The sequence below is a fragment of the Leucoraja erinacea genome, chromosome 2 (genome assembly GCF_028641065.1).
Source record: "Leucoraja erinacea ecotype New England chromosome 2, Leri_hhj_1, whole genome shotgun sequence".
NCBI classification, from domain to species: domain Eukaryota; kingdom Metazoa; phylum Chordata; class Chondrichthyes; order Rajiformes; family Rajidae; genus Leucoraja; species Leucoraja erinaceus.
Window position 1 is genome coordinate 3088629 of NC_073378.1, and position 269331 is coordinate 3357959.

The 269331-nt window shown below is 43.6% G+C and overlaps 3 protein-coding genes and 1 non-coding gene across 6 annotated transcripts in view; all 4 read right to left on the bottom strand.

Moving 5' to 3' along the window:
* LOC129716261 (ankyrin repeat domain-containing protein 33B-like) overlaps nt 1-64440 on the bottom strand; it is a 77204-nt gene extending 12764 nt beyond the window's left edge. Inside the window, exons 1-4 of the mRNA XM_055666138.1 lie at nt 64351-64440; nt 62735-62901; nt 61784-62108; nt 20415-20544 (exon numbers count right to left, since the gene is read on the bottom strand). Of these exons, the coding sequence (XP_055522113.1) occupies nt 20415-20544; nt 61784-62108; nt 62735-62901; nt 64351-64440 (712 nt within the window). The remainder of the gene's footprint in view (nt 1-20414; nt 20545-61783; nt 62109-62734; nt 62902-64350) is intronic.
* A 17831-nt stretch (nt 64441-82271) lies between these two features.
* ropn1l (rhophilin associated tail protein 1-like) lies at nt 82272-142654 on the bottom strand. 2 transcript variants are annotated; one of them, XM_055650899.1, is made up of 7 exons: nt 142440-142654; nt 137107-137205; nt 133791-133926; nt 132525-132648; nt 131883-132044; nt 121434-121609; nt 82272-82634 (listed from the first exon to the last, which is right to left on the bottom strand). In XM_055650899.1, exons 3-7 carry the CDS (start codon nt 133919-133921, stop codon nt 82550-82552), a joined length of 678 nt encoding a protein of 225 aa, XP_055506874.1. In that variant the 5' UTR covers nt 133922-133926; nt 137107-137205; nt 142440-142654; the 3' UTR covers nt 82272-82549. The 2 variants fall into 2 exon arrangements, with proteins under 2 accessions (XP_055506874.1, XP_055506866.1); XM_055650891.1 differs by lacking the exon at nt 137107-137205 and having other exon boundaries at nt 142440-142653.
* Nucleotides 142655-150612: 7958 nt separating this feature from the next.
* On the bottom strand, nt 150613-230554 carry marchf6 (membrane-associated ring finger (C3HC4) 6). 2 transcript variants are annotated; one of them, XM_055650916.1, is made up of 26 exons: nt 230387-230554; nt 194666-194762; nt 193450-193523; nt 180288-180431; nt 177188-177260; nt 176443-176611; nt 175221-175437; nt 173983-174044; nt 172964-172996; nt 172593-172644; nt 171294-171352; nt 169591-169671; nt 167066-167134; nt 166851-166925; nt 166135-166269; nt 165544-165663; nt 164840-164940; nt 163263-163400; nt 161561-161765; nt 160631-160700; nt 159811-159992; nt 159023-159157; nt 157219-157308; nt 152202-152334; nt 151625-151760; nt 150613-151156 (listed from the first exon to the last, which is right to left on the bottom strand). In XM_055650916.1, exons 1-26 carry the CDS (start codon nt 230403-230405, stop codon nt 151069-151071), a joined length of 2757 nt encoding a protein of 918 aa, XP_055506891.1. In that variant the 5' UTR covers nt 230406-230554; the 3' UTR covers nt 150613-151068. The 2 variants fall into 2 exon arrangements, with proteins under 2 accessions (XP_055506891.1, XP_055506883.1); XM_055650908.1 differs by having other exon boundaries at nt 171276-171352.
* A 33869-nt stretch (nt 230555-264423) lies between these two features.
* Nucleotides 264424-264497, bottom strand: trnat-agu (transfer RNA threonine (anticodon AGU)). Its single transcript has one exon. It is a non-coding gene; the product is annotated as a tRNA-Thr (tRNA).
* Between the last annotated feature and the right edge of the window lie 4834 nt (nt 264498-269331).

Genomic DNA, 269331 nt, shown 5'->3' on the forward strand with positions numbered 1-269331 from the left:
CTTAAATCCATCCAGTGATTTGGCCTCCACTGCCCTCTATGACAGGGAATTCCATAAATTCACAACTCTCTGGGTGAAAAAGTTTTTTCTCACCTCAGTCTTAAATGGCCTCCCCTTTATTCCAAGAAACCCAATGGCTTCATCCATTGAAGCACCGATGTAGCCCATCTGTACATTGCAATAACAATATTGTGTTAATGGTCAGGTCATAAATGTTTGCTGTTTGAGGGATAGGTACAAACCATGAATCCAAGGAAAATACGCCTCTTCAATATTGTGCCACAGGAGCTTTTATATCCACCAAAGATGGATGGTTTAGTTTAGTTTATTATCACATGTACCTTGGTGCAGTGAAAAGCATTTTGTGTGTGCTATCCAGTCAGTGGAAAGACTGATTCAAACCGTCCAGTGTACAGATACAGGATAAAGGGAATAACATTTAGTTCAAGATAAAGTGCAGTGAAGTTTGATTAACGATAGTCCAAGTGTCTCCACTGATGGTAGGTCAGGACCACTCTCTATTTGGTGATGGGATGGTTCAATTATTCGATAGCAGCTGGGGAGAAACTGTCCCTGAACCTGGAGGTGTGCATTTTCACACTTCTATACCTCTTCCCTGATGGGACATCAAAAGAAGGAATGGCCAGGGTGAGACTTGTCATTGACTATGCTGGTGGCCTTAACGAGGCAGCGTGGTGTAGATGGAGTCAGTCGAAGAGAGACTGGTTTGCGTGATGGTCTCGGCTGCGTCCACAACTCTGCAATTTCTTGTGGTCTTGGACTGAACCGTTCCTAAGCCATACTGCGATGCATCAGGTGTAGGAAAGGAACTGCAGATGCTGGTTTGAACTGAAGATAGACACAAAATGCTGGAGTAACTCAGCGGGACAGGCAGCATCTCTGGAGAGAAGGAATGGGTGTAGTTTCGGGCCGAGACCCTTCTTCAGACTGATGTCGGGGAGAGGGAAATACATGGATAGGAAAGTGTAAGGTGTCAAAACAGGACAGAGGGAATGGAGATCAAGGAGAATGTAGACTAGATTGTGATGCATCAGGGATGGATTCAGTTTAAGGATGTTAATTTCTTCCATTTGCAGTCAAAAATAGAGGGGAAAAGTTTCAGCTTTTACAATATTAAAATTTCAACACTATTACCAAATGAGGAAAATTATGATTCCTATTCCCAGCAGGTGTAGGTCAAAGCACATTCACGTTGAAACACTGGTTTCAATTATAGAAGCCATAGCAACATTGGGTGTGGTGAATTAAAGAAATGTGTAGCTGAGGCTTATTGTTGATATTTTTCTTTCATTGCCAAATCTCCACCAAGTATACGACACACACATGTTTTTGCAGTCGTTCCACAAAATTCTCTCAGTGGAATGCTATTAATCCTACACTAGTAGGAGGTAAAACGTACAGAACAACACAAGAAAACAGGAGCAGGTGTAGGCCGCTCTGCCCATCAAGCCTGCCCCGTCGTTCAACATGAGCATAGCTGCTTTTCCCTGCCCTACTTCCTCTCTTCTATCCCAATAGCCCTCAATTCCCTGGCCTGTCATAAAGTTATCTATAAATATTCCCAAAGATCCACTTTCTTGAGATTCTGCAAATTTCTGAGCAGACCTAAGACTTTTGCCTCCATCACAGTGAGGAGATGCTGGGTGGACTCACTGTGGTGGATGTTAATGTGTGTTTATTGTTGTTTTATTGTATTGTATTATATGTATGACTGCTGCAATTTCGTTCAGACTTCGGTCTGAATGACAATAAAAGGCTATCTATATCTATCTATATAGCATGCGTATTCTGTTAGTATTTGATTTGAGAAGTAATTGGTGATGTTTCGGGTCGAGACCTTTCTGTTGGCAGTGGCCCAAGTGAACAAACCACTGTGAACAAACAAAATGCCACAAGAATTTTCTTTTAAGGTGCTTCACATTATACTAATAAAGGCCACGACCTCGCAAAAAACATTCTGTCAGATTTGACTATCAAATTAGTACAGCACAGGAGCAAGACAATTGTCCCATTCTGTTTGTGCTGACCAGCCCACGGAACCTTCCCTTTGTTATTGGATCTGCTTCTAACTGGCTATGCATTCCAGGCACCTACCCCTCTGTATAAAACAAACCTGCCTTGTAAACCTGCTTTAAACATTCCCCTCTCACTGTAAACCAATGCCCTCTAGTATTCTGATCGGACAATCCCCAGAGAAGCAGGATTCAGTAGAAACAGTATGTGGAAAATTGTAGGCTACAAGTACTGATTTTTTTTGTATGTTCAAAGAACTACAGGCCCCGTCCCTTGACAAGAATATCCAACTGAGATACAACTTTTCAGGCTCAGAGCGAAAGAGCTACAACTAATTACAATCATGGCTGCCTGATGTCATTAATAAACTGAGAAGACATCTCAGATGATGAAGGGAATATTGAATAACACACTAACTCTAAGCTGGTCGACTCCAGCTTTCTAAAATAACTGTCATAACACAGCAGCTCATCCCCGATTAGGTGAACATGAGTTCACTTCAGTACAATAATAGAATGAGAGATTACTGGAGGTGGTGAGTTTTAACAGCAGCAGCAAACCTAGAGGATTAAACTGTAGCTAGCTGGGCAGGTTAATGTCCGAGCATTATCCTCATCAATGTCCACCCAATATTTCTTTTTAAGTTACCATTATGAACTGGACTGCAGTTTTCCTCATCATTACTCCTCAATTCCATGCATTTGTAAACATTGATATTTTCCATTTGAATAATTATCATGGGATAGTCCTGGCCCCAAAGATCAGCAGAACTCTAAATGATCATTTACCCCTGTCTCACTGTACGAGTTCATTCAAGAGTTCTCTGAGTTTGCCCTGATCTGAACTCGGAGATTTACGCTAATGGCCGCTCGTAAGTACTCGGGGCTCTCGTGGACATTTTTCAACATGTTGAAAAATCTTCCCGAGTCTTCCCGTGCTTACCGCGTTTCCCGAGTACTTGCCGTTAGAGTTACGAGCCACTAAGAGATGTCCCCGAGCTCTGACATACCCGCTACGTAAATTCTACGTGCTTACCACAAGTTTGATTTTTTTTTAAACTCGGGAGACCTCTTGAATGAACTCGTACAGTGGGACAGGGCTATAAAAACTAAATACTAAAGGCCAGTGGAGGAATGTTGCCCGTTCCACAGGTCTTGGGTGCTTCCTTTGGCCTTCCTGAGACAGAATCCATGGAAAGCAACTGGCCGTATCCTGAGGACCTGCGTGGACCGGCTGCCTGATATATTTACCGGGGCTGTGGGTCCCCATCCTACTCCTTCCAAAGTCCACAATCAGTTCCTTGGTTTTGCTGGTGTTGAGGGCCAGGTTATTGCGCTGGCACCATATGGACAGTTGCTCGATCTCTCTTCTATACTCTGACTCATCCCCATCAGTGATACGTCCCACAACAGTGGTGTCGTCAGCAAACTTGATGATGGAGTTCGCACTGTGACTGGCTACGCAGTCATGAGTATAGAGTGAGTACAGCAGGGGGCTGAGCACGCAGCCTTGAGGTGCTCCCGTGCTGATTGTTATCGAGGCTGACACATTTCCACCAATACGAACAGACTGTGGTCTGTGGATGAGGAAGTCGAGGATCCAGTTGCAGAGGGATGCGCAGAGACCCAGTTCTGCGAGTTTGGTAACCAGTTTGGAGGGGATCATTGTGTTAAATGCCGAGCTGTAATCAATGAATAACAGCCTGACATATGAGTTTTTGTTGTCCAAGTGGTCCAGAGCGGAGTGGAGGGCCAGTGAGATCGCATCCACCGTTGATCTGTTGTGGCGGTATGCGAACTCCAGTGGGTCCAGGTTTTTGTTGAGGTAGGAGTTGATTTGCTCCATGATCAACCTCTCAAAGCACTTCATCACCACCGGCATTAGTGCCACTGGTCGATAGTCATTGAGGCACGTCACCTTACTCTTCTTGGGCACTGGTATAATTGATGCCCTTTTAAAGCAGGTGGGGACCTCAGACCTCAGAATTGGGAGGTTGAAAATGTCCGTAAAAACTCCAGCCAGTTGGTCCGCACAGGTTTTTAGAACACGACCGGGTATACCATCAGGTCCAGGTGCTTTTCGGGGGTTCACCCCTCTGAAGGATTTCCTGACGTCGGCCTCTGTGACTGAGACTGAATTACCATCACAGCGAATGGGGGCTCGGGAAGGCACATCAGTATTCTCCCTATCAAAGCGTGCGTAAAACGCATTGAGCTCATCAGGGAGTGATGTTTCACCGACATTCGAGCTGCCTCCTGGTTTCGCCTTGTAGGAGGTGATTGCATTCAGGCCCCGCCACAGCTGCCGAACATATGTCTCATCCTCCAGTTTGGAGCAGAAGTGCCTTTTGGCCTTTTTGATGGCCTTGCCAAGGTCGTATCTGGTCTTCATGTAGGCCACTGTATCATCGGAAGTGAATGCCCTGTGTCTGGACTTCAGAAGAGTGCGGATCTCAAAGTTCATCCAAGGTTTCTGATTGGGAAACACTCGGAAGGTTTTTGTAGGGATGCAGTCCTCCACACATTTCTTTACAAAGTCTGTAACGACTGTGGCGTATTCGTTCAAGTCTGTTGCCGAGTACTTGTACATTGCCCAGTCTACAGACTCCAAACAGTCCTGGAGTTGTTCCTATGCCCCCCCTCCCCCCGACCAGCTCTGTACTATCCTCACCTCTGGGGGTGCGCTCTTCAATTGCTGCCTGTAGGCAGGAAGAAGCAGCACCACGGTATGGTCGGATTTACCGAAGTGAGGGCGAGGGATAGAACGATAGGCATTCTTGATGGTGGTGTAGCAGTGGTCGAGGGTGTTAGGTCCTCTGGTGCAGCAGGAGACATGTTGGTGGAAGTTGGGGAGTGATTTCTTGAGGTTCGCCTTATTGAAGTCCCCAGCAATGGTGGTAAATGCCTCGGGGTAAGACGTCTGGTGTTTGTTGACCACAGCGTGCAGCTCCTCCAGTGCCAGACGGACGTCTGCCTGGGGTGGGATGTAGACCGCGGTCAGGATAATGGAGGTGAATTCCCTTGGGAGGTAGAAGGGACGGCACTTCACCGCCAGATGTTTGAGGTGTGGAGAGCAGGAGTTGGACAGGACTGCCACGTCTGAGCACCACACAGAGTTGACCATGAGGCAGACGCCCCCTCCTCTCCCTTTCCCAGATGCCAGTGTACGGTCCATACGGTGGATGGAGAACCCTTCAGGCTGGACCGCTGAGTCTGGGGAGCTGGGGGTGAGCCATGTCTCTGTGAAACAGAACACGGAGCATTCCCTCAGCTCCCTTTGGTAAAGAAGCCTTGCCCTTAAGTCCTCCACTTTGTTTTCGAGGGACTGTAACTTTTCCCTTTCCCGTCTAGTCTGAAGAAGGGTGTTGACCCGAAACATCACCCACTCCAGAGATGCTGCCTGTCCTGCTGAGTTACTCCAGCTTTTAGTGTCTATCTTCAGTAATTTGCTGAAACAGGTCTGTTTCTCCAATTACTATAAATTTGTTTCAAATGAGTCAGTTGATTAACCTTTGCGATATCACGACCCGATCTGCCATCAGCTGAGGTGTGGCCTCTACATCCCCAGTAAATGCATTGGCAGTGACCAGCAATCAATCTAAATATAAAGCAAGTAAAGAGGATGCAATCAGAACGGCTAATCACCGAACAATTCCATTTATCGCTGTATTGCCAGGAAATGTTCTCGTCACAAATTGATTATAATCAGTCATTCTCCTTGATTCATACAAAATGTCATAAGGTTCATTTATTGTCACATACACGATCGGTGGAGTGAAATTCACTGGCCAGGTCAGTCATACAATTTAAAAAAAGCAACAGACTCAAAAAACACATTTGAACATAAACATCCACCACAGTGACTCCTACACAATCCTCACTGTGATGGAAGGCGAAAATAAAGTTCAAGTCCTTCCCTTTGTTCTTCCTCGGTTGGGGGCCTCGAGCCCTCCGTTGACGGGATGATCTTGACTCCCGTAGCCAGCGACGTTCTGGTCCTCCGCGTCGAGGCGTTCAGCTCCCGCATCAGGGGGATGTCAGCTCCCCCCGCACCGGGCGATCAAACCTCACGTCGGGGCTGGTCGAACCTTCTGCGGAGTTGCAGCTCCCGACTAGCCTCTCCCGAGACTGAGAGCCCTTGTTGGTAGGTCCACTGTGGCCGCGGTGGGAGTAATCCCAGGCAAGGGATCCGCTCCGATGTTAAGTCCGCGCCCCGCGGTGGGGCTCACGACAGTCCGAGGCGGCTTCCAGCTCCAGCGATGGTAGGCTGCAGAGCCCAGAGAATGTGATCCGAAACTTGATCACCTCTCCGGGAAGGTAGGAACCTGAAAAGAAAAGTTTCCCCCGACCCCCCCCCCCCCCCCCCCCCAACCCAACCAACATAAAAAAAACAGAAGAACATTAAAACAAACTTTAAACAAACGCTAAAAATAACAATAAGGATGAAACAAATGAACAGACTGCCGGCAAGGCTGCCATCTCCCTCCTCCGGCGCCCCCTTTTAGTCATAGTGTGGAAACAGTCCCTTCAGCCCAACTTGCTCACACCAACCAACATGTCCCATCTACATGAGTCCCACTTGCTTGCATTTGATTTGGCCCATATCCCTCCAAACCTGTCCATTCATATTCGAGGTTATGCTGAGGAATTTGTGGGGAAACCCGACCCTAACTTTGTCACAGAGCAACTACGTTTGGCCAATGATGTCCCCAGCAGAAATGCTTTGCAACGAGTTTCTGGATTGAAGAGATTGAAAGAAAATTCTATTTTCACACTGGAATGTGTTGTGGAATGTACTGCGGGTGCCACAGGGCTTAGAACTTTTGGAAACACTGCTGAACAAAAACAAAAATGACCAAAAAGAGGCAGTGTTGGAGTAACTCAGCAGGTCTGGACATCATGGGTAGGTAGGTGGTGTTTCTGATCGGGACCCTTGTTCAGCCTGATGCACAAAACCCTTGTATCCACAACCATTCATTATGAGATGCACTGGCACATGTAGATGGGAAATTGACAATTGTGCCAATGGTATGAGCACAATGAATAATGGACATTGAAACATATAAGATTATTAAGGGCTTGGACACACTAGAGGCAGGAAACATGTTCCCGATGTTGGGGGAGTCCAGAACCAGGGGCCACAGTTTAAGAATAAAGGGTAAGCCATTCAGAACGGAGACGAGGAAACACTTTTTCTCACAGAGTGTGGTGAGTCTGTGGAATTTTCTGCCTCAGAGGGCGGTGGAGGCAGGTTCTCTGGATGCTTTCAAGAGAGAGCTAGACAGGGCTCTTAAAGATAGTGGAGTCAGGGGATATGGGGAGAAGGCAGGAATGGGGTACTGATTGTGGATGATCAGCCATGATCACATTGAATGGCGGTGCTGGCTCGATGGGCCAAATGGCCTACTCCTGACACCTATTGTCTATTGTCTATTGGAGAAAACTGGTGACATTGGATTGAAGGATAAAGTTAATCCTATAATTCAACATTATCATGTTCTAATTTTTATCTTTTGCTAGATTCTCTGAAGAAGGGTTTCGACTAGAAACGCCACCTATCCATGTTCTCCAGAGATGCTGCCTGACCTGCTGAGTTACTCTCGGACGTTTGGTTAATATCTTCCTTGGCTGCATCTTTCTCCTTTCTCTGTGTTTGGAGATTAAAAATACAAGATGTCCCTTTTGGGTGACGTTTTGGGTCGAGACCCGAAACATGACCCATTCCTTCTCCCCGGAATTCCCGCCTGTCCCGCTTGAGTTTTCTCCAGCATTTTGTGTGTGTCTTTGGTTTAAACCAGCATCTGCCGTTCCTTCCTACACATTCCATTTTGTGTTCTGCTTTCATAGAAAAAACACGTGATATCTTGGAAACAGGAAAAGACAATTCCTGTTTACAAAATCTATTCTACTGTTCAATGAGATCATGAGTGAGCTGTAGTCAAGTCAAGTCGATTCAGCACATACACATACGAGAAGAGCAGTGAAATGAAAAATGGCAATGCTCGTGAACTGCGCAAAAAACAAACAAACAAACTACAAAAAGAATGGAACAGAATCACATATTCACATATTGCATATTCGTGGGAGGGGAAGAAAAAGAAAAAAAACAGCTATTATAAAAAGACACCACACAACAGCAAATTGGTACAGTAAAGTTAGTCCCTGGAGAGTTTACAGTCCTTATGGCCTCTGGGAATGTACCATGAGTAACCATGTAACATATAACCATATAACAATTACAGCACGGAAACAGGCCATCTCGGCCCTACAAGTCCATGCCGAACAACTTTTTTTTCCCTTAGTCCCACCTGCCTGCACTCATACCATAACCCTCCATTCCCTTCTCATCCATATGCCTATCCAATTTATTTTTAAATGATACCAACGAACCTGCCGACACCACTTCCACTGGAAGCTCATTCCACACCGCTACCACTCTCTGCGTAAAGAAGTTCCCCCTCATGTTACCCCTAAACTTCTGTCCCTTAATTCTGAAGTCATGTCCTCTTGTTTGAATCTTCCCTATTCTCAAAGGAAAAAGCTTGTCCACATCAACTCTGTCTATCCCTCTCATCATTTTAAAAACCTCTATCAAGTCCCCCCTTAACCTTCTGTGCTCCAGAGAATAAAGACCTAACTTATTCAACCTATCTCTGTAACTTAGTTGTTGAAACCCAGGCAACATTCTAGTAAATCTCCTCTGTACTCTCTCTATTTTGTTGACATCCTTCCTATAATTGGGCGACCAAAATTGTACACCATACTCCAGATTTGGCCTCACCAATGCCTTGTACAATTTTAACATTACATCCCAGCTTCTATACTGAGTAGCTGAGACTCGCACCATGAAACAAGTCTCACCCTGACCATCAATCGCTGAAGATAGACACAAAAAGCTAGAGTAACTCAGCGGTTCAGACAGCATCTCTGGAGAAAACGAATAGGTAACGTTTCAGGTCGAGACCCTTCTTCAACACATCAGCCACGTATTTACACAAATACTTTTCCTTTTTTATTTTCCCCATTTTCTCATACACCATAGAACAGCACAGGAAATGGCCCTTTGATCGAATGTGTATGCTGAATATGAGGCCCAAATAAACTAATCTCATCTGCTTGTACCCGATCTACTGTATATCCTTCCATTTCCTACAATTAGGTCTGTCAAACAGGAGAGGTTACATAGATATGGTGTCCAAAGGGATTCAAACACAATGAAACTGTTGTTATATCAGAGGATTATAGAGGCCATTGATCTACATCATTACTATTTAACAACAATGAAAATTTAAAACAAAGAGTTTTTATTTTTATTTTTTATTTTAAACTTCCATATGTACTGTTTGCGATGCTGCCTAGTTGTAACATCAGCAATCTTAGACATGAGACTCTATCTGTGATAGACGCAAAATGCTGGAGTAAGTCAGCCGGGACAGGCCGCATCTCTGGAAAATAGGAATGAGTGACGTTTTGGGTCGAGACCCTTCTTCAGACCTGAAACGTCACCCATCCCTTCTCCCCAGAGATGCCGCCTGTCCTGCTGAGTTACTCAGCATTTAGTGTCATTTAGTGTCTATCTTCAGTGTAAACCAGCACCTGCAGTTGCTTCCTACACATTTTGTCTTTATCTGTGAAGAGATGAGACTTTGATACACCATCCCGAGTCTCCATGTACTGCTGCTCAGCCGGTTTGACAAAGGGTCATCAACTTGAACCATTAACTGCTCCCCTTCCCATAGATACTGCCTGACCTGATGAAATATTTCAGCATTTTCACGTTCTTTAAGGTCGGGAGTAGATCTCGATTTCCAAACCAAGTCAACAATTTGCCATCAATTTTGAGAGTTTCAACTAACTAAGTTCAAGTTCAAGTGAGTTTATTGTCATGTGTCTCTGATAGGACAATGACATTCTTGCTTTGCTTCAGCACACAGAACATAGTAGGCATTGACTACAAAACAGATCAGTGTGTCCATATACCATTATATAAATATATACACGCATGAATAAATAAACTGATAACGTGCAAATAACAGAAAATGGGTTATTAATAATCAGAGTTTTGTCCGAGCCAGGTTTAATAGCCTGATGGCTGTGGGGAAGTAGCTATTCCTGAACCTGGTTGTTGCAGTCTTCAGGCTCCTGTACCTTCTACCTGAAGGTAGCGGGGAGATGAGTGTGTGGCCAGGATGGTGTGGGTCTTTGATGATACTGCCAGCCTTTTTGAGGCAGCGACTGCGATAAATCCCCTTGATGGAAGGAAGGTCAGAGCTGATGATGGACTGGGCTGTCTAATCGTCTTTGATAAGGAACTTAATAAATGGATTCACAGATATTCCCCAATCCTTTATCCATCGAGTCATCTTTTCAAACAACTATCTGTGAGGCTCATTATTTCTTGGATCTGCTGAAAATGGCCAAGGCGTTCTGTCATTCAGCCCTTAATTACAGGCGCTAATAATTTCCTGCCTACTGATCTAGTCTATAAATACTCATTTCCTACTCACCCTTAAACTGCAAGTTATGCACGCAATTTGCCAACCGAAAAATGAATTTCCTGACTCAAGGCAATTCCTTATTGTCAGAATTACACTGTCTTCACAGTTCTTAAGTGTTGCGAACCTCAGTAGGAAAACATCTACTGCTGAGAATCAGTATTTTCCACATGACTATAAAATTGCTCACAGTCATTGTGGCAATGCTCTCCCTGATATACTATTAATTTCTGGGCCACATCCAGTAAGTTTTCTCCTTTCTTTATGCCGGGGGAATTCAGCAAGTCTCTGGATATGCAGGTAAAGAAATGAAACAAAACAGACCTCAAGTAAAATAAGTTTGAGGATATGGACCAGTGGGACTAGTGTAGCTGGGACATGTTGGCCGGTGTGGGCAAGTTGGGCCGAAAGGCCTGGTTCCATGCTGTATCACTCTATGATAAACTATGAGTCATAGTTTAAGGATAAGGGGGAAATCTTTTAGGACCGAGATGAGGAAAACTTTTTTCACACAGAGAGTCGTGAATCTGTCTTGACTCTTGACTCTTGAGAAGGTAGTTGAGGCCACCGTTCATTGGCTATATTTAAGAGGGAGTTAGATGTGGCCCTTGTGGCTAAAGGGATCAGGGGGTATGGGGAGAAGGCAGGTACAGGATACTGAGTTGGATGATCAGCCATGATCATATTGAATGACGGTGCAGGCTCGAAGGGCCGAATGGCCTACTCCTGCACCTATTTTCTATGTTTCTATGACTGATACTAAGAGTCACAGTAACGATGGTGATAGAACCAAGGTATATTAATACTAATAATCTGGATCAATGTCATCACCACTGCAAAAGGAAAAAAATGATATCAATCAAGCTCATAAAATGTCTTGCCATGACTGAGTGCAGTTAGTTATCAGTAACAGGAATAGCAGGGATGGTTGGGCAAGGTAGTTCAAATATCATTGAATCTTTTCTTATTTTTACATTTCTGAACATAAAATATTTAGGTGGACATTCAGTAAGGTGCCTTACTAAACTTGCAGCACTCTAAGCAATGTCTTCCGCAGTGCTGCCAAACCCAAGTTTTGACATTCAGTTCAGGTTCTCAGTCCCAATATTAATTCTGCAGTTTGTGCAAGCAAAGGCTTTGGAATATTTATGAAGATAATTCCAGTATGATTAAAGTTAATCATTTAAAATGCCATTTCGACTGCAACCCGAACCTTATTTTTTGGTACATTTAAATCAACCGATGATAAAAATTGGCAAGGCATCATATACCTTATGCACTGGAATCTCACTTTGGCAACTATACAAGGCAGTTTCTCATGTGACAAAAACTACTCCGACCTGTGAATATCTATCGTTCATTTACTTCACGGGGGAACATGCAACATCATGAAGTTGGTGTAAGTTCTCGTGAGCTGTCAGTCCTTCAAATATCAAGGCAGGTCCCCCAACTGGTTCATTGACCTTCCAGCATCAGAGTTACTGGCAAAAGGGACAGGTCCAGCAGAGACATCTAATCCCAATGATTCTGCCAAGATTCACTCAACCGTAAGAACCAGGTTTCCACCGGACCTGACTGATGATCTAACTCATTGGTTGAGTTTTCTAGTCTCACCACACATTCTGAATTGAGACTCCAGTCAGTTTGGAGGGAATATCAAACTATTCAGGAAGATGTGAAATTTAAATCTTGCAGTCACAGAGTCATACAGGGAGGAAATACGCCCTTCGGCCCAACTTGTCCACACCGACTAACATGACCCATCTACACTAGTTCCATCTGCCTGTGTTTGACCTATATCCCTCTAAACCTGCCCTATCCATGTACGCATCTAACTGTTTCTTGAATGTTGCAATAGTCCCTGCCTCAACTACTACGTTTTAAATTGTAACAGCATATACACAAAACTACAGGGTTATTCCTTGGAAGCAAACTCATTGCAAATGCTAATTGAAATCTGTAACACCCTCCCTTGCAATTGTCCCTGGGTTTCAACGGAAAATTGAAAACTGGTCTTCACAGAGTCTGATTAAGGGTCTCGACCCGAAATGTCACCCGTTCCTTCTCTCCAGTGATGCTGCCTGTCCCGCTGAGTTACTCCAGCATTTTGTGTCTATCTTGACAGATCTTTGCAAGGCACAAGTGGCAAGGGATAGAAACATAGAAAATAGGTGCAGGAGTAGGCCTTTCGGCCCTTCGAGCCTGCACTGCCATTCAATATGATCATGGCTGATCATCCAACTCAGTATCCTGTACCTGCCTTCTCTCCATACCCCCTGATCCCTTTAGCCACAAGGGCCACATCTAACTCCCTCTTAAATATAGCCAATGAACTGGCCTCAAATACCTTCTGTGGCAGAGAGTTCCAGAGATGTTTTTCTCATCTCGGTCCTAAAAGATTTCCCCCTTATCCCTAAACTGTGACCCCTCGTCCTGGACTTCCCCAACATCAGGAACAATCTTCCTGCATCTATCCTGTCCAACCCCTTAAGAATTTTGTAAGTGTCTATAAGATCCCCCCTCAATCTTCTAAATTCTAGCGAGTACAAGCCGAGTCTAACCAGTCTTTCTTCATATGGAAGTCCTGACATCTCAGGAATCAGTCTGGTGAACCTTCTCTGTTCTCCCTCTACGGCAAGAAAGTCTTTCCTCAGATTAGGAGTCCAAAACTGTACGCAATACTCCAGGTGTGGTCTAATCAAGACCCTGTACAACTGCAGTAGAACCTCCCTGCTCCTATACTCAAATCCTTTTGCTATGAATGCTAACATACCATTTGCTTTCTTCACTGCCTAATGGCTAATCATCCAAAATCAGTACCTAAATCTAACTCCCTCTTGAAAACATCCAGTGAACTGGCCTCCACTGCCTTCTGTGGCAGAGAATACCAGTCTCACAACTTTCTGGGTGAAAAAGGTTTCCCTCATCTCATTCCTAAATGGCCTACCCCTTATTCTTAAACTGTGACCCCTGGTTCTGGACTCCCCCAACATTGGGAACATTCTTCCTGCATCTAGCCTGTCCAATCCTTTAAGAATTGTATAAGTGTTTAAGAAGGAACTGCAGATGCTGGAAAATCGAAGGCAGACAAAAATGCTGGAGAAAGTCAGCGGGTGCAGCAGCATCTATGGAGCGAAGGAAATAGGCAACGTTTCATCCCGAAACCCTGCCTATTTCCCTCGCTCCATAGCTGCTGCTGCACCCGCTGAGTTTCTCCAGCATTTTTGTCTACCTTTAAGAATTTGTATATGTTTCGACCCTCTCATCCTTCTAAATTCCAGTGAATATAAGCCCAGTCGACCCATTCTTTCATATGGAACGAAGGTGGATAAATGTGGATATGGATTAGCCACAAATGAATTGGATGGCATGCTGGTTGAACACTCTAATCCTGTTCCAACATTTCATTCTCAGGGAAAAGCCAGAACGCACCAGCCTGACAATTTTCAGGCAGTGGTAGTGTGCATTTGTGAAACACTATCAGACACCCAGCACTGAGGCTGAGCGGATAAATCAATCTTTAGGTTTTGCTGATGAACACAAACCTCCCGAGTTTTGCTTCTGCAGTTTCTACTCTCAGCACAACTGCCAGATTGAATTACTGCTGTGAATCTCGTTGCCAGACTGCCAAGACATTCAAGATTCAAGATTCAATTTATTTGTCATTTGGACCCCTTGAGGTCCAAACGAAATGACGTTTCTGCAGCCATACATTACAAACAAATAGACCCAAGACACAACATAATTTACATAAACATCCATCACATTGCTGTGATGGAAGGCCAAAAAAACTTATCTCCCCACTGCACTCTCCCCCCCCCCCCCGATGTCAGAGTCAAAGTCAAAGCCCCCGGCTGGCGATGCCGCCGGGTGATGCAAGGTCGCACACCGGGTTCTTGATGTTGGAGCCCCCGGCGGGCGCTCGCAGAGTCCCGCAGCCATTCCGAGCCGCGCAGGGCGGTGCTGTGAGGCCTCGCTCCAGGAGCTCTTTGACCCCGAAACTCGGGGGGGAGAAGTCGCCGTTGCGGGAGCCCTGAAAAGCGGTCTCCCTCCAGGGACCCGTGGGCTCCCGGTGCCGCCGTCCGCCAGACCCGCAGTTGCAGCCTCCGAATCTCCGGAGGTCGGGCCGCAGCAGCAGCAGCGCTCCACCACCGCTCCACCCGCTCCGGACTCGGCCAGCTCCACGACGGTGAGGTGAGTCGTCGGCACCAGAGCCCCCGGTCTTCCTGTTGGAGGCCGCTCCTCGTTGCAGCCCCAACGACAATGGAGACCCGACAAAGAAAAGGTCGGGTCTCCCGTGCAGGGAGAGATTAAAAGTTACCCCTCCCTCCCCCCCCCCCCCAACCCCCCCCCACACACACCCCAACAAAAAATAACAAAAACTACATAAAAACATAGACAAAAAATAATAAAAATGCAGACGGGCTGCAGAGGCCGCTGCTGATGAGAGTCGCGCCGCCTACCGGCCATTAACTGATATTTGTGGTTCACAATGTCACAGCCATGTTCCGTCAGTGTAACTGTTTCATATATAACACAAAACAGAGATTTGCAGATTTACAAGGATGCTTGCCTATCCAGGTATTAGAAATCCCAATGGTAGTCGGAATGGCCAGGTGATTATTAATCTGTAGGGGCACCTGATTATTAAGCAGCGAGGGTACCCGATTAGGGATGGGCACCTGGAATTGGGAAGAAAGGGTGGACCGCATAGAAAGAGCATCTAGGTAGAAAGAGAAGGCTAGTTTAAGGGACGATGTCGGGCAAAAGGTGCAGAAGTGCAAAAACGCACACCTCCAGATTCAGGGACAGTTTCTTCCCACCTGTTAACAGGCAACTCAGAGGATTTCAGTATAGGAGTAAAGAGGCTCTTCTGCAGTTGTATAGGGCTCTGGTGAGACCACATCTGGAGTATTGTGTACAGTTTTGGTCTCCTAATTTGAGGAAGGACATCCTTGTGATTGAGGCAGTGCAGCGTAGGTTCACCAGATTGATCCCTGGGATGGCGGGACTGTCATATGAGGAAAGATTGAAAAGACTAGGCTTGTATTCACTGGAGTTTAGAAGGATGAGGGGTATATCTTACAGAAACATATAAAATTATAAAAGGACTGGACAAGCTAGATGCAGGAAAAATGTTCCCAATGTTGGGTGAGTCCAGAACCAGGGGCCACAGTCTTAGAATAAAGGGGAGGTCATTTAAGACTGAGGTCAGAAAAAACTTTTTCACCCAGAGTTGTGAATTTGTGGAATTCCCTGCCACAGAGGGCAGTGGAGGCCAAGTCACTGGATGGATTTAAGAGAGAGTTAGATAGAGCTCCAGGGGCTAGTGGAGTCAAGGGATATGGGGAGAAGACAGGCACGGGTTATTGATAGGGGATGATCAGCCATGATCACAATGAATGGCGGTGCTGGCTCGAAGGGCCGAATGGCCTCCTCCTGCACCTATTTTCTATGTTACTATGTAACTGAACCATCCTACCACAACACGAGAGCAGTCTTGTGCTACTATTTGTCTTATTGGAGACCCTCGGACTCTCATTGATTGAATTTACTGGCTCTATCTTGCACTAAACGTTATTCACTTATCCTGTATCTGTACATTGTGAATGGCTCGATTGTAATCATGTATTGTCTTTCCACCGGCTGGATAGCACGCAACAAAGGCTTTTCACTGTACCTCAGTACATGTGACAATAAACTCAACTGAACTGAATTGCACTAAAAGAGCAAATTGTATCAAGGTAAAGTACTCGGCATTTAAGATATGTGATCTTGAACAACAAGGGGCACTCGGCATGGGACGGCTACCCCACATTGGTGCATTGGTGAACTATGCTCTAAGGAAGGACAACCTGCTCAGAGGAAGGACATTCTGCATTTATACCCTCCACTGATGGCCTTCATCAGACGAGGCTGTCAAATATTCACAGGGGGCCTTCTCTTCCGTAGGTTCATAAGAGATAGGAGCAGAATTAGGCCATTCAGCCCGTCAAGTCTACTCCGCCATTCAATCATGACTGATCTATCTCTCCCTCCTAACCCCATTCTCTTGCTTTCTCCCTATAATCCCTGCACCTATCCCATTTGGGATCCCATCCCGTTAGTCATAAAAGTGAGTCTGGTATCTTCTCAAAGAAAAAAAAAACAAGAATGAGAAATTTAAACTGTGCACGAACTGGAGTTAATTACAATTTACATGAACGGCAGTTAATTAAAATGAATCCTCTGGAGCATCGGAGGTTGAGAGGAGGGCTGATAGAAGTGTATAGAATCATGAGGGGCATCTACAGGGTAGTCAGAGTCTTTTTCCCAGGGTGTCAACTATGAGAAGACAGTTTTAAGGTGAGAGGGGAAGAGTTGAAAAAAGATGTACAGAGCAAGATTTTTTTCATGTTAAAAGTAGTAGGTGCCACACTTGGTGTCAGCAAATATGATAGTGATGTTTAACCGACATTTAAACAGGCATATGATCCCGCTGGGGTAGAGGGGATTTGGATCACATGCCAGCAGAAGTTAAACCAAGTTAGTTTAATTTGGCATCATGGCAGGCATAGACTTTGTGGGCCAAATAGCCTGTTCCTGTGTTCTACTATTCTATGTCCTATGGGAGAAATGTAGGACAGCAATTTCAGATTTATCAAGGTAGAGTAAAGACCTTCAGATGACAGAAATTAAATCACAAAATATAGATGATGTATGTTACAATGGGCACAGCCTTGAAGTATGAATTCTACTTTATTCAGCATGATAAACCAGGCACCACTCAACACATCACCGTGTTGCTTCCATCTTCTCTAGCACCGTCTGTAAGGGATTAATTGTTAACAAATACCCTGCTTGAAAGTATCATCTGAATGAAATATCTTTACAAGAATGATCCCAGGAATGAGCAGGTTAGCATATGATGAGCGTTTGTCGGCACTGGGCCTGTACTCACTGCCGTTTACAAGAATGAGGGGGGGACCTCATTGAAACGTACAGAATAGTGGAAGGCTTGTATAGAGTGGATGTGGAGAGGATGTTTCCACTAGTAGGAGAGCCTAGGATTAGAGGTCGTAGCCTCAGAATTAAAGAGAGAGGGTTATTAGATATAGCTCTCAGGGCTAATGGAATCAAGGGATATAGGGTGAAAGCAGGAATGGGATACTGATTTTGGATGATCGGCCATGATATTGATCGGCTCGAAGGGCCGAATGGCCTACTGCACCTATTTTCTATGTTTCTAAAGGACGTTCTTTTAGGAAGGAGATTTAGTGAGTGGGTGGTGAATCTGTGGTTTTCTATGGAGGCCAAGTCAGTGGATATATACAAAGATGAGTTAGATAGATTTGTGATTATTCTGGGTGCCACTCGTTATGGAGAAAGCAGGAGAATGAGGTTAGGGGAGAGATAGTTCAGCCATGATTGAATGGAGTAGACTTGATGGGACGAATGGCCTAATTCTGATTCAGATTCAGATTCAGATTCAATTTTAATTGTCATTGTCAGTGTACAGTACAGAGACAACGAAATGCATTAATGCATTCTGCTCCTATCTCTTATGATCCCTGAAAATGAAATACCTCTACCATCGTAATATCACAAGAACAGAACTCTCCTCAGTTCAATGCTGCTCCAACTAATCGTTCTAACCCAGAGTTCCTAACTAAAGGTTTTGTGATTATGCACCAAGTCTGAAACTCTTCCATAACTGCTAAAGGCATTTCCATGTCCCACACCGGCCATTCCTCCTCCTCTCTGCTCCATTCAGGCAGAAGATACCCAAGCTTGAAAGTGTGCATCACCAGACTCAGGAACAGCTTCCTCCCCCTCTGTCCTTCCATAAGCAGAGGTATTGTCCGATTCACCACTACCCCAATGAGGACATTGGACTTTATCTCTGGAACTGGTGCGTTACAATGCTGAGAACTATATTCTGCACTCTGTGTCTTCCCCTTTACTCTACCTATTGTACTTGAGTTTAATTTGAATGTATTTATGAATAGTGACGTCCAATCTGATTAAGCTGCACAAAAAGTAAAGCTTTTCGTTGTATCTCAGTCCACCCGACAATAATAAGCTTGAACCTAAGCCCGTGCCACAGTGTAGGGCCCACAATCCAGATTCATTACTCCCTTACTTTTCAGCGTACTTCAAGGAATTGTCTTTGTCATTCTCTGGTACAGCCTGAAACTTGAGTATGAAGTACAGGAACAGTCATCTATGTATTTGCTATTGTTTCCAGCATGCTGGTGAACCTGCTTTAATCTCCCACTGCCCCATACCATTGCTGAATGGATGACTTGTTTCTCAAAGTGAAAAGGGTTTCAATGTCCATCTACGCTAGTTGAAAAAAAATCCTATGAAAGGTGCGTTATTTAGCATTTCTTTTGGCCTTCAATTGCAACCGACCAACTGATCATTTAATTGTTCGAGCACGTGGATCATTATGGGGCGAGAGGCTGTGGTGTTGATGATGTACAAGTGGTGCGAGATGAAAAGAATGACTGGTGTGAAAAACCCCGTCTCGCTCCTGAAGCAACCAACAGTACACAGGAAGTGTCGGGCAGGTCTGTTACATCATTTCCTCCCTCCTCAAAAGCACAGCAAGATGGGCTTTACACAACTTAAAATGGTATGGTGGGCATGTGCAATAAAATGACGTTAAGTTGACAAATTTAGTGGACAAAATGCGTTGGAAAGAACTGCAGATGCTGGTTTAAATCGAAGATAGACATAAAATGCTGGAGTAACTCTGCGGGACAGGCAGCATCTCCGGGGAGAAGGAATGGGTGACGTTTGGGGTCGCGACTCTTCTTCAGACTGGTATAGTACATCATTGTTATATGTTGACGGCGTATAGCTTTATTTAGCCTCTGAGACAGTGCAGGGAAATGGAGGCGTTCTGTGATGTGGGGAACTCCCCCAGCACCCTAGCAGGTGGGTCACCTTTATACATACTGCAAGGCTATGGTGACAAATGTTTAATCTCGTGCATCATCTCAATGTGATCATGTGCAATGTTCACGTTGCAGGCACTGGTGAAGCAGCTTAGAGAAGTGACAAGGGGCACAAACTGAAATCTAGTTTATTCTCATTCGTCACATCTATCAAGTCTCCTCTCAACCTCTGGTGATACAGAGAAATCAATCCAAGTTTATTGAACCTCTTCTTATAGCTAATGCCCCCTAATAGAAACATAGAAAATAGGTGCAGGAGTGCAGGAGTAGGCCATTCGGCCCTTCGAGCCTGCACCGCCATTCAATATGATCATGGCTGATCATCCAACTCAGTATCACGTACCTGCCTTCTCTCCATACCCCCTGATCCCTTTAGCCACAAGGGCCACATCTAACTCCCTCTTAAATATAGCCAATGAACTGGCCTCAACTACCTTCTGTGGCAGAGAATTCCAGAGATTCACCACTCTCTGTGTGAAAAATAAAATTCTCATCTCGGTCCTAAAAGATTTCCCCCTTATCCTCAAACTGTGCTCCCTTGTTCTGGACTTCCCCAACATCGGAAACAATCTTCCTGCATCTAGCCTGTCCAACCCCTTAAGAATATTGTAAGTTTCTATAAGATCCCCCCTCAATCTTCTAAATTCTAGCGAGTACAAGCCGAGTCTATCCAGTCTTTCTTCATATGAAAGTCCTGACATCCCAGGAATCAGTCTGGTGAACTTTCTCCATACTCCCTCTACGGCAAGAATGTCTTTCCTCAGATTAGGAGACCAAAACTGTACGCAATCCTCCAGGTGTGGTCTCACCAAGACCCGGTACAACTGCAGTAATCCAGGATAAGGAAAGAGTCTGAAGAAGGGTCTCCAGCGATGCTGCCTGAGCTTAGAGTTACTCCAGCATTTTGTGTCGATCTTAAATTCAGTGGACATTTTGATTCTTACCAGCTTGTGCAGCGATGGTCAGAGCTGTATTTCCTTCCTTGTCTTGCCAGTTGACATCAAGGTGTGGGCACTGGGCCAAGATGAACACAATATCCATGAATCCCTGGTAACAAGCCACGATCAGCCCCGTCTAGAAACACAAAACACCCAGCTGTGTTAGAGTTCATTCTGGCAGAAATCAAAAACTGTCAATAAAGCACCATGCAGAAATCTGGCATCATTAAGCTGGTAAACATAAAAGTTAACAAAGGAAAGCCTAAGCAGAGAGGAAATATGAAATTACAACACTATTTTGGAAATGAGGCAGTAGTCACAAGCCAATATTAAATGGTTATTACTTCACATAAAACACATGTGGACCAGAAAATGGGAAGGGGCCCAACAATATGAATGAGATTGGAAAGGCCATTAATATCCTCAAGCAAGGTCACTTGTCCATTAAATGCACATTTAATAGGAATCTGAGGGGTATCTTTGTCACACAAAGGGTGGTAGGTGTGTGGAACAAGCTGCCAGAGGAGGTAGCTGCCAGGGCTGGGACTACCCCACTGTTTAAGGAGCAGTTAGACAGATACATGGATAGGACAGGTTTGGAGGGATATGGACCAAACGCAGGCAGGTGGGACTAGTATAGCTGGGACATGTTGGCCAGAGTGGGCCGAAGGGCCTATTTCCACACTGTATCACTCTATGACTAAGTGAGTACGAGCAAGGACAAAGAGCAAAGTATAGAATCCAATTAATGATCAAGTTTTCATGGTCATCATTTCCTCGTCTTCATCACATGCACTGTCCACTTGCATCAGTTCTGGCACCATTATATAATGTAGTCACCCATTGCTGCTCAATGGAGCATTTGTATCTACCACACAGGCTCAGACAGCTGAAGAGACAGGAGCCAAAGGAGGAGCCAACTAAATGCTGAAAATGTGAACTAAATGCAAGAACACATCATGCTGGAAGTTCCCAGCAGAACACGTCAGCAGCTACGGGAAGATTGTTCCCGATGTTGGGGAAGTCCAGGACAAAGGGTCACAGTTTTAGAATAAGGTGGAAATCCTTTAGGACCGAGATGAGAAAAACATTTTTCACGCAGAGAGTGGTGAATCTCTGGAACTCTCTGCCGCAGAAGGTAGTTGAGGCCAGTTCATCGGCTATATTTAAGAGGGAGTTAGATGTGGCCCTTGTGGCTAAAGGGATCAGGGGTAATGACTGGTTAGACTCGGCTTGTACTCGCTAGAATTTAGAAGATTGATGGGGGATCTTATAGAAACTTACAAAATTCTTAAGGGGTTGGACAGGCTAGATGCAGGAAGATTGTTCCTGATGTTGGGGAAGTCCAGGACGAGGGGTCACAGTTTAAGGATAAGGGGGAAATCTTTTAGGACCGAGATGAGAAAAACATCTCTGGAACTCTCTGCCACAGAAGGTAGTTGAGGCCAGTTCATTGGCTATATTTAAGAGGGAGTTAGATGTGGCCCTTGTGGCTAAAGGGATCAGAGGGTATGGAGAGAAGGCAGGTACAGGATACTGAGTTGGATGATCAGCCATGATCATATTGAATGGCGGTGCAGGCTGGAAGGGCCGAATAGCCTACTCCTACACCTATTGTCTATGTTTCTATGTTAAGGGAGCTAATAAAGAGAAATGAAGTTGGTTAAAAGAGAGCAACACGATAGTGGCTAATACAATGACAGAAGAAATGAAAGTTGAGAAAAAGTGGGCAAATAATGAGAGAAATTAAACAGACAACCAGCTCTCATCCAGAATTAAAATCTTTGTTTTCTGCGTGATACAATGCAAACAAAATGAGCAAAGTAGCAATGAGTCACTGAAGATGACAAAAATGATTATCTGATCTTTCAGGCCCAAATATGGGTCCTTTCCACTGACCTATAAACGTAAACTTAAGCAGTTTCCTTACTATTTGTTACCACAGTAGTGGCCTTGTAGCTTTTCTATTGCTTGCATGTCATTACCCAAATCAGTTGTCAATCAATAGCTGTCCTTTACAGTACTTTGTACAAATTGAATATATTAAAAAATGCCCCCTATTTGAAATTGAAGATTCCTTGCTCTGGTTCATTGCTCAGGTTTATTGAGCAAATCTCTGTTTTGTACCAGCCATGTTTAGTTTCCATGAATCATACTTGTTGGTAAATTGTGTACTGCTGGAAGTTTCCTGAGAAAAGTTTCAAGTTTCTTTTGCAAACTTTCCCACCACTGCCCAACCATTTATAAACAAACAGATTTTTTCTTTGGTGACATGAGATTATAGAAATAAATCTATATCAGCAAAACCTGAAATGCTTAGTAAGTAAGTAAGTAAGTACGGAGGTTTATTGGCCAAGTATTCACATACAAGGAATTTGCCTTGGTGCTCCGTCCACAAGTAACAACATGACATACAGTAACAGTTACGAATGACTCTGAAAACACTAAACATTAACGCTCGACAACGGCAGCGAGCCGTACGTCACTTCCGGTCACGTGATCGAAATGTATTAAATACGTTTTCGACTTGTGATATTTTCGGTTTACGATGGGTTTATCGGGACGTAGGTTGAGGAGCAGCTGTACATGATTACAATCGAGTCATTTACCGCTGACTTAATCCAGCAAACTTGTAAACTAGCATCTGCAGTTCCTTGTTTTGACATTTCTTGATTTTCAAATTTCCTGAAAGAGTACTCATTCACAGCATCGCTTCAAATTCCCCAAAAACATACTACAGGAAGGACTCAGCGGGCCAGGCAGCATCTGTGGTGGGAACGTAATGGTCTTGTTGTGAGTCAAAACCCTGCATCAGGAGGGAATAATAAGTTGTGCTTTCTGTTTATTGAATGCATCTCTGTACTATTGGCAAAAATATCAATATTGGTTACATCAAGTTTGTAAACTTGTTGTGCAGATAAAGGTGGGTGCATTGCAAGACAAAAGTTCATACTTGGAGAGGAGCAGCACATGTTTGGCATGTTTCACAGACACAATTGCTTAGCTTGGTATTTGTTCAGAAAATGTATTTTACAAGAAATTTAAGTGTGACGACATTCCCAGTCTTGTTTCCATTCCCAGACAAACTTGCCTAATGTGGGATAATATAATCTGCTTGGCTATAATACAGCGGGTATTTACTATGCTAGTGGTCCAAACACTCAGCCTATTCATGTAACAGACTATAGAGATTCTAATACCACACAGCAATTATACAACGACCTAAAGATCTCTTGTCATAACATTTGCTGAAAAAATCTTTAGTAATTGATCATGAAGATTGCATTGCCAGGCATTTTGTAGATGAGCTGTCATGCATCATTCTGCACTGACTAATGTGAGGGCAGACCCTATTAAAGGGGCACCAAGAGCATTATCTAAAATAAAGATTTAAGTAGTGGCTGTAATCCATCAGCTAATTACAATTACAGCTTTAGCAAATGTGGCACGAGGTGTCATTGGCCACTTATTTGCTTTCCACACTTTATAGCCTGTCTATTGTAAAGTGTTCTCATTAGAGAACCCATGATTCATACATACTCATACTTACTTTATTAGCCAAGTATGTTTTGCCACATACGAGAAATTTGATTTGCCATACAGTCACACTGATAAAAAGCATCAGGACACATAAAATACATTTTAACATAAACATCCACCACAGTGACTCCTCCACATTCCTCACTGTGATGGAAGGTGAAAATAGTTCAATCCCTTCCTTTCCTTGTCCTCCAGCCGTCAGGGGCCTCTAACCTTCCGTTGACGGGACGATCTTACTCCCGTAGCCGGCAGCAGGCCTCCTTGTCGGGGGCGATCAAGCTCCTACATCGGGGGGGAATCTCAGCTCCCCCGTGCCGGGCGATCTACCCCGAGTAGAGGCTAGTCGACGTGATGCGGCTTCCGGACCTTCCCGACATTGGTCTCTCCCGAGACTGCGAGCTCCTTGTTGTTAAAGTCCGCAGGCCGCGGTTGGAGCCTCGATCCCAGACAAGGAATCGGCTTCGATGGCGAATGTCCACACCCCACGGTTTAGGCTCAAAGTCAGTCTTGAGCAAGGCCGCCAGCTCCACTCCAGCTCCATGATGTTAGGCCGCAGACCGACCAGAGATACGATCCGGAAAACAATTCCATCTCCGGCAAGGTAAGAGATTGAAAAAAGGTTTCCCCCGACCCTCCCCGCCCACCCCCCACATAAAACAAACCGGAAAACATTAACACAAACTTCTAAAACACACTGAAAATAACAAAAAAGACAAAAAGGACAGACAGACTGTAGGCGAGGCTGCCATCGAAGCGCCACCCGGTGGTCAGATGCTGACACTTGGAGGTAATTTATTATAATTCCATCTTACACTCAACAATGATGTATGCGTGGCATATCTGAAAGTGACGTTTCATTAGAGAATGAGAACAATTCTCCACTGAAAGCATCGCCAGTTTGCTATGTCCACAATAGACAGTTTCCTTCAAAACACCACAATCACAGAATGCCTAGAACAGCTCGCAAAGTAGCAGGGATCAGGGACTGGAGTCATGCCGCAAGAACTGTGGATTGTACTCCTTAGAGGGGATTAAGTGATTTAACAAAGACATTCACAATACAAAGGCTGTAGGATGGAATAAATCAGGAGAAACTGTTTCCACTTCCAACATGGAGTTCATGGTATTATTAAAAGAAACATGAGAGACTTGACAGGAAATGCTTTGAATATTAAGTCACAGTGGGCCTGTCCTGTCCCCTCCACTCTCGATCCTTTAGTTTAGTTTAGAGATACAGCGTCGAAACAAGCCCCTCGGCCCACCAAGTCCGCGCCGACCAGCGATCCCCATATTAGCATTATCCTACACACTAGGGACAACTTACAGTTTTTCCCAAAGCCAATTAACCTACAAACGTGAACGTCTTTGGAGTGTGGGAGGAAACTGAAGCACCCGGGGAAAACCCATGTGAGTCACGGGGAGAATGTACAAACTCCGTACAGACAGCACCCGTGGTTAGGATTAAGGGGGGACTTGATAGAGGTCCTTAAAATGATGAGAGGGATAGACAGAGTTGACATGGATAAGCTTTTTCCATTGAGAGTAGGGAAGATTCAAACAAGAGGACATGAGTTGAGAATTAAGGGACAAAAGTTTAGGGGTAACATGAGGTGGAACTTCTTTACTCAGAGAGTGGTAGCTGTGTGGAATGAGCTTCCAGTGGAAGTGGTGGAGGCAGGTTCGATTTTATCATTTAAAAATAAATTGGATAGGTATATGGACGGGAAAGGAATGGAGGGTTATGGTCTGAGTACAGGTAGATGGGACTAGGTGAGCGCAAGTGTTCGGCACAGACTAGAAGGGCCGAGATGGCCTGTTTCCGTGCTGTAATTGTTATATGGTTATATGATCGAACCTGGGTCTCTGTGGCAAATCTACCCCTGCACCACCATGCCACCCTGGTACGATTAGCAAAGCCAAGTTTGACAATGGCCTTGCTGAGAGCTTGTTGGAAGGAACATTTGGGCAAATGTCATGGTCTCAGAATCTGACACGTGTACTTTTATTAACTAGATAAAGGATTGGCAGCCGTAGGGGACAGATTGAAGCTCAGCGACAAAAGAATGAGGCGTGGAATTTAGATTTTTGTGCAGCGTGTAATTCTGCCTTGGAATACACTGCCCCAAATGTTGACACAAGCAGGATTTGAAAGGACTCTAAAATGGGAATTGCAGAAATAATTCAAGGGGAAAGATTACAAGCCGAGAAGTTAGAAAAGATAAATTAGATTTATTGAGTAGTGAGGTCACACGCAAACTGGAGGAACAACACCTCATATTCTGCTTAGGTAGCTTACAACACACCAATATGAATGCTGAATTCTGCACTTTTAGAACACTATGTAACCCTCCCTCTCTCCCTTCTTCCTTCATACCCCTCCCCTGAGCCCCACCTGCATTTGCATCTATTTCTCTCCCTCCCACCTACATTCCTACATCTAGCTTCACAACTTTCCCATCCTTTAGTCTCACACCTGTCTTCTCATCTCAGGCCTTTTTCCAAATATTTTCCCATCAAAAATCTTCCTCATCTGTGTCGGTCTATTACCTGCCAGGCTTTATCCTGCCAGCTTTCTGCCAGGGAATGCAGGTTCAATCCTGACTACGGGTGCTGTCTGTACAGAGTTTGTATGTTCTCTTCCAGCTTTCTTACCCACCCCCCACCCCCCCTCTCCCCTCCCCACCTCTTACAATCAGTCTGAAGAGGAGTCCCGACCCAAAACATCCCACACATCCATGTTCTCCAGCAATGCTGCCTGACCCAATGAGTTATTCCAGCACTTCCTGTCCTCTTGGGTAGATATTTTATCGTCTTCATTTTCCTTTGTCTCATTTCCTTCTATTTACACCATCTGATGCGACGAATGAAAATAAATTGCATGCAGTATTCTGAATGCAGCACTGGGATGCTTTTCTCACAAGATCACAGATTTGCTGATTATGCCATTACAGGAACCGCCAGAAACACGGAAGGAAATGCTTTAAATAATTGTGTGAAACAGTCACTGTTGTCCCCTCTCCGCAGATCCCATTTCAAGCCTGATCAATGTTAACAATGCAGTGGGACTTTTGCTACAGCATGCAAGCGGGAGTTGACAACCAGACAAACTTTCTGCAGTTTCATTTTTAACGTTTTAATTTTAGAGATACAGCATGGAAATAGTCCCTTTGGCCCACGTAATCCATGCGGACCAGCAATCCCCGCACACAAACACTATTCTACACACACTTAGGGCCAATTTACACTTATACCAAGCCAGTTAACCTCCAAACCTGTACGTCTTTGGATTGTGGGAGCAAACCTGATATCCCGGAGAAAATCCACATGGGTCTCGGGGAGAACATACATAGAAACATAGACATTAGGTGCAGGAGTAGGCCATTCGGCCCTTCGAGCCTGCACCGTCATTCAATATGATCATGGCTGATCATCCAACTCAGTATCCTGTACCTGCCTTCTCCCCATACCCCTTGATCCCTTTAGCCACAAGGGCCACATCTAACTCCCTCTTAAATATAGCCAATGAACTGGCCTCAACTACCCTCTGTGGCAGAGAGTTCCAAAGATTCACCACTCTCTGTGTGAAAAAAGTTTTTCTCATCTCGGTCTTAAAGGATTTCCCCCTTATCCTTAAGCTGTGACCCCTTGTCCTGGACTTCCCCAACATCGGGAACAATCTTCCTGCATCTAGCCCGTACAAACCCTTAAGAATTTTGTAAGTTTCTATAAGATCCGCCCTCAATCTTCTAAATTCTAGTGAGTATACAAACTCTGTACAGACAGCGCCCGTAGTCAGGATTGAACCTGGGTCCCTGGCACTGTAAGGCAGCAGCTCTATCACTGCGCTGCCTACTGTGCCAACAGTTTGTGTTGTCACTTCAGTGTTTGTGATGTTTGCGTTGGGTTTTCGTAATCAAATGCTGATCAAAATCTGCTGGTTACAGTTAAGCCTTACTTACATTAATTCAGAGAAAAAAAATTGTTCTGTTGTTATAGTTCACATAACAAAGCGGCAAACCAGGCGGAGAGGCAAATTCCCGGAAGAGCATCGAGAGGCAAGAATGCAGGCTTTATGTCATCGGAGCAGGAGTAGGCCATTGGGTTCTTGAGGCTAAATAAAACCATGGTCATTCTAAGACACAACTATGTCTATGTCCTATACCTAGAGTATTAATGTGATCAGTTAACAAATCAATATCGAGACACAATAATTGACCTAGCATCGAAAATTGTTTACCCACAAGTAACTTCAAACTTCTTGACATGTAGACGTTTTTCTTCACTGACTTCTTGAAAGACCTAGCTCTAATTTATTTTTGAAAGGTATATGATGTTTGACATATTTGCCTGAATTCTTTGAGGATATAAAAATACTGAATCAACAGAGGGACCTGTATATGTAGTCTATTTGGATTTTCATATATAAAGGTGTTATGTAAAAGGCTGGTGCACAAGGAAGAACTCATGATATTGGGGACTGAAGATTGGTTCCAGCATAGAAGGGAAGGTGCCAGAATAAAGAGATGGTTTCCCAGCTGGGAAGGTGTATTTAGTGGAGTGTCACAATGCCCCATACTTGGCCCTGAATTGTTTACAAATTATATTAATGAGCTGGAGGAGTGGGAGTGCGTAAAGAATCCAGGTTTGTTACAGAGATAGGTTGAATAAGTTAGGTCTTTATTCTCTGGAGTGCAGAAGGTTAAGGGGGGACCTGATAGAGGTCTTTAAAATGAGGAGAGGGATAGACAGAGTTGACGTGGACCACCTTTTCCATTTGAGAATAGGGAAGATTCAAACAAGAGGACATGACTTCAGAATTAAGGGACAGGAGTTTAGGGGTAATATGAGGGGGAACTTCTTTACGCAGAGAGTGGTAGCGGTGTGTAATGAGCTTCCAGTGGAAGTGGTGGAAGCAGGTTCATTGGTATCATTTAAAAATAAATTGGATAGGCATATGGATTGGATGAGAAGGGAATGGAGGGTTATGGTATGAGTGCAGGCAGATGGGACTAAGGGAAAAAAAGTTGTTCGGCACGGACTTGTAGGGCCGAGATGGCCTGTTTCCGTGCTGTAATTGTTATATGGTGGTTATATGGTTATGGTATGGTATGCTGATGACATGTTGGATTGCCTTATCACACTCTGCAACAACAAATTTTGTTTTTTAAACATATTTTTGAAATGTATTCATGTGAGCAGCTGTACCATTTAATCTATTTAAAGGCCCACTATAGACCCCATTCTCCTGCCTATTCCCCATAACCTTTGATGCCCTTAATAATCAATAAACTATCAATCTCTGCTTTAACAGTAATAATGTCTTGGCCTCCACAGCCATCTGTGGCAATGAATTCTACAGATTCACCACCCTCCGGCTAAAGAAATTCCTCTTCATTATACGACACATGAATACAATCGAGCCATACACGTACAACAGGCATGAATTCTACAGATTCACCACCCTCCGGCTAAAGAAATTCCTCTTCATTATACGACACATGAATACAATCGAGCCATACACGTACAACAGGCAGAATGATGAGAAAATCCAGCGTGCAGAATATTGTGTCTCAGTATTGTAGCAGAACTGTTCCAAAGAAAACCTCCAATGCCCACAATATGATAGGTTGGAAAAAGGTAGAAAATGTCCTTGATTATATTGGGTGCTTTCCTGAGGCTGTGTGAAGCATAGATGCAGTCATGAGTCAAGGCGTCTGGTCTGTGTAATGGACTGGTTTACATCCACAACTCTACAAATTCTTGTGGTCTTGGGCTGAATTGTTCCCAAACCAAGCTGTGACGGGAAAAACTTAGAGTCATAGAGTCTTAGATTGATACAGTGTGGAAACAGGGCCTTCGGCAAAACTTGCCCACACCAGCCAACATGTCCCAGCTACACCAGTCCCACCCGCCTGCGCTTGGTCCATATCCCTCCAAACCTGTTGTATCCATGTACCTGTCTAACTGTTTCTTAAACATTGGGGTAGTCCCAGCCTCAACTACCTCCTCTGACAGCTTGTTCCATACACCCACCACCCTTTGTGTGAAAAGGTTACCCCTCAGATTCCTATTCACCTTGAACCTATGTCCTCTGGTCCTCGATTCCCCTACTCTGGGCAAGGGACTCTGTGCATCTACCCGATCTATTCCTCTCATGATTTTATACACCTCTATAAGATCACCCCTCATCCTCCTGCGCTCCAGCCTACTCAACCTCTCCCTATAGCTCCGACCCTCTAGTCCTGGTAACATCCTCGTAAATCTTCTCTGAACTCTTTCAAGCTTGATAATATCTTTCCTATAACATGGTGCCCAGAATTGAACACAATATTCTAAATGCGGTCTCACCAACGTCTTATACAACTGCAACATGACCTCCTAACTTCTATACACAATACTCTGACTGATGAAGGCCAAAGTACCAAAAGCCTTTTTGACCACCTTAGTTACCTGCGACTCAACCTTCAAGGAACCATGCACCTGTACTCCTAGATCCCTCTGCTCTACAACACCCCCCAGAGCCCTACTATTGACTGTGTAGGTCCTGCCCTTGTTAGACGTCTCAAACTGCAACACCTCACACTTCTCTGTTTAAATTCCATCAACCATTCCTCAGCCCACCCGGCCAATCGATCCAGATCCTGCTGCTATCTTTCACAACCATCTTCACTGTCTGCAAAACCACCCACTTTTGGGAATCTTGAACAAGAGGAATTAGTTACAAGATTAGGAAATAGTCATTTGAATTGAAATGCGTAGGAACTTCTTGCAAAGCATACTGAATCTTTGGAATTCTCTATCCCAGACGATCACGGAGCCTAAATCATTGGCATTATTAAAAAATGAGTTAGTGTGTCCTTTTCTGCAGCACAGTATGTTGATTACACTGATATATCAAAACCAAGGCAATTTATGGCATACAAGCTTCTTACAGAAATTATATTACTAAATCGAGTTCATGTCTGGAAGGAAAATGCACTTTTTAAAATTAAAAAAACATTCTCACCCAGAGAATTGTGAATCTGTGGAATTCTCTGCCTCAGAAGGCTGTGGAGGCCAATTCTCTAGATGCCTTCAAGAGAGAGTTAGATAGAGCTCTTAAAGATAGCGGAGTCAGGGGCTATGGGGAGAAGGCAGGAATGGGGTACTGATTGTGGATGATCAGGCATGGTCACATTGAATGGTGGTGCTGGCTCGAAGGGCCGAATGGCCTACTCCTGCACCTATTGTCTATGGATATATTTTTTCTAATTCTACATTTGGATTGGAAAATACATCTATGTTTACAGTGGGAGGAAGGTGATATGTAAGGTATTCCTTTAAAATCCATTATATTTAATCATAGATTAATTTGCTTTTTTTAAGTAAGTACCTATGACTGAGCATAATTAATTCAATATCATGCAAAAATAGGTGTTTCAAAGTGAGACCATTTTGTGAATTATTTTATGTTGATATGAATTTAACCAATTCCACTATAGAAATGTGCAAGCGTAGAAAGACTAAATTGCTGAGGTCTCTAAACTAATCCACACGTGTATGAAAATCCTGAAGCTGCCATCAGCTTTGTCATGTATTGACACTGGGATATCAGAAGGCCAACTGGATTAGTTGCAACCTTCAGCTGTTGGTTTTATTCCTATCAAAAGGAAACACCATGAGGAGATGATCAGTAAATACAGCATCAATAAACGAGTTTCATCACTCGCTTCTGTGCAATCATCAGTCCAAAGGTATGCGGAATATTTGAGAAGAGAAGCACACCCTTTCGTCAGTTCATAAGTTCTAGGGTCGGAATGAAGCCATTCGGCCCATCAAGTCTACTCCACCGTTCAATCATGCCTGATCTATCTCTCCCTCCTAAGTCCATTCTCCTGCCTTCTCCCCATAACCCTCGTACTAATCCAGAAGAATCTCTGCCTCAAAAATATCCATTAATGGCCTCCACAGCCGTCTGTGGCAATGAATTCCACTGATTCACCACCCTCTGACTGAAGAAATTACTCCTCATCTCCTTTCTGAAGGTACGTCCCTTTATTCTGAGAATATAGCCGCTGGTCCTAGACTCTCCCACTTGTGGAAACATCCTCTCCACATCGCCTCTATCCAGGCCTTTCACTATTGTGTAGGTATGTTAAAAAACTTACGTTCAGCGGCGCTGCAGTTCTGCCGCTGCCCATGTGAGCGACTTTGGCGCCTTTGAGAGGGGGGGCGGGTTTAAAATGCGATTTTTCTGCAGCTTATTCAAATCGATCTCTGTTAGGCTGTTTAGTTGCTAAAGAAAAATCGCTTTGACTGCCGTTTTATTAAGTTTATTAAAATTAGCGCTGGATCATTTAATTGTTAGAGTAAATTAAAAAGCATCTTCTAAAGCCGTGAACGCCGACAACGGGACGGATCTCACGTACGGGACAAAGCAAGGTAGGCTGTTTATTTTTACATCAAAAAGTGCTTCTTAAGATGCCTTTAATCAAAATTTTAAGTTGCGAGAAGGTGACTTGGAGCCCATCCAAACCGGCAGTATTTTTCATGCCGGCATGGGGCTCAAATTCATTGCAACCGCAACGTTCCAAACCAGCGCGTTCCACAAAATCCCACTCGCAAGATGATTTAAATGGCCATTTATTTACAGCAATTAAACAGTAAATTCCTTCCATTTGGCCTATAAATTTATGACAATGAGATTTTAAAATCGTGTCATATTGTGAATTCTTGTGTGAATGTTATTTGGACATTTAGACTATTTAAAAAATGTAAATCTTTTCTTAAGAAATGGATAGATGTTTAGATCTAGTAATTGAATTTTGGAATTAGCTACAATTGGGCAACTAACTAATTATATGCTTTAATTTCAGATCATCCAAGTAAGATTGTTTCATATTTGTTTCAGAATGCTTCAATCTATAATAACTGGACAATTCTTTCAGTTCTCTTAAATTTTAATAAAGTTATGGGCTTTTGACTGTCCTTGATCACAGCTTTTGTGTTAAGTCAATGGAAAGCAATTGCTAAAAACAAGATGCTAATTTCCGAGTATTAAAATGGCCATAACTTTGTTAATGTTGAAGATATGAAAGTGAATTCGGTGTAAAATTAAACTTCTTTTTATGCTTTATCTGATGGGATAAATTGCTATATTGTGTAAGTTTCAATGAGGTCCCCCACCCCGCTCATATGTGATGAGCAGTGATCATACACCAACCACATGTGCACTGACCAATCCCTTACCTCATGACATAGACATTTCGATGCCCAGCACTTTTTATTTCAGCGTAAAGATACAAAAACTCCCCACCGCCCCCGCCCACTGGGCTGGTCTGTGACAATAACCATTGCAAGATGAAATCACGCTGTTGCAGCAATTGAAAGTGGCATTTCCAGTCACTGCATGAATGGCAAGTATTCTGTGCCAGATGTGTGCTCAATGATGTCATTTCTGGCGGTTACACAAAAAAGCTGGAGAAACTCAGCGGGTGCAGCAGCATCTATGGAGCGAAGGAAATAGGCAACGTTTCGGGCCGTTTCGGCCCGAAACGTTGCCTATTTCCTTCGCTCCATAGATGCTGCTGCACCCGCTGAGTTTCTCCAGCTTTTTTGTGTAACCTTCGATTCTCCAGCATCTGCAGTTCCCTCTTAAACACGATGTCATTTCTGACGTTGTGTTCTTTTGGATCGTTGCGTGGAGAAACAAGGTCACCTCGTGTCAAGTTGCTATTGTTATGGGGGACTTTCAGAACAAGCTTGTGATGCTAACTATACCAAGGTATCCTCCCATAGACATTTCCATGCTGTCAATGAAAATTTGACTTGCAAAGATTCCCTTTGATTAATCTCTAACCTTTACCTCTTAGGCACTTTCCTTTCCCACTGTACTGATCGCCTTTCCCTACTATCCCACAAACACCTGTGAGCAACCCAGATATGCCCCATTTCTTAGCCTCCCATCTTTGAAAAATGCTCCAATTGTTCTTAGCCTCCAATGTATTGTCCCTCAAGACCATCTTGGTTCCTGGTGAATCTGACAATGATAACCCAAAGATGCCTGACAGCCAATGAGAGGTACTGTAATTGATGTGTGAGCAAGTGTGTAAATAAAGTTTCTCTTCCAGTTTGAACAAGATGGATGACCCACTGTGTTTTTTACTGCTCTGAATCATCTTTGGTCTAGCACTGGGTAGGCTGCAAGAATCGCTGCACAATGCACCTCTGCCAACACCTCCAGTGGAGTCCCTGTACCAGCTTGTTCCTCCGATCTCAGGCCCAGATCCTCCCAATTTGATTCTCACAAGTGCCTGGTACAACAGCAAATATTTCCCAGTCACCAATTCACAGCTGATTATATCCACAATACAACCCCGTCAGATTGTGATAAAGGGTCTTCGCAAGGATAGGACAAGCTGACAACCGAGAGGAATCTGTAGAAATGGTAGACTTGTATTTTCACGAGTTATGGAGAGAAGGCAGGAGAATGGGGTTGGGAAGGAAAGATAGATCAGCCATGATTGAATGGCGGAGTAGACTTGTTGGGCCGAATGGCCTAATTCTGCTCCGAGAACTTATGAACATTTGACATGGTGCCACATAAATGATTTGTGAACAACTCAAGAGCTGTGGTACCAGGGGAAGTGTGTTTGCAATGAAGATTTGTTCTCATAGAAGACAGGCTGTTGAATAACAATACTTTTTCCAGACCGGAAAGATGTAGCAAATGGAGTGTCACAGGTTTCAGTTATTGGTCCTCAATTAGTTATGATTTATACGAATGACCCAGAGGAGGGATCAGAGTGTAAGGTAACTTAAGGGCCTGTCCCACGAGCTTGCGACTGCATGCGGCGAGCACGACCTAACGTGGTTGCTTGAGCTGTACGGCCTCGCGGGGCCGGTCCCACTTCGATCGCCGGAGCCGTATGGAGTTGTGCTGGGCTGGTCCCGACATCTCGCGGGGCTCCGAAAAACTGACACTGTCCAAAAATTCCGCGCGACAACAGCCTGTCGACCCGCAGCCGCATTGAGGCCGTACGCAGCGTCTTGACGGCGTACGACTAACGCGTGGTGTTGCGCGATGACGTCACCGCCCGGCGTGCCGTTGCGTGATGACATAACCGCCCGACGCCGTGCGATGTCCAAATTCAGTCGGCCCGCCTCCTGCCCAGCTGATTGCCCAGTATGATGTCGGGACCAGCCCCGCACAACTCCACACGCCTCCGCGGTTGGAAGTGGGACCGGCCCCGCGAGGCCGTACGCCTCAAGCCACCACGTTTGGTCGCGCTAGACGCATGCAATCGTATGCTGGTGGGACAGGCCCTTAATTCTCCCAATATTGCCCAAGTAAGCGGGAAGTCATCTTCTACAAGGGAATGTAGATGGCTCATGTGAGTGGGTGAAAATTTGACAAATAGAGTTTAATGTGGAAAAGACCGAGGTCATGTACTTTGGTCAGAGGGAAATAAAGGAAGAATATTATCGCCATGGAGGTGGTTTGCAGATGAGCAAAGTACATAGGGATGACGGGATTCATGTACAAATTGCAAAAGGCCAGCATGCAGGTGCAGCAAGTGTTTTGAAGGGCATGTGGCCAATTGGCCATAGATTCAAGATGTATGGAGTTTAGAAATGGGGAAGTATTGTCACAGTTGTACAGGGTGCTGGTGAGATCATGCCTGAAGTGCCTTGCCGTTTAGTTTCCACTTTTCTAAGAGACTATATACTGATATTGGAGACTGTCAAAAAGAGATTCACAAGGATAATTGTCGGAAAGACAGAGTTGCCCGATCACAAGCAGCCAAATAAAGTAATATTTTATGAAGTAATAAAGTATATCTTTATTGCACAGGATTTGCAGATTAAGATTGGGGATATTTTGTTACAGTTGGGCAGGATATTGGTAAAGACACACTTGGAATATTGCATCAGTTTTGGTCTCCTCATCTACATAAATGATACAGTAAATTCACCAAGTTTATTTCCTAGGTTGTCCCATCATGAGAGGCTAAAGAGTTCCAAGCAGTAAACTCCAGTTTTCCATGGAGTTTAAAGTGTGATGAGTGAACATATTGAACCATCATGTGGAAGTGACTGGGTGATTACATCATTAGTTGTTTAAGTTGGTGGTAGACAAATATTTAGACGATGGAGTATTTGAGCGTTATGGGGAACTGGTACAAAAGTGCTGATACCAACAATAGATCAGCCACGATCACATCAATTGCAGGGTAGGCTTGGGGAACCTGCTCCCGCTATTATTTTTGTCTGTTCTCTGTTCACAGTCCCACACCATCCTGGCCACACACCCATCTCCCCGCTACCTTCAGGTAGAAGGTACAGGAGCCTGAAGACTGCAACGTCCAGGTTCAGGAATAGCTACTTCCCCACAGACATCAGGCTATTAAACCCGGCTCGGACAAAACTCTGAACATTATTAGCCCATTATCTGTTATTTGCACTTCATCAGTTTATTTATTCATATGTGTATATATTTATACAATGGTATATGGACACACTGATCTGTTCTGTATTCATGCCTACTATGTTCTGTTGTGCTGAAGCAAAGCAAGAATTTCATTGTCCTATCAGGGACACATGACAATAAACTCTCTTGAATCTTGAATCTCACTGCCTTGAACATGATCCTGAGCTGTATTCCTCTGGTCCTGATCTGACCACTCATCCTCTCTCCAGCTAATGTGTAGTCCTGATCTCATAAGATCATAAGTGATAGAAGTAGAATTAGGCCATTCGGCCCATTAAGTCTACTCTGCCATTCAATCATGGCTGATCTATCCCTCCCATCCCCATTCTCCTGCCTTCTCCCCATTACCTCGGACACCTGTACCATCTGACCACCCAACCTCTCTCCAGCTAATGTGCAGTCCTGATCTGCTGGATCACTCTAGCAGCTTTAGTTTTGCAAGATGTATAAAAGTTACTTGTGTCGTTGAACTGGAGAGACACAGAGTGCTGGAGTAACTCAGCAGGTTAGGCGGCATCTCTGGAGAAAAAGATGGTGACATTTCGGGTCGGGACTCTTCTTCAGAAGTTGAACAGTAGTTGTGTACCTAGCCACAATCTAACTTTAAAATGTCACTAATATTAAGTGACTTAATATGAAGGTTAAGGGGGGACTTGATAGAGGTCTTTAAAATGATGAGAGGGATACACAGAGTTGATGTGGACAAGCTTTTCCCTTTGAGAATAGGGAAGATTCAAACAAGAGGACATGACTTCAGAATTAAGGGACAGAAGTTTAGGGGTAACATGAGGGGGAACTTCTTTACTCAGAGAGGGGTAGCGGTGTGGAATGAGCTTCCAGTGGAAGTGGTGGAGGCAGGTTCGTTGGTATCATTTAAAAATAAATTGGATAGGCATATGGATGAGAAGGGAATGGAGGGTTATGGTATGAGTGCAGGCAGGTGGGACTAAGGGGAAAAAAGTTGTTCGGCACGGACTTGTAGGGCTGAGATGGCCTGTTTCTGTGCTGTAATTGTTATATGGTTATATGGTTAATATAGACAAGTACAGCACCCACCACATTACCACACGCAGGAGTATGTTGATTAATTTGTTTTGGTGGAGTTGATTGAGATGCAAGTGACAGTGAACAGGAGAGGCTCAGAGGTGACAAGAGCAAAAATATGTTCAGAAATGAGCTAGCAGTACATAGTGAGAAGTTAAACCCCAAATAATATTTATCGCTGAAAATCATAAATCAACGTATTATGCAGCTACATGTTGGAAAAAAACAGGTCACACTGTTTAAACATATGTACCGTATGGATGTAAGGGCTCTGCCTGAGATGTAAGAAATTGTGGTTGTAACCACAGTACAATCCAGCAATAGACAATAGATAATAGACAATAGGTGCAGGAGTAGGCCATTCGGCCCTTCGATCCAGCACCGCCATTCAATATGATCATGGCTGATCATCCCCAATCAGTACCCCGTTCCTGCCTTCTCCCCATATCCCCTGACTCAGCTATTTTTGAGAGCCCTATCTAGCTCTCTCTTGAAAGCATCCAGAGAGCCTGCCTCCACCGCCCTCTGAGGCAGATTCACACCCAGGTCATTCTCACTTCTTCTGCCTCCCACCAGGGTAATAATAGCTTGGAAGTATCTACCAACTGCTTCAAGAATAATTGCCTCTTTGTTATCAGTCCCTTGAACAGACTTTTCATATGTTCAGGATAAATTCTAGACCCCCCTCCCCCAATCAACCTCATTGCAGCCCCTGCGTTTTTCATTATCTGCACTTTCTCTGCTACTGTAACACTGTATTCTGCGCTGTTTATGTTTTATTTTGCACACTTGTGGTACGATTTGCCTGGACAAAATGCAAAACATGAATTCTATCTCAGTGTACATGACAATAGTAAACCATTCCAACACACACATTCATGTTATCATTTCCACACCTTCATCAATTTTGTCTGCAACTCATCTTCAATTATACTGTATTGTCACGTGACAAATCTGAGGAAGGACATTATTGCCATAGAGGGAGTGCAGAGACGGTTCACCAGACTGATTCCTGGGATGTCAGGACTGTCTTATGAAGAAAGACTGGGTAGACTTGGTTTATACTCTCTAGAATTTAGGAGATTGAGAGGGGATCTTATAGAAACTTACAAAATTCTTAAGGGGTTGGACAGGCTAGATGCAGGAAGATTGTTCCCGATGTTAGGGAAGTCCAGGACAAGGGGTCACAGCTTAAGGATAAGGGGGAAATCCTTTAAAACCGAGATGAGAAGAACTTTTTTCACACAGAGAGTGATGAATCTCTGGAACTCTCTGCCACAGAGGGTAGTTGAGGCCAGTTCATTGGCTATATTTAAGAGGGAGTTAGATGTGGCCCTTGTGGCTAAGGGGATCAGAGGGTATGGAGAGAAGGCAGGTACAGGATACTGAGTTGGATGATCAGCCATGATCATATTGAATGGTGGTGCAGGCTCGCACCTAATTTCTAATGTGAACCTAGGTACAGTGGTTCTTTGTTGTGCATACAAGTAAAATCAGACCTCACACAATGAGGCCTACTGGCACCAACTTACAAAAGGTTCATAGAAACTATTAGGTTGTCTATGTTTCTATGGCTGATCATCCACCTCAGGTCCCATCCAGCCTTCTCTCCATACCCTCTGATCCCCTTAGCCAAGGGCCACATCTAACTCCCTCTTTGAACTTGCCTCAACTACCTCTGCCAGAGAGTTCCACAAATCACCACTCTCAGTTCTTCACATCTGAGTCACACCCCTTTCTGGACTTCCCCACATCAACAAAGTTACTTAAAAGGTTCTATTGGATCCCCTCTCAGTCTTCTAAATTTAGAGATATAAACCAAGTCTATCCCTTTCTCTAAGACAGTCCTGACATCCCAGGAATCAGTCTGGTGAACCTTCTACTATGCGTCATTTGACAGTCTTATCTTCCTCTCTCATCTTCTCTTTACTTCCTTGGCTTTCTTCTCTCTATCTTTGCAGCAACTAATACCATCTATATGCCTATAGCTACATTTGCTACACTATTCCCACCCGTTTCCCATAAGGATGCTATTTGTTCTCAGCTGTTCTGTCCCAGTGGCATCTGTTTCACATTAATGCTTCAGATTCGTCATTACATTTTTTATCAACCTCTGTCCTCATTGCAGTGCCTATCGTGCAAAACACTTCCTTTCAGTTAGCAACCATGACGCTGAGTTTCCAACCACTCATCTCAAGTTCTCCATTGTACACTCTGAGCTGCATCTTCAATCTTTTACACTAGTTCAATGCAGTCCAGCTGGGCTTGAGGAACTTCCTCTTGATCAGCTTCCTTCACCCAACACTTGTGTTCCACATTCGTGCCTCTCAACTGGTTCTGTAGAAGGGTCTAAGAAGGAACTGCAGATGCTGGAAAATCGAAGGTAGACAAAAGTGCCGTAGAAACTCAGCGGGTGCAGCAGCATCTAAAGAGCGAAGGAAATAGGCAACGTTTTGGACCGATACCCTTCTTCAGACTGATGTAAGGGAGGAGAAGAACTTCGGAGGAGGAGAAGAACTTCTTTAAAGTAGGCATACCTTGAGGAGATTTGGCAGTGGAGTAGGCAAGGTGTTTAAGAAGGAATTGCAGATGCTGGAAAGACAAAGTGTTTACGAAGGAACCCTACATCAGTCTGAAGAAGGGTTTCGGGCCGAAACGTCGCCTATTTCCTTCGCACCTTAGATGCTGCTGCACCCGCTGAGTATCTCCAGCACTTTTGTCTACCTTCTGTAGAAGGGTCACTGTATTTTGTCCATGCGCTACATGTATTGGTGGAGGTTCACCACCATGGGTATTAACTTTACAATGAAAAATGTTAACCTGGGTTGCTCACTGAATTGCCCAGGAAGTTGGTCAGTATATCCTGCAAACCCCAATAAAGGCTGGCAATCTGAGAAGCACATTAAATATTTAGATCGCTATGATAGTTAATGAAGAAGCGTTGCTGTGTTATAACCTTTGTTGGATACTAAAACTAGCTTTGCATGTTATAATTACCTAACTAATTGTATGTGTTCTTACGAGTGTCAGAATCCTCAGGAGACACAAACGACTGCAGACCCTGGAATCTAGAGAATTTACAGGCAAATCATGTTCTTAGGTTATTCTAGAACACTTCATGATCTATTCATTATTAGTATTAACATCCACGCAACAAAGTGAGATACATGTCCAACATGTTAATGCAAAGACTGTGTCTGCTGAGGCCAGCTCTCTCACAGTAAGTAACTCAGTTGTAATTACTTTTGTGTGAAAATGAGCTACATGCATTAGTGGGCTGGGATTTCATTCAACATTTCCCAACTGCATTATAAATCAAACAGCTCTTCAGACCTCAGATGGTCAAATCAATAATAGCCTTTAGCCTGTTCAATGATGTTCTATTTTACTCTCAAATGGCACTGCAGCAGAATTTAGCCTTTTCTGCACCACGGGGATTTCAGGCAGTTGTCCAAATAACAAACCAGTGAAAAAAACGAGACAACACATATGTTTATTTCATGAGAAATGTCTGGAAAATAACATGCACTAATATCAATGGCATCAGTATAAATGACAAAGTAGCATTTGCAGGGATGCCAATGATTTTAAGTGAAGAATTTCAGCTGGAGAGAGGAATAAGGTTCTCCAGATAGACCTGCTGATAGTTGCAGAAGCATACGACTAAAGCAAGCTATCAGAGAGCTAATGTACAGCAGTGCAGAGGTCCGCGGTCGTGCATGGTTTTGTTTGCCAGCTGCTAATGAATGGGAGGCTTGTGTCACTCAGCAGTTAAGATGCTAATCCATCAGCAAATGAGGTCTGTAGTGTAAACCACGCATGTACGTTTCCAGAAGTCACTTGCATACCTCTTTGATAATCGTTGCCTGATCACATTGCTCTGTAGTTCCTGCACAAACATAGTCTTTACCTGGCTGCTCTTTGGGAACGGTAACGATAAAATATTTAGGCTGCCTCTCCAAAAAAAATATTGCACGCAGTTCTGGTCGCCTCTTTACAGGAGGGTGTGGAGGCTTTGGAAAGGGTGCAGAGGTAGTTTACCAGAATGATGTCTGGATTAGGGGTTATTGGCTAGAGGGAGACGTGGATTGTGTTGCACAATCTAGCCAGTGAATGCACAATCCAGCCAGTGCATGCACAATCCAGCCAGTGAATGCCCAATCTAGCCAGTGAATGCACAATCCAGCCAGTGAATGCACAATCTAGCCAGTGAATGCACAAATCCAGTTTATTGTGCCAAGGACAGGCTCTGCAGAGATCCAGCCACGCACTGAATGAACAACTCCCCCCTGCCAACTATGAATGCACAATCCAGAGCTAGTGAGATGCACAATCCAGCCAGTGAACGGCACAATCGTAGCCAGAGAAGAATGAACAATCTAGCCAGTGAATGCACAATCTCACCAGGGTGAATGCACAGAATCCATTTACCATGTGAATGCACAAATCCATTGTTTTGTTGTTTGCTTTTGCACAAAAGTGAGCATGCACTTTCTACTGCACATCCAGTAATGCACAAACTTGACCAGCTAGTGAATCCAGCTAATGAACAAATGCCCAATTAATGACATGACCATTAACATCATTGAGGTATAAAGGGATCTTGGGCTCCAAGCCCATAACACCCTGAAAATGACAACACAGTAGATTGGTCAAGAGGCAGATGGTATGCCTGCTTTCATAGGTTGGGGCTATGAGTATAAAAATCAAGAGGTTATGAAGCAGCATGATAGGACTTTGGTTAGGCTGCATTTGGAGTATTGCATGCAGATTTGGTCGCCCATGACAGGAAGGAAGTGGAGGCTTTGAAACAGTGCAGCGGAGGTTTACTGGCATTAAGTATGAAGGAACTGCAAATGCTGGTTATTAATTCTTACTAGAACAATGTTTGGATTATGGAATATTGGCTCCAGGGAGAAAGAAGTTGAACAGATTCGGACTGTATTCTCTAGAACGCTGGAGGTTGCGGGAGACCTGATAGAAGTGTATGTAAAATGATGGGGCATAAATAGAGTCGACAGTCAGAACCCAGGATGGAATCTATATGTTCGACCATCTGAAGGGGCTGCTCCTCAAGTTTTGGCTACATTTTAGCCCCACGCTCCAGATATCTGGGCACCCGGTACAGAGGGGGTAGGGGGGGGGGGGTGTCTCCCTGTGCATCTGCTCCTGGGCCTGGCCAAGATGGCCATTCGTGGGTCCAGGCAGCAGGTAGACGATGTCCGCACTAGGGTTGACCGCCTGCCCCTTTTCCGGGCCTACGTCCGTGCCCGTGTGTCCCTGGAGAGGGAACACACACGCGGTGTCTACGAGGACTTTGGAGGCCCTCCGTGAACGCTGGTCACCGCTGGATGTTGAGTGTTTTGTTGATAAATTTGGCGTTATATTAATTTGATGATCGTTTGTTTGTAAGATTGTCAACATAGGCAGTCTTTGATTGTGCTAATTTGTATATATATATATTTTTTTTTTTGAATAAAAGTATTTGTATAATAAATAAATTTAAAAAAAAATGTAAATTAAAAAGAAGGATGGAATCTAATGGATGCCACCCATCACCACGTCCCATATTCCATCACCCCCTCATATTGCTACATATCGGCAATCTTTCCTCTTGAGTAGGAAGGAAGATAGACACAAGATGCTGGAGTAACTCAGCGGGACAGGCAGTATCTCTGGAGAGAATGAATGGTGATGTTTCTGGTCGAGTCCCTTCTTCAGACTCTTTCCTCTTCCTGGATTAGGAGGAAATAGCGAGAAGAGGTTCAATAAAGTTGGATTGTTTTCTCTGTAACACCAGAGGTTGAGGAGAGACTCTATAAATTGTAATTGTAATTAATTTATTAGCCAAGTATGTAAAAACATACAAGGAATTTGATTTGCCGTACAGTCATACCAAAAAAAGCTACAAGACACACGACTACATAAAAAGCTTAACATACGAACATAAAAATTAACATGTACTGTGATGGAAGGCAATAACATATTATCTTCTTCCTTCCTTTTTTCCCGCGGTCAGGGCAGTCGAGCCATCCACAGTCGGGGCGATTGAAGCTCCCACAGCTGCCGATCGAAGCTCCCGCGTTGGGCCGGCCGAACCTCCTGTGGATGGAGCTCCCGAAGTCGGTCCCTCACCAAGGGACCTCAAGCTCCACAATGTTAAGTCGACAGGCTCCCACGGTTGGAGCTCCCGAAGTTGACCCCTGGCAAAGGGACCACCAGTTCCACGATGTTAGGCCGTCGTGCGGGGACGAAGATACGATACGGGAAAAAGTCGCATCTCCGTCGAGGAAAGAGTTTGAAAATAGTTTCGCCCACCCCCACATAATACAAAACTAAAGATACACTAAAACATACATTGAACAACAAAAGAAGAAAAGGACGAGGCGAGCCATCGTACGGCGCCACCCAGTGGTATACAAGAGGAATAGAGTGGGTAGACAGTCAGAATCTTTTTCACAGGGTGGAAATGCCAAAAGCTAATAGCTTTGAGGTGAGTGGAGCAAAGTTTAACGAAGTAGTACGAGACAAGTTTTATTTTAACACAAAGGGTGGTGGGTGACTTGAATGCACTGCCAGGGGTGGTGGTGGAGGCAATAGTAGCATTTAAAATGGTTTTAGAAGAGATACATGGATATGCAGGGGATGGAGGGGGATGGATCATGTACAGACAGAAGAGATTTGTTCTTTTTCTAAATATTTAGATTATCGTGGTATGTTGTACAGCTCAGACATTGTGTAGTGCTGATCTCTGTGACCTTTCCTCTCAGTCAGTTGCATAGTCTTGACACAAACAGTCAATTTCTTCAGAGTTAAATTTGATTTTCGAAGGACAATGTTTATTAAAGGCATACATATTAGGATAGGATACATATTAGGATAGGATAGTGTTAATGTGCGGGGATCGCTGGTCCGTGCAGATTCGATGGGCCGAAGGGCCTGTTTACACGCTGTATCTCTAAACTAAACTTTTTTTTTTTAAATTGCATGATACCAAAGTGAAATATTTAAAAGGAAATAAGTAATCTTCATTTGCTTTGGACGGTTATTGCCTTTTGTGCTACACATTGGCAATCTTTCTTCTTGATTAGGAAGGAACTGGGGACTAAACACTATCAGCTACATACAGCTATTTTTCAAAATCCACAAAACAAGGAGATTCAATGTCCACCGTTTAATGAAAAGCGATAGTCTTATCTACAGAAGAGATTGGCGGTAGAAGCTCTTGAGAAGAGTTAGATGAAACACTTGTGGGTAAAACATTTGCAGTTAGAGCAGCCAGAAGCAAAGAGGGAATCAAATTAGCAGTGAGGAAGTCAGGATAATTTTAAGCAGGAAACAATGGGGATTTTGACTGAGAATGGTCTGAGTGTGTATCAGACTATGCACTGACTAAATCTTGTGACATTAGCATGGATGGGTTAAATATTTGCCAGGTGAATGTTACCATGTGAGATCTTGCATACAATTAACTCTGAAAACCAACTCAATGAGCCAAGTTAAATGCAGTCATGTACAAGATGGCTTTGACACCTGGAGTATTGCGTACAGTTTTGGTCTCCTAATCTGAGGAAATACATTCTTGCCATAGAGGGAGTACAGAGAAGGTTCACCAGACTGATTCCTGGGATGGCAGGACTTTCATATGAAGAAAGACTGGATAGACTCGGCTTGTACTCGCTAGAATTTAGAAGATTGAGGGGGGGATCTTATAGAAACTTACAACATTCTTAAGGGGTTGGACAGGCTAGATACAGGAAGATTGTTCCCGATGTTGGGGAAGTCCAGAACAAGGGGTCACAGTTTAAGGATAAGAGGGAAGTCTTTTAGGACCGAGATGAGAAAATCATTTTTTACACAGAGAGTGGTGAATCTGTGGAATTCTCTGCCACAGAAGGTAGTTGAGGCCAGTTCATTGGCTATATTTAAGAGGGAGTTAGATGTGGCCCTTGTGGCTAAAGGGATCAAGGGGTATGGAGAGAAGGCAGGTACGGGATACTGAGTTGGATGATCAGCCATGATCATATTGAATGGCGGTGCAGGCTCGAAGGGCCGAATGGCCTACTCCTGCACCTATTTCTATGTTTCTATGTTTCTATGACAGTGTAGTTGGACAAAATAAGATACACCACAAGGAAATAATGAATGTCAGCAGCCAACAAAGCCCCAAATAAAAGGAGAACTATGTTTTTGTGCGGATTTCGCAACGACCTGACCAACACACAATGACACAAGAAAATAGCACGAGCAAGCCTCAACTATGAGAGTAGCACAGGTAAAACCACTGCCTCATGGTAGTACAGGTGTCAGAGGTTATGGGGAGAAGGCAGGAGAATGTAGTTAGGGGGGAGAGATAGATCAGCCACGATTGAATGGCGGAGTAGACTTGATGGGCCGAATGGCCTAATTCTACTCCTATTCCTTTTGACCTTTTAACAGCGTCAGAGACCCGGGTTCGATCCCGACTATGAGCCCCGTCTGCATTTGTTCGCATGTGCCCTCTGTGGCTGCTTGTGTTGCCTCCAGCTGCTCTGTTTCCCTCCCTCATTCCAAAGATGTGCAGGCTTGGAGGTTAATTGGCTTCTTAAATTGCCCCCTCGTGAGTCGGACTAGACCTAGTGCACGGGTGAACGCTGACTGCCGATCGCTGGGCGATGTGGACTTGGTGGGCCGCAGGGCCTGTTTCCATGCAGTATCTCTAAACTAGGCTGATAATAGTAACACAGAAGATGATGGATAGTGTATCAGAAGGAACTGCAGATGCTGGAAAATCCAAGGTACACAAAAATGCTGAAGAAACTCAGCGGGTTTCGGCGCGAAACGTTACCTATTTCCTTCGCTCCACAGATGCTGCTGCACCCGCTGAGTTTCTCCAGCATTTTTGTGTACCTTCGATAGTGTATGATAGTTGTGTGCATCAGTTGTTGCGTAATAGAGTAATTCTATGGAATTTCTACTGACAAGAACTTCCAGATGCCAGGAGCACAAACTAGAAATAGGGTACTCCAGATCCCATGAGTTTTTATTCCCGGAAATCACCAGCAAAAATCTAATTAGCTGGATGTCCCTTACATTTCTGTTATTTTCCCCCAAAAATAAATATGACACCAGTGAAAAATTGTAAAACTAGTCCTAATGAACCTGCTCTTTCCAATGAAAATCACAACATAGAAACATAGAAATTAGGTGCAGGAGTAGGCCATTCGGCCCTTCGAGCCTGCACCGCCATTCAATATGATCATATAACCATATAACCATATAACAATTACAGCACGGAAAACAGGCCATCTTGGCCCTACAAGTCCATGCCGAACAAATCATGGCTGATCATCCAACAGTATCCTGTACCTGCCTTCTCTCCATACCCCCTGATCCCTTTAGCCACAATGGCCACATCCAACTCCCTCTTAAATATAGCCAATGAACTGGCCTCAACTACCCTCTGTGGCAGAGAATTCCACAGATTCACCACACTCTGTGTGAAAAATGTTTTTCTCATCTCGGTCCTAAAAGATTTCCCCCTTATCCTTAAACTGTGACCCCTTGTTCTGGACTTCCCCAACATCGGGAACAATCTTCCTGCATCTAGCCTGTCCAACCCATTAAGAATTTTGTAAGTTTCTATAAGATCCCCCCTCAATCTTCTGAATTCTAGCAAGTACAAGCCAAGTCTATCCAGTCTTTCTTCATATGAAAGTCCTGACATCCCAGGAATCAGTCTGGTGAATCTTCTCTGCACTCCCTCTATGGCAAGAATAACCCAAGTAACGATTTTGTGTGAAAAGGGGGAAATTGCTTCAGACTGAAATTGAGTCATAAGTAATATCCAGGTGAAATGATAGACATTATCTTAATGCCTCTTGGTTGGAAGGCGAGTTAAAGCCACACTTTAGAAAGTTCAGCAAATAAACCACTCTGGTTAAGCACAAAGCAGTTCTGCAAAGTTGGAGTTGAAATTTACCCGAGGGGAAAGCCAATAGCCAGATGACCGTTAAAATGACCTTCAGTGAAAATTTGTAAGAACATTCAGATACATCTAATCTTTACAATGTTAATGGTGTTAAACGAAGGAACCATTAAAGAAGATGGGAAAGATCGCAACAATCCATGTGAAGAACTAGGGTGATTTCACCACGACCTGGCCAACACGCAATGACACAAGAAAATAGTACGAGCAAGCCATCTGGCCCTTCAAATCTGCCCTCACCATTCAATATGGCTGATTGATGCTGGCCTCTTCTTCCAGAGTGCCTTGACATTTTTGGGTGTTCAATTCCTCAGCCCCCCTCCACTCCAACCTCCCAGATGCTGCTCGACCCATTGTGCTCGTCTAGCAGATAGTTTGCTCCATATTCTGGCATCTGCATCCTCTTGTCTCTCTTGAGATTTCATTCTGCTCCAGATTTCCTGAATAGCCTCACCCTGGTATTAAGGGTATCAGCTTACTTTTAAAGTTACTGCATGGGAACAGGCCCTTTGGCCCAAGGGGTCCATAACTGACCATCATCCAATCACATTAGTTCCATGTTAACCCATTCTCACATTAACTAAGGAAAAGGGGTGAGATTTAATAAGTTATTCTTCTTCTCACTCCATTTCGAGCTTGTACAGACACAGAGTTGGACATTGGAAATTTGCTTTTTGTTCTTTTCATTGCTTGTAAATATTGATTGTAATGTCCAATTGTTTGATAATTGCGATTTTGTTACTATTAATGTCTTTAATGTCTTTACTTGTTCGGAATAAATAAAATAAATAAATAAATAAATAAATAAATAGAAAACTCACTACACACAAGGGGACATTTTACACAGGCCAATTAACCGCTGAAGCTGCGTGGCTTTGGGATGTGGAAGGAAACTAAAGCACCTGGTGGAAACACAAATGGTCACAGGACGAACGTGCAAACTCCACACAGATAGCACCCGAGGTCAGGACCGAATCAGGGTCTTTGGCATTGTGAGGCAGTAGCTCCACCACTGTGCCACTCTGTTTTGGGCATCAATTTTCATTTAAAGGTTTCTTTCCATCTGCCTTATCAGCGAATCCACATTGTCAATGCCGAGTGCCACCCAAGGCTGAATCAACACCTCAATGCTCTCTTTCACTCAGCATTTTAACCAGAACACTGCTCCTCACAACCTTTCTGCTGGACGAGCGAGGAATTAGTCAACCCATGTCACCTTCGCTCCAGAAACAAGGTCACCCCAACTTCAGTCATCGTGCTGTGATAAGCATTTGCACAAACAAATTAAAAAACCAAGTTGCGCTAAATCATACAAGGGAACTGACCTTAAACTTGTCATCCACAATAAAATCCATTTCTACTAACTTGCCTCTAACGTGACAAAACTCTTCCCTCCCCCACCCCATCCCCCCACTGTAAAGATCCACTATGAAACCATAGCTTTCTCCCCCCCCCCACACACACAAAACACCGCAGGCTTCAAGCAAACACTTGCAAGCAACTATACGATATGATACGTTAGAATTTTATTAATCCCAGGAGAGAAATTGATCCGCTAACAGTCATATGAAACATGGAATTAAAGTGAGGAGTGGAAAGGATTGGGGATGTGCGAAGATTGGGGAGGGGAGGGGGAGGGGGGCGGGGGCGGGGGAGGGGGGGGGGAGGGGAGGGGGAGTCAGTGTACCCCACGACAGAATATTGATAATAATGTAATCACATTTTAAAGTTAGATGCAATACCTTTTTAGTCAACTTTAGAATGTTTAATTTAAGTCAGAACAGTAAAAGATAATTCAAATCTTCAAGGACAGTTTCTCTTTGAAAGTGATGTTATCTTGGCACTTGCAGATTCACCAGCACCAACCAGACAATACCAGACCAGCCCAGTTTGTACTAGCCGCTGATCCAGGCATGAATGCCTGCCCCAATATCACTACTGTCGGCTGCAAGCTGCAGCGGGAACACTTGAAGGTCATAAATTACAGGAAGATTATCTTGCAGACACCTTGAAATTATTCAGTTAAACATTCACCAAAATAAACGACAAGTTCTGGTCGTCCCACTACTCTCAGCCAAGAGAGTGGTCGTAGAATGGAATAGTTTATTGTCACATGTGGCAAGGCACAGTGAGATACTTTGCTTGTATACCCGATGTATTCAAATAGTGGCCACCTACAAAGTTACAAAGCACGCCGACTCCTCCTTTTATTCTCCCCTCCCCCCAGCGGTTCCCCCTATGTCGGGTCCCCAATTATTCTCCCCCTACGCCCCCTCACGCGAGGGCAGTGGTTTGCGTTCCACCTGTAATGAACTAGAGGTCACCCTGTAGTCCCCACAGAGCAGATACTATCTCCACTCACCAGAGATTCTAGGGCCAGCACTCACTGTTCCCACATATGACTAATATACAAAAAACAAAATTCTTGCCTAGGTGGATATAATCAGCATCCTGGAGAATCCAAACGGTTCCTCCATCACAATTGTGCTGAATCAAAGCAAGAATTTTATTCTCCTATCAGGGACACATGACAATAAACTCACTGGAACAATTTTAAAAGAAAATTTAAGGAATACAAGTGAGTACAGGGCTGGGACTACAGTGGCGGATAAGGCTCGGACTGAAAAAATACTCAGAAGTAAAAAAGGTGTCTAAACTCAAAATGTTAAAGTAGAATAATCAAGATTCAAAACAAGTATTGGTAAAAACATCAAAGGGCAGGTCAGTCTACATAACAACTGTGTGCTCAAATTTACATACAGTACATGAGAAATAAGACAAGTGGGTCAAAGAATATAATCAACTTAGATGGGTATGGAATGCACCGTTCAAGTTAAAAGCTCGGCACAACTTGGAGACACTTATGAAGCTATTGTACAAGGAACTGCAGATGTCACGTTACAAAAAGTGCAGCATGGTAGCGCAGCGGCAGAGTTGCTGCCTTAATGCGCCAGAGGCCCGGGTTTGATCCTGACTACAGAGTTTGTACGTTTATCCCCATGACCTGCGCGGGTTTTTCCCTGGGATCTCCGGTTTGCTCCCACACTCGCTCCATAGATGCTGCTGTACCCGCTGAGTTTCTCCAGCTTTTTTGTGTAACCTTTGTAGGTTTATTGGTTTGGTAAAATGTAAATTGTCCCTAGAGCGTGTAGGGTAGTGTTAGTGTGCGGGGATCGCTGGTCGGAGCAGGCTCAGTGGGCCGAAGAGCCTGTTTCCGTGCTGGATCTCTAAACTAAAGTAAACAAGGACACCAAGTGCTGGAGTAGGTAGATATTGGCAGGCCTGAAAGAGCTGCTAGAACACAGACGCACTAATATTCACTACTAACCCCCGCAAAAGACGCAGCTGGAAGAGAAACATTCTAGTTTGAAGGACATGGACCCTGGAAACATGTAGCAGCTACATGAACCTGTGGGAGCAAAGGAAAAGCAGATTACCTGTAGCTGTGAGAAGGTTAACAGAAACCCCATGGGTATAACTGCACAGAACAGGGTGCAAGCATTTGGAGAGAACAGTGAATTTTCATAACCAAAGCCGAGATAGATTAGCTGTGTACATAACTACATAGGTCGGCATTTTGTTGTAAAATCTAGAGTAGATACACAGTGGAAACTTCAATTTTCAAATGATCCATGACAGGATAATGCAGGAAGATGTTGGGGAAGTCCAGAACAAGGGGTCACAGTTTAAGGATAAGGGGGAAGTCATTTAGGACCGAGATGAGAAAAACAAATTCTCACAGAGAGTGATGAATCTGTGGAATTCTCTGCCACAGAAAGCAGTTGAGGCCATTTCTTTGGCTATATTTAAGAGGGAGTTAGATGTGGCCCTTGTGGCTAAAGGGATCAGAGGGTATGGATAAAAGGCAGGTACGGGATACTGAGTTGGATGATCAGCCATGATCATATTGAATGACGGTGCAGGCTCGAAGGACCGAATGGCCTACTCCTGCACCTATTTTCTATGTTTCCATGACAGATACATCACAATTATCAAAGCTAGCAACTGTTGGAGTATATTTGGGGCTTTCTAATTATTCCTGATTGTATACCTCGTCTCCTCTTCCCCTCAGCTTACAAAGGGCCATTGTCCCCTTTGATCTGTGTTTCCACATCTTGCCCTTCCATTTCTCTATGTCTCCCTCTCCCCCGACTGAGATCTGTCTGAAGAAGGGTCTCGACCTGAAACATCACCCATTCCTTCTCTCCAGTGATGCTGCCTGTCCCGCTGAGTTACTCCAGCATTTTGTGTCTATCTAAAATAAAATGTTCCTCGACCAACAAAGGCACAGGCTGGCTTGGATTTATTCACGTGCAAAGTGCCTGAATTAGTCAAAAAGCTGCTGCCTTGCCAACAATGATCAAAATACGAGAGAATTTAGCAAAACAGTTTGACAGGAAGAGAAGTGAGTCATGAACCAGATAATGGGTTTTATCATTCACAGCTAACTGGAGCAACGACGATATTAAACCGACAAAAAGCGCAGAAATATTAACGTAAAATGATGGATAAACACGAGAAATGTTCAGGTAATATCTAGTAAGATCCAAATGTTGGAATAACCTGAAAAATTGTTATGGGTTGAAGAAAGGAAGAGGTGGAGACAGTGGGCTGAGGGAGAGCTGAGAAGGGGAGGAGAAAGTAGGGACTATCTGAAATTAGAGGTCAATGTTCATGCCGCTGGGGTGCAGACTGCCCAAGTGTAATATGAGGTGCTGCTCCTCCAATTTACTGTGGGCCTCACTCTGGCCACGGAGGAGGCCCAGGACAGAAAGGTCGCATTCGGAATGGGAGGGGGAGTTGAAGTGCTGAGCCACTGGGAGATCAGGTTGGTTATTGTGAACTGAGCGGAGGTGTTCGGCGAAACGATCGCCAAGCCTACGCTTGGTCTCACCGATGTAGAGCAGCTGACATCTAGAGCAGCGGATGCAATAGATGAAGTTGGAGGAGGTGCAGGTGAACCTCTGCCGCACCTGGAACGACTGCTTGGGTCCTTTAATGGAGTCACGGGGGGGAGGTAAAGCAACAAGTGTAGCATTTCCTGCGGTTGCAACGGAAAGTGCCCGGATAGAGGGGCGTACGGGTGGGAAGGGACAAATTGACCAGGGAGTTACGGAGGGAGCGGTCTCTGTGGAAAGCAGACAGGGGAGGAGATGGGAAGATGTGGCCAGTGGGACCCTGTTGGAGGTGGCGAAAATGTCGGAGGATTACTTGTTGTATGTGACGGCTGGTAGGGTGGAAGGTGAGGACAAGGGGGACTCTGCCCTTGTTGCGAGTGAGGGGATGGGGAGCGAGAGCAGATGTATAGAAGAGACCCTGGTGAGAGCCTCATCTATAGTAGGGGAGGGGTTCCCTGAAGAATGAGGACATCTCCGATGTCCTGGAGTGAAACAACTCATCCTTGGTGCAGATGCGGCATAGACGGAACTAAAGCCTACCCACTTGTAATACTAAATAACCTTGATAAACCAGGCAACTGAGATGTGACAAAAACACACCGGAAAATGGAACCAGAAGAGACCTCCACCCCACAACCCGGCTTGCCTCTGGTCAAGCTGTTCCCAAACAGTAACAGCAGAAGTATCACTTTTACACAAAAGCAGGATAAATCCAAACCAACTAATCACCTCTTAATCTGCCTGCTCTCAATCTGCATAGATAGGGTAGACAGTCAGAACCTATTTCTCTAGATGAAAATATCAAATACTAGAGAATACAGCTTTAAGGTGAGGGGGGCAAAGTTTAAAGGGGGCATGTTTTTTTTTTTTACACACACTGAGTGCCTGGAACCCCCTTCTAGGAATGATGGTTTAGGCACATAAACTGGTGGCATTCAGTACATTGTTGGATGGGGCATAGATATGAAAGGAATGGGGGGGGGGGATACAGATTATGGGGGACTCAGCGTTGGGGGGCTGCCGAGAACAAAGAGGGTCCCAGCAGGGGGGGGGGGGGGGGGGGGGGGGGGGGAGAAGGGATGAGTACATTTTCTGACTTTGTGGGGGCGGCTTTGCGGCAACTCTTTTGTGTACCTTGTATGCAGAAAACAAAGAAATCCACTGTACCTAGGATCAAATGAAAATAAAGTATCATCATCATCATAGTGTGCGGGCAGATAAAGGTCGATCCTGGTATCATGTTCAATGCAGACATTGTAGGCCAAGGAGGCCTGTTCCTATGCTATACTGTTCCTGTTCCTTGTTCTATTGGCACAGTGACAAACGCTACCATCCATTATGTTACCAAGTAAGTATCAAGAACCTACTAACAAACACAACATTGGGATATCCCTAGAACCACTTGGGTCCAGACCTCATTAGATCCTTGATCCAAATATGGACCAGAGAGCTGAAATGTTGAGGTGAGGAAAATGGGACTGCCTATGACCATTAGATAGCATGAAAACAGACCCTTCAGCCCAACTCATCCATGCTGAACAGGATGTCATTCATGTGTTCAAGAAGGAACTGTGCAGATGCTGGAAAATCGAAGGTACACAAAAATGTTGGAGAAACTCAGCGGGTGCAGCAGCATCTATGGAGCGAAGGAAATAGGCAACGTTTCGCTCCATAGATGCTGCTGCACCCGCTGAGTTTCTCCAGCATTTTTGTGTACCTAGGATATCATTCATGTCTGGTTATCAGAGGCCAAACATCCCAGCCTCGGGACATCACTGTAGGGCAGTGCTTCTTAACCATTTTGGCCCCACGACCCCATCAGACATTCTTGGTCAGTACCATGACCCCCAAAACCATAACAAAAACATGTCTGCCAACCCAACCTCACAGCGATAGGTTGAGTTGGTCTGGACCAATAGGGTCAGGGCCCTCTTCGAAAGAACAGGCCAGTCCTTCACTTCCAGTCAAAACGTGGCGAGCAGTCACGTCAGTATCGCTGATGTCACCATCTTAAACGCAACAGTGAAATCGGCGTCAATTTCCTCACATATGGCTTTGAAGATTCTTGAGTTTGTTGTGCTCCCGCGGATGTGGTTCACGATCTTCACCACATCTGAAAGCACTTCTCGAAGACCAGGAGAGAGAGTCTTCATCACTAGAGCCTGGCGATGTATCATGCAGTGGGTGAAGGAGACATGGGGAGCAACATCCCTTGAAGCTGGTTCTGCAACTGACCATGGAAGGTGCCCCAACTGTACACACCCCGACAAGGCGTTCCCAGCCAAGCTCATGTTTGATGAGGAAGGCTTCCAGCATTCTGAACACATCTTCCACCTTCCACTCGGGAGTGAGTGGTCGTAGCCAATGGCTCCGAGAACAGGTACTCCTCCTTCATGGCTTCTCCATCGAGGAACAAACGTAGACTAGCAGTTGGGAACATGGGGCAACCACTGTTGACTCATCCAGTTACAGTGAATACACTGGACTGCTCTTCACAACGCTCACTACATGCAGCAGAATATCATTACTCATATCCGAGATTCCACTTTTGACTGTGTCATTCGAAAGGGAAATATGCCTCAACTTTTACAACATAATTATTAGTAAAAAATAAAAGAAGGTAGGTAGGCTTTTAGTATTTACTTTAAATAAAGAACTTTCCTGGCTTTTTTTTTGTGAAAGATTTTGAATTGCAGCATAAAAATGTATTGTTCTGGCAATGTTTGATTCAATACGTTGATATTGTGGGGCTGTGGTCTGTGGAGCTTCTAGCCACGGGTGTGGTGTGGACTTAACATCCTGAGCCTGGGATCCCTCGCTGGGGATCGCCGGAGAAGACCTCCGACCGCCGGCCCGCAGCCTATAATATCCTGAAGCCGCGGTCTCAGGAAGGAAAGTGCCGAGTCGGGACCTCTAAGCCGCGGAGTGTGTTTGTCCATCCCGACGTCGGAGTTTGGATCATCAGGACGAGAGAGCCTGTACATAGCGGCGACTACAGAGGGTTCATGGCCCCGACCATGGGTGAACAAAGGAGAAGGACTAGCTGAACCTTGTTGTCTTGCACTCACTAGAATTTAGAAGATTGAGAGGGGATCTTATAGAAACTTACAAAATTCTTAAGGGGTTGGACAGGCTAGATGCAGGAAGATTGTTCCCGATGTTGGGGAAGTCCAGAAGAAGTGGTCACAGTTTAAGGATAAGGGGGAAATCCTTCAGGACTAAGATGAGCAGGGAGGTTCTACTGCAGTTGTACAGGGTCTTGGTGAGACCACACCTGGAGTATTGTGTACAGTTTTGGTCTCCAAATCTGAGGAAGGACATTCTTGCCATAGAGGGAGTGCAGAGAACCAGTTTCGTTCAGACCGTAAGGTCTGAATGACAATAAAGGTTCACCAGACTGATTCCTGGGATGTCAGGACTGTCTTATGAAGAAAGACTGGATAGACTTGGTTTATACTCTCTAGAATTTAGGAGACTGAGAGGGGATCTTATAGAAACTTACAAAATTCTTAAGGGGTTGGACAGGCTAGATGCAGGAAGATTGCTCCCGATGTTGGGGAAGTCCAGGACAAGGGGTCACAGCTTAAGGATAAGGGGGAAATCCTTTAAAACTGAGATGAGAAGAACTTTTTTCACACAGAGAGTGGTGAATCTCTGGAACTCTCTGCCACAGAGGGTAGTCGAGGCCAGTTCATTGGCTATATTTAAGAGGGAGTTAGATGTGGCCCTTGTGGCTAAGGGGATCAGAGGGTATGGAGAGAAGGCAGGTATGGGATACTGAGTTGGATGATCAGCCATGATCATATTGAATGGCGGTGCAGGCTCGAAGGGCCGAATGGCCTACTCCTGCACCTAATTTCTATGTTTCTATGTTTGTGTTAAATTCTATTGTGGATTGTGTGTTCTTTTAAGTGTATCGCTGCTGGCAAATTCATTTCACTGCACCTTCGGGTGTATGTGACGAAAAACATTGACTTTGAATACTTAGCCTGGCCAAATCCCCAAGACCTTCCTGAGACATTGTGGACCGTAAATAATTCTTAATCAGCTTGAGTTTGATGAATGACCTCTCTGCAGAAGCTACTGTTGCTGGAATTGTTAATAGTATTCTTAAGCCAACACACCAACATTTGGAAACAGGTCACCAAGTCTGTACGCTGTTAACAAGTTCAACAGATCTAATGGTTTTAGCTGCATTTACAAAATTCACCTTCCCACTCACACCCACCCCCACCCACTCACACCCACGGCCACTGGCACACCCACTGACACACTCACACCCACTGACACACCCACTGACCCACTCACACCCACACCCAAACCCAGACCACTGAAACTGCAGCCCGCAGCTGCCGACTCTCACCACCTCTCCTGTTGCCGACCTTCACTGTCTTCAGAAAGCCACCGATGCTGCTGCCCGTATCTCTACCCCACCCCACCCCCCCCCCCCCCCCCACGGGCCTCCCTCCACCAGCGACCCCGCCCGCCGACCCTCCCTCGCCTCTCTACCAGCCACCAGTGGGCTAGAACCGTCACCTCACCAGAGTTCCCGGCTCAGCACCAGCCCCCCAACAACCTCCACCATGCAGACAGCACATGGTCTGTCTCTGCTGGGTCGTAATGCTCCCCCCCCCCCCCCCCCTCTCCCCCTACACGGAAGATGCATCAGTAGTGGTGTGGGTCTTCCCCTTCCCCCTCTTTTAATCAAGTTACCCCGACCACACACCCGCCAGTTAAAATTCCCCGCTTTATGATGGGATCACAATCTCTACGAATCACGATATATAAAGCTATGTCGGCTCACACAAAATATCTTCACAAAATATATGCAAACATTTTCTGAGATTTCAGGAAATTCCCGGCTCCCAGGCCCCCTTTCGGACTCCGAGCCCGGGTACAATATACCCCCCCCCCCCCCCCCCCCGTGTATAGGTATGCATATACACAAACAAAAATAGTGTGTGGTATGTACCTTTGTTAAGTTCCTAAACATGGGCTCAACAAATTGATGTTATTTAGAACCTCTTCATGACCCCCGGAAAAGCCCCCAAATGACCCCCATGGGGGTGACGACCACCAGGTTAAGAACCACTGCTGTAGGGGGCTCCTCCATGCAGTGGCCCCTAAGGATGTCCCTTTACAGCTACCTCATTAATAACCCCCCCATCCAGGACAAAGTCAAAATGTGGATATTACGGAAATGACTGAGACCTTGCATTTGGAAAAAATAAGACTTGCCTTAATTGACAAACCAGAACTTTTTGTTAGAATATGGTCTCCATTTATTGAATATTTGAAAAGGTAAATTGGTTTAACACAGAATCAGGGTTGAATCCTGAGTTTGGGACTGGGTGAATAGTTACACTCAACTTTTCCCAGATCTATCTCCATAATCTTGTTATTGGTAGTTTCTCTCTGCCTCTCCCTTTTTCTCCCTTCTTCTTCTCTTCCTATTACTTTCTCTCAACTTTTTCTCCCTTTATCTTTATTCTTTAAAAAAAAACTGAAGCTATGTAAGAAATCTGTAATTAAATTGCCGCTTATTATTATTATTTGTACACATGCTTCTAATAAAAATATTTATTTAAAATAAAATGGGGATGTTCGAAGTTGATGGTAACTCTAACAAATGAAATGCCTGGTGAACTCCACGACTGACGCTACAGAGCTGTCCATCTACAAAGCACGTCGGGAAGTCGAGTGGAATTATCTCCACTTGCCTGAGCGATACGGTGACTCAGTGATAGAGTTGCTGCCTTATGGTGCCCGCAGCGCCAGCGAGCCGGTTTCGATCCCGACTTCAGGTGCTGTCTCTACAGAGTTTGCATGTTCTCCCTGTGATCGCCCACACTCTGCACGTCTTTGGTTTCCTCCCACACTACAAAGATCTACATGTTTGTAGGTTAATTGGCTTGGTATAAGTGTAAAACTGTCCCTAATGTGGCTACCATGTGTGGTTACCATGTGTGGCTACCATGTGTGGTTACCATGTGTGGCTACCATGTGTGGTTACCATGTGTGGCTACCATCCGTGGCTACCATGTGTGGCTACCATGTGTGGCTACCATGTGTGGCTACCATGCGTGGCTACCATGTGTGGCTACCATGTGTGGCTACCATGTGTGGCTACCATGTGTGGCTACCATGCTACCGTGGCTACCATGCGTGGCTACCATGCGTGGCTACCATGTGTGGCTACCATGTGTGGCTACCATGTGTGGCTACCATGCGTGGCTACCAGGCGTGGCTACCAGGCGTGGCTACCATGTGTGGCTACCATGTGTGGCTACCATGCGTGGCTACCATCCGTGGCTACCATGTGTGGCTACCATGTGTGGCTACCATGTGTGGCTACCATGCGTGGCTACCATGCGTGGCTACCATGTGTGGCTACCATGTGTGGCTACCATGTGTGGCTACCATGTGTGGCTACCATCCGTGGCTACCATGCGTGGCTACCATCTAAGCTAGTCCCATTTGCAGCCCAACTTTGGCCCAAATCCCACATATCCATGCACCTGTCCAAGTATCTTCTGAATGGAGCGCCAAGCTTCGAGTTGTTCGTGCTGTGCCTGAGTTTTAGTTTGTAGTTTTCGTGATACAGCGCAGAAACAGGCCTTTGGCCCAACGAGTCCACACCCCGCACATTAACACTATCCTACACACACACTAGGGACAACTTTACACTTATACCAAGCTAATTAACCTATACACCTGTATGTCTTTGGAGTGTGGGGGGAATCCGAAGATCCCGGAGAAAACCCACGTGGTCACGGGGAGAACGTACAAACCCCATACAACCAATACCCGTGGTCAGGATCGAACACGGGCCTCCGGTGCTGCAAACACTGTAAGGCAGCAACTCTACCACTGGGGCAGAGTGTGTGGTGAAACATTGTCTGCTGACTTGCCCTCACCTACCCTGCCATTCCTGTCCCTCTCAACACCATTCTCTTGCCTACTCCCCATAACTCTAGACACCCTAACTAATCAACAACCTATCAATCTCCACCTTAAAAATATCCATTGCCTTGGCCTCCACAGCCTTCTGTGGCAATGAATTCCACAGATTCACCACCCTCTGAATAATGACAGATGTCATTAAGCTGGAAAGTGTGCAGAGAAAATTTAGAAGGGTCTTGCCCGGACTTGAGGACCCGACCTGCAGGGAAAGGTTGAGCTGGCTAGGATTTTATTCCTTGGTCATAGGGTCATAGGGAATAGGAGTCGAATTAGACCATTCGGCCCATCAATTCTACTATGCCATTCAATCATGGCTGATCTATCTCTCCCTCCTAACCCCATTCTCCTGCCTTCTCCCCATAACCTATGACACCTGTACCAATCCAGAATCTATTTATCCCTGCCTTTAAAAAAGTGAGCAGGGGAATGAGTGATAGAAACACAGAAAATAGGTGCAGGAGTAGGCCATTCGGCCCTTCGAGCCAGCACCACTATTCAATATGATCATGGCTGATCATCCAACTCAGTATCCTGTACCTGCCTTCTCTCCATACCCCCTGATCCCTTTAGCCACAAGGGCCACATCTAACTCCCTCTTAAATATAGCCAACAAACTGGCCTCAACTACCTTCTGTGGCAGAGAATTCCACAGATTCACCACTCTCTGTGTGAAAAAAAGAAATTCTCATCTCAGTCCAAAAAGACTTCCCCCTTATCCTTAAACTGTGACCCCTTGTTCTGGGCTTCCCCAACATTGGGAACAATCTTCCTGCATCTAGCCTGTCCAACCCCTTAAGAATTTTGTAAGTTTCTATAAGATCTCCCCTCAATCTTCTAAATTCTAGCGAGTACAAGCCGAGTCTATCCAGTCTTTCTTCATATGAAAGTCCTGCCAACCCAGGAATCAGTCTGGTGAACCTTCTCTGTACTCCCTCTATGGCAAGAATGTCTTTCCTCAGACCTTATAGATAAGAGAAATGTAGACTGGGGATGTTTGAAGTTTATTGTAATCCTTTAACCAATGAAATGTCTGTATAACTCAACTCCTGACACTTTTAGAGTTATTTCACCATCTACAAAACATAAGCCAGAGTGGAATCATTCCCACTTGCCAGCACCAGTGTAGCACCAACACCACATGATGTTTGGCACTGTCCATTTAAAAGACACTTGGACACGTATATGGATAGGAAAGGTTTGGAAGGATATGGACCAAACGCGGGCATGTGGGACTAGCGTAGATGGGGCATCTTTGTCGGCTTGGGCAAGTTTGGTCTTGCCTCCGTGCTCTGTGGCTCTATCAGTTAGAAATCAATAGCTATAAACTGAGAGATTTACTGAATGCTAGCAATGCAGACCAATACATAATAGTCAACGGCGTGAATTCACCAGCAAAGGAGGAAACGTCAATGGAAGGAAATGATCAGTGGAGCATTTACAACAAAGTGTGTGGTTAATGAATGTTTCGGCGAGCATGTGAGTAGGAGCTGCGAGTTCAGACCGGCAACTTGTGAGGATGTCAAGTGTACCCACGTCTGGTGCTGCATGTGACTGGTGGAAAACGCATGTGTGTGTGTGTGTGGGACTGGAAGGCGAACATGTGCAAAGCAAAATTAGTGCGTGTATGCCCGGCATAATGTGAGTACTTTGAGGTGTGTGTGTGTGTGTTGTGTGTGTGTGTGTGTGTGTGTGTGTGTGTGTGTGTGTGTGTGTGTGTGTGTGGTGTGTGTGTGTGTGTGTGTGTGGTGTGTGTGTGTGTGTGTGTGTGTGTGTGTGTGTGGGTGTGTGTGTGTGTGTGGGTGTGTGTGGTGGGTGTGTGTGTGTGTGGGGGGGGGGGGGTGTGGGTGTGTGGGGGGTGTGGGTGTGTGTGTTGTGTGTGTGTGTGTGTGTGTGTGTGTGTGTGTGTGTGTGTGTGTGTGTGTGTGGTGTGGGGGTGTGTGTGTGTGTGTGTGTGTGTGTGTGTGTGTGTGTGTGTGTGTGTGTGTGTGTGTGTGTGTGTGTGTGGGTGTGTGTGTGTGTGTGTGTGTGTGTGTGTGTGTGTGTGTGTGTGTGTGTGTGTGTGTGTGGGGGTGTGTGTGTGTGTGTGTGTGTGTGTGTGTGTGTGTGTGTGTGTGTGTGTGTGTGTGTGTGTGTGTGGTGTGTGTGTGTGGTGTGTGTGTGTGTGTGTGTGTGTGTGTGTGTGTGTGGGTGGTGTGTGTGTGTGTGTGTGTGTGTGTGTGTGTGTGTGTGTGGGTGTGTGTGTGTGTGGTGTGGGTGTGTGTGTGTGTGTGTGTGTGTGTGTGTGTGTGTGGGTGTGTGTGTGTGTGTGCGTGTGGGTGTGGGTGTGTGTGTGTGTGTGTGTGTGTGTGTGTGTGTGTGTGCGTGTGGGTGTGTGTGTGTGTGTGTGGGTGGGAGAGTGGAGCAGGGTGTGTATGTGGATGGTGAAACATTCTGGCGCTGAACCCAGTGCCCTGCCCTCGCCCACACTCACTCACTCACTCACTCATTCACTTACCCTGCCATTCCTGTCCCTCTCCATCACCTCCTGCTCGCCCAGGTCCCCGCACAGCAGCTCCTTGAGTCCGATAGCGTTGCTGGTGGAACAAGCCCGGTAGACGGTGAGCGCTTCCTCGCTCTCACCCCTGGTGTCGCCGCTCAGGGGGAGTAGATCCGGAGGGTAGAATGAATCGTCCGACAGGAGGCTGTATGTGTCGTGCTGGTCCTGGCTGTCGGAGCCGGGATCTTCTTCCCACGGCTCCTCGGGCAGCTGGAGATGCCGGGGGTCGGGGTCACAGCTGGGGTGCGGGGCATCGACTCTCCCTCCTCCTGCTCCTCCACCGCTGCTGCTGCTGATGCCGGACACTGCCCCGGCCCCGGCCCCAGTCCCGGACACCCCCCGCATCAGCGGCATGAGAACCGGCACAGACACCGCCGCCCCGGCACAGACACAGACAGAGGCAGAGGCAGCGAGAGACCCGCCCGGGAGCCCAGCCCCAGCTCCAGCCCCAGTCCCAGTCCCAGTCCCGGCTCCAGCCCCGGCTCCAGGGCGCATCGGCGGGGCGGGGACTCGGCTGGGCCCGGGGGGAGAGGGAGGGGTGGTGGCGGTGGGTGGGGGAGAGGGGTCTACAGTCCCGGGGGTGGGGGGGGGGGAGAGAGAGAGAGAGCTAGTCCCGGGGATGGGGGGGGGGAGTGGAGAGATGGTGGGGGAGGTGGTGGGGGAGTGACCTAGTCCGGGGAGTAGAGGAGAGAGCGGCCGGGCTCACAGGGCTACAGACCCCTGGCCTGGGGAGGGAGATGATGAGCCGGGGAGGGAGAGTGTGCAGCGTTGGGGCAAATGTTGACGGGAGGAGCAGGAGGGGTTCAGGGTCCCGGGGCATTGGAGGAGGGGGTGGAGATCTGGGACTGTGGATCGCAGGGACCGGAGGCTCCTTGTGCCGCAACGTGTGTCCCTCCAGCTCCCCCTCACCGCTCATCCTTCATCCCCATCGCCATCGCCTCCCGCTGGATGACAAGTCCGGAGCCGCCGCCTCGTCTCTCACTGTCTCCAGCCGCGGTTTCAACTATTGCCCCGGCCGGCACCACACACACACATGGACGTGGAGCAGAGCCCGCACAGAATAAGCTGAGACTCCGCTTAATCCGATCAGAGAAGATTGCGGCACGGGGTTTAAAAGCCCAGCGGATATTTGTGGCCGGGAGCTCAGAGTTAGCAGCACATGGGAGCAGTGACACACACACACACACACATATACACTGGCAGCCACTCTACTGCCGGGGAAACCCCGGCCTGAAGCTCCCACCCCTCCCTGTCCTGGGCTTCCCCTCCTACAATCCCGCCTCCTCCACCTTCATGTGACTCAAGACAAGATTCATGTTCAAGTGAGTTTATTGTCATGTGTCCCTGATATGACAATGAAATTCTTGCTTTGCTTCGGCACAACACAACATGGTAGGCATTGACTCCCCTCCTCCCTCCTCCCTCGGCGTTGACATCTGCCCCCCGTCCGTGTTACCGTGTGAGTGGTAGTTCTCATCATACAGCGTGTGACCACCCCTCACTCGCTGAGTTCTTCCACAGATACACACAAAATGCTGGAGTAACTCCGCGGGACAGGCAGCATCTCCGGAGAGAGGGAATGGGTCGAGACCCTACTTCCACACTTTGTCCCCCTCCCATATGACAGTCTCTTGTCTCTCAAGACGAGTACATACTCCCTTCAACCATTGCCATCTCTTCCCTCGGAGCTACATTTAATATTGCACCTTTCATCCCATCCTCCACCCCTTCCTTAATACGTGTGCCCCCCGCCCCCGCCCCCGCGTTTCCCCATTAAATCTACTCCACTGTCACCCAATTCTATTATCTCCACACGTTGCCTCTTTTGGTCCCGACAAACCCTCCCATTCTCGCAACCAAAACTTTCTCTGTAACCTATCCACCGAATGCCACCCTTTGCTGCTGTTATCCGCCCCCGCTTCTATCCCCGTTATAGTTTGCCCTTCCACTCTGCTGCTAGCTTCCCTACAATTTGTTAGCCATCTCTGCTGCATTTTCTTATTTATTTCCGACAACCATTGCCTTCGACTCCTTTACCCCGCCGTGTGTCCTTATCCTTTTGTCACCGACCCCCCTCCCCCCTCCTGCCAGCTCGACCCCCTTCACACCGCCTCTTACCCCAAGCTTTTTTTGTCTCTCCCCATCAGCCTCGCCCTCTACTCCGGGCAGAACACCACGTCCACCAGCCGAGATCCCATGGGTATTCACCACAAGCAGACAACCCAGCACTGGGATGTGTGGTGGGCTGTTTTGTTTAATATGTTGAGTGGGGAATTCCGGTGTTATTTCAAACTTGTGTCTAACCCCCACAATACTGTTTACTCGCTTTCCTCGGGGTTTCGGCACATTATGACATTGCTGTTTCCAGTAAAAACAACATCAGCTGATTGTTTTTGTATTTAAACCTAAAGTCTGTCGCTGCTGTTGTGTTAATCGGCGGTGAACTCCTCGCCCTCGACCTCAATCTACATGTGACAGGCTTTCCAGAGGCAGGCGGGTAATAGGATGCCCACAACATGCTTTACATTTCTGTGCACGGCGAATTTTTGCGGGATGGCGAGGATTCTGTTTATCGTTTGTTTGGCGACCTTGAAATAAATTACTTCAACTTTCATGTTTGCAGACGTTTTCACGAGCTCACTCACCCTGTGGTTGCAATGGTTAAAAAATAAAGTTGCAACGTTTAGAAAGCAACGTGAGTTGGATGTTACGCCATCTGATTTTACTGACCTTCTCTTTTCCCGCATGATTTTCTACGGACAAATCCCCAAAACACCCCTGGGTTTGTTGAAATAAATTCGACATTGAACATTTCCTGTAACGCAGGGGGAAAAACTAGCCCCGGTTAAACACACGTGATGTTAAATCCAATCGGGGCCCTTATCTGAGTCGCATCTCAGGCTCTGCATATCACACTGACTGCATGATGTACACTGCACTCAAAACCACATCAGTGCAACAGTGGATTCATATTCAGAATTAAGTGAAAATAGACATCAATTAATTAAGACTTCAGATAAGGTGAACGTGAGTCAGAACCTTCACAATGGACATGAACTCTGATTAGCTCCTCTTTTGGAAACGGTTAACCAAGTCGTAAACGGTTAGTCATAAACACTGCACAAAGATAATCAATTGAGTTTAGTTTATAGTCACGTTCAGTGGGGTACAGTGAAAAGCGTTTGTGGTGTGCTAGCCAGTCAGCTGAAAGACAATACAGGATTGAAATCAAAGTTCAATTAAAGATATGTGTTTAAGAAGGAATAGTAGATGCTGGAAAATCGAAGGTACACAAAATTGCTGGAGAAACTCAGCGGGGGCAGCAGCATCTATGGAGCGAAGGAAATAGGCAACGTTTCGGGCCGAAACCCTTCTTCAATTAAAGGTAGTCTGAGGGTCTCCAATCAGGTAGATAGTAGTTCAGGACTGCTCTCTAATTGTTGTGGGGTGGTTCAGTTGCCTGCTAACAGCTGGGAAGAAACTGTCCCTGAATGTGCGTTTTCACACTTCTATAGCCTTTGCCTAACAGGAGAAGAGGGAGTGGCCAGGACCTTGCTTATGCTGCTGGCCTTGCCGAGGCAGCGTGAGGTGTAAATTCTCGCTATTTTGTGCGGTCATGGATGGAGCTGTTCCCAAACCATGCTGCTTCCCAATTCCAAAATTAGATTAGATTAGATAGATTAGATTAGATTCCTTTATTGTCATTCAGACCTTTCGGTCTGAACGAAATTATGTTGCCTGCAGTCATACACAGAACCAATAAAAACAAAACATACAATAAACACAAATTAAACATCCACCACAGTGAGTTCACCAAGCACATCCTCACTGTGATGGAGGCAAAGTCTTAGTCTCTGTCTCTTCCCTCCTTGTTCTGCTTCTGCGCTGAGGCGATCGATCCAGGCCGGAGATGCCGCCCTCCAGTCCAGTGAACCTCCGTGGCGATGTCGCCGCCGCCGAAAGCCAGAACGCCGTCTCCGCTCCGAGACAGCCCGCTACAGCATCAGCTCCAGGCAGCCGCCCCAGCTCCGGGTCCCGCAGTCTCCGCTCCGGGCCACCGCCCCAGCTCCAGGTCCCACAGTCTCCGCTCCGGGCCACCGCCCCAGCTCCGGGTCCCGCTGCCCCAGCTCCGAGCCCCGCTGCATCAGCTCCAGGCCGCGGCCGAAAGCCGGAATGCCGCACCAGCAAGTCGGGCCACCGCTGCCTCAGACGGAGGCAGAGAAGGGGGATACAACACAAAAAAGTCGCATTCCCCCGAAGGAAGAGACAGAGAACATGTTTCACCCCCTCTAACACAACCCAACAAACTAAAACTAAAACTTAACCAAAACAAGACAAAAAAAACCACAGAAAAAATTAAGACAGACGGACTGCAGGCGAGCCGCAGCTGTTAACAGCGCCGCCACTTCCACAGGAAGTGAATCAGAATGAAAGGATGTACCTTCGGAAAGAGATGGGGAGGAATTTCTTTAATCAAAGGAGGGTGAATCTGTGAAGTTCACTGCCACACACGGCTTTGGAGGCTGTTATTGGGTAATTTTAAAGCGGAAATTGACAGGGTCTTGATTAGTAAGGGTGTCAGGGGTTATGGGGAGAAGGCAGGAGAATGGGATTAGGAGGGAGAGATAGATCAGCCATCATTGAATGGAGGAGTAGACTTGATGGGCCGAATGGTCTAATTCTTCTCCTGCGTCTGTGGAGTTCTCTGCCTCAGAGGGCGGTGGAGGCCGGTTCTCTGAATGCTTTCAAGAGAGAGCTAGATAGGGCTCTTAAAAATAGCGGAGTCAGGGGATATGGGGAGAAGGCAGGAACGGGGTACTGATTGGGGATGATCAGCCATGATCACATTGAATGGCGGTGCTGGATCGAAGGGCCGAATGGCCTACTCCTGCACCTATTGTCTATTATCTATTGCTGGATTGTACTGTGGTTACAACTCAACAATTTCTTACATCTCAGGCAGAGCCCTTACATCCATACGGTACACATGTTTAAACAGTGTGACCTGTTTTTTTCCAACATGTAGCTGCATAATACGTTGATTTATGATTTTCAGTGATAAATATTATTTGGGGTTTAACTTCTCACTATGTACTGCTAGCTCATTTCTGAACATATTTTTGCTCTTGTCACCTCTGAGCCTCTCCTGTTCACTGTCACTTGCATCTCAATCAACTCCACCAAAACAAATTAATCAACATACTCCTGCTTGTGGTAATGTGGTGGGTGCTGTACTTGTCTATATTAACCATATAACCATATAACAATTACAGCACGGAAACAGGCCATCTCGGCCCTACAAGTCCGTGCCGAACAACTTTTTTCCCTTAGTCCCATGTGGAACTAACATGGGGAACATTTTCCTGCATCTAGCCTGTCCAATCCCTTAAGAATTTTACATGTTTCTATAAGATCCCCTCGCATCCTTCTAAATTCCAGTGAATATAAGCCCAGTTGATCTATTCTTTCATCATATATCAGTCCCGCCATCCCGGGAATTAACCTCTCTCAATAGCAAGAATATCCTTCCTCAAATTAGATTATAACTGCCCACCTCCTTCCTCAAATTAGGAGATTAAAACTGCACACAATACTTCAGGTATGGTCTCACCAGGGCCCTGTACAATTGCTCCTATACTCAAATCCTCTAGCTATGAAAGCCAATTGGCTCACTACCTGCTGTATCTGCATGTTTACTTTCCATGACTGATGTACAAGGACACCCAGGTCTCGTTGCACCTTCCTTTTTCTTAATCTGACACCATTCAGATAATATTCTGCCTTCTTGTAATTCCCACCAAAGTGGATAACCTCACATTTATCCACATTATTTTGCATCTGCCATGCCTTTCACTTATAATTCCAATTGGGTTTTTTGAGGAGGTGACAAAGATGTGTATTTAGTTTAGTTTAGAGATATAGTCAGAGAATCTTAAGAAAGAAATTAGAAAAGCTAAAAGAAGATATGAGGTTGCTTTGGCAAGTAAGGTGAAAGTAAATCCAAAGGGTTTCTACAGCTATATTAATAGCAAAAGGATAATGAGGGATAAAATTGGTCCATTAGAGATTCAGAGTGGACAGCTATCTGCAGAGCCAAAAGAGATGGGGGAGATATTGAACAATTTCTTTTCTTCGGTATTACAAGATACAAGATACAAGATACATTTAATTGTCATTTGGACCCCTTGAGGTCCAAACGAAATGCCGTTTCTGCAGCCATACATTACAAACACATAGACCCAAGACACAACATAATTTACATAAACATCCATCACATCGCTGTGATGGAAGGCCAAATAAACTTATCTCTCCACTGCACTCTCCCCCCCCCCCCCATGTCAGAGTCAAAGTCAAAGCCCCCGGCTGGCGATGGCGATTGTCCCGCGGCCATTAAAGCCACGCCGGGTGGTGCGAGGTCGCACACCGGGTCTTGATGTTAGAGCCCCCGGCGTGCGCTCGCAGAGTCCCGCGGCCATTCCAAGCCGCGCGGGGCAGTGATGTTAGGCCCCGCTCCAGGAGCTCTTCGACCCCGCAACTCGGGCGGGGGAAGTCGCCGTTGCGAGAGCCCTGAAAAGCGGTCTCCCTCCAGGGACCCGCGGGCTCCCGGTGCCGCCGTCCACAGACCTGCCGTTGGAGCCTCCGACTCTCCGGTCGGGCCGCAGGCCGCAGCAGCAGCAGCAGCAGCAGCGCTCCTCCACCGCTCCACCCGCTCCGGACTCGGCCAGCCCCGCGACGGTGACGGTGAGTCGTAGCACCAGAGTCCCCGGCTTCTTCCTGTCGGAGGCCGCTCCTCGTTGCGGCCCCAACGATGACGGAAACCCAACGAGAAAAGGTCGAGTCTCCCGTGCAAAGAGAGATTTAAAAAGTTTCCCCCCCCCTCCCCCCCACACACACACACCCCAACAAAAAATAACAAAAACTACATTAAAACACAGACAGAAAATAATAAAACGCGGACAGACTGCAGAGGCCGCTTCTGACCAGAGTCGCGCCGCCCACCGGATGTGGCGATTTTTTTAAAAAGCCAAGGAGAAGTATATTGAATTACGTGAGGTAAGGGAAACAAGTAGAGTAGCTATGGAAACTATGAGATTCAAAGAAGAGGAAGTACTGACACTTTTGAGAAATATAAAAGTGGATAAGTCTCCAGATCCGGTCAGGATATTCCCTAGGACATTGAGGGAAGTTAGTGTAGAAATAGCAGGGGCTATGACAGAAATATTTCAAATGTCATTAGAAACGGGAATAGTACCGGAGGATTGGCGTACTGCGCATGTTGTTCCATTGTTTAAAAAGGGGTCTAAGAGTAAACCTAGCAATTATAGACCTGTTAGTTTGACAACAGTGGTGGGCAAATTAATGGAAAGGATACTTAGAGATAATATATATAAGCATCTGGATAAACAGGGTCTGATTAGGAACCGTCAACATGGATTTGTGCCTGGAATGTCATGTTTGACTAATCTTCTTGAATTTTTTGAAGAGGTTACTCGGGAAATTGATGAGGGTAAAGCAGTGGATGTTGTCTATATGGACTTCAGTAAGGCCTTTGACAAGGTTCCTCATGGAAGGTTGGTTAAGAAGGTTCAATGGTTGGGTATTAATGGTGGCGTAGCAAGATGGATTCAACAGTGGCTGAATGGGAGATGCCAGAGAGTAATGGTGGATGGTTGTTTGTCAGGTTGGAGGCCAGTGACTAGTGGGGTGCCACAGGGATCTGTGTTGGGTCCACTGTTGTTTGCCATGTACATCAATGATCTGGATGATGGTGTGGTAAATTGGATGAGTGAGTATGCAGATGATACTAAGATAGGTGGGGTTGTGGATAATGAAGTAGATTTTCAAAGTCTACACAGAGATTTATGCCAGTTGGAAGAGTGGGCTGAAAGATGGCAGATGGAGTTTAATGCTGATAAGTGTGAGGTGCTACATCTTGGCAGGACAAATCAAAATAGTACGTACATGGTAAATAGGGAATTGAAGAATGCAGTTGAACAGAGGGATCTGGGAATAACTGTGCACAGTTCCCTGAAAGTAGAATCTCATGTAGATAGGGTGGTAAAGAAAGCTTTTGGTGTGCTGGCGTTTATAAATCAGAGCATTGAGTATAGAAGTTGGGATGTAATGTTAAAATTGTACAAGGCATTGGTGAGGCCAATTCTGGAGTATGGTGTACAATTTTGGTCGCCTAATTATAGGAAGGATGTCAACAAAATAGAGAGAGTACGGAGGAGATTTACTAGAATGTTGCCTGGGTTTCAGCAACTAAGTTACAGAGAAAGGTTGAACAAGTTAGGGCTTTATTCTTTGGAGCGCAGAAGGTTAAGGGGGGACTTGGTAGAGGTCTTTAAAATGATGAGAGGGATAGACAGAGTTGATGTGGGCAAGCTTTTCCCACTGAGAATAGGGAAGATTCAAACAAGGGGACATGACATGAGAATTAAGGGACTGAAGTTTAGGGGTAACATGAGGGGGAACTTCTTTACTCAGAGAGTGGTGGCTGTGTGGAATGAGCTTCCAGTGAAGGTGGTGGAGGCAGGTTCGTTTTTATCATTTAAAAATAAATTGGATAGTTATATGGACGGGAAAGGAATGGAGGGTTATGGTCTGAACGCAGGTATATGGGACTAGGGGAGAATGCGTGTTCGGCACGGTCTAGAAGGGCCGAGATGGCCTGTTTCCGTGCTGTAATTGTTATATGGTTATATGGTTATATAGTGTGGAAACAGGCCCTTTGGCCCACCATATCCACACTGACCAGAGATCCCCGCATATTAACACTATCCAACACATATTAGGGATAATTTACCCTTATACCAAGCCAATTAACCTACAAACTTGTATGTATTTGGAGCGCGAGAGGAAACTGAAGCTTTCGGGGAAAACCCACGCATCACGGGGACAACGTACAAACTCTGTACAGACAGCTCCTGTAGCAAGCGCTCGAAGGCAGAAATTCTACTGCTGCACCACCATGCCAGGTAGGACTGTGGATATTGTCCACGTGGACATCGGTAAGGCGCTTGATAAAGTCCCTTATGGTAGACTGGGCCAGGTAACCAAGTCACATGGGATCCATTGTAAAAGTTGGTAAACTGTACACACAATAGGCTTGGTCATAGAAGACAGTGGACAGTGATAGAACAGTGTAATTGTGAAGAGATCTATGACCAGTGATGTACCTCTGATGGTCTCGGCTCACTGGAATGGCTTCACCCAGAACCAACTATATTCACTCTGTAGCTCACAGAATCTACTGGGCATCAACATTTTAAGAAATAAATCTATAGTCAATTAAAAAAAAACCATTTAGACAGATAAATGGATAGGAAAGGATTTGAATGCTATCCGCCAAATGCAAGCAAATGGTACGAGCCTAATATACAAACTTGGTCGGTGTGGACAAGGTGGGCTGAAGGGCCTGGCCCTGTGATGTACAGCTCTAGGACTCTGGTCCCTGAAATAGTTTTGCCTGGAAAGGCTGTACTCTTAGAATTCAGGCAAGGCTGTTAAAGGGTGAAATAATGAATATGTACAAATTCATGGGAGGAATAGAATAGAATAGGAATGAGAGGGATAACTTTTTCACACAAAGGGTGGTGGGTGTATGGAATGAACTCATGAGGAGGTAGATGAGGCAGGTACTATCACAACGTTTAAGAAACATTTAGACAGGTAGGTACATGGATAGGACAGGTTTAGAGGGCAATGGGGCAAATGTACGCAGGTGGGACTAGTGTAGATGGGACATGTTGGACAGTGTGGGCAAGTTGGGTCAAGGGACCTGTTTCCACACTGAATCTATGAGACCCACAAGCCCTACACGAGTAAAATCTGAAATGCTGAACATATATGAACCCAAGATCCTGAAACTGTGTAGTAATCCCCCCCCCCCCCCCCCCCCTATATCTGAAACTTGTCCCTGCGCTGCCCCCCCTGAGTCCTGTGTATTGGAGCTTTCATGTTATTTGTTACCTTCAGAATTGCGGGAAGAACCAGCAGCATCTGTTCTGTTTTGTGCAATTAGAATGCAGCAGATGGCAGAGTTTGATTGATGGCACTGCAGAGAGTTGAAGACAGGTCCCCCTTGACATATACAGGTAGAACCACCACTCACCATGAATATTGCTTTAGGAACCGAAGGAAACAAATATTCCTCAGCTTGTTGCAGCAGAGATTGAATGGAATAGAGTTATTTAACGTTATGGTGGGATGGGATGGTGGGGGGGGGGTGGTGGGTGGGTGGGTGGTGGGGGGATTGTGGGGGGTGGGGGGGGGGGGGTGGTGGGGGGATGGCGGTGGTGGTGGGTGGAGGGTGGTGGGGGGATTGTGGGGAGGGGGGTGGGGATGGGGAGGGATGGGGGTGGTGGGGGATGGTGGAGAGGTGGGGGGGTGGGGGATGTTGTGTGGGGTGGAGGGTGGTGGGGGGATTGTGGGGATGGGGGTGGGGGGGATGGGGGATGGTGTGGGGGTGGAGGGTGGTGGGGGGTGGGGGGGTGGTGGGAGGGATGTCGGGAAGAGGAGTTCTAACCAATAGGAACTAGATATAAAACAACACTTTAATTGTCCGAACACATGAAATGTGGGATAAGGATAGACAAGGCATGAATTGTGAAGCCTGTGGAAGGAATATTGATGAAAACGGGAAAAATGGGTGTGTATCCAGGAATGACACAGAGAACAGAGTGTGGAGGGGGGAGGGGGGAGTGTCTGTAGATTAGTTACTTATCATGTTTCAATGTTCGTACCGTTGAGTTGTAAGCAGCCTGTAAATGCAGCATATCTTGGGGAAACCAAGTGATAGTTTCTCAATCAGCTAAACAGGTGCCTAGTCTAACTTGGTCTCGCCTATGTAAAGGAGGCCACATCATGGGCGAATGTAATACAGTAGATGAGGTTAGAGGAGGTGGATGTGAACCTCTGTCTCATTAAAAACGAGCAAAACATTTTTTACACAGAGAGTGGTGAATCTGAGGAACTCTCTGCCACAGAGGGTAGTTGAGGCCAGTTCATTGGCTATATTTAAGAGGGAGTTAGATGTGGCCCTTGTGGCTAAAGGGCTCAGGGGGTATGGAGAGAAGGCGGGTACAGGATACTGAGTTGGATGATCAGCCATGATCATATTGAATGCGTGAAAAAAGTTCTTCTCATCTCGGTTTTAAAGGATTTCCACCTTATCCTTAAGCTGTGACCTCTTGTCCTGGACTCCCCTAACATCGGGAACAATCTTCCTGCACCTAGCCCGTCCAACACCTTAAGAATTTTGTAAGTTTCTATAAGATCCCCTCTCAATCTCCTAAATTCTAGAGAGTATAACCAAGTCTATCCAGTCTTTCTTCATAAGACAGTCCTGACATCCCAGGAATCAGTCTGGTGAACCGTCTCTGCACTCCCTCTATGGCATTCGTAGTGGATGTTCTGTGGATGAGAAGTTGGAGCCTCTCTTTGCAAAGGAGGGGCTCCAACTTGCCATGCTTCTGACCGTGCATCCAGTGCTGAGGACTCCTCCTTCTAAGGTTGCTGCTCCATGGCTGGCTAAGATGGCAAGATTATGATGGCTGGCTAAGTTCACAAGCCCAAACAATAGGCAACATCCTGAGAGGTTGCACACTGGTTTACCTGAGACCTTCTGTTATTATGGGATATTGCAGGGTTCTGAGTGCATCCTGAATAAGAATGGCAGTATTTTTTTTTAATTGTTTTAAGGGATTAGATAGGCTAAAATGGGGACTTACCCAAGGAAACACATTTAGACTGCTTGTGAGACTCCACCCCAGGCACATGGGCTCTTCAACTATATATATGGTCAATCCCTTGAACTGGGTGTCCTTGACATTCACAATCAATAAAACTTGACACGAGAAGCAATATTGTTTAAAACATTATTTGCATGTCAAAAGCACACCTGCACTCTAAAAATCAATTAAAATGACTGAAACTAAGTTAAATATTCAAAACACAACTACTCACCATACTTCTAGGAGGTGACATCTCCCTTGGACTTGAATTGGACTGCCTTGCATGTGAAATATTTAACCAGCCACAGGCTCTAGAACAGATTGTGCTGCCTTTGGAAACCATGGAGCAGATGGAGTGGAAATGCAATCACCAGTTTAGACCAGCACATGCACTGGTAATTGGGACCGATGAGGGTACATACATTTGCAAGTTCTAGCAGCAGAATTGGGCCATTCAGCCCATCATGGCTGATCTATCTTTTCCTCTCAACCCCATTCTCCTGCCTTCTCCCCATAACCCCTGACATCCGCACTAATCACAAATCTGTCAATCTCTATCTTAAAAATATCCATTGACTTGGCCACAGATTCACCACCCTCTGACGAAATAAATTCCTTATCTCCTTTCTAAAGGTATGAACTTTTATTCTGATGCTTTGGCCTCTGGTCCTAGACTCTCCCACTGGATACATAGGCAAAGGGATCCAGTATTGGCAATAAGGCTGAATTGTTGGGAGAGAGTTAGATATAGCTCTTAGGGCTAACGGAATCAAGGGATAAGGGGAGAAAGCATGAACAGGGTACTGATTTTGGATGATCATATTGAATGACGGTGCTGGCCCGAAGGGCCGAATGGCCTACTCCGGCACCTATTTTCTATGTTTCTATGTTAACTCTGTTCTTCTTTCTACAGATGCTGCCTGACCTATATTTTATGTTAAAAGCACAAAGGGCTGGAGTAACTAATCGGGTCAGGCAGCATCCATGGAGAACATGGATAGATTGTCACAGTCTGCCCTCTCCTCATTCTCATCCACTTCACCTCCTGGTACTTTTCCACCGGTCCCTCCTTCTCCTCACCTGCCACTCCCCTCTCATCAGCCCAACTCTGCTCACCTGTTGCACTCAGTTGCCTCTGATCACCAATTAACCCGGTATATAGACTCTCCTCACCATTCACACAGTGCCAGATTGTTCTCAGCGTTCATGCAAGACTCTCCAGCGAGTTCCCGACTGCCTACACGGATTCGAACCTGCCTGCCCCTGGCCATTCCGTCCTGTCGTCTTCCCGGATATCACCTCGGCCTTCTGTCCCCGACCACGGCCTTCGTCCCGAACCTCCTGGTTTCTGTCTGCCTCTCTCCTGGGCTGTTTGGTGTATCCCTGCAACGGCTCCTCGACTTCCTGCCTGACTTCGACTCTCCTTTCGTCTGTCCCTCGCTGGTTTGTTTGCATCGTGTGTTGGATCTCCTGGTTACTGGACCTTCCGCTACCCCGACTACGTCTCCTGCCTGCCCCTCTTCGGAACCCTCGCTCAATCCTGAGCCTCTGTGTGAGTACGGTGTACCCATTCCTGTGTTACTACTCTGTGCTGCTATTGGGTCCAAGCTATACCCGTTACATAGATGGATCTGAAGGAGGGTCCCAACTCCAAACATCACCTATCCATGTCCTACAGCATCTGCAGTCCCTTGTTTCTGTATTTTATGCTTTAATTTCATATTTCCATCATCTGCAATATTCTGCTCCAGAGTCCCTAGTTGGGAAGAGTTCCCATTTGAATCGTGGCAAGGGCCAGTTATAGCTGACAGACAGCTGAGAAGAAGCTTAAAGCGGATCAAGCGCTTAAGTGACATCACAACAAATGACTGCAGAAAATGCAATGCAAGACAGCATTAACAGTTTGCAGTTCAATAAATTATGTTATTCTAAATTTCTTTGGAAGGCAGCCTGGCAAAATGTAATTCACTTTTCTTTTGAAGTCATTTGTCTGAATTGTTCAACAGTATGTGTGGGCCAAAATATATTACTTTATAGAAATGCCATCGTGTTGTAAAACACACTTGCAGAGTCCAGCACCATCATGGTACATTGTAGAGAGGAAAGAGCATATTTAGATATATTTGTATCACAATTTACTGTACCAAAACAAATCTTTCATTTGAATTGGTCCACAGTGGTGATTATATTCCACCTTATTTCATTCAGTGTTTAGTGAGTCTGCAATAAATGATTTTGACTTTGGGACAGAAAGTCCCAATGCAGAAAAATCAAGATAGGATTTTTTTTTTTTAAAAGGGTATAATAAGAATCAAACAAAAAAGAATCTAGATGGAATCTAACAGCAAAAGTAGGAACAAAATGGGTTGAAACGTGGAATAATAATTGATAAAATCAAAATAACTGCCGGAGTATTGCCAGGGGAGAGGTTCTAGGACACATGGTGAGCGAAAAAAAGAATTATGAATTCTATTAGGTTCAAATTAATTGTGCACATTTAGCAGTAAAATAGAATATGAATAGCAGGCCACTCATTAGGGACTGCACTGCCGGCTTAGCTTCTTTGTCTGGGAACTGAGAATGATGGCATAGTAGTGGAGTGATGCTAATTGCCTATGAATCTTAGCTTGCTCATAGGGATTGGTTCAATTGTACTTAATGGTCATATATACCCAGGTACAATGACATCTTTTTTTGCAGTTTAATACTTAATTTATTATAATTGCATATGGGCAGTACAGTGGTGTAGATTGTCGAGTTGCCTCCTCACAGCGCCAGAGACCTGGGTTTGATCCTCACCTCGGGAGCTTTCTCCACACAGTATCCTCCTGTGACCTTGTGGGTTTCCTCTGGGTGTTCCGGTTTCCTCCCACAGCCCAAAGACATGTGGGCTTGTGTGGCGTCAGTCTAAACACGGGCCACTCGTGCTCGAACCCTCGTCAGGAGATACGAGGGCGGGCACGTGACGTCATGGGCTAGAGGGAGTATCCTGGTAGTAAAGGTCTCTCACCTCGAGACCTGGAGGAGTCGACGGGTAGCTGAGCCCGAGAGAACAACCTCGCTCAGCTACAGCAACATTGTATTACAGATAATAGTTAGCGCACCAACCTAACGTGTCACCACTGAATAGACGACTCTTCGAACCGGCCTCATGTCTCACCTTTATCCACCACCTATGGTGCCGCTACACTTGTTGGTTAGTTGGCCTCTGAAAAAAAAAAAAAGTCTCTGATTTATAGGGTAGATGTGAAAGTAGGACACAGTTTAAGGATAAGGGGGAAGTCTTTTAGGACTGAGATGAGAATTTTTTTTTTCAGTGTTGAATCTGTGGAATTCTCTGCCACAGAAGGTAGTTGAGGCCAGTTTGTTGGCTATATTTAAGAGGGCTAAAGGGATCAGGGGGTATGGAGAGAAGGCAGGTACAGGATACAGAGTTGGATGATCAGCCATGATCATATTGAATGGCGGTGCAGGCTCGAAGGGCCGAATGGCCTACTCCTGCACCTATTTTCTATGTTTCTATAACATAGAATTAGTGTGAATGGGTAATCGATGGCCAGCGTGGACTTGGTTGGCCAAAGGGCCTGTTTTCATGCTTGTCCAAGATATATGGATCTTGGCAACACACCAGGGAGGAAACACACCATCCTGAGGTCTTGATTGCTGCCGCAGAATCTCCTGTCTAACCCCTAACTAATGAGACTCCTAGCACTATGGCTCTGCTTTTAATACAATCATTCCGCAGCAGCTGGTGGAGAAGTTGGAGCTATTGGGGGTTGATGCTGGCACATGCAACTGGGTCCTGAACTTTCTGTCGCAACGGCAGCAGTCAGGGTGGGCAGTAGGACATCAAAAACCATAGCCGTGAGCACTGGCTCACCCCAAGGCTGTGTCCTAAGCCCCCTGCTGTTTAGTCTGCTGACACACGACTGTACTGCTAGACTCAACAACAACTTCATCAACAAGTTCGCTGATGACACAACAGTGGTGGGTCTCATCAGTGACAATGATGAGTCGGTGTACAGGATGGAGGTGGAGCTGCTCACAGGTTGGTGCAAATCCCACAACCTCATTCTCAACGTGGGAAAAACTAAGGAGATGGTGGTTGACTTCAGGAGGGCAGGGAAACAACACCATACACCTCTGCACATCGATGGAGCTGATGTGGAAAGGGTCAGCAGCATGAAGTTCCTAGGACTACATCTGTCTGATGACCTGATGTCTACAACCAACACCACAGCACTGGTCAAGAGAGCCCAGCAGCGACTACACCCTCTCCGAAGACTACGGAAAGCAGGTCTCCCCACTACACATCTACGAACTTTTTATAGGGGGACAATCGAGAGCACATTGACCTACGGCATCACTTCCTGGTTCGGGAGCTGCAAGGCGTACGAACGGCACCAACTAGACAGGATTGTGAAGACCGCTAGCAGGATTATTGGTGCTCCACTCTCTTTCCTGCTGGACATATACAGGAAGAGATGTATCAGCAGAGCCATCTCCATCATCCAAGACCCCTACCACCCATCGCATCACATATTCTCCATCCTGCCATCTGGGAAGAGGTACAGGAGCATTAGCTGCAAAACCAGCAGGATGCTCCTCAGCTTCTTCCCACAGGCTATAAGACTGCTAAATGGACTTTGCCCCCTGCCAAAGTATCGTGCACCAACCATCAACCTGGACACACTGCAGCAGAGCCACTGTCGTGCCGCTGCCGATCGGAACGCCTGTTGAATGTTTAGTAGAGTGTTAAATTTGTTCATGATATATGTATTTTTATTTCTATTTATTTTTAATGCACACTGAATGGACACTGGTTGAGCAACGTTTTTTTATTTCCTCTGGGTATGTGAGTACTCAGGAAATGACAATAAAGATATACAATACAATGTCTGAATTTACTCTTTCCCGCGGTGCATTCTTCAGGCTTGGTACCACAGGCCTGTCTGCTACTCAATAGTATCCACAAGGGTGTACCTTGTTGAAGGGGGATGGCCACATGGGTCACCTACACTCTGCTCACTCCCTTTCCTTGTGCTCACCCATCTACTCTCTTCCTGTAATTTAGGTATTACCACCTCGCTAGACTTACAATCAATGAAGCTCTTATTCTCCCGGATAATCACAAGGTCGGCCAGCTGCAGCTCCAATGGATGATAGACAATAGACAACAGGTGCAGGAGTAGGCCATACGGCCCTTCAAGCCAGCACTGCCATTCAATGTGATCATGGCTCCTCTAGTTCCCTAACTGGGTCTGTAAGGGGCTGCACTTGGGCACAGTTCCCACTGGTGTAGTCGGCAGTGATACCAGCAGTTTCCCAGACTTCCCACATCCTGCAGGAGGAACGTTGCACCATTCTACCTGCCATCGCTACTGCACTAAAACCAAGAGGGAAAAAAAACTATCACAAAGAGCAGATTGTACCTTTACGTCCTTTGCTCAGCTTCCTTGTCAAACCTCACTTTCCCTCCATACAGTCTTGAGCCAAAGCCACAAACCTAACCTCCACACTGCACTTCACCTCAACATAGCCACTTCCCACATTCCACTCTGCTATAAATTGCCTTCTTTCATTGGCTGCTCAACTAGCCAATTTTGAACACTCAATCAATCCAAGAGGTAACTTATGAAATCTGCTGCTCCGACACTGAAATAAGACTGACTCCACCAATCCACCAGCTCGCATTTGAAAGCATGTATATCTTGAATGTATATGCTTTCAGAGTGTACGCCATGTTCACCACAGTGATCGTCTTGTCCTCACCTTGCTCAAGCCAAGTGACTGCATCGATCAACACATTTTGCAGAAAGATTCTCAGCGCTCTGCAGTCTCCTGGTAGATCAGATCACAGAGAAAACAATCAGATTCACCATTTGGACCCCTGTGATGCTGGGTTTGCCAAATGAGGGGAAGGTTGAAAATACCAGATCTGTGTAATCTAACATTTGGAAGAAAAACCTCTCGCCAAAACCTACAAAATACTTCCAGGACTCAAGGGGTTGGAAGCGGGGAGGATGTTTCCCCATGAATCAGAGTCTCAGAATAAAGGGTATGGCATTTAGACTGAGGTATGGAAAGCTTTTTTACTCGGAAGTTGAACGTTTGACAGCACTGGGCCTCTAGTCACTGGAGTTTAGAATGATGAGGGGGACCTCATTGAAACCTACTGAATGGTGAAAGGCCTGGATAGAGTGGATGTAGAGAGGATGTTTCCACTAGTGGGAGAGTCTAGGACCAGAGGTCATAGCCTCAGAATTAAAGGACATTCCTTTAGGAAGGAGATGAAGAGGAATGTCTTTAGTCGGAGGTCCAGACAGATGTATCTTCACATGTCACTGCACACTGTAAAACCAATGTTAAGATGACATTATTATAGTGTGACATATTTTGTTGTACGCCAGAGCGGGTGAACCCAACTGGAACTAAACTTCCTGGCAGTTTATGATTCGGTTTTACACATCAAAAGCAGAAATATTTTAAAAATCTTCTAGGGACATAGCATGCATATTTAGTATGCATTGCACTCATTTTTTGAAAACTTGATTTTTTTTTTTTGTAAAGTGAATCGACCAATAACAATTTGCTGAATAATATTTTATTAACTGCTTAATAGTAGAATGCATTTAGCTGAGATTAAGAAACGATTATTGTAAAGCCAGAGGAAGTAATAACATACCATTACATCATCAAGGCAGCACAATCCAGGATACAATGACTCTGCCCCGTTGATTGAAAACAAATCCTAGACATTCCTGAATTTCCACAAACTTGCTGGATTGTCATGTCCATAGAAGTTATCTGTAAGTCATTAGGCATGGATGGTTGTGTGGTCCCTGCTGCTTGGGAAAAATTACCAAACATCTGTTGGTAGTGGTGAAAATACTGGTTCCCATCAGTGAGAATTGTAGAAGGAACCTTTCAAGTTGGAAGGTGCAAAATATTTGCCATGTTGTCGGACATGCAGGCATAGAACTGGTCATTGCAACTCTTTTTCTTCATTTATTGGTCAAAGAAATGTACATTTTTTTTCAGATTAAATTGCCTCAGTATTTTACAAGGAATGAATGAGGATATAGGTAAAACAATATGTAACCTAACCCATAAAAATGCAAATGTTTTCATATATGTGAGCTGAAGAAAGATTTTTTTAAAACTTCTAATCAAACTCTATAAAAGGTTATAATGTATATGTGGCCAGAAGCAGTGTTCAGGTAGCTGTTCTCATAGAAACATAGAAAATAGGTGCAGGAGTAGGCCATTCAGCCCTTCGAACCAGCATCGCCATTCAATATGATCATGGCTGATCATGCACAATCAGTATCCGTTCTCTCTTTTTCCCTATATCCCTTGATTCCTTTAGTTCCAAGAGCTAAATCTAACTCTCTCTTGAAAACATCCAATGAATTGTCCTCCACTGCCTTCTGTGGCAGAAAATTCCACAGATTCACAACTCTCTGGGTGAAAAAGGTTTTCCTCATCTCAGTCCTAGATGGCCTACCCCTTATATGTAAACTGTGACCCCTGGTTCTGGACAACCCCCAACATCAGGAACATTTTTCCTGCATCCTTAAGAATTTTATGTTTCTATAATATCCCCTCTCATTCTTCTAAATTCCAGTGAATACAAGCCCAGTCGACCCATTCTTTCATCATATGTCAATCCCGCCATCCCGGGAATTAACCTGGTGAACCTACGCTGTACTGCCTCAGTAGCAATAATGCCCTTCCTCAAATTAGGAGACCACAACTGCACATAATACTCCAGATGCAATCTCACAAAGGCCCTGTACAATTGCAGTAGGACCTCTTGCTCCTAAACTCAAATCCTCTCACAATAAAGGCCAACACGCCAATAGCTTTCTTCACTGCCTGCTGTACCTGCATGCTTACTTTCAGTGACTGATGTACAAGGACACCCAGGTCTCGTTGCACCTCCCCTTTTCTTAATCTGACACCATTCAGATCTGAAGGGTCTCGACCTGAAACGTTTCCAGAGATGCTGCCTATCCCACTGAGTTACTCCAGCATTTTGTGTCTACCATTCAGATAATAATCTGCCTTCCTGTTCTTGCCACCAAACCTCACATTTATCCGCATTATACTGCATCTGCTATGCATCTGCCCATTCACCCAACCTATCCAAGTCACCCTGCAGCCTCATAGCATCCTCCTCGCAGCTCACACTGCCACCCAGCTTTGTGTCATCTGCAAACTTGGGAGATGTTGCATTTAATTCCCTCTAAATTGTTAATATATATTGTAAATAGCTGGGGGTCCCACCGCTGAGCCTTGCGGCACCCCACTAGTCACTGCATAAGATCATTTAAAAGTTGTATGACCTAAGGAAACTGGAGTAAATGTTTTATTTAGTGCACTTAATTTTATTACATCTTAAAATCAATTTACACAAAGTTTCAGATTTCAACACAAACCAGCAGTCATATGGTCGAAGAATAGATTAACATGGAATTTACGATGGAAATGTGAGCTATTCATCTTAATTGGACAATGCACACAATGTTTTCCATTCTACTTCAGTTAACCCCATCAGTAGACTTCTATTCCTTTATCTTGTTTGTACATATAGTTCTGTTTACAAGCATCATCTCCTCTCACTTCTACTATTTCATTCTACTAGCATATTTCAAACAATTTTCTGGATAAAGAAGTCTCTTTAAAAATTGTATTCCCTGCATTTACCCGTGGTTATCTTACAGTTATGGTCATTTGTTTTGGAATCCCTCAAATGGAGGCAATATCAAATATTTGCATTGCTATCTTCTTTAAAAAATCCTCAGAATGTCCTGAAATGCTTTCCAACAAATACTTTTAAACCACAATATTAAGCGAGTAGTACAAAAACAAACACCTTTGGAAAACATGTATTTTATTAAGCATTATCAAATTATCGTAAAAGATTGTAAGAAAGATGTTACTTGTTTTCTGTGATACGTTCTACTTTTAGACACCAGGTGTTTTATTGAGGTGTTTCATTTTTCTTTGGATCTTTAACTTGCAAGTGTTTGAAATTTCTGGGTTGTATCAATCCACCTTGTTTTTCTCTGTAAAAAAAGTCACAAAAGGATTGTTATTAATAAATACTCTAAGCTAGTCCATATGATTTAAAACCCCACCTTCAAATGCTCAATCTACATTTTTATTCTCCAGATTTCCTGTACTTACTATATTATTCAGTTTGGATACAAAACTTTTCATTGTACCTCGGGACATGCAACAATAATAAATAAACCTAAACCTAAAATACCAGATTAAAGATATTCTAATTAAGCCTTTTATAATAAACTAGACCAAGTGGGACCCATTGGGCTCTGTCCCCCAATGCGGGGGGGGGGGCGCGGCGTCACACGGGAGGGCCCATCCCCCACTCCGTCAACTCTCATAGCTTGTGTATTGGCAGCAAAGATTACAATGTGATGTCATTTTCAGTTGTCGGAATGTTCACGGCATCTTGTGTAAGTGAGATCCCATTGTGATTGGAGAATTGTGTGAGGTGCCATTGTGACATCATCACTGGAAGCTGCTAGAAAAGTCTCACTCTCATAGTTATTATTCCCAAAGTTTACTTTTTTAAAAACTTTAAATATCAATAACGTGAAATATAACATCAAATGTGAAGAAACTTGATACGAACGACCACAAGAAAAAGCTGAGTAAGATGGCTGCAAAAATTGTCCCGCTATTGTGTGCCGTTTTGGCCTAGCTCCTGAGATCACAGACAAACAAGACAAGACTTTTAGTATTATATAGATAGACAGATAAGCAAATGATAATTTTCTTTAATTTGTTAGAACTAACATGTTCTCACAGATATGTTCCATTCTTTCTAACAGCACAGGATGAAATAGTAGCAAACAAAGATGACAAAAGAGTGGTCCAAAGAGGAAAGACTTTAGAAGGGAATTCCAAAGCTGATGACCTAGGTTGCAAATTACATAATTGACAATGTTAGATTGATGAAAGTGGGAATGGGTCCACAGAGGCATTCAGATTCTGTTGAACTGCCGGGATGGAATAGGTTTAAAGACAATAAGAATGGTGGAATATTTTAAAACACAAATCAGAATTTTAAAATCAGAACAGTGCCTAACCAGGAGCCGGAGTATCACAGCAGCTCAAGGGTTAAAAGGGAATGTGATGTGTGCGAAAGTACTGTTCACTGCAATCTATTGTGTGATAGTTACATGGGCAACAAATTGAGACATGCTGAAAGACGCTATATAAAGGGTGGCACAGTGGCACAGAGGTAGAGCTACTGCCTCACAGCACTAGGTCCCAGGTTTGATCGTGACTATGGTGTTGTCTATGCGGATTTTGCACGTTCTCCCTATGACCGCGTGGGTTTTCTCCAGATGCTCTTTTCCCCCACATTAGTTAATTGGCTTCTTTACATTATCCCTAGTGTGTAGGATATATAATTATTGCATGGGTGATCGATGGTTGTCGTAGACTAGGGGGGCCAAAGGTCCTGTTCTCACACTAGTTTCTCTAAACTAAACTAAAAACATGTGTTGGAAAGAATCGTAGATGCTGGTTTATACCAAAGATAGAATAAAATTGCTGGAGCAATTCAGCGGGCCAGACAGCATCTCCAGAGAAAAGGAATAGATGACATTTCGGGTTGAAGCCCTTCTTCAGATAGTATGAAGAAGGGTTCCGACCCGAAACATCTTCAAAATACATGTCCTTGCTTATTTTCTCATTGCAAGCATGCTCCTCCTGGCTTGATCCCAATGCCAAAATAACATTATTGATATCCCACCAAACTTATCCAGTCCTTCTCTTGGATCTATCCAAGAAATAGACAATAGAAACATAGAAAATAGGTGCAGGAGTAGGCCATTCGGCCCTTCGAGCCTGCACCGCCATTCAATATGATCATGGCTGATCATCCAACTCAGTATCCTGTACCTGCCTTCTCTCCATACCCCCTGATCCCCTTAGCCACAAGGGCCACATCTAACTCCCTCTTAAATATAGCCTATGAACTGGCCTCAACTACCCTCTGTGGCAGAGAGTTCCAGAGATTCACCACTCTCTGTGTGAAAAAATAGGTGCAGGAGTAGGCCATTTGGCCCTTTGAGCCAGCACCGCCATTCAATGTGATCATGGCTGATCATCCACAATCAGTACCCCGTTCCTGCCTTCTCCCCATATCCACTGACTCCGCTATCTTTAAGAGCTCTATCTTGCTCTCTCTTGAAAGTATCCAGAGAACCTGCTTCCACCGCCGTCGGGGGAAGAGAATTCCACAGACTCACAACTCTCTGTGAGAAAAAGTGTTTCCTCGTCTACGTTCTAAATGGCTTACCCCTTATTCGTAACCTGTGGCCTTTGGTTCTGGACTTCCCCAACATCGGGAACATGTTTCCTGCCTCTAGCGTGTCCAAACCCTTAATAATCTTATATGTTTCAATAAGATCTCCTCTCATCCTCCTCAACTCCAGAATATACAAGCCCAGCCACTCCATTCTCTCAGCATATGACATTGATGCCATCTCGGGAATTAACCTTGTAAATCTACGCTGCACTCCCTCAATAGCAAGAATGTCCTTCCTCAAATTATGGGACCAAAACTGCACACAATACTCCAGATGTGGTCTCACTAAGACCCTACACAACTGCAGAAGGACCTCTTTGCTCCTATACTAAACTCCTCTTGTTATTAAAGGGCAACATGCCATTCGCTTTTTTCACTGCCTGCTGTACCTGCATGCTTACTTTCGTTGACTGATGAACAAGGACCCCCCAGATCCCGTTGTACTTTCCCTTTTCCCAACTTGACACCATTTAGATAGTCTTTAAGTAGGAACTGCAGATGGTGGAAAATCGAAGGTAGACTAAAGTGCTGGAGAAACTCAGCGGGTGCGGCAGCATCTATGGAGCGAAGGAAATAGGCAACGTTTCGGGCCGAAACCCTTCTTCAGACTGATGTAGGGGGTGGGGGGGGGGGGGGGGTGGGGAGAAGAAAGGAGTAAGGAAGAGGAGGAACCCGAGGGCTGTGGGAGAGCTGGGAAGGGGAGGAGACAGCAAGGGCTACCGGTAATTGGAGAATTCAATGTTTATGCCGCTAGGGTGCAGACTGTCCAAGCGGAATATGAGGTGCTGCTCCTCCAATTTCCAGTGGTGCTCACTCTGGCCATGGAGGAGGCCCAGGACAGTAAGGTCAGATTCGGAATGGGAGTTGATGTGCTGAGCCACAGGGTATCAGGTTGGTTATTGCGGACAGAGCGGAGGTGTTCGGCGAATCGATCGCCAAGCCTACACTTGGTCTCACCGATGTAGGTCAGCTGACATCTAGAGCAGCGGATGCAATAGATGAGGTTGGAGGAGGTGCAGGTAAACCTCTGTTGCACCTGGAACGATTGCTTGGGTCCTTGAACGGAGTCGAGGGGGGAGATAATCTTGAACGGAGTCGAGGAGGTAGGGCGATCGTTTCGCCGAACACGTCCGCTTGGTCCGCATTAACCAACCTGATCTCCCGGTGGCTCAGCACTTCAACTCCCCCTCCCATTCCGTATCCGACCTCTCTGTCCTGGGCCACCTCCATGGCCAGAGTGAGCACCACCGGAAATTGGAGGAGCAGCTCCTCATATTCCGCTCGGGCAGTTTGCACCCTAGCGGAATCACCACCCCCCCCCCCCCCCCCCCCCCCCCCCCCCCACCCTACACCCTACATCAGTCTGAAGAAGGGTTTCAGCCCAAAACGTTGCCTATTTTCATCGCTCCTGAAATGCTGCTGCACCCGCTGAGTTTCTCCAGCACTTTTGTCTACCATTTAGATAGTAATCTGCCTTCCTGTTTTTGCTACCAAAGTGGATAACGTCACATTCATCCACATCAAACTTCATCTGCCATGCATCTGCGCACTCACCCAACGTGTCCAAGTCACCCTGCATTCTCATAGCATCCTCCTCACAGTTCACACTGCCACCCAGCTGTGTGCCATCTGCAAATTTGCTAATGTTACTTTGAATCCCTTCATCTAAATCATTGTTGTATATTGTAAATAGCTGTGGTCCCAGCACCGGGCCTTGCGGTACCCCACTAGTCACTGCCTGCCATTCTGAAAGGGACCCGTTAATCCCTACTCTTTGTTTCCTGTCTGCCAACCAATTTTCTATCCATGTCAGCACACTACCCCCAATACCACGTGACCTAATTTTGCCCAATAATCTCATATGTGGGACCTTATCAAATGCTTTCTGAAAGTCCAGGTACACTACATCCACTGACTCTCCCTTACCCATTTTCTTAGTTACATCCTCAAAAAATGATTTCCCCTTCGTAAATCCATGCTGACTCGGACCGATCCCGTTACTGCTATCCAAATGTGCCGCTATTTCATCTTTTATGATTGACTCCTGCATCTTCCCCACCACCGATGTCAGGCTAACTGGTCTATAATTCCCTGTTTTCTCTCTCCCACCTTTGTTAATAAGTGGGATAACATTAGCTACCCTCCAATCCACAGGAACTGATCCTGAATCTATAGAACATTGGAAAATTATCACCAATGCGTCCACGATTTCTAGAGCCACTTCCTTAAGTACCCCGGGATGCAGACCATCAGGCCCTGGGGATTTATCAGCCTTCAGTCCCATCAGTCTACCTAGCACCATTTCCTGCCTAATGTGGATTTCCTTCAGTTCCTCCGTCACCCCAGATCCTCTGGCCACTACTATATCAGGAAGATTGTTTGTGTCCTCCTTAGTGAAGACGGATACAAAGTACCTGTTCAACTCATCTGCCATTTCCTTGTTCCCCATAATAAATTCACCTTTTTCGGTCTTCAAGGGTCCAACTTTGGTCTTAACTATTTTTTTCCTCATCACATACCTAAAGAAGCTTTTACTATCCTCCTTTATATTCTTGGCTAGCTTACCTTCGTATCTCATCTTTTCTCCCCGTATTGTCTTTTTATTTATCTTCTGTTGGCCTTTAAACATTTCCCAATTCTCTTGCTTCCCGCTCATCTTTGCTACGTTGTACTTTTATTTTTATACTGTCCCTGATCTCCCTTGTCAGCCACGGTCGTCCCTTCCTCCCCTTGGAATCTTTCTTCCTCTTTGGAATGAACTGATCCTGCACCTTCTGTATTATTCCCAGAAATACCTGCCATTGTTGTTCCACTGTCATCCCTGCTAGGGTATTTGTCCAGTCAACTTTGGCCAGCTCCTCCCTCATGGCTCCATAGTCCCCTTTATTCAATTGTAACACCAACACCTCCGATTTACCCTTCTCCCTCTCCAATTGTAGATTAAACTTGCCCATATTATGGTCACTACCTCCTAATGGCTCCTTAACCTCAAGTTCCTGTATCAAATGTACTTTGAGTGAGTTCACAGGAAACTAGTGGCACTCCTCATTCTCCAACAATAGGTGGTCACCATGGTCCAAAGATAAATGCTTTACATTGGGAGCAATAATATCAATGCTTATTCATTTATTGGTGTATGTTAGTGAATATGTAGTGCTCAGTGAACGACTGCTAATGTTTACAAGCAAACTATAAAAATCGATCCGGACTTTAAACAGGATAGACATGTGTAGGAAGGAACTGCAGATGCTGGTTCACACCAAAGATAGACACAAAATGTTGGCGTTACTCAGTGGGACAGGCATCATCTCTAGAAAAGGGGAATGGATGACATTTTGTGTTGAGACCCTCCTTCGGACTGAGAGTCAGAGAGAGGGAGACAGGGAAGAAGGGTAAACAGGATATTTTCTCAATTTTCTTCATAACAGATTAAAACATCTCTAGTTAAGAATTAAATTCAGGCAGCGATCACTCACAAGATTACTACAAAAACCTGCTGATTTGCTGACCTGTCTTTGGGGGAAAAAAATCAACGTTAGGAAAGTTTCAAATGCGAGATACAAGGGTCATTCCTCAATTTAGAGTTTTGTGTTATTGAACTGATGCAATATTAAACTTTTTGCTGTAATGTAATTGAGAGGAATCACGACAAGCAGCTTATGGAGATGTTCATATATGTAAACAGCCTTTTGAATTTGTACTGAGTGTACTGGGTGTTTTAAAGCATAATGCGGGCAACTTTGGACAAGACGATGGATTCAGGATAGAGTTCTAAGAATACATTCAGAACTGCTGGTTAACATGCTAAACGAGAAGAGCCAATTCTTGATGCTACTGCCAGTTGTATCCCAGAGATTCGCAAGCAAAGGCCTACATTTTGTTCATCTTGTCAATGCCTTCACGTGGTGGAGAACGTGACGTGTCACTGTGGCCAATATATCGCCTCTGGTACTTGATAAGTGTTAAATTGGTGTTATCACCAACTTCGTAAAATTATCTCCATACCACATATTTTGTCTGTGGAACTAAATGCTTGGGTTTCTTATTTGATTCACAATGCTTGATAGCTGATATATTTCCTTTCACTACTCAGAAACTGAAGTTGCCCCGACTGGGTGGAAGCTGGATCATGCACCCTCAGTTTGCTGACATAAAGGCACAAACTGTTGCCATCATGGCTATGGGCATCATTCTTGATAAGAGAATGTGGGATAATACACTGGTGCACTAACCTGCAAATTACCAGGGTTGCTGATTGAAAGATACAGCATGGAACAGGCCCTTCGGCCCACTGAGTCCATGCCGACCATCGATCACATGTTCACATTATTGTTATGTTAGACCACTTTCACCTCCATTCCCTGCATACTAGGGGCAGTTTCACAAATTAACCTACAAACTCGCAGTTCTTTGGGATGTGGGAGGAAAATGGAGCACCTGGAGAAAACTTATGTAGTCACAGGAGAACTTGCAAACTTCACACAGACTGCATCCGAGGTCAGGATCGAACCTGGATTTCTGGAGCTGTGAGGCAGCAGCGCTATTAGCCGAGGTGCTGTTGAGTTCCTTTACTATTACAGAGTAGCCAGCGAGGTTGTTGCTCATGCTCGGAAAGCTCATTGCAAAACTGGGCCTTCCAGACAAACTGAAATTCAGTAGCCAAGACCAGCCAAGTTGCAATACACAAGCATCCCTTTTCCTGGTCTTTATAGGTCATTGAACCAACAATCTCAATTTATTACTAAGATCTGCTAGCTATTGTGGGCAGACCTCTAATCAATGCAGTGATAAATGGTGCAATGATTCAGAACTTAGCCTCTGGACCCGCTGAATTACTCCAAATCCTGTAACTGCACTGCTTGTTTCTCTCCAAATTAGGTGAAAAAAAGATGAATTCTTCTATGAGAATCCCGTTAGGTCTCAAATTCTGTACACCACTATTGCCTGAAAACCTCTAAGAGACCATTTTTCTGCAGCAGATTTCAACAGCAACTTCAATTCATGGCTTGCCCTCACACCGTCGGGTAAAAACACATTCCCATGAACTGCACAAACGCTAGCAGCCCTCAAGCGAGACATAATTACTGAAAGAGTTTTGATCTAGACCTCATCTTTTCATCATACCCAATAATAATCATAAATTATAGTATTATACAGCATAAAAGTGGACCCCAGCTCAATGTGTTCATGCTGACTTTCTTATACCCATCTATTCTTATACCATTAAGTCCATATCGTTTGGTAATTTACCTATTCAAGTGTATATCTAAAAATGTCTTTTCAACATTATGATTGTATCAGATTCCAACACCTCCTCTGGCAGCAAGTTCCATATATCAACCACTCTGTGCACTTTCACCTTAAATCCCTTTAAAAGCCCCTCCTCTCACCACATGCCATCTTTTTGTTACCACTAACATGGTAAAAAGATTATGACCATCTATCCTATCCATTCCTCTTACTAGCTTCTTCTTCTTCTTCTGTCGTATGTATTTTAGACCTGCAGCTCCGTTGAGGCGAGCCAGGCCAACGTGTCATCGTCCAGGTCAATCAGACCTCGTTCACCATTGGGTGGCCGGTGTTTGGGGCAACGGGTGACGATGTGCTCCACTGTCTGTGTTGGGTCCCCACACTCGCAGGAGGCGCTGTCCACGAGGCCCCACCTCTTCATCGCTACTCCATAGCGTCCAATGCTTGTCCTCAAGCGGTTGAGGATTGTCCACTGCTTTCAGGGAAGGTCCTGGCCAGGGACGTCCATGGGGTCATCGATGTAATGGTGTAGCCAAGATGGTTGCGCTGACTTCCACTGGTCTCTCCATATCGTCTTGACCCAGGCGGCCTTAGAAGCATCATCCGGTGTTGTGCAGAGCAGCTCTTGGCCTTGCGTGGCAAAGGGGCGCTGTGATTTGAGGCGCACACGTCGTGGTGTCTCTATGACGATCTGATGGAGGAGGTGGGATTCATTGGTCTGTGCCTTTCGAGAGAGGGCCAGCGTGGCTGCTTCTCATCTGATGTTGGCCGGGGCGATGCCAGCGAGGACGGGCAGTTGGTTTACTGGGGTGGCTCGTAGACATCCGGAGACAGTCTGCAGGGCGCTGTTGAGGGCAGCATCCAGCTTCTTGGCGTGAGGGCTACGGCATCAGACCGGGGCGCAGTACTCAGCGGCTGAGAACACTAGGGCCACTTTGGACATGCGCTGTGTCTTTGTCGTGGCTCCCCATGTGGTGCCGGCTAGGCGGCGTATCAGTGCGGCACGGGCACTTGTCTTTGCCTTGGCACCTTCCAGGTGTTGTTTGAATGACAACGTTCTGTCGAGCTTCACACTGAGGTACATGGGGACGGGCTGGGACCGTAACCGGGCGTTATCCACCGTGACGTTCATCTCGCCGGTCACTTCCCTGTTGTTGAGGTAGAACATTGAAGATGTTGTCAAGTCAAGTTTATTTGTCACATACACGTACGAGATGTGCAGTGAAATGAAAGTGGCAATTGTCTGACCCATGCTGAGCTTGAGGTGCCAGTTCCTCAGGTGTGAAGACAGGATGTTCATGTCTTCAGAGAGGCCCTCTTCTGCTGCTTCCCAGGATGGATTAGAGTAGGATGGCCAGGTCATCAGCATAGCCATACTTCATTGACTGGGTTGCAGGCAGGTCATGGATGTAGATGTTGAACAGCATTGGTGCCAGCACTGAGCCCTGTGGGACGCCGTCCTTGCGTTTCCTCACCTGCTGCATTGCTCGTTGCTGGTGTGTAGCCTGAAGCTGCTGTTGCTCAACATCTCCATGATGAAGCTCACCATGTGCTTGTCTGGGATGGTTTCCAGAAGCTTCATGTGTAGTCCACGCAGCCACACAGTATCATATGCAGCTGTGAGGTCCAAGAAGACAGTGCTGTCTTCTCTTACTAGCTTATTACACGGTCAATGATGTCACCCCAGTTTTCTTTGCACCAGGGAAAAGAAGACGAGCCAATTCAATCTCTCCCTGGCAACATCCTTGTTAATCTCCTCTGCACCTACTCCAGTGCAACCACCTGGACTAAAGTGACAATACCTGAATGTCTAATTACAGTGCTTATAAAAAGTAGCAAGATAACACTCCAACTTTTATACTTTATCCCCAAACAAGGCATGTTAATGCAGTGATTAACTTTAAAACGTCAATGACAGAGATGCTGCAGAAACCTTTGAGTTCCTCCTGAAATAATAAAGCTTTGTTCTCTTGTCTCCAAAGCATCAATGCAAGCTAAAGATCAGCTGCATATGGAGAACAGTTAATGTGTTCACTCACAAAAGCAAAAATAAAACAGAAAATGCTGTACAAAATAAACCCGGCAGGTCAGGAAGAACTGTGACTAGACCGTGACGTACTGCTTTAATGATTCAATTCAATAAGTTTCAGGTGAAAAGTTATCAACTAGAAACATTAACTGTGTTTCTCTAAAGCTGCTGCCTGATATGCTAGGATCCAAGGGGGACCTGATGTTGAATTAGTACAGTACACATTTTGGAGGAAAAAGTACAACACAAAAGAGACCTCCTTGTGATCTCTATGGATATAGATTTATTGATTAAAATAACTTAAAATGATCAATAGTAGATGAAAGTCAAATCTCATAATCAATCCTTTTGACAAACTCTCTGTTGATTGAACTTCTGTAATGAATCTGAAACAGCAAACTGGTCAATTATGCATGTTGTGGGATAGGTGTGAGCAGGTACTGTGATGCACTATGTAGCACAGTCACACGAAAATGTGGTTGGGTTAATGGAGAACTAGAAATAGCAGCTGTTGGCTTAAATGTAATTGTCTGATTCAGAATCAGTCCTTTAATTAATTTTATCATATTGAGAAACGCAATTAACAGTTGAGAAATGCATATGCTATATAAAGAAGTGTTCTCGTATATGAAGGAAGTATTTTAGAACAGCAGCAGTTTACACAGAGCTGTCAAATTTGTAATCCTCTTCCTCTTGCGTATGGTGTGCACAGCCTAAAGTTGTAGGTCAACTTGTTCTATTTGATCTATTTGTTTGTGCACGTCAGGTTGATTGCATTAGTCGAAACAGGGTGGACCACGCGAAGGTTGCAATCTCCCACAAATTTTTAATGACTGAGCTAAATGTTTGAAGATCAACCACTATGGGCATGGAAGGTTCAGAAGGAACTCACCGATCTAATTCATTTACTGTGTGAATTTAAAATCAGAAGCCTGGAAATTTGATTGAATCTCACTAATCATTCTGGCACTGTATGACCAATTGTAATTTTGTACTGTGATCGTGAGATGGTGACCTTACACTGCTTGCGGCATGGAATCACATAGTTCACTTGCCAGTGTCTGCCACACAGTCATAGTCATATAGTGTGGCCCAACTTGCCCACACCAGCCAACATGCCCCAGCTACGCCAGTCCCACCAGCCTGCGTTTGATCCATATCCCTCTAAACCTGTCCTATTCATGTATCCGTCTAACTGTTTCTTAAATGTTGGGATAGTCCGAACCTCAACTACCTCCTCTGGCAGCTTATTCCATGCATCCAACACCCTTTGTGTGAAAAAGTTACCCAAGGGGTAATCTGAGGGGTAAAGGTTACTCCTCGGATTACTTTTAAATCTTTTCCCCTTCACCTTAAACCTATGTCCTCTGGTCCTCGGTTCACCTACTCTGGGCAAGAGACTCTGTGCATCTACCTGATCTATTCCTCTCATGATTTTATACACCTCTATAAATTCACTTCTCATCCTCCTGCACCAGGGATTATAGTCCCAGCCTACTCAACCTCTCCCTTTAGCTCACACCCTCTAGTCCTGGTAACATCCTCCTAAATCTTCTCTGTATCCTTTCCAGCTTGACAACATCTTTCCTATAATATTATGCCCAGAACTGAACACAAGACTTTAAATACAGTCTCACCAAGGTCAATGTTAGACTTCCAAAAATGCAACACATTATATTTCTCTGTATTAAATTCCATCAACCATTCCTCATCCCACCTGCCCAATCGATCCAGATTTCACAACCATCGTCACTGTTTGTAATACCACACACTTTTGTATCATCATCAAAGAAAATGTGCAGAAATGGCTTCAACTTTCATGGACCATCGACTTGTCACACATTCTGCCAAACTTCCCTAAAAGGATGAGGGTTCTTTAATGCAAAATGTGGATGTTTTAGTCACGGCCTGCAGCACGACTATGAGCAGAAGGAGAGGGCACAAAGTTAAGACACGGAGAAGGACAACTGCCAGGACAGTATCACCCAATAGTCTTCAAGAAACAATACCCCTATTACCACATGGCCATATATAAGGGTTTCTGAAGGCTAACATTCTCAAAATAATTCATTACTAAGATCTTCTGGCTATTATGGGCAGATCTTCAATCACTGCACTGACAAAGGGAGCAATGATTCAGCACTTAGCCTCTTGAGGATTTCACACAATAGTGATATACAAAATTTGACACCTAGTGGAATTCTCTAGTGAAATATAAGATACGCTTTTGGTATGCTAGCCTTTATAAATCAGAGCATTGAGTATAGAAGCTGGGATGTAATGTTAAAATTGTACAAGGCATTGGTGAGACCAAATCTGGAGTATGGTGTACAATTTTGGTCGCACAATTATAGGAAGGATGTCAACAAAAATAGAGAGAGTACAGAGGTGATTTACCAGAATGTTGCCTGGGTTTCAACAACTAAGTTACAGAGATAGGTTGAAAAAGTTAGGTCTTTATTCTCTGGAGCGCAGAAGGTTAAGGGGACTTGATAGACTTCTTTAAAATGATGAGAGGGATAGACAGAGTTGATGTGGACAAGCTTTTCCCTTTGAGAATAGGGACGATTCAAACAAGAGGACATGACTTCAGAATTAAGGGACAGAAGTTTAGGGGTAATATGAGGGGGAAGTTCTTTACTCAGAGAGTGGTAGTGGTGTGGAATGAGCTTCCAGTGGAAGTGGTGGAGGCAGGTTCGTTGGTATCATTTAAAAATAAATTGGATAGGCATATGGATGAGAAGGGAATGGATAGTTATGGTATGAGTGCAGGCAGGTGGGACTAAGGGAAAAAAAGAAAAAGTTGTGTCGGCACGGACTTGTAGGGCCGAGATGGCCTGTTTCCGTGCTGTAATTGTTATATGGTTATAATAAAACGAGCAGTGCAGTTATAGGATTTGACCAGATACTGGGCTTTGGATGGGTGAGGCAGCATCAGATTCACGCATGTGTTGAGGGTTCCACATGTGAGTCTTCTCACATATTTCTTCAATAGAAAAGATGATCACTGTAAACATAGAAATGAAAAAGCGACAGAGGCCAGAGGTTTAATGTGCAGACTCGGTGGGCCGAAAGGCCTGTTTCCGCGCGCGGTATCTCGAAACTAAATCCAGAGCGCATAGGTTTAAAGTGGGGGGGGGGGGGGGTACAGCACGGAAACAGGCCACCCTTTAACACAAGGGTGGTGGGTGTATGGAACGAGCTGTAGGAAAAGGCAATTGAGGCAGGTACAAAACTGAACACAACTTTCTAAATCAGGAGAATACTCTAGATCAGGATCTTGAGGTTAAACTCATGGGATGATAATTGACCAGACTGGATATGTCCTGCATTTTAGGATCGTTTAATAAGCAATTTTCCACATTATCAAGCAAATTCCAGTTATTGCTGTACTGCCTAGAGATGCAGCATTTTCCAGGCATAGGTTTTAAGCGCTTTAGTTAGGATGTTGTTGTGAGATGTTGTCATTGCTCACGGCCTCTGTGTATTCTATGTGCCTTGCTGTTTCATGATATTGATAATCAGATCGATTGAAGAATGCTTCTGTGATGGGAGTAATCTTACAAGGAGGCCAAGTGTAGATCATCCCTTCAGACTATGTGATGACATATTGAAAAGGTTACTGTCTATATTTAAGGTACACAAAAAAAGCTGGAGAAACTCAGCGGGTGCAGCAGCATCTATGGAGCGAAGGAAATAGGCAACGTTTCGGGCTGAAACCCTTCTTCAGACTGATCCTATATTTATGTCCTTTCCTAGCCCTGTAGCTCAAACCTGCCTGAAAATCTGTTCCTCAATACTCCAAAGCCCAAAGACATGGATCAGTAATATTAGGTAGGTGGGATAGACAAAATGAATCCTGTTGAGGGTTTAGTTTGTAGCGGGTTTTTAAATGTGTATGTGTGGAGGGTGGGTGGGGGAAACTTTTAAATCTCTTCCCTGCATGGAGACCTGACCTTTTACCTGTCGGGTCTCCGTTGCCGTTGGGCCTAGCGCCGTGGAGCGGCCTCCAACCGGAATGACCCGGAGGTTCAAGTCACGGAGCCTGTGGAGCTGTGGAGCTGCGGACCTACCTTCGTGGAGCTAGCCAGCGTCGGAGCGTGGAGAGCCGCGGCGGCGAGCTGCTGCGACCCAACTCCGGTGGATGGTGACACCGGGAGCTCGCGGGTCCCCGGTGGGAGACTGCTTTGCGGGGCACCGGCAACCGCGACTTCTCCCGCTCGAATTGCGGGGTTCAGAGTGACCTGGAGCGGGGCCTTACAACGCCTGGCGCGGCTTTAAATTGGCGCGGACTTGCTAGCGCCCGCCGGGGGTTCCAACATCAAGACCCGGGGCAGGGCCTTACATCGCCCGGCGTGGCTTTGAGTGGCCGCGGACTTGCTAGTGCCTGCCGGAGCCTTTGACCTCGACCGGGAGAGAAATGGAGAGCAGGGGAGAGATAAGACTTTGCCTTCCATCACAGTGAGTCTCCTCCTCACTGTTTGTGTGAATTGTGTTGGTGTGTGTCTTGGTTCTTTTCTTGTATGGCTGCAGAAACCAAATTTCGTTTGAACCTCATGTGAGGTTCAAATGACAAATAAAAGGTATGGTATTGTATTGTAATAGTCTCTGCATGTGGAATTTTTTATTCAAAGTAATAGTATATTGATGTGCAACAAACTGAAATGGAAGATGAAAACCCAGAGGATTAAACTCACAAATAACCAACTAATCTAATTATCACACTGGCCTGCGAACATGTATAATCTTGCCTATTCAAAATGGTATGTCTCAAGTGAGTGCTATTTTGAATAAGATGTATTTTTACTTATCTTTTCACAGGAAGTGAAACAAAAAAAGTTGTGATTTTTATGTAGTCCTCGTTTACGTGAATCACTATGACTTAAATTAGATTTACACCATCCATATTTATATAAAGTAATAGTTATCACAGTATTTTTGGTTTCGCTTGTCACAGCCGTGATTGCCGATGTTAAACTGCTTATTTGCCTATTTAGATTTATTTCAACATCTGTTCACAACTTGTGTCCACATACACAAAGACCTAAAACCAAACAATCTTCAGCCAGAGAATAATGGCAAAAGTTGTACTTCCATCCTCATTTTTTAAAGGTTTTATGTTGTCATACTTTTCATGCACCAAATTGATTTTATTTTGGTGTGCAGTATAATTTTCAACAAATTATATTATATTATTATTTTCAACAAATAATTCAACAGCATAATTTTCAACGTTTGAAAACCATAAGTAGACCACATGAACATCTTTGCAGAACAGGCCGAGGAGCGGGATGAACCATGAACCAAAATTCCACAGGAAAGGGTTATTAATGGTGTGACGTCTATGTATGCATTTCCATAAGGCATGAGATCGTATGCAATTTATGAGTCATCGAAAGAGGAATTTACAGTTGGGGATAGATTTTGAGCAGGTTCTTCTGAAAATTTGATTCTCCCATTTAGGGCACAATATACAGTACCTGTACTACTAATAAACCCGAGAAGCACTTATGCTAGATTTTTGTTCATTACATGAACTGTATCTCTAAAACTAAAAAACTAAACATATCTTATCTCATTTCTGGTAAAATCTTAAGAACGATTGTTAATAATTGTTTTTCTCACATAATAATTTTTGGACCCTTGATGAGTTTAAAAAGTTTAATAAGTTTAAAAGTGTTGTTCTGCGTGGCCAAATAAACTTTATGTATGCAGATGATCTTGTGGTCTTTAGTCCATCTAGCGCTGGTCTCCAGCAGCTCCTTACTATATGTTCTGTGTATGGTGTGGAACATGATATTAAATATAATGCTTGTAAGAGTAGTGTTATGATCTGTAGAACCAAAGAGGATAAATGTCTAAAATTTCCTGATTTTAAATTGTCTGACAATAATCTTAGTGTCTGTAATAAGGTAAAATATCTATGGCATTTTATTACAGAACAAATGACAGATGATGAGGATATTTATAGGCAACGACGCATGCTGTATTTATAGGCGAATATTCTCCTGCGTAAATTTGGAGCGTGTGCAGATATGGTGAAGATGTTGCTGTTTAGAGCATACTGCACACCACTCTACACTGCGCACCTGTGGTCGAACTATGGAAAGACAAGTTTGCAGAGACTAAAGGTGGCATATAACGCTGCCATGAGAACACTGCTAAGGCAACCTAGATGGTGTAGTGCTAGTAATATGTTTGTGGCTGCAGGAGTCAGTACTTTAGAAGCTATCCTAAGAAACCACATGTATAAATTCATTTGCAGGATAAATGACTCTAAAAATGTAATTATTGTGGCCCTGTCAAACATAAGGGTCAGCACTACACGCTACAAATCCCAGCTGTGGAGACACTGGTATCGTTGTCTCGTTGTAGGACATTGATCATTCTTTTAATCTGGATTTTTAATTCATGTATTGTTTTTTTTTAAATATATAATTTATGATGCTTTTATAAGTGATATACTAAGATTTTATATGTACTTTATATTTTTTAATATGCAATGCATTTTTATGTAATATTGCTCCTTGTCTGGACCTCGAGTGTAATAATGCTTATTATTATTATTATTATTAAATGTAACTCCCACTTGAAGTCAACTCACATCAACCCTGCCTGCAACTATACCACTTCATTTGCAATATGTAGAACTGAAATATGCTTCACACATATGCTCTAGTGAAGTTCTCCTGCCTTATACAAGATAACGAGGGAAGTAATTATTTTTCTATTGAGTGGATTAAGATTTAGTGTGCAGACTCCCTGTGGTTCGGTGATCTCCAGCGGAAAGAAAAATCTATGTCTTTAATGAGCTTATTCAGCAGTTGAAATGTTAAAGTAATTAAAAGCAATCCCACAGTACTCTCTTGCTCTATAGTAGAAATACACAGCCATGATTTAATTGTGTAATGATTATTTATACTTAATTGTAGATTAGGATTGGTAAAAGAAGACAATGATCAGAGATATCATCTTTTTGGGTCCAATATGCAGGCTAATATTGGAAATGTGTGAATTCTCAGCTGTTCAAAAGAGAGGCTATGCCCATGAAAGCAATGGCCATCTGACTCCATCAAGTTTTCTGGACTCAGGCCTATTTATTTCTGTCAAGCAATCACAAAAACAGAAATATTGTTATTGCAGGGAGTACATATCTTGGGACCAGGATACTCAGTGTTGTTTCAGAGATCCAAGGCGTGACAATGCACACTTCCAGATTCAGAGACAGTTTCTTCCCAGCTGTTATCAGGCAACTGAATCATCCTCCCACAACCAGAAAGTAGTCCTGAACTATTATCTACCTCATTGGTGACCCTCGACTATCCTTGATCGGACTTTGCTGGCTTTACCTTGCACTAAACGTTATTCCCATATCATGTATCTATACACTATAATTGGCCCAATTGTAATCACGTATTGTCTTTCTGCTAACTGGATGGCACACAACAAAAGCTTTTCACTGTGCCTTGGTACACATGACAATAAACTACATTGAAATGAAGGCCAGCAGCAGCAGTGGCAGGTGCTTTTGCTGCAAATAATTGCAGGCAAACAGGAACATGGATCGAGGGTCAAGCATATTGTATCTCTATGGTTTGCTGATGTTTCAGGATGCAGCAAAAATGACTTTCTTTTGTACCATCCACATGAACAAATTCCACAGTAAGCATCATGGGAGGTGACCATTGCTAATCAATAATCTAAAGGCTGAAATATAGCTGTATCATAAAAATGTAAGATAACGTTCCAAGTTAACGTGTCTAGTTTATTTCTCAGATGGAGGCCAAAGACTATAGAGCTAATAATAATAATAATAATAATAATAATAATCTTTTATTGTCATTACACATCAGTGCAACGAGATTTAGTATGCAGCTTCCAACCGATGTAAAAGAAAAGTAAAATAAATAAATAAACTGTGGGACGTGACCATCCGAGGGAGACAGTCCAGGGTGGGTGGGGGGCACTCAGCAGGGTCGGTTCAGAGCCGCTGTAGCTCTGGGAATAAAGCTGTTTCTGAGTCTGGAGGTACGGGCGTAGAAGGCCTTGTAACGTCTGCCGGAGGGAAGTAGTTCGAACAGTCCATTACAAGGGTGTGAGGAGTCTTTATGGATGCTGACGGCCTTCCTGAGGCACCGTGTGTGGTAGATGCCCTCCAAAGCTGGTAACTGTGCCCAATGATCCTCTGCGCTCTGTGGACGACGCGCTGAAGGGCTCTCCGCCTCCGTGCAGCTGAGATACCACACAGAGATGCCATACGTTAATATGCTCTCTGTGGTGCAGCAGTAGAACGTTGTCAGCAGCTGTTGGGGGCAGACCAGTCTTTTTTAATGTCCTCAGGAAGAACAGTCGTTGCTGTGCCTTCTTGACCAGCGCAGCGGTGTTGGTGGACCATGTGAGGTCTGAAATGTGGGTGCCCAGAAACTTAAAGCTGGACACTCTCTCCACACTTTCCCCGTAAATGGAGATTGGGGCGTATTCTCCATTATGGGACCTCCTGAAGTCAATAATCAGCTCTTTGGTCTTGGAGGTGTTTAGTGACAAGTTGTTACGTGTGCACCAGTCCGCCAGGTTCTGCACCTCCGCTCTGTATTTTGTTTCATCACCGTTGGTGATCAGCCCAATCACTGTTGTGTCGTCTGCAAACTTCACGATGGTGTTGGTGTCAAATGCAGGAACACAGTCGTGAGTGAAGAGGGAGTAGAGCATGGGGCTTAATACACAGCCCTGTGGTGTGCCGGTGCTCAGGGTGATAGTGGAGGACAGGTACGTGCCCAGTCTCACTGCCTGTGGTCGCTCCGTCAGAAAGTTCAGGATCCAATCGCATATCGGCGAGCTGAGGCCTAGCTGGTGGAGTTTGGTAGTGAGCTTGGTGGGGATGACCGTATTGAATGCAGAGCTATAGTCAATGAAGAGCATCCTCACGTATGTGCCCTGTCTGTCCAGGTGAGTCAGGACAGTGTGAAGAGCCAGAGAGATGGCATCCTCTGTTGATCTATTTGCCCTGTATACAAATTGATGAGAGTTCAGTGAGGCAGGGATGCTGGATTTGATATGGGAGAGGACCAGCCTTTCTTTACGTTGAAGAAGAGCTGGGAGTTTATCATTACTGTGCTGCCCAACATTTATCTCTCTACCAACATGGCAGCACCATTTATCGTAACACCATTCATTTGTGTATGCATATCGGCTGCCATTTATCCAGCCGAACAACGATGATGAAACTTCAAAAGTAGATGTTATGTTGGGACATAATATCTCCCAACCCGAAACGTCACCCATTCCTTCTCTCCAGAGATGCTACCTTTTCCGCTGAGTTACTCCAGCTTTTTGTGTCTATCTTATGTTGGGACATCCTGAGGTTGTAAAACTTGCCTCCTCAGAAGCAGAAGGAAGTGCACCGAGTTAAGAATACTCAAATACGGAAGGAAAAGCAAGAGATTAGTCTGACAAAAAGCTTGAAAATCCAGATTAGTTATTCAATGAGCACATAGATTTTGATCTTATGGGGTTTGGATTTAAAAAACAGATGCTGAGAGATCTATTGCCTGATTTAGGCAGAGGCTAAGGTAATCTAGAAATAGATTCTTGGCTGCAGAGTGTTAGCTTGCATGTGTTAATTTGCAACAAACATCATTATTTTCAGTCCTGTGACAAAGCACTAGATGTTTAGGGAAAAAACCCCACTTCCCAAGTCTGCATAATGTTCATCGTGGCATAGGGCATGTTGACTGTGATAAGAAGACTCAATAGTAACTCATGAGTATTCTTCTCATGATATTTAGATATGTCTAACATGTCTTGTCGTCCCCGAACCCCACCACCACCTTTCCCCATCCTCCGTACCCCACCCCCCACTCCAGCTGGAGTTGGAATTGTAAAGAAAAACAAAGTAAAAAATGCCAAAAATCTGAAATAGAAAGAAAATACTGGAAACACTTGGCAGTTCAGGCATCATTGGACAGATGCTGCCTGACCTGCTAAGTGTTTCCAGCATTTGTTATTCAGATGCAGACATGAAAAATTGGATCTAAACTGCTAGTTTTTGACTTGTAAGTGTTCCACTCATTGATCGACGTGTTTGCCGTAATTAACTTTGTGACAACTACTTTTTGTCACTAAAAGTAAAACATCATCCTACTTGATGCAAAAGGACCACAGCATATTCAAGATGCAGACACAATGATAGCCTCAGATTTCTACAGCACAAGTGACCCAAACAATAAAAAGGTGATTTAAAAAAGGATAACTGAATGGCAACAGATAGTAAACACAGCATGATTAATTCACCAATATCAATATGCTCACAACTAACATCAAAATTAGTGAATTATATCGACAAAGGTGTTCCAAGCAAGCGAGAGGTAATGCATTTTGGGTCATTTACCGACAGGACATGTAGAGTAAATGGTAGACTTTATGCGTTGATAAAGTGAAACCTTGGGGTACAAGTTCATAGCTCCTTGAAAATGGCAACACAGAATATATGCAATGAAGTTGGCATGTAGCTTGCTTGCCTTCATAACCATGGGTATTGAGTATAGGAGTTGGGACATCATGCTGCAGCTGTACCAGACATTGCTTAGATCACACTTATAATATAGTGTAATTCTGGTCACCACCCAATAGAAACCATGTGATAGGGCTAGAAATATTACAAAAACACAGAAACATAGAAACAGAAAATAGGTGCTGGAGTAGGCCATTGATTTTCATCCAAAATCAGGACCTTGTTCCTGCTTTTTCCCCACATCCCTTTATTCCATTAGCCCTAAGATATATCTAACTTGAAAACATCCAGTGAATTGGCCTCTACTATCTTCTGTGGCAGAGAATTCCACAGATTCACAACTCTCCGGGTGAAAAGGTTTCTCCTCATCTGTCCTAAATGGCCTACCCCTATTCATCAGAAGAATTTCACCAGAAAGTTGCTTGGAATGAGGGAATTGTTACAATAGACAGTAGGTGTAGGAGTAGGCCATTCGTCTCTTCAAACCAGATTCACTGTGATCATGGCTGATCCACAATCAGTACCCGATTCCTGCCTTCTTCCCCATATCCCTTGATTCCGCTATATTTAAGAGCTCTATCTAACTCTTTCTTGAAAACATCCAGAGAATCGGCCTCCACGGCCATCTGAAACAGAGAATTCCACAGATTCACAACTCTCTGGGTGAAAAAGGTTTTCCCTCATCTCTGTTCGAAATGGCCTACACCTATTCTTAAACTTAGGCTGTGGGCCGAGCATCAAAAATGTGTAGAAATCAACTTTCGTGACCCATGTCTCAGAACTACATGAAATATTGCACAGATTGAGATAAAATATAATTGAGAAGGAAGTCATTACTCGTCAGTGCCAAAAGTTGCACATTAATTAATTAAACTAATAAGAAAATGAAAAAGTAAGCGTCATGTAGTGTCCAATGCCCATATTACACCATAGGGAGCCTATTTCCGTGTTGGAGTCTATTTAAACCATATATTATTACATATATATATATATATATATATGTATATGTATATATATATATATGTATATGTATGTATGACTTGTGAATATGACTGTAATCATATATAATTATAATATATAAAAATAATATAATGAATATAATTGTGAGGTTTTTTTTTAATGAGACTGCCGCAGAGGTCTGGCTCCTGAACCTGCCTAATTAATGGGTGAGGGGAGTTCCTGTGGGTTCCCCCATTTACTGAACCCCACTGACTGCCAGTATGCAGAGTGGGGGTCACAGCCATAGTGGGACTGGGGCAGTGCCAGGCTGGGGGAAGGCTAAGGCAGGAAAATGCCTAACCCTAACTCGCCCCCCTTCTAGAACTGCCCACGGCTGGAGCTGGAGCCGCTTTGGGTCCGGATGCAGGCTCCGTACGTGTGGCTGCTCAGCGAGTCCACCTTGGCCAGCATGCCCTTCTGGTGGTGATGATGAGCGGAGCAGCACTGCCCTGCACACCGCCCGTGCCACCTTCAGCACCCCCATAGCGCTGGCTCTGTCAAACCGGCTGCTCGTTTGCTGCAACACCAGCAGCCAGACAACCCGACCGACCCCTCGCCACACCCACCGGAGGCCCAGCCCGGCGCTCATCACCCGGCGGGAGTTCCAGCCCGACGTTCACCACCCGGCGGAGTTCCAGCCCGACGTTCACCACCCACCGGCGGCCCGGCCCAACTCTCGCCTACCCAGGAGGCCCGGCCCAACGTTCACCACCCGGCGGAGTTCCAGCCCGACGTTCACCACCCACCGGCGGCCCGGCCCAACTCTCGCCTACCCAGGAGGCCCGGCCCAACGTTCACCACCCGGCGGAGGCCCGGCCCAACGTTCACCACCCGGTGGAGACCCGGCCCAACTCTCGCCTACCCAGGAGGCCCGGCCCGACGCTCACCAACCCAGCGGAGGCCCGGCCCAATATTCACCAATCTCGCGGAGGCCCGGCCCGCCGCGCAATAAGGTGGCCGGACGCTCACCAACCGGCCCAACTCTCACCACCCACCGGCGACCCGACAGCCCGGCGCTTCCTCCACAGCATCAATCGGCCTAACGACAAGCCCGACTGACTGACTGACCCTAAACCTAACTGTACATTTGTTATTCATCATTTTTATTTGACAGTTCATATTATAACTTTATAAAGATAAATCAATTGAGAAACAAAATGAACAGCTAGGTGAGCATACCTTTATTCCTTGGAAATCTTGTTATTGTTATGATGTAATGAGGAGGCAGCCATGATCCCAGGGTCCTCGCTGCCTAGCGACCATAAACGCGGGATTGGTCAATTTGCGTCCGACCTCAATGTCAAACGTGCATTGTTTGGGCAATTACTACTCAGAAAATTTGAGGTTTTTCTCATATTTCTTAAAAATGTGCAGGTTTTGGTCTTGACGAGTTTCAGGTAAGATTTATATATTTTTACACAATATGTTAAAAATGTAGGTAGTTCCGTGAGTTAGGACACGAACCTGAACGAAAAAGCTCCTGTGGCTCCTGGTTCTACACTCCCCCAATATCAGGGACTTGTTTCCTGCCTCTAGCATGTCCAATCCCTTAATAATCTTTTATGTTTCAATAAGATCCTCTCTCATCCTTCTAAATTCCAGTGTGTACAAAGCTAGTCGCTCCATTCTATCAACATATGACAGTCCAGCCATTCCAGGAATTAACCTTGTAAACCTACGCTGCACTCCCTCAAGAGCAAGAATGTTCTCCCTCAAATTTGGAGACCAAAACTGCACTCAATACTCCAGGTGTGGTCTCACCAGGGCCCTGTACAACTGCAGAAGGACCTCTTTGCATCTATACTCAACTCCTCTTGTTATGAAGGCCAACATGCCATTAGCTTTCTTCACTGCCTGCTGTACTTGTATGCTTACTTTCAGTGACTGATGTACTAGGACACCCAGATCTCGCTATACTTCCCCTTTTCCTAACTTGACACCATTAAGATAATAATCCGCCTTCCTGTTCTTGCCACCAAAGTGGATAATCTCACATCTGCCATGCATCTGCCCTCTCACCCAACCTGTCCAAGTCACTCATAGCATCCTCCTCACAGTTCACACTGCCATCCAGCTTTATCATCTGCGAATTTGCTTTTAATCCCTTCATCTAAATCATTAATGTACAGTGCCCTCCATAATATACAGTGCCCTCCATAATGTTTGGGACAAAGACCCATCATTGTATAACATGTATAAAAAGGGCCATTATTAAAATCTGACAATGTGCACTTCAACCACATGTGATTTTTTTCTATTACAAATCTCAAATTGTGGAGTACAGAGGCAAATAAATAAATGATGGGTCTTTGGCCCAAACATTATGGAGGGCACTGTATATTGTAAATATATTGTAAGTATACTGTATACAGTGCCCTCCATACTGTACAAGCATTTGGATGGGGCAGGTTTGGAGGAATATGGACCAAATGCAGGCTTGTGGGACTAGTGTAGCTGAGATATGTTGGCTGATGTGGGCAAGTTGGGCCGAAGAGCCTGTTTCCACACTGCATCACTCTCACTTAGTATGAAATAGATTAACAATTCGTAAGTTCATAAGTTCTAGGACAAGATTTAAACCATTTGGCCCATCAAGTTATGGGCGGTGCAGTGGTGAAGTTGCCAGTGCCAGAGACCAAGGTTTGATCCTGACCACAGGTGTTTTCTGCACAGAGTTTGTACGTTCTCGTGATCTGTGGGTTTTCTCCGGCTGCTCCGGTTTCCTCCCACATTTCAAAGACATACATGTTGTAGGTTAATTGGCTTTGGTAAAATTGTAAAGTTGTCCCTAGTGTGTGTAGGATAGTGTTAGTGTGCGGGGATCACTGGTCGGTGCGCGGACTCGGTGGGCCAACGGCCTGTTTCCACGCTGTATCTCTAAACTAAACTAAACTAAAAGTCTACTCTGCCATTCAATCATGGCTGATCTATCTTTCCCTCTAACCCCATTCATAAGGTCAAGTATTTTGAATCAACACCAGTTGGATAGATGCCACTCAAATCCAGAACATACAACATCAATATTTATTTTAAAAAGAGAGTGACATACATTACGTTGCCTGAGAAAAAACATTCTAGTTTCCAGTCAAATGATTTATGCCCGGTACTTCTGAGTAAATACATGTAAATATGTGCAAATTAATGGTCTGGTCTCTCAAGATGCAAAACTCGATGCTACTAATATTAAGCTTTCAAATAGAGGGTTGTTTCAACAATGCTGCATGAGGAAATAATCATTAATGATTATAGATTTGTAAACTGACATTTTAAGAGGATCAAATTGTAGACCTTCAGCCTCCTGCTATTGATCTAGAGCTAGAGTGATAAGGACACTGCCCTGACAGTATTATTAAACTGATGGTGTAGGACTGCTTGTTTACCAATACATGCAGAATGATGAATCATTCAGTGCTCACGGGTTTCCCCCTCCACCATAAAGTTGAATAGGTCATTAAACCATGTGTCTCAACATTCACAGGCAATAAATAAAAAGGTGAAATGTGATGAGAAAAAGGAATTTAATGCAATCGGCATTGACAGAGAAAATGCTCCAGTGATTAGGGTTCCCGGTGGCCCAGCGGTAGTATTGCTGCCTTATAGCGCCAGGGACCCTAGTTCGATCCTGGCTACGGGTGCTGTCTGTATATTTGTTAATATTGGCTAAATTAAAGAGGTCACAAAATGGAGGATCTCTGTATTTGCAAGGCCTGCTTGGCCTCTTTCTTTGAAAGTTGCAAGCTGGGAGTCACGGCACCAAAGAGTCTGGACCCTAGATGGAAGTTGAGGATAAGGTGAGGTCCAGATATCCTTCCTTTGTTAATATGGATGAGGGTTTTTGCAGAAGAGCTGAGCAGGTCTGCAAATGCATGGTTAGAATTGGTTATAGAGGGGTGTTTAAAAAGGTATTGTTAATTATGTTGCAGCGTGTTTGTGCTGTTATTTGATGATTGGTTAAAGTGTGAAGCCTTGTTCAAATTGTTATACAACCGGGGAAAATGTTTCTTTACTTGAGTTAACTGTCTTCCTTCTAGAAGCTTATGAGGAAACTTTGTAATGTGGTACTTAGTAGTTGGGTTAGGGAACTGTCAATAACTATATAATATGATCGATAATAATAATAATAATATATTTTAGTCATTGCACATATGTGCAACGAGATTTGTTATGTAGCTTCCATCATAACTTATCGGTCATAACTTAAACAACTAATAAAATTTAGATTTAGATACCCCTAGAAACATGATTTATAAAAAGAACAGTAAAACAGTCAAAACAGTCTAAAGTGCAAATGTGTCTGTGCCGGGTCGATGTGACCATCCGAGGGAGACAGTTCAAGAGAAAAACATTTTTTCACACAGAGAGTGGTGAATCTCTGGAATTCTCTGCCACAGAAGGAAGTTGAGGCCAGTTCATTGACTATATTTAAGAGGGAGTTAGATGTGGCCCTTGTGGCTAAAGGGATCAGGGGGTATGGAGAGAAGGCAGGTACGGGATACTGAGTTGAATGATCAGCCATGATCATATTGAATGGCGGTGCAGGCTCGAAGGGCTGAATGGCCTACTCCTGCACCTATTTTCTATGTTTCTATGTTTCTAAACTTGGAGATGTTGCATTCAATTCCCTCGTCCAAATCATTAATATATATTGTAAATAGCTGGGGTCCCAGCACTGAGTCTTGCGGTACCCCACTCGTCACTGCCTGCCATTCTGAAAAGTACCCGTTTACTCCCTACTCTTTGCTTCCTGTTTGCCAGCCAGTTCTCTATCCACATCAATACTGAACCCCCATTACCATGTGCTTTACGTTTGTATACTAATCTATTATGTGGGACCTTGTTGAAAGCCTTCTAAAAGTTCAGATATAACACATCCACTGGTTCTCCCTTATCCACTCTACTAGTTACATCCTCAAAAAATTGTATAAGATTTGTCAGACATGATTTACCTTTCATAAATCCATGCTGACTTTGTCCAATGATTTCACCACTTTCCAAATGTACTGCTATCCCATCTTTAATAACTGACTCTAGCAGTTTCCCCACTACTGATGTTAGACTAACTGGTCTATAATTCCCCATTTTCTCTCTCCCTCCCTTTTTAAAAAGTGGGGTTACATTAGCTACCCTACAATCCTCAGGAACTACTCCAGAATCTAAAAAGTATTGAAAAATTATCACTAATGCATCCACTATTTCTGGAGCTACTTCTGGAGTACTTCTCTGGGATGCAGCCTATCTGGCCCTGGGGATTTATCGGCCTTTAATCTATTCAATTTACCTAACATCACTTCCCGGCTAACCTGGATTTCACTCAGTTCCTCCATCTCCTTTGACCCGCAGTCCCCTGCTATTTCCGGCAGATTATTTATGTCTTCCTTAGTGAAGACGGAACCAAAGAAGTTATTTAATTGGTCCGCCATGTCCTTGTTCCACATGATCAATTCACCTGTTTCTGACTGCAAGGGACCTACATTTGTTTTAACTAATCTCTTTCTCTTCACATATCTATAAAAACTTTTGCAGTCAGCTTTTATGTTCCCTGCCAGATTTATTTCATAATCTATTTTCCCTTTCCTAATTAAGCCCTTTATCCTCCTCTGCTGGCCTCTGAATTTCTCCCAGTCCTCTGGTAGGCTGCTTTTTCTGGCTAATTTGTACGCTTCATCTTTTGCTTTGATACTATCCCTGATTTCCCTTGTTATCCACGGATGCACTACCTTCCCTAATTTATTCTTTGCCAAACTGGGATGAACAGTTGTTGTAGTTCATCCATGCAGTCTTTAAATGCCTTCCATTGCATATCCACCGTCAACCCTTGAAGAATTAATTACCAGTCAATCTTGGCCAATTCATGTCTCATACCCTCAAAGTCACCTTTTTTTAAGTTCAGAACCATTGTTTCTGAATTAACAATGTCACTCTCCATCCTAATGAAGAACTCCACCATATTATGGTCACTCTTGCCCAAGGGGGCACGTACAACAAGACTGCTAACTAACCCTTCCTCATTACTCAATACCCAGTCTAGAATAGCCTGCTCTCTCATTGGTTCCTCTACATGTTGGTTTAGAAAACTATCCCGCATTCCAAGAAATCGTCTTCCTCAGCACCCCTGCCAATTTGATTCACCCAATCTATATGTAGATTGAAGTCACCCGTTATAACTGTTTTACCTTTGTTGCACGCATTTCTAATTTCGTGTTTGATGCCATCCCCAACTTCACTACTACTGTTAGGTGGCCTGTACACATCTCCCACTAATGTTTTCTGCCCCTTAGTGTTTCACAGCTCTACCCATATCGATTCCACATCCTCCAAGCTAATGTCCTTCCTTTCCGTTGCATTAATCTCCTCTCTAACCAGCAACGCTACCCCACCTCCTTTTCCTTTCTCTCTATCCCTCCTGCATATTGAATATCCCTGGATGTTCAGCTCCCAGTGTTGGTCAACCTGGAGCCATGTCTCCGTGATCCCAACTATATTATAATCATTAATAGCTATCTGCACATTTAACTCATCCACCTTATTACGAATGCTCCTTGCATTGAGACACAAAGCCTTCAGGCTTGTTTTACAACACTCTTACCCGTTATACAATTATGTTGAAAAGTGGCCCTTTTTGATTTTTGCCCTGGATTTGGCTGCCTACCACTTTTACTTTTCACCTTGCTACCTATTGCTTCTCCCCTCATTTTACACCCCTCTGTCTCTCTGCTCACACATTTAACAACCCCACTACCTCTTATTCTCTGTTTATTATTGTTTCCTTCTTTCCCCCCTACATGTTGGGTCTGAGTGCTTCCCTTCTCTGCCTCCTGCCTCCCACACTATCTACTAGCTTTCTATATTTGAGTCCCTCCCCCCAACCGTTCTAGTTTAAAGTCTCCGCAGTAGCCTTTGCAAATCTCCCCGCCAGGCAGGTACAGGATACTGAGTTGGATGATCAGCCATGATCATATTGAATGGCGGTGCAGGCTCGAAGGGCCGAATGGCCTACTCCTGCACCTATTTTCTATGTTTCTATCTCCATGTTTCCCAAATGACAGGGTCATTTCCTCTATATTTCATCAAAATCTTTTATAATTTGACAAACTTCAGTTAAGCATGATTTTTGGTGTTTAAGTAACCTGTGATCTTCCACGGAAATTTTAATTCAAAACTGAAATGAATGAAGAGAATTGGGAAATGCTGTCAGCTACACTTAGCATCTCCCTTTTTAGCTTTGTAATGGAGCAATTACCTGCTTTGTTCAAGAGGGCACAAATAGTAATAAAAAGAGATGTCCATTATCATAACCATTAGTGCAATGCAGGAACCAATAACAATGATGCGTGTGCATCATCAAAAACAAAGAAATTAAATAATTTTAAACAAAGGTGGTTCTTTGCAAAATCTTGCTTCAATTTCATTTTGATTTGTGCAATGTTATGTTTGCATTTAGGTAAGCAACAAGGATTAGCAAATAGCCTAGAGCAGTAGCCACACTCAGCTCAGTCCAAATTAAGCTAAGCCTATCAGATGTAAATCTGGGCTGACCAGTCGAAGCACTATTCTGGTCACAAGCAAATTGAAGCCTTTGTTTATTCCAATGGAAGAATGTTTCTATGTTATTATGAGATGGAGAACCAATCTCAATGCTCCCTCCCTTTGGAGGCTTTGCCTGCAAACGTAATTACCTAATGCTGCCCACTCAGTGCCTCAAAAAGGTGGCCAGCATCACCAGAGACCCACACCATCCTGGCCACACACTCATTTCACCCCTGCCAGCGGGAAGAAGGTACAGTAGCCTGAAAACTGTAACGTCCAAGTTCAGGGACAGTTTCTTCCCTGCAGCCATTAGGCTATTAAACAGTACAAACTCAAATAAGCTCTGAACTAAAGGTTATTATTGCACTATTATTGTTTGTTTGTTATGTGTACGTATGCATGTGTGTGTGTGTGCATATATATATATATATATATACACACACACACACATACGCTGAACTTTTCTTCTCATTTATTATATTGTTTACAGTGTACCATGTTCCTAAATTCTGTTGTGCTGCTGCAAGAATTGCATTGTTCTATCTGGGTCATATGACAATAAAACACACTCTCTCTCTCCCCCTACATGCAACACGGTAAAATTGCACATTCATCTAAAATAATTTGTTTTTACTACTTGAACACATTGATGTGAGGTTTGCAAACTAACAATGAAACTACAGTGCCCTCCATAATGTTTGGGACAAAGACTCATCATTTATTTATTTGCTTCTGTACTCCACAATTTGAGATTTGTAAAATCAAAAATCAATTGTGGTTTGTGGTTAAAGTGCACATTGTCAGATTTTAATAAAGGCCATTTTTATACATGGTTTCACCATGTAGAGATTACAGCTGTGTTTATACATAGCCCCCCCCCCCCCATTTCAGCGAACCATAATGTTTGCGACACAGCAGTGTCATGCAAATGAAAGTAGTCATGTTTAGTATTTTTGTTGCATATCCTTTGCATGCAATGACTGCTTGAAGTCTGCGATTCATGGACATCACCAGTTGCTGGGTGTCTTCTCTGGTGATGCTCTGCCAGGCCTGTATTGCAGCCATCTTTAGCTTATGCTTGTTTTAGGGGCTAGTCCCCTTCAGTTTTCCCTTCAGCATATAAAAAGAATGCTCAATTGGGTTCAGATCGGGTGATTGACTTGACCACTCAAGAATTGACCATTTTTTAGCTGTGAAAAACTCCTTTGTTGCTTTAGCAGTATGTTTGGGATCATTGTCTTGCCGTAGAATGAACCATTGGCCAATGAGTTTTGAGACATTTGTTTAAACTTGAGCAGATAGGGTGTGTCTATACACTGCTGAATTAATTATGCTACTACCATCAGCAGTTGTATCATCAATGAAGATAAGTGAGCCAGTACCTTCAACAGCCATATATGCCCAGACCATAACACCCCCACCACCGTGTTTCACAGATGAGGTGATATGCTTTGGATCTTGGCCAGTTCGTTCTCTCCTTACTACTTTGCTCTTGCCATCATTCTGATATGTTAATCTTCGTCTCATCTGTCCATAAGACCTTTTTCCAGAACTGTGATTGCTCTTTTAAGTACTTCTTGTCAAACCGTAACCTGGCCATCCCTATTTTTGTGGCTAACCAGTGTTTTGCATCTTGCAGTGTAGCCTCTGTATTTCTGTTCATGGAGTCTTCAGCAGACAGTGGTCATTGACAAATCCACAACTGACTCCTGAAGAGTGTTTCTGATCTGTCGGACAGGTGTTTTGGGATTTTGTTTTATTATAGAGAGAATTCTTCTGTCATCAGCTGTGGAGATCTTCCTTGGCCTGCCAGTCCCTTTGCAATTAGTAAACTCACCAGTGCTCTCTTTCTTTTTAATGATGTTACAAGCAGTTGATTTTGGAAAGCCTAAGGTTTGGCTGATGTCTCTAACAGTTTTATTCTTGTTTCTCAGTCTCATAATGGCTTATTGGACTTTGATTGGCACATTGAAGGCAATTGTACACACCTGAGCAATTACAAACACCTGTGAATCCATGTGTCCCAAACATTATGGTGCCCTGAAATGGGGGGACTATGTATAAAAAAACACAGCTGTATTTTCTGCATGGTGAAAACAAAATGTATAAAAATATTATAAAATCTGACAATGTGCACTTTAACCACATGTGATTTTTTTTCTATTACACATCACAAATTGTGGAGTACAGAGGCAAATAAATAAATGGTGGGTCTCTGTCCCAAACATTACGGAGGGCACTGTGTATGTACATTGTCCCAGATAAGTGGCTTTTCGATGTGCTTCAGGCTCATTATATGATCAAGAACTGTGATGTGACCCTTTTCTGAGATATCAGATGATTGAGATTTGATTTTGGACTTTACTTTAGACTTTAGTGAAACAGGCCCTTCGGCCCGCTGAGTCAGTGCCGAACAGTGATCACCCTGTACACTAACACTGTCCTAGAGACAATCTACAATTTTACCGAAGCCAATTAACTTACAAACCTGTACATCTTTGAAGTACGGGAGGAAACCGGAGCGCCCAGAGAAAACCCACGTGGTCACAATAAGAACGTTCAAACGCCATACAGACAGCACCCAGTCAGGATTGAACCTGGGTCCTTGGCACTGTAAGGCAGCAGCTCAACCACTGTGCCGCCCCTAGGGGTGCTCAGATTCTATGTAACGTTCTATATATGAGGAGATCATTCTCAGCAGTAAGATGTCCAACAATGTGCTAGAAGTAACATTCTCACCAGCTCATGGGAATGTCTGGCCTGTGGCTGGACAAAAGGAGAGGTAACATCTGGGAAAGCACAGAACATGTGAAGTCTCTATAACAGAAATATATGGAAGCCATCTGCCTCACCAAACAATGTCCCTCCCAGATGAACTCAATGCATACTACATCTACTGTGAACAGAATGTCAGTGGTGGAATGCCATCTTCCCCACCAGTGTCAGGGGCGCTTGCAGCAACGATTACTGGGGCTGATGTAAGATTGGCCTTCTTGAGAGTGAATACACAGAAAGCAACTGGCCCAGCTGGTGTCCCTGGCTGCGTCCTCAGGACCAGTGCGGATCAGCTAGCGGAGGTGTTCAAAGACATCTTTAACCTCTCACTATTCCATTTTGAGTTCCCCGCCTGCTTCAAAAAGACCACTATCATCGCGGTGTCAAAGAAAAGTAAAGTAGCATGCCTCACTGACCACCATCCAGTGACTCTGACAACCACCATCATGAAGTGCTTCCAGAGACTCGTGATGGCAAACCTCAACTCCAGCCTCCTCGCCAATCTTGAACCACTTCAGTCTTACCATCGCAACAGGTCCACACAGACACCATCCCTATGGCCCTATACTCATCTCTGGACTTTCTGGGTGGCGCCGTACAATGGCAGCCTCGCTAACAGCCTATCTCGTCCTTTTCTTCTTTTGTTGTTTTTAGTTTGCTGCTAAATGTGTGTTTTAGTGTATCTTCAGTTTTGTATTATGTGGGGGGTGGGGGAAACTTTTTGAAATTTCTTTCCTCGACGGAGATGCAACTTTTTCCATATCGTATCTCCGTCCGCACTGCGGCCTAACATCATGGAGCTGTGGCCTGTGGACTTAACATCGTGGAGCTTGCGATCCATTGCCGGTCCCTTTGCCTGTGGACTTAACATCGTGGAGCTCGAGGTCCCTTGGTTTGCGACCAACATCGGGAGCTCCATCCACAGGGGTTTCGACCGCCCCAATCGCGGGAGCTTCGACCGCCCCGACATGGGAGCTTCGATCGACTGCTGCGGGTGCTTCAATCGCCCCAACTGTGGATGGTTCAACTGCCTCGACGCCGGGAGTAAAGGAAGGAAGAAGAAGATAATATGTTATTGCCTTCCATCACAATGCGCTGTGGTGGATGTTTATGTTAATTTTTATGTAGTTGTGCGGCTTGTAGCTTTTTTGGTATGACTGTATATGGCAAATCAAATTCCTCGTATGTTTTTACATACTTGGCTAATAAATTAGTTACAACAATTACAACACCCACAACAAGGATTCCTATGTTAGGCTCCTGTTTATCGTCTATAGTTCTGCCCTCAACACCATAATTGCATCCAAACTCATCTCCAAACTCCTGGACTGATGAGTCAGCTCCCTCCTCTGCCACTGGATCAACTTTCTGACCTCAATCTGTGAGGATAGGTGACACCACCTCCTCCACAAAAATTCTCAACACTGGTGTTCCACAAGAATGCGTTCTCAGTCCCCGACTATACTCCCTATACATTCACAACTGTACAGCCAAATTCAGCTCTTGTTCCGTCTACGTGTTTGGAGACAAAACCACTGTGTTTGATGATTAATGACGAGACAGAGTGATGGAAGGAGATAAAGAATCTAATGACTAGGTGTCAGGACAATAACCTCTCTCTCAATGTCAGCAAGTCAACAGAGCTCCATGGTGAAGTAAATACCCCTATCAGCATCAATGAAAATGGTCAAGAACATCAAGATCCTTGATGGTAATATTACCAATGATCTGTCGTGAACCAACCAAATTGATATGACAAACAGGAAGGCACAGTGCTTCTACTTTGTGAAGAAGATTGAGGAAATTTGGCATGTTTATTGTTCTATTGTTCTAGAGTTTGTTATGATTGTATTTACGTACGGTATATTTGATCTGTTTGGATAGCATGCAAAATAAAGCTTTTCACTATACACATGTCAATAGTAAACCTAACCCCTTGGGATAGAATTCTTCAATCACCTCAGAAATGGAGTGGAAGCAACTCATCCTTAACCCAGAGGAACACTGAAGAATATCAACAAATATTTTGAAGTATTTGAGAAAATGCAGGATTTGCAAAGACGTAGTGAGAAATGCAAAGATACAAATATTAAGGAAGAAGAACCAGGCTGGAGTCCTTACTTGTAGAAAAGGGATGACTTGGTGGAGAAGACCAAATTACAAATAAGTTTGATGGAATGGGAATATATTTAATGGAAATATATAAGTAGTAATATATCATCATAAACATTTGAACAGGATGTGATGGCTGTTGCATAGTGTTGGTTGAAGTAATCAGAATTCATCATTTTAACTATGAGCTTGTCAGTGTGTGTGCAGGAGAGCATATGAATATAATTACATTTTGGTACGACTATGAAACATGATATATGTCTTCTGATTAACACCTTTCTTTGACTTCCTGAGCATCCTTGAACAATTAAAGTTGTTTGTTGCGGGTCATTGATATCCAATTAGCATATCCCATGCTATGACAAGGATATAATACAAAGTAAGAAATCAGCAGCTGTCACACTATAGATTATTAGCTGCTTTCAATGTACCGAACGCCATCATGAATTAAAAATAATTTAGATGACACAGATCAATCTAATCAGACCACAGACCACTGAGTATAGAAGCTGGGATGTAATGTTAAAATTGTACAAGGCATTGGTGAGACCAAATCTGGAGTATGGTGCATAATTTTGGTCGCCCAATTATAGGAAGGATGTCAACAAAATAGAGAGAGTACAGAGGAGATTTACTAGAATGTTGCCTGGGTTTCAACAACTAAGTTACAGAGATAGGTTGAATAAGTTAGGTCTTTATTCTTTTGAGCGCAGAAGGTTAAGGGGGGACTTGATAGAGGTCTTTAAAATGATGAGAGGGATAGACAGAGTTGATGTGGACAAGCTTTTTCCTTTGAGAATAGGGAAGATTCAAACAAGAGGACATGACTTCAGAATTAAGGGACAGAAGTTTAGGGGTAATATGAGGGGGAACTTCTTTACTCAGAGAGTGGTAGCGGTGTGGAATGAGCTTCCAGTGGAAGTGGTGGAGGCAGGTTCATTGGTATCATTTAAAAATAAATTGGATAGGCATATGGATGAGAAGGGAATGGAGGGCTATGGTATGAGTGCAGGCAGGTGGGACTAAGGGGAAAAAAAGTTGTTCGGCACGGACTTGTAGGGCCGAGATGTCCTGTTTCCGTGCTGTAATTGTTATATGGTTATATGGTTATATCTAACAAGTTATAAAAATATATTTTAAGAACAGAAGAGAAGACAGTTACATCATCTATTCAATACAATGACTTATTTTCCAGATCAATTCCATTTCCCCATCTTGTTTTCTTCTCCTGAGAACTTAGTGGGCGATAATCTGAACAAAATAATAATCTTGGTACTAAATGACTAATACTTTGTCCTGCAATAGTGTCTTCTATTCAGGGGAAGCAACATACAGTAATCTTTTTTGACAAGTTCTCTAATAATTTTAAATATTTCAAAGAGGTGACTGAAGATTCAGAAAATATAGACCCATCATCTGTACTTTCCAATGACCATTCAGTGCAATTGTTCCACAGGTAGTAAATCAATTGTTAGGTAAGCAGACCAGGTGTTGGCTAAACAAACCCCTTTTCCATTCCAGCAGAAGTTTTACTTATTTTTATATCATATCCTTTTTGCAATAAAGACCAACATAACATATGCCACTCTGATTACTGGCAGTATCTGTATTTTCTGTGATATAACAAGTAATATATTTTGCCATTGCCTGCCAATTTATTATTTTCTCATTATTTTAAATACTTATTGTTTTAGAAGTATTCCATCCTTTAAGTACTGTAGGTGCAAGGAATCTGCTTTTCCATGCTTGGCTCTGTCTTTTTGTTACTCGTATGCTTATCGATATGATGATGGTATGATGTTTAATGAATGTTAAATGTACTTTGAGCAGACATGGGATCAAAAGCTTCAATATTCACTGAGCTTGTTATATGACATAGATAAGGTCATAAGTGATAGGAGCAGAATTAGGCCACATTCAGCCCATCAGGTCTACTCCCCCCATTCAATCATGGCTGATCTATCTCTCCCTCCTAACCCAATTTCCTGCCTTCTCCCCATTACCTCAGACATCCGTACTAATCAAGAATCTATCTATCTCTGCCTTCAAAATATCCATTGACGGCCTCCACAGCCTTCTGTGGCAAATAATTCCACAGATTCACCACCCTCTGACTAAAGAAATTCCTCCTCATCTCTTTCCTAAAGGAACATCTTTTAATTCTGAGGCTATGACCTCTAGTCCTAGACTCTCCCACGGGTGGAAACATCCTTTCCACATCCACTCTATCCAAGCCCTTCACTATTCAGTACGTTTCAATGAGGTCCCCTCTTATTCTTGTAAACTCCAGCGAGTACAGGCCCAGTGCCATCAAACGCTCATCATATGTTAGATCATGTTTACTGATCAATTTTACAATGCAATTCAATCTTTAGCAATCCTGGAAAAAAACCTGTGCAATGAGATTGAATTTTGAAGCCTTTCAGTCTTATCAGAATCAACGTTAAATATGTACACCCAATCAATAATGCGAACATACTTTTATACCACACAGGCAAAGCAATGGGATACAAGTCAGCGGTGGAATTGGTCTAACTGAAAAATGTGCTGCTCAAGCTACAGCTTGGATATTAATTACATTTCTGGTCAGGAATAAACAGATTTGTGAATGCTAAAGCATTGCAGAGAACAGTGGTGAGAACATGTGAGAATAAAGCTTTGGAGAAATTGACAAAACTATTTCATTGATATCAGGAAACCCTTCCTCAAATAAAGAATAATTCATAAATAGAATAAACTACTGGACAGTATTTAAAATTCAAATGACACAGTCCACTCCCCCGTACTCCCAGCTTACATTAATCGTAAATCATGTTAAACAACCAATTAGGTGTTCTGCAACGATATTTGCAGGGTGAAAAAAATGCCACGAATCGTGATTTCTGTATATTTAAAGCCATGTACACTCATAGATACAAATACACATACCAGTCTATTTTCCAAATATACATACCATTCTTTTTCCTTCCGCCCACAATAGTTAATATGTAAAAGAACACGTGATTCTGTTCCATTCTGTTTGTAGTTTCTTTGGTTGTTTGTTTTTTTGCACAAAGTCCAGCGAGCATTGCCACTTTTCATTTCACTGCACATCTCGTATGTGTATGTGATGAATAAACTTGACTTGACTTGACATCAGCGCCCTAGATGGCTGCTATTTGTATACATTGTGTATGCAAGCAAAGAATCTCACTGAACCTAGTCACAGGTGACAATAAAGTATTCCTATTCCTAATATGGTCTGATGGTAACATTACCCTCAAAGCTTTGAGGCCATCAAAACCACAAACTTCTGCAAATGTACCTTCTAAAATGTAACCTTATTTTGTTTTTAAAAAACTCTATACCTCAACTATTTTTGTTTTGCCATTTTTATTCCCCCCTCCTTCTGTACATATACTTGTGTTTACCACAGTGGCAGGTCAACATTGCTGGTGGATATCAGCATGCATTCAACCATTGGTCGGATATCTGGGGATGGATTACTTTCCAACTAGATTACAGCTTCTGTGGATAAATGTGAGGTTATCCATTTTGGTGGCAAAAACAGGAAAGAAGACTATTATCTAAATGGTGGCCGACTAGGAAAAGGGGAGATGCAGCGAGACCTGGGTGTCATGGTACACCAGTCATTGAAAGTAGGCATGCAGGTGCAGCAGGCAGTGAAGAAAGCGAATGGTATGTTAGCTTTCATAGCAAAAGGATTTGAGTATAGGAGCAGGGAGGTTCTACTGCAGTTGTACAGGGTCTTGGTGAGACCACACCTGGAGTATTGTGTACAGTTTTGGTCTCCAAATCTGAGGAAGGACATTATTGCCATAGAGGGAGTGCAGAGAAGGTTCACCAGACTGATTGCTGGGATGTCAGGACTGTCTTATGAAGAAAGACTGGATAGACTTGGTTTATACTCTCTAGAATTTAGGAGATTGAGAAGGGATCTTATAGAAACTTACAAAATTCTTAAGGGGTTGGACAGACTAGATGCAGGAAGATTGCTCCCGATGTTGGGGAAGTCCAGGACAAGGGGTCACAGCTTAAGGATAAGGGGGAAATCCTTTAAAATCGAGATGAGAAGAACTTTTTTCACACAGAGAGTGGTGAGTCTCTGGAACTCTCTGCCGCAGAGGGTAGTCGAGGCCAGTTCATTGGCTATATTTAAGAGGGAGTTAGATGTGGCCCTTGTGGCTAAGGGGTTCAGAGGGTATGGAGAGAAGGCAGGTACGGGATACTGAGTTGGATGATCAGCCATGATCATATTGAATGGCGGTGCAGGCTCGAAGGGCCGAATGGCCTACTCCTGCATCTAATTTCTATGTTTCTATGTTTCTCAGAAGGATAGCTGGTTCAGGCAACATAGACAATTTTCCAATTCATACCCTGGGAATGCTGTGCATCCCTGTTGCCACCAGTCTGGGGCCGATGGACATGCTGGCTTTTATGACTTGGTTGTTCACTTTATCCAGCAGAAGAGTCTTTGGGTAATGTAATTGCCCGTATTTTCAATACACAAATTTACGGGTTTTGCTTTTCTATCATTTACTGAAATTAATTAAGGAAAATAAAACGTGACAGCAGGATGGATGTAAGTGAATGCATTCATCAGTGGAGCAAAGAGGTCCTTCTGCAGTTGTACAGGGCCCTAGTGAGACCACACTAGCTATTGTGTGCAGTTTTGGTCCCCTAATTTGAGGAAGGACATTCTTGCTATTGAGGGAGTGCAGCATAGGTTTACAAGGTTAATTCCCGGGATGGCGGGACTGTCATATGCTGAGAAACACTCTGGAGTTTAGAAAGATGAGAGGGGATCTTATTGAAACATATAAGATTGTTAAGGGTTTGGACACGCTAGAGGCAGGAAACATGTTCCCGATGTTGGGGGAGACCAGAACCAGGGGCCACAGTTTAAGAAAAAGGGATAAGCCATTTAGAACGGAGACGAGGAAACACTTTTTCTCATAGAGTTGTGAGTCTGTGGAATTCTCTGCCTCAGAGGGCGATGGAGGCCGCTCAGGATACTTTCAAGAGAGAGCTAGATAGAGCTCTTAAAGATAGCGCCGGGGATATGGGGAGAAGGCAGGAACGGGGTACTGATTGGGGATGATCAGCCATGATCACATTGAATGGTGGTGCTGGCTCGAAGGGCCGAATGGCCTACCCCTGCACCTATTGTCTATTTAATTAGTGTCTCGCAATATAACTAATTAAATATTTTCAATTCTATATGCATCTTTTCAGAAAGCTATTCAGTATTAGAACGTGTTCTACAATTTCTATCACTTATGAACACAAAGTAAAATGGCTGGATTCGATGATTTACTCACACATCTTCCTCTAAGGTTATAAGTATTTCTTCAATTTTTTCTTCTGTAAACTCCCCATCCATCTTTGCCAGGTAGGTGAAAATGTAAGTGAAGGTTTCAATTTTAATGTGAGCAGCACCACCCGGTGGGTCAGTTGTTAGAATTTCACAGACGTATTTCAAGGCAGTGAAGAGCGACTTTAAAAAGAAAAAAAATTGTCAATAATTTGCTGCTTGAAATTTAAAAAGTTGCATGATATTATTTTACAATATGCTTGTATTCAGAATTTTTTATCGGCAGCTAAATACTGCCATAACCATCAACGAAGGAACTGTGCTTCTAACATGGGATCGGAGCAACTTTAATTCAATCTGAAAAAGTGTCTCGATACATCGTCTATCCATGTTCTCCAGGGATACTGCCTGAGACCCACTGAGTTACTCTAGCACTTTGTTTCCTTTTGTGTATTAGCCAGCATCTGCAGTTCTTTGTTTCTACTTCTTGATTCAAATTCCATTAGCTATCACGGTTTACATTGTTTGTTTAATACGGAAAGAATTCGATTTGAAAAGGTGTGACTGACCAACCTTGCCTGTTCAATGGAAAGACACTATGCTTTGGAAAAAATGTCCTTTTGATATATATATTTGAACTATAAAGAATAGCTAAGATAACGACACATAATCCCCACATAAAATAACTAAGGTCAATAAAGGTTCAGCAGCGACTGTTGCCCTTGGTCATGATGTACACCCACGTCTCCCCTCCAATAAATACAACAAATATAGCCATTTTTATAGACTGAGTTGGTAATCAGAAAAAGTGCTAGAATATCTCAGTAGGACTTAATAAAGTCTAATCTAATCTAGGTCAGACAGCATCTCAGTAGAACATGGATAGGTGATGTTTCGGGTTGGCCAGTCACTTGGGAATCACTGTGAAAAATTCTTATGTGATGGACATGTTCACAAGTAAAAAGGAGGTGTACATCATCAGGCTCTTCAAGCCTATGTTATTTTTTAATATGACCATAGCTGATCTTTGCTGGCCTCTGCTGTACCATTTCACCATTCCGATGTATTCTATGATCTATCAAATATTTCAACACGTTAAATACCTTTAATGGTCTGGCATCCACCACCCACTGGCACAGGGAATTCAACTACGATTTGTCAAATACGATTTACCTTTCATAAAACCATGTTGACTTGTTTTAATTTTATTCTGCTTTCCTAGATTATTTACTATTTTCTCTTTGATTATTGACTCCAACATTTTGCCTATAGCAGCTGTTAAACTAGCTCTGCTGGCCTTCTGCCTTCCTTCTTTTTTGAAGAAGGGAGTGACATTGGCTGCTTTCCAATCTTCTGGTACCCTCTCAGTTTAGCAAGCAATGAAAATTTGTAATCAATGGGTCCACTACTTCTACAGCCACTTATTAAAAAATTCAACAAGTGTAGTCTAACAGGTTCTGGTAATCTGCCCACCTTTATGGGCCTGTTCCACTTAGGTGATTTTTTAGGCGACTGCGACGGCGACTGTCAGAGTGCAACACACACATCGCTTCCTTCACCAGCCCATTATGCAGGCGAGGGACAGGGCAAGCGGGGGGAGCGCTGTCTGAGTGAAATTCACACGGTGCAAAGCCAAAGTCGGTGAATGCACAGTGTACGGAAAATGTTGTATAAGTCCTTTAAGATGGGGGGAGGGGGGGATGTGGGGGGGGGGGGGGGGGGGGGGGTGGGGGGTGGGCCGAGAGGCGGGAGAAGGCGGGAGCTGGGGGGGTAGAAGGTAAAAAACCGAGATGAGAAAAACTTTTTTCACACAGAGAGTGGTGAATCTCTGGAACTCTCTGCCACAGAGGGTATTTGAGGCCAGTTCATTGGCTATATTTAAGAGGGAGTTAGATTGGCCCTTGTGGCTAAGGGGATCATCTCCCATGAGAGAAGGCAGGTACGGGATACTGAGTTGGATGATCAGCCATGATATTAAATGGCGGTGCAGGCTCGAAGGGCCGAATGGCCTACTCCTGCACCTAATTTCTATGTTTCTATGTTTCTAAGGAGGGAGAAAAAGTGGAGACAACTTTTAAGAAGCCAGATACACGGCTGTGAAGTTCGACGGACATTAACATTACTGGTCGGTTATCCTTGGTTCTGAAACCTACTGCTTACATTTTTTTCCCCAATGAGCCAATAAAATTCACCGGTCAGCACCAGCTAAAGTCTACAAGAACCTTCGGCCTCCTGGCGACCCAACTACGACACGAGAATTCTCGCTACCCTACATGACAGCTTTATTCTGGTCGTCGCTAATTTTTCAACATGTTGAAAAATTTGCGCTGACCATAATGAGGCCGCGATTAGTTCCCAGAATGCGGGAACTCCTCACGACCGTGAAGGCGACTCCCCGGCAACATCCCGCGAACATGTGGCGACCGCATAATCTCCTGCAGCTTTTAATGCTTGCTCTTACACAACATACAGGTTTACTCTTTCATTTCACTGCACATCTCGTATGTGTATGTGACAAATAAACTTGACTTGACTTGACTTGACTTGACTCTTAAAATTGATTTTTTGTTCCTGTGAGCACTTTGTCTTCTCCTGCTAGAACTTCCCGTTTCTCTGGTTTACCGCCAGCCTAACCACGTGTATTCCCAACTCTTCAAGTGTACATTATCCTTTACGTCTTTTGTTAACCACTGGCTGCAGGTGGTGCAGTAGTAGAGTTGCTAGATTTGCTAGAGACCCAGATTTCAATCCTAATTACGGGTGCCTGTGTGTTCCTTATCCCCGTGACCTGCATGGGTTTTCTTCGGAATCTCCAGTTTCCTCTCACACTCCAAAGACACACAGGTTTGTAGGTTAATTGGCTTGGTATAATTGTAAAATTGTCCCTCGTATGTAGGATAGTGTTAATGTGTGAGGATCACAGGACGGCACGGACTCAGTGGGCCGAAGAGCATGTTTCAGTGCTGTATCTCTAAACTAAACTAAACCAAACTAAACTAACCACTGATTATGCCCCTTTTTCATGGAGTCCCTCGTTTCGTTTGGGAGGATTATATTTAAATTGAAGATACTGGCTATAGACCAAGGGTGTTCATTCTCAAAGTGGATTAATCTCCCATGCAATTCATATCAAGAGGGTGACACGGGAAATGAGCGACGCTGAAATCTTGAGCAAGACCCAAAGTGCTGGAGGAACTGCGTGGGTCAGGGCAACATTTGTGTAGGGAATGGAAAAACGATATTTCGGGTCGGGACTCTTCTGGAGAACGATTCAGTCTGAAGAAAGGTCCCGACTCTAAATGTCGTCTGTTCATATGAAGAGGGTACATCATATGTGCCTTTATTCCTTGGAGTTAAGCAGAATGAGGTCGGCCTTATTCAAGCACACAAGGTCTTAACTAAGCTTGAGAGCTTTGCTATTTTCACTAGTGAAAGAGTCAGGAACAAGAGGACATAGTTACATAATTAGGGGAGGGGGGGGTTATTTAAAACCACTTTAAAATCACATTTTAAAGAGTACACCTGTTTACAAAAACCTGCAGATTCAACTTTGCCTGCAATCAAAATACAGTGCATTATATGTTAGAACAAAATTAAATTGACATGTGTTTATTATTAATGATTAGAGTCTTTTGCCCTTTCTATGTTGATCACACACCCATGATTAGTACTGCAGTACAAGTGATGACAATTGTCATGACAAAATTACAATTCTGAGCAACGCATATTTCCAACAGATAGTGTGCTGAGAAGAGAATCTGCTACATATAGAAAAATGACACAAGATGTACCAATTAAAGTCCTTGCATCAACAGATTCTCCCTACTGCCCCCAGGTCTCACTTGTAACCTATTTATAATTGCAGCTCCAAGAAACTGTAAATTGGATTATTAACTGGGCAAACAGTTATATTGTTAGTGATGTTCAGCAGCTGTGACTTGTAATTCCATCAGGGACCCAATAAAATGTATTGATATTCTCACTGAAGAAAAAGAACAATGTAAATCAGAACATTGAATAATGTATTTTGGAAAGCAATGCAAAAAAGGAATTATGTATTTAATTTAATGTTTGGGATAGGATACTCCCATTTGGTGCTGTGCTGGGACCTCTGCTGTTTGAGATATATGTAATTGACTTGGATATAAATGTAAACAGGTTGGTTACTAAGTTTGCAGATGACACCAAGATCGGTGACGTTGTGGACTGTGAACAAGGCTGTCCATATAGACTGATACAGTGGATACAGATTAGTTATAGAAACGGGTGGAGAAATGGCAGATGGAGTTTAATCTGAGCAATCTATTTAAGAAGGGTAACTGCAGGTAAAAGCTTAGGAACTATGGACCAGTGAGCCGAACATCTGTGGTGGGCAAGTTGGGCTGAAGGGCCTATTCCCATGATATATAACTATGACTCTAAGTGCGAGGTGTTGCACTGCGAGGTCAAATGTAAGGGAAAAATATACAATTAATAACTCCTACTGCAGTTGTACAGGGCCCTGGTGAGACCACACCTGGAGTATTGTGTGCAATTTTGGTCTCCTAATTTGAGGAAGGACATTATTGCTGTTGAGGGAGTGCAGCGTAGGTTCACCAGGTTAATTCCCAGGATGGAGGGACCGACATATGATGAAAGAATGGGTCGACTGGGCTTGTATTCACTGGAATTTAGAAGGATGAAAGGAGATTGGATAGGCTAGATGCAGGAAAGTCAGGAAAAATTGTCCCGATGTTGGGGGAGTCCAGACCAGGGGTCACAGTTTAAGAATAAGTGGTAGGCCATTTAGGACTGAGATGAGGAAAAACTTTTTCACCCAGAGAGTTGTGAATCTGTGGAATTCTCTGCCAGAGAAGGCAGTGGAGAGGCCAATTCACTGGCTGTTTTCAAGAGAGAGGTTGAATTAGCTTTTAGGGCTAAAGGAATCAAGGGATATGGGGAAATAGCATGAACCAGGGTACTGATTTTAGATGGTTATACAGAAAAGCTGGAGAAACTCAGCGGGTGCAGCAGCATCTATGGAGCGAAGGAAATAGGCAACGTTTAGGGCCGAAACCCTTCTTCAGACTGATGAAGGGTATCGGCCCGAAACGTTGCCTATTTCCTTCGCTCCATAGAGTCTGCTGCACACGCTGAGTTTCTCCAGCTTTTCTGTGTAACCTTCGATTCTCCAGCATCTGCAGTTCCCTCTTAAATACTGATTTTAGATGATCAGCCATGATCATATTGAATGGCGGTGCTGGCTCGAAGGGCCGAATGGCCTAAACCTGCACCTATTTTTCTATGATCCGTGAGATCCAGGTCCATAACTCCCTAAAACTGGCAACTACAAGTAAATAGAATGATTAAGAAGGCATATACTCTGCTTGCTTTCATAGGTCGGGTCAATGAGTATAAGAGTCAGGAATTCTTGATGCAGCGTTAGAGGACTATGGGTTAAGCCGCATCGGAGGTAATGCGTGTAGTTCTGGTCGCTCCATTACAAGAAGGACATGGAGGCTTTGGAAAGGGTGCAGTGTTGTATCCATTAGAGGTTTTTAGCTACAGGGAGAGGTCGGACAGACTTTGATTGCTTTCTCTGGAATACCGAAGGTTATGGGGAAGTGCAATAGAAGTATATAAAATTATGAGAGGCATATATAGGATAGGATAGATAGGATAGACTGTCAGAATCTTTTTCCCAGGATGGAAAACTCAAATACGAGAGGGCATACCTTTAAGTTGGGGGGGACAAAGTTTAAAGGAGATGCAGAAATATCTCCTTTAACCTTTGCCCCACTGACTGTAAAGCTGTATAAATAAACACCCCCATCATCAGGGAGATATGCGAAGCAACTATTTTATTTTACACATAAGTTGATGAGTGCCTGGACCCTGCTGCTGATGGTGGTGGTCGAGGCAGATATAATAGTAGCAGCTAAGAAACTTTTGGATAAGCATATGGATATGCAGGGAATGAAGGGATATGGATCATGAGCAGGCAGATAAGAGTTGGTCTTGGCAGCATGTTTGGCACAGACATTGTGGGCCAAAGGGCCTGTGCTTGTGTTGCACTGTTCTGTTTCTCTAATTGCCAAACATTTCACAAAGTAGCAGTTAGAATGTCTTAAAATAATGACCTACAAAGAATAGCATTTGAATGGGTGTAATCGCACACAAAAGGTGATTTAAAAAAAATTTAATCGATAAGTCCAAAGCAAAAATAGAAAACTTGTACAGAATCTTAAAAGACTTTTGTAACTGGAAATCCATCCAAAGCTTTATCTTTTTTCGGGTTTACCTATTAACTCTCATACCAAGGTTTTGTACCCTCTGCCTTCCTTCCAATTAACACAATTTCAACTTCCCAGATTATTTAAATTATATTTACAATTTCCTTATTCAAATTCCTCCACCTACATTTCCAACATTACACCAGCTACTTCATTGACTGTAAAATACTTTGGTATGCCTGCAGGCTGTGAAAACTGCTACACAAATAATTTCCTTTTCTTTTTCCATCTGCAAGGAACCGTAGTAGTAGGCCCCCCTTGGTCATGACTGACCATGGGTGATACATCCTAGTTTGCAGGTGATGTGTGGTCGGATGCAAGCCTGGGCGATGTCATATGGAGGACAGGCTGTTGCCCATGCAGCATGTCCCCCCTCTCCACGTCGCTGATCGATCCAAAGGAACAGCAGGGCCGTTACAGTTTGGCACCAGCGCCTTCGCAGGAGCTGCCAGAGCGAGGTTGTAGACAACGACAAACTGCCTTAGGGGCTCCGACTCCGGATTTTCTTGAGGTTTACTCCAGGAGCCTTTTCCATGACTGGATATGGCCACAAGACAGTGGAGGTTTTAAATCAGAGTTTTCCCTCTCCTAGATGGACTGCCTTCCCAGGCTGACGAACCCCATCTGCCCGAGACTCGTGGAGGTGGGAGCGTCTACCTTCCCGTGCAGGTCTATAGCACCTGCCCACTGCTGGAAAGGAACCGTAAAACCAACAAATTCACTGAAAAATGTAGTCATGGTGTCATACAGCACAGAAACAGATCCGTCAGCTCAACTCATCCTTGCTGACCAAGATGCCCCATCAAAACAAATCCCTTTAAACCATTCCTATCTATGTACCTATGCAAGTGCCTTTTAAATGCTATTATAATACTTGCCTCAACGATCTCCTTGGCAGCTTCCTCCATTTAGAGCAGTGGTTCCCAACGTGGGGCGTACGCCCCACAGGGGGGCAATTTGATTTTTAAGGGGGGCAATTGAGCGCAACTGAGGAGGTCTGGGTCCAAATTTCCGATTTTTATTTTTTTGGATTTTCCATCAGGTAAACATATGTACTTTATGTTTCAGATGTTATTTTGAGTAAATAATTTTTTTGGGGTAAAAAAGGTCTTTATTGTGTAGTTATTACATAATCACCGCGCCATCGCTCTTCATGCACGCCGCACGAAGCGCGCGAGGTCATGGGAGAACCTTATTTATTGAACCATGTTCTTTTGAAGCTTGTTTAAACCAAGGTATTGAAATGATAAGAATTATATATCACCACATGGGGGGGCAGGGGGCATCAGGATTTTAAAGGTGATTAGGTGGGGCGTGGCCAAAAAAAGGTTGGGAACCACTGATTTAGAGTGAAAAAGTTGCCACTCAGGTTCCTATTAAATCTTGCCCCTCTCATCTGAATCCTATATCCTGTGGTTCTTAATTCCCCTACCCTGGGTAAAAGGCACTGTGAACTCACCCTATCTATTTCCCCTCATGATTTTATATACTTCTATAAGATCACACTCCCGGCCTCCTAAACTCCTAGCCTGCCCAACTAATGCCTATAGCTCAGGCTATCAAGTTCTGGCAACATCCTTGTAGATCTTTTCTGCACTGTCTATAGCTTAATGACATCCTTCTTATGGCAGGATGACCAAAACTGATCACAGTACTTCAAATGCGGCCTCACCCATCTCCTGTTCATGTTATTTTGTTGTAAAACACAGAGCCAATCTGCAATCATGATCTTTTGGGGAAACAAAACTACAGCATTATGGAAAGTTTTAAGAGACTGTAGTTAAAACATAAAAAACGTCACAATTTTATTCTAATAAACTTCTCATTTGGTCATTGAAAACTTAAAAGTTAAGATTACAAAAAGAAAGTGCCGGACAGCTCCATCTAGTGTTGGAATCTAGATTTCATGGAGCTCAATTTTCTAATTAAATGACATAAATGACAATATACACCAATATAACTGCATCCTGTTTATTGAAATTAATTCATTGTGATCTGCAGCATATTAAGGAACAGAAACATGACATTTTTCTTTTAACTATCTCATTCTTTCTCCAGTTCTCAGTCCTCATTTCAAGAACGTTTTTAAATATAAAAACTTTAGGTCAGGGTGAATACCTGGTTTGATTGTCAGAGCTTCTGAATAGATGAGAATTTGCATAGTCTATCCACAAACATAAATCATCCTATCACTCTCTGTACCACTTCTGTTAACTGTAAAACCAATGTTGTGTTGTTCAGCCTTTTCTCCAGAGAAGTTACCTGACCCGCTGAGTTATGCCAGCCAGCATTTTGTGTATATCTTTGGTGTAAACCAGCATCTGCAGTTCTTTCCTACACACTGTGTTGTTAAGTCTTTGCCTAGCAAAATTAAGAACATGTTTCCACTTTCCAAACTGAACACAGCAGAGATGGAAGCTTTCATTATTTAGTCCAACCCTGTACGGTGGTTTCTCGTCACCAAGATCAGTCCATTTCCCTGCTTTCCTTCCCAAGCTGGATCAGAAAAACCTTGGTGTCTATCAATGGAAATGAGCTTCAAACTTTCAAACTTCACCTTCAAAATAGTCTTTTTTTTCTTCTCAGACCTTCCACCACTGAAACCCTTGGATCGCCTATTTTTTCCAGATTGAATTTCTCCATGGTACTATGTGTCTTTTGATCTTTCTTCTCCATAGACTTGTATGTTCTAAATTCAGTTACCTAAATCTTGCCCTCTAACCTAAACATCACTATAGTTTTCATTTACCGCAATGGATCCAATTTTCGTCGTATGCCAAATTAAAAAGCCCTTCTTTGTCTATCTCCGCTATCTTTCATCACTCATCCTCGCAACCCCTTTCCCAATTGCCATGACTTCTCATGTGCCCATACCTTTTTCCAGTGTCATGTGTGTTCATTCTTTTATCTTTGAGTAGTATCTTCTCAAAGGGAGCAGCCACATTGTCAGCACTGATCCCAAATTAAACATCTGCTCTGCACTAACCTTGTCACCAGCCATTCAGAGAGGATGTTGGCAAAATATTGACATGCATGGTGGCAGTAAAAAGGAAATAGGTTTCCCCACAACGTCTTTTGTCCTATTGCCCATGCAACTGGGAGGCAGACCATAACATAGAAACATAGAAAATAGAAAATAGGTGCAGGAGTAGAGGCCATTCGGCCCTTCGAGCCTGCACCGCCATTCAATATGATCATGGCTGATCATCCAACTCAGTATCCCGTACCTGCCTTCTCTCCATACCCCCTGATCCCCTTAGCCACAAGGGCCACATCTAACCCCCTCTTAAATATAGCCAATGAACTGGCCTCAACTACCTTTTGTGGCAGAGAATTCCACAGATTCACCACTCTCTGTGTAAAAAATGATTTTCTCATCTCGGTCCTAAAAGACTTCCCTCTTATCCTTAAACTGTGACCCCTAGTTCTGGACTTCCCCAACATCGGGAATAATCTACCTGCATCTAGTCTGTCCAACCCCTTAAGAATTTTGTAAGTTTCTATAAGATTCCCCCTCAATCATCTGAATTCTAGTCCATCATCATAACAATCATCAGTCAAGACTTGGTATCAGATATTCCATCCTTCTAATTAATTTACTTACTTTAACTTGTATAAAGGGCCTCAGAAGCATTCTATATTAAAACAAAAAGTTGCAAACTAAAGCAAATACTTCCTTGACCTTTGACTTTGAATTTAAGACTTGTTCTGAAATGCCGTCTCAATTATGTTATTACTACTCAACATTTTAGGGGTTAGAATTTTGTAGAAACAGATACGATCTTTGTAACCTCTCTCAAAGAAACCATCTGTATTTAATACGTACTTTGCAGACAGCTCTTTTATTACTTCATGTTACCAATTAAAATTTTAAACTGTCTAAATGATAATAGAATTTAAAAAACACAAATGGTCACAAAGTGTTGGTGTAACAGCAGGTTTGGCAGCATATCTCTGTAGTACAAGGATAGGTGACGGTTTAGGTCGAGACCTTTCTTCAGACATTGTGGTTGGAAGGAGCCGAAAGCTAGAAGAGGGGAGAGGCAAGGCAAAGTGTGGCAGGTAATAGGTGGATGCAGGGCAAGGAGGGGATTGATAGACAGATGGCTTGAACGAAGGCCAGAGATAAACGCAGAAGGAAGAAAGCTGTACAGTTTTCCAACAGTTTATAAATCTATACATACCCCACCCAAATCACTGCAAGCAAGTGCCAGGAATTTCAGCCATTCAATCTCGAATTGTAATTTGCCCATTCGTAGAATGTTTTTCAGCCGCTCCATTGGCAGACCCAAATCTTTCCATTTTTCTACCAACTTGAACTCAGGAACAAAATTCTTTTGAGATAGCTGAAACACAGATAGATTTTTAGAAACTGAATTTCAGCATAGCCGTATTTAAACATTTTGCTAATCATACAAACTAGCAGGAAAAGGTCAATTGGCCCCTTTAACCTTCCCTGTCATTTAATAAGATCAAAGCCTCAACTTCCCATTCCAGCCTATGTTCCCCGTGCTTGTAACCCCATGCTAATGATCATTCATGCCCTTGCAGTAATTAATTCCTGGCATATCACAGGCAACAAAATACAAGCAATAAAAAGTACAAAAACAAACTTTAAGTACAGGTCCATTTCTAATTTACACACAAAGATACAAATTGGAAGAACAGGTCTCTCAGCTCGTCTGCTTGCTCTGACATTTAATAAAGATCACCGGCGATTTAATAGTAGCCTCAAATCCATACTCCTGTCTACCAATGGTAATCTCTCACCCCCTTGAACATCAAATATGTATCTATCTCTGCTAAGAATCTTTCCAGTATTATACCTGTTTGTGCAGAATCTTTAGAAGTCCCGGTGTAAGGCCAGTGTCATTTTTCTGTGTTGCCACTGGCATTTCAAACCGTTCTTTCACCGGAAGTGTTTCACCTTTAGACAAAGCTGCAAAATATCTACTCACCAAAATTGATCACAAAATAGTATTAGGTCCAGGTAGTGCAGAACTTATCAGGCTATTCATCAAAGTATCATTTTGCCATAAATAGATACAGAAAATTATATAAATGGTCAGTGGGTCAGGCATCATCAGCAGAGCAAAGAGGTCCTTCTGCAGTTGTATGGGGCCCTAGTGAGACCACAGCTGGAGTATTGTGTGCAGTTTTGGTCCCCTAATTTGAGGAAAGACATTCTTGCTATTGAGGGAGTACAGTGTAGGTTTACAAGGTAAATTCCCGGGATGGCGGGACTGTCATATGCTGAGAGAATGGAGCGGCTGGGCTTGTATACTTTCGAGTTTAGAAGGATGAGAGGGTTTCTTATAGAAACATATAAGATTATTAAGGGTTTGGACACACTAAAGGCAGGAGAGATATTCCCGATGTTGAGGGAGCCCAGAACCAGGGTCCACAGTTTAAGAATAAGGGGTAAGCCATTTAGAGCAGAGATGAGGAAACACTTTTTCACACAGAGAGTTGTGAGTCTGTGGTATTCTCTGCGTCAGAGGGCGGTGGAGGCCGGTTCTCTGGATACTTTCAAGAGAGAGCTAGATAGGGCTCTTAAAGATAGCGGAGTCAGGGGATATGAGGAAAACATCAGAGTTTGAAGTTTTAGGCAGGATTGAAGACAATGGCTTCACACTTCCAGTGCAAATGGCGAAAAGTGTGACTCACCCCAAATGAGCTAATGAACAAGCTATCCGTCAACATTGAGTCATTGTTGTTATCCCAAGATGTGGCAGAGATTAATGGACTTGGACACAAGTGTCCTTCACCACTCTCTGGATGCCATCACCTAGCATCTGCCAAAGAGATCAAGTCTTCAAGTGTAAGAGTGCAAGAGCCGGAGTGGATGCTATTGCTGGAGATGTTGTGCCTATGATTATATCGGTAAGAATGAAACAAATGCAATCTTGTATTATTGCTTTGTTTCAATAACCACTTGTGCATTTAGTAATGCATGTATCCAGATTCTCAGATCCAAATTGCCAAGAGATAAGGTTTAATGTCTATAGTCCCAAAGCACTCATATTTGCCCCAATCTATCAAAAATATTCCCAAAACTTGAAACTAATAGATGATGTAAAGTTTTTACTCACGCAGCAGACCATTGAAGAACATCGTGTGGCTGGGTACGGATAGCAGCCTTCGTAAACTGTTTTAAAATGTCAGGAAACTCAGGGGGGATTTCAATCTGCTGAGCGCAGAACATAACATCAGGGAGAGGCATGATTGCTGAAAAGAATTAATTAAAAGTTGAGTTGGATAAAAACTTTTTAAGGAGGCACAAATCAGAATTCAATATGGTTAAGACAGATCATGTCAGTGAGTTAAAGACATACTAAATCTCAAAGCTAACTACAGATACAATTGTTATTCAACCATTCAAAAATTCCAATGTACTGTATCTAGCTCACTAAGTTTGCTATACTCCCTTTGACTACCTGAGGCTCCAGTTCCCAACAGTTTCCGCACTCTCTGCAAACAAAGAAACATAGAAAATAGGTACAGGAGTAGGTAGGGCATTCGGACCTTCGAGCCTGCACCGCCATTCAACATGATTATGGCTGATCATCCAACTCAGTATCCCATCCCTGCCTTCTCTCCATACCCCCTGATCCTTTTAGCCACAAGGGCCACATCTAACTCCCTCTTAAATATAGCCAATGAACTGGACTCAACTACCCTCTGTGGCAGAGAATTCCACAGATTCATCACTCTCCCCATATCCCCTGATTCCGCTATCTTTAAGAGCCCAATCTAGTTCTCCCGAAAGAATCCAGAAAACGGCCTCCATCGCCCTCTGGGGCAGAGCCCCATTTCCTATCTTCCCTTTGAGCTTATCTGGGAGATTTATTTCAAATCTGTGTAACAGGTTCAAAATATTGCCTGGATTTCATAAGGTAGGGTACTATTCGATTCACCTCTACCCTCTTGAGGACATTGGACATTGTCAAACGAACTGATGCACTACAATGCTGAGAACTATTTTCTACACTCTGTGTCTTCCTCTTTGCTCTATATATTGTAGTGTAGTTAGAACATATTGTATCTATGGTCTATGGTCACGATGGCGCAGCAGTAGAGTTGCTGCCTTACAGCAAATGCAGCGCCGGAGACCAGGGTTCGATCCTGACTACGGGTGCTGTCTGTACGGAGTTTGTACATTCTCCCCGTGATCTGTGTGGGTTTCCTACCACACTCCAAAGACGTACAGGTTTGTAGGTTAATTGGCATGGTAAATGTAAAAATTGCCCCTAGTGGGTGTAGGATTGTGTTAATGTGCGGGGATCGCTGGTCGGCGCGGACCCTGTGGGCCGAAGGGCCTGTTCCGCGCTGTATCTCTAGACAAAACTAAACTAACATACGATCTGTTTGGATAGCATGCAAAACAAAGCTTTTCACTGTACAATACATGTGACAATAATAAAACTGCTACGAGGAGAGGTTGGAAAAACTTAAATTAATTTCTCTGGCACGTTGGAGGCTGAGAGGTTACCCGATAGAAGCATATAAAATAATGAGAAGCATAGATACGGTAGATAATCAGTCTTTTCCAACCAGATGGAAATGTCAGATACATGCAGGGATAGAAGTAAAGTGAGAGGTCTAAGTTCAAAGGAGATTTAAACTTAAGGAGGATACAAGTCAAACAATCAAATTTGAGTCCCAGTATATTCACTCGGACATATGGACAATAGACAATAGGTGCAGGAGTAGGCCATTCGGCCCTTCAAGCCAGCACCGCCATTCAATGTGATCATGGCTAATCATCCCCAATCAGTACCCCATTCCTGCCTTCTCCACATATCCCCTGACTCTGCTATTTTTAAGAGCACTATATAGCTCTCTCTTGAAAGTATCCAGAGAACCTGCCTCCACCGCCCTCTGAGGCAGAGAATTCCACAGACTCAACTCTCTGTGTGAAAAAGTGTTTCCTCGTCTCCGTTCTAAATTGCTTACCCCTTAATCTTAAACTGGGCCCCTGGTTCTGGACTCCCTCAACATCGGGAACATGATTCCTGTCTCTAGCGTGTCCAAACCCATAACAATCTCATATGTTACAATAAGATACCCTCTCATCCTTCTAAACACCAGAGTATGCCACCCCAGCCGCTCCATTCTCTCAGCATGTGACAGTCCCACCATCCCGGGAATTAATCTTGTAAACCTTTGCTGCATTCCCTCAACAGCAAGAATGTCTTTCCTCAAATTAGGGGACCAAAACTGTACGCAATACTCCAAGTGTGGTCTCACCAAGACCCTGTACAACTACAGTAGAACCTCCCTGCTCCTATACTCAAATCCTTAGGCTATGAATGCTAACATACCATTTGCTTTCTTCACTGCCTGTTGCACCTGCATGCCTACTTTTAATGACTGGTGTACCATGACACCCAGGTCACGTTGCATCTCCCCTTTTCCTAATTGCCCACCATTCAGATAATAATCTACTTTCCTGTTTTTGCAATCAAAGTGGATAACCTCACAATTATCCAAATTATACTGCATCTGCCATGCATTTGCACACTCACCCAGCCTATCCAAGTCACCTTGCAGCCTCCTAGCATCCTCCTTCACAGCTAACACTGCCCCCCAGCTTCGTGTCATCTGCAAACTTGGAGATGTTGCATTCAATTCCCTCGTCCGAATCATTAATATATATTGTAAATAGCTGGGGTCCCAGTACTGAGCCTTGCGGTACCCCACTAGTCACTGCCTGCCATTGTGAAAAGGACCCGTTTACTCCTACTCTTTGCTTCCTGTCTGCCAGCCAGTTCTTGAATGGCGGTGCAGGCTCGAAGGGCCGAATGGCCTACTCCTGTACCTAATTTCCATGTTTCTATGTTTCTCTATCCAATACTGAACCCCCAATACCGTGTGCTTTAAGTTTGCATACTGATCTCTTATGTGGGACCTTGTCGAAAGCCTTCTGAAAGTCCAGATGCAACACATCCACTGGTTCTCCCTTATCCACTCTACTAGTTACATCCTCGAAAAATTCTATAAAATTCGTCAGACATGATTTACCTTTCATAAACCCATGCTGACTTTGTCCAATGATTTCACCACTTTCCAAATGTACTGCTATCCCATCTTTAATAACTGATTCTAGCAGTTTCCCCACTACCGATGTTAGACTAACTCGTCCCCGTTAACACCCGTCTAACATAATTCCCCATTTTCTCTCTCCCTCCTTTTTTTAAAAGTGGGGTTACATTAGCTACCCTCCAATCCTCAGGAACTACTCCAGAATCTAAAGAATTTTGAAAAATTATCACTAATGCATCCACTATTTCTGGGGCTAGTTCCTTAAGTACTCTTGGATGAGAACAACAAGCTAGTGCGGCTTGGGTGCGTGAGGGATAGAGGTAATGCAGGGCTACTTGATGTTAGAGAAATCAATATTCATACCACTAGGCTGTAAGCTGCCCAAGCGAAATATGAGATGCTGTTCCTCCAATTTGCGTTTAGCCTCCCTCCGACAATGGAGGAGACCTAGGACAGAAAGATCTGTGTGGGAATGGGAAGGAGAATTAAAATGTTTAGCAACCGGGAGATCAGGTGGGTTCAGGCGGATTGAGCGAAGGTGTTCAGCGAAACAATCACTCAGTTTACGTTTGGTCTCGCCGATGTATAGGTAGTCCACATCTTGAATAACGGGTACAGTAGATGAGGTTGGAGGAGGTGCAAGTGAACCTCCCTGGTCGGGGTGCCTGGACAGTCGAGGGATGAGGTATGGGGACAGGTGTTGCATCTTCTGCGGTTGCAGGGGAAGTTTCCTGGGGAGGGGGTGGCTTGGGATGAGTTAACCAGCGAGTTGTGGCGGGAACAGTCTCTGCGCAAGGCGGAAAGTGATGGAGATGGGGAGATGTGACATGTTGGGATCCCGCTGGAGGTGGTGAAAATTTCAGAGGATTATGTGTTGTAAGCGATGGCTGATGGGGTGAAAGGTAAGGGCTAGAGGGGGATTGTCTCTGTTGCGACTCGGGGGAGGAGGAGCAAGGGCGGAGCTGCAGGGTACCGGGGTGGGGGTCTTATCTATGATGGGTGAGGGGAACCCTCATTCCCTAAAGAATGAGGACATCTCGGATGTCCTGGCATGGAACACTTCAACTTGGGTGCAGATGCTGCGTAGATGGAGGAATTGAGAGTAAGGAATTGAGTCTTTATAGGAAGCCGGGCGGGAAGAAGTGTCGTCGAGATAATTGTGAGAACGATAGGCATGTTAATCTGACCGGTGGTTAGTAAGATTTTAGAGTCCATTATAAAGGATGAGGTTACGGAGTAATTAATTCATGATAAAAAATAAGCCGAAGTCAGCATGGCGTGAAGGAGAGATCTTGCTTGGCAAATTTGCTGGAATCCTTTGAAGAAGTAAATAGCAGGACAAAGGAGAGTCAGTAGATGTTGTTTACTTAATTTTCAAAAAGACTTGATAAGGTGCCACACGTTAGGCTGCTAAGGAAGGTGAGAGATGTAGGAAATAACTGCAGATGCTGGTTTAAATCAAAGATAAAATGTATCAGAAGTTCGAGGTGTCATTGTTCATAAGGAAGATGAGAGCCCATGGTATCAGATACTAGCATCGATAGCAGGTTGGCTGGATGGCAAAAGACAACGAGTGGTATCAAAGGGGGCTTTTTTGTTGGCTGCCAGTGACATGTAGAGTTCCGCAAGGGTCGGGTGCTTGGGCCGCTACTCTTCACGTTGTATATTCATGATTTAGTCAAGGGGATTGAAGGCTTTGTGCCAACATTTGCGGATGATACGAAAATAGGTGAAGGGGCAGATAGTGTAGTGAAAGCTGGGACTCTGCAGAAGGATTTGGACAGGTTGGGATAGTGGGCAGGGAAGTGACAGTTGGAATATAGTGTAGCAGAGTGTGGAGTTATGCATTTTGGTCGTAGGAATAAAGGCATACACTATTTTCTAAATGGGCTGAGAATTCATAAATCAGTGGTGCAAAGGGACTTGAGTGTGCTGGTGCAGGGTTCCCCAAAATTTCATCTGCAAGTCAAGCTCAAGTTCAAGTGAGTTGTCATGTGTCCCTGATAGGACACTGAAATTCTTGCTTTGCCTCTGCACAACAGAATATAGTAGGCATTGACTACAAAACAGATCCGTCGAATCAGTAGTGCAGAAAGCAAACTCAATACTAGCACTTATTTCAAGAGGGCTTGTATACAAAAACAGGGCTGTAATGTAAGTAATGCTGAGGCTCTATAAGGTGCTGGTAAGGCCACATTTAGACACACTGAACTTTTATCTTCTGTGTCGTATTATGTTTACATATTCTGTTGTGCTGCAGTAAGTAAGAATTTCGTTGTCCTATCTGATACACATGACAATAAAACTCTATTGATTAGACTCTTGACATTTGAAATATTGTGAGCAATTTTGGGCACCATATCAGATTGTGCTGGTTCTGGAGAGGGTCCAGAGGAGGTTTACACAAATTAGTCCAGGAATGAGTAGGTTGACCTATGATGAGCGTTTGTCGGCACTGGGCCTGTACTCGCTGAAGGTTTAGAAGAATAAGCGGGGACCTCATTGAAACATACAGAATAGTGAAAGGCATGGATAGAGTGGATGTGAAGAGAATGTTTCCATTAGTGGGAGACTCTAGGACTAGAGGTCATAGCCTCAGAATTAGGAAGGAGATAAGGAGAAATGTATTTAGTTAGAGGGTGGAGAATCTGTGAAATTCTTTGTCACAGACGGCTGTGGAGGCCAAGACAGTGGATATTTTTAAGGGAGAGTTAGATAGATTCTCGATTTGTACGAGTGTTAGAGGATATGGGGAGAAGACAGGAGAATTGGGTTAGGAGGGAGATAGATCAGCCATAGATGGTGGAATAGACTTGATGGGCCGAATGGCCAAATTCTACTACTATCTCTAGGTATGTTACAAAACCTACCTGAATCGTGGCTGAGCATCTGCCCCAGCCCCGTGTGCGCGATTTAGGCGCTGTTTAGAGGGGGCGGGTTTAAAACGCGATTTTTACTAGGCTGTTCCAATCGAAAATGTTCAGCCTAGTAAATCATTAACGGAAAATCGCTGAAAGACCCCGTCGCAAAAGGTATTATTAGTTTTTATGGCCTTGTATAATATTTATAGTAGTTTAAAAATCACTCTCTCACTCCGCAACCTCTCGCAGCCCCAGGGTTTTATAAAGCAAACAATTAAAGGTATGTACCTTATTTTTACATTAAATGGGGCTTGTAATTAACCCTGTATATAAAGTTTTCTATAGCGAGTAGCTCATTTTGGGCTCTTTATATCCTGCTATTTTTCTGGGCATTTGAGGGCACAAATCCAGCGCAATGTGAACATTCTAAACCAGCGCGTTCACAGGAACCCACTAGAAAGCCGATTTAAATTGACTTTAATTTACAGCAATTGAACACTAAATTCCTTCCATTTGGCCTATAAATTGATGTAAATGAGATTTAAAAATCATGTTTTCTTGTGAATTATTTGTGAATATTATTTGGACACTTGGGCTATTTAAAAATGTTAATCATTTATTAAGAAATGGATAGATGTTTAGATCTAATAATTGAAGTTTGAAGTTAGCTACAATTGGGTAACTAACTAATTATATGCTTTAATTTCAGGTCATCCAAGTAAGATTATTTTATATTTGTTTCAGAATGCTTCAATCTATGATAACTGAAAATTTCATTCAGTTCTCTTAATTTTTAAGAAGGTTATGGGCTTTTGACTGCACACGATCACAGCTTTTTTGTTATGTCCATAGAAAATCAAGATGCTAATTTCCGAGTACGAAAATGGCCATAACTTTTTTATTACTTGAGATATGAAAGTGAATTAGGTGTCAAATTAAACTTATTGTTATGCTTTATCTGATGGGATAAATTTCAGACTTGATTTTTTAAATCTCAAAATTTTGTAACATTGCTACTATCTCTAATGAAGGTCCGGGCAATAAATGCTGGCCTCGGCAGTGTGAGATTCAAAAATCACAAATGCTCTTGAGACAAATTCAGACAAAGAAGTGTTTTTATTAATTTCATATTCTGCAGAATAGGGTGATTTCACGAAAGGTCACTGGAGCGTAGATCCGCACCCACGTGACCGAAAATCTGAAGTGGAGTACATGCTATACATCCGGTACATGTTAGTGAATGGGAAAACACGCACTTTCACACCCGTTAAAAACATCGAAAACGGACAGTTTTTGAGCTGCAATTTACTGTGCCAGTCGGGGTGACCGTGAGGCACAGCTACCTAAATTTACAGTCCAAAAAAAAGATAGAAACTAAGGTAAATTCAAGAGGGAGCTGAAGGTGCAAATCCAGCGGAAATGACCAGCGGACATTTGCCGTGGAGATTTAAAGATCCAAAATATCGGGAATTATCGCGTTTGCTCGCTGCATTTCATCAAAAGTAAGGCATTATTGACTTTTTTTTATCTTTATTCATTTGTTATATGAAAAGTTTTAAAAGTGAAAAATCCCTCAGTAAAATTGCAAAATCGCCCATGGTTCTCAGGTGGGTTTTAACATGCAAAATGAAAACGCTTCTGAAGCTACATTTACCATTTAAATAATCGTAAACTATCAATGCGTTTTGAAATAAATTCATAACGCACTGATAGTTTACGAAAGTGCGTGTTTTCCCATTCACTAACATGTACCGGATGTATAGCATGTACTCCACTTCAGATTTTTGGTCACGTGGGTGCGGATCTACGCTCCAGTGACCTTTGGTGAAATCACCCTATAGGTGCCTCTCCTCTGATGTCCCCTAGAGGCACACAAAAATGGAGATTGTATCTATCTTTTATACCTTTCTTCACTATGGTCACTACCTCATGTCTCCCCATCGAGCTTCGTCCAATCATAACATAAAGCCCACATTCCCACGAGAATGTCCAGGAACGTCTCGGAACATCTCCTGACGTCAAAGGCTTCTGCTGGAGTTTTTATCTTTGTTACTTTCTTTATCTAGAATTACCCTCTGTCCTGTATATTGTTACTTTATTCTACCAGCAGTCTGGCTTCTGCTGACAGCTCATTTCTTTCTAAGTTATATTTTTCAGAGTTCTAGTATAAATCAACCATCCGTACAGTTTTGGTCTCCAAGTCTGAGGAAGGACATTATTGCCATAGAGGGAGTGCAGAGACGGTTCACCAGACTGATTCCTGGGATGTCAGGACTGTCTTATGAAGAAAGACTGGATAGACTTGGTTTATACTCTCTAGAATTTAGGAGATTGAGGGGGGATCTTATAGAAACTTACAAAATTCTTAAGGGGTTGGACAGGCTAGATGCAGGAAGATTGTTCCCGATGTTGGGGAAGTCCAGGACAAGGGGTCACAGCTTAAGGATAAAGGGGAAATCCTTTAAAACCGAGATGAGAAGAACTTTTTTCACACAGAGAGTGGTGAATCTCTGGAACTCTCTGCCACAGAGGGTAGTTGAGGCCAGTTCATTGGCTATATTTAAGAGGGAGTTAGATGTGGCCCTTGTGGCTAAGGGGATCAGGGGGTATGGGGAGAAGGCAGGTACAGGATACTGAGTTGGATGATCAGCCATGATCATATTGAATGGCGGTGCAGGCTCGAAGGGCCGAATGGCCTACTCCTGCACCTAATTTCTATGTTTCTATGTATCCCTATTAACCCTTTTCTCACAGCAGCAATACCCGTTTCGCGGAAAACTGAAATGAGAAGATTATTGTGTGTTGATGCTACCCGTCTCTCTTGCAGCCACTTACCATCCGCTGATGTTGCTGTCGTTTATTGGAACTGATTGCAGGGACTAACACGCTGTCTTGTGTTGTTTTTTATTGACGCACTGGCTGGGTCACCCCCTCGCTGTCCACACTGACCCGGGCCCGGTCCCTGTTGCTGCTGCTGCCGCCTCGGGCCTCAGGCCTGGCCGCTCTGCCCCGACCGGGCGGCGGTTGCTAGGCGACCCTCGTCACAGCGGCCGGCGGGCGGGCGGCGGCTCCGGTTGCTAGGCGACCCTCGTCACAGCGGCGGGCGGCGGCTCCGGTTGCCATGGCGCCGGCCACCACGCGGCTGGCTGTCAGTCACGCGGCGGGCGGGGGTTTGCATCGACCCCGACTCTCGCTTCAAGCGAAAGACGCAATCAACATGCAATTGCTGGGGAAACTCAGGGAGAGATATGCAGGCAGCATCTATCTCTGGAGAGGAGGAATGGGCGACGCTTCTTCAGACTGTGCCAGAGGAGAGTGAAATTAGAGATATGGAAGGGTGGGGTGAGAGAACGACAGATCAAAGGATAAATAAGGTAGACACAAAATGCTGGAGTAACTCAGCGGGTGAAGCAGCATCGCTGGAGAGAAGGAATGGACGACGTTTCTGGTCGAGACCCTTCTTCAGAACAAAGATGCTCCATAACTGATGTCAGGGAGGGAGCGGGACAGAGATAGAATGTAGTCCAAGACAGTAAGACTAGTGGGAGAACTGGGAAGGGGATGGAGAGAGAAAGGAAGGGCTATCTGAAGTTAGAGAAGTCAATGTAGTTCATACCTCCGGGGTGTAAACTACCTAAGGAAAATATGAGATGCTGTTCCTACTCCAATTTGCATTGGGCCGCACTCTGACAATGGAGGAGGCCCAGGACAGAAAGGTCAGATTGGGAATGGGAGGGCCGTTGAAGTGCTGAGCCACCGGGAGTTCAGGTAGGTTAAGAGGACTGTGTGGAGGTGTTCAGCGAAACGATTGCCAAGCCTGCGCTTAGTCTCATCGGTGTAGATTAGTTGATACCTGGAACAACGGATCAAAGTAGACGTTGTTCAAGGAAATGTCTTGCTGATTAATTGCATTGCATGCTTCGTTGTCAGCTTCCCCTCAGCTCACAATAAACCATTCTACATTTTCTTAACCAGTGACTGCATTGATCTGTCGTTTTCACACCTTACCCATCCACATATCTCTAGTCACACTTTCCCGAAACTCAGTCTGAGGAAGGTTCTCGACCCGAAATATTACCCATTCCTTCTGTCCAGAGTTGCTGCCTGTCGTGCTGAGTTACTCCAGCATTTTGTGTCTATCTTCAGAGAATATACATGACAGAATAAACCATTGAGCACCATACAGTATTCAGAGCAATATAATTCAACATGGTGTTTTACATACAATCTACAATGCAATTCAGTATTTAGTGCAGTATTCAGTAAAACACCAATTAATGCAGTCAGCTTGAACTTACTACAGCTGTATCATTTGAGTGTTTAAAAAATGACTAATTTCAATGTCATAGAGTAATCTAACACAAAAACAGTCCCTTCGGCGTAACTCATTCAAGCCGACTAAGATGCCCAATCCAAACTAGTTCTATTTGCCCGTGTTTGGCTCACATTTCTCTAAAAAATTCCTACCGATATATTTTTCCAAGTGTCTTTTAAATGTTGTTATGGTACCTAGCTCAACTACCTCTTGTGACAGCTCATTACAATATATCCATTGCCCTCAATGAAAAGACTGCCCTGCAGGTTCCTATGAAATCTCGCCACTTTCACCTTCAACCTTCTGGTTTTTGATTCCCCTACCCTGGGTACAAAACTATGCATTAACACTGTCAATTTCCATCAATTTTATACACCTCTATAAGATCACCCCTCAGCCTCTTGTGCTGCAAGAGTTCAAGCCTTCCCAGAATCGCATATAAACATAGAAAATAGGTGCAGGAGTAGGCCATTCGAGTTAGCATCGCCATTCAATATGATCATCCAAAATCAGTACACCGCTTTTGCTTTTTCCCTTATCCATTGATTCTGTTAGCCCCAAGATCTGTACCTAATTCTCTCTTGAATACATAGTGACTTGGCCTCCACTGCCTTCTGTGGCAGAGAATTCCAGATTCACAACTCTCTGGCTGAAAATATTTTTCCTCATCTCAGTCTTAAATGGCCTACCCCTTATTCTTTAACTGTGACCTCCTGGTTCTGGATCCCCCAAACATCAGGAACATTTTTCTTGCATCTAGCCTGCCCAATCCCTTAATAATTTTATTTCTATAAGAGTCCGTCTCATCCTTCTAAATTGCAGTGAATATAAGCCGAGTTGAACCATGCTTTCATCATTGTCAATCCTGTCATCTCGGGAATTAACCTGGTGAATTTACACCACATTCCCTCAATAGCAAGAATGTCCTTCCTCAAATGACGAGACCAAAACCGCGCACAATACTGCATGCATGGTCTCACCAGGGCTCTGTACAACTGCAGCAGGACCTCCTTGCTCCTATACTCAAATCCTCATCCCATGAAGGCCAACATGCCATTTGCATTCTTTACTGCCTACTGTATCTGAATGCTTTCAGTGACTGATATACAAGGACACCCAGGTATCGTTGCACCTCCCCTTTTCCTAATCTGACACCATTCAGATAATAATCTGCCTTCTTGTTCTTGCCACCAAAGTGGATAACCACACATTTATCCATATTATACTGCATCTGCCCAATCACCCAATTTATCCAAGTCACTCTGCAGCCTCTTAGCATCCTCCTCGCAGCTCACACTGCCACCCAGCTTTGTGTCATCCGCAAACTTGGAAATGTTACATTTAATTCCTTTCTCTCCTTATAGCTCAGACCCTCTAGTCCAAGCAGCATCCTTGTGTATCTTCTCTACTCTTTCCATCTTAAATACATCATTCTTATAGTATGGTGGTCAAAACTGATCACGTTACTCCAAATTTGACCTCACCAACTGTAACATAATATCCAATCTTCTATTCTCAATACCTTATATACCCCAAATCTTCTTTACCATTCTATGTAGCTATGAAACCACTTTCAGGAAACCATGTACTTGGTCTCCTAGATCCCTCTGCTATACAGCACTTCCCAGGGCCCTACCATTCACGATGAAGGCCCTGCCCTAGTTTGATTTCCCAAAATGAAACACCTGACTTATCTGCATAAAACTCCGTTAGCCATTCCTCATCCCACTTGCCCAGCTGATCAAAGGTCTGCTGTAATTTTTGATAACCCTCTTCACTACCTACAATACTACCTATCTTAGTAATAAAGATCAGTGATTAAAATTTAAATTTTATTTAAATATGGATTTAATATTTACTTAGCATGCCAAAATCATTCACCAAATGGAGATGTGGTCTTAATGGGGAAAGCATGTTTTATATGACTCCAAAATTGCTATTCAGTTAAATGCAAATACTGCATGCATTTCTCCAAGCCCTGATTAACCCCCTCTGCCATATATCCCTTCCAATTAATGTAGCCATCCCCTACTGTATTAGTTTAGTTCATTGTCACATGTACTGAGGTACAGTGAAAAGCCTTTGTTACATGATTGGAAAGAAAACCTTCAGGTGATTTACTTTCTCTACGAGTTTGGTCAATATTAATACTAGCACATTAATCCCATTTTCTCCTTACAGTTTTTGAAAATAACTCAATTTTGACATTAAGTAATTGTATAAAAAACACAGCTTATTATCACACATAGTATTATTTGGAATATCTTCACATTCTCCAGTCCGTAACATTTGTTCATCAGGATTCACCGGTTAGCCTGACATCGGTGGTGGGGAAAATGCTGGAGTCAATTATAAAAGATGAAATAGCCACACATTTGGATAGCAGTAACAGGATCGGTCCGAGTCAGCATGGATTTACGAAGGGGAAATCATGCTTAGCTAATCTTCTGGAATTTTTTGAGGATGTAACTAGGAAAATGGACATGGGAGAGAGCCAGTGGATGTAGTGTACCTGGACTTTCAGAAAGCATTTGATAAGGCCCCACATAGGAGATTAGTGGGCAAAATTAGGGCACATGGTATTGGGGGTAGTGTGCTGACGTGGATAGAAAATTGGTTGGCAGACAGGAAACAAAGAGTAGGGACTAACAGGTCCCTTTCAGAATGGCAGGCAATGACTAGTGGGGTACCGCAAGTCTCGGTTATGGGACCGCAACTATTTACAATGATTTGGATGAAGGGATTTAAAGTAACATTAGCACATTTGCAGATGACACAAAGCTGGGTGGCAGTGTGAACTGTGAGGAGGATGCTATGAGAATGCAGGGGACCTGGACAGGTTGGGGGAGTGGGCAGATAAAGTTTAATGTGGATAAATGTGAGGTTATCCGCTTTGGTAGCAAAAACAGGAAGGCAGATTACTATCTAAATGGCGTTAAGTTGGGAAAAGGGGTAGTACAATGGGATCTGGGGGGTCCTTGTTCATCAGTCTATGAAAGTAAGCATGCAGGTACAGCAGGCAGTGAAGAAAGCAAATAGCATATTGGCCTTTATAACAAGAGGAGTTGAGTATAGGAGCAAAGAGGTCCTTCTGCAGTTGGACAGAGCCCTAGTGAGACCACACCTGGAGTATTGTGTGCAGTTTTGGTCCCCTCATTTGAGGAAGGACATTCTTGCTATTGAGGGAGTGCAGCGTAGGTTTACAAGGTTAATTCCCGGGATGGCAGGACTATCATATGCTGAGAGAATGGAGGGGCTGGGCTTGTACACTCTGGAGTTTAGAAGGATGAGAGGGTATCTTATTGTAATATATGAGATTGTTACGACTTTGGACACGCTAGAGGCAGGAAACATGTTCACTATGTTGAGGGAGTCCAGAACCAGGGGGGCCACAGTTTAAGAATAAGGGGTAAGCCATTTAAAATGGAGACGAGGAAACATTTTTTCTCACAGAGAGTTGTGAGTCTGTGGAATTCTCTGCCTCAGAGGGCGGTGGAGGCGGGTTCTCTGGATACTTTCAAGAGGGAGCTAGATAGTGCTCTTAAAGATAGCGGAGTCAGGGGATATGGAGAGAAGGCAGGAACGGGATACTGATTGGGGATGATCAGCCATGATCACATTGAATGGCAGTGCTGGCTCGAAGGGTCAAATGACCTACTCCTGCACCTATTGTCTATTGATAACTCCAGCTGAGGACCGAATTGTGAGCATTGACCAGAGTCTTCGGTAAGTGCACCTTAGTGCAAGCCAAGGCCTATTACTATGTTCTTAAACATGCAGTTTATTTTGTAGGAAAAAAAAACAATGAAGAAACAGAAAAAGTTTGGAGGTAAAATTGGAATGGATGAGTGGTGCTGGGATAGAGATATTACAAAAGTGATTCAACTTTACAAATAAATAACGCATTTATATCACACCCATAACATATTGAAACATCACATGGCACTTTGAAGGTTGTATTAAGGTGATCAAGAGCTAGGTCAAAGAGGTAGATTATAACACAAAAGAAATTACAGGGTGGAAATTGCATAGTTCAGTAAGTAAACTTAGAAAGTAGAAATAACTGACCTCAATGGTAGAAGTCGAAGTTTAAAAAGAACAGTAAAACTCAAAATAATCCGGAATCCAATTGTGTGAATATCCACAAAACCAAATCCTGATAGCTCAGTGCATTGCATATCTGGTTGTTTCCAATTAAAGTCAATGGTTTGTGTTGCACACTCCCTTTTAAATTCACCAAAGCCCAATTTCCCATGCTCTCTTTAAATTCACTGGGGCAATGTTTCACACATTTCCTTTAAACCCACCTGCATGTTGGCATTCAGTGACTTGTGTACACCCACACAAGTCCTTTTGAACATCAACAATAGCTCATCTATCATCATTTAAGAAAAACATTTTTTGGTACATGTATGAAAGTGAATGTCCTAACATTTTCCCATTACATAGCAGAATATTTGAGTAGTTTTGAAAGTATAGAAATACTTTATATAAAAAGGGTACACTAAATATCACTGCCTGACAAGGTCAGTATGAATTTTCAGATCCCGATGAGATGCATTCCAGGCCGCATTGAGGCACAAGGGAGAAATTTGTTGTTACCCTCATGGAGTTTTTTTTAAATCTTCACTAGTCATCGGCGAGGTATCAGATGACGGGAACGTGCAGGTGTTCAGCTAAACGATCGCCCAGTCTGCGCCTGGTCTCGCCGATTTGTAGGAACTCAGTGAACAGGGGATACAGTAAATGAGGTTAGAGGAGGTGCATCTGAACCTCTGCCTCACCTGAAAGGATTGTCGTGGTCCCTGGATGGCATCGAGAGAGGAGATACGACAGGTGTTACATCGCCTGCATTTGCAGGGTTCTAAATAAAATGTATAGATACAATTATAGACCACGTGCATGTTTAATAACTCAGAATAACTCCGCTGGAGAAGGATAGGTGATATTTCGGTTCAGGACCTTTCTTCAGTCTGATTTGGAGGGGGGGGGGGTGGGGTAGGGAGGAGGAGAAAGAAATATGGAATAGTGGAGGCACAGGACAAAGACTGGCAAGTAATAGGTGGGTAGAGTTAAGTGGGCTTTTGTATAGGCAGATGGTTGGACAAAAGCCAGAGGTGAAAAGGCAAGGTGGAAGACAAAATGACTAAAGAGTTGCAAAATGAGAAGTACAGGAGAGAGATGGGAATAAGAAGAGGGGATGTTTGTAGTTACCGAGAATTGGAGAATCCAAAGTTCATACTGTTTTCAAGAAGGAGCTGCAGATGCTGGAAGATCGAAGGTACACCAAAATGCTGGAGAAACTCAGCGGGTGCAGCAGCATCTATGGAGCGAAGGAAATAGGCGACGTTTCGGCCCGAAACGTCGCCTATTTCCTTCGCTCCATAGATGCTGCTGCACCCACTGAGTTTCTCCAGCATTTTTGTGTGCCTTCCAAAGTTCATACTGTTGGGTTGTAAGCTACCCAAGCAGGATATGACATAGCTCCATATTGCCAGACTTTGTCTCTCCCCCCCCCTCCCAATCATGAAGGGGCCTGACCGAAACATCACGTGTTCATGTTCTCCCAAGATGCTACCGGATCCGCTGAGCCACCAGTTAAGTTTAGTTTATTATTGTCACGTCTCAAACATTTGAGAGATGAAAACGATTAATCCAGAAAAACTTGTGAACGTGACATTGATGACATCCTTGCATTGGCCGCTTCGAAGTCAGGGAAGACCATTGTGCACAAGATAATTCTAGATCCATTATAATTGTATAAATATGATTTGGACAATGAAGTAGATTTAGATTGTTTTTACCTTCAGCAAATTTTCTCAATTGTTAATGCAAGACATCAGCACTGAAAGACTATCATAATGAATGCTTACGACACAAATATAATCATCAACACAACTATTTGTGCTGTAATCTTGTGCTTAAAGTAAAACGTACTTTAAAGCAGTTTGCATAAATGCCACTTTGCACTGATCTTTAAAAATTATATATAAATCGTGGGAAGATGCAATCAAATCCCATATAAGCCAAATATACCAATTTTCATCATCCACATATGCAGCAATTAACTTTTAAAAACAATTATAGGGAACATAAGTTCATACTGAAAATCTATATGAAAAAATTGTTGTGCACTTGGCCTTATTTAAGATACAGAACAGTCCCCACTCACTAAAGGCATTATCACCAGTTTGACTGCTTTGCACTATTTTCTTTTGAATATAATCCAGCTAAACATTTCAATTAGCCATTTACCGTACTGTGCATTTACACAGCACAGAAGGACATGGCTATATATTCATGGGATTGCTTCCCACATTTTATCCCGAATTATGTAAATGTTGGAAAGCATAGACATTCTTCGGTGCCTGAGCTAAACACACAAAACTTAGCTTTACTACAAGAATGCCAATGTTAATTGTGCAAAACTGCCCCTGTACCTAGTTCCAGAAAAGATTAGAACTGTGGTATAGAATTCAATTTGTGACAATCACTGAACACATTTTAGAGGAAGAAAAAGTAAAACATTTCCAAGGCTGTACAAGCATTGCTTGCACCAACTATTCCGAGCCTCTCAGATGTTTTTAACCATTGTTGCTGTCAATATAATAAATCACAAAGATTGATAAGAATAATATGGCTAAACATGTATGGCTGTTGCAAGAGATTGTGAAAATCAAACAAAAGCTCTCATTATTGCCATTCATTTGCAGTTTGGGTTTTCTTTTCCTGCTCAATAGTTTATTTTTTATTCTGTATTAAAACATCAGCCATTATGAACATTTCTAAAAAAAGTGAGTTTATGAAGTATTCAAACACCTCATTATATTGCCTCTATGCCACCGTCACTCCCAGAATGTAGGACAATAGTCCAAATAAAGTGATGACTACATTTAATAAATTAATATACATATTTTAAGATTTACAAAGCACATTCATTTATCTTTAAAGGGGCTCAGAATGTTCATTATATTTACACATATACAGTTACCAGACAGGACTGTGTAGGACTTTTTTGCTCAACATAAGCGATGGGAAAAGGGAGAAGTTGGGGCTTGGGGGGGGGGGGGGGGGGGGGGGGGGGGGGGGATTGCTGGGGTTGTGTGGTAGGAAACACATAGGAGAAAGGGCTGGGTCAGTCAACACCCACTATTCTTCAGAAGATGGTGAAGCAGTTGTCATCGTTTGTTTACCCGTCTTCCGCTCATAGTTAACAAGTCGTTGACCAACAAGATACCTAGAGTTAATGGAAAATACAGTACCGTCATTAAATGCACGTTTTCACTAGGATTGATGTTATGTCTGAGTGCCTTCCGCAACAGCAGTGATAAAACTACTTAGCCACATGATCCATGAGCAAGTGAGTTCATGTAACAAGCTTGCTAATATAGTCATTAGAAGAACCCAAGCACCCATCCAGACCAGTTTATACAACTGACAAACACATACAAATTTATCTTGCTCCTCTACTTTTTTCTAATTTGCGCATAATTATAATCCTTAGTAATAAAACTTGTATACATATACAAGAAGCACATTAGATATGGCCATAATTGCAGAGGTCTCAATTCCAGAAGGAAAGGATATTTTTTAAACATAGAAACAGAAAATAGGTGCAGGAGGAGACCATTTGGCCCTTTGAGCCAGCACCGACAAAACAGGGTGCTTAAGTTCAATGTATGGTGTTGCAAATTAAAATACCTACTTGTCATTTTTAATGTGTTCATATAGGCGCTTGAACTGGCGGATTTGGAAGGATAGGACTCCCATCAATATCACCACCATCAGAAGGAAAGGATAAATTCTACGCTGGACGAGATTCTGCATCTCAGTCGTCACACCTGCACAACAATGAAGAACAAAGCACCAACTTCAAAATTGATACTGAACATATTACACACACACATTGCAAGTTGGAAATGAATAGAAAATGTATTGCTTTATAAAGCATTTATATGGACTAACTGTTCATACAAGAAGGGCACTATCCTGTGCATAAGCAGGCTTCAAACATTAGAATTTCTATGGCTGGCTAGATTAAATAAAATATACCTAAAACAGTTAAAAATTCATCATTTTACACAATTCTTGGAACAAATAACTGGCTATTTGTCTTTATTGGAGGAATTTCATTTAAAGATACCCAGCTCAAATTTCAGTTTGGGGATTTTAGATGTTTTTTTACACTGTCAGAATAACATAAACATATTTGCTGATCAAGTTTGCATACCATCACTTTGTAGGAAAAATGAATAATGTTTTAAATATGTTTCAGTACATACCCAGCAATGGTACAATGCCAGCAGCTATGACATAGGGCACGCAGAGTGACAACAGCAACACTGCAATGACTGGTGCTGCTAGTTTGCAAATTATAAAATGTAAATCAATGTTTCGAATGCCATTTGCATAGACCTAAAGAAAAAGTTACAATTAATGCTTATGCACAAATTCAAGATGCAAGCAGCCCGCCGTTTTTGTTCACTAATTTTCTTCATGCAGGCCCCAAATTAAAAATATATTAATGATGTGGGAGGGAAAAGATTAAAATAGGAACTCGAGGGACAACTTTTTCCCCACACAGAGAGTGATGGGTATATGGAGTGAACTGCCAGAGGAACTATTTGAGGCAGGTACAATTAACACATTTAAAATAATTTGCACAGGTACATAGATAAAAAAAGGTTTAGAGGAATATGTACCAAATGCAGCAAATGGGACTGGCTTAGATGGGGCATCTTTGGTTTCACAATTCGCAACTCTTTTATCCTTATCTCACACCATGTGTTCAGTGTCATACTATGTGCCACGCAATATCTTTTCATCTTTGGCCTTTGTCTTACCATCTGCCTGTCTGGCATTCCCCCCTCACCCGCACCCACCTATCACTTGCCGTGCTTTGTTCTGCCCCTCCTCTCTTCCAGCTCTCTTCCCCCCCCCCCCCCCCCCCCCTACCCCCACCACATTCAGTCCAAAGGATTCCAACACAGGGCGTTGCAACTCCATGTTCACCAGAGATGTTGCCCGACCCGCTAAATGACTCCTGCACTTTGTATCTTTCTCTGTAATCCATAACTGTTTTATTCATTTCAAGTGAACATAAATGTGTACAGTGATAGTTATGGGAGTCTGTAATTCGACAGTCATCAGATCAGAACATATAATGGGGCAATTTTTAATTGTTTCAGTTTAGTTTATTGTCACGTGTACCTAGGTACAGTGAAAAGCTTTTGTTGTGTGCTAACCAGTCAGCGGAAAGACAATACATCATTACAATCGAGCCATTTGAATTCAATAAATCTGATCATTTAGACCACAAAAATGTGAGATCTGTTGGATTAGTGCACAAATCAAACTTGGTAACAATTTTCAGAAGGCCTTTGATAAAGTGCTGCATGTGTGGCTGCTAAACAACAGAGAGCCCATGGTATTGGAGGTAAGATACGAGCATAGGTTGGCTGAATGGCAGGAGACAAAGAGTCGCAATAAAAAGGGCTTTTTCTGGTTAGCGTCCGGTGACAGGTGGGGTTCCGCAGGGATTGGTATTGGGTCCACTACTTTCCACATTGTACATTAATGATTTGGATGATGGAATTCATGGTTTTGTGGCCAAATCTGTGGATAAGGTAGGTAGTTGAGGCCAGTTCATTGGCTATATTTAAGAGGGAATTAGATGTGGCCCTTGTGGCTAAAGGGATTAGGGGGTATGGAGAGAAGGCAGGTACGGGATACTGAGTTGGATGATCAGCCATGATCATATTGAATGGCGGTGCAGGCTCGAAGGGCCGAATGGTCTACTCCTGCACCTATTTTCTATGTTTCTATAACAGGAAGATAGGTGGAGGGCAGGTGGCGTGGACAAAGCAGGGAGTCTTTGGCAAATTGGGAGAGTGGGTAAAGAAGTGGCAGATGGAAAGTGTGCGGTCATGCATTTTGCTAGTAGGAATAAAGGCGCAGACTATTTTCTAAATTGGGAGATACAAACGGACTTTGTAGTGTGGGTGTAGGATTTCCAAAAGGTTAATTTACCAGTTGAATTGATAGTAAGGAAAACAAATGCAATGTTAGCATTCATTTCAAGATGACTAGAATATAAAAAACAGAGATGTAATGCTGAGACTTTAAGGCACTGGTCAGACTGCAGGTGGAGTATCGTGAGCAGCATTGGGCCCTATATCTGATTGCGGGTTGTGCTGGCATTGGAGAGGGTCCAAAGGAGGTTTACGAATATGATCCTGGGGATGATTGGGTTAATGCATGATGACCGTTTGTCAGCTCTGGGCCTGTACTCGCTGGAGTTTAGAAGGATGAGGGATACTTCATTGAAATATACAGAATAATGAAAAGCGTAGAGAGGATGTTTCCACTAGTGGAAGAGTCTAGGACCAGAGGACACAGCCTCAGAATAAAATGGCGTACCTTTAGAAAGGAGAGAGGAGGAATTTCTTTAGCCAGAGGGTGGTGAATCTGTGGAATTCATTGCCACAGATGGCTGTAGAGGCCAAGTCTTTGGGTATTTTAAAAGTGGAGATTGACAGGTTCTTGATTAGTAAGGGTGTCAGAGAGAAGGCAGGAGAATGTTGCTGGGAGGGAAAGATAGATCAGCCATGATTGAATGGTGCAGTAGACTCGATGGGCTGAATGGCCTAACTCTGCTCCTATGACCTATGAACTTAAGTTGCTGCGACTGAACTATTTTTTCATGCACAACCTTTTATCCGAAATTCCAAATAACGAAAAGCTCCGAATAGCGGACATTTTTTCGGTCCTTGAAGACGTTCACCGAGGGCGACCCGCAGAGGTGACAGCGGAACCTCCGGTCGGTCCTCGAAGAAAGGGGAACTAAATCCCCATTCATAAAAGAGAAGGTGAGGGTATATTGCGCGGGAGGGTTAATAATTGACAATCTGCTGCTGCCTGCCCGCTGAGTTAAAAAGTTCCCACGGTAGACTCACGAAACACAGTGTATCGTGAGTCTTGCGTGGGAACATTTTAACTCAGCGGGCAGGCAGCAGCAGATTGTCGCTCCTTTCAGTTTCACCCCACCTACACCCCTCTGCTTCCCGGCCATGTGTGTGACCCCTTCCCTCCCCTCTGCAGCTCCCCGCCCATTGCACCGGCGCGGGGGCTTTGCACTGTCTTCACGTCGGCGATGCCAGCAGGTCTAGCCAGTCACCGGAGACGTCAGGACCAACGGGACACCGACCCCCAGGCCCACTGCAAGCACGGAGATCCCAGAGACCCACAGCCAGCAGCAGCCCAGCCCCGTTCCAACTCCAGAGGAAAACTGCAAACTGGCCGGAGACGTCAGGACCACCAGAAGCCGCTCCCCGATGGGCCGCTACGGCGACAAGTGGCAGTTCGCCCACAGCCCGAGCTGCGCCCCCTCATCGGGACACCGACCTCCAGGCCCACTGCAAGCACGGAGATCCCAGATCAGCAACTCCAGCCCAGCCCCGCTCCAACTCCAGAGGAACACGCTCCCCGTAGGGGCAGAAGCTGATGGTGTGCAAGGTACTTCTTGTTCTTGGGGTGGCGCAGCTCGGGCTGTGGGCGAACTGCCACTTGTCGCCGTAGCGGCCCATCGGGGAGCAGATTCCTCTGGAGTTGGAGGGGGATGGGGGTATTGTGCTGTTTGATCGCCCCCTGCTATCCCAGGGACAGGGAGACACAGCGGCTTTTGAGAATGGTGGGCAATCACTTCCAAAGTTCTGCCCACACAGTCAGTACACCTCTCCTACACTTGTCTCGCGCACTAAGATCATCTCGCAGAGAATGATCCCAGCCTAACCCTCCCTATTCTGCAAGAAAAAACTACATTGAAGACTCAAACTCGCGATCGAGTAACTGCCGGGATCAAGGCGCAAACTCGTGACCTTGCGGATATGAGCCGAGCACTCTGCCACTGAGCCAGCCGTTAAAATCTACGCTAAAAATCTTCCATTCCAAAAGCCGAAAAATTCCGAATTACGAAAAGTGTCTGGTCCCAAGGCTTTCGGATAAAAGGTTGTGCACCTGTATTATGACTGCCTGGCAATGTCAATGTGGCAGGCTTTAGCAACGATTTTTTTCAACAATGGATGAGGTAAGTGTGGACTAAACGTAAATGGAACTGGAGGAGATGTGTATAGATTTGGAAAAAGGAAGGTGTGATGGTTTGATGTTAATAGAAAATAAACAAATAAAAATTAGGAGCCGCAATTTGCTACCACCTGTTCCTTTGCCAATTATAAATGAGCATCTGATGGCAGCTTGTGCATAATCTATCATCAACCAAAGAAGGACCCATGTACAGGTAGCTCTGACATAACGTACTAGTTTTGATTCTAAAGGGCCTGTCCCACCAGCATGCGACTATGCGGCAAGCGCGACCTAACGTGGTCGCTTGAGCCGTACGGCCTCGCGGGGCCAGTCCCACTTCAATCGCCGGAGCTGTACGGAGTTGTGCACAGCTGGTCCCGACATCGCGCGGGGCTCTGAAAAACTGACCGTGTTCAAAAATACCGTGTGGCAACAGCCTGCCGGCCCGCAGCCGCCTTGACGCCGTGCACACGTCTTGACGCCATTACGTCACACGCGGACTTCGCTCGAACTTCATGTCACTCACTCGACCTCCGCACGGCCCCCGCTTCCGGTTTGGTCGCGCTTGCCGCATGCAGGTCACATGCTCGTGGGACAGGCCCTTTAGAATCCTCATGTCATAGAAAATAGTGTTGCAAAGATAGTGTTGTCATAGGGGGAAAAGAGCTTGAGAGTTTCACTCTCAATAATAAAGTTTATTTTATGCTGCAAGATTTTTTTTAAAAAGGTCCTTTCATTTGCTATGTTTATTTCTGTTACTGCGCGCAAAAAATAAAGGCTGTATCATTGCACAAGAGTCAATTTTAATAACTAATTAAATAGTTATTAAATAACCAATTTAATAGTCAATTTTAAAGTATCAGCTGTGTTCTTAAAGAGTTTATCTAATGCATTTCGTTGTCTCTGTACTGTACACTGACAATGACAATTAAAAGAATCTGAATCTGAATCTACTTTACACTGTATGATTTAAGATGGCTACCGATGAGGGAGAAATGTTAACTCCTGCCACTAATGTGCTAATCCAAACTACAACCTTTTATTAAATAAAAACGTCTTTCCTTATTTGGATTTTATTTCATCAGCTGCTTCTACGCATGCATCAGGTCAATGTGGCCAATGTAATGGCAACTGTTGACTTAGAAAATACCATCTAATGATAGCACAATACTGAATAGTTTCCTTTGCATTTCCAATGTATTCTTGAACTACTTTTACCTGTTCAATAACAGTTTTCAGCCACCACTGAGGCCCCATCAGCGTTATAGCAGCAATAATTTTTGCATGTAGAACACCAAGTGCCCAGTCCTGTTATAAACACAAATATGGCATCAAGATGTGAAGCTTCAGGAGACAGGCACAAAGTCACAATACTCAAGGCCCCAACAGCCTAGTTTTCAAAACCAAGCATGAATCTTTTGACAATACATGCTGAATGCATGTTCTATGTTCTACATAGGTTCTGTGTGAAACAACTTGGCCCTCGGATTGGTGTTACATCTTTCTCCACCCCCCCCCCTCTCAATTAAAACTTACGGTCTTGATTCCCCAAAACAGGGAAAACTTCCTTAAAGTTACGAATCAAATGTTAGTGAACAAACTGGTTCATGAGAAACAAGAAATGACAACCAAAACGTTCTCAAAATTGAGAGAAAGGACATGGGGCTGACTAGTGCAAATTCCACTGTTGCTCGCTGCTCCAAATGTTGTACTAGGAAAGGCCCTGCCAATTTGGCACTGCTTTTAAGATTCTCAAACACTTTGCCTTGAGTGAATTGCCAGCACTTCAGGTAGGCCAGAAGATTATCAATTTCAAGCACTTCTCCATCCTATCATTTAGGTTGTCTGTCCACTAATGAGGTAATATTGTATTTTTACGGGTGATAATTTGTAGGCCAAACATTGGAGAACAGCTCCATTTGGTGAAAAGTAAAAGATTCCATAAAAACTGTTTGTGCAGTGTCCAGGCAAATATTCTAGTTTAGTTTGGTTCATTGTCACGTGTACCGAGGTACAGTGAAAAGCTTTTGTTGAGTGCTAACCAGTCAGTGGAAAGACAATACATGATTACAATCGAGCCATTCACAGTGTACAGATACATGATAAAGGGAATAACGTGAATAATCAAAGATAGTCTGAGGGTCACCAATGAGTTGTTCAGGACTGCTATCTTCAGCGCCCTCCATAATGTTTGGGACAAAGACCCGTCATTTATTTATTTGCGTCTGTACTCCACAATTTGAGATTTGTAATAGAAAAAAATTTGCACATTGCCAGATTTTATTAAAGGGTATTTTTATACATTTTGGTTTAACCATGTAGAAATTACAGCTGTGTTTAGACATAGTCCCCCATTTCAGGACACATGGCTTCACAGGTGTTTGTAATTGCTCAGGTGTATTTAATTGCCTCCTTATGGGCCTGTCCTACTTAGGCGATTTTTCAGGCGACTGCTGGCACCTGAAAAACTGGCGACTTTCAGAGTGGAACACACACATCGCTCTCTTCACCAGCCTGTTATGCAGGCGGGACAGGGCAAGCGGGGGGAGCGCTGTCTGAGTGAAATTCACACGGTGCAGAGCCAATGTGATACAGACACACACCGCGATGCTCAGGAAGGTTGGCGCTGTAATTAAGACAGTGAAAGCACAGCGGCGGGAAGGGTCACGTAAGTCCAGTTAAGGGGGGGGGGGGGGGGAAGAAGAAGGGGGGGGGGGGAGACAGAGTGGGAGACAACTTTTAAGAAACCAGAGATACACGGCTATGAAGCTTGGCGGACACTAACATTACCGGTCGGTTATCCTTGGTTCTGAAAACTGAATTGAAGCTTGCTTTGGTTTAGTGAAAATTCAAAAGGGATTTTGTTTAATGTTATTGAAATGTTATTTCAACCCCAGTTTTAGCCACTGAAAATCAATTTAAATTTGATTTGATTCCATGATTTCTTTCGAATGCATTTGGTCCGCTGAGCTACCGTCTACATGCAAGAGATGGGAACGTGCATTTAAGCGTACTCACGCACCTGCCATGGGTAAAAGAGAGGTGTCTGATCCAGAGGTACTCTTAAGGGAGCTACAATAACCAATTCAAACAAAAGTCCCAAAAGAAGAGGAACCATTCCAGCCAACAACAAGGCCACTACTAACGTTTTCACAATCTGTGGAGAAAAAAAGGCAAGAACATGAGAACAGACAACGGCCAAATGATCCCTTGAGCATGTTCCGCAGCTCAAAGATATCAAAACCAATCCCATTTTAGCAACACTGACACTTTCTTGCTCCCTCTGCCATAACCCTACTTTCCTGCAAAACAATTGTCTATCAAAATTTTCCTTAAACATATTCAATGTTTCTGTCTCCACAGCTCTCTGAAGTAGAGAATTCCAGGAGAGTCTTAACTGGCAGCAAGGAAATTCCTCACCTGTTTGAAGTGGTTGAAACTATGCCTCATTGTTCCAGATACCTCATAAGCAGAAAGATCCTCTGTATTCAGCTGGCTACCACCCCTCATCCAATTGCTCAACATTTCTTCAGACATCAACCCCTGCATCCCAGGAATCAATCCAGTAAAGCTGCTTCCAATGGAAGAATGGAATTTCTTAAAATATGGAGATCAAAACTATATAGCTGAGATCTCGCTAGCACCCTATAATTCAATGCTTTAATCTAATTAACAGATTGTACACTGTTGAAGTCCCAGCACTGATTCCTGTGACACAACCCCCCACTGCCAGCTATCGATTGTCAATCTGAAAATGACCCACTTCCAAAAAAGCAACTCACTTTATCTTTAGTAGGTTGAATAACTCACCATGAGGGACCATTCCCTTAGTTTCTGAAAAATAACATCTCGCCCTTGTGGCATCCATGCAGCTAGCACCGTAATTGCTCGGATAGTCAACCAGCAGATATACAACCCACAGGCAGCCGTGTATAGTTCATGAATTTTGGCACTCCCTGTCCAAAATGACATCAACCAACGACCTGCTGAAACTGGACACAAAATATTAATTGACTCATTGCTTCATTGAAGGTTGCAACACAAAATTAATTCATACATTGAAAACAACGGCCAATAAATATTTATTTCAAATGCCCAGGATTAATATAGCTGTCGAAAGATTCATCCAAGTTCTATTTGTGGTGTTTTAAGCCCAACATTTTAGCATTTCATTCTAACCAGTCCAGTACAACCAATTTACAACCTAGTATTACATTTGCCCAGAAAATAATATTAATTATTCAGAGGTGATTATTTTAAATACCTATGGCCACTGAACCTTAGTTGGCCTTGCAAACAAATCTTGTGTTCAAGATACAAAACATTTAATTCTCCACTTTATACTCTCCTGAGATTTCATCTTTAACCAATTGCACTTCAAATAGTAGAATTTAAATTTGTCTAACTTTTCTTTGCAGGCATATACACTGACGATCTTCCTTGTTCCCCTTCCTTACACTTTTGTAATGTGTCTAAATCTGGTCCAAACTGAAGACCGACCGATATGCAAAAAGTGCTGCGTTCCGCAAGAATTATATTAATATTCATTCAGCATAAATCAAGATGATCATAAAATATACATAACAAATGTTTATTGAGATTTCAACGAAATGGCAGTAGTTCCGTGTACCTGGTAACGTGAGGCAGATGAGACTGGCAATCAGCAATGTTAGACACATGAAGATTACCAATAACAGGATCTAAAAGTAATAAAGAATAACTTTGTTAGTGAAGTTAACTTTGTAAAAACTTGACAAGTTAAGCAAAAAACAAGCTTCCATCAAAGTACATGAAAGCAGTACAGTTTCAAAATCTTTCATCTAACAATAGCTGGTAAGTACAAGAACTAATTATTTCTGTACACTTGTTAATAAAAGCAAGTATGCAGGTGCATTGGATAGAAGAAAGCAAATGTCACGCCAGCCATCATGACAATAGGATTAGAGTACAGGATGTCTTCCTGAAAGTTTGCAGTGTCTTGGCCACACCTGAAATATTGTGACACAAAGTACTGGAGTAACTCAGTAGGTCAGGAAGCATCTCTGGAGGGCATACATTGGCAATGTTTGGGGCCAGGACCCTTCTACAAACTGACTAAAAGGATGAGAAAGTTGGAAGAGAGAAACGGAGACAGGGCAGAGCCTGGCACGTGGTAGGTGCATATAGTAAACCTCTCTCCTTATTTCATAGCCTTTTGTCTATTCATCGCTGGCCTTTGTCCAAATATCTACCAAACAAACCCCCTCCTCATCGATATCTCCAGGAATCTGTCAACAAGACAGATTCTGGAGTGGCATTAAAATTTGTAAAACTGACAGGTTTGGACAGGCTAGATTCATGAAGGATATCATGGATAGTGGGGAAGTCTTCAACTTTGGGGAATTATAGTTCTAATGGCTAAAGAGTTGAAGAGATTTGGGAAGCCAATAGGAACAAGGGAATGAATCTGGATATCAAAATAAAATTTCACAGGAATATTTCCTTTCCATTCCTGATACCAGTTAAGTAGTTATTCTCGAAATACAAAGATAAGCCAACACTGAATTAAAATGTAACTTACCCTAAGGGGAAACTGTAAAGGTTTCCGATAAGGCTGGAAGCCCACAGGTCCACCCTGTTGAAGTATGGCCTGATGGGCTGCATGAAGCCCTTCCCCAACTATAGGAATAGCATTATTATTACGAGCCTGCTGATTGTTGTTTGCCTGCTGGTTGGCATTGTTCTCATTTTCCTCCTGGTCTCCAAGCAAATATGAATGCAGATCCCTATTCGTAAGGAAAAAAAAATGTATCCAAAACGTTAAAACGAGCGATCAACATGTTTTATGCAACTTTTATTTTGCAGCACACAAGTGTACTCAGCACGTCTGCCGATTTAAGTTAAATGATGCTTTTACCGATAGTTATTTCAGCGTCTAAAATACAAAATGGTTTTGAAAACAGGCTTAACCAAGTTTAATTTCTGTAGAAAAATGTGGTCACTTTCCTCGGAATTTTAAGATTTCAGACTGATCATAATTTGGGAATAGACAATAGACAATGGGTGCAGGAGTAGGCCATTCGGCTCTTCGAGCCAGCACCGCCATTCAATGTGATCATGGCTGATCATCCCCAATCAGTACCCCGTTCCTGCCTTCTCCCCATATCCCCTGACTCCGCTATTTTTCAGAGCCCTATCTAGCTCTCTCTTGAAAGCATCCAGAGAACCTGCCTCCACCGCCCTCTTGAGGCAGAGAATTCCACAAACTCACAACTCTCTGCGAGAAAAAGTGTTTCCTCGTCTCCATTCTAAATGGCTTACTCCTTATTCTTAAACTGTGATCCCTGGTTCTGGACTCCCCCAACATCGGGAACATGTTTCCTGCCTCTAGCATGTCCAAACCCTTGACAATCTTATATGTTTCTTATATGTATAACCCTTAACAATCTTATATGTACAAGCCCAGCTGCTCCATTCTCTCAGCATATGACAGTACTCCCCCAATAGCAAGAATAACCTTCCTCAAGTTAGGGGACCAAAACTGCACACAATATTCCAGGTGTGGTCTCACTAGGGCTCTGTACAACTGCAGAAGGACCTCTTTGCTCCTATATTCGATTCCTCTTGTTAAAGGCCAACATGCCATTCGCTTTCTTCACTGCCTGCTGTACCTGCATGCTTACTTTCATAGACTGATGTACAAGGACCCCCAGATCCCGTTGTACTTCCCCTTTTCCCAACTTGAAGCCATTTAGATAGTAATCTTCCTTCCTGTTTTTGCTACCAAAGTGGATAACCTCACATTTATCCGCATTAAACTTCATCTGCCATGCATCTGCCCACTCCCCCAACCTGTCCAAGTCACCCTGCATTCTCATAGCATCCTCCTCACAGTTCACACTGCCACCAAGCTTTGTGTCATCTGCAAATTTGCTAATGTTACTTTGAATAAAGTTTGAATCAATTTCAAGAATTGGTGCTAAATGTACAATAACTTTATTGCAACTTGCTTAATTATACTGCATGAATGTGATTTTATTATCAGAATGTTACCAATAATGAACTGCAAACATTGATTAGTGTACTCTTCCTTTCAAAGTGAGAACTGATCTTTGACAGACATTACAAATAAATGCAAATGGATGCCTGATCAATATTGCTGTAAAACCTATTCCAGAATAACCATTGGACTTTTACAAAGATGTTCATCCACTCCACATCTCAGAACAAATTAATAACCTTTACCACTAAGAAGAAAGGATAAAGATTGAGGAAATACTTACAGCAAATACCCAGCAGTGACAGTCCAAGCTCGAACCAGGCCCTTCAACCATTGCCGGGTATGTCCCTGCTCGAGTAGAGCTGGCAACACCACCTGCAACAGCAGAAGCTCCAGAGACAGCTCACTAACTGGGGCATCACTACAAAGGAAACAGAATGTCAAGACAAATGCCATACTGTTGACCTACAAAAATGGAAAAGTATTGGCAAGAAACAACTCTTTTCTGATCCAAATTATATCCAAGAAAGGCTTTTTGCTTCTTTGGAATTTTAAGATGTGCATTTTTATCAGGGTCTGTAAACAGCAACTAAAGGACACGTATGATAGATTTTACCTTCTTGGGCTTTAGATAACCTTGTCAAACAGTTTAGAAGTTGAACCAGGGTTAGTGGGGTGGTAGAGATGGTGAACTGGGAGTATGAGATGAAAAGAGGAAAACACACCATCTTTTGTAGGTCTGTTCTGCATTTAGACTGTTTTTTTAGTTGCCTACTACTTTGGACAATATGGATCCATCATAATAGAAAAGTATGCAATGGAATTAAAATTCATTGAATTTTCATAGCTTGCCCATAAACATTTTACAGACCCCAACTTAAGGGCCTTGACATACAGTACATATGTTATTTATAGGCGCATGACATTTAATGTAAGTAGCAGGAGAGATTCAAACAGAATTATATAAGGGACGTAAGATTTACATCTGCAGCATAGTATTGGAGCAGTAGTAAGGAAGCCAGGTATTGTTCTAGAGCTTGGCATGATGGGGGTGTAGAGATAGTCTTTTACCGCACCTTAAGCAATCCCCCAGGATATTAGTGTCAGATATAGGTGGAACATCTAGCCTTCACCAATCTAAAGCCAGTCCAAGATACATTTAAGTGTAAATTACTTCAGTGGTCACTCACAACTGGACGATAAGTGTTTTTCCTCTCAAGTGAATATAGAACACTTCATGCATCCATGAACATGCAGCATATTCTTGTGTCTATTCTTCAATACATGTCATTAATGCACCTTATTCTATCTTTTTGCATTCATGTTTGTGGGACTGTACTGTGCTCGGGTGAGTTCCACATTAAAACAATGCTGCATTAGCTACAAAATTATTTGGAAAATCATTACTTCACAAAAGAATTGCAATGATGATTTTCCTTTGAACAGACAATGAAAAAGTCAGAGAAAATAGTCCAAATGTCCAAGAAGTATAAATTTCCCCAGATGCATTAATATAGCTGAACAAAAATAAAGGTAACACGGGAATTAATTAGATTAAAAAACTGAAAGATCTTTTGCAATGTGAAACCTCAGCTTCTAGTTGTTAATGGCTTGATTGTACACATGTATAATATGATTTGACTGGATGAAGTATCTTGGTACACCCAACAATAATAATCTAATACTGTCAAACCACAAATAGTTTATTGGATATGTGAAACAGGTCTCATCTGTTACTACAACCACTCTGTGGATACCATTTCTTCCCATTGTTACCACTCATACTGCTGTTACACGCTTATTAATTAAAAGGTCAAAAATAAGATAGTATTGATAAGAGGACATGAAATATTTTATTACCTGTAAAGCATTACATTGTATGGTAGAAAATCAGGGAACAGGGTCTTAATAATACGAATTGGTAACCAAAGCATTAGGAGGACTATTGACCCAAAGACAATCTGCAAAGAAAACATCAACATACAAAGTTATCTAGATAAAACTTAAACAAAGTTCTCAGATATTATATTTATTTCCAATGACTTAGAAAATCTATCCTTAAAATGGTTTCATTTTTCTTCTAATTCATTTACTTGTTTTGTGATGAGTATGGCAGTTGGTATAATGATTGTTTTTCACTGAACCAAAACCCAATGTATACAAAATATATATTTTCACCAAACCCCAATCTTTGCTCTTGAAGAAAGTCCAATCATTGAAAAATAATCAGAGATCAAAAACTACAAAAAACAACAAGTGGAATGTACAAGTTTATGATAAACTCTCCAATTCACTTGCATGCAATGCAAACATTTAGTGAAACATTAAAATGTTCAGTGCTCCACTTGGGTGTGAATGGCAACCCAATCAACATGCTGACATCTTATCCAAATGATATTGGCCGAGAGACTAAAAATAAAAATATTTTTGCAAGTTTTTTGTAAGCAAAAACTTTATTCCATATGTTACATTTTGCATAATGCTTTGTGAATTCCATAAATTTCCATTACCCAAACATCATAATTCGAGGGGCCTTATCTGCAAAGTGTTGAAACTATACTTACCACTGATAATATGAAACGCCTGAAATGCCTATATATGGGCAAATGGATCATTTCCTGAACTGGGTTAAAGTCCGGATCATTCAAATTTCTCAAAAACCATAAGACCCCAGGTCTCAACACCTAAAAGAAAATAACAACTTTAAGCACTATAGGAAACAAATACAAGTGAAATCTACAAGACACAAATTTAATGAAAAATAAATTTAAATCTGCTGTATTTGACTAAACCTGCAATCTTTTTTGCAGATTTATCCATTACGAAGTAGAAAATGATTGAACTATGGTGTATCAGAGAACAGATATTCTGCATTATAGAATATATATTTTACACTGCGAAGTACGAATTTAAATGTTTACTTGGATTATCCAAACAAAATTGGCACAAACATTCAAACATTGAACCAGTATTGTGGGGCATGTGAAGCTGACCCCCTATAGACATGGACAATGTGGACTGTTCCGATGCTGTGCTGTTCAATGTTTTATCATCTATAAATGTTTTTAATAACCTATATGCAAAGGACCAATAAAATGATAAAATATCCAAGCAAATTTTCAATTCTACCAGAATTCATTTTTAGATGATCTCACCTCTCTGAGTAGAAGAATGAAGGATGCAAAGTAAAAGACGTACACCATTCCCACCAGCCAATGCAGAAACATTGTGGTGCCAGGTGCCGATTGGAAACTTAGTTCCCGGTCTTTCAAAGTAGCATCAAACATCTCCTAGAGACCAAATTAAAAAGAGCAATAGGTTATACTCTACAACTGAGCTTCCAAAGCACACTAAAGAGAGAAAATCAAACATGAACAACATCATAAAATAGCTTGATAATAACATAATCTTAATAATAACATAATCTGCCATAAAATAGTCTGAAGAAGGGTTTCGGCCCGAAACTTTGCCTATTTCCTTCGCTCCATAGATGCTGCTGCACCCACTGAGTTTCTCCAGCTTTTTTGTGTAACCATCATAAAATAGCTTTTCTCCAATTATTTCAATGAGCAATACTCAAAGCTGCCTAATTTTGGACTATTGGCTATAAAAACATACCACCCTGTGAAAACGTTGAGGATTTATGCCGTTTTCAATTAGATCATCCATTGTTTCAATACATCGACAAATATAACAAACGCTGAAACACTGAGCATTTAGATTTGGTCCCCCTAAATGATTAGCAATTTACGTTTTTGAAAATAAGAATGATTCTCAAAGTCTCATATTGCCTGTCAGCTGGGCCAGACTTCTGCAGCATAACATATTTAAAACAAAACACACAATAGTCCTTATATTGGAAACCACTTACCAGTGAACATATATCAAGCCACCAGCCACATATAAGAGGGAATACACCAATTTCCACAACCACCAGTAAAGACACCTGAATGAAAACACATAGCATTACCAATCTCCAAAAATATATTTGCTGATCAACTCATTTTGCAAATACGTTAATTTCACATCCAAAACCACAAAGGCAGTTATAATATTTGTAGTTAGTTATAATCAATGTAACAATACCTTAACAACAATATAGCAGACTCCCAATAAACGTCGAGATCTCTGAAACTTCACCAGTGCAGCCAACCCCTGCTTTAGGTTAAGCAAAACAACCAAATATTTTGTGATGTGAATATTCTGTTGATTACATCTTGTATCCAAGTGGCAAATGGTAGGGCAAGAGGAAACAATCTCATGTTCAGTGGAACTAGGACAACATTCCTGCTGGTTTCATAACAATTAGCAACTGCAACTTTAAACAATGTTTGTGTGCACCAGTAAAAATGACTACATAATAATAAACTTAGATTGCTATCCAATTGCTCTATTGCTATCCAAAGAATTTCAGAGACAGATATCCTAGAGACTCCCAGATTAAATGAGTGTATAAAAATCTATTTTTAGCAGTCACATCTTCAATAGCAAGGAACTATCTGACCACAGGGCCTTGGTCAAGACAGTACACCCACATCAGCAGCAAGAGCAAGCCCCTGAAACAGCCAACACAAAAACCTTGTTAACTGGTTAAGCCAGGCTCCCAAACAAAATGTTTTAACGTTTCTGAATATCTCTGACATTTAGAAAGATTAGGTAACCTCACACTTGATACTTAGAGATCAATTACAAGAGGGCAGTTTGCTCATTTGTAAACAAAATACTTGAATGCCAGGGGTCTGAAATTGGGGATAGGGAGCACGACAAATGCTCACACTTGCAGTAAACAGTCGATAGTTGGGTATGGTCAGGATGGGGTAAATTCAAAGGAAACTAAAGGGCACTAAAAGGGAGGAAGATATACGAAGATGAAGTGGTTGTGGGGGTGATGAGTCAGGACCAAAGGTACAGCGAGAACGAGAGCAGAAAGAGGAAGCATTGCAAAGAAGGGAGATCACAGAAAGCATGGGAGTGAGATCATGTACCTGACTGTGTCTGTGTGTGGTTAGTCTGCATGCGGAGATCTACCCACATTTGTTGATGAGATAAGTCCCTGCGGCAAAGTCTAATTTCTAATTGTCATGTTGGTCGAATTGCCTTAGCATTCGACCAACAGTTCACAAAATGGATAACAAGCAATGGGTGAGTAGCAAATATAGCAAAGCCAATGAACCCAGACACCATTCCACACGTAGAACTGAAGATCAGTGATGCAGAACTAACAACACCTTCTCACTTGCCTGGATGAGTACAACCCAACACTCAGGAAGTTTACATGCTATTCTAACTGCACCTCCTAAACTGGAGACATAGAAATAGGTGCAGGAGTAGGCCATTCGGCCCTTCGAGCCAACACCACTATTCAATATGATCATGGCTGATCATCCAAAATCAGTACCCTGTTCCTGCTTTCTCCCCATATCTCTTGATTCTGTTAGCTCCAAGAGCTATATCTAACTCCCTCTTGAAAACATTCACTTAAATGGCCTCCACTGCCTTCTGAGCCAGAGAATTCCACAGATACACAATTCTCTGGGTGAAAAGGTTTTTTCTCATCTCAGTCCTAAATGGCCTATCCCTTATTCTTACACGGTGACCCCTGGTTCTGGACTCCCCCAACATCGAGAACAGTTTTTGTTGGCATCTAGCCTGTCCAATCCCTTAAAAATGTTATACGTTTCTATTAGATCTCCAAAACCGTAAAAGCCTCATCACCTACATTTGTCACCCCCATTCAATATTATACAGCAACTTGACCTGAAAATACATCACCCATCCTTCATTGTCACTGTATCCTACATCCTAAAACACCTCATCCAACACTTCTGTGGGTATGCCTTCACTAGAAGGGCTGCAGCTGTTTCAGAAAGTGGCTCACCGCCAACTTCTTAAAAATGCTGGCTAGTCCTGTGATACAAAGACCCTAAAAAATACAGTTAAAAACTCTCAAAAGCCTCAACATGTTCAATGTTCCATTGAGACACTCAGCATGGATGGGTTTACAAGGTTAATTCCCGGGATAGCGGGACTGTCATATGCTGAGAGAATGGAGCAGCTGTGGGCTTGTACACTCTGGGTGGAGTTTAGAAGGATGAGACGGGATCTCATTGAAACATATAAGATTGTTAAGGGCTTGGACACGCTAGAGGCAGGAAACATGTTCCCGATGTTGGGGGAGACCAGAACCAGGTGACACAGTTTAAGAATAAGGAGTAAGCCATTTAGACGAGGAAACACTTTTTCTCACAGAGAGTGGTGAATCTGTGGAATTCTCTGCCTCCGGTGGAGGCAGGTTCTCTGGATGATTTCAAGAGAGCTAGATAGGGCTCTTAAAAATAGCGGAGTCAGGGGATATGGGGAGAAGGCAGGAATGATTGTGGATGATCAGCCATGATCACATTGAATGGCGGTGCAGGCTTGAAGGGCCGAATGGCCTGCTCCTGCACCTATTGTCTATTGCCTGAAGGCCAGGAAACCAACCCAAATTGTTGCATCATGGGCAGGCATTTTTATGAGGGGATCCTGAAAAGATTACCATTTGCTTATTAATTATGTATTGCTAATTGGAACTTTTTAAATACATTTTCTTTGAGGCAAGATTAAAAGGATACATGACAGATAATTAAAGTCATAGCCAGCAACACATAGCCCACTATCGTTGTTAACAGGCCTTCAAAATGTGAGGCTTGAACCTGTAAAACAAAAATCAGTAGTGCATAATGAAATAACTATAATTCATTTAAATAAACATTTAATTTTACATTTAAGTTTAAAATACAACGCTTGACAAAATAATCATCTTTGAACACAAAAATTATTTTAATTCTAATTCACTATAGAGATTTTTATTTTATATCCATGAGAACATTTAGAAGACAGTTCATTACGGTATTAGCAAGACAACTTTCCACTTACAGTAAAACTCTGATAATCTGCTACCTGCCTGTTTAGTAATTCCAGTGGTTCAACATCTATCTGACTGACTAGATGATGTGTTGTACTTTATTCACTGTTGCTCAGTTTCAGCATTTTCAATCTTGTCACCAGACCCCATGCTCCCCATTCATTTGCATGGGTTCCAATTCCTGTACTCTTGTTAAACCCACCCTTTAAACCTATCGGTTTACTAAAATGTTACTGTCTAACATTCTCCTGTGACCTGCGTGGGTTTTCTCCGAGATCTTCGGTTTCCTCCCACACTCCAAAGACGCACAGGTTTGTTGGTTAATTGGCTTGGTGTACATTGTAAATTGTCCCTAGTGTGTATACAATGGTGTTAGTGTGCGGGGAACGCTGGACGGTGAGGACTCAGTGGGCCGAAGGGCCTGTTTCGGTGCTGTATCTCTAAACTAAACACTTTTTTAAAAAAAATATCTAAATTATGTTGGTATTAATAAAATTAATTATCAGAATTTAACTATTTTATAAAGTCTGTTGTGATGCGGCAATGTCCGAAACATGTCAGATTATCAGAGTTTAACTATTTTTATTTTTAAAAAGGCAGCAATGCATAGCATACAATGTCAAAAAGTAACACACAAGATCCATTTATTCTGATCAGTTACAAATAACATTTACCACTCTTAAAACAACATATTATAATTTCACTAATTATTAAATGTGCATTTTCATATAATGAAGTGCAAATTATATAATTAAAAATGAGCAAGGTGGGAAATCAAAAGCTATCAAGGCCTTCGTAAGAAAAAATAGAGATGGCAATAATCGATTGGCAATTGATGCATACACCTTATAATGGATCAAAAACAGATTGTTCCTAATTAATAGCGCACCTTTAAGCACGTGCACTTTTTGGGGGCAATTTTTGTAAATAACACTCATAATGGCCAAATGTTTAAGAAAGAACTGCAAATGCTGGAAAATGGTAGACATTATGTCTACCTACTCATAATGGCCCTACTGTTTTGTTTGCAGTCACCTGGTTAACTAGGATAATATTGGGATCAACATCTGTGAGGGCACCTCCCAACTACAAGACAGAGATGGGGCCCTGGTTGAGGTAGGTTACTAGCATCTACAAATTTTGATTATGGAAATGGCGATTATCAAAAGGACATCACCAACCCCAAAATGTAGCCAAATGTATACTTTTTTCAAAAGGGAAAATTAACTTCAAGAAATGTATATAATTGGGAGAACATTGTTCATTGTGACATAGGATTCAAAAATAAAACATTCATTCAATATTTAATCAAATATGTTAATATCACACAATAATGCTATATTGTTACTAATGACACTAACTTTATGTAGAATCGTTTCAAAAGCCACGCACCGTATCATTGGTACTTACATACTCCTCAAAACCCAAACCAACTACTGAGAAGTGCCCGATGTGATAAGGACAGAATGCTGAAATGTACAAAAGCAATGTTATGGAATAATGCACTGGAATTTGCATGTTCTTTCTACTCTTACGCATTAAAGTTGCACCTTTAGACGATTATAAAATGAAAGCTATTCAAAAAAATAAAATAATTAAGCATCAAAAAAGGGGATAGAAGGAATAAGTGGGTTAACCAGCATTCAGCTCTCATAATAAATGGAAATCTAAATCAGATTGTTGAATGGATAGACACAAAAAGCTGTAGTAACTCAGCAGGTCAGACAGCATCTCTGGAGAAAAGGATAAACATCGGAGGTTTGATAACATTTGTGTACACACCATACGATTCAGCCAGGTTTAGCAATACCATAACAAAACCATATACCACAAGGAATACATTTTAATAATTCATGAAGATATAGCACAACATTTTTTAATCTGTAAAACATCAAATTTAAAAGCTAAAAGCCTATGGGGAATTCTCAAGCTTGTTAGTAGAATTGTTTAAATATTTTCAAAATGTTATGTCAACTACCACAGAAGTTGAACTTGCCAATCATCTCAATGCAGGAAATTGGATTTAAGGTATAGCGCAGACATTAGTGACAAGACAATCAGGATCTTGCAAATCATGAGTGTTTTTCAGCTTAATATATATCCCACCCCAAAATCCTATTTGCACTTTAAGCAATAATTACATTTAGAAACATAGAAATTAGGTGCAGGAGTAGGCCATTCGGCCCTTCGAGCCTGCACCGCCATTCAATATGATCATGGCTGATCATCCAACTCAGTATCCCGTACCTGCCTTCTCTCCATACCCTCTGATCCCCTTGGCCACAAGGGCCACATCTAACTCCCTCTTAAATATAGCCAATGAACTGGCCTCAGCTACCCTCTGTGGCAGAGAGTTCCAGAGATTCACCACTCTGTGTAAAAAAAAGTTCTCCTCATCTCGGTTTTAAAGGATTTCCCCCTTATCCTTAAGCTGTGACCCCTTGTCCTGGACTTCCCCAACATCGGGAACAATCTTCCTGTATCTAGCCTGTCCAACCCCTTAAGAATTTTGTAAGTTTCTATAAGATCCCCTCTCAATCTCCTAAATTCTAGCATAAATTCTTAAATAATGATACAGTATGACTGGGGTGTAACAAACATTAACATTAAAACACTTCAGGCAAATTCATGCATGGAAATATACACCATATGCAATGGTAATTTCAGGATTTCATGATTACATAGAACAGCAATTCACACGGCACTTACCGAACACAAGAATAAAAAGTGTATTTAAAGAAACGACCCAGAAGACATGTTCCTACCAGAAAAAGAAAATCAGTTAGCATTTACTCCCATAAATCTATAAATTTACAAATATATATTTAGAGTATCTTTAAAAACCAATATGCCGGTAAGATCCATGAGCAAACTGGTATTAACAAGCATGTAAAATCTATGCACATGTGTGCTTTTCGGCAAAGCAACTCATGATGTTCACTGACTCTCTTATTCAAAAGATGCAAAATTGACTTAAAAACAACATATGCTCAATTTTATTTTTTGTTATCACATTGCAAAAACATGGATTATTTTCAGTATTATTGGTATCAACGCTCAAAAAAGCTTTTTTAACTTACCAAGAAAACGAGTGAGCCATCCAATCCAAGCATCTGTGAAACAATAGAAGATGAGTTTAAAGTTCACGTTCGAGAAGCAGAATTAAGCCACTTGACCCATCAAGTTTACAATCAATCATGGCTGATCTATCTTTCCCTCTTGACCTCGTTCCCCTGCCTTTGCCCCATAACTCCTCACTCCCTCACTAATCAACCCTCACTAAACATCTAGTACATCAATCAACACTGCTCTTTATTTTGGATATTTCACATTATTGAATTTGTCATGACATTCGTTTAAATGGAGAATTCATAGGTTAGGGAACATAACATTTTTTAAAAAAGTACTAGTTATACAACTGTAAACTTTATGATGTTAGTTTCTTAAATCCATTGCTTTTCCATTACCCATTATAGAATTATCCATTGAGAAAGCCTCCGCCTCCAATGCAATGTTGATTGAATGCTGCCATAAAGCATCTTGACTTTAGCTCAAACATGCAAGGCAGAAACCTTCAAGTACATCTGCAGCTAGTTATTTAATTATGATAATTTTATAGTATAGCTAAATATCCTCTCACTTTTACCCTCAGTTATTTAGGACATTGGTGAGATCACACCTAGGGTAAAAATTTGGTCTCCTTCTCAAAAAAGATATATGTTCCAGATGGAATGCAGCAAATAATTGTCAGATTGGTTCCCGAGAGATTGAGTTGGCTAAGAATCAAAAACTAAGGGCACAGATTCAAAATACGAGAAGGTCATTTAGGATTGAAAGGAGGAGAAGCCTCTACTGAAATTGGCAAAGATTAGTCCTTGCAGGGTTGTGGGGACATCATCACGATAATTTCATTCAAAATAATAAAAAGAATTTTGATATCAGAAAAATCAAGGGATATGCAGTTAGGGCAGTTTAAATATTGAAGTTGGCAACCCACTCATATTTAAAAAATATTGTGACAAATGTTTTTTTTAAATAAAAACATGAAAGATCATTTTAACTTCTAAAATAAATAAACTTGAGAGATATGACCACATACACGCTCCCAAGTTAGTTCTTCTGCAGCCCTGTCCCACTCTAATGCATTCCAGTTCATGTCATCTGAAAAGAGAAATGTAATTTTAATCTGTCAATTGAACAAACTTACATGTACAATTATTTCCCTTTGAGAGTTTACTGCTTGGTTTGAAATCCTTCGCAAACGTTATTCAAACAGAATGGTTTACTTAAATAAATGCGTAAAAACACAGAATTTATGCAGAATATATTTTGTGGAAGGTAGGCGGCTAACATGCAGCAAGTAATGTGGGATGTGGGGGGGGGGAAATGGGGCTGGAATTTCATGAGGAAAGATTCCCAATTATAAAATCACAATAGGTTGCAACACTGATACTAGAAAATAAAATGCATCTTTTATAAAAGATGATAGTGCATAATGAGAGTGGTTGAATGAAAAAAGTACATAATGAGAGTGGTGGAATAAATCTATGAACTAAACTAAATGACTCTTGTGCCAACTGGGTCCCATGAACAGGCCTATTAGCAAAGTTGAAGTACGTGATAAAAGGGACATTAATAGTCTGGATACAAAGTTAGCTACGTAACATTGTGGTGAATGATTGTTTTTTGGATTGGAGGAAAGTAGTTTCTAAATTTGTGGATAAAATTAAAACTTGACAACAGCACTGCAACTTCAAAAACAGAAAGTGATAAATTGCAGCATCATACTAAGGGTGATGAAATGAGCAAACATGGCACACGAGGTTTCGGACTGTAAATTGGAAGAAAGAACAAAGCATTACAGAATAAAGAATACTGTTCTAAAAGAGTTGCAGGAGTAGAGGACTCAGTGGGTATGGATGTTCGTTTATTTAAAAACAAAGCTGGGATTTTTATTTTATTTTAATGCAATGTGGTTGGAATTTTTAATGTCTCTTGTAGATCAGGGGAAGGAATTTCCATTGTGCCTTTCCAAAGGGAATATGATTAATATATGGCAAAGAATATTTTGCAAAGCTACAGAAAAGGAAGATGGGGTTGGATCAAATGAGTTGTTCGGATAAGGCTCCTCATGTTGTAAACCATTCTACGATTCAACGATTACAGATTCAAAAATACAAAATTATGACTCGCAAGTCACTGTTGATTGCACAAAGACTTCGACTGCTGCCTCTTAATTAATCTTATGCGAACATTTGAGGAAAAAGATTGCATATGCAATGAAAGGTCTCACACTGAGCACAGAACATAGACAGGCCACAATGGGACTATTCATACCTTGAACACCATTGTTGGCATCAGCACCATCCTCTACCACCGCATCATCATCATCATCGTTCTCGTCTTCCTCATTCTCACCCTCATCTGCACGAACATTGGCATTCTCTGCCACTGCAGGGGCAGCCCCGGCAACTGCTGCTTCATTTCCTTCTGCCTCTTCAGCTGGTTGAGGTACTTGTGGATTCTCGGCTGCAGCATTCGGTGCAGCTTGAGGCTAAAGGGTTAAAAATGTTTATAGGCTACACCGTTTAAAAATGAGCAGTTTATCACACAAGCTAAGATTTTCAGAGGGATGCTTTAGCAGGGAAGATGCACACGTCAGTGTTTGAGTTTTCAAATTTTTATTCCTGATAAGATTGGAGTTGCAGCTAGACAAAACACTGACATAACAGAGGTTGTTTTAACGCAGCAACTTTATTATTAGACATCCTTTATGCAGTCGTTAAAATGAGAGAGAAATAAACTATTAATATAGTCTACGCACATTATTGCAGATCCCATTTAACGGATTTTGGATACAGCGGAAAAAATGTTGTAACCGATGCGTCCATTGATATCAGAAACAAAGGACCGAGTTCTTTGTTTAATGGAGTGACTGCTAGGTGGCTGTTTATCCAATACTGTACATATTTATCGCCCTTACTTGGTTACAGCAAACAATCGACAATAACAGACACCCCACCCCCCCCATGGTCCATTAGAAGGAGGGTTATCTGTACTGAACTAAATTAATATAGACTTATAATGCCAGTCTGCATAACAATGACTGACCACGAGTAGCAGTTATCTGCCTGCATTTATTAATTACCCAGAGTTACATAGACATGAGGGCACTGTTTATGTCATCGCACTATTATAGTTTTTTTTTATATACTGAACTTTTTTTACCTGTTGATTGTGGTCTTACAGAATACTATGTTTACATATCTGTGGTACTGCTACAAGAAAGAATGTAGTTGTTCCATTTTGGGACATATAACAATAAAACACTTCACTTGACGCAATCTTTTTTTCAAAAAGATTCAAAAACAACATATAAAAATTAAATATTACTCACAACTTTGAGGCCATTTCCTGAAATGCCTTAAGAATAATAATAATAATACAAATAATGCATGTGATGGATGCAAGACAAATGTAGCACGACGGCTCATCACATCACTAATCTTTTCTTGTTACTCCAGTTAATAGCTCTTTAGAAGACCCGAGTAGCCCCTACCTCATTCTGTTGAGCCACTCCATTGGGTGGTTGAGCTTGATTTTGTTCGAGCCACTGTGGAGCTCCACCATGTACGATTTGTTCTCGTAACCAGACAAGGCTAATGAATGCACACAGTGTGCATGTTACCACAAAACAACCCTGCAAAGAGTCTGCCAGCAAATTCTCCCTGGAAGTAAAGGTTTAAATGTACAGAATCAGTTTGACAATTAAATTGTTTGAAATCTTAAGATTAATTGTATTTTGCAGGGGTTCCAACCTTTTTTGTCCCGTTTACCCCTGGCAACTTTAATAGTATTTAACACTGTTATTTCACTTATTTATGAACAACTGATGATGAATAGATACCAGAACCAAAAACAGTTAGTCAATGAGAAAAAAATATGTACAAATGCAGAATCAATAAATTTACCCCCAGGGGGTAAATTTACCCTAGGATGGGAACCCTAAGCATTTAGGCTAATGATCCAAACTGGTTGCAATGTTTTAACAAATGCTGAAATTGATCACTACACCCTACCAGTTAATCATACATTTTCACTTGACTATAAACAATTTTTAGTCTAGGGAGAGATTACATTTGCCCCCAAAAACAATAAAGTGCTTCTTGCTGAATATTACTTTATTTCAGTTATGTATAAAGAAAATTGATGAAACATGCAGGTCAAACTCAGTTCCGCTCGAAAATAAATCATTACTTCAAAATTGCTCCCTCATCACAAAAATACAAGGTGTATAAACTTACGTGGATAACATATCGAGCGGCAATGTCAACAGTGAGCTCACAGAGCCAGTAAACAAACATTTGTAGATTCGACCTAAAAAAACGAGGAACAGCCAAGGTCACTTAAAACCACCTTTAAATAGAAGGATTTTATTTTCCAAATCTCATATTTTTATACCCATTTCTACCACACTAATTTCATAATGAAAATGTACACTGAGCAATATACAACTTTTATTTATACAATATACAATTATTAACCCATATCTTGATATTTGGTAGGTACAAGATACCGCAGGAAACATGCCAACTTTGTGCCATGCGTCAGAAGAAATCTACTATTTTCACACAATTGTTGCACTCATGCTTATGTATAATTGTACAGTAGAATGATTTTACTAGATTGCATGAAAAAAAGAAAAAACATAGAAAATAGGTGCAGGAGGAGGCCATTCGGCCCTTCGAGCCAGCACCGCCATTCATTGTGATCATGGCTGATCGTCCCCTATCAATAACCCGTGCCTGCCTTCTCCGCATATCCATCGACTCCACTAGCCCCTAGAGCTCTATCTAACTCTCTCTTAAATCCATCCAGTGACTTGGCCTCCACTGCCCTCTGTGGCAGGGAATTCCACAAATTCACAACTCTCTGGGTGAAAAAGTTTCTTCTCACCTCAGTCTTAAATGACCTCCCCTTTATTCTAAGACTGTGGCCCCTGGTTCTGGACTCGCCCAACATTGGGAACATTTTTCCTGCATCTAGCTTGTCCAGTCCTTTTATAAATTGATATGTTTCTATAAGATCCACCCTCATCCTAAACTCCTGTGAATACAAGCCTAGTCTTTTCAATCTTTCCTCATATGACAATCCCGCCCTCCCAGGGATCAATCTTGTGAATCTACGCTGCACTGCCTCAATCACAAGGATGCCCTTCCTCAAATTAGGAGACCAAAACAGTTTGCAATACTCCAGATGTGGTCTCACCAGAGCCCTATACAACTGCAGAAGAACCTCTTTACTCCTATACTGAAATCCTCTTGTTATGAAGGCCAACATTCCATTAGCTTTCTTCAATGCCTGCTGTACCTGCATGGCAACTTTCAGTGACCGGTGTACAAGGACACCCAGGTCTCGCTGTACCACCCCCTTACCTAACCTAACCCCATTGAGATAATAATCTGCCCCCTTGTTTTTGCTGCCAAAGTGGATAACCTCACATTTATCTATATTATACCGCATCTGCCATGCATCTGCCCACTCACTCAACCCGTCCAGGTCAACCTGCAACTTCCTAACATCCTCTTCACAGTTCACACTGCCACCCAGCTTTGTGTCATCCACAAACTTGCTAGTGTTGCTCCTAATTCCCTCTTCCAAATCATTAATATATATGGTAAACAGTTGAGGCCCCAACACCGAGCCTTGCGGCACTCCACTCGCCACTGCCTGCCATTCTGAAAAGGACCCGTTCACTAAAACCAATCCCCTACTTTCAAGTTAATTTTGTATCATTTGGCTGGTTTGCCCATGAGATCTAATTTTTCAGAGCAAACTAACTATGCAGTATCTTATCAAAGTCCCCATTCAAGTCAAAGGAGACAACATCAACCGCACCGCCCTCATCAATCATTTTGGACACCTCTTTAAAACTAAATCATATTTGTGAAACGTGATTCCTCACGCAGTCACGATGGCTAGTCCCAATATATCTTTGCCTTTCCAAATGCATGTAGATCTGTCTCTCCACCTACCCACTAATGTTCAGAGAGGGATAGCAGCTAGTTTAATTTTACCATGTCATTTACTTACATTTTTTAAGACATTCTAACAGTTTTGATATGGCTTTAATATTTTTTTTTACATCACTGACAACCAAGTTAGTCTGATGTTAATTCCCTCTCTACTGATCACACCATAAGATAACAATAGGGATTAGAAAAGATGGGAGTAAAATGCAACACGTTTACTCAAATGGATGCCAAGGTGGGAAATTGAGCACAGAAGAGCTTTTTGTTGTATAAATAGTGTCCACGTGCCAAATCCAGAGACTCGGAGGTTGTTAAGGAAATTGCAATTTGTAACATATTGAAATCATTAATTAAATCATAAACTACACATAGGAGTAAAGTATGCAATATTAAGTGCATTTTGATTTTCCAGTTGTAGGAAATATTGTAGGAAGTTGTAGGAAGTGTCTCTAGATTCTAGAGGGCTCGGGGATCAAAACAGAGGATAGCATATATAAGACCCTGGTCAAAATAAAGCTTTAGACAGACTGGTACATATTATTATGTTACAGTTTTATTCCACAATTACATTAAAACTCACATAACCTGTCATTCTTGGGACTTGGGTGATGCCAAGCTAGCAGGCTATTGAATGTTTCTATTTAAACCTTTCCCTTGATTTATTATTATTTTTTTAAACGCTATTACACAGCCAATTTCCCAGTGGACTCCAGAAGTTTACAGAGAGTGGGAAATAGAACCCAGCTGAGTTTAAGTTTGCAAGCTTCATCTCGTACATTTAAGTTTGACCTCTCTATTCCCTACCCTGGGTCTGTCCAAGATCCAACCCACAATGCTAACGTCAGCTCCACTCTGGAACCCCCCTCTTATTGCACACTCCACTTCCAGTCCAAATCTTTGAAGCATTCTCTGGACTAAAGAATGAGTCCAGTGCTAAACCATTTAGATTTTTGAACAATCAGATGCCAAATTATCAGAGTTTTGCTGTCATTAATTTATTTAATATACTAAACTGGAAGAGCCGGGTTTAGTGAAGTATTACTATGAAATGGGCGCTTCGTGGTTGGCATGGAATTGGTTACTTGAAGGGCATACAACTAGGTGGCACAGGGGTTTAATTGTCCTCCGTCCACCTGAATTACTCTATTACAATATGGCTCATCCTTGACATACCTTAAAGTGTAGCGTTTGACTTTAATTTTGAGCTTACAAGTCCAATTGAAAATAGTTGGGTGCATGGGGACACAAAACCAACAAATCAAATGACCGATAACAACATGAAAGTAAAAGAAAAAGTATTTCAAGATATTTTGATTTTAAGTGATAATAAATAGGAACTACCAAATATTGCAAAACATAGGGAAGTACTTACATGCTGTAAGAGGTACAACCCCCAGCCATGCAAAGGCCACCAATGTGTAATGGAACCAGTATCTTATTGCTGTACCAATACTTGTAACCAATCCTGCAAAAATATCCTGAATTGGAAGTCTAGATGGCATATCTGGAGAATAAACTGGAAAAGGAAATGTTTGAGAACATAAATTTGAAATGATACATTAGATGTCTTTTAAGCGACCATCTCAATTGAAGTTCAATAATTTTTTCACTTACGCAAAAAATAAAGTATACGCAATAAAATATCCAATATGGCAACAGGAAAATCTACCGCTATAGTTTCAACAAAGTTTTCTACAAGAATAAGTATAAATTAAATTGCAGCGTCATGAACACTGGAATGTACCCAAAAAAAGCCAATACTAGGTGCATAAAGGACCAGGAGAACCAGAAAACACTATAGTACGCAATAGCTGTATGATATTTAGTTGGGATCGCATGAAGAATACAAGATAAACAAGACAGCTAGGTGACGTGCCTCAATGACTGCCGTCCAATGGCACTAACATCCATGGTGAAAACGTGCTTTGAGAAGTTAGTTATGACGCATGTCAACTCCTGCCTTAGTAAGGACCTGGGTCCACTACAATTTGCCTACCACAACAGAACAACAGGGAATGTGATCTTGCTAGCTCTCCACACTGCACTGGACCACTTGGACAATAAGAACACGTACATCAGGCCGTGGTCCATTGACTACAGCTTAGTATTAAACACCATCATCCTTGCTAAACATATCATCAAATTCAGGGAATTGGGTCTCTCCAAATCCCTATGCAATTGATTTCTTGACTTCCTCACCAGCAAACCACAATCAATACAAACTGACAACACTTCCTCCTTAATAATCTTCAACACTAGAGCATTTCAAGTTGTGCTCAGTTCCCTACTCTACTCTCTCTATACCCCTGAAATGTGTAGCCAGACACAGCCCAAACGCCATATTTAAATTCACTGATGATACCTCCATTGTTGGATGAATAAAGGGTAATTATGAGTTAAAAGTACAGGAGAGAGAAGGATTAAGACATTGAACCGTGCCTGAACAACGATCTTGTTCTCACCGTTAGCAAGACCAAGCTGCCGGTTGTTGACTTCAGGGAAAGCCAAACAACCTCTCTTCATCGAAGGGACAGTGGGAGAGAGAATCAACACCAAGTTCCTTGGTGTGCATATCTCTGAAGATGGTCCTTGGTCCAGCCCATTGATAAAATCACAAATAAAACTCATCAATGCCTTTGAAGATTGAGTTTTGTTATGCCACTGAATACTCTATCAAACTTCCACAGGTGGATGGTAGAGAACATGCTGGCTAGTTGCAATCATGTTCAGTAACTTGAATACCCAGCAACGAAGGAGGCTACAAAAAGTTGTAGACATTGCCCAGTCTATCACAGATATTGACAATTAAATTCTCTTGAAACACTAAACCTGATCAATAAAAAAAGGGGGATTACATCAGGCTCTTGATAAACTGGGCATATGGACTGAGAAATGGCTTGTGCCGTATAATGCAGGCAAGTGCAAGGTGTTGAATTTGGAAAGTCAATCCAACGCAGGACCTTCAATGAATGGTAGTGGCATGGGAAGTGTTGTGGAGCCTGAAAGTAGGGTCAAAGATGGAGTGGTCAAGAAGGCTTTTGGTACATTGACCTTCATCAGTCAGGGTATCGTGTATAGAGATTGAATTGTTATATTGCCGCTGTACATGACGTTGCTGTGGCCACACTTGGAGTACTGTGTTTAGTTTTGGTCAGTCTGCTATAGGAAGGATGTCATTAATGTGCAAGAAAGAACTGCAGATGCTGGTTTAAATCAAAGGTAGACACAAAATGCTGCAGTAACTCAGCAGGTCATTAAGCTGGAAATAGTGCAGAGAAAATTTCCAAGGATGTTGCCGGGAATTGAGAACCTGAGCTGTAGGAACAGGTTGGGCAGGGTAGGATCTTTTTCCTTGGAGTACAGGGGCTGAAGGTGATCTTATAGAAGTCTATAAAATTATGGGGAATAGATCAAGTGAACTAAAAGGGTTTTTTTTCCCCAGGGTAGAGGAAGTAGGGGAATCAAACAAAAGAGGACACGTTTAAGGTGAGAGGGACAAGAATTAATACAAACCCGAGGGGCAACATTTTCACTCAGATTTCTTCAATTAAGCATATTATTTCAGAATCCTGATGTACTATGAATACCATGGGGCAAGCTACCAGAGGAGGTACTTGAGGAAGATACTACAATGCATTTAAAAGACACTTGTATGTGTATATGGAAAGAAAACGTTTACAGCGATTTTGTCCAAACGCGGGCAAGTGGGCCTAGCTTAGGTTGGGCATCTTGGTTGTGTGAATCCATGACTCTACTACTAAAAGACAAATAAACACTGGAAATAATCAGTTTATAGTCTTTAAAACTAAGTATGATTACAACCATTTATTCAAAAGATTTCACACAGTTGCATGGTCAAATTAAATGGGCCAGATTTACACGAAGATTCCAACCATTTTCTCGGTTACTTTAAATACTAACATACACCTTTAGTTCCAGCCAAGTTCTATTTCCATCATACAGTAAAGAGCAAACATTAGGCTTTGTAAAAATGTCAAACATATCAGATTTCTCCATTTAAGCACATAATTTCAGAGTCTTATTAGCTTGGATCTTCAGGTAACAAGCACTATCTGGACACCCTTCTATTCAGAAGACTAAAATGGAAAAGAGTGCAGTTACAACAATACAATACGGTTTATTTGTCACATTGCACATAAGTGCAAGTGAAATGAATATGTCAGCAGCGGTACAATTGATGTTATGTAATTGATGTAACTATACTAAATATAAAATTCAATATATCCAAGTCCCAGAGATCTGCTATGCCTGGCAATGGGGAACAGATAAACTCCCGAAAGCCACATTCTCATGTTCTACCTCTAGATGGAGTAACATGACCATGTTTAAGTACTGTATACAGAAGACCATTTCAAAATCTGCATTACTCATGTGTCACTGTTTAACAACACCCAATAACTCATTATCTCAACTTGTTCTCAATCTCTACAGAAGAGGTACTTAGTCTATCCCATCTTCCACTTGGCCCTTCAGACCAGCAGGTCATGGCTCTTCTAACATGCATCCGAGTGCATTTTAAATGTGATAAGGGTTTCAGTCCTCCCATCATGTCATACTATCAATGATTACAGCACTGAAGGAGGCTATTCAGCCCATTGTATCCACTGGCTCACGGCCAGAGCAATTCTTAAAGCAGTTCTTAAATGCAACAATGAATCCTGCCTCCACCACATTTAAAGCCAATGCATGTTAACATTTTTGTTTGTGACAATTTTCTCCCTTTTTATACCCATGACTTCAAGTCCATGACATCTCCATCAAAGGAACAGCCTTCCACTAGTACCATCCCTCATTACATATAGATTCACAGTTATACAGCAAGGAAATAGGTCCTTCAGCCTAACTCATCCAAATCAGGCAGGCGACATGCCCTTCTTTAATCCCATTTGCCCAGATTTAACCCGTATTCCTCAAAATATTTCCCCAGGGATCGAAATTAACAGCTGCCCGGGTGCCAATGGCAAACTAAAATCCCGCCGGGCAATCTAAAAGCTGTGTCATTTTGCCCGGCTTGGCAAGCACCCGGGACACCTATCGTTCAACTCTGAGCGGGCCCCCCTCTCTCTGTCACTCTCCGTCTCTGCCCGCCATCCGTATCCGGGCCGCAGGTTTTCCGTCTGCCATGGCCTGCACATCCTCCCCCTGCACATGCGCACAACCATGGCCAGCACATCATCGGCCGCCCTGCACACGCGCACTGCCACGGCAACAGGTCGACGCCGGGCACCTTCTCCCACCCTTTGCGACTGCTGAAAACCAACGCAGAATCACTCCCTAGAGCTGGAGTAACTCCCTGGAGTAACTCTTGCTTCTTAGTCCTCCAAAAATATTCCAAGTGGAATTCAAACTGGTGGACCCTTCACCACCAAACTCCACAAATAACAGCCTATTGCATTTTATATGTTTATTTATTGTGTATATATATGGTCTATGGTATATAGACACACTGAACTTTTATCTCCTGTTCTGTATTATGTTTACATATTCTGTTGTGTTGTAGCAAGCAAGAATTTCATTGTCATATCTGGGACAATAAAACTCTCTTGACTCTCGACTTGGACTTAAGCAAAAAAGGGTTCTTGGGAAAAATAATTATCTTAAATGTAGTTGCGTCTGGTTGGGTAACTATGCTGGGGTGAAGACTATTCAATGCTTTACTTGTGCGGGGGAACTCCATGGAGCAGCCAGCATGTCTGGATAGAAGAAATTGGGTGACGTTTCGGGTGGAGACCCTTCTTTAGATTTCCTCTGGATTTAGTGTTTTTAGTTTAATTTAAAGATACAGCGTGGAAACAGGCCCTTCGGCCCAAGCCGAACACCAATCACCCGTAAACTAGTTCGTTCCCACACATTAGCGACGCAAGTCAAGAGTGTTTTATTCTCTCACGTCCTAGTTAGAACAATGAAATCCTTACTTGTAGCAGCACAACAGAATATGTAAACATAGTACTCTGCAAACAATGTCATAAATGAGAAAACAAGTGCATATTTATATAAAAACATATATATGAACACATATATATGTGCGTGTGTACACACACACACACACACACACACACACACACTTTCCCTCCTGTGATTAATAAAGTTATATTGTATAGTATTGTGTGTGTAGGAAGGAACTGCAGATATGACACAAAAAGCTGGAGTGACTGAACAGGTCAGACAGAATCTTTGGACAAAAGGAAAGTATTACGTTTTGGGTTGGGTCTGAAAAGGGTTCCTGCACACCTTTGGAATGTGGAAGGAAATAAGAGCATCCGGAGAAAACCTATGCGATCAAAGGGAAAAGGAGCAAACTCCATACAGACAGCACCCATATTCAGGATCAATTTCGGGTCCCTGGCACTTTATACAGCAACTTTATGGCCAATGCACTGCCCCATAGTCTTGAAAGGAATTAAAACATACAGTAGCTGTAAAGGGTGGCATAGCGTCACCTAGAGATTTAAGACTGAAAATGGATAGTTTCTTTTTTTTTAGTAACCAAAAGTTATCAACGTATAATTTTTTGTGTGTTGAAAAATAAAAGATAGTGGCACGGCTGGTGGACTTGCTGCCTCGCATGCCAGAGATCTGTGTTCGATCCTAACCTCGGGCACTGTCTGGGTTGAATTTGCACATTCTCCCTGAAAGCGTGTGGGTTTCCTCCCACATCCCAAAGACGCAATGGCTTTGTAGGTTAACTTGTCTCTGTAAAATTGTCCCTAGTGTGTCGGGAGTGGGTGAGCAAAATGCGATAACAGAACTTGTGTGAATGGGTAGACAAAAATGCTGGAGAAACTCAGCGGGTGAGGCAGCATCTATGGAGCGAAGGAAATAGGCGACATTTCGAGACCCTTCTTCAGATTGATGTGGGGGGGAGCGGGAAGAAGAAAGGAAGAGGCGGAGACAGTATGCTGAGAGAGAGCTGGGAAGGGGAGGAGAAAGCAGGGATTACCTGAAATTGGAGGTGAATGTTCATACTGCTGGGGTGTAAACTGCCCAAGCAAAACAAGAGGTGCTGCTCCTCCAATTTACTGTGGGCCTCACTCTGCCAATGGAGGAGGCACAGGACAAAAAGGTCGGATTTGGAATGGGAGGGGGATTTGAAGTGCTGAGCCACCGGGAGATCAGGTTGGTTATTGCGAACCGAGCGGAGTGTTGGGCGAAGCGATCGCCAAGCCTAAGTTGGTCTCACCGATGTAGAGCAGCTGACACCTAGAGCAGCGGATGCAATAGATGAGGTTGGAGGAGGTGCAGGTGAACCTCTGCCACACCTGGAAAGACTGCTTGGGTCCTTGAATGGAGTCAAGGGGGGAGGTAAAGCGACAAGTGTAGCATTTCCTGCGGTTGCAAAGGAAAGTGCCCGGTGAGGGGGTTGTTTGGGTGGGAAGGGAGGGAGCAGAGGGAGAGACTGCAACCCTAAGATTTTTGCCTCCACCACAGTGAGGAGGTGTTTGGAGGACTCACTGTGGTGGAAGTTAATTTGTGTTTATTGTTGTTATTATTGTATCATTGTATGTATGACTGCAGGCACAAAATTTCGTTCAGACCGTAAGGTCTGAATGACAATAAAGAAAATTCAATTCAATTCAATTCAAGGGACAAATTAACCAGGGAGTTACGGAGGGAGCGGTCTCTGCGGAAAGCCGACAGGGGAGGAGATGGGAAGATGCGGCCAGTGGTTGAGGAAATATTATACAAATAGAACCACTTGGATAGTGACTTTTATATAAGCTAGGTAATTTGCAAAAGAAAAGCTTAAAGTTTTCCTGAACCGAAATAAAGTGCAAACAGACACATACACACAGGCAAAGATGAATCAAAACATGGAGGCCTGAACCAGAACCTGCTTAGCTTAGGTTATTGTTTGGGGCAATTATAGCACTGAAAGGAAATTGTATTTGATATGGCTTTGTGTTGAAGAATGGGAAGCTGAATAAGGGGCCTCTTCTTAGGCCATCTGCTCTGTCTCTATGGCACATTTTTGAGCTCTGAATGTGACATAAAGGTGAAGAGTTATGGCTTGTTTTGCTAGGTTTGAGACAGAATTCAAGGCTGAGAGATGATAGACTGCAGTTAGCTTTGGCTGTGTAAAATAATAAGAGTGTGATAAGGAATAAGATGTAAGTGAAAGAATAGTTGCTTTGAGAAATAATTAGATTGAGGGAGTAGTTTATAGAAGGTTGAAGCAGATGGAATTCTGACGTAATGGTCTGAGATGTAGTCTCTTGTGTTCTGCCTGGTACATGAGATTGGAAATCCTACTTCCCGATAACAGGAAAGGCACCAAACTCATATTAAGTAAATTGACAGATTTACGACCCATGTATCTTTGGATGGGAGATGGAAATGTGCGTTTTGAACTTAGAAACTGTAATTCAGCAAACTTATATAATTAATGTTTTAAAGACATAGGTAATGGTATTTCAAAATGTGTAAAATTATAGTAACACCAATTATGAAATGTATTGTCTTAGTAGAAAGGTACACTTTAGACTTATAGAAATTGGTTAGATTTATAGAAATATATTTTCTCTTGGTATAGAAAGTGTGTATGACTTGTGTGATCATTGTATATATACGTATCTTGTATTTTGAGGAGTGGTCTTTCATAAGAGCCTACTGGGGTTTTGCTGTGTTGAAATAAAATAATTCTAAAACAGTTATAAAGCACAGGCAAACACAGGCTGTAATGAGGCCAGGGAAGGGGGATCATGTGACTGATGTTGTAAATCACCAGAAGGACTCAGATGATTGGTTACTAGCTTGTCATACCCTCTGTATCTGAAATGTATAATACCTATATAAATGCCATGAGTTTGTATCAAAGTTACTCCTCTCTGGACCCGCCCCAGAGCATCAGCTCTGTGTTGGAAGGTTCAAGAGACTAGTCTCAGCTGAATAAAGAATTGATTTTAACAGCAACAAGTGTTTGAGTCAAGTTGACTTTAGATTGAAAGAACTCAGTTTAACATGGTGGGATCCCGTTGGTAGACAAAAAAGCTGGAGAAAATTAGTGGGTGAGGCAGCATCTATGGAGCGAAGGAATAGGCGATGTTTTGGGTCGAGACCCTTCTTCAGACTGATGTCAGGGGGGGAGGGGAAACAGGACGGGAAAAAGAAAGGAAGAGGTGGAGACAATAGGCTGTGGGAGAGCTGGGAATGGGAGGGGAAGGAGGGAGAAAGCAAGGACTACCTGAAATTGGAGAAGTCAATGAGCATACTGCTGGGGTGTAAACTATCCAAACGAAATATGAGGTGCTGTTCCTCCAATATGCGGTGGGCTTCACTCTGGCCATGGAGGCCCAGGACACAAAGGTCAGATTCGGAATGGAGGGGGGGAGTTGATTGCTGAGCCACCGGGAGATCAGGTTGTTTATTGTGAACTGAGAGGAGGTGTTGTCTGAAGGTGATCGCCAAGCTTGCGCTTGGTCTCACCGAGGTTGATCATACGCTGAAGAATCCAACAACATTTTTGTTTGGAGGTGGAAAGAAATAATAGATACTAGACTAAGTGGGACCCGTTGGGTCCCCCAACTCAATATTCCACCTCTCCACCAATTCCAATATTGGTGGCCAGTGGGGGGGGGGGGGGGGGGGGGGGGGGGGGGGGGGGGGAGCTCTAGGAGCTTTCTAGTGGGTGTTGTGGGCTGAAGGGACTGGTTTTGAGGGCTAGTATGAACATTATGGGCCAAATAGATTCTTGGGCTGGCGGCTCAGTCACTCAAGCCTGTTGTGCTGGCAGCTCACTCAATCACGACTGGTGGGCTGGCAATTGACATGGCTATTCCTTGAAATTCCATTTCAAGCAGTGTGCAAGGCCACCAAATTCAAGTGCAGTTTCATGCCATTTCAAGCAGGGTGCAAGGCCACTAAAGACAGCAAGTCATGACCTCTCCCTTCTCCATCTTGCAGAGACTGAGCCACGCCCACAGTTCTGGGTTTTATAGTCCCTCTCCCCTCCCACCAGAAGGGGCGTGGCCTTCATGGCATGATTGACAGGAAAGAGAGAACCTCAATATTTTTTAAACACTAATAGCTTTTTATTTTTCATAGATGGCAAAAATCCTCTTGTCCTGCGCAGCGCAGGAGGACTCTGACTAAGATGGCCAAAAGTCACAGCTTCTAAAATCAATACACAGAACAGGAAGTGGTCAAGATTAGACTTTTAGTAATATAGATTGCATTCATTGCAACGTGTAAAAAGAGTTGAGATACTGTATAATAATTTTGCTGCATGCCATTGGTATATATCATGTCTTGATTGGTGAATATGTTTAGTTTGTGACTTTATTTGAAGCAGAAATAATATGCAAATGCTTTCGACTGGTAACTATGTACTTCGTCCGAGCACATTATTGCACGCGTCATGCAAGCCATCTTAAATGACCACCTAAATTGTCATTTGGCAACCTAAAAAGCTGCCCAGGTTACCCGGCTGACAACAGAGGAAAAAAAGTTAAGTGAGAGCCCTGTTTCCCATGCATATGTCCTAATATTTTATAAACATTGCAATCATATTTGCCTCCGGTAGCTATCCTACCAACAACTAGGCAGCAGTCCTGAGCTACTGTCTACCTCACTGGAGACGCTCAGACCATCTTTAATTTGATTTTACCTTGCCCAAAACATTATTCCCTTTGCCATGTATCTAAACACTTTGGATGGCTGGATTGGAATCATGTATTGTCTTTCCGCTGACTGGTTTGCATGCAGCTGTACCTCGGAATGCGGGACAATAAATTAAACTAGCTTGTACCATCTACCCACAACCTTGTGTGTGAAAACAATGCCTCAGATCCCCTATCACTTGTCTAGATCCTCTAGTTTTAAACCCCTACCCGTGGAATAAGATGATTTACTTTATCTATAATTTTTATAAACTTTAATAAAAGTTTATTTTATAAACTTAATATCTTAACATTTTTATTAAACATTTTTATAAGGACAGTCCTCAGCTTCCTTTGTTCCAGAGAGACGCGTCCCTGCCTATGCAATCACTCCTAATAACTCAAGTCTTCCAGTTCGGACAACATTCCTCTGAATCTTTTCTGCATCCTCTTGAGGTGAATAATATGCATCGTAAAGCATAGGAACTAGAACTTCACACACGACTTCAAATGCGGCCTGGTCAACGATTTGTAGATCTGCAACATGAGATGCCAAAGCCCGTTCTCAATGCCTCAACCAATGAAGGCAAACATACCACAACACCACTCGGTATACCTGTTTCACCACTTTCAGGGAAGTATGTACTTTTACCCCAGTCTCGCTGTTCAAGTTAATGTTTCAGGTCAAAGACCCTTCATCAGAATGGCGAAGGACACAAAAGTAGTTTGCAGGGAGGGTGGGGGAAGAATGTCTCTGATAGGGTAAAAAAAAAAAAAAACTAGTGACCTTGTGGGTAAGCTGTAAACAAGGCTCTCTGGCCAATTCAGGCCACTTTTTACCTTATCAGGAGACTCTCTCCCCACATCCACCCTCCCTGCATTTTAATAAGCTTTATTTCCCCCTCTTCCTCCCAGTTCTGACAAAGAGTCCTTGAGCTGAAACATTAGCTATTTTCCTCTTCCCACCAATGAGGTCCAACCTGCTGAGCATTTCCAATGTTTTCTGTTTTTGCTTTTTATTGTAATTGTGTTTTATTTGATTTTATTTGTTTAATTTTTATTTCCAGCAACTGTGGGTTTTTTTTGCTTTTCAAGTCCTCCTGATTTACTCCATTTAAGCCCCTGCATCTTAATTAAGACTCCATTCCTTCTCAGTTCCAAAGACAACACGAGGATTGGAATAACTCAGCATCATCTCTGAAGAGCATGGAAAGGGAACGTTTCTGATTTGGACGCCTCTTCAAGATTATTGGGGGGGCAGGGAAGAGGAGAAATAGATGCGAGCCCAGTTAAGGCACAGAGTGAAAGAAAAAGAGGGGAATAATGGTGGGGGGGGGGGGGGGTTGTTAGGGGTTGCCTAAAATTGGAAAATTAAATGCTCATATCGTTGGTTTGAGGTACCCAAATGGAATACGAGGTGCTGTTCCTCCTGTTTGCATGTGGCCTCACTCTGCCAATGGATGAGATCCAGATAGAAAGGTCAATATGGGAATGGGAAGGGGAGTTAAGATGGTTAGCAACCTGGAGATCCAGTAGGCCTTCGTGGACCAAGTGCAAGTGTTCAGCGAGACGGTAACATCGAGAAAACCGGCCACAATAGATGAGATTAGAGGAGGTGCACCTCTGAACCTCTGTCTCACCCAGGACTGCCAGGTCCCTGATGGATGTGAGGGAGAAAGTAGAAGAACAACATACATCTACAGCGGTTGCAGGGGAACGTTCCTGAGATGAGTGAACCAAGTGTTTGCGGAGGGAGCCTTCTCTGCAGAAGGTGGGAACAGGTGGAGATGGGAAGATGTGGCTGGTGGTAGTGGGATCACGTTGGAGATGACAGAAATGTCATGATGTCGGATGATTTGTTGGACGCGGAGGCTGGATGAAGCGGTGATGAGATCAGAAACAGTCTTGGAGATAATGCCTGGTGATCGTCTGTGGTGTCATGGTCAAAGGGTAGGTATGAGGAGGCGTCCGAGAACTAACACTTTGCACCTAAGAAAATCACCATAGCTTTTCTTTTCTTTGCTCACAATCGAAGTTTTCCAATCCTGATAATATCTTCAAATTTCTACCGCACTCTTTGCACGACAATCATGGCTTTCCTACAAAAGTGACCAGCACTATAAACAGTAATCAAACCACGGTCTAACCAGCGTTGTATAACATTCCAGCAGAACATCCCCTGGTATCATGTTCCAAACCTTGGCAAATGAAAGAAAATATCAGTATGCCTGTTAATCACCTTATTGGTTATATCACAAATTCCTGCAAAATCACCCCCTCTGAATGCGCACCCCTTCACTCACTCAATTACAATTCTAATATTCGAGTATAGGAGCAGGGAGGTTCTACTGCAGTTGTACAGGGTTTTGGTGAGACCACACCTGGAGTATTGCGTACAGTTTTGGTCTCCAAATCTGAGGAAGGACATTATTGCCATAGAGGGAGTGCAGAGACGGTTCACCAGACTGATTCCTGGGATGTCAGGACTGTCTTATGAAGAAAGACTGGATAGACTTGGTTTATACTCTCTAGAATTTAGAAGATTGAGAGGGGATCTTATAGAAACTTACAAAATTCTTACGGGGTTGGACAGGCTAGATGCAGGAAGATTGTTCCCGATGTTGGGGAAGTCCAGGACAAGGGGTCACAGCTTAAGGATAAGGGGGAAATCCTTTAAAACCGAGATGAGAAGAACTTTTTTCACACAGAGAGTGGTGAATCTCTGGAAATCTCTGCCACAGAGGGTAGTTGAGGCCAGTTCATTGGCTATATTTAAGAGGGAGTTAGATGTGGCCCTTGTGGCTAAGGGGATCAGGGGGTATGGAGAGAAGGCAGGTGCAGGATACTGAGTTGGATGATCAGCCATGATCATATTGAATGGTGGTGCAGGCTCGAAGGGCCGAATGGCCTACTCCTGCACCTAATTTCTATGTTTCTATGTTTCTATGTTATATGCGAGACCCTCTTGCAAGATGTGTTGGATGAATACTCCAAGGTCCTCTACGTCACTCAATATTGACTTTGTGCTTTTTCCCTAATGGTCAAACACATCTCAACATTACGGGCAGTAAAGTGATATGTTCTTTTGAACTGGATTATCAAGACAAAGATTTATTTGTGCAAAAATTGAACTGTGCCACTGAACATTACTAGGAATAAAAAGTTTGCTCTCATAATATATATTCTGTGAACAAATTCAATTGTTTGAAATATATGCACACATGGACCTGCAGATCCAGACCATTTAATTACAGCATCAAATTTTAAAAAATCTAATTTTTTAGCTAAAAAAATGTTCACCTCCAAGGTGAAACTGGTTAATGATTAAATAACTGAACAGATTCTATATAATTTCAATAACCTGATGGCGAGTCCAGAGAGTGCAGGCCCGAATGGTTAGAAATAAATTTTACCCAACCCCTTCTATGGAACATTCCAGACTCTAGCATAATGTGGAGTGGATGTGGATGTTTCCACTAGTGCGAGAGTCTACAACCAGAGGGAATAGCATCAAAATAAAGGGACAGACCTTTAGAAACGAGAAAGAATTTCTAAAGTCAAGAGGTGAATCTGTGGAATTCATTGCCACACGGCTATAGAGGCAACATCATTGGGTATTTTTAAGGTGGAGATTGGCAAATACTTGATTGGCAAGGGTGTCAGGGGTTATGGGAAGAAGGCTGGAGAATGGCGTTGAGAGGGAAAGGCAGATCGCCCAAGATTGAATAGCGGAGTAGACTCGATGGGCCAAATGGTCATCTTTTGGTCCTACAACTTATGATGTTGTGGGATACCAAAATAAATAAGGGTAACTAGTTCAAAAACTTATAAACTTTGCCACAACACAGATGGTGCATCACCTACAACGAATGAATGATAATGATCAAGTTTAAAATAGTTACAATGATATGTACTTACTTGGTGTAAAAGCAAATCGATGTTTGCATAGTTCGCAGTATTCTTTTCTGCTGTGTTTGAGCCACTGAACTAAACTGGAAGGAAAGTGGATGGTTAGTAATGCAAAAATAAATCTCTCCTATTTACGTCAAGCATATGAGGGTCTATGTGCAGGAAGGAACTGTGGATGCTGGTTTATACCAAAGATAAGACACAAAATGCTGGAGTAACTCAGCGGGACCGGCAGCATCTCTGGGGAGAAGGAATAGGTGACGTTACAGCTCAAGACCATTCTTCAGATTTTGTTAAGCAAAACAAAATTGACTGAAACTATGTACATTTAATTATCCCCATTCTGACTCAGTTACATTAGTTCCCATTACATTTTTCTTTTCAGGTGTTCTCACCTATCAAGTCTTTGCCGACATCTACACTCAAAGCGTGCCGCAAAATGGCAATTAGGTAACTACCACCCCCATCAGAAGCAGAGTTTGTTGGTATATGTGGCCATCACCAGCGAGGTCCACATTCTGTGGATCAATAAAGTATATACTTGTTCAAGATAGAATGCTTCACTACAGGCTTGAATACATGCTTGGGGTTTTTATGCGGTATCGGGTGTACTAAATTGTCAAACATCATGACCAGTGAACCATTCTGAGGTCTGGGTTTTGTTACCTAGCAAACCAAGCCCAAATGGAAACCAAAGTGGTTGATATGATTCAATGAACAGATTCAACAGCTACTTTTAAGAGGCATGAGATAAATACTGGGTGGGTGGAAAATGTTCAGGTCTATGAGACAAGAAAAAGGGACAAAGACCACTACTTTCTGGTTAGGGTTAGATGAGGAAAGAAAAAGAGGATTATCTGCAACAGCTAATAAAATAAGTTTCATTGGTAGCAGATTCATACACAAATATTTTCAATGCCCCAAATGAATTCATATGCAATCCAATGCCTTTTAAAACGTCAAACATTTATATTACAGGGATTTAATTAAATTAATTTAAATTATTTCAGAATTTGTGATATCCTAATCATCCCGCTTTCATTGTCTCCACATGCAGCAAAACATACTTAATTAGCCTAAAAATAATTATTCTGCATACCAACATTACTGATGTTATTTTCCATGCAAATATTTTAAGACAAGATTAGCAGATATATTTTTTACTGCAATTTGCGATTGTTCCACCCAAAATGGAACTACTCCACAGCATAATGACCCAACCTACCATTCCTGATGGATAAATTTTATACTGCCAGTACACACGCAAGGATGGTAAAGTGGTTTATCTGGTGTTCCTTCTGACCGACACACCCGACATATATCTGCAAATATTGGACAGAGAAAAAAAACATTTCAGCATTGAAATAGTCAAAGACTCTCTTGTCATATTTAATTTTACAAAGACAACAATATTTATATTGAATATTTGCTTTGCGAAGGAAACTAATAAGATTGTGCAATATCATTTACATGTTTGATTTATGCTTTAGTCAGAGGGTGGTGAATCTGTGGAATTCATGGCCACAGAAGGTTGTGGAGACCAAGTCAATGGAAATGTTTACGATGGAGATTGAAAAGTTCTTGATTAGTAAGGGTTTCAAGAGTGTAGGAAGGAACTGCAGATGCTGGTTTAAACCGAAGATAGACACAAAATGCTGGAGTGACTCAGCAGGACAGGCAGCATCTCTGGAGAGAAGGAAAGAGATTGTGTGTCTATCTAGGTTGTCAAGAGTTATGGGGAGAAGGCAGGAGAATGTGGTTGAGAGGGAAAGATAGATCAGACATGACTGAATGGCGTAGTAACCTTGATGGGCCGAATGGCCTAATTCTGTTCCGACAACAGATGGACTGATGCGTTTTTGAAATAACGCGCTTGGTCCTTTAATTGAAATAACGCGCTTGATTCATGTGCTTGCATTTGGGGATAATGCGCTCAAATTTACTGTTTAATTTACCTTTAATTTACACAATTTTGAATTCCACTCCACTTTTCAAGCACACAACCCTTCCACAAAACTCAAGGCGGTTGTATTCTGACAGTACAAACTAAAATATATCAACCACTATACAAAAACGGAAACCACAAATACTCTTCCAGTGTATGCACAAATTCATTTTCTACAAAATGTCACTTGCATTTATTTAGAATGTTTATGGCTAAAAAAGCTTTATTTATTGTAATTTTGCAGTAAAAATGTTTGATTTCTGATCCCCAGTTTATTGACAAGACGTTGCAACTCCCCTCCTTTTTAGGAATGGAGATGTGGAAAAAGAATAAAACAGGGAATAGCATTATTCAAACCCAGAAAATTCACTCTCGTGCACTGTTGTGTAATGTGAACGGTTGCAAGAATGTACATAATCATTAAGAAATGCTTTCTACTGAAACTTGTGCAAAGAAATGCTTTTTACTGAAACTTGTGCCTACTCATTTGAGATGCCAAGTTCGAGTTTCTGTGGAGCTTAATAGAATGCATCATTCATTGTACAACAGTGAAGATTCATAATGTGGGAAACATGATATTGTGCCCAGATTCAACGTATTAGATAATACTACAGTTATGGTGAAGCTCTGAATTATGGATAAAATAAAAGCTTTTAAACTAACATCAGGGTATACTATTTCATGCCGTATGAAAAACATTAGAAAGTATTTCTAGAAAGTACGTTACACTGATAATATATTGGAAGAAATATCACCTTTTATCAATTTTCTCAGACTATTGCATTGCAAATGTGATAAAATAATTGCATTTTAAGATTAGCACATCAGGTTAATGTACAATACAAAATCAATCATGGAACAGTTACTCATGTTCCTTTTCAATGAGAGCACACTAATACCCCCGCACCTCCCAATTATGGCTATTGTAGTAATGGATAATCGTCCTTGCAGTACAGGTGCACAACCTTTTATCCGGTGTTCCGGAAACCGAACAACTCCGAAAACCGGCCATTTTTCCAGGATGTCGTCTGCACACCAAAGCTCGCGTTTGGCGCCAAACTTAACCCGAAACGACCCATGGTCAACCCAGGTCTGTACTACTGTAGCGGCTGCTTCCTCCCCAGAGACCGGGGAGACACTTAAACATCTGTAAATCATTGCTTAAATGTTAGTCAGTTAGTTTGGAGGGCTTTTATGTGAAGGGGGGGCGAAGGGGTAAACTTTAATTCTTAGTCCCCTACCTGGTCGGAGAGGCGGGGAGCGGTCAATGCCTTACCGGGTCGCCGTGCAGTAAGCTCCGCAGCGCTGTGGCCGCCAACTCCCAGCTGGGGCTGCGGGCGGCGCCGGTTGTTGCTCCGACCCCGGCAACTCTACCCCTGGCTGCGAGGCGCTCCAAATCCACCGCCGCCCGCAGCCCCAGCTCCGCGAATATTGGGAGTCGGCGGCGTCGCAGCGCTGGGATACCAGCGGGGAGCGGGCAATGCCTTACCGGGTCGCCGTGCGGTAAGCTCCGGAGCGCTGTGGCTGCCGACTCCCAACATTCGTGGAGCTGGGACTGCGGGCGTCCGGCCGCGGGCGGCGCTGGATTTGGAGCGCCTCGCAGCCAGGGGAAGAGTTGCCGGGGTCGGAGCTACAACCGGCGCCGCCCGCGGCCGGACGGAGCCCCCAGCTCCGCGATGTTGGGAGTTGCCAACCAGGTAGGGGACTAAGAATTAAAGTTTCCCCCTTACCACCCCCCACCACCACCACCACATAAAATCCCTCCAAACTAACTGACTAACATTTATGCAATGATTTACAATGATTCCCCGGTCTCCGGGGAGGAGGCAGCCGCTCCAGACTTTTCTACCTTCCTAATCTACGCTAAAAATCTTCCATTTGGAAATCCGAAAATGTCCGAAATCCGACAAGTGTCTGGTCCCAAGGCTTTCGGATAAAAGGTTGTGCACCTGTATTTATAAATCACTATGTAAAAATTTGAGTTGCGGAATGAAATTTACTCTCATGGAATTAATGGATGTAAATAAAAACTTTTTTGTTTTTCAAACTCATTACTTGAACCATGCGGATGGGGCAAAATTGTGAAGAAGATTGTTCTCTAGAAATGTAAACGCCTCTGTAATGTGTAATTTCCATGTTTATTAAAAGCTACCTCAACAACTTTCAATAATTGTCAGCTTGCCTGACAGGAAAACACCATAACAGTCCACAATGGCAATTTCACATCAAACAAAGGCGTCACCTGTGCATGCTTCAAGAAACAACCTTAATATCTTAAATCACAACTGAAATAGTCAGCACAGAAAAAAAATAAAATCAGAAAACCTATAGACAGAATTTGGAAATGCATCAACTATCTGCAAACTTTGAATCAACTATCTACAAACTTTGCTCAAACCTGTTGAAAGTAATTATTCAGAATCCTTTAAAGAAAATCAAATGTCTGTACATGTTGGAAGCATTTCAGCCTGCCAATGAATTTATTATCTTCTACCTTAATACTATCCTTTCTCCCAGATCATTCCCATCTACACCTTTGAAGGTGTACTATCATTTTGACTGCTCACAGCTGACTGGTCTCAGCCGACTTAGTCATTAATGTATGAATAATTTCTTTAATTCCACTCAATTTTGAGTTCAAAGGCGTAGTTGTAGGATTTCACATGTCCAATCTACAACTAACTCACAGAACCGTCCCTATACACCTCCATCCCCCACCAGGATGGCCTCAAAGCCCTCCGGTTCTTCCTCGACCAGAGGAGCAACCTATACCCAGCCACTGACACTCTCCTCCGCCTAGCGGAGTTGGTCCTCACCCTCAACAACTTTACATTTGACTCCTCCCATTTCCTCCAAACACAAGGCGTAGCTATGGGCACACGCATGGGCCCCAGCTACGCCTGCCTCGTTGTCGGGTACGTTGAACAATCCTTGTTCAATACGTACCAGGGCCCCATCCCCGACCTCTACCTCCGTTACATTGACGACTGCTTTGGAGCCACCTCCTGCACCTACACACAACTGACTGACTTCATCCACTTCACCACCAACTTCCATCCGGCACTCCAATACACCTGGACCATTTCCGACACTTCCCTACCATTCCTTGACCTCACCATCTCCATCGCAGGGGACAGACTTCTGACCGACATACACTACAAACCAACTGACTCACATGGCTATCTGGACTACACGTCTTCCCACCCTGCCCCCTGTAAAGACTCCATCCCCTACTCCCAATTCCTCCGCCTACGCCGCATCTGTTCCCAGGATGAGACATTCCATACCAGGGCATCGGAAATGTCCTCGTTCTTCAGGGAACGGGGATTCCCCTCCGCCACCATAGATGAGGCTCGCACCAGGGTCTCATCCATACCCCGCAACACTGCTCTCTCTCCCCATCCCCGCACTCGCAACAAGGGCAGAGTCCCCCTGGTCCTCACCTTTCACCCCACCAGCCGGCAAATACAACACATAATCCTCCGCCATTTCCGCCACCTCCAACGTGACCCCACCACTCGCCACATCTTCCCATCTCCCCCCATGTCTGCCTTCCGCAAAGACCGCTCCCTCCGCAACTCCCTTGTCAATTCTTCCCTTCCCTCCCGTACCACCCCCTCCCCGGGCACTTTCCGTTGCAACCGCAAGAAATGCAACACCTGTCCCTTCACCTCCCCCCTCGACTCCATTCAAGGTCCCAAGCAGTCGTTCCAGGTGCGACAAAGGTTCACCTGCATCTCCTCCAACCTCATCTACTGCATCCGCTGCTCTAGATGTCAGCTGATTTACATCGGGGAGACTAAGTGGAGGTTGGGCGATCATTTCGCCGAACACCTCCGCTCAGTCCGTAATAACCTACCTGAACTCCCGGTGGCTCAGCACTTCAACTCCCCCTCCCATTCCCAATCCGACCTCTCTGTCCTGGGTCTCCTCCATTGCCAGAGTGCGCAACACCGGAAATTGGAGGAACAGCACCTCATATTCCGCCTGGGTTGCTTGCAGGTTGAATTCTACCAATTTTGCTAGCCCTTGCTGTCTCCTCCCCTTCCTTAACCCTCGAGCTGTCTCCTCCCACCCCCCCGCCCTCGGGCTCCTCCTCCTCCCCTTTTTCCTTCCTTCTCCCCTCCCACCCCCCATCAGTCTGAAGAAGGGTTTCGGCCCGAAACGTCGCCTATTTTCTTCGCTCCATAGATGCTGCTGCACCCGCTGAGTTTCTCCAGCAATTTTGTGTACCTACTATATTGATGCTGCTTCCTGTACTGAGAATATCTATGCTGCTCTCACCGTCACATTATGAACCGTGCAACGTTCATCTCTAACTCTTCCAGTTTACGCATTCTCAATCTTGTGATGCATTAGCCATCTACATTCATTACAGGGCATTTTTACAATATTTGTCCCCACCTTGTCTTTTGGAAAGACTCCATTCCATTCTCCTAGTTCCTCCAGCTCTGCCACTGCTTCTTGGAAGACTTTCCTTACAAGATACCTCCAAAATGTCTCCCCCTTCTCATAAACTTGGTTTCACCACTATTATAGTTCAAAGAGTATCACACAGTACCTACCCACATTTCTGGTCTCAACTCTCTTCTTCCACCATAGGTTACATGAACATCACCAACCATCCTGCAAGCCTCCCATTTAACCAGAGAATACTTTGGATTTCTACAATCTTCAACAAGATTTCACCAACTGATACATCCCCTCCTCCCTTTACAGCACAGCAAAGGGAGCCCACACTTACAGTAAATATATTTTTTAAATCGGGTACTTTGCCTTTTATGTTTGTATAAGAATTAATCAGATGTCTATATGACAATTGGTCAGTTATATCAAACTAGATTTTCCTCTCTAAAGCAGACGACAATTCAGCTTCACATTCCAGCATTGCCCTTGTTTACTGGTCTCAGCAACAACTCAGACTTGCATCTCATAACTTTTACATGCCCATTTATTAGTTTTCTCTCTTGCCTTAACTGCCATCATTAATCTATCAACCAGACGTCTGTTTATTTGTGATTCACTTTAACAACCTCATCCTCTCAGAGATATTTATTTTCTCCTATTCATGCCCTATAATCTGCCTTACAAGTTAAAAGTAATTTGGTTTCTCATTTCTCAGTTCCAATGAAGGGTATTCAACCAGAAACATTAACTCCAGTTTGCTTTCCATGTATAATATGCCTGCTGTGTATTTTCTATTTATAATTCAGATTGGTGGACATGTTGACTTCTTAAAATGTTTTGGTTGCTGCATCTGCTACAGATAAATTATATTGACATATACTTATTGTCTGCAAAACTACATAACAGTTTAGTTTATTGTCATGTGTACCAAGGTACAGTGAAACAGAAGTCTAATAAATTCTGTATCATACTTTCCTGGATATTGAAAAAAAGATACTCCTCATTGTGTCAAATGTTTACAACCCTTTAGAATCATTAACATTTTGATTTAAATCTTTTTATTTGAATTTCACAGCATGATAACAGACAGTGACAGTCAAGGCATAATTGTGCAACAGTATGTAAGCAACCCTCAAAGCCCTTACCCTTACCCACCTTCAACCCACCCGAATCAGGTCGGAACCAAACGGGGACAAACAACACTCACATACATACACATCCACACAAATATGGTAAGATAAACGAAACAGAAAGTACTAAAAAAAAGAAGAAAAAAAGGAGGAAAAAAAGGGGGGAGGGAATAAAAAACAGTAAATAAGTAAGTAATTAAATAAATAAGTGGTGGGGGGGGGGGGGGGGGGGGTTAAGGGGAGAGCAGCTGCAGAAAAGCAGGACAGTGATGGAAAGCACTCACTCCTCTTCCGAGTCCGGGGACAAGTTGAGAGAGTTAACAAGTTCCAAGAAAGGGTTCCATGTATCTAGGAATGTCTTGGTAGAGCCTTTGAGAGAGAACCTAAGTTTTTCAAGCTTTCAATTGTAAAGCACCTCCTTGATCCAGCGGGCGTGTGTCGGGGGACAGGTGAGCCTCAAGATCAGTCTCCGGGCTAACAAGGTTGTAAAAGCTAGAACCCGTTTCACCGCAACAGAGAGGTTGGTGTTGGGAGGGGTACCGAAAATGGCTGACAGTGGGTTTGGAGGAATAGTCTGGCCATAGGCTCTGCTTATCACGTCGAAAGCACTCCTCCAAAAGGCTGCTAGCTTAGGGCAAGACCAAAACATATGGCTATGGTTGGCAGGAGATTGATTACATCTGTTGCAGGTGTCCCTAACACTGGGGTAAAGTCTAGATAATCTTGCATTTGTGTAGTGGACTTTGTGAAGGACTTTGCATTGGATTTGGCCATGACGGGCACATATGGAGGAAGAATGGATCAAATCCAAGGCAGAGTCCCATTGCTGGTCTGTTAGTTTCGTATTCAGCTCGCCCTCCCACGCAGTTTTTAATTAGGTATGAGGTTTCAATATAACCGACCCTAACAAGTTATACAAAACAGAGATGCATTTCTTCCGGTTGGGATCTAGAGCTAAGATGATATTGGTCAGGGTTTCAGGGGGGGGGGGAATTTGGGGAATGTCTTCTTCACAAAATCTCTAATCTGGAAAAAACGAAAAAGGTGGGAGTTTGGGAGGCTATAGTTGGACGAGAGCTCCGCAAAAGACAAAAATATGCCATCCTTGTATAGGGTTTTGATACTACTGATACCGTTACCATGCCAAGTTTTGAATGCGGGGTCTGTACTTGAAGGTTTAAAGATGTGGTTTTTAAGCAGTGGGGTCAAGATGGAAGGGCCTTGTAAACCAAAGTTTTTCCTGAGTTGACTCCATATCTTGAGCGAGAGGGACGCAATTGGGCCTGCACCCACAGATGTTATAGGAAGGGGGAGTTGGGAGCATAGGACAGACCGCAACGGGAGATGTGAACTCTCCTGTTTGTTTGTAATGTATGGCTGCAGAAACGGCATTTCGTTTGGACCTCAAGGGGTCCAAATGACAATTAAATTGTATCTTGTATCTTGCCTTTTCCATGTGTACCCAGGTCGGTAGGTGGTCGCAATCATCATTCATCCAATACAAGAGTTTTTGCAAGTTAGCTGCCCAATAGTATCGCCTGAAGTCAGGAAGTGCCAAACCGCCGTCACTCTTAGGAGACTGCATTAACATTTTAGCTTTATTAAAAACTAAAACTTCGTATCTGCCTAACAATATTCCATAAAGAAACATTCTGGTTAATTTTTTTAAACTGTTTCACACATTATACCCAATGTCAGATGAATGGACTCTGAGCAGCTCCATTCTCATTTTATATAATATTTCATCAAATGAATATTCTTCCAAATCCAGAACGTCATAAAAATAAGTTTCCAGTTATTTGTCTTTCCGCAACCCAACCTTGTACAAGTGCAAAAGTAACAACTGATACAATGCTATTCTTGTGGAAATCTACGACTAGCACAGTTGTCAGGATCACAATGTGTCAGAAATGGAGACAACGTGATCTGGCTATTTGCACTTTTGCTGATAGGCAGTGATAAACTCATTTTTGCTAAAGAAGTTTGAACTTAGGCTAGAAGGATTCATTTGCATGACTTCCCTGAAGTGAACTATTTTTAAACTTAACAATGTAACTTTCATACTAGTTTAATTTAAACTTGGATGCAAAACAGTCATATCCATGTTACTTAATCAGGAATACATCTAGACCAGTGGTTCCCAACCTTTTTTTGGCCATGCCCCACCTAATCACCTCTAAAATCCTGATGCCACCCCCCCCCCCATGTGGTGATATATAATTCTTATCATTTAAAAAGTGAACGTTTCAGCTGAAGAAGCTTAAAACGCCAATACCTTGGTTTAAACAAGCTTCAAAAGAACATGGCATCCATGAAAAAGAAAAATGAAATAAACAAAAGACAGTTAAAGTTCTGAGCGAGAAATTACTAAAAAATTGTTAAAAAAAATAAAAATCGAAAAATCAAATTGCCCCCCTGTGGGGCGTACGCCCCACGTTGGGAACCACTGATCTAGACAGTTCAGATTATCAATAAGTGCGTTTCTGAAAAGCTTGAAGTTCTACCCAAACCAATTTATTTGGCACATGTGCATATAAATTGAGAGAATTAAAATACTATTTTCAGTAAAAGCAGTAATAAAATTCATACATTGAAATTCTGGTGAAATTAATCATTGGAAATACTCAGCAGGTGGAAAAAGATAGAGTTAACACTGGAAGTCTGAGACTTTGTCTGAAATTATAGTGGGCATGTACAATTCTTAAAGGGCTTGCCGCAGTCATTATTTCAGTTAACTCAAACTTCAAAGATAACAAGAGAACTTTCAAGTATACATTACCAGACAATAAAAAATGGACACAGACGGAAGCAGAAAAGTACAAATTATTGTGCAATTTTGCTGCAGATTATATGATTTGGCCAAAAAGAAATTAACGTCTAGGCTAGGCTAATGCAACATACAAAAAATGTTGCAATGAACCAACGTTTGATTGCATCAAGCGGAATTATACGCAAGATGAAATCATAATTTCTTTGATCAGAACTGCAGAACATTTGGATATCTCGATGCAGGTTGAGCATTCCACAAGAGAACTGAAAACAAATTCAATTTCTACCCTCCCCGTAAGAAATCACATTTTTGGGGTTCCCGGCAAATTTTAGCACAGATAGCACAGGGCAGTTTGGTTCATTTAGTTGAGTTTGGTTTAGAGATACAGCATGGAAACAAGCCCTTCGATCACAACATTCAGGACAACAATTGATCACCTGTTCTTACCAGTTCTGTTAGCCCACTTCTGCATCAGCCCCCTACACACTAAAAGAGGCCAATTAACTTACAAACCCACACGTCTTTGAGATGTAGGAGGCACCAGGAAGAAACCCACGGCCACAGTGAGAACATGCAAACTCCACACAAGCAGCAGCCGAGCCAGAATCAAACCTAAGTCTCTTGCACCGTGACGTTTTCATTCTTCATCTAGCGCAGTTGATACCACTTTATAGTTAAGGTAGTACCCAATACCATGAGACTCTATGGTGTCCAGAATTAATACCAAAGAACTCGCAGGGTCGTTGTTGCCCTTCCATATAGGGTGATTTCACTAAAGGTCACTGGAGCGTGGATCCGCACCCACGTGACCAAAATTCTCAGGTGGAGGACACATGAGGGTCCCGGTACATGTTAGTGGATGGGAAAAATCGCATTTTCCCACCCGTTAAAAACATAGAAAACGGCGAGGTTGAGAGCTGCAATTTACTGTGCCAGTCGGGGTGACTGTGAGGCACAGCTACCTAGATTTACAGGGAAAAAAAAAGATAGCAAGTAAGGTAAATTCAAGAGGGAACTGAAGGTGCCTATCCACCGGAAGTCAGGAGCCGACAATTGCCGAGGATATTTAAAGGTCCAAAATATCGGGAAATATCGCGTTTTCCCGCTGAATTTCATCAAAAGTAAGGCATTATATACTTTTTTATCTTTATTCATTTGTTAGATGAGAATTTTTAAAAGTGAAAAATCACTCAGTAAAAGTTCAAAATCGGCCATGGTTCTCAGGTTGGTTTTAACATGCAAAATCAAAACGCCTCTGAAGCTGCATTTACCATTTAAATAATGATAAACTATCAATGCATTTTTAAATAAATTTCACTCAGATGCAAGCTAAGGAATGTGATAATTATCAGCTGTCAGTTGGACAAAATTAGGACATTTTATTATTTGCCAAAATATATTTCTCAATGTTTCTTGTTTAAAGCCTGCACATTCACCCAAACAACTTATGTATTAATTGGGTGGGAAAATGCGATTTTTCCCATCCACTAACATGTACCGGGACCCTCATGTGTCCTCCACCTGAGAATTTTGGTCACGTGGGTGCGGATCCACGCTCCAGTGACCTTTAGTGAAATCACCCTATACCATTACGTTATCTCCCATGTTATGGTTCTGTCCATCTGGTGCCACATCTATCTAGCGGCGTTTCCTGCCGGGACGGGCCAGAACTTCAGCACTGAAGCACCATCGCAGAGCGGGTGATGCCTTACCCGGGTCGCCGTGTGGTAAGCTCCGTAGTGCTGAGACCGCCAACTCCAACATCGCGGAGCGCCCAGCCGTAAAAATCGCGCGTGTGTAGATTGATGTCCTCTGGTGCCAGTCAGCACTGCACGGATTGGTCCATTCTCTGGTCACTCCCTGGGACAGTCCGCCCCTTCCTGTGCCATCACGTCTTTACTGGAGCTGAGGATGGCCGGCGGAAGTCTCCAACCAGACGCCATTGTCGGAGGGACCAGAAGCGACCCGGCCTGGCGGAGAGTCTGATCTCGACGGAGAGCTTCCAGCGAGCGCTGAGTCCCAAACGCACCATCATCGCAACGCCCTGTAGCTCCAGCCCCTTCCCCTCTGGTCTCCTGCGCTGGCTCCTGCCCCCCTCCCCCGTGATATCCCCCTCTCCCCAATGGCTCTTCCTCGTCTTTTCTCCGAGCTCTTCCCCCACCCGCTTACACACCCCCTTCTCCCCCATCCTCCTCCCACAACACCCATCCCCCCACAATATTGCGTTGGGGAATGGGTTGCGTTGGGGGATCAGGTCTCGTGTCCCACTTAGTCTAGTAATTCATATCAAGGAGTGGTCTTGGCCAACCCAACCCAAACAGGTGATTTTATGCAGTATTGTGGTTGTCTGCAGAATCCTGCCTCCCTATACCCTCACCATCAAGCAAATGGCTAAACCTGGATGAAATAGGCTTGGAAAAACATGCTGAGAATAGTAATATACATACGTACGGGCATACATACGTGCATGCCTAGAAGTTAAAAGCAGCGTTGGCAAACAGCTGAAACAGCTTGAGGTAGTAAGTTAGGGGATCCCACAACCAAATGATGAGATCCCATTTGGTGTGTCTGCTGAATTCAATCACAAATGCGGCAGAGCATCCTCCTCCAGTTAATTACTTAATTGCCCAGCAAAAGAATCACAAGGCTGAAGCATTTGCTACCATATTCAGGTGGAGGAACTCCTTGGGTCCACGTGGGTACCAATGATGTAGGTGGAACGAGGAAAGAGGCTCTGCTAAGGGAATTTGCACAGTTAGGCACCAAATTGAAAAGCAGAACCAAAGAGGTAATAATCTCTGGATTGCTACCTGAGTTGCGTGCAAATTGCCATACGGTTGAGAAGATTAAAGAGTTGAACGTGCGACTCAAAGACTGGTATGGAAGAAGCGGGCTTGAATTTGTGGGGCATTGGCACCAGTATGGGGGAGGGAGCTGTTCCGATGGGACAGATGCCATTTGAACCCGGCCGAGACCAGAGTCCTGGCAACCGTATAACCAAGGCCATAGATGGAGCTTTAAACTAAATAGTGGGGGGGGGAAATGGGGATCACCAAATTGGAAATGCATGGGTGGAGTTGTAGTGACATTGCAGCACTACAGGACAGTGTGCTACACCAACAATTTGGAAGGTGGGATGCTTATTAATGATTATTTATAAATGAAAAAGTTGTAATGGGAACCAAAATATTTCTGGCGACATGCATCAAGATCCAGATAATAATCAGCCTAGACTGGACATGTAGCAAGATGTGTTTACTCCACACAACTGCCAAACAGTGATCTCTGCTTATGTTTAAGAAGGAACTGCAGATAGTGGAAAATTGAAGGTAGACAAAAATGCTGGAAAAACTCAGCGGGTGAAGCAGCATCTGCTTTCTCCTCCCCTGCCCAGCTCTCCTTCAGCCCACTGTCTCCACTTCTTCCTAGGTTCTTCTCGCATCCTACCACCTTCACATCAGTCTGAAGAAGGGTTTTGACCCGATACGTCATCTATTTCCTTCGCTCCATAGATGCTGCCTCACCCACTGAGTTTCTCCAGCATTTTTGTCTATGTTTAGGTTCATTATTGTCACATGTACCAAGCTATGTGCAAAAGCAAACTCCAATGGGGAAGATATGAATTGGACAGTACCCTAGCTTATGGAAGGACCGTTTGGAAATCCGGTGACAGACGGGAAGATGCTGTTCCTGAGCTTGATTATGTTTGTACCATTTGTTCAACAGGAACAGGGAGAAAGAAACACAGACTGTGGTGGGACAGGTCTTTGATTATGTTGTCTGCTTTCCCACGGCAGCGTGAAGTTTAGATGGGGTCAATGGTGGGGCTTCTGGTCTGTGGTAGACTGGGATACATCTACAATTCTCTGCAATTTCTCGCAGTCTTGGGCAGAGCTGTTCCCAAATCAATGGTGCATCTGAAGCAGTTTGTAGGAACAACAATGACCATTATCTTACTTTAGTAGGTAGTGACACTGACACTGTAAAACAACACATCATCAAAACCATGCTGTTCACCAATGATCAGAAGCTTAACTGGACCAACAACATTGAAACTAAATGAATAGAGAAAGGTCTGGATCAAGTGCATGTGGAGCGGATGTTTCCACTAGTGGGAGAGTCTAGGACCAGATGCCATAGCCTCAGAATAAAAGGACATACCTTTGGAAAAGACACGACGAGGAATTTATTTTTTCTGTTTTTTTCCGCCCAGAGAGTTGTGAATCTGTGGAATTCTCTCCCGCAGAAGCCGGTGGAGGCCAATTCTCTGGATGCTTTCAAGAGAATTAGATAGAGTTCTTAAAGATAGCGGAGTAAAGGGATATGGGGAGAAGGCAGGAACGGGGTACTGATTGTGGACAATCAGTCATGAACACAGTGAATGGCGGTACTGGCTCGAAGGGCCGAATGGCCTACTCCTGCACATATTGTCTATTACTTGAGACTGAGTCACCTGCAGTAAGGGAACATGAGGAACCTGGTAGGATAATCTCTGCATGTTTGGATTGTGCTGATCTAGCACTCAAATTCAACAGCGCCCAAGACAAAGGAACAAGCTTACTCTGTAACCATAATCATAATAGCAATTTATTAGCCAAGTATGTTTTGCAACATACGAGGAATTTGATTTGTCATACTGTCATACCAATAAAGAGCAACAAGATACCCAAATAAATTTTTAACATGAACATCCACCACACGAATCCCCCACATTCCTCACTGTGAAGAAAGACTGGATAGACTTGGTTTATACTCTCTAGAATTTAGGAGATTGAGAGGGGATCTTATTGAAACTTACAAAATTCTTAAAGGGTTGGACAGACTAGATGCAGGAAGATTGTTCCCGATGTTGGGGAAGTCCAGGACAAGGGGTCACAGCTTAAGGATAAGGGGGAAATCCTTTAAAACTGAGATGAGAAGAAGTTTTTTCACACTGAGAGTGGTGAATCTCTGGAACTCTCTGCCACAGAGGGTAGTTGAGGCCAGTTCATTGGCTATATTTAAGAGGGAGTTAGATGTGGCCCTTGTGGCTAAGGGGATCAGGGGGTATGGAGAGAAGGCAGGTACGGGATACTGAGTTGGATGATCAGCCATGATCATATTGAATGGCGGTGCAGGCTCGAAGGGCCGAATGGCCTACTCCTGCACCTAATTTCTATGTTTCTATGTTTCTATGTGATGGAAGTCCAATCTTCTTCCCTTCTTTGTTCTCCCGTGGTCGGGGCACTCGAACCGACCGTTGTCAGGGCGATCTTGGCTCCCGCAGCCAGGGGTCGAGCCCTCCACGTCGGGGTGATCAAGCTCCTGCATCGGTTAGTTGGGGGCAAGTTGGGACTGCTTCCACACTGTATGACTCTATGACTCTAGAACAACTTTTGTGACGTGCCTTTTGACAATGTAACAGCATGGCAGTAGTGCACATTATCTACCCCCATCAATTTAAAAATCAGCAATGGAATTGCAGATTGGATGCAGCCCCATCCATCAAACAGACCAGCCCCCCCCACCATCAACTCCGTGTGCACTTCATGCAGCCTCTGAAGAGCAGCCAACATAATCAAGGATTTTTTTCACCCCAGCATTTCCCTCTTCTGCCTTCTCCCATCAGGCAAAATATACAAAAGCTTGAAAACACATACCATCAGATTCAAGAACAGTTTCTTCCCTGCTAATATCAGTCTACTGAATGGCCCTTCTAGAAGCTAGGGCGTACCCCCACCTTCCAATCTACCTCTTTGCAGCCGTTGGACATTTTCTCTAACATAAGACTACAATTCTTCAGACTACAATATATTCTGAACTCTGGTATTTCTCTTTGCACTATGCATTGTGCTTATGTATGACTTGATTGTTCTCATGTACAGTATGACTGGATAGCATGCAAACAAAGCTTCTCATTGTATCCTGGTACACGTGGCAACAATAAACCAATACAAAAGCAATACTAAATAGAGGCCCTGTGAGTCAAGTATAGATGTTTGTAAAATCCACATAAAATGTTAACAAGGAACACGATAAAGACGTTCTGCATCCAAATTATTCTGACTAGTTTGACGGCTAAATACCGAGTTAATTATTTACATCTAACCTAACTAAAAATACTTCCATGTTCACGTTTGTTTTTCAGCCACCCTTTTCTGATCACTTCCACAGATGTTCCAACTCACCTCATTCTAGCCCAAAGTACATGGCTTCTACACAAACAGGTTTACGTCAGGAAATCTAAGCAAACAAATCAGCTTTATGTACATTGGAATCATGCCCTAGGAAGCATTTTTGCTGAAAAGGTAAGATCCTGAAAAATCTATGATTCAGTTATTTGTATGCAGTCTTTTTTCTAAAGGGCCTGTCCCACTTAGGCGATGTTGTTAGGCGACTGCCAGCGACTACGATGTCACCAGTCGCCGGGGTGTCGCCTGTATGGTCGTGAGTAGTCTCCTCAGTTGCGCAAAAAGAGTCATAGCTTTTTTCTGGTCGCCACTGGATTTTGAAATGTTCAAAACTTTTCGCCGACAGTCGGTGACTGTGGGCTTGTCGTAGCTTGTCTTCTCCTGACGTAGATGCTGTCGTAGATTGTCGCCAGGATGATGTAGATTGTCGCCAGGATGATGTAGATTGTTGCCAGGATGATGTAGATTGTTGCCAGGATGATATAGGTTGTTGCCGGTGCTGACTTCGGTGAATTTTATTGTCATAGTCACCGGCAGTCGACAAAAACATTGCCTAAGTGGGACAGGCCAATTAATCCAGTCGCCGGTTTTTCGGCGACCTGTTACGACTATGTCTGTTGCCGGCAGTCACCTAAAAAATCGCCTAGTGGGACAAGCCCTATTGGCAGTCCGTTAAGAACAAGGATCACTTACTTCCACTTCAGTCTTTGGGATTCTGAGGTGGCTGGAGTGAGAATTGAAAACTTCCAAAGACGGGGCATGCAGGTGTGCAGTTTTCAAGGTGCTGCACTCTTTTCACCGTTTCAATATGTTCTCAATATCAACTTGGCTCCGATTCTTTCACTCAGAAGATATATGGAACGAGCAGCCAGAGAAGGTGGTGAGGCAGCTACTATAGCAGCATTTAAAAGACACTTGGACGGGTACATGGATAGGGAAGGTTTTGAGATATATGAACCAAATGCAGGCTTAGATGGGGCACTTGGTCAGCACGAACTACTTCGGCCAAAAAGTGTGTTTCCGTGCCGCATTATTCTATGACTTTAGCCGGTCAAAGGCAAGAATTACAATAAAAGGGGAATTCAGAATTCCCTTCCCACTGCAAATTTGAACATATCTGTCATGTCCCTACACCAAACCTATTCCTGCCACTTCACCTCCATCCTCTGCTGCTCACCTAGTCTGAAGAAGGGTCTCGACCCAAAATGTTTTATTGTGTCTATCTTCACCCAGTGATTTCTTCCTGTAACAGACGTTGAAATAGGACATTGTGTTCAAGAAGGAACTGCAGATGCCAGAAAATCGAAGGTACACAAAAATGCTGGAGAAACTCAGCGGGTGCAGCAGCATCTATGGAGCGAAGGAAATAGGCAACGTTTCGGGCCGAAACCCTTCTGGTGTCAGACACACAAACAACATAACCTGCCTAATAGAACTGACTAGAGAGTAACTTGGGCCTCGTTGCTGGGATGTTGATACGAGTTTACTTATCCTCATAATGAATCTAAAATATATGATAAGAGGGCCTTTATCCTGCTGATGTTGAATGCAAAGCTTCTTGTACACTTCAGTGATCGTTTCAACAACGGCTTGGCACGTAGACGACCAGCACGCACAAACAAAAATGTTGCCTGCATACTGCAGTGCGACTACTAAGGTTGAGGTGACCTTGGTTCTGGAGTGTAGTCACTACAGATTTAACAGGTTCCCATTCATTCTGAAGATTTGCTCCTCTCTCATGGAACGTTTGTTGAACGCAAAGCACAGAATTACATTTGGATTCATATTACTACCCACAGCATTTTCATATCTCAAAGAGAAGATTCCTCAGGTTGCCAGTACCTTCGTTTTTTCCCCTACCTTTATATTGCAAGTTGTTTGGTTGACTACAGCAAAGCCGTAGAAATTGTCTTTATGGACTTCAAGACATTTGTTAGGGTTTCACATGGTTGGCTTCTCTGGCAGGTTAGATCGCTTGGGATCACAGCCAATTGGATGGAAACATAGAAACATAGAAATTAGGTGCAGGAGTAGGCCATTCGGCCCTTCGAGCCTGCACCGCCATTCAATATGATCATGGCTGATCATCCAACTCAGTATCCCGTACCTGCCTTCTCTCCATACCCCCTGATCCCCTTAGCCACAAGGGCCACATCTAACTCCCTCTTAAATATAGCCAATGAACTGGCCTCAACTACCCTCTGTGGCAGAGAGTTCCAGAGATTCACCACTCTCTGTGTGAAAAAAGTTCTTCTCATCTCGGTTTTAAAGGATTTCCCCCTTATCCTTAAGCTGTGACCCCTTGTCCTGGACTTCCCTAACATCGGGAACAATCTTCCTGCATCTAGCCTGTCCAACCCCTTAAGAATTTTGTAAGTTTCTATAAGATCCCCTCTCAATCTCCTAAATTCTAGAGAGTATAAACCAAGTCTATCCAGTCTTTCTTCATAAGACAGTCCTGACAACCCAGGAATCAGTCTGGTACATCTCAGGAATCAGTCTGGAGGATTTGCTTTGTGGTAGAAAGCAGAGGGTGATGGTGGAAGGTTGTTTTTCAGGACCATGACTAGTCGCATGCCTTTGGGATCGTTGCTAGACCCCTTTATTTGTGGTTTATAGCACCAATTTGGATGATAATGCACAAGGAACAATTAGTAAGTTTGCAGATGACACTAAAGTGGGTGTTATCATAGATAGCAAAGGTGGTTATCATAAATTATAGCGGGATCTTGATCAGCTTAGCAAGTGCGATGAGGAATGGATAATGGAGTAAATTCAGAGAATCGCGAGCCATTGTATTTTGGGAAGCCTAATCAGCACAGGACACATAGCGAATGGCAGGACCTTGGGGAATGTTGTAGAGCAGAGGGATCTGCAGGTGGACAGTTTCTCGAAAGTAGTGTCTCAGGTAGATAGAGTGGTCAAGAAGGGTTCTGGTACATTGGCCTTCGTCAGGGTATCGAGTATAGCAGTAGGGATGTTATGTTACAATTGTACAATGCGTTGGTGAGGCTGCATTTGGAGGATTGTATTCAGGTTTGGACATCCTGCTGTGGGAAAGTTGTTGTTAAGCTGGAAAGAGTACAGAGACGATTTACAGGGATGTTGCTCAGACCTGAGGGCCTGAGTTATGGGGAGAGGCTGGGCAGGCTAGGACTTTATACCTTGGAGTGCAGGAGGATGAGAGATGATATTAGAGTTGAATAAAATAGTAAGATTAAACGAGAACTTACCAGTATGAAGTTTGATCTGTATTTTATGAGGAGTTACGATGAGGGATTACGTGAAGAAGCCCGCCAGGACGCATGCGTGTCATTCTTCAAAGCAGCGTTGTGAAATCACAGATAACTGTAATGACTAAACATAGTAAGATTAGAGAAGAGATACCAGTTGAGTATATGATCAAGGGTGGGAGCGGAGGGCACGTAATCCCTCATCGTAACTCCTCATAAAATACAGATCAAACTTCAAATTGGTAAGTTCTCGTTTAATCTTACTATTTTACTTCGGAGTCACGTGAGTGACTACGTGATGATTTTAAAGCTCTGTGACTTCATGCCGTGGAAACGAGTCCATGCATCACGTCTGCCTTGATGACTGTAGGAGGAATTGTGTTAACATAATTTGGACATGAATTCGACATTGAAATCATAAAATTTATTAACACAAAATTATAACCCCTTTTTATGGGTTTAAATTAATTTACAGAACTTAAAATTGTTTCTGCAAATGTTCCAGGTTTCATTATTGGTTTGTTGTAAAATAGTTGGAATGCTTTTTCCCCTGACCATCCTGCTGCCTTGAGGATTTGGTCCATTGGTACATCCAACTGTATCGCTGCCGATGTAGCTGCAGCCCTGGTGGAATGAGATTTAAAAATATTAGTATCCACCCCAGCCTGTGTTAGCACCTGTTTCAGCCATCTTGAGATGGTCTGGACCGTCACTCTTTTGTGTGGTTGCTTGTGGCTGACCAGAAGTGCCTTCTCATTGCCTCTTATGATTTTCGTTTTCTCCATGTATAACGACAAATGTCTTACTACACTGAGACGGTCATCTGTTGGGTATGACCTAAATTGTATATTGAGGCCTGCTGATCCCTGTCTGTTCTGCTTTACTAATTCATAGATATGAAATGTAATATTTTCAGTTGAGGAAGTCATGTTGTCCAGTCTTAGTTTATGCAGTGACTGTACCCTCTGTGCCGTGACCAATGCCATTAACATGACTTTTTAATGTCAGTCTGAGTGGGGACAGAGCTGTTGCTGGAGACCAATTCCTGAGCATCTTCAGGACAATACTTACATCCCATATTTGGGAGTACCTGGTTCTTGGGAGATTAGTATTAAAATTTCCCCTCATAAGTTTTGTTACCAGTGGGTGAGTCCCAACAGAGTAACGCTCTGTCCCCTGCCATAGGTAAGTCGATAGGGCACTTCTGGCGCAGTTGATGGCACTGTAACTGAGCCCCTCATCATAGTGGAGGCCTGTCAGATATTCCAGAACAGACGGGATGTTCATGTCTCTGTGGGTGATGTTGTTTTTGTGACAATGCATCTCCCACTTCCTGATAAAGACCAGATACTGTTTTTTGGTTGACTGTCTTTGGGCCGCCGAGATCATGTTCACTGTTCGGTCCGTCAGTACCAGTTGTGGTAGAGGTGTTTTTAAACTCTACAAATTAATAAGTTCAAATGGTTATGGCATGGGTGGCTATCCCTTGTTACGGGATGTAGCAATAAATCTGGTCTATGTGGGATGGTGATACATGGTTCTAATACCATGTTTAGTACCACTGGGAACCATGGTTGAGTAGGCCAATTGGGTACTACCAAAATACCAGACGCAGAGTCTTGTTGTATTTTCCTTAATACCCGACTGATGAGGCAGAAAGGAGGGAATGCGTAAATAAACAATTTCCCCCAATGCAGCGAAAATGCATCTGTCGCCGCTGCCCCAGGGTCTGGTTCTCATGAAACGTAATTTGCTAACTGGTGGTTAAGTCTGGATGCGAATAGATCGATATCTGGTGTTCCATATCTTGCTGTAATATCAGCAAATACTTTTTTATTCAACATCCATTCGGTGTTTTCATTAAATTTGGGTGACCTGGTGTCTGCCACTAAATTTAGTCTTCCTGGTAGGTAAGTGGCTGATATCCAAATATCTCTCTGGATACACCATTGCCAAATTGTATTAGCCAGATTGTCACATGATGTCAATTTGTTTCCACCCATGTGGTTAATGTATGCTACCACTGTGGTATTGTCTATCTGTAGTCTAACATGCTGGTGATATGACCCAGTACAATATGACTTTAGGCCATGGAATGCACCCAACATTTCCAGGCAGTTTATGCCCAGTGTGAGTAATAATGATGCCTCCTGAGCAGTCCATCTACCTCCACAGCTGGTGATGGTATTGGAGGCTCCCCACCCAAGTGCACTGGCATCAGTTTGTAGTACCATGGAAGGGTTACTGACAATGATTGGATTGGAACAAAGCCAGATGTTATCTATCCACCATTTTAGTTCCATTTTAGCTTTGATTGGTAGTTTCATAGGTCTGTCAAAGTGACTTGCATTGATTTTGAGTGCTTGTATTTTTGCTCTCTGTAAGTTTTGGTAATGTAGAGGTCCAAATTGTGTGGCTGGAAAGGCAGCCACCATTTGGCAATTACTTTTGCTACCAATCTGATGGATGGTTTGCTGATGTCAATGAGGTTATTGCAAGCCTCTATTAAATCTCTAGCCTTTCCCTTAGGCAGTCACCGACATGTGAACTGAGTCAATGGTGAACCCCAAATAGTCCATAGTAGTGGAAGGCGTTAGTTTAGATTTAACTGGATGGATAATAAATCCGTTTTTCAAATAACTGTTTTGTGGCTGTTACAGTTTGTTTGGCCAATTCCAAAGTTTTGCCCACAATGAGTGTCATCTAAATATGCCATGACCATGTGTTTTCGTTTCCGTAGAAACGCTAGGGCTGGTTTCAAAGTTTTTGGGAACAGCCTGGGGGCTGATGATAACACATTTGGCAGTGCTTTATACTGCCAGAGTTGCCCCATCCAGTTGAATTTTAAGTATCGTATAGGCACTGAATAGTAAGCATCTTTTAAATCGATGCTGGCCATGAAGTAACCTTTGGAACTTAATTGTTTAGCAGTAACAAAGGTTTCCATTTTGAAGTGAATATATTGTACAAATGTATTCAATTTTGTCAGATCTATGATGATGCGACAACCACCATCTTTTTTGTTTTTGGTAATATATTGAACACAAATTCTAATGGTTCGTGTTGAGTTTGCTCAATTACACCTTTTAGTAAAGCCGCTCCAGTTCAGCTTGCGCTTCTGATTTTTCTTTATCAGAAAGCACGAACATTCGGTTCAGTATATGTTGAACTGGAGGGCTGTACTTGTGTATAAACTCTATTGTATATCCCTGGATACTGCTTAAGATGTAAATATCGGTTGTTAACATGCTCCATGCATTCAGAAAAGAGTGTAATCTTCCACCAACCTCCATGCTCCCTGTATTTTGTAGGGAACCAGACCCACCTACCTCCATAGTTACCAGTGGCAGGTTTACTTCTTTTTGTAGGCTCTTCGCTGCTGTTGTTGCGTTGGTGTCTGGATTTGTGGTTTGGTTGGCGTTGGAGGTCCACACATCTTCCAAGAAGGCCGGCCTGGGCCATGGCTTAAAAAAGACTCATGTTTTGAGTACCGGGCCTTCGAGCTTTCACCAGTCATTCTTGTTCTGCAGGTGGGTAAGTAGGGGTGCTGTCTTTGGCCGTAGTGGGTTTTTGATGGAGTCCCTTTTATTAGTCCCAGGGTTTTTGCTTCCTCATCGAGCTCCTTGACTTGCTTCGATAGGTTGCCTCCAAATAATAGTATTGGTGGTTTTGTGGTCCCAGGTTTGCACAGTCCCGCGAATTTTGGGTTTAGTGTGGGTTGAATGGCACTCTTCCTGATGTTGTTTATCTCATGTTGAGCGTTGCAGAGTAGTGCCAGTGCATCTTGTTGGTCCTGGGACATGTCCTTGTCATCCACTGTGCGGGCAAATGCTGTTATCCCTGCTGTTAGGAGTTTCAATACTTTTTGTAATTTGACGTCCATACTTCTGACTCCTATTCCAATGTGTTTCCATATACAGGTGTTTACTATTGGAACATTCAGGGATATGCAGTTGCCCGGTGCCAGGTGTCTTGATGTGGTGTCCAGTACAGCCTGTTCTTGTAACTGGTTTAGAGACATATAGTCTATACTGGCAGCTAGCTTTGGCTCCAGATTTTGACCAGTCTGGTCTGGCTGTATGAAGTTGGACACCATGTCCAGTAGGTGTACTCGTTCCTGCACCACTTGCACACTTGTCTTTCCTTCTGCGGACCCCTCTTCAAGGTCAGCCCAGAACTGACCCACAGTGCTCCCCTCTGATGAGGTAGAAGCACTGTGCAGCCCTTCAAGAGGTACTGCTGTGGGTTTATCATAGGGCCCACTGTGACCCAACTCCATCTCCTGGAGTCTGTCACGTTGGAGCAAATGCTCCACACACCGCTCCATCCGGCTCCAGTGGTCACGGTCGCTGGCCGCCTGCCGTTGTTCAAAGTCGGACTTCTCTGAGTCCACGACCTTGTTTGTTTTTTGTCTAGCCTTACCACCCGGCCGCGTGGATCTGGCCGGTGCGGAGGCGACATCGGGCACAGCTGATCCCACTAACGGTGATCCAAGTGCCGCTGGCTGCTGCTGGCTGCCCGCTGCTCTGCAGTCCTCCCTCACCAGCTTTGTCGCAGACCTTGTCTTCTTTGTTTTGTCCATGTTCCCACCTGTAGTTGGAAATGGAAACAAAAAAGACCGCAGAGTAAACTTTTACCTGCAAGTTGCGGCTTTTAAACTGCCGCTGCTGGGGAACGGCGTTCCACCGCGTCTGACGTTTCGCAATGCGTGTAGCGATATGACACGCATGCGTCCTGGTGGGCTTCTTCACGTAGTCACTCATGTGACTCCGAAGTAAAATCACGGTGGGAATAGAAAGGGTGAATGAACAGGGTCTATTACCCAGCATTGGGGAATCAAGAGAACTAGGTTTAAGGTGAGAGGGGAAATATTTAATAGGAATCCGTGGGACGACATTTTCACAGAGAGGGTTGTAGGTACGTGGAATGAGCTGTCAGAGGAGATAGTTAATGCAGGTACTATCACAGCATTTAAAAGACATTTGGAAAGGAATGGTTTGGAGGTTTGGAGGGATATAGACCAAAAGCAGACAGCTGGGAATAATGTAGATGGTACATCTTGGTCGACATGAGCAAGTTGGGCCTAAGGTTCTGTTTCCATGTTGTATGACTATGACTCCGTCTGTTCAAACGATGGCCCGTGGAATTAAAGGCTTCGCTCTAGGATAGCAGTCTGAAGAAGGGTTTCAGCCCGAAACGTTGCCTATTTCCTTCGCTCCATAGATGCTGCTGCACCCGCTGAGTTTCTCCAGCATTTTTGTGTACCTACTTATATATATATATGTTTATATTTCTTTCTAGTTTATTTCTTCCTTTGAATGACTGCTCTTAGCACATCTTTTTCATTGATGAAAAACCCAAAGTATCTATTATATATCTATTATATATTAAAACTGTGTGGCTGCCGCCTGCCATCCGGCGTCCGGCTGCCTTTTGATTCGTTGACGGCTGCTCCTTCCTATCAGCTTCCAACACACTTCAAAACAAAGTTGCAAGACAGGAACACTCTGAACTTTTCACTGCTGCAGCAGGCAGGGAGGTGCAATTGGAATTTTTTTTTTAATCCACTGCTGAGGGAGGCAGGGGAGTGCTGGAATCTTACAATTGGGAACGGCTTCAGTTCCGTTGGAGGAGAAGGGTGCATGGTGGAATATTGGGTTGGGGGATCACACCATTGGGGGAGCAGACCCAACGGGACTGCACTTGGTCTAGTAATCATTAAAATTAGTTTGCTCAGCTATGTAATATAAAAATTAAAAGGGAAATCAATTTAAACTTCACAGACAAAACTCTCAAGATTCCCAGTGTGTGCCACACAATTGACCATTAACAAGGTCAAAGAAAAAAAGCTTAGTCTATGAAGTCAGCTAAAGAAAATGTTTTTCCCAAATTGGATCTTCAGTTTAATTTATCTTACTTTAGTTAGTGTAGTGGTCCAATACAACAGATATTATCCAAAGATAAGGATTGTAAACATGGTGAAGATATATTGCTCTCAATTGTAATTCATTTATAAATTGACCTACTTAATTTGTAACATGGTGGAAATTGCAGATCCCACACAATCAGACCTCTATTGCAATTCAGCAGATTCCCTGGTCTACAGGCCTACATTTCAAAAGGTGATCTGCAGTCCAACTCCACATGTCTCTGCGTAGAAAGGAATTGCAGATGCTGGTTTATATAGATGATAGACACATAATGCTGGAGTATGCTGCCTGATCTGCTGAGTTACTCAGCATTTTGTGTCTATCCACGAGTCTCTGGTCTTCTTTCCCAGTGACTTTTACAGATTACCACGACTTTAATGTGGCATTATTTATACAATTATGCAGAAGGTCAGGTTCCTCTTAAAACACCCCACTACTGACCAATAATATGGTGTGCTTGGGGATGTGAAGAACAGCCACATGGCTTAAGTTCAGGAGTGCAAGTTGCATTTCCAAAATAAAATCACAGTGCCATTATCCAACATTATACCCACATCTCCCGCTTCCCTTAATATTTTATGAAGGGTTTGAATACCATCATCTCCTACAAGACAAAAGCAGGAGGCAGCTCAAGCGACAGCGAAGCATCACTCCCTGATGAGCTTAATGCGTTCTACGCATGCTTTGATAGGGAGACCACTGATGTGCCTTTCCGAGTCCTCATACGCCCTGATGGTATTATAGTCACAGTCACAGAGGCCGACGTCAGAAGATCCTTCAGGAGGGTGAAACCTCGGAAAGCGCCTGAACCTGATTGTATTCCCGGTCGTGTTCTCAAAACCTGATCAACTGGCTGGGGGGGTTTGCAGACATTTTCAACCTCTCACTACTGAGATCTGAGGTTCCCACCTGCTTTAAGTGGGCATCAATAATATCGGTACCCAAGAAGAGTAAGGTGACGTGCCTCAACGACCAGTGGCACTAAAACGTTCTGTGGTGATGAAGTGCTTTGTGAGGTTGGTTATGGTGGATATCAACTCCTACCTCAACAAGAACATCGACCCATTACAGTTTGCCTACCATCACAACAGGTCAACAGAGGATGCAATCTCACTGGCTCTCCACCCCTCACTGGACCACTTGGACAATGAAAACACTTACATCTGGCTGTTGTTTATAGACTACAGCTCAGCGTTCAATACCATCATCCCCCCCAAGTTGGTTACCAAGCTCACGGAACTGGGTCTCTGTGCATCCCTCTGCAATTGGATCCTCGACTTCCTCATCCACAGACATCTGTTCGAATTGGCAGAAACTCTTCATCCTCAGTAACAATCAGTACGGGAACACCTCAAGGCTGCGTGCTCACCGCCCTGCTCTATACTCTACACTCATGACAATGTAGCCGGACATAGTGCGAACTCCATCTTCAAGTTCGCTGACGACGCTACCGTTGTTGGACGAATTACAGCTGGTGATGGGTCAGAGTATAGAAGTGAGATCGATCGATTGACCAAATGGTGCCACCACAACAACCTGGCTCTCAATATCAGTACAATCAATGAACTGATTGTGGACTTTGGAAGAGGAAGGATGAGGACCCACAATCCTGTTTATATCAACGGGACAATGGTTGAGGAGTCAAAAACTTCAAATTCCTGGGCTTGCATATTTCTGAAGATCTTTCCTGGGCCCAATTATAAATAAAGCACATCAATGCCTCTATTTCCTGAGAAGATTAAGGAGATTTGGTATGTCAAAGAGGATTCTCTTGAACTTCTACAGGCGTACAGTAGAGAGCATATTGACTGGTTGCATCATGGCCTGCTTTGGCAACTTGAACGTCCAGGAGCGGAAAAGACTGCAAAAAGTTGTGAACACTGCCCAGTCCATCATTGGCTCTGACCTCCCCACCATCGAAGGGATTTATCGGAGTCACTGCCTCAAAAAGGCAGCCAGCATGATCAGAGACCCACACCATCCTGGCCACACACTCATTTCACCACTGCCATTGGGAAGAAGGTACAGGAGCCTGAAAACTGTAACGTCCAGGAACAGCTTCTTCCCTGCAGCAATTAGGCTATTAAGCACTACAACCTCAAATAATCTCTGAACTACAATCAGGGATCTAAATTAGCGGTAGCCCGTGTGCCAATGGCCACCTAAAATGCCACCGGGCAACCTAAATGCCGAGTCATTTTGCCCGGCTTGGCACTGCAGATACTGGTTTATACCGAAGATAGATTGGAATAATTCAGTGGGTCAGGCAGCATATCTGGAGAAATGGAACGTGACGTTTCGTGTCGGCGGCGGCTGCAGTGTGGGGCAGATACTAGTTGCAGGATGACGGAGGGCCGGGGCGGAATGACGGGCCCCGCACAGCAGCGGCGGCGGCTCCACCTCCTCCTCCACCCGCCCACCCTGATAGCTGCTTGCCAACAAAGATCCCAAGCTCACTATAGGATCTTTGCCGCGAACAGCGATAACCGCTTTCAAAACAAACCCTCCGGCACGCCGAGGCCGGGAGGAAGGAAGGACGAGGCCCCCTTCCGCCATCTGAAGCACCTGCACTGCTCGGCCCTGCACCTTCCTACTGGCTTGCGGAGGAGAGGCGGTGGCGAGGAGATCCCAGCTGCCTCCCACTTTGGCGGCAGCACTTGGTGGTCGACAGGGACAGCTAAGGCAGCGGGGCGATGATCCCGGTGTTGTCCGAGGAGCGCTGACCTTCCTTCCTCCCCACCTCCTCTGCGCCTTCCCCCCCCCCCCTCTCTCTCATGCCCCCTCCCCCCCCCCCCCCCTTATCCTGGGACCCCTCCTCAATCCCACACTGATCCCCATTCCCGCCTCTATTCAGTCCTCACTGACACCCCTGTGCTCTCCTCCCCTCCCCCCCCCCCCCCCCCCCCCCCCCCCATCCCCCCCCCCCCCCCCCCCCCCCCCCCCCCCCCCCCCCCCCCCCCCCCCCCATCTATTCATCCGGCACTGATCACGCTATCCAGCTCACATTGATTCTCCTGCCACCCCCCATACATCCTACACTGGTCCCCCAATTAATCCTTTTACCCCCCCCCCCCCCATTCATCCTGCACTGCCCCCCTCCATTTATCCTGCACAGATCCACCCCATCCATCCTGTAGTGATCTCCCCATTCATCTTTTACTGAACCCCCCATTCATCCTGTACTGAACACCTCATTCATCCTGCACCGATCCCCTCATTCATCCTGTACTGAACCCCTCATTCATCTTGTAGTGATCTCCCCATCCATCCTTTAGTGATCTCCCCATTCATCTTTAACTGATCCTCCCCATTCATCCTGCACAGACTCTCCGATCCACACTTCACGAAGAATAGGAGGGATCAGTCTGAAGAAGGGTCTTGACCCGAAACGTTGCCTAGTTTCTTCGCTACATAGATGCTGCCTCACCCGCTGAGTTTCTCTAGCATTTTTGTCAAGCCCCATTCATCCTGCACTGATCCCCCCAATCCATCCTGCACAGATCACACCCCCCCATCCATCCATCCCATACTGATCCGCCCCCATTCAACCCCACTGACATCCCCCGCGCTCTTCCCTCACAATTTTACCTATTCCAACCAACACACACTAATCCCACTGCCTCAATCCATCGATTCTGCCTTCTCAACCCCCCCCTCCCCCCATCTATCCATTCCGCACTGATTTAACCCCCCCCCCCCCCCCCCCCCCCCCCTGACCCTATTGTGCTGGAAATGTCTTCAGAGCGAAAATTGACGATGTTTGATAATGGAATACAATCAAATGTGTTTTAATTCCCAATGTTATTATTTGTTTAAGATGGATGAATTAAATTGTGAACACGTGAAACATTAAAACCGCAGTGTTCGATTGTCACTGCTACCATTGACACCATTATTACAGAATTCATTTTAACGGCAAATCAATGCTCTTAATATGGAGTATGAGTTCTGTAGTTATTTAATGAGCAACATTCACAATTATACATTGGATTTATCCATGTTTTACTTCTACAGTCAGTCATATACATCGCAAATTTGGTCAGGAAATATTTCAGTTGAAATTTTAACGTTAATTCTGATGTGGGAATGAAGGAAACAGCGTTTATCAGTAAGTTTTTTTTTTAAACCCGGTGCGTACAAACTGGGTATCTTCATTGCTGTTCACAACACATACATCTAATCTGAATGTTCAAGAAGGAACTGCAGATGCTGGAAGGTTGTCCGGTAATGTGGCGTTTTGACACCTTTAAACATATTACCAAAAGAACATTTGCTGCAGTTATGTCCTTTGGCTATCTCTTGTCAGTTAGTGTAATGTTTAACCTGTCAGATGGGTATAGTCGGTTTTAACAGCTATTATCATAAAATGGCTTTAGAAATTTCCTTGCAACCTGTATATTTTGTTGTTGGAAAATTAAGTGGGAAGCGAGAGTGTTTCTATACCAATAGCAATAACCACCCATGCTATGGCCATGTCATGATAATTTTCGATCCTTCACAGAAAACATGCTTGCATCAATCTGTAGTGTGCATGGTTAAGCATATATGTTACCATGGTCCAGGATTTATTGACACAGGTTGATCATACGCTGAATAATCCAACCCCATTTTTGTTTGGAAGTGGAAGGAAATAATAGAAATTGCACTAATTGCAATGTGTAAAAAGAGTTGAGACTATTATAATTTTGCTGCATGTCATTGTGGTATATATCATGTCGATTGGTGAATGTTTTGTTTGTGACTTTATTTGAAGCAGAAATAATATGTGAATGCTTCATTGACCATAATTCCGACTGGTAACTACGCACTTCTTCCGAGCACATTATTGCACACGTCATGCAAGCCATCTTAAATGACCACCTAAACTGTCATTTGGCAATAGGCTATTATTATTATAGTACTATTGTTTGTTGTGTGTGCGTGCGTGTACACACACTGAAACTTTTTTTCTCTCTCGTTTATCATATTGTTTCAAGTGTACTGTGTTTACCTATTCTGTTGTGCTGCCACAAGTAAGAATTTCATTGTTCTATCTGGGACACATGACAATAAAACATTCTTGACTCTATTTGGAAATCTATTGACCCGTTTTGAACAACAGGGTAGAACCTCAGCAACCCTCCTAGAAATTCAACTGCAAAATGCAGTTCTCTCAAACTTATGGAAGCAAAGCCATACAGCATGGAATGAGGCCCTTCAGCTTAATTCATTAATGATGACCAAGATACCAATTCATTAATGCCGAATAAGCTAGTCCCACTTGCCTGTTTTGGCCCATATCCCTCTAAACCTTTCCTATCCATGTACCTGTCCAAATGACTTGATTTTATTACTGTGCCCATTTCAACTACTTCCTCTGGCAACTCGTTCCATATACCTAACACAATGTGTGTGCAAAGTTGCCCCTCAGGTTTCTGTTAAATCTTTCCTTTCTCACCTTAAACCTACGGCCTCTAATCCTTAATTCCCCTACCCTGGGAAAAAAAGACATTGCATTCACCATATCTATATTCCCTTCATGATTTTCACACAGCACCGCCGTAGTGGGCCGGATATCAAATAATGACACGAAGGAGTACAGAAAGTAGATTGTGAATCTCATGACTGTGAATCTCAAACCTGAGGGGCAGCTTTGCACACACATTGTGTTAGGTATATGGAACGAGTTGCCAGAGGAAAGTAGTTAAAATGGGCACAGTAATAAAATGCTAGGAGACTGCAAGGTGACTTGGATAGGCTGGGTGAGTGGGCAAATGTTTGGCAGATGCAGTATAATGTGGATAAATGTGAGGTTATCTATTTTGGTGGCAAAAACAGGAAAGCAGACTATTATCTAAATGGTGGCCGATTAGGAAAAGGGGAGATGCAGCGAGACCTGGGTGTCATGGTACACCAGTCATTGAAAGTAGGCATGCAGGTGCAGCAGGCAGTGAAGAAAGCGAATGGTATGTTAGCTTTCATAGCAAAAGGATTTGAGTATAGGAGCAGGGAGGTTCTACTGCAGTTGTACAGGGTCTTGGTGAGACCACACCTGGAGTATTGCGTACAGTTTTGGTCTCCAAATCTGAGGAGGGACATTATTGCCATAGAGGAAGTGCAGAGAAGGTTCACCAGACTGATTCCTGGGATGTCAGGACTGTCTTATGAAGAAAGACTGGATAGACTTGGTTTATACTCTAGAATTTAGGAGATTGAGAGGGGATCTTATAGAAACTTACAAAATTCTTAAGGGGTTGGACAGGCTAGATGCAGGAAGATTGTTCCCGATGTTGGGGAAGTGCAGGACAAGGGGTCACAGCTTAAGGATAAGGGGGGAATCCTTTAAAACCGAGATGAGAAAAACTTTTTTCACACAGAGAGTGGTGAATCTCTGGAACTCTCTGCCACAGAGGGTAGTTGAGGCCAGTTCATTGGCTATATTTAAGAGGGAGTTAGATGTGGCCCTTGTGGCTAAAGGGATCAGAGGGTATGGAAAGAAGGCAGGTACGGGATACTGAGTTGGATGATCAGCCATGATCATATTGAATGGCGGTGCATTCAAGGGCCGAATGGCCTACTCCTGCACCTAATTTCTATGTTTCTATGACCTTGACAGGAGATAGTGATCAACATCAGTAAGCAAAACACTACATGTACCCCAGTATACATTGACGGAGTTGAATTAGATATGAATAAATAGCACCAGCAACTTGTCTTGGACTAGCTACATCAAAGTGATGACCAAGAAAGCACACCAACACCTCTATTTCCTTAGAAGGCCTAGGAAGCTCAGCATGTCCCCAGCAACTCTCGCCAACCTCTACAGGTGCGATGGAGAAAGCAATTTATCGGGATGCATCATAGCATGGTTTGGGAACAGTTCCACCCAAGACCACAAAAAAGAGGTACTGAAGTGTGAAAATGCACACCTCCAGATTCAGGGACAGTTTCTTCCCAGCTATTATCATCAGGCAAATTGACTATCCTATCAACAACTAGAGAGCAGTCCCAAGCTATCTCCTTGGAGACCATGGGACTATGTTAAATGGGATTTTATCTTGCACTAAACTTTATTCCCTTTATCATGTATCTGTACACGGCTCAGTTGTAATCATGTACAGTCTTTCCGCTGACTGGTTAGCACGCAATTAAAAGCTTTTCATTGTACCTCAGTACACATTACAATAAACTAAAATAAACTACCCTCAGCCTCCTGATCTCCAAGGAAAAAAGTCCTAGCCTGTCCAACCTCTCCCTCCATGAATAAAAATGAAAATCAATTCTTGCCCATTTCCAGATCAGGGTCAGATTCATAAAGCTCTGAAAACATGCCTTGTGGCCCACGTTGGCATGTTGGCACATTGGGCTGGTTCTTTTTGCCTGTATTTTGCATATAGTCCTTTAAACCCTTGTTATTGTCTACCTGTCCAAATGTAATTTAGAGTCTTAAATGCGTCTGCTTCCAGGGTGATCTTCTTCCACATTCACAGCTTCTGGAGCATTGTATAAGAAATCTGTGCAATGTGACGGTCCATTCTAGAATGACACGACTTTGCCAGCACAGAGCAAGATTGACACACTTGCCAGGTAAGGGAATGGCCTTCATTGCAGCACCGCTCCCCCCACCTACACTGACCATCTGCCACAGACCAATGTTGATTTGCTTCCTCCAGGCAACACAGTTCATCATACTACAATTTTTACTTTCCTGGGGTTTTCTTTTCTTGTTGTCCTCCACCAACACCCCCAGAACTAGCTGCTGGTTTTCCCAACCACCAAAGAGTTGATCTCAATCTGTACATTGTTACCATTCAACAGGAATGCAATGCATCTCCGACTCTCAATAGCCAGCAGGCTCAATCAGCCATGTGGCCATTGTCCTATTCAGCAACCTACCCCAACATTCCCCACCTCCATAAACCATACAGGTATCGCATTGTGTGTCCATTTTTTTCAAATCATGGTCAGTTGCATCCAGAGCTTTAATATCTGGCAAAACAGAAAATTTCTGTAGAAGGCCAAATACAATCTGCTACTATGTCCTTTGATATATATCAATGCTAGTCACAATGAAAGCACTGTAAGGCCACTAAACATTCTTCAAAAAGAGATTGTTACACTAACAAAGATGAAGTAGATTTATGGTAATGCAGTTCCAATGAATGATTATGGAAGTCACATACAATAATAGAACGATGCAAAGAGTTACAGGTGTGCATTTCTGTTCTGTAATTCAAGTAAGAATTTCAAAATTAGACGTGATAAAAGATCACCCATAAACAAATGACCACACCACTTCAATGTCATGCTAAATACAATAGCAGTAAACATTCAATACAAAAAATCATAAGTAACTGGCATAATGCTTAAGATTTGTTTTAACAGGACCTTTTTCTGATTACGGAATTATTTATCACCCACATAAAGTCAACAGGATTCTTTGCAGCACTGGGATGCGTTACTTTTTAAATCATGGAATAAAATAATGCAAGTTAACTATCTCTACCTTCTGATTTATGAATATCTTGGCAACACCTTTCAGCATTCAAATATACAGAATTTGATAACACAGGTTTCAGCTTAAATCAGTCATTTTCAGACAACTACAAAAAATGCCATCAACATAATATTGCAGAATTTTGGAAGGAAACCTAAAAAAAAGGTATATTCAAGTAACAAGAGTACCCATGAAATATTTACATTACAGCATTGCAAAATCTCCAAATGCTTCATTATGCCATTGTAGGTACTGCACAACTATTTTGCAACAAGCATCAAATTCACAATGCATAGAAACATAGAAATTAGGTGCAGGAGTAGGCCATTCGGCCCTTCGAGCCTGCACCGCCATTCAATATGATCATGGCTGATCATCCAACTCAGTATCCCGTACCTGCCTTCTCTCCATACCCTCTGATCCCCTTAGCCACAAGGGCCACATCTAACTCCCTCTTAAATATAGCCAATGAACTGGCCTCGACTACCCTCTGTGGCAGAGAGTTCCAGAGATTCACCACTCTCTGTGTGAAAATCGGCTCCAGTGGCTAATCATATAAATGTGAAAACCCCCGACCTACTGTGAAGTTACAAACACTCTCATTCCCAATGTATTGTACATTAATCATATAGATCAGCAGCAGAGTGCCAATTTCTGACAGTTACACTGGAAAACCTGCACATTCAGCAACTATTCATTCTAGGAAAGACTCTCAGATAGATGTTTCAGGCAATTTATGGTCTTGAACTAATGGAATGCATTAATTATACTTCACTGCGAGCTGAAACAATTAAATGTTAAATGTATCTAATTACTGAAATACAAGGTGTTTGTGAATTTTAATTTTAAGAGTGTTCACTTAAATAATGTTTCCAAAGTTTGTGAAATTAGAGCCAAATCTAAAATGTTCAAAGTCCTTTGACAGATGGAAGGACTGTGGCCTGACTCAAATGTTAAAGCATTTCTGAGGATGGGATAAACCGACCAATGTATATATTCCCTATTTTACCCAATTATGATCAAATATTAGTAACAGGATCTAATTTCTGAGAATCCATGATGCAATATACTTGAGCTCAGTTTAAAATAAATTCTCTGTTACTTGCCCCATAGAACAAATTTTAAAAATAGAGCACAGGCCTTCGGCCCACAACATCTGTGCAGAGTGTAATGCCAAGATAAACTAAAGTCACCTGCCTGCACATGATCCATAACCCTCCATTCCATGCAGATTTGCTTTAAAAGTGAGACTGAAACTATCTTTAGAACAAAGTAAACATAGATTAATTTTGCTAAATAGTGTAGATGGGACATGCTGGTCGGTTGGGCAAGTTGGGCCAAAGGGCCAGTTTTCACACTGCATGACACTATGGCTCTAAATGAATTGGCTTTGAATATTATAATTAAAGGAAACAATAAATATTTGAAACATTTCACTGTAAAGGATTCCTTTTGCGTGAAGATGCCAAGAAGGCTGAAGGCCACAAGGAAACACTGATAAATGGTGGAATGGCAATTTCATGGGTTGCACTTATTTTACACAACTTCCTCATATCCGTAGCAGACCACTTAGTTAAGATGCACTAGTTGCAGTCCACCATGTTTTTGATCATCTCTCCTTACTTTGATCCTTTACATTTTGGCACCCATTATTGGAAGGCGGGAGTCTGCGATATTTTTAAGCATTGGTCATTCCAACATATTAGTTTCTTGCCTTGCACTGAGTACTTGATATTTTTTTGTACTAGTATTGTGGTTTTTACTTTATTGAACCTGTGTTTATCGTATATTAAATCTTGTATACAATATTACCCTATTAGAACATTATTTGAATATTAAACTATATATTATATTATATATTATCTGTGTGTATTGTGTTTACAAGCCTGCTGTGCTGCTGCAAGTAAGACATTCATTGTTCTGCCGTCGGCAGATTTGACAACTCAGTGGACTGGAGTCTCTTGATAGGTAAAAGTTTAGCTTTGCTGTCGTAGTAAGTTCCACGTCGAACAACATCCCAGCGAGAGTTTCGGGGCAATTCGGATGAAATTTGATGAAATGCCTCCATTTGTTGCCGGGAGGGACCGCGTGTCCGTGCGGGGATTCACCTCCTTGTCAGCACAAACCAGGCTGAAGCCTTGTCTCCCCTCCAACGCCCCCCGGGCACAAGGTGACTGACTGCACCCTACTCTGTACTTCACCTCCACCCCAGGGCGGGAGTGAGGAGAGGGAGAGGTAAGAGGGAGTGAGGAGAGTGAGGTAGAGGGAGTGAGGAGAGGTAGAGGTAGAGGTAGTGAGAGGGAGTGAGGAGAGGGTAGAGGGAGGGAGGAGAGAGTGAGTGGTAGAAAGAGGGAGTGAGGAGAGGTAGAGGGAGTGAGTGAGGAGAGTGAGTGAGGAGAGGGGAGAGGGAGGGAGGGAGAGGTAGAGAGAGAGAGTGAGGAGAGGTAGAGGGAGGGAGGGAGAGGGAATGAGGAGAGGGTAGAGGTAGAGGGAAGGGTAGAGGGAGTGAGGAGAGGGAGTGAGGAGAGGTAGAGGGAGGGAGAGGAAAGAGGGAGTGAGGAGAGAGTGAGGTAGAGGGAAGGGTAGAGGGAATGAGGAGAGGTAGAGGTGAGGAGGGAGAGAGTGAGGGAGTGTGAGTGGTAGAAAGAGGGAGTGAGGAGAGGGTAGAGGGAGGTAGTGAGGCCGGCAAACTGCGACCGATCCCCCCGCCCCCCATCAAAGCAGAGTTGCGGCCTGGCCTTCGGGTGCAGGGAGACGGCCTCCTCCCCACCCCCCGCCGCACGCCTGCACGGCGGCCTAGCACCCTGGCCTGATCCGCGGCCTCGCCTGATCTCCTCTCCCGGGGGACGATCGCCGTCCATCCGCCCCCCTTCCCTCCCCCTCACCTTCCTCGGTGCTCTCCATCGTGCCGGGAGCGGCCTGCAGGCGGGGCTGAGGCCCCGGACTCTCTGCTCAGGCTTGCGGCCCCTCGGGTCGAGTCGAGTCGGGTCCGTCCCGCCGCCGGAGTCAGTCAGTCAGTCAGTGGAGGGAGGAGGCGGCGCGACGGCGCAGCACCATTTACGGCCGAGCGTCTGTCTCTCTGCGCCCGCGCGGCCCACAGCGCCTCCCGGAGGCGGCCCCGGCCTCGTCCTCGTCCCCGCCCCCAACACCGGGCTGGACTGGACTAGACTGGGCCGGGCTGGACTGGACTGGACTGGACTGGACTGGAGTAGACTAGACTGGGTCGGGCCGGGCTGGACTGGGCCGGGCTAGACTGGGCCGGGCCGGGCTGGACTGGGCCGGGCCGGGCCGGGCTGGACTGGACTGGACTGGGCCGGGCTGGACTGGACTAGACGGGGCCGGGCTGGACTGGACTGGGCCGGGCTGGACTGGACTGGGCCGGACTGGACTGGGCCGGGCCGGACTGGACTGGGCCGGGCTGGACTGGACTGGGCCGGGCTGGGCCGGACTGGACTGGGCCAAGCGGGCAGAGGTGGAGCAGCCCGAGCCCCCTCCTCCAGCGCCGGCAGACGTTCACCGAGAGGCTTGACCCACCCGGGCGCCTCAAAAGTAAATACGCTGCACCACACAGTGAGAACCAAATATCCTATAGCAGATGTTGTTTAAGAAGGAACTGTGCAGATGCTGGAAAATCGAAGGTACACAAAAATGCTGGAGAAACTCAGCGGGTGCAGCAGCATCTATGGAGTGAAGGAAATAGGCAACGTTTCGGGCCGAAACCCTTCTTCAAAAAACCCTTCTTAGAGCAGATCTTTGGTGAGAACATTACAGCACACACACACACACACACACACACACACACACACACTCACAGACACACACACACACAGACACACACACACACACACACACACACACACACACACACACACACACACACACAGACACACACACTCACAGACACACACACACAAACACACACAGACACACACACAAACACACACACAGACACACACACAAACACACACACACAGACACACACACCAAACACACACACACACACACACACACACACAGGCCCATGCACCAAACACACACACACACACAGGCCCATGCACCAAAGACACACCCACACACCCACACAGGCCCATGCACCAAACACACACACACAGGCCCATGCACCAAACACACACACACACACACACACAGGCCCATGCACCAAACACATGCAGGTCTGTCATAAGTGAATCAGACCATTCGACCAACCAAGTCTGCTCTGCCATTCAATCATGACCGATTTATCTATCCCTCTCCATATAACAATTACAGCACGGAAACAGGCCATCTCGGCCCTTCTAGTCCATGCTGAACACGTATTCTCCCCTAGTCCCATCTACCTACACTCAGACCATAACCCTCCATTCCTTTCCCGTCCATATAACTATCCAATTTATTTTTAAATGATTAAATCAAACCTGCCTCCACCACTTCCACTGGAAGCTCATTCCACACAGCTACCACTCTCTGAGTAAAGAAGTTCCCCCTCATGTTACCCCTAAACTTTTGTCCCTTAATTCTCAACTCATGTCCTCTTGTTTGAATCTTCCCCACTCTCAATGGGAAAAGCTTATCCACGTCAACTCTGTCTATCCCTCTCATCATTTTAAAGACCTCTATCTAGTCCCCCCTTAACCCTCTGCGCTCCAAAGAATAAAGACCTAACTTGTTCAACCTTTCTCTGTAACTTAGGTGCTGAAACCCAGGCAACATTCTAGTAAATCTCCTCTGTACTCTCTCTATTTTGTTGACATCTTTCCTATAATTAGGCGACCAAAATTGTACACCATCCTCCAGAATTGGCCTCACCAATGCCTTGTACAATTTTAACATTACATCCCAACTTCTATACTCAATGCTCCGATTTATAAAGGCCAGCACACCAAAAGCTTTATTTACCACCCTATCTACATGAGATTCCACCATTAGGGAACTATGCACAGTTATTCCTAGATTCCTCTGTTCAACTGCACTCGTCAATTCGCTACCATTCTCAACCCCATTCTCCTACCTTCTTCCCATAACCCCCATTTCACACGTACCAATCAAGAATCTATCTATCTCTGCCTTCAAAATATCTATTGACTTGGCCTCCAAGGCCCTCTGTGACAATGAATTCCAGATTCACCACCCTCTGACTAAAGAAATTCCTCTTCATCTCCTTTGTAAAGGAGATAGTGTAGGAAGAAACTACAGATGTTTAAGAAGGAACTGCAGATGCTGGAAAATCGAAGGTAGACAAAAATGCTAGAGAAACTCAGCGGGTGAGGCAGCATCCATGGATCGAAGGAAATATTTCCTTATCTCCATAGATGTTACCTCACCCGCTGAGTTTCTCCAGCATTTTTGTCTACCCAAGAAACTACAGATGCTGGTTTACACCAAAGATAGACACAAAATGCCTCATATTTCACTTGGGCAGTTTACAACCCAGCGGTATGAATATTGATTTCTCTAACTTCAAGTAACCCTTTCTCTATGTTTAAAAAAGAACCGCAGATGCTGGAAAAATCGAAGGTAGACAAAAATGCTAGAGAAACTCAGCGGGTGAGGCAGCATCTATGGAGCGAAGGAATAGGTGACGTTTCGGGTCGAGACCCTTCTTCTTCGGTCCATAGGTGCTGCCTCACCCGCTGAGTTTCTCCAGCATTTTTGTCTACCTTGCTTCCCTCTATCTCTCTCCGTCCCTCCCCAACCTCGTTCTCTGACTAGGTCCTTTTCACAATGGCAGGCAGTGACTAGTGGGGTACCGCAAGGCTCAGTGCTGGGAACCCAGCTATTTACAATATATATTAATGATCTGGATGAGGGAATTGAAGGCAATATCTCCAAGTTTGCGGATGACAATAAGCTGGGGGGCAGTGTTAGCTGTGAGGAGGATGCTAGGAGACTGCAAGGTGACTTGGATAGGCTGGGTGAGTGGGCAAATGTTTGGCAGATGCAGTATAATGTGGATGAATGTGAGGTTATCCATTTTGGTGGCAAAAACGGGAAAGCAGACTTATCTAAATGGTGGCCGATTGGGAAAGGGGGAGATGCAGCGAGACCTGGGTGTCATGGTACACCAGTCATTGAAGGTAGGCATGCAGGTGCAGCAGGCAGTAAAGAAAGCGAATGGTATGTTAGCTTTCATTGCAAAAGGATTTGAGTATAAGAGCAGGGAGGTTCTACTGCAGTTGTACAGGGTCTTGGTGAGACCACACCTGGAGTATTGCGTACAGTTTTGGTCTCCAAATCTGAGGAAGGACATTATTGCCATAGAGGGAGTGCAGAGACGGTTCACCAGACTGATCCCTGGGATGTCAGGACTGTCTTATGAAGAAAGACTGGATAGACTTGGTTTATACTCTCTAGAATTTAGGAGATTGAGACGGGATCTTATAGAAACTTACAAAATTCTTAAGGGGTTGGACAGGCTAGATGCAGGAAGATTGTTCCCGATGTTAGGGAAGTCCAGGACAAGGGGTCACAGCTTAAGGATAAGGGGGAAATCCTTTAAAACCGAGATGAGAAGAACTTTTTTCACACAGAGAGTGGTGAATCTCTGGAACTCTGCCACAGAGGATAGTTGAGGCCAGTTCATTGGCTATATTTAAGAGGGAGTTAGATGTGGCCCTTGTGGCTAAGGGGATCAGGGGGTATGGAGAGAAGGCAGGTACGGGATACTGAGTTGGATGATCAGCCATGATCATATTGAATGGCGGCGCAGGCTCGAAGGGCCGAATGGCCTACACCTGCACCTAATTTCTATGTTTCTATGATTCACTGTCCTGATTAATTTTACTGATTCCATGGCCCGTTGTCACCTCCCCCAGCCAACAATGAACCATTCTACATTTCCTTTAGCATCTGCTTTGATCTGTCATTTTTGCACCTTGCCCTTCCATATCTGTAGTCTTCCTCTCCCCTGACTCTCAGTCTGAAGAAGGGACTCAACATGAAACGTCACCCATTCCTTCTTTCCAGAGATGTTGCCTGTCCCGCTCAGTTACTTCAGTATTTTGTGTCTGTCTCCGTGCCAAACACTTTAACTCCCATTCCCACATTCGCGTTTCTGTCCTGGGCCTCTTCCACTGTCAGAGTGAGGCCACACGCAAATTGGAGAAACAGCACCTCATATTTGGGCTGCTTACAACTCAGGGGTACGAATGTTAATTTTTCTAATTTCAAGTAACCCTTGCATTCCCTCTCTCTCCGTCCCTCCCACACCCTAAACTTCTATCTAGTTTCACTGTCCTGCTTAGTTTCACTCATTAGTTTCCCTTGTTATCACATTCTCCACCTAATTATTAATAATTGTGGGCTCCAGCTTTCCTTGATCATCCTTGCTGGCTTTGATCTGACCTTTTGCACTCGTCATTCCTTTGTTCTTTGTATCACTTCAAGTGTCTAGTTTCCCTCTTCCCTGGCTCTCAGTCTGAAGAAGGGTCTTGACCTGAAAGGTCTCATAGAAACATAGAAATTAGGTGCAGTAGGCCATTCGGCTCTTCGAGCCTGCACCGCCATTCAATATGATCTTGGCTGATCATCCAACTCAGTATCCTGTACCTGCTTTCTCTCCATACCCCCTGATACCTTTAGCCACAAGGGCCACATCTAACTCCCTCTTAAATATAGCCAATGAACTGGCCTCAACTACATTCTGTGGCAGAGAATTCCAATGATTCAACACTCTATGTGTAAAAAATGTTTATCTCATCTCAGTCCTAAAAGATTTCCCCTTTATCCTTAAACTGTGACCCCTTGTTCTGGGCTTCACCAACATCGGGAACAATCTTCCTGCATCTAGCCTGTCCAACCCCTTAAGAATTCTGTAAGTTTCTATAAGATCCCCCATCAATCTTCTAAATTCTAGTGAGTACAAGCCGAGTCTATCCAGTCTTTCTTCATATGAAAGTCCTGACATCCCAGGAATCAGTCTGGTGAACCTTTTCTGTACTGCCTCTATGGCAAGAATGTCCTTCCTCAGATTAGGAGACCAAAACTGTATGCAATACTCCAGGTGTGGTCTCACCAAGACCCGGTACAACTGCAGTAGAACCTCCCTGCTCCTTTACTCAAATCCTTTTGCTATGAATGCCAACATACCATTCGCTTTCTTCACTGCCTGCTGCACCTGCATGCCTACTTTCAATGACTGGTGTACCATGACACCCAGGTCTCATTGCACCTCCCCTTTTCCTAATCGGCCACCATTCAGGTAATACTCCACTTTCCTGTTTTTGCCACCAAAGTGGATAACCTCACATTTATCCACATTATACTGCATCTGCCATGCATTTGCCCACTCACCCAGCCTATCCAAGTCATCTTGCAGCCTCCTAGCATCCTCCTCACAGCTAACACTGCATCCCAGCTTTGTGTCATCCGCAAACTTGGAGATGTTGCATTCAATTCTCTCGTCCAAATCATTAATATATATTGTAGATAGCTGGGGTCCCAGCACTGAGCCTTGTGGTACCCCACTAGTCACTCCCTGCCATTCTGAAAATTATCCGTTTACTCCTACTCTTTGCTTCCTGTCTGCCAGCCAATTCTCTATCCACATCAATACTAAACCCCCAATACCATGTGCTTTAAGTTTGTGTACTAATCTCTTATGTGGGACCTTGTCGAAAGCCTTCTGAGAGTCCAGATATAACACATCCACTGGTTCTCCCTTATAGAAACATAGAAAGTAGGTGCGAGAGTAGACCACCAGGTCCGTCGAGCCCGCACCGCCATTCGCTCATGGCTGAACACTAAACAGACACACTTACCACAAACAGTAGACACAAGACACAGAACACAAGACACTACCCTCCCCTTTATACCTCTATCACCCCTCTCCACCCCAAGAACCTCGTGATCTCCTGGGGGAGGCAAAAAAACGGATAAAAACCCAGGTCCAATTCGGGAAAAAAAAACGGGAAATTCCTCTCCGACCCCAATCCAGGCGATCGACACTTGTCCAGGAGATCACTCAGGTCTTACTATACTAACCATACCTAGGTCCATATCCCTGCCCTCTCCCCGTAGCCCCTTATCCCCTTGGCAGCTAAAAAACCATCTATTTTAGTCTTAAATATATTTAAAGTTTCTGCTTCCACTGCTCCCTGGGGCAGTGAATTCCATAAATTAACCACCCTCTGGGTGAAGAAGTTCTTCCTCATCTCAGTTTTAAAAGAGCCCCCCCTTATTCTGCAACTATGTCCCCTAGTTCTAGTTTCCCCGATCATTGGGAACATCCTCGGTGCATCCACCCGATCAAGGCCCCTCACGATCTTATATGTTTCAATGAGATCGCCTCTCATTCTTCTAAACTCCAAAGAGTAGAGTTCCAGCCTACTTAACCTTTCCTCATATGTCAATCCCCTCATTGCAGGAATTAATCTTGTAAACCTTCGCTGCACTGCCTCCAGGGCTAGTACATCCTTTCTTAAGTATGGACCCCAGAACTGTACACAGTATTCCAAATGTGGTCTCACTAATACTGTGTACAGCTGCAGCAAGACCTCCGTGTTTTCATACTCAATCCCCCTAGCAATAAAGGCCAAAACTCCATTGGCCTTCCTAATTGCTTGCTGCACCTGCATACTAACTTTCAGTGATTCATGTACTAATACCCCTAGATCCCTTTGCGTTGCATTACAACGCAGCTCCTCCTCATTTAGAAAATAACTTGCCCTATCATTTTTTTTCCCAAAGTGAATGACTTCACATTTATTAGTATTAAATTTCATCTGCCAAGTTGTTGCCCACTCACCTAGCTTATCTATATCCTTTTGCAGACTCTTCCTATCCTCCTCATCCCCTACTTTTCCTCCCATTTTTGTATCGTCCGCAAATTTTGATATATTACACTTGGTTCCCTCCTCCAAATCATTTATATAAATTGTGAACAACTGGGGTCCCAGCACCGACCCTTGCGGAACCCCGCTAGTTACCGGTTGCCATCCCGAGTATGAACCATTTATCCCCACTCTCTGCTTCCTATTTGTTAGCCAATCCTCTACCCATGCTAATATATTACCCCCAATCCCATAATTTTTTATTTTTAGCAATAGTCTCTTATGTGGCACCTTGTCAAAAGCCTTTTGGAAGTCCAAGTATACCACATCCACCGGTTCCCCTTTATCCACCCGGGTTGTTACTTCCTCAAAGAATTCGAGCAGATTCGTTAAACAGGACTTCCCCTTCACAAAACCATGCTGGTTCTGTCCGATGAAGTCATGTTTATCCAAGTGCCCCGTTAGTGTTTCTTTAATAATTGTCTCTAACATTTTACCCACCACCGATGTTAGACTAACCGGTCTATAGTTACCCGCCTTCTGTTTACTTCCTTTTTTAAATATAGGTGTTACATTGGCCATTTTCCAATCCACTGGGACCGTTCCTGCCTCCAGGGAGTTTTGGAAAATTATCACCAATGCATCCACAATCCCCACCGCTATCTCCCTCAAGACCCTTGGATGTAATCCATCAGGCCCAGGGGATTTATCCTCCTTCAGTCTCATTAATTTCCCTAATACCACCTCCTTGGTGATCTTAATAGTATTTAGCTCCTCCATTCCTACCGCCCCCTGTTTATCCAGCGTTGGAATATTTTTTGTGTCTTCTATGGTGAAGACTGATACAAAATACTCATTTAATGCCTTTGCCATTTCCATGTTCCCCACCAACAACTCTCCAGTCTCACCCTCCAATGGACCAACGTTCACCTTAGCCACCCTTTTTCTTTTTATATAGCTATAAAAACTCTTACTATTAGTTTTTATGTTGTTCGCTAAATTCCTTTCATAGTCTATTTTCCCCGTCTTAATTAATCTCTTAGTTATTTTTTGCTGACCTTTAAATGCTTCCCAATCCTCTACCCTCCCACTATCTCTGGCTACCTTATATGCCCTTGCCTTCAGCCGAATACTATCCTTTATAGTTTTACTGAGCCATGGCTGACTGTTCTTACCCTTACCCCTTTTTTTCTTCATAGGAATAAATTTTTCTTGAAGGTTGTACAGTATTCCCTTAAACGTACACCACTGCTCATGTACCGTCTTATTCTTGAGTCTGCTATCCCAGTCAACTTTGATCAGCTCAGTCCTCATACCTTCATAATCCCCCTTATTTAGACTAAGCACCCTAGCCTGAGTTTCCACCTGCTCCCCTTCTATTTGAATATGGAATTCTACCATATTGTGGTCACTTGTTCCCAACGAGTCCCTAACTATAACATTTTTAATTAATCCTGCTTCATTACACAGGACCAGATCCAAGATTGCCTCCCCCCTTGTCGGTTCTGTGACATACTGTTCTAGGAACCCGTCTCTAATACATTCTATAAACTCTTCCTCTAGTCTACCCTGCCCAGTTTGGTTTGCCCAATTAATATGAAAATTGAAGTCCCCCATGATTACAGCAGTTCCCTTTTTACATGCGTCAACTATTTGCAGATTTATGTTCTGACTAACAGCGTCACAGCTATTTGGAGGTCTATAAATTACACCCACTAGTGTTTTTTTCCCCTTATTATTTTCTATCTGTACCCAAGCTGTTTCACTATCCTGATCCTTCAACGCAATATCCTTCCTCTCTATTGCCGTTATTCCCTCCCTTATTAAAAGGGCCACCCCTCCTCCCTTTCTTTCCTGTCTATCTTTCCTAATTGTCGAGTACCCCTCTATATTTAACTCCCAGTCCTGATCCCCTTGCAGCCATGTCTCCGTAATGGCCACGATATCATAACTATATATACTTAATTGCACCGTTAATTCATTTATCTTATTACGAATACTCCGTGCATTGAGATAAAGCACTTTCAGATGATTTTTACTACCCTTCCTTTCCGTTTTTGCCCCTTTTACATCTAAAGCTTTATCTTCACACATTCTGTCTCCTGTCACATTTTGACTTTCCGCTTCCCCACTGATACCCTGCTCTATTTCCTCTACCCCTGCCGTTATTACCCCCCTTGTTACCTCCCCCCCGCTACTTAGTTTAAAGACCTCTCTACTGCCCTAGTTATATGATTTGCCAGGACCCCAGTCCCAGCACCGTTCAGGTGAAGTCCGTCCTTACAGAACAGATCCCCCCTGTCCCAGTACTGGTGCCAGTGGCCCAAGAAACCAAACCCATTATTCCCACACCAGTCTTTGAGCCACGCATTTAGCTTTTTTATTTTACGTACCCTCGCCGATTTGGCCCGTGGCTCAGGTAGCAATCCGGAGATCAGTACCCTCGAGGTTCTGCTTTTTAATTTATTCCCTAACTGCTCAAACTCCTTCAGCAGATCCTCCTTCCTCGTCCTTCCTATGTCATTGGTCCCCACATGGACCACGACCACTGGATCCTCCCCCTCCCTCTGCAAATTTCTCTCCAGCATCACAGAGATATCCTTAACCCTAGCACCGGGTAGGCAACACAGCCTTCGGGACATGTTCTGCTGGCCGCAGAGAACCTTATCTACCCCCCGAATAATACTATCCCCTATCACTACGGCATTTCTTCTAACTCCCCCCTCTTGAATGGCCTCCTGATCCACGGTGCTGCAGCCAGGTTGCTCATCCCTCCCACAGCCCCTGATCCCGTCCTTACATTGAGTAAGAGCCTCGGTCATGCTCGTCAGGGACAAGGGCTGTGGCTCCTGCCGCATCTCCTCCTGGTTCCCCCTACCTGCCTCGCTTATGGCCACACCTTCCTTTCCTTGCTCACTGCCTACTGAATTAGTTAAACTGGTCGGTGTGACCATCCCCTGGCACAAAACATCCAGGTAATATTCCCCCTCCCTGATGGACCGCAGCGTATGAAGTTGGGTCTCCAGCTCATCAATGCGGAGCTGGAGTTCCTCTAGCCTCAAACACTTACTGCAGCTGTAGGGATCTTCTACATCAATGGTGTCGACAAATTCCCACATCTCGCAGTATTGGCACATCTCCTGACCACCCATCTTATATAAGTAATTAACTGGTCCTATTTAAGAATCCCCTACTGTATTGATACACCCCTTATTTATATAATCCTACCTCCTATAAATGGGAAAGTACTCACCCCAGCCGTAAATTACCTACTGGTTTGGCTGTCTAGTGGTAATTCCGTCCGCTCTTCCTGTCTGGTCCACTGCTCCCTTGCAGTGCGTGGCAAACCTCTTTGCCTCCGTTAGTCTCTGTTAGTCTCTCGAGCCGCGGCTCCGTCCGTCCTCCCTCGGCGACAGCACCTCTCAAGCGTATTGCGTGGTCTCCTCTCTTCAGCCTCCTCTCCGAAGACTCTCGAGCCAAAGACTCACACTTTTCTCACAGGGCACTTCCCTCACTAGGCCGCTCACTCACTCATCTAGTTACATCTACTCTACTAGTTACATCCTCGAAAAATTCTATAAGATTCGTCAGAAATGTTTTACCTTTCATAAATCCATGCTGACTTTGTCCAATGATTTCACCACTTTCCAAATGTGTTGCTATCCCATCTTTAATTACTGACTCTAGCAGTTTCCCCACTACCACTGTTAGACTAACTGGTCTGTAATTCCCCGTTTTCTCTCTCCCTCCCTTTTTAAAAAGTGGGGTTACATTAGCTACCCTCCAATCCTCAGGAACTACTCCAGAATCTAAAGAGTTTTGAAAAATTATCACTAATGCATCCACTATTTCTGGGGCTACTTCCTTAAGTACTCTGGGATGTAGCCTATCTGGCCCTGGGGATTTATCGGCCTTTAATCCATTCAATTTACCTAACACCACTTCCCGGCTAACCTGGATTTCACTCAGTTCCTCCATCTCATTTGACCCGCGGTCCCCTGCTATTTCCGGCAGATTATTTATGTCTTCCTTGGTGAAGATGGAACCAAAGTAATTATTCAATTGGTCTGCCATGTCCTTGTTCGCTATGATCAATTCACCTGTTTCTGACTGCAAGGGGCCTACATTTGTTTTAACTAATCTCTTCACATACCTATAAAAACTTTTGCAGTCAGTTTTTATGTTCCCTGCCAGTTTTCTTTCATAATCTATTTTCCCTTTCCTAATTAAGCCCTTTGTCCTCCTCTGCTGGACTCTGAATTTCTCCTAGTCCTCTGGTAGGCTGCTTTTTCTGGCTGATTTGTATGCTTCATCTTTTGTTTTGATATTATCCCTGATTTCCCTTGTTATCCATGGATGCACTACCTTCCCTGATTTATTCTTTTGCCAAACTGGGATGAACAATTGTTGTAGTTCATCCATGCGCCCTTTAAATGCCTTCCATTGCATATCCACCGTCAACCCTTTAAGAATCAATTGCCAGTCTATCTTGGCCAATTCACGTCTCATACCCTCAAAGTTACCTTTCTTTAAGTTCAGAACCATTGTTTCTGAATTAATTATGTCACTCTCCATCCTAATGAAAAACTCAACCATATTATGGTCACTCTTGCCCAAGGGGCCACCCACAACAATACTGCTAACTAACCCTTCCTCATTACTCAATACCCAGTCTAGAATAGCCTGAGTCTCCTATTCCTTTTCTCCAGAGATGCTGCCAGACCTGCTGAGTTACTCCAGCATTGCGTGTACAGGTTTATTGCTGCTTGTAAGCTGAATTGGCTTCCATAAATAGTGCCTAGTGTGTAGGATTCAAAAGTGGTCTAACACAGAACAATGAATGGGTGATTGGTGGTTGGCGTGGACCCGGTGAGCCGAAGATATAGATAGATATAGATATGCCATTTATTGTCACTATACATGTACAATGAAATTAAAAGCTGCTCGTACTCAGTGCATACATATAATTTAGTACAAAAAACAAGAAACAGAAAACAAAAACAAAAGGGAGAAGGGGGGGGGGATAGGTGCACAATTCTGCGGCGTTATATACATATCTATAAAGGCAAAATGGTGAAGGAGATGTTTAAAGATTATATTAAATATTAAAAATGTTTTTTTTTTAAATGTTAAAAATTACAGTTACAATACACATTACAGTTCCAAATTTCATTACGTGGATATAATAGATGGAAGTCCGGGTGTTGGGCTGTGAAGTCAGTGCATGTGTGAATTTGAATTAAGAGTAGTTATAATTTTCGGAAAGCAACTATTCCTGAGTCTATTTGTCCTAGATTTGATGCACCTATAGCGCCTTCCAGAGGGCAGCAGGTCGAACAGTCCAAACGCAGGATGGGAGCTGTCCTTGATGATATTCTTTGCCCTGCTAAGGCAGCGGGAGGTGTAAATATCCATCAGGGAGGGGAGAGGGCAGCCAATGATCTTCTGCGCTGTCCTGGTTACCCTCTGAAGCCTCTCCCTGTCTGCCATGGTGCAGCTGCCGTACCATGCTGTAATGCAGTGTGTCAGCAGGCTCTCGATGGACGAGCGGTAGAAGGTCAGCAGCAGGTTAGAGTCCAGGTTGTGCTTCCTGAGGACCCTCAGGAAGTGCAGCCGCTGCTGAGCCTTCTTGATGACCGCTGTCGTGTTGTCTGTCCAAGAGATATCAGCAGCGATATGGACGCCGAGAAACCGGAAGGTGTTGACCCTCTCCACACACTCGCCGTTGATATGTAGGGGGACTAAGTCGGTGCTGTGCCTCCTGAAGTCGACAATGAGCTCTTCTGTTTTCCTGGTGTTCAGAGCCAGATTGTTTTCTGAGCACCAGGTTGTCAACTTCAGGACTTCCTCTCTGTAGGCTGCCTCGTCTCCCTTCGAAATAAGTCCGACCACAGTAGTGTCATCAGCAAATTTGACGATGCGGTTGTTGTTGTGGGTCGGACTACAGTCGTAGGTGTAGAGACAGTATAAGAGGGGGCTTAGCACACAGCCCTGTGGGGAACCGGTACTCAACCTGCGAGTGGAGGAGAGGTGGGGGCCGAGTCTCACAGTCTGGGGCCGGTTGGTGAGGAAATCTTTTATCCAGGCACATGTGAGAGTGGGGAGGCCGAGAGTGACCAGTTTATCAATGAGAATGTCCGGAATGATTGTATTGAAAGCTGAGCTATAATCCACAAAGAGCATCCGGACGTAGCTCTGCCCCTGCTCCAGATGGCTCAGCACAGAGTGGAGAGCTATGTTATGTTTCCACACTGTATCTCTTAAAGAATTAAAACTTAAAAAAATGAAGTCAGTGAGAAGATCACTTGAGCAGACAGGCATCGAGAACTATGTTTTACACTAGTAAGGTGTGGTACAGGTACAATTAAAAAATCCTCTAACGGGAAAAATGCAGGGCAACTGTGGAAATTCAGCACTGCATTTTGTCAAGGCAAAACAATACCTGCGTCAAATATGATGCCAAGATAAATTAATCTCTTCTGCCTGCTCTTGATCTATACACCTCTGCTCACTGCGTACCCATGTGCCTAGCTAATAGACTCGCAAATGTCACTATGGTACCTGCTTCCACCACCATTCCTGGCACTCATTACTCACAAAAAAATATCAAAATAAGCTTTATTCAAATATAAAATATGTACGATACAGGAACTGTGCAAAGAATTCTTCCGACTTTCTCAGAGGCTATACATACATTCAATAGTGTTTACACAAATCACACAATATAACCAATCACCCTTGCCACTCATGTGTCCCACTGGCGTGGAATCCCTTCACTTATTTTGATGGGCGTCTCCGCCACAGCCTGCTCTCCAATGACCAGCAGTGGAAGGACCCTTGACTGTTGCCCTTCCCCACAGTGCCTTAGCTTGAGCTGCACCAAGCTTCAGTGCGTACATCCGCACGTACCCCTGCAGTCTGAAACAGGCCAGTCGGCAACATTCCCTGATGGACATCTCGCTCTGCTGGGAGGTCAACAAAGTTCAGGCAGACTCAAGAGTGTTTATCGCCAAGTTGATGATCTTCCAGCAGCACTCAACATCCGTCTCTGAATGTGTCGCTGGGAACAGTCCGTAAATCAGAAAGTACTCTGTTATGGGGCTGCTCGGAATAAACTGTGATGGGGACCCTAGCAAACATCTCCAGACACTCTTTGCAAAACCACAGCAGCCATCCCGAGGGGAGTGTGCGCTGGTGGTGAGGTTCCAATGGTGCAGGAAGTATCTGACTGGGAGGGTTCCCCCCACCCACCGCCAGCCAAGACAGGTCTTGGTGCTTGTTCTTTAAAAAAAAAATTTAAAATAGACTTTATTCAAGTAATATATATATATACTACAGGAACCGTGCAAAGAAACCATCCTACATTCTCAGAGGCTATGCATTCAATATAGTTTATCCACATTGCATAAATTTCACAAGTTTATCTCCCACCCTTGCCACTCATGTGGCCCACTGGTGTGGAATCCCTTCACTTAATTTGAGGGGCATCTCCACCACACCCTGCACCCCATTCCCAGCAGCGGGAGGACCCTAGACTGTGGTCTTCCCCCACCGAGCCTTGATATTGGCTGCACAAAGCTTCAGTGCGTCACTCAGCACGTACTCCTGCAGGCTGCAGCGGGCCAGTCGGCAACATTTCCCAAAAGACATCGCGCTGCCCTGGGAGGTCAACAATGCTCGGGCTCTTCACCAAGTTGATGCTTGCTCTGTGTAAACCAAAACTCACCCACCGAATCTTCTTTAAACTTTGTCTCTCACCTTAAAGCTTTAAACAATGCCCTCTCACCCTTGACATTTTCATCCTGGGAAAAAGACTCTGACGATCTCAACTATTGATGCCTCTCATAATTTCATATACTTCTGCAGGACCTCCCTTCAAACACCAACTTCCAGAGAAAACAATCCGAGTCTGCCCAACCGCTCCTTGTAGCTATTATCCTCCAAACCAAGAAGAATTCTAGTTAACTGTATCCTCGCCAAAGCCTCCACCTGTACTTCCTGGAATGGGGTGGCCAGAACTACCGAAAATGGAGAAAAATTATTCCTGGACATCAGGGTAGTGGAGGCAGTTCTGGGTTAGGGGTTGCATATTTTTGGATGAGTCTGACTCCTCACCTGGGAGTGAAAGAGTCATTGACATAGAAACATAGAAAAATAGGTGCAGGAGTAGGCCATTCGGCCCTTTGAGCCAGCACCGCCATTCAATATGATCATCGCTGATCATATAAAATCAGTTCTCCGTTCCTGCTTTTTTCCCATATCCCTTGATTCCTTTAGCCCTAAGAACTAAATCTAACTCTCTTCAAAACATCCATTGTATTGGCCTTCACTGCCTTCTGTGCCGGAGAATTCCACAAATTTACAACTCTCTGGGTGAAAAATGTTTCCTCATCTCAGTCCTAAATGGCCCACCCTTTATTCTTAAACTATGATCCCTGGCTCTGGACTCCCCCAACATCAGGAACATTTTTCCTGCATCTAGCCTATCAAATCCTTTACGAATTTTGTATGTTTCGATAAGATATCCTCTCATCCTTCCAAATTCCAGTGAATACAAGCCCAGTCGACCAATTCTTTTATCATGTCAGTCCTGCCATCCCGGGAATTAACCTGGTGAACCTGCGCTGCACTCCCTCAATAGCAATAATGTTCTTCCTCAAATTAGGAGACCAAAATTGCATACAATACTCCAGGTGCAGTCTCATCAGAGCCCTGTACAACTGCAGTAGGACCTCCGTGCTCCTAAACTCAAATCCTCTCGCAATGAAGGCAAACATGCCATTAGCTTTCTTCAGTGCCTGCTGTACCTGCATGCTTACTTTCAGTGACTGATGAACAAGGACATCCAGATCTCGTTGTAATCTCTTATGTGGGACTTTATCAAATGCTTTCTGAAAGTCCAGGTACACTACATCCACTGGCTCTCCCTTGTCCATTTTCCTCAAAAAATTCAGGAAGATTAGTCAAGTATGATTTCCCCTTCATAAATCCATGCTGACTTTGACATCCTGTCACTGCTTTCCAAATGCGCTGCTATAACATATTTAACAATCAACTTAAGCATCTTCCCCACTACCGATGTAACGCTAACTGGTCTATAATTCCTTGTTTTCTTTCTCCTTCCTTCCTTAAAAAGTAAAGTTACATTGGCTACACTCCAGTCCATAGAACTGATCCAGAATCCAGAGAACATTGGAAAATGATCACCAATGTATCCTCGATTTTGAGGGCTACCTCCTTGAGTATTCTGGGATGCAGACCATCAGGCCCTGGAGGTTTATCTGCCTCCAATCCCAACAGTTTACCTAACACCATTTCCTGACTAATGTGGATTCCCTTCAGTTCCTCCCTCCAACTACATCCTCGGTCCCCTAGTATTTCTGGGAGATTGTTTGTGTCTTCCTTAGTGAAGACAGAACCAAAGTACTCGTTTAACTGCCATTTCTTTGTTCCCATTATAAATTCACCTCTCTCTGATTGTAAGGGACCTACATTTATCTTCACTAATCTTTTCTATTTTACATATCTAAAGAAGCTTTTAGAGTCCATTTTTATATTCCCCCTCTTGATTAATCCCTTTGTCCTCCTCTGTTGAGTTCTCAATGTCTCCCAGTCCTCCAGTTTGCTGCTTCCTCGGGCCAATTTATATACCTTTTCCTTGGATTTAACACTATCCTTGATTTCCCTCGTTAGCCATGGTTGAGCCGTCTTCCCCGTTTTATTTTTTCGCCAGACAGGGATGAACAATTTTTGGAGTTCATCTATGCGGTCTTTAAATCTTTGTCATTGCATCTCCACTGTCACCCTTTAAGCATAGTTTGCCAGTCTATCCTGGCTAATTCCCATCTCATACCCTCGAAGTCTCCTTTCTTTAATTTCAGGACCCTAGTCACTCTCCATCCTAATGTAGAATTCCACCATATTATGGTCACTGTTGCCCAAGGGGCTCTGCACAACAAGATCGCTAACTAATCCTTCCTCATTACACAATACCCAGTCTAGGATGACCTGCCCTATAGTCGATTCTTCTACATATTGGTTTAAAATATGTGCAGCTCAGCTGGCGGAGCCTCTCCAGACCATTTTCAACCTGAGCCTCCAGTCAAGGAGGGTACCAGGTCTGTGGAAAACAATGTCTCGTGCCGGTTCCCAAAGCAGGGCGGCCGACCGAGATCAACGACTACAGACCGGTGGCCCTCACATCCCATATCATGAAGACAATGGAGCAGCTACTCATTCATCTCCTGATACCACAAGTCCAGCACGCACTCGACCCACTACAGTTTGCGTACCAGGAGAACATTGGGGTGGATGACGCAGTCCTCTACATGCTGCACCGGATCTACTCCTTTTTGGACAAACCCGGTGGCTATGTGAGGATTATGTTCTTCGACTTCTCAAGCGCGTTCAACACCATCCAACCCCTGATTCTGAACGACAAGCTTAAGAAGATGGGGGTGGACTCCACCTTTATCTCCTGGATATACAACTACCTGATGGGTCGACCAGTTTGTTAAGCTGGGGGACTGTGTCTCTGGCACAGTGGGGTGCAATGTTGGAGCCCCACAGGGAACGGTTCTGGCCCTGTTCCTCTTCACCCTGTATACTGCAGACTTCAATTATAAGTCTGACACATGGCACGTACAGAAATATTCAGATGATACAGCGATTGTGGCATGTGTAAGGAACAGGCATGAGGAGGAATACAGGAACTTGACTAGTGCCTTCTGTGCCTGGAGTAAGGAGAACTGTCTCATCCTGAATACAACCAAGGCTAAAGAGATGGTGGTTAACTTTGGCAGGTCCAAGCTCCCCCTTCAGCCGGTCAGGGGCTGACATTGAGGTGGTGCAGATATATAAATACCTTGGAGTGCACCTGGATAACCAACTGGACTGGTCCGTCAACTCTGACGCCCTCTATAAAAAAGGCCAGTGTAGACTAATTTTCCTCAGAAGGCTCAAATTCCTTTAATGTGCGTAATGACATGCTGCACATGTTTTGCAACACTGTGGTTGCAAGTGTTATTCTTTACGCGGATGTCTGCTGGAGCAACAGCATTAGTGCAAAAAACAGCAAGAAGCTGGACAAACTGGTTAAACGAGCTAGCTCAGTGCTGGAGGGGAGAGTGGACTCTGGGATGGATGTGCTTGAGAGGCGTATGAGGCGCAAGGTGCAGGTCATCCTGGAAAACCCCGGGCATCCCCTCCATGTAATTCTGGAGAGTCAAAAGAGCACTCGGAACAACAACCGGCTCCTCTCCCTGCGCTGTAGAACGGAGCGGTTCAGGAGATCCTTCACCCCTGCAGCCATTAGATTTTATAATACGGACCGCTAGGCTGTAGGGGGGGTGCATGTTTGCATTTTTAATTGTTAATTATTGGTCTTTTTCAAGTATTTATTGATCTCAGGTATTGTCCACATTGTATTTTATGTATTTTCTGTCTGCGTTTGTTTTGAATGTGTGGTTTGGGGGTTGGGATTGTTGGTTGGGGACTTCTGGACATCTGAATTCCCCTGAAGGGATCAATATAAAGTATTTATTATTTATTTATTAATTTATTTATTTGATCCTTCCTCATTACGCAATGACCTGCCCTCTAGTTGATTCTTCTACATATTGGTTTAAAAAACCATCCCATATACATTCCAGGAAATCCTCTTCCACACGCTGCTACCAATTTGGTTGGCCCAATCTATATGTAGATTAAAGTCACCCATGATAACTGCTGTAACTTTACTACATGCATCCCCAATTTCCTGCTTGATGCTATCCCCAACCTCCCTACTGCTGTTTGGTGGTCTGTATACAACTGAAGTTTCTCCAGGGTCTTCTGGAAAATACACCCATTGCAGGTTTGACCCGGCCAAATGCAACTTTGAATTTGCTACGTTGCCTTGTTTTTTTCCTCAGTTGCCTCATTGTACCTATACATTGTACCTATATTGCCCTGCACCTATACACTGTACAGGTGCATATGGCAATAAACTTTAACTTGTGAAGGTGATAGCAAACTGCCTTGTAGTTTTATTTTGTGGTGAAAGGTGCTCTCACTAGGATATTAAGGATTATTCAATGGCTATAACGTGATGTGGATAAAGCAGGTATTAATTCAAATGAGAACCCGTCTTCAAAAAAACCTGTTCAAGTGTATATTGTAAGCAGTAATCAGTTTGAAAATTAGCTTTGACAGCTTTGTGAACCGAGTGATCTACAGACAAGACAATGAGATATTAACCTATTCTGCATGTTAGACAATGGGGCATGTTATTTGGGCTACATCAAACCAGGGATCTTCTAGATCTCCACCCACCAGGGAGCAAGTCAGCAACATCTCTGGAGAACCTGAAAGGTCACCTATCTATGTTCTCCAGAGATGCTGCCTGACCCACTGAGTTACTCCAGCACTTTGTGTCTTTTTGTTTGGTAAACCAGCATCCGCAGTTCCTTTTTCTCATACCAACTTTGTGGTGTCTGAGTTCCCTGTCCTCAGATTTTAGCTATCCATATGAATTATTTTGAACCAACAAAGAAAGGTGGTGGGGTGTTCAGAGGTGCAACAATGCACTCACAATGGAATCATTTGTCATACTTAAAACATCAAAGTAATCAATATCATAACTATTGAAATTGTAATGAATCCTGCTATTGTATTCCAAGAGAGTTGGATATAGCTCTTAGGGCTATCGGAATCAAGAGATATGGGGAGAAAGCAGGAATGGGGTACTGATTCTGGATAATCAGCCATGATCATATTGAATGGCAGTGCTGGCTCCATAGGCTGAATGGCCTATCCCTGCGCCTATTTTCTATGTTTCTATATTTAGCTTTGATTTGAGCTTCCCTATTTAGCTTTAAATCAAAGATTTAAACTAGAGGACATGATTTGAGAATTAAGGGACAGAAGTTTAGGGGTAACATGAGGGGGGACTTCTTCACTCAGAGAGTGGTAGCTGTGTGGAATGAGCTTCCAGTGGAAGTGGTGGAGGCAGGTTCGATTTTATCATTTAAAAATAAATTGGATAAGTATATGGACGAGAAAGGAATGGAGGGTTATGGTCTGAGTGCAGGTAGATGGGACTAGTTGAGAGTAAGTGTTCGGCACGGACTAGAAGGGCCGAGATGGCCTGTTTCCGTGCTGTAATTGTTATATGGTTATTTTAAGAATATAAAATTTAACAGACTTTGAGTCCAGGAGATTCCACCAAGAGAATCTCCAAGAATTCCACCAAAAATCTCTAAGAAAATGTCTGTTTCTTTCTGATTAAGGGGCTGAGTCCTGTAAGGACACCCTTCAAACAAGGGAAGATATATCATTCCAATGGGCCACATGAGTGTCAAAGATAGACACAAAATGCTGGAGTAATTCAGTGGGACAGGCAGCATCTCTGGAGAGAAGCATTCTTCAGACTGAGAGTCAGGGGAGAGGGAGACTAGAGATATGAAAGGGTAGGGTGTAAAGATGACAGATCAAAGCAGATGGCGATCAAGGAAATTGTTGGCTGAGGTGTAAGTGATACGAGCCGTGCAATCAGTAAAATTAATCAGGACAGTGAATCTAGTCGGAGAACTGAAGAAGGGTCTCAACCTGAAACATCCTGGAATATAAAGAAGGACAGTAAAAGCTTCTTTAGATATGTTAAGGGAAAAAGAGTAGCAAAGTCAAATGTGGGTCCCTTGAAGGCAGACACGGGTGAAATTATTATGGGCAACAAGGAAATGGCAGAAGAGTTGAATAGGTACTTCGGATCTGTATTCACTAAGGAAGTCACAAACAATCTCCCAGATGTACTGGAGGACAGAGGATCTAAGAGGAACTGAAATAAATTTTCATTAGGCGAGAAATAGTATTGGGGAGGCTAATGGGACTGAAGGATGATAAGTCCACTGGACCTGATGGTCTGTATCCCAGGGTCCTCAGGGAGGTGGCTCTAGAAATAGTGGACACATTGGTGATCATTTTCCAATGTTCAATAGATTCAGGATCAGTTCCTGTGGATTGGAGGATAGCTAATGTTATCCCACTTTTCAAGAAAGGAGCAAGGATGAAAATGGGGAATTACAGACCAGTCAGCCTGACTTCGGTGGTGGGAAAGATGCTGGAGTCAATTATTAAAGAGGTAATAATGGGACATTTGGATAGCAGTAAAAGGATTAGTCCAAGTCAACATGGATTTATGAAAGGGAAATCATGCTTGACTAATCTTCTGGAATTTTTTGAGGATGTGGCAAGTAAAATGGATGAAGGGGTGCCAGTGGATGTAGTGTATCTAGACTTTCAGAAAGCCTTTGATAAGGTCCCGCACGGGAGACTGGTGATCAAAATTAGAGCACATGGTATTGGGGGTAGGGTGTTGACATGGATAGAAAATTGGTTGGCAGACCAGAAGCAAAGAGTAGGAGTGAACGGGTCCTTTTCAGAATGGCAGGCAGCGGTGAGTGGAGTGCTGCAAGGCTCGGTGTTGGGGCCGCAACTGTTTACCATATATATTAATGATTTGGAAGAGGGAATTAGGAGCAACACTAGCAAGTTTGCGGATGACAAAGCTGGGTGGCAGTGTGAACTGTGAAGAGGATGTTAGGAGGTTGCAGGGTGGTCTGGACAGGTTGAGTGAGTGGGCAGATGCATGGCAGATGCAGTATAATACAGATAAATGTGAGGTTATCCACTTTGGCGGCAAATACAAGGGGGCAGATTATTATCTCAATGGGGTTAGGTTAGGTAAGGGGGGAGGTGCAGCGAGACCTGGGTGTCCTTGTACACCGGTCACTGAAAGTTGGCTTACAGGTACAGCAGGCAGTGAAGAAAGCTAATGGAATGTTGGCCTTCATAACAAGAGGATTTCAGTATAGGAGTAAAGAGGTTCTTCTGCAGTTGTATAGGGCTCTGGTGAGATCACATCTGGAGTATTGTGTACAGTTTCGGTCTCCTAATTTGAGGAAGGACATCCTTGTGATTGAGGCAGTGCAGCGTAGGTTCACGAGATTGATCCCTGGGATGGCGGGACTGTCGTATGAGTAGGCTTGTATTCGCTGGATTTTAGAAGGATGAGGGGGAATCTTATAGAAACATATAAATTATAAAAGGACTGGACAAGCTAGATGCAGGAAAAATGTTCCCAATGTTGGGCGAGTCCAGAACCAGGGGCCACAGTCTTAGAATAAAGGGGAGGTAATTTAAGACTGAGGTGAGAAAAAACTTTTTCACCCAGAGAGTTATGAATTTATGGAATTCCTTGCCACAGAGGGCAGTGGAGGCCAACTCACTGGATGGATTTAAGAGAGAGTAAGATAGGGCTAGTAGAATCAAGGGATATTGGGAGAAGGCAGGCACAGATTATTGATAGGGGACGATCAGCCATGATCACAATGAATGGCGGTGCTGGCTCGAAGGGCCAAATGGCCTCCTCCTGCACCTATTTTCTATGTTTCTATCACCCATTCCTTTTTTCCAGAGATGCTACCTGTCCCACTGAGTTACTCGAGCATGTTTAGTCTATCTTTGGAATGAGTGACGTTTCTGGTCAATGGTATATGTAATGGAGATGCTAATACAACTGGGTATAACACTAGCAAACCCATATCTATAAATGTACCAAGAATGTGTTTAGAGTTTTGCGGTGTTTTTGTTTTTTTTGTACATTTTTAATTACAAATAAATTTATGTTTAGAATTTAAGAAGTTTCTCTTCAGGAATATAGGCATCTACTAGACTGTGTGGGACCCGTTGGGTCCCATGTTCACACCGGAGGGCTCGTCCCCCGACGCAATATTTCACCTCTCCACCAATTCCAATATTGGTGGCCAGTGGGGGTGCTTTCTGGAGCGCTGGTATGGGTTCTTGGGATGGCAGCTCAGTCCCTCAAGCCTGATCTGCTGGCAGCTCACTCACGGCTGGTGGGCTGGCAGTTGACTCATGACTATTCCTTGAAATTCCATTTCAAGCAGGGTGCAAGGCCACCAAATTCAAGTGCAGTTTCTTACCACTATGAGCAGGGTGCAATGCCACCAAATTCAAGTGCAGTTTCATACCATTTCATGCAGGGTGAAACCACCATGAAACCACACAAAACACCAAACTCACAGTTCAATAGACATTCAGTCTGTTCAGTTGATTCACAGCTCAGACAGTCATGACCTCTCCCATCATGCAGAGACTGAGCCACACCCACACTTCCGGGTATTATTACCCCTCCCCCTCCCACTGGAAAACGTGCGGCTTTCAGGGCGTGATTGACAGGAGAGAGATTCTCAACATTTATTTATCACTAATAACACTTTTATTTTTCATTGATGGGAAGAATTCTCTGCACCTGCTCAGCGGAGGGGGGATTGAGTAAAATTGCCAACAATCACAGCCGTAAGTGGTAGCGTTTTATCTAAAATCAATATGCAGTGCAAACAGGAAATAAGTGCATTTACAGTAGTGCCTTTCAACTTCAAGACAAAGCTTCCAAGCCACCATTTGCAGTAAGTAGTGCGTTTCAACTTCAAGCCAAAGCACCCAAGCCACAATTTGCAGTAGATAGTGCCTTTCAACTTCAAGCCAAAGCACCCACGCCACCATTTGCAGTAAGTAGTGCCTTTCAACTTAAAGCCAAAGCACCCAAGCCACCATTTTCTGTAAGTAGTGCCTTTCAACTTCAAGCCAAACCACCAAAGCCTCCATTAGCAGTTAGTGCCTTTCAACTTCAAGCCAAAGTACCCAAGCCACCATAGGCGGTAAGTAGTGCCTTTCAACTTCAAGCCAAAGCACCCAAGCCACCACATGCAGTAAGTAGTGGCGTTCAACTTCAAGCCAAGCACCCAAGCCACCATTTGCAGTAAATAGTGCCTTTCAACTTCAAGCCAAGCACCCAAGCCACCATTTGCAGTAAGTAGTGCCGTTCAACTTCATGCCACCATTTGCAGTAAGTAGTGCCTTTCAACTTCAAGCCAAAGCACCCAAGCCACCATTTGCAGTAAGTAGGGCCTTTCAACTTCATGCCACCATTTGCAGTAAGTAGTGCCGTTCAACTTCAAGCCAAAGCACCCAAGCCACCATTTGCAGTATGTAGTGCCTTTCAACTTGAGGCCAAAGCACCCAAGCCACCATTTGCAGTATGTAGTGCCTTTCAACTTCAAGCCAAAGCACCCAAGCCGCCATTTGCTGTAAGTAGTGCGTTTCAACTTCAAGCAAAATACCCAAGCCACCATTTGCAGTTAGTGCCTTTCAACTTCAAACCAAAGTTCCCAAGCCACCATTTGCAGTAAGTAATGCCTTTCAACTTCAAGCTAAAACACCCAAGCCACCATTTGCAGTAAGTAGTGCCTTTCAACTTCAAGCCAAAGCTCCCAAGCCACCATTTGCAGTAAGTAGTGCCTTTCAACTTTAAACCAAATCTCCCAAGCCACCGTTTGCAGTAAGTAGTGTATTTCAACTTCAAGTCAAAGCACCCAAGCCACCATTTGCAGTAAGTAGTGCCTTTCAACTTCAAGCCCAAGCACCCAAACAACCATTTACAGGCAGTGCCTTTTTACTTCAAACACACCATATTTTCATTTTCAAACCACATTAAGGGTACTCACAGTTGTATAGTCATTTGTTCAGTGCTCAGAGAGACATGACCCTTGGCTTCATCCATCTTGCAGAGATTGAGTGAGGCACACCACTTCCTGGTTTTATAGTCCCTCCCACTCCCTTCAGCAGGGGCAGCAGAGACAATGGTGAATTTTTTAAATTTCAAGGCAAAGCTCCCAAACCACCATTTGCAGAAAGTAGTGCCTTTCAACTTTAAACCAAAGCTCCCAAGCCACCATTTGCAGTAAATAGTGCATTTCATCTTCAAGCCAAATCACCCAAGCCACCATTTGCTGTAAGTAGTGCCTTTCAACCTCAAGCCAAAGCTCCCAAGCCATCATTTGCAGTAAGTAGTGCCTTGCATCTACAAGCCAAATCACCCGAGCCACCATTTGCAGTAAGTAGTGCTGTTCAACTTCAAGCCAAAGCACCCAAGCCACCATTTGCAGTAAGTAGTGCCTTTCAACTTCAAGCCAAAGCACCCAAGCCACCATTTGCAGTAAGTAGTGCCTTTCAACTTCATGCCACCATTTGCAGTAAATAGTGCCTTTCAACTTCAAGCCAAAGCCAAGCCACCATTTGCAGTAAATAGTGCCTTTCAACTTCAAGCCAAATCACCCAAGCCACCATTTGCAGTAAGTAGTGCCTTTCAACCGCAAGCCAAAGCACCCAAGCCACCATTTGCAGTAAGTAGTGCCTTTCAACTTCAAGCCAAAGCTCCCAAGCCACAATTTGCAGTAAGTAGTGCCTTTCAGCTTCAAGCAAAACACCCGCCACCATTTGCAGTAAGTGGTGCCTTTCAACTTCAAGCCAAAGCTCTCAAGCCAAAGCTCTCAAGCCACCATTTGCGGTAAGTAGTGCCTTTCAACTTCAAGTCAAAGCACCCAAGCCACCATTTGCAGTAAGTAATGCCTTTCAACTTCAAGGCAAAGCACCCAAGCCACCATTTGCTGTAAGTAGTGTGTTTCAACTTCAAGGCAAAGCACCCAAGCCACCATTTGCAGTAAGTAGTGACTTTCAACTTCAAGCCAAAGCACCCAAGCCACCATTTGCAATAAGTAGTGCCTTTCAACTTTCAAAGCTCCCAAGCCACCATTTGCAGTAAGTAGTGCCTTTCAACTTCAAGTCAATGAACCCAAGCCACCATTTGCAGTGTAGTGCCTTTCAACTTCAAGCCAAAGCACCCAAACATCCATTTTCAGGTAATGCCTTTTTACTTCAAACAAACCATATTTTCATTTTCAAACCACATTAAGGGTACTCACAGTTGTGTAGACATTTGTTCAGTGTTATTCAGAGCTCAGAGAGACGTGACCCATGGCTTCATCCATCTAGCAGAGACTATGAGGCACACCACTTCCTGGTTTTATAGTCCCTCCCCTTCCCTCCAGCAGGAGCAGCAGAGAGAATGGTGATTTTAAAAAAAACATTAATATCTCTCTGATTTGTCATCGTTGGGAATAATCCTCTGCACCCGTAAGGCGGAGGGGGGCTCTGAGCGAGGTGGCCAACATTGACGGCCATAGGTGGTGGCGTTCTGTCGGAAATCGCAGCACAGTGGGCCAAAAGCGGTCAAGATCACAGATTTAGTAATATACGTAGATATCTGTCAGCTTCAGCCAGCGAGTGGCATCGTTTACAAGTTGCCACAACCATCAGCAGATATTCCCACATCTGACCTAACATGCTCGGGTGTAAATAAGTTCAAGTTCAAGAGAGTTTATTGTCATGTGTCCCAGATAGGACAATGAAATTCTTGCTTTGCTTCAGCACAACAGAATATTGTAGGCATAAATAAATACAGATCAGTGTGTCCATATACCATTGAATATACATATATATATATATATATACACAGATAAATAAGCATATAAAGTGCAATAGGCTGTTAAAGTTCCTATTTTTGTTTGAGTTTAGTTTAATAGTCTGATGGCTGTGGGGAAGTAGCTATTCCTGAACCTGGCTGTTGCAGATTTCAGGCTCCTGTACCTTCTTCCTGAAGGCAGCGGAGAGATGAGTGTGTGGCCAGTATGGTGTGGATCCTTGATGATGCTGCCAGACTTTTTGAGGCAGCGACTGTGGTAGATCCCCTCGATGGTAGGGAGGTCAGAACCGATGATGGACTGGGCAGTCTTTACAACTTTTTGCAGTCTTTTCCGCTCCTGAGCGCTCAAGTTGCCGAACCAAGCCACGATGCAACCAGTCAGCATGCTCCCTACTGTGCACCTGTAGAAGTTCAAGAGAGTCCTCTGACATACCGACTCTCCTTAATCTTCTCAGGAAGTAACGGCACTGGTGTGCTTTCTTTATCAGTGTTCTGGGACCAGGAGAGATCTTCGGAAATATGCATGCCCAGGAATTTGAAGCTCTTGACCCTTTCCACCATTGACCCGTTGATATAAACAGGATTGTGGGTCCTCATCCTTCCCCTTCCAAAGTCCGCAATCAGTTCCTTGGTTTTGCTGGTGTTGAGGGTCAGGTTATTGTGCTGGCACCATTTGGTCAATCAGTTGATCTCACTTCTATACTCTGACTCACCACCATCAGTGATACGTCCCACAACAGTGGTGTCGTTGGCGAACTTGATGATGGAGTTTGCACTATGACCGGTTACGCAATCATGAGTATAGAGTGAGTACAGCAGAGGGCTGAGCATGCAGCCTTGAGGTGCTCCCGTGCTGGTTGTTATCGAGTCTGACACATTTCCACCAATACGAACAGACTGTGGTCTGTGAATGAGGAAGTCGAGGATCCTCACTATATCCTCGAAATAGCCACTTTCGTCCTGCACTGAATAAATAGGAAATATATATATTATTTCCCGCAATATTACATAAATGCCAGGGCTCTAATTGTTGTGAAACACTTAATGTATAATTTATGTTTTTATGTATCTGTCTGATGTGCCTGTAATGTGGGTGCAAGCAAGATTGTCATTGGACCTGTGTCCCAAGCCATGTGCACCAGGAAAGCAACAAGCATTTCTTACTAGCTACAGCTATTCTTATGTTGGTGCATGAACATAACCAATAAATATACAATAATCGATAATACAGTAAATTGTCAATAAAACCGTATCCTCACCATACTTGTTCTTATGACAATTATCTTGACTTGTTGGCCTGGGTAAAGGGAGGTGGAGCAAACTTTGAGCATGAATAACTGACTTCAATCAGAATAAAACCTGTAAGGTTTGTTGTATGCAGCGCACATAAGTGGTTCTGGATGTCAGGGAGAGTGAAAGAAAAAAAAAGATATCCCAGCAATACTCGGCTGAGCAGGCAGCATTTGTGGAGAGAGATCTGAAACATTGAATGTTTCTCTCGACCACCTGTGCTGCCACAGTACTGCTGAGCAACGAATGAATAAAGCATTTAAAAAATGTTTTTGCATCAGATTTGTAGCATCTTCAGTTATTTGCTTCAAGTAGGTAGATGACTGAATTCAGTGATGCTGAGGAATGCATGAAGGAGTCTAAAACTTGATGCCTCTTTTGGTAGATTATTTTTAAATATATTCTATATTATATTTCTCTAAATTCCTAATTGAGGTAGGGTTGGTTCCCTGCTTTGACAATAAAGATAGAATGTGGGATATTCCATGTCATGAGTTTCTCCATAAATGCTGCCTAACCCACTGAGTTACTCCAGCATTTTGTCACTGTTCTTGGTGAACCAGTATCCTCAGTTTCTCCTTTCTACATTTTGACACCTATGTTAAATCAATAATGAGTCCACGCTATTTAGCACACATCACCGCCACATAAAATTATTGCAAATATTCTTGGCACACAGCCAAAATGTAATCTCCACAAACACTGTACGCTACTCCTTTAAATACACAACGACACAAGAAAATAGGAACAAGTGTATAACGCCAGATTCCTCAAGCCTGCCCCACCATTCAATCTGAAGCTGGCCACAACTCTTCTAAATCTGCAGAACCCTACATTCCACGACCTTTAAAATACGTATCCATCTCCATCTTAAATGCAGCGAATGATCTCCCTCAGAGGCAGGAATTTCAGAAGATTTATTACCGCCTGAGAGAAAAAAGTCAAATGCACCTCAGTTTTAAATGACTGACCCTTCCTTTGTGATTATAGAAATATAAACACATAGAAATTAGGTGCAGGAGTAGGCCATTCGGCCCTTTGAGCCTGCACCGCCATTCAATATGATCATGGCTGATCATCCAACTCAGTATCCTGTACCTGCCTTCTCTCCATACCCCCTGATCCCTTTAGCCACAAGGGCCATATCTAACTCCCTCTTAAATATAGCCAATGAACTGGCCTCAACTACCTTCTGTGGCAGAGAATTCCACAGATTCACCACTCTCTGTGTAAAAAATGTTTTTCACATCTCGGTCCTAAAAAATTTCCCCCTTATCCTTAAACTGTGACCCCTTGTTCTGGACTTCCCCAACATCGGGAACAATCTTCCTGCATCTAGCCTGTCCAACCTCTTAAGAATTTTGTAAGTTTCTATAAGATCCCCCCTCAATCCTCTTAATTCTAGCGAGTACAAGCCGAGTCTATCCAGTCTTTCTTCATATGAAAGTCCTGCCATCCCAGGAATCAGTCTGGTAAACCTTCTCTGTACTCCCTCTATGGCAAGAATGTCTTTCCTCAGATTAGGAGACCAAAACTGTACGCAATATTCCAGGTGTGGTCTCACCAAGACCCTGTACAACTGCAGTAGAACCTCCCTGCTCCTATACTCAAATCCTTTTGCTATGAATGCAAACATACCATTCGCTTTCTTCACTGCCTGCTGCACCTGCATTCAGTGACTGGTGTACCATGAAACCCAGGTCTCGTTGCATCTCCCCTTTTCCTAATCGGCCACCATTCAGATAATAGTCTACTTTCCTGTTTTTGCCACCAATGTGGATAACCTCACATTTATCCACATTATACTGCATCTGCCATGCATTTGCCCACTCATCCAGCCTATCCAAGTCACCTTGCAGCCTCCTAGCATCCTCCTCACAGCTAACACTGCCCCCCAGCGTTGTGTCATCCGTAAACTTGGAGATGTTGCATTCAATTCCCTCGTCCAAATCATTAATATATATTGTAAATAGCTGGGGTCCCAGCACTGAGCCTTGCGGTACCCCACTAGTCACTGCCTGCCATTCTGAAAAGGATCCGTTTACTCCTACTCTTTGCTTCCTGTCTGCCAGCCAGTTCTCTATTCACATCAATACTGAACCCCCAATACCGTGTGCTTTAAGTTTGTATACTAATCTCTTATGTGGTACCTTGTCGAAGCCTTCTGAAAATCCAGATATAACACATCCACTGGTTCTCCCTTATCCACTCTACTAGTTACATCCTCGAAAAATTCTATAAGATTCGTCAGACATGATTTACCTTTCATAAATCCATGCTGGCTTTGTCCAATGATTTCACCACTTTCCAAATGTGCTGCTATCCCATCTTTAATAACTGACTCTAGCAGTTTCCCCACCACCAATGTTAGACTAACTGGTCTGTAATTCCCCGTTTTCTCTCTCCCTTCTTTTTTTAAAAAGTGGGGTTACATTAGCTCCCCTCCAATCCTCAGGAACTACTCCAGAATCTAAAGATTTTTGAAAAATTATCACTAATGCATCCACTTTACCTAACACCACTTCCCGGCTAACCTGGATTTCACTCAATTCCTCCATCTCATTTGACCCCCGGTCCCCTGCTATTTCGGGCAGATTATTTATGTCTTCCTTAGTGAAGACAGAGTAGTTATTCAATTGGTCTGCCATATCCTTGTTGCCCATGATGAATTCACCTGTGTCTGACTGCAAGGGACGTACATTTTTTTAAACTAATCTTTTTCTCTTCACATTTCTATAAAAACCTTTGCAGACAGTTGTTATGTTCCCTGCCAGTTTTCTTTCATAATCTATTTTCCCTTTCCTAATTAAGCCGTTTGTCCTCCTCTGCTGGACTGAATTTCTCCCAGTCCTCTGGTAGGCTGCTTTTTCTGGCTAATTTGTACACTTCATCTTTTGTTTTGATACTCTCCCTGATTTCCCTTGTTATCCACGGATGCACTACCTTCCCTGATTTATTCGTTTGCCAAACTGGGATGAACAATTGTTGTAGTTCATCCATGCAGTTTTTAAATGCCTTCCATTGCATATTCACCGTCAACCCTTTAAGAATCAATTGCCAGTCTATCTTGGCCAATTCACGTCTCATACCCTCAAAGTTACCTTTCTTTAAGTTTAGAACCCTTGTTTCTGAATTAATTATGTCACTCACTCTCCATCCTAATGAAGAACTCAACCATATTATGTTCACTCTTGCTCAAGGGGCCACGCACAACAAGACTTATGGAAGGTTTGGAAAGGGTGTAGAGGAGGTTTACCAGTATGATGCCTGGATTAGGAAGTATTAGCTACAGGAGAGGTTGGAGAGGTTGCGCCCCACCCACGGTTTCAGTGCTGTACCCGGAGGTTGCAGATGGTTGCCGGAGGTTGCAGGTAGTGGAAGCAGGTAGGGAGACTGACAAAAACCTCCGGGAACCGGAGTCTCCAGAGGTTTCCCTTCAGGTTTCCTAAGTGTGACAGGGACATTAGATTGCTTTCTCTATAATACCGTAGGTTGCCGGAAGACCTGATAAAACTATATAAAATTAGAGAGGCATACTTAGGGTAGACAGTCAGAATCTTTTTTCTCAGGATGGAAAAATCAAATACCACAGGACATAATGTGAGGGGTAAGTTTAAAGGAGATATGTGGGGCAAGTTGTTGTACACCGGGCGGTGAGTGCCTGGAATGTGCTGCCAGGGATGGTGGTTGAAGCAGACACGTCAGTGGCAGTTAACATACGTTTTGATAACATTTGGATATTTAGGGAATGGAGGGATACGGCTTATGTTCAGGTAAATAAGTGATGGTCTTGGCATCATGTTCAGCACAGGCATTGTGGGCCGAAGGGCCTGTTACTTGTGTTTAAGAAGGAACTGCAGATGCTAAAAAAGGTACACAAAAATGCTGGAGAAACTCAGCGGGTGCAGCAGCATCTATGGAGCGAAGGAAATAGGCAACGTTTCGGGCCGAAACCCTTCTTCAGACTGATGGGGGGGTGGCGGGGAGAAGACTGTTTACTTGTGCTGTACTATTCTGCGCACCCCTTGTTGGTGACTCTCACTAATTTAAATATTGTCATGACAGGGAAAAGTAGATTAATGAGAATGAAGTCTAAAATGTCTTCTTTGTTGGTTGTTTACTTCATTTCATTGCTGCCGTGATGTTCCCTTGGATCCCCTGTACTTTTGCTACATGCATCCCGAATTTCCTGCCTGATGCTATCCCCGACCTCCCTACTGCTGTTTGGTCTGTATACCAATCCAACAAGCGTTTTCTGCCCTTGGCTAACTTGCAGTTCCACCCATACCAATTCTACAGCTTCCAAGCTAATGTCTCTCCTTGCTATTGCATTAATCTCCGATTGGCGAGGCTTTCCCAGGGAATTTATTGAGGCGCCACGGTCTCGATGCCTCCCGGATCGCTGCGTAGAACCCCGGGCCGGGGCCCGGCGGGGCCTCGCGGGAAGAAGCCCGGGTTGGCGAAGCGGCCGACAGAGCCCGCGGCTGGGGCCCGGGTCGGCACCATGGAGGCGTGAAGTGGGGCATCGACAGGGGCGAGACCGCGATGGTGGCAGCGGCTAAGCCTCGCAACGATGGGGCCTTGGGTCAGTGGTGAAACCTTGTGGTGGCGGCAATGCCTCGCGAGTCGACCCCGACACCCCCCCCCCCCGAGGGCGTGGAGAACCGCCGGGAGGGTAGAGGGGAAGAATGGAGAACCCACCATGGGGGGACCGCCGCGACGGGAGAGGGGAAGAACAATGGACAACGGGGGGGACAAAGGGCAATGGGGACCGGCGTGGGGAAACTGCTGTGGTGGGGGAGTGGGGACACAATAGACAATAGGTGCAGGAGTAGGCCATTCGGCCCTTCGAGCCAGCACTGCCATTCAACGTGATCATGGCTGATCAGTACCGCGTTCCTGCCTTCCCTCCATATCCCCTGTCTCCGCTATCTTTAAGAGCCCTATCTATCTAGCTCTCTCTTGAAAGCATCCAGACAACCGGCCTCCACCGCCCTTTGAGGCGTGCTTTATAACTTTGTCAGCGCTGTAGGTGGCTGCTATTTGTATGGAGAGAAGGCAGGTACAGGATACTGAGTTGGATGATCAGCCATGATCATATTGAATGGCGGTGCAGGCTCGAAGGGCCGAATGGCCTACTCCTGCACCTATTTTCTATGTTTCTATGTTTCTGTGCTGTTACTCAAGCTTGCATTGGGTTTTGTAGAGACATTGTAGGAGACAACACACTGATAAGACAGAGTGTGAGTGGGATGCTGATCAAACAGGGCTTGTATGACACCACTGCTCTATTCCCTAAGCTTCGTGTTACGTTACGTTAATCAAGGATTTGAGTATAGGAGCAGGGAGGTTCTACTGCAGTTGTACAGGGTCTTGGTGAGATGACACCTGAAGTATTGCGTACAGTTTTGGGCACCTAATCTGAGGAAAGACATTCTTGCCACAGAGGGAGTACAGAGAAGGTTCACCAGACTGATTCCTGGGATGGCAGGACTTGCATATGAAGAAAGACTGGATAGACTCGGCTTGTACTCGCTAGAATTTAGAAGATTGAGGGGGGGTCTTATAGAAACTTACAAAATTCTTAAGGGGTTGGACAGGATAGATGCAGGAAGATTGTGCCCGATGTTGGGGAAGTCCAGAACAAGGGGTCACAGTTTAAGGATAAGGGGGAAGTCTTTTAAGACCGAGATGAGAAAAACATTTTTCACAGAGAGTGGTGAATCTGTGGAATTCTCTAACAACATAGTTGAGGCCAGTTCATTGGCTATATTTAAGAGGGAGTTAGATGTGGCCTTGTGGCTAAGGGGATCAGGGGGGGAGAGAAGGCAGGTACAGGATACTGAGTTGGATGATCAGCCATGGTCATATTGAATGGCGGTGCAGGCTCAAAGGGCCGAATGGCCTACTCTTACACCTATTTTCTATGTTTCTATGTATACATTGAGTGTGCAAGCAAAGAATCTCACTGTGCTTAATCACATGTGACAATAAAGTAATCCTATTCCTCCTGCCTGCATGGCCCTCATCTTTAATATGGCTTTTCCCACATTAACAGTGTGTACCTGTGCTCTAAGGAAATCCGTTTTTCAATTTAAAGTTAATTTGGGCAAAAATGACGATTTATTGTCACATAATAAACAACTCATCTGCAATATTTTGCAAAAAAAAACAAACCGGTAAAAGGATGACGCTTGATGCAAGATTCTCCAATTCCGTCAGGGAACTCGGGGCAAGAACAGAGACAAGAAACACAAAGGGAAATTCCCGTTTTTGCCTGGAATAATAATCTCCACTCTAAAACTGTATCAAAATGTCACCAGGGGGCAGCAACCTAACGGAATGCTTTGGAAAAACGGTCAAATCTGCAAAACGGCTTATTTTTTTACAAATTTCAGTAGTGGCGTTTGGGAATATTTGTCGATCATTGTGAGAAATGCTAAAACTGGAAAAATGACTGATGAGACACCCCAGCAGCAGCAGGCACCGCTGGGATTCGAACCCAGGATCTCCTGTTTACTAGACAGGCGCTTTAACCAACTAAGCCACGGCGCCGCTATAGCGATCTGGTTTCAAGACTGCAAAATATTGACTGCCCTAATGCCCTAAATTGTTCATAATTATTTGTAATATTGCCCGTGCTGTTTTTAAGTTGTACGGCGCACTGATGGATAAATGCATTGCATGCTAGGATGGAGAGTGCTGATGGTGCAACACGGTTCAGATCCCTGCACAAAGAGGGATGATCCACTCTAGATTACAGAGGAGCTCCTCTATAAGCTTTGATCCACTCCACGGTGGACACAAAAGGCTGGAGCCCCGGGACCACGCGCGCCTGGGCTCAATGTTGCAAACCCCCCTGGAGCCACAGCACAGCACAGCACAGCACCTTCATGCATTTCATGGACATCAGTGTTGTGCCTCACTAAACAACCGCTCCTCTCCTTATGCAACCGAGTTGGCATGCTCTGCTACATACAAAGGCTTAAAACACAAAAACAACACATCTTGTCAGACGTGCATATTGGTTTCGATTGTCATTGTCTGTGATCATCGGGACTCTGACTTTCTTACAGACCCCCGGGAAGTGCAGTTCTCTTTTTGCATTTTATGTGCCACAAATGTCTTTTGTTTCCGCAACTGCTGACGATCCGGTGTCAAGTTTATTTTGTATTTCGGTATTTAAACCCCTACCCACAAATTCGCTGTGTTCTTTAAATGTGACAAATAAATGGAAATAGATAACAGACAATAGACAATAATAATAATAATAATAATTATAAACTTTATTACGGAACCAAGGTCCAGACAAGGGGCAACATTACATTAAAAATGCATTGCATATCAAATATCATAAATATATATAAAATCATGATATATCACATAAAAACATCATAATTTATATTTAACAAAAACCCACAATACTTAAGTTAAAAATCCAGATTAAAAGATGATCAATGTCCTACAACGAGACAACGAGTGTCTCCACAGCTGGGATTTGTAGCATGTAGTGCTAACCCTTATGTTTGACAAGGCAACAATAAGCACATTTTTAGAGTAATTTATCCTGCAAATGAATTTATACATGTGGTGTCTTAGGATAGCTTCTAAAGTACTGACTCCTGCAGCCACAAACATATTACTGGCACTACACCATCTAGGTTTCCTTAGCAGTGTTCTCATGGCATCGTTATATGCCACCTTTAGTATCTGCAAACTTGTCTTTCCATAGTTCGACCACAGGTGCGCAGTGTAGAGTGGTGTGCAGCAAAGATTATAGAGGAGCAAGATAGACCACTCCTCGAAAAACGCGTAGTATGACGTGTGTGATCGTCGACGCCATTTTTCGAGGCATTTATTGGGCTTCCCCCACACTGTCATGGCGTCCTTATCTAAATTTCATCTCACTGTTCTGCTATCAAGTATTCTAATCGTAAATCTAAACGACCCGACCTGTCATTCTTTAGGTTCCCCAATAAAAAAAGAAAGGTGAGAAATTATTTTTATTATTTTCAGTCGATATTCTGTCGTGAAAATGTTATTTTCTGTTCTCCCATCAACGGCCATTGGGAAACTAGGTTTGTCGATACATTAGAAAGTTATTAGACTTATTTTTAATAGATCTTTACTTACCATAATAATAAAGACAATTTTAACACTTCTGTACGTTTTTGGTTTTGTTCTTGTAAGGGATTGGTCTCCACAATAAGGCCCGCGGGACACATCAGGTCCAGTGACCAGGAGATTTTTCGAGCTCAGATTCAAGTCCGAGAATGGGCGGCTGTTACCCATTATATCCCTCGAATTGTCAAGACATCACAAGCAAAGATCACAAGCCCGCCGTGAAGAAGGGTGCAATCAAATATTATATAACTCTGCTCTATCATCTTTGGGTGCAATGGTAGGTCGGGGGGTTCGGTGGCGGCGGCCGCAATCAAAGATACTAGTGGAGCTCTGCTCCATAATCTTTGGTAGGAATGGGACGGCTGCGCGTTATAATGTGCTATCGTTCCACTCTCCCTCTCCCCCTTCTCCCTGTCCCTCTCTCCCTTCTCCCTCTCCCTCCTCCCTTCTCCCTCCCCCTTCCCCCTCTCCCTTCTCCCTCCCCTTCTCCCTCCCCTTCTCCCTCTCCCCCTCCCCTTCTCCCTCTCCCCCTTCTCCCTCTCCCCCCTTCTCCCTCTCCCCCTTCTCCCTCTCCCCCTTCTCCCTCTCCCCCTTCTCCCTCTCTTATCTCGATCTCTCTCTCCCCTCCTCTCGATCTCTCGCTCCCCTCTCTTCTCTCGATCTCTCTCTCTCTCTCTCTCTCTCCTCCTCTCTTCGCGATCTCCCTCCCTTCCCTCTCTCCCTCCCTTCCATCTCTCCCTCCCTTAGCTCTTCGTGAGAGTTGGCAGCTCTGCTATGCCTTGGGTCCAAAAGAGGATAGAAAGAAAATACTTAATGGTCTTTGTAAGAAGATTTTAATAAGCTCTTCTACATTTAAGGTAAATTGACATATTACAGGCAAAACGCATTTTCAATATACAGGTCTCTCCTCACAACTGAAAACAATTGCATTTAAGTGATATATCATCCATTGTTCAGGCAAGTAGCACTAGGTTACAATAAACTTCCTACATATTCCAGGAATGCATCTCATAAAAATGGGAGAGGCTTAAATGCATTGTAAAATCATAAATCCATGTTGACTTGGACTAATCCTTTTACTGCTATCCAAATGCCCCATTATTACATCTTTAATAATTGACTCCAGCATCTTTCACACCACCAAAGTCAAGCTAACTGGTCTGTAATTCCCCGTTTTCTCTCTCGCTCCTTTCTTGAAAAGTGGGATAGCATTAGCTATCCTCCAATCCACAGGAACTGATCGTAAATCTATTGATCGTTGGAAAATAATAGAAACATAGAAATTAGGTGCAGCAGTAGGCCATTCGGCCCTTCGAGCCTGCACCGCCATTCAATATGATCATGGCTGATCAACCAACTCAGTATCCCGTACCTGCCTTCTCTCCATACCTTCTGATCCCCTTAGCCACAAGGGCCACATCTAACTCCCTCTTAAATATAGCCAATGAACTGGCCTCGACTACCCTCTGCGGCAGAGAGTTCCAGAGATTCACCACTCTCTGTGTGAAAAAGGTTCTTCTCATCTCGGTTTTAAAGGATTTCCCCCTTATCCTTAAGCTGTGACCCCTTGTCCTGGACTTCCCCAACATCGGGAGCAATCTTCCTGCATCTAGCCTGTCCAACCCCTTAGGAATTTTGTAAGTTTCTATAAGATCCCCTCTCAATCTCCTAAATTCTAGAGAGTATAAACCAAGTCTATCCAGTCTTTCTTCGTAAGACAGTCCTGACATCCCAGGAATCAGTCTGGTGAACCTTCTCTGCACTCCCTCTATGGCAATAATGTCCTTCCTCAGATTTGGAGACCAAAATTGTACGCAATACTCCAGGTGTGGTCTCACCAAGACCCTGTACAACTGCAGTAGAACCTTCCTGCTCCTATACTCAAATCCTTTCGCTATGAAAGCTAACATACCGTTCGCTTTCTTCACTGCCTGCTGCACCTGCATGCCTACTTTCAATGACTGGTGTACCATGACACCCAGGTCTCGCTGCATCTCCCCTTTTCCTAGTCGGCCGCCATTTAGATAATAGTCTGCTTTCCTGTTTTTGCCACCAAAATGGATAACTTCACATTTATCCACATTATACTGCATCTGCCAAACATTTGCCCACTCACCCAGCCTATCCAAGTCACCTTGCAGTCTCCTGGCATCCTCCTCACAGCTAACACTGCCCCCCCAGCTTAGTGTCATCCGCAAACTTGGAGATATTGCCTTCAATTCCCTCATCCAGATCATTAATATATATTGTAAATAGCTGGGGTCCCAGCACTGAGCCTTGCGGTACCCCACTAGTCACTGCCTGCCTAATGAAGAACTCAACCATATTATGGTCACTCTTGCCCAAGGGGGCAGGTACAACAAGATTGCTAACTAACCCTTCCTCATTACTCAATACCCAGTCTAAAATAGCCTGCTCTCTCGTTGGTTCCTCTACATGTTAATCATATGTATAAATATATATGTATGTGTATATATATGCATGTATATGTATATGTGTGTATATATGTATGTATATATATGTTTATATGTGTGTATGTATGCATATAAATGTATCCATATTTATGCGTGTATTTGTATGTGTGCATATGTATGTGTATACGTATGTATGTGTATATATGTATGTGTGTATATATGTATGTGTATATATATGTGTGTATAAATATATATATAGGCATATATATATTATTACTATATAATTATATATATAATTGCCTTTATGGTTTATGTATATCATCTTACAAGACAAATAAATTAATAGTGATTAATTAAATCAAAGTTGCTTCTGATCCATGAGAATAAACTTAATTATCTCTAACTTGCCTCTCACACACAGACACACATTCATATAAATATATAAAATATGTATACGTTAAATTTAATTTTGTGCAGTGTGTGTTAAAGCAATGCAATGCAAGGGAAACTACGCAAAGGAGGGGGCTGTTCCTGCTACAAGATACTCGAGGATCTTTGCTTTGGATCAAAGATTATAGCGGAGCTCTATAATCTTTGCTTTGGATCACAGCGGGTGTCGCATTGAAAAATGGCGACCGTGATGTTCCGTCACGTACTACACGCCAGTCCATTGGATTTCGAAGGAGTGGTCTATCTTGCTCCTCTAGGATCTTTGGTGTAGAGTGGTGTGCAGTATGCTCTAAATAGCGACATCTTCACCACATCTGCACACACACCAAATTTACGCAAGAGGATATTTGCCTGTACATACCGCATGTGTCGTTGCCTATAAATATCCTCATCATCTGTCA

Coding starts and splice junctions, on each gene's coding strand:
- ropn1l (XM_055650899.1), bottom strand. CDS start 133,921: ATGCCTCTCCCTGATGTTATGTTCTGCGCTCAGCAGATTGAAATCCCC. Junction 121,610..131,882: donor CTTGCAGTGATTTGGGTGGG/GTATGTATAGAT, acceptor TTCTTTTTAAAG/TCGCTCTTCACTGCCTTGAA. Junction 82,635..121,433: donor ATAACCTTAGAGGAAGATGT/GTGAGTAAATCA, acceptor CTTTTTTTACAG/AGAAAAACAAGGTGGATTGA.
- marchf6 (XM_055650908.1), bottom strand. Junction 176,612..177,187: donor CCGCTCGATATGTTATCCAC/GTAAGTTTATAC, acceptor CTTTACTTCCAG/GGAGAATTTGCTGGCAGACT. Junction 163,401..164,839: donor TACAATGTAATGCTTTACAG/GTAATAAAATAT, acceptor TTTCCTTTGTAG/TGATGCCCCAGTTAGTGAGC.